At 41.3% G+C, this 285807-nt stretch overlaps 3 protein-coding genes and 1 pseudogene across 7 annotated transcripts; all 4 read right to left on the bottom strand.

The window, feature by feature from the left end:
- Nucleotides 1–6818: 6818 nt before the first annotated feature.
- Nucleotides 6819–7274, bottom strand: LOC122754651 (annotated as a pseudogene).
- A 57210-nt stretch (nt 7275–64484) lies between these two features.
- INAVA (innate immunity activator) lies at nt 64485–80831 on the bottom strand. 2 transcript variants are annotated; one of them, XM_043963654.1, is made up of 9 exons: nt 80753–80831; nt 79779–79903; nt 79437–79553; nt 77196–77429; nt 72302–72353; nt 70087–70300; nt 69669–69842; nt 67317–67995; nt 64485–64725 (listed from the first exon to the last, which is right to left on the bottom strand). In XM_043963654.1, the coding sequence occupies exons 1-9, from the start codon at nt 80805–80807 to the stop codon at nt 64633–64635; spliced, it is 1743 nt and encodes a 580-aa protein (XP_043819589.1). In that variant the 5' UTR covers nt 80808–80831; the 3' UTR covers nt 64485–64632. The 2 variants fall into 2 exon arrangements, with proteins under 2 accessions (XP_043819589.1, XP_043819588.1); XM_043963653.1 differs by having other exon boundaries at nt 64485–64726; nt 67375–67995; nt 80753–80807.
- Nucleotides 80832–105177: 24346 nt separating this feature from the next.
- Nucleotides 105178–114853, bottom strand: GPR25 (G protein-coupled receptor 25). Its single transcript, XM_044003143.1, has 3 exons — nt 113715–114853; nt 107673–107769; nt 105178–105294 (listed from the first exon to the last, which is right to left on the bottom strand). The coding sequence occupies exons 1-3, from the start codon at nt 114851–114853 to the stop codon at nt 105178–105180; spliced, it is 1353 nt and encodes a 450-aa protein (XP_043859078.1).
- A 15441-nt stretch (nt 114854–130294) lies between these two features.
- On the bottom strand, nt 130295–264960 carry CAMSAP2 (calmodulin regulated spectrin associated protein family member 2). 4 transcript variants are annotated; one of them, XM_044000349.1, is made up of 18 exons: nt 264672–264960; nt 225217–225476; nt 197549–197710; nt 185307–185390; nt 179520–179552; nt 174540–174681; nt 172448–172587; nt 160437–160530; nt 156506–156599; nt 151614–151687; nt 151235–151304; nt 148718–150938; nt 145794–145930; nt 144830–145050; nt 142917–143016; nt 138400–138515; nt 134162–134280; nt 130295–133267 (listed from the first exon to the last, which is right to left on the bottom strand). In XM_044000349.1, exons 1-18 carry the CDS (start codon nt 264811–264813, stop codon nt 132962–132964), a joined length of 4515 nt encoding a protein of 1504 aa, XP_043856284.1. In that variant the 5' UTR covers nt 264814–264960; the 3' UTR covers nt 130295–132961. The 4 variants fall into 4 exon arrangements, with proteins under 4 accessions (XP_043856284.1, XP_043856285.1, XP_043856286.1 ...); XM_044000350.1 differs by having other exon boundaries at nt 142917–142989; XM_044000351.1 differs by lacking the exon at nt 179520–179552.
- Between the last annotated feature and the right edge of the window lie 20847 nt (nt 264961–285807).

The following is a 285807-nucleotide window of genomic DNA, read 5'->3' as shown; positions in this document are numbered from 1 at the left end:
GTGACCTGGTGCTTCAGGAAATGGACGCAAGCGCCTCTCCTCCCTCATCTCACTGCACTTGGACTGACAGGAGAACACCTGACAGGCAGAAGTTGGGAGCGTCTGAACATCTGGAAGATGGCAGAAAGGTTCCTCTCCGGGTGGCGGACAAGGCTTTCCCGTTTCATGAGGAGTTCCGGTGTCTGAAAGGGAGAAAACTTGCAAGGGGAAAGCTAGGCCTGCCTTTCCCTAGTGTGACCCCATCCTTTTCGAGCCAGCACACCGACTCACCCCACTACTGAGAAGCAGCAGTGACTTTGCAGAAGGACTATGCCCACGGTTCCTCTCTTTGCTGGACACGGGCTGAAATTTGGGGTCATTTGGCTGCAGAAAGAAAAAAAAATGAAGTTTTGGTCTTCGGGGAACAATAGACAGTATGACTGATGGCTTGTTACTCTGTCCTGGCCCCCATGCTTGGGATGGGGGGAGCAAGAGTGGAAAGTGAGATTTTTCATGTCCCACAGACACCTCCCTCCACTCCAAAGCAGGCATGTGTTTGCCTATCCCTCCTCTTCACCAAACCACCTTTGACTTGGGTCTTGCACCCTAGGAGATGGGGGAAGAGTTCCCTCTGATGGGGGCCCCTGTTTACAAACATTGGATAAACATCTAAGACTGAATACCCCAACCACCCATCCCCCTTGACTTTGGGTCCCCCCGTGTCAGGGGGAGCCAGCCCCCAGTAGTGGAGACTGTACTCTGAGTTTTTATTTGCTCCCCACTCAAGGTCTGATCCCATGGTCCCCCATGTTGTGGTTGTTGTCTGATCCCTTGGTTGTTGATGTTGGGTAAGCTACCTCATGGCTGGGCCTGGGCTTTGCTATATGTGAGTGTGCTGGCTTTCCAGAAACTTGAAATCCCGAGGCCCTGACAGGGTCACTCCATCCCTACATTGTTGGGCAGCTGAGCTTGAAGGAAGTTGGGTCTCTCTGCACTTTCTTGAAGAGGGGTTGAGAGGCAGGGGCTTTAGGTGTGAGCCAGAGAATGTTGGGGAACAGGGACTACAACCGCACAAGTATTTACAAAAGTGTCATAAGCACAAAATGATTGTATTCTGAGCACAAGAACCATAGAGCCTGAGCACAAGCCCTAGACTGAGGAAGCTTAGACCTGGCTTTGGAGCATAGGATGACCAGGCCACCAGACCCACCTCTGGGTTCCCATCCTTTTTCTGCTGGCCAGTGTATCCTGGTCCAGACAAAAGAATTCCCAAACCTACCCTGGCTTCCTTCTCCTGGATCGATGCCAGGTGCCATGCCACAGGGAAGGAAGGCATCTTGTCCTGCCCTTTCAGGCTGACCACTATGCCCCGGAATTAAGCCCTATCCCTTTGGGAATTAATCCCAGGTAGTTATAGAAAGGACTGAAAGGGGCAGCTAGGTGGCGCAGTGGATAGAGTACTGGCCCTGGATTCAGGAGGACCTGAGTTCAAATCCAGCCTCAGACACTTAACACTAGCTGTGTGACCCTGGGCAAGTCACTTAACCCCAATTGCCTCACCAAAAAAAAAAAGGACTGAAAGATAGGTCATTGGGAAGCCTGGGGACCTAAGAGGCATTCATCCTCACCATTCCCCAAAAGCTTAGGGACTGAAGGAGCTCTGAGCCTATAACTATCCCCAGCCCCTGGCCTCACTGACTTCTAATTGTATCTAAATGACCTCAAAGATAAAAGGGCCCATCAAGTCTCCTGGGTTCCAGCTCTTAGCTAGGGTCCGGATTCACAAGCACAGTATTATTGTCCTTCACAGTATTTGCTCTCTAAGTTAGTGGTGACTTGTCCTGACAAGGCTTCTCTAGAGTTGACCCTGACTTTGAGCTGGGGAGAAGAGAACAAAGGAAGGAGGAGAGTGTTGGTGCAGGAACTTTCATCCAGGGGCAATAGGAGCTCTACAAGATGCTGAGGTTTGGAATGGGAGATGAGGAAGGACATCACTGTACGAATGTAATGCCCACCATTTGCAAAAGCAAAGTTATTGGTGGGCAAGCATTTGTGAAAACCTATGCCAGTAGGTGGGGTTTTATGAATCTCTGTTGCTCTTCATTGTCCCCCTGGAAGCCTGCCCTCTCCCTACACCTGGATGGGCAGGTCCCGTCTCTGCCAGCTTGACTGCTGCTGTCCTTTCACCACGCCTCTAGTGCCAGGTTGTCACCCTCTCACACCCCCTCACCCAGCTGGTCTGGATCCTTTGCCAGGCTGATCTCTCTATCTTGGCTAAACCACCAGGACTTCTTTATATGCCCTTGGTCTCCCTCCTGGCCAGATGCCATCCCCTAAAGACTGACACTCCATTCCTCTGGTTCCCTGGCTCTCATCAAGCCTGGAAGTGGGGATGGGGCCCAGCAGCTTAGCGACCATCACGGGCTACTTCAACCCCCACCCCGGCATCACCACTCCTCCCTCTCCCCGGGGCACAGCTGAGGGCACAGACCCTCACCTGGGACCCCACTCCCTTTTCCACCATTGCTTGAGTTACTGAGATCACAAAGTCCGCCGGCCCCAAAGGAGCAGGAGCGTGTGCAGAAGAGGCACCTGCCTTGACTTGGCCACCAGCTGTTTTCTAGAGGCTGACTTCTTGCCCTTGCTCCTCTCTGTGACATGTATAGCACAAGGTGTACATATGTTTTGTACCTTCGCGGACAGCTGTACATAATGTAAGAAAGTTATTTAAACCTCACGCTGTACATTTTTGTTTTCAACCTAGATGTGTGGGTTCCTCGGAGGTCTTCGTAAATAAAGCCAAAATGGGCATTGTTTGTGGACATTGCTGCCTTGAGCTTTCGGTGCTGGCACACAGGATCAAACGCCCCGTGCCCCAGCTAGATGAAGCAGCTTGGGGGACAAGGAGAGAGGAGCGGTATGGGGGTGCAGACTTGGTAGTCAGGAAGACTTGAGTTTGAATCTCATCTCAAGACACTTGCTAGCTGTGTTAATGTGACCCTGGGCAAGTCACTTCATCTCTGAGCCTCAGTTTCCTCATCTGTAAAATGATAGTACCTACATCCCAGGGTGGTTGTAAAGATCAAATGAGATTCTATGTGTAAATCACTCTACCTTTTTTTTTTTTTTTAAAGTGAGGCAATTGGGGTTAAGTGACTTGGCCAGGGTCACACAGCTAGTAAGTGTTAAGTGTCTGAGGTCAGATTTGAACTCAGGTACTCCTGACTCCAGGGCCGGTGCTCTATCCACTGCGCCACCTAGCTGCCCCTTTTACCTTTTCTTTCAATCCAATTAGTATTTATTAAATACCCACTTTACAGGGCCCTGAGCCAGTCACTAAGGCATACAAAGTGGGGGGAAAAAAACCACCCACAGCTCTGAAGCTCTTTTCCTCAAGCTTTTGTTCCATACTCCTCGGCACCAAAGTACGGCTCAGTCATTTACTCAAAATAAACTAGGGGGTGCAGCTAGGTGGTACAGTGGATAAAACACCAGCCCTAGAGTCAGGAGGACCTGAGTTCAGATCCAGCCTCAGACACTTGACACTTACTAGCTGTGTGACCCTGGGCAAGTCACTTAACCCCAATTGTCTCACCCAAAATAAACAAACTAGGATTATAAAGATATAAAACAATAGAATGTAAGCCCCTTGAGGGCAGGAATGGCTTCATTTGTAACCCCCAGGGCCTAGCACTATGCACACAGTAGGTCTCCATAAAGGTTCATTGAATTAAATGGCCTTCTGGAGCCTCCCTCTAATCCAGGTGACCAGATATAACACATGAAAAGTTCAATAATACCAGAATGTGACACCTAAGTGCAAAAATTTTTTTTTTTATTTTTGCAGGGAAATGATAGTTAAGTGACACAGCCAGTAAGTGTCAAGTGTCTGAAGCCAGATTTGAACTCAGGTCCTCTTGAATCCAGGGCCGGTGCTTTATCTGCTGCGCCACCTAGCTGCCCCCTAAGTGCAAAATTAATATGAAGGGACCATCATGCTCTGAGAATGTGGGATGCCTCAGTATGAATTAGGAATTGGTGTACAGGGTCTCCTCCTTTGAAACCACTAGACCCCAAAGGAAAGTACCCAGTAGAGTGGGCAGAGGTGAGAAAAGGCCTAGCATACCACAGGATGATGTCCTGGAAGGATACCCATGGATACAAGGTCCCAGGGGAGAGAAATATCCTTCTAGGACACCATCCTATGGGGGAGTCAGAGGCCCTGAGAAACATTGGCCCTAGGGGCCCGATGCTCAGGGAAAGATACTACTCTGGGAGCAGGGCCAATCCACAGCCTGGGGCTGGGGTGGGAAAGGAGAAGAAAGCAGTCTTCAGGTTCTAATTTTAAATAATTATTCATGCTAATAGACAGCTCTATAGAGAACTGGCCTCAATAGACCTGGGTCAAGTTTTGCCTTGCACAAATTGACTTGGAACCCTAGGCAAGTAACTTCATTCTTTCTCAGTGCCCTTAGCCAACACTCTGAGGCTCTGGAGCTACCTGCAATTGTCAACTTCAATTAGGTGGGGTTTCTCGCCGGGACTTCACTGTACAAATGAAATTACAGGTCTGGACCCCTCCCCCCACCAAAAAAAAATGCTCACTAAATGCTAGGCTCAGTTTCTACCTGCTAAAGGAGAGATATTGTCTGAAGCCTAAATGTTGGCATCCTGAGAGAAATCTCCATTGGTCCCATCCTAGTTATAACTCTATAGTACTGAAGAGAACAGACCTCTCTGATGTGTCCAGGTTAATGTTTATTCCTATGTTCAGTTTCAAACTATCTCCTCCCACCATTGACAAGGCAAGAAAACCACAACCACTGTGTATTTATGAAGTCATGTAAAACATATTTCCACAACCAGGTTAACTTAAAAAAAAAAAACTATTCCCAAAGTTCTTATTTAAGGTATCATGCACAGTTTGTGAAACCCAACTAAAAAGCAAAAAATTTAAGGGACAAGTGATTTGCTTTGGGAAAGAGTTCACTTCAAGACTCCTTTATTTTTATTTTATTTTATTGGTGGGGCAATGAGGGTTAAGTGACTCGGCATGGGTCACATAGCTAGTATGTCTGAGGCCAGATTTGAACTCAGGTCTTCCTGAATCCAGGGTCGGTGTTTTATCCACTGTACCACCTGGCTGCCCCCCAAGACTCCTTTAAAAAGCCTACTACTTGCTCTCTGCCTCCAGCCCCACAGCTATTTAAAATACAATTAGATTGAGTAACATTCTTATTTGCTTTGCAGAAACTTTTCCATATCATGTCAATTCACAAAGTGAGGTGCCCCTGCATGCCTTATTATTTGAGTCCTTGGGACCCTTCCAACTGGATAACCAACACAAGTTTGTGGGGAAATAAATTTCGTTTCAAAACCTTGCCTTGAGATTGAGAAAAAGCAATTTCCCGTGGCCCTGCTGTCTTGAGGGTCAGGCCCCATTCACCTCCAAGTCATTCCACTTTGCAGGCCTTGATTCTTAATTCTTAGGCTGACCCTTTGGGGATATGATCCTTAAGTCACAAGATTCAGGGCAATTTCTGGGGAACTTTACCCAGGAAAAGGGGAAAACAGATGTCAGAGTCCAAGATATATGGAGAAGCGATATTGTTACATTGCTGATTTTCATCTAGAGGTGGGGAGGGCCAAGGGCATGGCATAAACATGACAAGGAGGCTTGTAACCCATCCCCCCCAAGACCCCTCGCATGCAAAAGCAGCTCATGCTCTCCACCCACACCCACCCCTGACAACTGGTAGCAGCTGATGAGGGAGCCTGGGCACAGGATAGAGCTGAGACTGGGGTGGGGGAGGGTGGCAGGGAGTAGGTGACAATCTCTTTGCCAAGCCAGAGATTAGAGAAGTTTTTTATCTTGCTTTTGAAGTTTATTTTCAAATCCAAGCAAATGACTACAGCTGTATGCCATGGCCCAAGGCCAGGTTAACCAGCAGCTGGGCTCAGAGGAGGGTAGGGAGACTAAGGGATAGACAGACCAGATAATGAGGGCAAGAGAGGGATGGGAGTGGGGAGAGAAAAGGGGAGAAGGAAAGGGAGAGAGAGGAGAGCTGACAAAAGACCATTTAGTTAAAGATAGGCTCCAGAGCGTGGGAGCTGATAAAAATGGAGAGCCCTGCTCAGCTGTGGAAAAACATAGGTCAAATTCAGAGGGCATCTGGCTCAGAGAGAGTGTTGTTATTTGGGGTACAGTGATGGATCAACAACTCCCAGAGTACAATCTGTACAGTCCCATGGGGAAAGCCATGTAAGTGGCAAATACTAGGATCAGCTGTTAGCAACTAAGCAAGCCAACAGCACCAGCCTAGCTTCCCTGTTTGACTTTTCCATTAGATTCCTTTAGACATCCAGAGACAGGGAGGTGCCATGTTGTCTCTCACTGCTCAAAACAGAAATAAATACCAGCCCTCCATCATCCAAGTCAACCTGGCCCATGATATTGTCTCCCATGATAGAATGTAAACTTGAGAACAAGAAAAAAAATTTTTTTGGTCTTTGTATCCCTAGTGCCCAGTGCATTCAGGAGATAATCAATAAATGATTGTTGCTTGAGCGATTGATGGGAAATGACATTTTTTTTCCATTCCCTTTCAGATTTGTCCTAATTCTGTTCAATCCAAGATAATATTCAAGTGAATCTATTCCCTGGGCTTCAGTTTCTTTATCCATAAAATAAAAGGGTTGGAATAGGTGATTTCTTTCTTTCTTTCTTTCTTTCTTTCTTTCTTTCTTTCTTTCTTTCTTTCTTTCTTTCTTTCTTCCTTTCTTTCTTTTTTTTACCATTGTGACACTTTTATTAACAAAAATAATCCAATAAACAATATTCACCGACGGCAACCACAGCGACCACCCTTTCAGTGAGTGCTGCCAGATGGGATTGGAGTGACATCCTCAATCCGCCCGATCTTCATTCCAGAACGTTCCAGGGCTCTCAGGGCTGACTGTGTACCAGGGCCAGGTGTCTTAGTCCTATTTCCCTCTGTGGCCCAAAGTTTGATGGGAAGGGCAGTGATGCCTAGTTCTTTACATCCCTGGGCAACGTCCTGAGCGGCCAACATAGCAGCATAGGGAGAAGATTCGTTTCTGTCAGCCTTGACCTTCATCCCACCAGTGGCAAATGGTTTCTTTGCCAGAGAGATCAGTCACATGGACAAAGGTATCATTGAAGGAAGCAAAGATGTGGCAGACACCAAACACATTCTCACCCTCTGCAACCTGAGGTCCAAGGCTGATGACCTGCTCTTCCTTCTTTTCCTTCCCCTTGAGAGGTGCCATTTCTGCTCCTTTGCTTGGGCCACCAACACCGGAAAAAAAGGGAAATAGGTGATTTCTAAGGTCCCTTCCCACTCTGCCTCCTATGACTAAGGCAGCCTGGCATAGTGAATGGAGTCTGGGTTCAGAGTCATCGAGGAAGCCTTGGACTGGAATTTGAATCCTGACACTTATTAATTTACATTCTCTAATATCAACAAAGTCCTCACTACCTAACCAAAACCATCAAACCCAAAATTTTGCAGAAATTAAATAGCATGAACGTCATTGCAATCCTTTTATTCTTCCCTAATTGACTATCTACCATACTATTCAGAGAAGCTGTTCCAAACCTCCTATCCTTTTTTTAAATTTTTTACTTATTTTTATTTATTTATTCATTCACATCTCCATCCATCCATTTGTTTGTTTGTTTGTTTTTCAGGGCAATGAGGGGTAAGTTACTTTCCCAGAATCACACAGCTAGTAAGTGTCAAGTGTCTGAGGCTGGATTTGAACTCAGGTCTTCCTGAATCCAGGGCCAGTGCTTTATACACTGCGCCACCTAGCTGCCCCCCCCAAATCTACTATCTTCTTGAAACTCCTACACCAATCTTGCTCTCAGCAGAGGACCGCCCTTATTTTGCTGAGAAAGGAGAGGCTGGCCTGGACTTCTTCCTTTCCCCTACTTTGCACCTCAAAACCTTGTGACCTCACTCTCTCCTTAAATTTCTCTGCTCCGGCATCTGATAATGAGGTGGCCCTTTGCACTAAAGACAACCCCTAGACCTGATATCAACCATCTCTTCCGTCAGGTTGCCCCCCGTTGTGGACCAGGTCTAACACATTGACTCAGTGATGCAGATCTGAGGTGTGAATGAAATAATCCATTCACAGACATTTAACAAAAAAGTTCACTCCAGGATAGCGTAGAAAGGATAGTCAGTGAGGACTCAACATTGGTCTAGGCCAGCACTTCTTAGGCCCCCTTTCTCCAGAGTGACCCTGGGTAGACCGGTATATAAAATAGATCTGCATGGCCTTTTACTGTTGCCCCATTTTTTGTGACCCCCACACTCAGCGACACGACCCCATATGGGGTCCCACGGCTTTCTTCATCTGCAGAGGGAGATGGGCCACTCTGGAGGCTGGGTGGACTTCCATAGCAATCAGGAGTCCATCTTTCCTCAGGTGACCAGGAAGCTGGTTGGAGCCTTAGCTCCCCAGACTAATTGAGTCTGAAGACTTGTTGTTTAGGGAGAAACTGGCCTGGCCTACAAGAAGTAGCTATTGTTCCTATGATAAACCTCTCATCCTGGGTTACCAAGCCCCCCTCTCCAATGTGTCCTCCCCATAGCTATCAAAAGAATCTTCCTAAAGAATAAGTCTCCAGGGGCAGCTAGGTGGCACAGTGGATAAAGCATAGGCCCTGGATTCAGGAGGACCCGAGTTCAAAGTTGACCTCAGACACTTAACACTTACTAGCTGTGTGACCCTGGGCAAGTCACTTAACCCCCATTGCCTCTCAAAAAAAAAAAAAACAGAATAAGTCTCCGACGCTGAAGCACTTCAGCGATATGGCCTCTCAGATAAAACAAGGGGCTCAGCTTGTTAGCACTCTTAATGAACAGCCTGGTTCCAACCTACCTCTTCAGACTCACTGTGCATTACTCTCCCTCACACACTGCCCTAGACTCAGTATCCCTATCCCACTCCCCCTCCTTTATATAGGCCCCCATCCCTGACAGCCCTTCCTTCCTCCCTGCTGCCCCTTGGGATCCTTAGCCTCCTGCAACGCTTGGCTCATCCACCATCCCCCATGGGAAGGCTTTTGAGGTCCTGCTGCTTCTCTCCTGGGTGTACTTTTCTATGCACCTGTCAAACCCCACGTCCAGTAGAGTGTGAGCTCTTTGAGGGCAGCTGTCTTTGTAGCCCAGACCCAGTATAGTGCCTCACACACAGCAGACACTCAATAGATGCAGGCACTTGGGTTGTTGGATCTTGGGGGGAGGTGGAGGACCGGTTTGGGGGCTGGGGGGTTGGGCAGCATCAGCTGGAGGCAGACAAGATGAGGTCATCTTCACATAGCCAATAGAGGCTTGCTATTTCATAAGCAAAACACGAAAAGCGGGGGGGGGGGGGGCAAAACTGACTCTAGTCAACTCCGATTTTCTCTTTATTGTGAAAATTCTGCAGAGATCAAATAGCATTAGCAACATAGGTACAAGGTGCAGAAACCTCATTTTATTTCAACAAGCTAACATTTATATAGCACTTACTATGTGCCAGGCACTGTGCTAAGTGCTTGATAAATATTACCTTGTTTGATCTTGACAACAACCCTGTGAGGGAGGTGTTGTTATTATCCCCACTTTGCAGATAAGGAAGCTGAATCAGACAGAGGTTAAGTGACTTGCCCAGGGTCACACAGTTGGTAAGTACCCAAGACCAAATCTGAACTCAGGCCTTCCTGCAAATACAAGGTAATGTGAGGATGGTGAGGGGACGATATCAACATTGGAAAGGCAGGTAATGAGGGCAGACATCCTGGAGAGCTGTGAGAGAAGTTAAGGATGATATTCTAGGCATGGGAGCAGAGAAGCAGAGTCCATCATGGCTGGGCCTCTAGCTCAGTATTTCACATTTCTGCCTTTGGGCCAACAGCAAACAGCATTAGCCGCACGCTGGAACCGTGTTCGACGAATCCTCCTGACCCCCAGAAGGCAGATGGTCTGTGTGGCCAAGCAGGCGACAGCTGGGTCCGGGTCGTTTTTCAGGCGCTTTAGGGCTGTGACAAAACAATTACGAGTGGCAGCACTTTAGACTAAGGGGCAGGAGAAGGGCAGGGGAGGCCAGAGGGAAAGGCAGAAGCCCGTGGTTTGGACCCGAGGGCCACTGCTCAGTAAAGAGCTGGTTTTGGCTGCTTGACCAAAGGCCCCAGTAAACCTGCACTGTCCTGGGATGGAGGTGGGACTCAAGAGACCCGGCTCAGCTGCCTAGTTCTACTGTCACCTGCCTCATTTTCCCTTTCGTGTTCCTCCCCATTCTCTCTTCTCTCTTGCCAGAGGAGCAGGAGGATTAATGAAGTATAAAGTGCTTTGAAAGCCTCATAAATGGTTACCTGGGATTCAACCCAGCATCCATTAGGGGCGACCAAAAAGTTCCATCTGTATTGTCCAGGAAACAGCACTTGGGAGCCCAGGGAGCCAAGGGAATAAGAAAGGCAGAAATAAGGAAGAAAAATTTTGAAAGTGATTTGGTCCAAACATTATAAGAAGAAAACTGATGACTCATAATGGATGCATTACAAATGGGAAGGGAGCAGAATGCTCATGACCTCAACTTTGTCCCAAAGTCATGAGAAGGTTGGGGATCCCCGCACAAGAGAAAGTCAAGGTTCAGCAACCCTCTCATCAGGAGCAATGTAAGTCTTTCTTCCTAGTCCACTCAAGTTATCTCTCAACCAACAGTAGGGCCTGAGCCAAAAACGTCTTAGGTCTTAGAACAGGAAGAGGATCAGTGGACCTGGTTACACGGATGGCTCACTGCTGGCTTACTAGGGTTTTGGTAGTGCCCCAAATGTCTCTCTTGGGAAACAGTAAGGATCTGGGGATCATCGACACTTCTTTACCACAGTAAAGTGGCTAATTGAGAGTTAACTCTATTGTTTGAATATGGCCAACTGTTTTCCCTAGTTTCTGGCCCCCAACCCCTGCCTGCCTACCTACCCACCTCCTCCAAGATAGAAAAGCCTGCTTATCTCTTTTAATTAAATCTATTTTAGCCATAACTTTGTCTGAGATCATAATTGCTACCCCTATGTTACAAAAGTGCTTGTTTTATTCCATAAATTAAAAAGAAAATTAAATATAATTATTACCATTTTTTAAAAAGAAAAGAAATATATATATATAAGCCTGGCACTAGGGCCGCTCCTCACCTGAAGAGACTTCCTGATGTTCGTCCTCATTTTCAAGGTCCTTCATCTGTATAATCTGGCCTATCCAAGGACACAAAGTTCCCTTAGTGGCCAGACAGGTACTCCCTTGACATGCTCTGGGAGCTGAAAGCCCCCCACTCTGAAAAAAGTTCCCAGTTATATAGTGCTTTAAGGTTTGAAAAGAGTTTTGCATATATTATGTCATTTGATCCTCACAACAATGGTGAGGTTCATTTTATAAATGAAGAAACTAAGGCTGAGTGAGGTTAGGTGACTTGTCCAGGGTCAAACAGCTAGTATCTGAGGCAGGATTGAAGGCCGGGTCCACTGTACCAAGATGCTTGGCAATGCCCTATGATAGGTCCAGTTTCTGGGAGCATCTATTTCCCCAATCTAAACCTCTCCCTCAAAACTTAAATTATTTCCCATACTATGATACTCAACAATACAGTAAAGTATATGAAAGGAAGGGAAATACCAAAAGGTACTTTTCTCTGGGGAGAAAGGGAGCAATAACTACTAACTGTCAGAGCCCGAGCTTTCCTTAGCCTCAATGGTGAGGAGCTTTCCTCGGTCCTCACTCAGGCCCAGCTGGGCCCCTCTCTGAGAGGTCCAGTGTGTGGGCTAGCCACACGGAGTTGAGCCTTCTTTCCTGTGAGGAAGATGCTCGGTCCTGCTGGGGCTTTTTGACTGGAAAGAACAGTCATAAAAGAATCTCTCAGAAACAGTGAAATAAGAGAAGATGCTCTGTTTGTGCTTTCGTCAATGAGAGTCAGGCCCAGAAGTTTGTTCTCCTGCTACTGGAGAGGATGAGGCACACCTCGGGGGTGGGATGTTGTTTTTTTGGCCTTTGTTCTTGAAGAGGACCATGACATCTGGGTGATGCCACAACTTGCAGTGAACTGGATTTAGGGGAGGGAGGGCTGTGCAAGGTCATGAACCTCACCCTCTCCTCCAGAGCCATCTGGGTCCACTGGCAAGCTATACATCAGGACAACTGTAGATAGCCCCAGATATTTAAGGCAATTGGGGTTAAGTGACTTGCCCAGGGTCACATAGCTAGTAAAGTGTCTGAAGTGAGATCTGAACTCAGGTCCTATTGACTCCAGGGCCAGCCTCTATCCATTTTGCCACCTAGCTACCCAATGGGATGAGATAGGATGGGATGGGGAAGCTAGGTGGCATAGTGGATAAAGCGCTGGCCCTGGATTCAGGAGGACGTGAGTTCAAATCCAGCCTCAGACACTTGACACTTACTAGCTGTGTGACCCTGGGCAAGTCACTTAACCCTCTCTGCCCCACAGAGAAAAAAAAAGAGATGGGATGGGATGGAGTAGGGTGGGATAGAATGGGATGGGATGGGATGGGATAAGATGGAATGGTGGAGGTGGGAGAGGAGGCCTTACTTGTCAACCACACAGCTGCTTGTCGGATGCTGGACTGGGCGCTTCCAAAGTAGCTGAGGCTCTGGCTCAGGAACCAGGGGATCTTGTCCTTTTGCTCCTCCAGCTGGAAGAAGAGGCAAGGAGAGACCTAAAGGGCTGGTTGCCGTTTGTTACCTGGCCTGTGATTTTACCACGCGAGGGAGATCCCCACAGAGGAACTTCTTCCACCAGTGCAAACCGGCACCTGCCCACCTGTGGCCTTAGAGAGTTGCTTGGACAGCAGCCTCAGAGGCAGAAGACCTAGGTTCAAGCTTCACCTCAGATACTGACTAGTTGTGTGACCCTAGACAAGTCACTTAACCTCTCTCGGCCTCAGTGTCTTCATCTGTAAAATTGGGGTAATAATAATATCTACCCCCCAGCGTTGTTGTGAGGATCAAATGAGAGATACTCTATGTAAGGTGGCACAGAAACCACATTCAGTGTCCACAGACACCAGTGTGCCTTTGCACACTGTTAGGGCCCCGCAGAACACCACATGGCAATAGTCACAAGATGGTGAGGAGGAGATGACCGGCTAAGGACCACAGGATGGGACACTTAGAGCAGGAAGGGACCTTGGAGGTCTACAGATGAAGAAACTGAGCCCCCAGGAGGCTGAATGGCCTGCCCAGAGTCACACACTGGTATGTGAGGTGAAATTCACATCCAGTTCTTTCTGACCCCCAGTTCAGTGCCTGCCCTCTGATAGCCAGCCCACTCTGCCATCCTTGGTGGGATGGACAAAAGGTATTGGCGCTGGGACTTACCAGGATCCTCCCAATGGTGAATATGTCTCTATCGGTGCACACTGACTTGAACCGTCGGCAGACCAGAATTTTGGCAGAGTGGCAGAGGCCATCCCTGCTGGCCTGCAAGGACAAGAGGTAGAGTAGGGATAGGGAGGCTTCCTGGAGAACTAGGGCAGAAAGGCCACGTTAGAGGGGTGGGGGACAGGAAGGTAGAAAGGCTGGCCTCATCCTCAACCAGAAAGAAGGGCCCAGTGGAAGGAGAAAACCATGTGGTGGGGAGGGAAAGAAGGGAGGTGGGGGCAGGGACATTCAGAGAGCGAGTGTTCGTCCTGAGCAGCTCAGCTTGTCCCTCCTTTTCCTAAAAGTCATATGGCCCCAACAACGGGCAGAGGGAGGGGGAGGGGGGAGTGATGGCAGGGACTACAAACAGGAATTTGCAGGAATTTGCAAAGACTGTCCCGGTCACCATGAACTTGTGGTAACACCCCAAAATCCGGCACATTAGCAAAGAAAGTCATGATGAACCCCATAAATAGGCACACAACAGTGTGTGGCCCCCTTCTGAACCTCAGGGCTCTCTGTGCTCTGGGTGACAGTTACATGGAGACACATCATAGCTCACTGACTGGACAAGTCCTCTCCAAGTCAAGGACTGCAATTTAACCACCCATTCACCCCACACGCTCCCCATGACAGGGCATAGTCACTCTGTCACCCGCCCCAAATGAGCAAAAGGTAGCAGAGTTTGCTGGGTGGTTTGGGAGCCAGGACAAGTTTCCTTTTCTTCAGCCTGGGGCGATTCCATGTCCCCTTCTCTCCCCTATGACTTGCCTTTAAGTCTAACTTCCATGTCTATCTCCACCTACCTCCTTCCATCCCTCCCTCCCCACTCAGTTTTGGAACAAACAAAAAAGCAGTATTGGGGAAGTCCAGAAAAAGGGAGAGAGAGAAAGAAACTGAAGCCAGCATCCAAAGGAAAGGTTTGGGATCAGTCTTCTGACCCATAGCTGGATGTGATTCATACAGCCACAGATTGGGATGTCATTTCAGAATCCAAGGGCTCCCACAATCAGGTCCCCTGCTTTCAGGCAGGAGAACCCTGGGAGAGATCTTGAAGATCTCTGGGGAAAGATATCCATCAGCTGATGATGTACTGTGACCTGTCCAATCTCTCTCCACAGTCAGTTCCAGTGTGTGCTTATTTCCCGAGGGCAGCAGAGGTAGTAGGGATGGGAGGGGAAGGTCCAGGACCTGGGGCCTTGGGTCTCACATGGGCCACACCGATGTTCTCATCCTGCAGGTGGAACATCAGGGGAATCAGGCTGCAATGGACCTGGTACCTGAAGGGAACCATCAGGAACCTCCGCTTCACCTTGGCCAAGAGGGCACCAAACATGTCAATAGAATTATAGCGAAGCTCCTCTGACTCCTAGAGAGAGTGGGAGGGGACACACAAATGAGAGTATTGCAGAAGTATTCCCCCTCAGACGATACGCTTAGACTCACAGATCTAGAGCTAGAAAGGGCCTCAGAGACCCTCTAGTTCAACCCCCTCCTTTTACAGATTTAAAAAACCAAGACCTAAGGAAGTTAAGAGACTTGCCCAAGGTCATACACCTAAGTGCCAGAGGCAAGATTTGAACTCTGGTCCTGGGACTGCAGTCAGGGCTCTTTCCCCAAATGAAGTCACTTCCCTAGCACTGACACAGCTCACAGCAGATTCACCATCTCCATGAAGCCGGAGCTTCACCCTGGTCCTGCCTGCACTACCTCCCCCCAACCGCAGCACTGCCTTGACCTTGTCTAGTCACAAAATACCAAGCTGAGAAAACACACAGGCTTCTCCTTCCTGCTCAGGCTGAGGGCTGTGTCTGACCTCTCTCTTCTCTCCTTAGACTCCATCCCCTCCGTCCTTCTAGACCTGTGAGAGTGGCATAGAGTGTTGTGAAAAGAAAACTAGACCAGGAATCACGGGGCCTGTTCCTTGCCCCGGCTCTGCCCTGTGGGACCCTGGCTGGAAAAAAAAAAATAGCCTCTTCTGCGCCTCGTTCCCTCCAAGGCCCAAACTGTAAAATGAAGGGGTTTGACCAGGATGGGGCTGATAAGCCGATGGGGCTTTCTCAGAATCATGTTCTTCAATAGCCAGACATTCGAGATTTCACTTGGAGGTTGGTGAAAGAACAGATGCCATTTTCCCCCATCCAAGTTCACAGACCCAAGGGATTCCAGCCCCTACCTTGCAGGATTACTGGGAGGATAAAAGCAGGTGTTTCTGTCTGTCTATATGAAACGCCGGCTATTGTTACTCATTATTCTAGCTGAACCCTGTGTTCCTCTGCAGGACAGGTCCTGAGGTCCTCTCTATCTCTAACATTCTGTGACTGGCAGTGAATGAGGTCCACCTCTCAGGCCACCACCACAAAAAGCCAGGACTTTCTGCAGGCCAAAAGAAGTATGGCACACTCCTTCTAGGGCTAGGCCAGGTTTCTAGCAGATCGCGTTCCCCCCACTCAGATGCCACTGGCATCTTCCCTGATCTTCCTAGAAGAGTGAGGTTGATTTTTCCTCCCATCCCCATCGCTCTCTGTCTCCTCCGCAGGCACCCTATCCTTGACGCTGGGAATGCCAACTCTGCTGAGAATGATCCAGCACGCCACCTCCCTCCCTCCTCTATCACTCCTCCCAAGGCATCCTCCGCCTCTTCCTCTCTCAAAGTCCTCCTCCTCCTCTTCTGTCAAGACTCAGCCCTGTGTCGCCTCCTCCACAAAACCTCCCCCAGTCTCCCAGCTGTGAGTGCTTCCTGCCTCCTCAAATCCTCTTGGGCTACCTGTATGCAGTTGGGAGGGGGGAAGGTCTGGAGCTCTGATTTCACTGCTATGGGGAATTCCAGGTCAGAAACCTCCCTCTGCCAATGCCCCTCATTGATTGCTTTGCAATGTACAGTCTTAGAGACAGGAATTGAATGAAAGTTTTCTTGACCCAAGGCCATCTTTTCATCCACTATGCCATGTTTGGGGTATACATTTTTATTATTATTGACAATAATAATAATAACATACAGCTAGCATTTCTATAGCTCTTTTACAAATTATCTCATTTGATCCTCACAACAACCCTGTAATGTGCTTTTGCTATCCCATTTTACAGATGAGGAAATTGAAGTTAAGCTTCAATATGTTAAGTAACTAGGGCCACTAGGTGGCGCAGTGGATAAAGCATTGTCCATGGAGTCAGGAGGACCTGAGTTCAAATTTGATCTCAGACACTTGACACTTACTAAGCTGTGTGACCCTGGGAAAGTCACTTAACCCTCATTGCCCTGCAAAAAAAAAACACACACACACACAAAAAAAACCCCAACAACAATATGTTAAGTAGCTTGGCCAAGTCTAAGACACGTTTTGACACCAAGTCTTCCTGAGCCCATACTCAGTGCTCTACTACCCACAGTGCCACCTTCTATGCATGCCGGCTGTGTCCCACCCTCTCAACAGACAGGCGACTTTAGGGCAGGCATTGTTTTTGTTGCCTTTGCATTCCCAGCACCCAGAGTAATGCTGTGCATCTAGTAGGTGCTTAATAAACACTTAACAGTTGAACAGAGGTTGAATTAATTTCTTCGGGATTTCTAACAAAGATGGCATCAGGGCACAGGAAGGGTACCCCCACTGCTGTGTCTCTGCACCCCCTCCAATCTGCTAGCCATCCCAAAATCTCACATCATCAAAGAAGGGCCGCAGGGTACAAGAGATCTCAATGAGCAGTACAACGGAGTCGGTCCAAGTGAGGTTGTAGATGATGCACCTCAGAGCTAAGAATGCTTCTGCCACAACGCTGGAGTTCATGGAGTAGCAGCAGTTCAGTACATAGGGCTGCAGCATTCGGAGGAACTTGGTCTGCATGAACCCACAGAGGATTAGACACTCGGAAACCTGGGGAAGGCGACCCCTCAAGGGCTGGGATCTCCCATTCCGGAGGTGGCCGTGTCACCTAGCTCTACCTCCCTCCCAGAACCTCATTGGGAGCCTGAGATGACCTAGGAAGGAGGTGTTGGGCCAGAGCATGGGGAGCCTTCCCAGGGGGCCTTTGAGCATGGACCAAAGAACCTAGCTGCATTCTCCCCAAGGGTCCAGGGGCTGGAAACAGCTGGGAGCTTCCTCTCAGTGTTTCAACTCCTGAAGATGCCATCAACTCCCATCAGTATTTCTGTGACTCTGGTATCAGGGCATGTGCCTAAGGATCTAGCAGTTTGGGAATCTGTCCTGCTTCCCTGTAGAGCAGGAAAAAGCAAAGCTCCAAGCTCTTAAACAGATGCCTTTGGCTGGTCCCTGAGTTTGGTCCCAGGCCATCACCTCCACCAGCTCCTTCCTAGGCAGCAGTATCTGCTGAGAGTACTGTTTTGGGAGCACAATGTTCACATTGTGCTACCTCCACTCCCCTCTCATACCCCACCTCCCAAAGCATTACCGTCTCCTTATGGATCCCAAAGTTCCCTGCTGCCTTTAGCACCAGCTGCTGGGTCACTGGCTCATCTTTTCGGACCCAGTTTATGAGGAGCTCGATAATAGTTTCATCAGCCATGATCGCCACCTCTGTGTTCCGGAGCAGCTGCCAAAAACAAAGGCAAAAGGAACCTGAGAGACAAGTGAGAATGTTCGTGGCTTTCAGAGACTTGGCAGAACGGGCTAGCAGTATTCCAAAGAATTCCAAAGACTGACCACAGGTGAATGCCGAATCATTCACTCATTCATCCATTTGAATGAATGAATGTCATTGACATTTATTAAGAAATTACTGTGCCTAGGTCTGTACTGGATACTGCATAAGATTTTTTTTTTCTTTTTTCTTTTCTTTTTCTTGTGTGGGTCAATGAGGGTTAAGTGACTTGCCCAAAGTCACACAGCTAGTAAGTCTCAAATGTCTGAGGTCAGATTTGAACTCAGGTCTTCCTGAATCCAAGGCTGGTGCTTTATCCACTGTGCCACCTAGCTGCCCCCTGCATAGGATTTCTAAAACGAAGAAGACCTTGTTCCTGCCTTACAGGAACTTACAGTCCAATTGAGTACATCTAGAAATGCCTTGGATGCAATTCAAGACACTATTAATGTTATGGATGTTTGTGTCTGTCTTTTTAACATCACAATATTCCCCTAATGATGTGAGATGACTGCCAATATTGGAACACCCCAATCTCCAAAGAATCACCATTTCAAGTGACCCAAAGGGCTGGAAGCTAGGTGGCACAGTGGATAAAGCACTCACTGGCTTTGGATTCAGGAAGATCTGAGTTCAAATTCGGTCTCAGACACTTGACACTTACTAGCTGTGTGACCCTGGGCAAGTCACTTAACCCTCATTGCCCTGCCAAAAAAAAAAAAACTCCCCCCCAAAACAAAAAAAAATAAACAAATCAAGTGACCCAAAGCACAAAAGAAAGATGTCTCAGTAGACACAAGTAGGTTGCAGTATATTACCTGTGATGCCTTGCAATGAGGAAGTAGTATAAGGGATAGCATCTAAGAACAGAGATCAGTAGAAGAGGTTGGCCTGTTGTGTGGCACAGTGAGGTTTATAAGCCCAGGTGCTGTACTGGTACCCACCAATTGTCCAAACTCCTGTAGGAAGGTCCCCAGAACTTTCCATGTTAGAAATGAAAACACCTGGGGCAGCTAGGTAGTGCAGTGGATAGAGCACCAGCCCTGGATTCAGGAAGACCTTAGTTTGAATCCGACCTTCAGACACTTGACACTTACTAGCTGTGTGACCTTGGGCAAGTCACTTGACCCCAATTGCCTCACCAAAAACAAAACAAAACAAAAAAAAGAAATGAAAACAGTTCTGACATCACATACCACCTCCCAGGGGTCCTTGGACCACAGTGAGTTGCTCCTCTAGTGCTACCCTTCCCTTTCACAGGGAGCCCCAGGGCAGTTGCCACAATGAGGTTAAAAAGAGGTAAAGCAGTCCTCTTTCTATGGAGAATCTGTCTGTTTTCCATGGTATTCTTTATGTTTGATAAGGAAATTAACTGATTCATGTTTTGTTATAATAAATATCTCTCAATTAAAAAAAAAACACCAGTGGTACATCCTTATCCTGTTGGGCCTTGTAACGATTGAAATGACGCCCCCTGCTGGAGACTTACTGTAGAAAAGCTCCACCATGAAGTGAAGGTCTCTGAGGGTAAGACCAAGAGTCTTTTCTTTGGCGTCAGGAAGTGACGTTTGCTTGTGGGAGGAGGAAGGGGGAGCCTGGCGCTCTGACTGGGGCTTTTTCTTGAGGACACTGGTGGAGAGGGGAGCGAGAAATGCGCTCTCCCTTTAATAGATAGGAATCTAGGCCTTTCTCTCTCTCTTTACCAAATTCTTATTCTCCTTAATAAATGCTTAAAAGTCTAACTCTTGCTAAAGCTTATAATTTATTGGCGACTACTCATTAGATATTTTAGACAGACTAGCTAGAATTTTAGCCCTTAACAGCCTACTGTTGGAAGCTTGCACCATAAATCACCTGCTCAAGGTAAATACAGGTAACATAGTGTGAGGAAATAATGGGATTTGGCAGCTACTCAAAGGCTCACCTGGAGATTAATCTAAACTGATTGAATTAAGTGAGACTGATTGACTTTGCTGATTAGCCTACTTAAAGTTAATTACATTGGAAGCATACCTGGCTGGTCCTTAAGAAGGTATTGTTCTCAAAAGCTAAGGATTGTTTGTTTTCATGGCACCAGACCCAAATCATTCCCCAATCAGTCAGAGAAGATCTCAGGATCCCTGGTCCAAATCAACAGGAATTACAACCAGCCCAGCTCAAATGTCATGTCATCCATGAAGCTTCTGTCAACCCCTGCAGTTAGAAGGGAGCCTTCCTGGCATCATCAGCCCACCACACCTCATGTTTCAGTTCCATGTCTCTGTTACAGGGACCTTAAGTAGTAGTTATTCGTGTCTCAGTCTTACCTACCCCTTAGACCGTGACCTCTTAGAGACCAGGCAGCCTGCCTTGGCCCCGGCAGAGCAAGGGCTCTGCCAACTGAATTAAGCTGTGTGGTACAGTGAAAGGAGGGGCCAATTTGTAGGTGGAGGACCTGGGTTCAAATCAACCACTGAACCTCTGCAGGCCTCAGCTTCCCTAGCTGTAAAATGAGGGGATTGTCCTAAACCTCTGAGGTTCCTTTGAGCTCCTACTCTATTATTACATATCCTCTCTCAACCCCAGTTTGTTCATTTGTAAAATATAATAAAGGATCAGCTAGGTGGCACAGTGGATAAAGCACCAGCCCTGAATTCAGGAGGATCTGAGTTTGAATCCAGCCTCAGACACTTGGCACTTACTAGCTGTGTGACCCTGGGCAAGTCACTTAACCTTCATTGCCCTGCAAAAAATATATATATGTATATATATATATATATATATATATATATACGCACATATATATATATACATATATATGTGTAAATATATATAAATGTATATATATATATATATAATAACACCCACCTCCCAGGGTTGTTGTATGAGCCAAATATGTTGACATATGCAAAGTGCTTTACAAACATTCAAGCGTTATATAAAAATAGCTCTTGTTCTGATCAGTACTACCATCATCCTTGGAAGAAGGAAAAGCCTGGGTACCTGGGTTGCTCCCCACCAGTGCAGCACCATCCTGCACTTGCTCTTTTTCTCTCTTTCTTTCTTTCTTTTTTTTTTTTGTGTGGGGGCAATGAGAGTTAAGTGACTTGCCCAAGGTCACGCAGCTAGTGTCAAGTGTCTGAGGCCGAATTCAAACTCAGGTCCTCCTGAATCCAGGGCTGGTGTTTTATCCACTGTGCCACCCAGGTGCCCCACCTGCACTTGCACTTAAGTCTGTATCTAGCACCATTTCAGCCTTGCCACCCTTTAAGGAGTCTCACAGACCTCAGCAAAGACAGCCAAGGCGGTAACGGAGCTCCCATCTTCATTGCCACTGAGAATGTTCAGGATGAGGCTGACGATGGGGCGGATGTGCCAGCAGCTCTTCATGGTCATAGACCTGTCACAGGAAGCAGAGATCAGGATGGGGGCTAAGTCATGGGGAGGGCAGCCCCCGAGGGAAAGCTCACTTACTTGGCTATCATGGAGATTCCCTCCAGGTATCCCTCTGGGTCAGCCAGCAGCTCCCAGGTCCTGTGATTCTGCATGAAAGACACCTGGTAGCCATACCCAGCTGAAGAGATCAAGGTCTTCAAGGACTCAATGGTACAGCTGAGGAAAGGGCAAAGGGTGGGAAGTCACTACCAACTGTTCCTTAGCCAGAGCAATCATCCCTTACATCCCAGTAAAATAGACCAAGAGTTAGACCTGTTTCATGGACGAGGAAACTGAGGCTCATTGGTTTCTTCCTTGCTCGGTCATACCCATAAAACAGCTAGCACATGTGAAGGGCTTTGGAGATCTTAAAACACTATGTAAATGCTAGCTATTAGGGTTAGATCCAAATACAGGAAGCTTCTATGTCTCAGAAAAGCACAGACTATCGGGGCCATGAGGGGATACGGATACCACAAGATGCTGGTAACAGCCTGTATTTATATGGTACTTTGTGGTTCGGAAGGCCATTTTTTCAAGTAACTGTTTTACAGATGAGGAAACTGAGGCCCGGAGAAGTTATGTGACTTGCCCAGGTGGCCCAGCAAACCACTGGCTGGTAAACAGCTGGGCCAGAAGGAAGATCTCCTGACTCCCAGCTGAGTGCAGTTTACATCGGCCTGTTCCCTGGTGCAGACTCCATTCCCCCAGCTGGGGGGTGCCTGCAGACCGGCACAAGCTGCCGGTAAAACTCCTGAGTGCAGCCAGACTCAGAATAAAATATAGTTAGGAAACATGTGACAAAATAGATAAAAACATTCTATGACACAGATAATGGTAGTCTGTCATTTTCTAAAGTCAGTATGTTCTATCTAAGTTTGACATCACTGCTGCAATGGGTAGGGCAATGGGCTTGAAATGGAGAAGACCTGAGTGCAAATCCTGCCTTAGATATTTAGCTGTGTGGCCTTGGGCAAGGTACTTAACCTCTCCTCGTCTCAGGTTCCTTATCTGTAAAATGGGAATAAGAACAGCACTGACTTCACAAGGCTGCTGGAAGGATCCATTAATATATCATAGGGAACATGCTTTGGAAACCTTAAAGTCCCATATAAATTACAGCTATCATTACTATTAATCAGGGAATCTAATAGGGAAGATGGGCATCGAGGTGGCACTATAGTACAGAGTGCCAGGCCTGAAGTCAAAAGACTCATCTTCCTGAGTTCAAATCCAGCCTCAGACACATCCTAGCTGTGTGACCCTGAGCAAGTCACTTCACCCTGTGTGCCTCAGTTCCTCATCTGTAAAATGAGCTGGAGAAGGAAATGGCAAACCCCTCCAAGATCTTTGTCAAGAAACCCCCAAATGGGGTTACAAAGAGTAATACACAACTGAAACAACTGAACAACAACAAAAATAGGGAAGATAATCCCTATTTAGAAATGATGCTGATTAGTTCTTTTGGATTTGTTTGTGTGGTAAGTTTTCCTGAAGGAAATGGGGAGTGCTTGACTCCATGAAGAAAGACAGTTCAGTGTCCCCAGAAGAGAGTATTCTAAGCACCTGCATGGACTGGAATAAGGTTAAACAAGAGTCACAGATGTGGTAAGTAAACAGCTGTGGGAGGGCTGGTTAGTGTACTACATAAGGAGGGGAGAAAGGACCCAAGAATGGCCACAGGGTATAAGGTGTATTATTTGTGAGAAAAAAAACCCAAAATCTGAGATAGTTTTAGAAAAAAAATGTATTGGGTCTTTTTGGAGAGCTGGAAAGAAGGGTAAGCTCCCTGTACAAGTCTTGGTGAGGTTACATTATATTGAGCCCAGACAAGGGCATGAGGATATTTGCCCACTTGGCCTCACAGAGACAGCAGGTAGTCTCCAGAGAAGGGCACTTTGAGATATCTATCAGCAGCTAAGTCCATCTGTTTTGGGGAACTCAAAACACAAGCATTGGGTGGATCCAAAACAAGACCTGAGGAGACCCCAAACAAGTGCTGGTTGGGATCTAAGTCTTACAACGTTCCAGTTTCCCTGGGGTATCTCTGGGGTCAGCCGAACCTCTACAGTAAGTTTTGGGGGTTAGATAATTTTTAGCCACATAAAACTAGGTTCAAACAATATTAATAAATGACAAATAATAATCCCTAAGGGAAAATATCAATAGAGACCAATAATTCTCAGAAGACAATGTCCAGGAAGACAGGAATGAACTCAAAAGCCACAGATTTCAATATGTAAAGTCACTGAACAGAGCTAATAAACAAGGGGAACTAGAAAGCCTCCAGTGTTTGTTGTTGGGTTGTTGTCAGCTGTGTCTGACTCTTTGTGAGCCCATTTGGGGCTTTCATGGCAAAGGTGCTGGAGTGGCTTGTCATGGACATCTTCAAAGTTACCACAACAAAGAGAAAAATCAAGAGTTCATAGGATGTAACTCATGACTAGAATGGATTAGTGAAGGGGTATCCTGGGCCATTAGAGCATCTCTGAGAATCAAGAGAATATATTTAGGGGAGGGAATCCAAAGAATCAGAGAGAGGAAGTGTTAGAGAGAGCATTAAACAAGAGCCTGATGAAATAAAAAGAGAACGTCTAAAGAGAATTGTGTGGCAGTGTAGAGGCCTCTAAGCAACATGGGTGGTTGGGGAGATGAAGGCAAGGGCAAGTTGCTGTGGTTGAATACATAAATCTACCCAGTGTCTGCAAGACTCAGTCATGTGAGCAATACCAGTGCTCTGAACCAGCTGATGTTCAGAGCGGATGCTGAGGACGATAAAGGGAGGGGAGGCATTTTTAAAAAACCAAATTGGGCAAAGGAGATACCAACTGAGATCATATTTATAAACCACTTAGCACAGTGCCTGGCACTTCCACAAGAGGAAGAGCAAAGAAAAGACAGACCTGCAAATGGGTGGGGCAAGAACAAGGGATCAATGAAGGAGTGACCGCAAAGCTTCTCAGCTCTGACTTTGCTTCACTTCTGTTTTCTTTACCAACAAGAACAATATTTGGACTGGCAGGGATGAAGCAAAAGTGGTCAACAGGGAATTTAAAGGCAATGGGATTGCTACTGTTGAAAAGGCCCTGCATTTTGAGTTAGAAGAACTGAGTCTGAATCCCAGTTTGGCTACTTACTGCCTGAACGACCATGGGCAAATTACTTAAGTTCTCCAGGCCTATTCCTTCATCTCTAAAATGAAAGGATTAGACCAGAAGGCTGCTAAGGTCCCATCCAACTAAAAGTCCTCTGATCACATGAAATGGTCAGAGAGCCCCCAGGTGCCCCAAAGAATAAGTCACCAGACCAGTCAAATCCCATCTCCGGATGCTGAAAGAACTTGTGGAAGGGATTACTGCGCCCTAAAAACTACAGAGAACAGTCAAGGTACTGGTTCTATGGTTGGAGAAGGCCTCAATTTCCAAAGAAAGGGAAGAGAATAGACCTTATAAGCTGACTTTGGCTTCTATTCGTGGGGAAGGTCTCCAATATGTCAGTCAAAGGCTGGTCAGTGGGCACTAGAAAGAACAGTGATCATGTCAGGATGGCTTTGTTAAACTGGTCCTGTGAGCGAAGCCTTGTGGCCTTTTTGGACAGCACTGCCTCGCAGGTATCTGGGAAATTCCGTAGAGCAAGGATGCTTGTATGTCAGACAGGCATCTGACAAAGCCTCACCATCCATGCTGGTGAACAAGATGGTACAACAGGAACTAGAAGAGACTAAAATGAGGTTAGTTTGTAATCGACTAAATGACAAGATTCAAATGTAGATGACGACTGACTCAAGGTCAATCTGGAGAGAAGTCTCCAGGAGAGCTTCCAGAGAATGTGTCATCAGCTCGTTCTGTTCAATGTCATTATTAATGGAGACACAGAGGTCATGTGCTTGCCCAATTGGTGAATGACACAAAGCAGAGATGGACAGCACATTGGATGATAGAATGAGATATTCAAAAAATACTGACAGGTTAGAGCGATGGGCTGAATCTAATAATCAATCGATGAGCTGGCATTTATTAGGTGCTTGGGCACTGTGTTGTAAAAAAGAAGTTCAGTTAGGATGGCTGCAAAGCCTTGCCCTTGGGGTTAAGAAAATCAATCCCATCTACAGGGCATGGGGGAAATGTGTCTAGACAACACTTCCTGTGAAAAAGGCCTGGGGTGTGGGGGGAGTGGTTCATAGAATAAGAGCTTACTATGAGTCCACAATGTCATCTTAGGCTGGACGTCGAAGACAAGAGGCTTGCTGTCCTCTGCTGCCCTGGTCAGAAGAGAGCCAAAGGGCTGGGTTTGCTTCTGGGTACCACATAGGAGGGAGACTGGAAAACCAGGGGACATCCAAAAGAGGATGAGCTCCACAGGTGGAAGGAAACAGGGACATTTAGCTTGGCAAAAAGAATTTAAAGGGGCTTGTGATGGCTGTGATGGGGAAAAGGGAGTCAACGTGTTCTGCCCGGCCCCAAAGAGCAGAACCAATCTCTGTAGCTATAGAAGGAAGAACTTGCTACTAAGTGGAAATGGCAGCCTTTAAAACCGGAGGCCTTGAGGGCAGCTAGGTGGCACAGTAGACAGAGCACCGGCCCTAGATTCAGGAGGACCTGAGTTCAAATTCAGCCTCAGACACTTGACACTTACTAGCTGTGTGACCCTGGGCAAGTCACTTAACCCTCATTGCTCCACCCCCCCCAAAAAAAAACCAAAAAACCAGAGGCCTTTCCTCAGAGGGTCAGAGAGCCCCTTGTCAGGGTTCCTGTGACAGTCCCTTCCAGTACCTCACGGGGTTCAGCCATTCGGGCACCCCCGGCTGCTTCTGGAGGGTCTTGCTGCCCCCTTCAAACACAAGGAAGGAGATGAGGGACAGGAGGGCCATGTAGAGCCATGGGTAGAAGGTCTCCACCTCTAGCTTAGAACTAGATTCCAAAAGAATCTCCTGGAGAGCCCTGCCAGCCTGGGGAGCAGAGAGAAATCAGCGTGATCCCTTTCATTCTGTCCACTCGGGTCACACCCCCTGGGGAATTCTAGCCCTTACACAGTCACTGGAGCACACTCCTTCAGGGCATGGTTCTCTCAAGGCTGGGAAGGGGCAGGCACCATTTTCCACAACGGAGAAAAGGAAGGCCCGGAGATACTGGGGTCTTACTACAGCTTATGCATCTGGTCTCCTAACTCCCAGCCCAGTACAATGTCCACTGGAAGGTCCATGAGGCTCAAGTTGTATCATTTCCTCCCTCCCAGCATCCTCCACTCCTTTTTGCGCCCCTGGGATTGTAAACAAAGCAAGGACAGCCAAAAGGGTGGGGACACCGTGGAGCTCAGGAGCTCTGCTTCAGAGGCCCCACCCCCCACCCCCACCCCACCCCACCCCCGTGGCCTGTCTAATTAGCTTTCCATCAGCAGTCACTGTACCACCACAGAGTTGATCTCCAAAGACTCCATGGGCTCCTTGGGATCCTGAAATTTTAAAGACTTCAACCTCTTCAACAGATGACTCAGGATCTTATCGTAGCCCCTGGAGGAGGCTGCCAGGATCTTCCACAGTTCTCGATCTCTGTGGGGTCAGAAAGTCATCAGGAGGAAGGTCACCTCAGCCCATCCTTTTGCAGGTTCTACTAAGCATTCACAGGAAAAGCGTTTTGCGAGCTCTCGCCTACCCTTGGGAGTCTCACTATCCTCTTTTTTTTTTTCCTTTCCTCTTATTCCCTTCTTTCCTCTTTTGTCTCATTGTCTCTTCTTTTCTTAAATTCAGTGCAACAACATCTATTAAATGCCCACTATGTGGGTACAAGACAATATCCCAAGTACTGGTGACTTTCCCACAGCCACTGTGGAGGGACTTAAGCCAAGGTCTTCCTAGGTCAAGAACCAGCTCTCTACCCACCAGGCCACACTGCCTCTCAGGTGTGAGGGATACAAACTTTAAAAACAAACCAGTGGGGCAGCTAGGTGGCGCAGTGGACAAAGCACCGGCCCTGAATTCAGGAGTATGTGAGTTCAAATCTGGCCTCAGACACTTGACACTTACTAGCTGTGTGACCCTGGGCAAGTCACTTAACCCCCATTGCACTGCAAAAAACAAACAAAAAAAAAAACCCAGTCTCTGCCTGCCAAAAAGTTACATTCTACTTTCATTCCCTTTCCCCTTCTCTTTTGCCTTCTCTCTCTCTTCCTTTTTCTCTCTCCTTCCTTCATCCCTTCTCTTTATCCCCCTCCCTTCCTCTCACTTCATCTCCCTCCCTCACTGGCTAATAAATGTCAGCTATAAAGATCATATTAGGGGCAGCTAGGTGGCGAAGTGGACAAAGCACCGGCCCTGAATTCAGAAGTATGTGAGTTCAAATCTGGCCTCAGACACTTGACACTTACTAGCTGTGTGACCCTGGGCAAGTCACTTAACCCTCATTGCCCAGCAAAAAAAAAAAAAAAAAAAAAGATCATATTAAGTACAAAGGATACAAAGGAAGAAATCCAAGTTATCAACAACCATATAAAAAATGCTCCAAGTCACCCTTTGACCCAGTAATACCACTCTAGGTCTGTATCTCAAAGAGATCACAAAGGGAAAAGGACCCACATGTACAAAAATATTTATAGCAGCTCTCATTATGGTGGCAAAGAATTGGAAATCAAGGGAATGCCCATCAATTGAGGAATGGTTAAACAAGTTGTGGTAAATGAATATAATAGAATACTATTGTGTTGTAAGAAATGATGAATAGGCAGATTTCAGAAAAACCTGGAAAGACTTAAGTGGACTGATGCTGAGTGAAACAAGCAGAACCAAGAGAACATTGTACACAGTAACAGCAACATTGTGTGATGATCAACTGTTATAGTCTTAACTCCTCTCAGCAATACAATGATCCAAGACAATTCCAAAGGACTCATGATAGAAAATGTTCTCCACATCCAGAAAAATGAACTTTGGAATCTAGATGCAGATTGAGCCATATACTGTTTCTACTTTTTTTGTTTTTTGTTTTCTTTTTTGAAGTTTTTCCCTTTTGTTCTGATTCTTCTTTCACAACATAACTAACACAGAAATATGTTTAATGTGATTATACATATATAACCTGTATCAGATTGCTTTCTGTCTTGGGGAGGGGGGAGGGAAGGGAGGGAGGGAGAAAAATTTGGACCAAGAAATCTTATTAAAAACAAATGGGGGCAGCTAGATGGCACAGTGGATAAAGCACTGGCCCTGGATTCAGGAGTAACCGAGTTCAAATCCGACCTCAGACACTTAACACTTACTAGCTGTGTGACCCTGGGCAAGTCACTTAACCCCAATTGTCTCACCAAAAAAAAAATTAAAAAAAAAAAACAAATGTTGGGCAGCTAGGTGGCACAGTAGATAAAGCACCTGCCCTGGATTCAGGAGGACTTGAGTTCAAATTCGGCCTCAGACACTTGACACTTACTAGCTGTGTGACCCTGGGCAAGTCACTTAACCCTCACTGCCCTGCAAAAAAAAACAACAAAAACAAATGTTGGGGGGGCAGCTATGTGGCTCAGTGGATAGAGCATCAGCCCTAGATTCAGGAGGACCTGAGTTCAGATCTAGCCTCAGACACTTGATACTTACTAGCTGTGTGACCTTGGGCAAGTCACTTAACCCTCATTGCCCTGCCCCCCCAAAATGTTGAAAATTATCTTTACATGTAAGTGGAAAATAACAAAATACTTTTATGATTAAAAAATGTTTTAATGCTCCAAGTCACTAATAACTAGAGGGATGAAGATTAAAGAACTCTGAGGCTTTATCTCATGTCCATCAGATTGGGGAAAGTGACTAAACGAAAAGATGACCATGTTGGACACAAATGCTGGAGAAAAATAGGCATTTTAATACATTGTTGGCCCAGTTGTGAATTGGTCTAAGCATTCTGGAAAGCAAAACTATATCCCAAAAGTCACTAAAATGTACATACCTTTGATCCAATGAAACCACTATTTGTCCTCTACCCAAAGAGATCAAAGAAAGAGAAAAAGGGCCCACAGACACACAATATTTATAGCAGCTCTTTTTGTAGTGGCAAAGTACCAGAAACCAAAGGGATGCACATCAATTGGAGAATAGCTGAACAAACTATGATATATGAATTAATGAAATACTATTGTGCTATAAGGGATGAAGAGGATGCTTTCAGAGAAACCTGGAAAGATTTGTATTAACTGCTACAGAGTGAAGTAAGTGGAACCAGGAGAACAATTTACATAGTGGCAGCATTATTGTAAAGACAAAAAATTTTGAAAGACTTAAGAACTCTGACCAATGCAATGATCAAGTATAATTTCAGAGGGCTTATGATGACAAAGAAGTAATGGACTCAAGATGGAGAATGAAATTTACAGTTTTTGGACAAGATTTGTTTTAACTTGACTATGTATATTTGTTCAAAGGACCGTTCAATTAAAGAGGGTAGGGTAGCAAGTAGAGAAAATAAATACTTATTAACTGAAAACTAATTACTGTAATGTTTTAAAAGATCAAATTAAGTGAAATCTGGCTTTGGCCATAGGCATAGTGAATGGAGAAACTCAGGGGGATGACCCATCCAGATTCCCTAGCTTTGGAGTCTAACATAACTTTTGATCCTTGAAGAAGGAAAAGAGAAGCAGCCTGAGTGGGAAGCAGATGCCACAGATAAAATCAATCTTACTGACTGATCCCTACAGTCCCTGTAATTACTGCTCATCTCCATCGAACCTGATCAGCTCTCTCAGGCAGCTGCAGAAAAGCCAACGGGCTGCCCTTAAGGCTGCTGAGGAGGAGTTAAGATTGTTATGGGCAGTTTCGAGAAGCCCTGTATCCCATAGATAATCATCCCTCCCTGCCCCCTGCCCCTGGATTCTTAGAAGTTGATGAAGAAAGTAAGCATGGTGGGACCCAGAATCCCCCCATGGATGGAAGAAGGCCCGGAGGAGACTGGTCAGTCAATAAACATTTATTAAGCACCTACTGTGTGCCAGGCACAATGCTAACTAAGCACTAGGGATACAAAGCCAAGGAAAAGATGGTCCCTGCCCTCAAGAACTCCCCATCTAATAGGGGTAATATGCAAACAACCATGTACAAACTATGCATGAGACACATCGATATTTAATTGAGGGAAGGTACTGGAATTAGAAGGGATTGGGAGGAGCTTCCTCTAGATGGTGGGATTTTTAGCTGGGATTTAAAGGAAAAGACAAGGAAGCTGAGAGGCAGAGCTAAGGAAGGAGTGTCCCAAGGATGGGGCGAGCAGTGAAAATGCCTGGGAGTGGTGGGGGAGGGGCTGGGAAGTGGTAGGAAGGAGAGGGCTGAGAACACCCACAAGGGTCTTATATTTGATCCTGAAGGTGACACAGAGTCATGGGGTCATTGGAGGGGAGTTTGACACAGCCCGATCTTCCCTTTATGGAAATTACTTTGGTAGCTGAATGGAGGGGACTGGAGCAGGGAGAACAACCAGCTGGCTATTGCAGCATGCCAGGCCTAAGGCCTAAGAAGATGAGGGCCTGTCCCAGGGTGGCGGCAGTGTCAAAGGAGACAAGCCTTGGCAACAGACTGGATGTGTGTGTGTGTGTGTGTGTGTGTGTGTGTGTGTGTGTGTGTGTGTGTGTGTGTGTGTGTGTGTGTGTGAGAGAGAGAGAGAGAGAGAGAGAGACACAGACACAGACACAGACACAGACAGAGAGACAGAGACAGAGGCGGGGGTGGGGAGGAGTTGAGGATGACTCCCACATTAAGAGCCTGAGAGCCTAGGGGACTGGGAGAATAGTGGAAGTCTGGAGAGGAATAGGGTTTGGAAGGAAAGAGCCAAGTCTGCGACTCATCCAGTTCTAGGTGTGTCATGGGCCGTTGGAGCTGGGATGCTGGAGGTCAGCAGAGAGGTGAAGGCTCTGACCAGGACAGAGAGCAGAGGTAACAGAGGTCCCAGGCAGGAAGAGCCTAAGACTGGGGGTGGAGATGGAGCCCTAGGAGGGTATGGGGCTGGTGACACTGACTTACTGCACATTATCTTGGATGGTGATCAGCATGAACATGACCTCATCAGGGTACTTCTGGGCCAGCTCTTGAAGAGTCTTCTCAATGACTTTGATGGCACTGGGATCTTTTATGTAGCTCAGATTATAGTGAATAATCTCGATGAGGTCTTGCACCTGAGCGGAGGTAGGGACAGTTTCCTGCTGGGAGCCTCCCAGCTCCTCACATCAGATTAATGCAAGTTAATAGTGATAGATCTCAGAGGTATAAAGAGGAATTTTTGCATCTGAGGCAAGCAGTATAAATAGAGCCCAGACAAACAGCATGAAAAGGACTGCCACCCCTCAGATGGGAAAGGTGAAGGGAAGATGCCACCCTGAAGGGCAAGAGTTGTGTGTTTCTTGGGCTCCTTTGCTGGTCTAATAAAGCCTGTGAACCCCTTCTCAGAACAATGCTGATAAATGAACAAAATAAAATGCACAGGATTAAAAAGGAAATCAATTAATTATATTGAAATGTAGATCTCAACTGGGGCAGTTAAGTGGTACAGTGGATAGAGTGCCAGGACTGAAGTTAGGAAGACATCTTCCTGAGTTCAAATCTGGCCTCAAACACTTCCTAACTGTGTGACCCTGGACAAGTCACTTAATCTGTTTGCCTCAGTTTCCTCATGTGTAAAATTAGTTGGAAAAGGAAATGGTCAACTACTCCAGTATCCTTGTCCAGAAATCCCCACGTGGAGTCATGAAAACTCAACTGAAAATGACTGAACAACAATACATACCAAAATATTTTTAAAAAACAAATTCATAGGGGGCAGGTAGGTGGCACAGTGGATAAAGCACCAGCCCTGGTTTCAGGAGTACCTGAGTTCAAATCTGGCCTCAGACATTGACACTTAATAGCCGTGTGACCCTGGGCAAATCACAAAACCCCCATTGCTGGGGGCAGCTAGGTGGCACAGTGGATAAAGCACCGGCCCTTGATTCAGGAGTACCTGAGTTCAAATCTGGCCTCAGACATTGACACTTACTAGCTGTGTGACCCTGGGCAAGTCACAACCCCAACTGCCTCACCAAACAAACAAACAAACAAAAATAATAAAAACAAATTCGTAGACCCCCAGGTTTGGAATCCCTGTTGTAGAGGAAGAGAGCGACCTCAGGACACCACTGAAGCACCCCCACCCTACACCCAATCAATCAAGTATTTAGTCATGCCCTGAGGATACAAAGAAAAAAACAATTCTTTCTGGAAAGGAGTTTACATTCTAACGGGGCAGACAAATAGGAACATACAGGATAGTTCAATGGAGGGCACTAGCATCTGAGGGGAGGAGGAAGGGCCTTCAAGCACAAACACATGGTGTGTTGCATGAGCAGGCACGAGCTGCCCCTCAAAGGACGAGAGGGACTCTGTGAGGTGGGTAAGGAGGGAAGGGCAGTTCGGGCATGGGTCCCTCTGTTCCTGCTGGTGTTGGGCTGGGTCACTGCCCAATGAAGTGGTGCCGGCTGTCGCTGGAGTAGGAAAATCACCTGGTCTAGGACGGACTCCCCTGAGGCTGGGAGGGCAGAGGAGGCTGAGGTGGGACCCTTTGCTGATGCTCTCTAGTGTTCACTTCTATTTCTGCTGCTATACTTGTTCTCTCTTCTCCAGCTACACATCAGGCTCTCAGACTTTGTCCCTGACTTTGTCACCTGCTCTTCCTGCCTGACTTTTTAGCTCCCTCGAAACATGTTGCAGACTAGAATGTCAGCTCCTTGAGGGCAGGCACTGTCTTTTCTTCTTGCCTATATTGGCATCCTCTGGCAGCAGACTGCCTGCTATATAGACGTGCTTCATCAAAGCTGGTGGGCATTGCCAGTCATTAGCACGTAAGCCCCCTGCAAACAGGGATTGTTTCGTTCTTTGTACTCTTATTCCCGGTGCCTAGCTCAGCAAGCCATATAAAAGAGGGTCCTAATAAGTCTTTGTTGATTGAGGGCTATTTGGGAGCCCCCTCAATGATCTTAGTTTTCAAGAATAATTAGTTGTTTCTTCATGTTTAGCATCCCAAAAGCCAGGTTAATGGGGGTTGAGATGAAATAGTAAACTCGTGCAGCTAGGTGGCACAGTGGATAAGGCACCGGCCTTGGATTCAGGAGGACCTGAGTTCAGATCCAGCCTCAGACACTTGACACTTACTAGCTGTGTGACCCTGGGCAAGTCACTTAACACTTATTGCCCCACCAAAAAAAAAAAAAAAAGGAAGTGGTAACCTTTAGGGCTGATCTGCTTTTGGTTTTTTTGGTCTTTTTGTTTGTTTGTTTTGTTTTGATTTGGGGTTTTTTTGTAGGGCAATGAGGGTTAAGTGACTTGGCCAGGGTCACACAGCTACTAAGTGTCTGAGGCCAAATTTGAAGTCAGGTCCTCCTGAATCCAGGGCCGGTGTCTTATCCACTGTGCCACCTAGCTGCCCCCACTGATCTGCTTTTGGAAGGAGATGTGAATGAGCACTGGAAAGTCCCTACCACCCCCTTTCCTCAAGACACATACAGAAGCCCTCAAAGTACCATGTTGGATCAACTAGTCCAACTCCTTGGTTTTATGAAGGAGAAACAGAACGTCCGCCTTCTGCCCAGAGAAATGACTTGCTCACAGTCACAGAGACAAGCTCATTCACCTCACAATGAAAGTGAAGCTCAGCTGAAGGGGCAGCAGATGGAGTGCAAAAGACTCTCGGGGCTAGAAGAGACCTCAGGAACCATATGGTTCAACTTCATTTTACAGAGAAACAGGATCCCAAAGTCAGTGTTGTCAGAGCAGGGATTAGAACCCAATTCTCAGTTGAAAACTGAAAACGTGGGCACCGCCCCCTCCAGGGGAGCCAATCTCCACTGGACTCCATCCTCACCAGCTTAACACTTGCTCCGTCTCAGCCCAGGTCCCCCTCCTCCTCTCATCTCCAAGCTCTGCATCCTATGAGGAAACCTGCTTCCTAATCATTTATCAGTGGCCCATTTAAACGTTCAACTCTGGGCCACCTCCCTACCTTGGACAAAGCCTTTGGCACCCCACCTTAATCAGAATTCTTTCCATCATACCACATCCGGCCCCACTGTGACCTGCTCTGTTTCCAGACTGGGCCAGTTTACCCCTCTTCAGACAGCCTGATGTCTACCATCTACCTGATGTCTACTGGCAATGCCCACCAGCTTTGATGAAGCACGTCTATATAGCAGGCAGTCTGGTGCCAGCACATTGCTTCCACGCTTCTGTATGGACACCTCCAGAAGCTTAGAGCCCTTAAGTTCAAATGATTCACCAGCCTCAGTCTTTCCAATCAGCAGGGATCACAGGCATGTGACACCATACCAGAATAAAAAAATATTGTTTTAAAGTTCATTGATCCTAGGTTAACCTATATCTGATTGCTTACCCCATGGTGGGGGGCAGGGAAGGAGTGATAGAATTTGGAACTCAAAACTTTAAATAAAAATGTTTATTATCCAAAAATAGTCTATTTGGCAATAGCTTGCAATTAAATGAGGTAATCTTTGTAAAATGTTTAATACTGTGACCAGCGGGGCAGCTAGATGGCACAGTGGTTAAAGCACCGGCCCTGAATTCAGGAGTACCTGAGTTCAAATCCGGCCTCAGACACTTGACACTTACTAGCTGTGTGACCCTGGGCAAGTCACTTAACCCCCATTGCCTGCAAAAAAAATAATAATAATAATACTATGACCAGCAAATAGTAGGTATTTAATAAATGCTTGTTCCCTTTCCAAAAGAAAGAAAGAAAGCACCTTAGGAAGATCCCAGGCCAAAAAGTCTCTCAGTTTCCCTACCTTGCTGAGTTCCGGAAGAGGCTCATTTATTATCATCTCCAACATCTCAACAGGTGCCCAAGTGTTATATTTGCTACCAGTGGTCATGGCCTTCACACACAATATAATAATAGTTGTCCTCTCATCCGGGTTCAGAAAGGTCTTGAAGAACTAAAGGAAGAACAGCATCAGGTATTCCCTTGAATAAGGTCCCTTCCCCACCCACCCCCCAAATGGGGAAAAAGGCCCAGATGGAAGCAACAACCGATTTGTCATTATGTAAATACAAGGCCCAAATTCAAAATATAATAGACTCTTTTCTCTGGGTTAAAGGGACAGATTATTCAAAATAGAAAATGATGCACAAGGGATTTCTATTTCAGCCTCAGTGGGCAGTTTTAGATTAGGGACCATTTGAATGCAAGTACCTGATGTCTGGGGGAATTGTTAATTTCTCAATACAAATTAAGGAGCTACAGAAAAGGGGGGAAAGTTCCTTGGTTCCCTCCTTTGTGTCTCTTTTCTCCGTGTCTCTGGTCTCCATCCTTTACAAATGTCAGACAGAATCGCCTCTATTTAGACTCCACAGGGAACCAGCCTTTGGTCTCTAAAGGGTTGGGCTGGAAGGCGGGATAACTGATCTTGATGGGAAACCAATGAAATGTTTTGGCTTCAAAGGGGAAGAACTTCCAGCATCTCTTAGCTCCTACAATTCTGCAAGCAGTGAGTCAGAGGAGGCGATGAGGAGTCAGATCAAGCTATCAAAAATAACTCTCCTGTTCCTGTCCCAATACTGTTGTTAAGACATTAGGCGGTCCTTAAAGGGAAAAATCAAATCTCATTTATCTCTGTAACCCTGACAGAATTTAGCACAGTGCTTTGAATAAGCATAGTAGGAGTTTAAAAGATTATTTCATGCAGACATGAATGAAATAAAAGATATGCTACAATTGAAATAAAACAGAATGATCTATGGACAGAGATGGAAGACTTCATTATATCTCTGTTTGGCCCTCCATGGCCAAAACCCCAACCCAGGAACAACTTCAGGAGTGAGTCTCCCAGCTGATCAGGAGGCTTTAGGCTTTATGGATGGGATCTGGGATCAAAATATGCCCCATAACCCACTCTAACTTCTCCCCCCACCCACCGCCAAATAGCATCCTGAGTCCAGGCTATGTGGGGAGAGCCAGGGTTACCATAACAATATACTGCAGGCTGGTGGCCCAATCTGCTTGGAAATTCTTCTGCAAGTTTTTTAGGAGGCTGCGCCGTTCTTCTTCAGTCTTCAGAACCGATTCTAGGACCCACAAAGCCACCATTAAGAAGCACATCCTTCCTCCATTGGAGGGAGAGAGATAAACAGGCCTCCTTTCCCACCTCCTTCCCTATTCCCACTTCTTTCCCAACCTCAGAGACAGACATTAAGGTTGGACAATTTCTGTCCAACAGGGTAGGCAAATTCCCATGAAACCAGCCTACTAGGAAAAGCCTATAAAAAAATCTCTGTCTTCTTACCTTAATTTCTTCATCTGTAAAATGATGGTGAGGCAGGGAAGGCAATATACACATACATACATGATATACTTTCTTTCTTTCTTTCTTTCTTTCTTTCTTTCTTTCTTTCTTTTTGGTGAGGCAATTGGGGTTAAGTGACTTGCCCAGGGTCACATAGCTAGTAAGTGTCAAGTGTCTGAGGCCAGGTTTGAACTCAGGTCCTCCTGAATCCAGGGCCAGTGCTCTATCCACTGCACCACCTAGATGCCCCTACATGATATACTTTCAAGTTAAATCTGCATTATTTCATTTTGTCATTAGTTTCTTAAGTCCAGATAATCAATCAATCGATCGATCAAGCCTTGCTTCATAGCCTGATATCCAAAGTATAAATGCTGACCCTGAAAACTGAGCAATTGGCTGATGAGCTGGTTTGAACCAGTTCTAGCACACCACAGCTTCCAGTTTTAAATCAATGATCTTATGGTTCTATAAACTGATCGGTGTTGGCAGGGGCCAGTCTATTAGAAGTTGCTACTCCTCCAACACCGAGGAAGTATGGAGCATGAATAAATGAATAGGTAACCCAAGCACCTTTGAGACAGGGAGAAATAGGGGTCAAATTTCCTTAGGTTCCTTAGGAATGGAATTTCTTGGCCAAGAATAAACAACCAGACTCCCGTGAGAGGCTGCTGAGGTAAGGTGCTGGTGTGGCAGATTGGAAAAGGAAGATCTAGGGACAGCATGCTGAGTCAGCACTGTGGCTTAGGGTTGGGGGGGGGCGGATAGAGATTCTCCAGCAAACACTGGTAATGGAGTCTGAGCCTGGGGTAAAGATGCAATAAGATTTAAATCAGAAGCTCCTTGAGGGCAGGGACTGTCTTTTGTTTCTTTTTGTATCCCTAGCACTCTGCATAGTATCTGGCACACAGTAGGCACTTAATAAAAGGTCTTTATTGACTAATTGATTGAGGACTCTCCTCACTTGCCACTCTGCCTATTTAAACCCACCCTAGTGGTATGGCTAGAACAGAGTAGATCTGAGATCAGCAAAAGCTTTAATGATACCTCTGGCCTCTGCCTGCAACCAACATGTATTTCCTTAATGATTTATCTATTTTTTTTTGAGCTGTCGGTGATTTCTGGGTTTTGTAGTAACTTAAAAGCTATTGTACCCTTGATAGAAAATCCTGACCAACCATAATTACTATGTGTATCATGCCTTAATTTGTGAACAGAAGCCTAGCAATGGAACAGGTTAGTGAATAGCTAACACTGGTGCAGAAAAAAAGACAAAAATCTGACCCTCCTGCCTAAAACCTCTAGGATTTCTAGTCCTAATTTGGGGCTCTGGGCTCTTTTCCATTAAATGCAAATCCTAGGCTGTTAAATATACAACTCTGACTGATATCTACTAGTTGTGTTACTCCCAGTGAGTCAGTGAACCACTCTGAAACTTAATTTCTCATTTGTAAAGTGGAGACAATACTTTCATTGCCTACCTCATAGGACTGGTACAATCAAAGTATTTTGTCAACCTTAAAAGGCTAGAGAAATGTGAATTACGAAATTATTATACTGTAACGGCTGTAAAGAGGTGGATGGGGGAGGAGGTAAAAGACAAAGAGGGGAGAGAGAAGAGAAGAGAAGATGGAGAAAGGAGAGAAATAAGAGAGGGAGAAAGAGAGAGCTACTGGGAGAAGTGACACAAAGGTCAACAGCCTAAAAGCCTCTTGGAATTTTTAATTTTTCAACAAGTACAGTAACTGCCATTTTCATAAAATAAGAGGGACTGTGAGAGTGAGTTTAAAACAACTTACACAGTACCTCTCAATAACTTTTCTGTTTGAGGAAGTAGAGCTCTGGGTGGATTAACCTTCAACCAGGAGGTATGACAAGAGTTATGAAAAAAAAAATTGTCAGGGCAGCTCGGTGGCACAGTGGATAAAGCACCAGCCTTGGATTCAGGAAGACCTGAGTTCAAATCTGGCCTCAGACACTTGACACTTACTAGCTGTGTGACTCTGGGCAAGTCACTTAACCCTCATTGCCCTGCCTCCCCCCAAAAAAAGGGGGAGTGAAGAAGCAATAAAAGGTCAGACTTGATCTCAGTTGAGTTCTAATCCTGGCTCTGCCTGGCTGAACCAAAGTGCACTTCATAACCACAACTGAGAAGTTTTGCTGAAAAAAAAAACTGCAGAAAACTTCCTAATTATTGGCTAAGAAGTCTGACAAAAAGCTGAAGAAAACATCCTAGTTAATGGATAAGAATGCTAATTGAGGAAACCTGTAAGTTTTCTGAAGGGGAAAGGCTTCCCAATTACAGTACCCCTTAACCATTTTTTTGTGTCATGGACATTTTTGGTGAAGCCTGTGGATCCCTTATCAGAATAATATTTGTTGCCTACATTCATAATTGAAGGAAATTATAAATTCCAGTTGAAGTTCAGTTGCTTTTCAACTGTGTCTGACTCTTCATGATTCCATTTGGGGTTTTCTTGGCAGAGAAACTGGAGCGGTTTGCTATTTCCTATGGAGAACCAGCTCATTTTACAGAGGAGGAAACTGAGGCAAACAGGGTTAAGCAACTTGCCCATAGTCACACAGCTTGGAAGTATCTGAGGCCAGATTTGAAGTCAGAAAGATAAGTCTTCCTGACTTCAGGCCTGCCACTCTATTCACTGTGCCACCTAGCTGCCCTGTAGCAAAAATGAAGTTGTCTTTTCTTCCATTCAAGTTCACAGACATCCTGAAATTCACCCTACATGAAGACTCCTCTGTTCCAGATGGAGATCTGAATTTCAGGTGGATCTGAAGATAGCACCTAAGCTCAAGACTATAGCTGAGGCTCAGAAAGAGCCAGTTGGTGGGGAAGTGTGAAAGAACTGTTACCTCTCAACCAATAGGAGAGGAGCTTTATTAGTTACACCATCTCTTTATTTATTTATTTAGTGAGGTAATTGGGGTTAAGTGACTTGCCCACGGTCACACAGCTAGTAAGTGTTAAGTGTCTGAGGTCGGATTTGAACTCAGGTACTCCTGACTTCAGGGCCGGTGTTTTATCCACTGTGCCACCTAGCCGCCCCATTACACCATCTCTTAACGGCTGGTGGAGTTGGCTAAAAGAGCCATAGCCACAGCAGTTGTAGTATATGGTTCACCAGTGTATTGTGACCTCTAAAAACTAGCTATGGTGGACAACCAGTCAGAATAAGGAACAATGCCTGGAAGAGAACAGGCTCAGTCAAAGAGAGAAGGAGCGTCAGTAGGAGATGCTGGCAGCCTGGCAGGATCAGAGTCATGATTCATTTTGCTTTGCATTTTCTGGTAATGTACATTCTCTGTATGAGTATTCCCTCAGATGCAGATGCCCATGTGCTTCCCATGTGTGGATAATAAGGCTCCTCTCTTCCTGCTGAGTGTCTCTATATTTGATGGAGAGTGAGTTTAAGATTTATGGAAAGATGAAAATGTTCTGTGGTTATACAATTTCCATTTCTATTTAGTTAAAATAACTTTGTTATGATCTAAATGTGTCATCAGTGGAAGCTTGGGAGAGTTGGTTTGGAGAAAATTCTGGCTCAGATTCAGAACCTGGAATAGTTGAGGATCCCCACAAGATATATATATATATATATATATATATATATATACATATATATATATATATATATTTTAGTGAGGCAATTGGGGTTAAGTGACTTGCCCAGGGTCACACAGCTAGTAAGTGTTAAGTGTCTGAGGCCGGATTTGAACTCAGGAACTCCTGACTTCAGGGCCGGTGCTCTATCCACTGGGCCACCTAGCTGCCCCAAGATATATAATATTAAGATAATAATAATATCAAAATACTTTAGTCTATGAGTCAAGGAACCTGAGTTCTAGTCCTGGCTCTGTTGGACAAGCCATTTATGTTGATCTGTAAAATGTGGTGGATGAGTTCAGCGATGGCTCAAATCTTTTTCAATTAATTATGCTTTAAGTCTATAAGGTACTCTTTGGGAAATATAAATCAGGAACATTGGTTTGTATGGCGAGATCCTTATTAAGGTGCCTGTGACCATAGTTAGGTAGTCACCTTGATAAGTGACACTATGTAAGTATATTCTTAAAACTTTCTTTTTAGTTCCAGTCTAACATCCTTTCCAGACCTTTCCCTTTAGGAAAGTGTGTACAGGGTTAAGAATGAAAGGCCCCAGGGCAGCTAGGTGGCACAGTGGATAAAGCACTGGCCTTGGATTCAGGAGGACCTGAGTTCAAATCCAGCCTCAGACACTTGACACTTACTAGCTGTGTGACCTTGGGTAAGTCACTTAACCCTCATTGCCCTGCAAAAAGGAAAAAGAAAAAAAAAAAGAATGAAAGGCCCCAGAAAAATGGATTACGGGTAGTAATTAATCTTAGAAGGAGAAATATCATATGTCCAATCTTTGCTTTTTCCCTTCCAATGAAAGGATGAGGGTATTGACCCATTGCCCCATCTCAGGGCAGTCCCTCTTTCCCCATTTCCTGAACGGACTGAGGTATTAATCAGAGATTGTTCTTTTGATTACTTCAGCAGAGGAAGAGCCCTTGAGGGCAGTGGTCAAAGAGGAATGAGTGGTTTTTAGGAGGATGGTTTTCCAGGGGTGTTCCCAGAAGATTAAATGACTATTGTTCCATTAGATGAAGTAGAATGTTAACTCAAAACTGTATTTTATAATTTTATGGCATTTTCTTTGTTCCTATAAATGCTACTTTAATTAATCTTGGGGAGAAAGACATCTTGGGGCAGGGGAGAGGAGTAAGACTATGTCATATGAAACACTTTTCTCTCTCTAAAACAGAAGTCCTTGGATTTTTTTTTTTTATTTTTTTTTTTTTTTAGTGAGGCAATTGGGGTTAAGTGACTTGCCCAGGGTCACACAGCTAGTAAGTGTCAAGTGTCTGAGGCCATATTTGAACTCAGGTACTCCTGACTCCAGGGCCGGTGCTCTATCCACTGGGCCACCTAGCTGCCCCCCTTGGATTTTGAATAATATTAAATCAATAAAAATTGTTTCTGGCAGAACTGTCCCTAAAACACAGAGCATAATATTAACACTTTTTCTTCTTCAACACTTACGCCTCTGATTCACAAAGAATTTGAAGCAATAATGGAGTGCCCCTGAGGCCCGAGAGCTGACTTCGTAGTTACTGTCCATGCAGAAGAGACCCAAGATGCCCATCAACTTCCCGCCAATCTTGAAATCTTCAAGGTGCTTTGTAAAAGATTGGGAGACATTCACCTCTCTAAACCCTGGGGTTAGCTCCTCTCCCCCCATGATAACTTTGCTTCTTCCACCTGTATCTTTCAGGAGTTAAAACTCCAAGGTCTTTGGTCACCACCGACCAAGTGTTTCTCAACAAGTCCATGTTCCCCCCACCTTTATAGAACCAAGGGAATTCGCTCCAATTTCTCAATGGGGAAATTAGGACACAGAAAAGGCTGAAATGGAAGTTCTTTGAGCCAGTGGCAGATCTTTGAAACATTGGGCCAATCCTCCCCCTATTCCCAATTATAGATGTGTCCAGAAAAGCAGGCCCCACCATATAGGGAAGCAAAGAAAACTGCATATGTCAATGGGGCAGGGCAAGGAATTTATAAGATTTGTGAATAGCCTCTATCTATCCCTAGGAGGCCCAAGTGGGACATGTGCTAAGGGTCCAACCCAGTGCTATGTACAGAGCATGGAAGAGGACAATGCCATGAACCAGAATCCCTAGGACACTCACTCTTAGTACAGGATAGTTGCTAATGAATCTCAGTTGTCGGGAAAGAGTGCTCAAAGCCCGGACTTTCTCAAAGATCTTATCCGACATAATCCAGGGCATGATGATCTAGGAAGAGAATTGAGGAGACATGGAAATCACTGCCTGCTTGAAGACACAACAGACCTTCCTGGAGGCAGCTAGGGGCCAGGATTATCTCTAGCTTATTAGGCACCGGGGTTCAAAGAAAGGTTTTATTTTGTTTGCTTTTTACATTTTTCATCTATTACTTTCTAAATCACCCACCACCATTCCACTCTCTAAGAGAATTACAACAAAGAGCATTTGGGCATTTGCCCAACAGCCTGTGGAGCAGCCCATATTTGTCTTAAGATCATGGTATCAGGGCGGCTAGGTGGCGCAGTGGATAAAGCACAGGCCCTGAATTCAGGAGGACTTGAGTTCAAATCTGGCCTCAGACACTTGACACTTACTAGCTGTGTGACCTTGGGCAAGTCACTTAACCCCCATTGCCTCACCAAAAAAAAAAAAAAAAAAGATCATGGTATCTAGGGGGCAGCTAGGTGGCACAGTGGAGAAAGCACCGGCCCTGGATTCAGGAGTACCTGAGTTCAAATCCAGCCTCAGACACTTGACACTTACTAGCTGTGTGACCCTGGGCAAGTCACAAAACCCCCATTGCCTTGCAAAAAAAAAAAAGAAAGAAAGAAAAAAAGATCATGGTATCTTCCAAAGATAGAGCTGAGCAGAATAGCTGGCCTGAACCACCTGCCAGCATTACAGTAATCAGCCATTCCACTTAGCTAATGTCAATGCCCCAACACCCCCCACCCCACCCCGCCCCAGATGCTCCACCTGCTGGATCTGTCAAGTTATCCAAGCAACTATCAACATCCCTTCCCCCAACATACCCATCCTGGCCAAGGCTTCTATCCTTCTCCTTTTTTCCCTGGGCTAAAAACCCCTACAGAAGCAGTGTAATATTGCGTGAGGCATAATGCTGCACTTGGGATCACAGTACATGAGTTTTAATCCTGGCTCTGCCATTTACTACCCATGTGGCACTGGGCAAGTCACCCACCTGAGCTGCAAAATGAAGGCTAGGACTAGATCCCACCCAAGGCCCCCTTCCAACTTGAAAGAGCTATGTCTCTAAATAGGAACAAGCTCACCAGTACCAAAGACCTCAGGCTACTCTGATCTAGGTTGGAGAAGTTTCTTCAAGAACAACATCCCATTTGCTGTATAAGCACCATGTAAAATGAATGTCTTGTTCTAGTTCTTTTCAAAGAGTTAAAAAGGCTATATGTATATAGGGTACTGTTCCTTCATTACTTCAGGGAATTCACTATCACATACTTGTGATGGCTCTTTTCAGTGCTGTGCATCACAGCTCATCCACACCTTCTCATCTTGTGCTGCTCTTGTCCCTGTCTTCATACAAATTCTCCATGATTGATATAGCTGTAATCCGTGACTCACAGCACATTCACATGGGATTCTCCTTTGGGCAGAGAATGATTACTCAGTGTTCCATGCTTGTGTAAGAAGCAGCATTGGTAAGATCTTAGGGAAAAAGAAGACCCATAGACTTTTCCCTCATCTGGGATCTGAAGAGAGTCTGTAACTACGTGTCCCTTCCCTTAAACCTAGAAACCAGAAGACCAGGATCTCTCCAACTCCACCTCTCAGCACAGAGCACTAAATAATCAATGTCTACCAGTAAGGAGGGTCCAATGAAAATGAGCTTCAAGCTATGGGTTACCTATCAAATCACCAAACTCTTGGGTCTTTTGATATTAGGTAGGTACCAATGTATCACTAAGGCTAACCATCTATACACCTCACTTTCATGACACATGACTAGCCCACCTACTGGTCTGATCAAACTTTGTCCCTGAATGATAGATATTCCAAATACCACTTCTTTAATGCATGTCACTATTGGTAATGTGCTACAGTTTACTTGTGGTAGGTACTCCATGATTTTCAGTCTTATAGTATTACCAGAAAAACATTAGAGTTAAAAGGGGGGAGGGGCGGGGCAGCTAGGTGGTGCAGTGGATAGAGCACCGGCCCTGGAGTCAGGAGGACCTGAGTTCAAATCTGGTCTCAGACACTTAACACTTACTAGCTGTGTGACCCTGGGCAAGTCACTTAACCCCAATTGCCTCACTTTTTTAAAAAGGGGGGAGTTGTATCAGAGAACAGCTTGGGATTATTAAAAATCAAGTCTCACCCCTCCCTAGTCAATACTCCACACAGCTGACAAAATGATATTTCTAAAGAAAAGGGCTAACCTTGTCAGAAAACTCTAATAGCTCTAAATTACCTCCAAGATTAAATACAAACTCTTCTATTTGGCATTTAAAGTTCTTTCTAACCTGGCTCCAACCTGCCCTTCCAGGATTATTATATGTTAATCTTTTCCATGCAAGCTAATCTGCCAATGTTATCTTGGTGAGTGTTTCACTTGGCTTTCATGTTTCTTTAAAAGAAGATGAAGTGTTGGCTAACTGAAGCAGTTTCAGGGCTCTTTTGACCTCCCTGTTGTGATGAAAGCTTCATATCAGATAAACTTCAAACCCAAATAGCAAAAATCAAAGTTAGTGTCTTTATCTTTATCCATTTTTCATCACTAAAACCTTTTTTTAAAAAATACAAAATTAGGCTGGAGCTCTTTTAAGTAGTATTGATTTTGACCTTTGCTCTAACTAGTCAATTGTTAAACTGCAACACAAATATTTATAAATGGTTTTTGACTGATTCAGAAATTATTCCCTTGTTTGAAATTAGTTTTCCTGTCTGAGATACATTATCAACTTAATTGTTTGCTGTTATTCAGTGCTCACCATGTAGAGACCGTGAAGACTCCTCATAATAAAGTAATTTATGATATAAAGCATAAGGCTTCTGAGCAAGCCTTTGAAGCTATTATCCTGTCTCATTTCCTAAGTTATGTTTTCCAGCATAATTTTTTCATCCTCTCCTATACCCGTTATTGCACTGAAGTCACTGAGACCCAAGTGGCTTGATTTAAAAATTCTTCATAGAATTCCTTGGCTTCCTCATCCTTTACAAGCAGTGTTGGCCCTTAAGCTGTAATCATCTTCATGGCGGACCTTTAGATGATGTTTCTTCCTCTTCTTGAGTGGAAGAGGAAGTCAGCTCTAGCAACTCCACCACTCGCCTTTCAAGGAAAACCCGCGCCGCTCAGATGTAGCTTCTAGTGCCATTGATGCTGAGAATACCCAGATTCAGCTCCTCCCATAACACGTCAACATGCTGATTGTTGGACAAAGAGCTTGCCTTTAGATCCCAATAGTAAATTAGTGTTTAGAGGCACCCTTAAATCTACATCATCCTTGGTAACCATGGCCCCTTTTCCCACCATTCCATCATTGTCATTGTGGAAGCAGAAGGAAGCCTCCCAGGACTGAGGGCCATTGGAACCTTTCTTTAACAGGTTATCATGGCCAAAGAACTCTGCACCTAGTTTCCAACTGGCCTGAGATAAATCTTTCCCAACTTAGCTAGGCTAGTTTTCAGATAACAGACAGAGTCTGTCACCAGGGGTACATATGAAACATTTTCAATTCAGAAGAAATCAATAAAGGTTGTGTTCTGCTGGAATAATTTTCAAAAACTGAGGACTACCCAGGGACCATGTGAACACAATTACAAAACACTTCACACAAATAAGACAGATCTAAACAACTGGAGAAATATTAATTGCTCACAGGTAGACAGAGCCAATATAATAAAAATGACAATTCTACCTAAGTTAATTTACTTATTCAGTGCCATACCAATAAAACTATCAAATAATTATTTTTAAAAGCTAGAAAAAATAATAACAAGATTCATCTGGAAGAACAAAAGATCAAGAATATCAAGGGAATAATTTTTTTTTAATGTAAAGAAAGGAAGACAAGTAGTTCCAGATTTTTATTATATTACAAAGTGGTAATCATCAAAACAATCTTGTACTGCCTAAGAAACAGAGTAGTGAATCAGTGGAATAGATTAGTAGTAAATGATCCTAGTAATCTAGTGTTTGATAAACTCAAAGATCCAAGCTTTTGGGGTAAAAACTCAACATTTGATAAAAATTAATGGGAAAACTGGAAAGCAGTTTGGCAGAAACTAAGCACACTGTATAACAAGATAAGGTCAAAATTGATACATGATTTAAACAGAAAGGATGATATCATAAATTAATTAGTGGATCGTGGAAAAATGTACTTGTCAGATACATAGATAAGGTAAGAGTTTATGACCAAACAAAAGATAGAAATCTCACATGGAAAAGTTAAATAGATAATTTTGATTACATGAAATCAAAAAGCTTTTGCACAAACAAAACTAATGCAGCCAAAATTAGAAGGAAAACAAGAAACTGGGGAGGAGGGGGATCTCATAAAATTTCTTAAATATGTAGGGAAATGAGCCAAATTCATAACAATGATAAATGGCCAAATAATATGAACAGGAAGTTTTCAGAATAAATCAAAGCTATCAATAGTCACATGAAAAAATGTTCTAAATCACTACTGATTAGAGAAACGCAAATTAAAACAACTCTGAGGTACCACCTCACACCTATCAGGTTGGTTAACATGACAAAAAAGGAAAATGACAAATGCTGGAAGGAATGTGGAAAAACTGGAACATGCACTAATGTGTTATTGGTGGAACTGTGAACTAGTCTATTCTGGAGAATAATTTGGAACTATGCCCAAAAAGATATAAAATTGTGTATGCCCTTTGGATGTATCTCACCACTACCAGGTCTGTATCTCAAAGAGATCAAAGAAATGGGAAACAGACCTATTTGTACACAAATATTTAGAGCAGCTCTTTTTTAGTGGGGAATGGCTAAATAAGTTGTAGTATATTATGATTCTGATGGAATACTATTGTTTTATAAGAAATGATGAGCAGGATAACTTTGGGAAAACCTGGGAAGACTTCCATGAACTCATGCAAAGTGAAGTAAGCAGAACCAGGAGAAGATTATATATATCAACAGCAATATTATACTATGATCAACTGTGAAAACTTAGGTACTTTCATCAAAACAATGTTCAAAGACAATTCCAAAGGATCTGTAAGGAAAAATGCTATCAGTCTCCAGAGAGAGAACTGATGGACTCTGAATGCAGATTGAAGTATACTTTTTAAAAACTTTATTTTTGCTTATTTTTTGTCTGGTTTTTTTTGCAATATGTTTTTTTTTTTGCTAATATGGAAATATGTTTTGCATGACTTCACATGTATAATAGATATCAAGTTGCTTGCTTTTTTAAGGAGGGAGGTGGGGTGGGAGGGAGAGAATCTGGAATTCAAATTTTTTTTTTTGGTAGTGGAATTCAAAATTTTAAAAATTATCGTTAAGGGGGCAGCTAGGTGGTGCAGTGGATAGAGCACAGGCCCTGGAGTCAGGAGTACCTGAGTTCAAATCTGGCCTCAGACACTTAACACTTACTAGCTGTGTGACCTTGGGCAAGTCACTTAATACCAATTACCTCACTTACAAAAAATTATATATATTGTTAAAAAAATTTTATGTGGGAGCAGCTAGGTGGCGCAGTGGATAAAGCACCAGCCCTGGATTCAGGAGGATCTGCATTCAAATCCGGTCTCAGACACTTGACACTTACTAGCTGTGTGACCCTGGGCAAGTCACTTAACCCCTGTTGCCCTGCCCCCCCCCCCAAATTTTTATGTGTAATTAGGAAATATTTAATGAAATAAATAGAAATAGATTTTTTAAAATAAAACTAAAATATATGACCTGGAAAACTGTTTTAAAAAGAAAAAAGAAAACAACTGAGGATAACTTCACACTGCTAGGAAGTATCAGAGTAAGGATTTTGTGGAATATGTAATAATAACATGATACCCAAAACATTTTCATTCTTACCCTAAAAGCTACACATAGAACTTCATATCATTTACTACTGGAGGGGACCATAGGGGTTACATAATCCAACTTCCTCATTTTACTCATGAGGAAACTGAGTCCTAAGGAGGTGAATTGCCTAATATGACATAGGTGGTAAAGACCTGATTTAAGCAGGGCTCCTCTGACTCCAAATCCACTGCCATTTACATTCCACCACACCACCTATATGCCGTCTTTTTCTTCCCACAAATCACCTCCTTGGCAAGCACTACCTACCTCCACGATTTCAATAAATACCAGCATGCTGGGGTTCTCAGTTTCGGTCATTAGTCCTTGCAACATTTCATCCAAGGCTCGAACAGTCTAAGGGCAGAGGAGACAATGAAGTTGAGGGATGGCCAGGAGGAAACCCTCCCCTCCCCTTCATTTTGGGCATAGAAGTCCAAGAGGAAACTAAGTATCAGGGGAAGTAGGGGCAGCTATAGAAATTACCTGGCTGTATAGACTAACGACCTCCCTATTGGTGTCATTCTCCATGTTGGGGGGCAAAGAAAACAGGCTGAAGATACCCGACTGTATCAACTCCATTCTCTGTAAGGGCTGGAACTTTGGGTTCACATGGCTGGGATAGGAGGAGGAAATGGGATAAGAAGGGGTAAGTAAGGCAAATCTTGGGCTCTTAAATGAAAGAGGACCAGAGCAGGTGTGTTCATCTGAGTATCTGTTTAGGGACCTAGGGAAGAACCCCTTCCATTTATCCTCCAGAGAAAAAGGAATGATGCTGGGGGTCCTGGTCCAGAGGCCTGCCCTTCCAACAATATTCCCAGCCTGTTTTGAGGAGTTTGTACTGACTCTCAAACAGGGGTGTGCTGGAGAAACTGACTGTAGAGAGCAGGCTGTTAAGGTTTCATTGTGAGTACTTACATTTCAGAAATCAACAAATGCTACAAATTAGGACTCGATTTATTGTTTTGCTGATTGTCTAAATTTGAGAAAGTGATGGAGAAAATGTTAATAATTAATATTAAACTTAGAAGTGTCATGCATTTTATTTTTAATCAGAGAGGTGGTTGTTAATCATATACCAGCACACCCCTGCCCAAGTGAGCCCTCCCTCCCTCTTGACCACTAGAGGTGACATCCACAGCTTGACATCCATGGAAAGCAGAGGGAGCCAAGGTTATGAAGTTGCAAGTACACCCACCCTCCAATCCCAAATTAACAAAAGGGTCCCCTTTGACCGATGGCACAAACCAGGGAGGGCATGTACCTCATTTCCATGATGCAGAACATGGCTTGTTGTCTGAGAGAACTGATCAGCATATCAACAGGCTCTTCAATGATCAACATCTGAAAGGCCCAGGAGGAATGAATAGCCAAGAACTCCCCAGTAAGAGACTGAGCTCCCAAGCCCAAGACTTGTCCCATCCTCTCCATTCCCACCTCTGGCCCATGTATGGCTCCCACTGTCCCAAACCTTCCATGACCAACTTTCATAGGAGACACTTCTGGGCTGGCGAGTGGGGTCCTCCCCACCTCACCTCCACTCTCTCTGCCAACATGGCTTTGTTGCAGTAGTAGTCCATGTTGCAATGTTCCTGACTTTTCACCGCACTGCACAGGATAGTCACAGAACTCAAGAAGGTCATCTTCGTGGCCTCATCCTAGGAGGAGACACACACAGAGACTTCCTCCTGCCTGTACACTGCCCTCCCTTTCCCCTCATTTCTCCCTCATCCAACCTATTTCATAATGGATCTCTCCCAGGCTGGGCCAAAGGGCATCTCGGGGGAACTGGGACAAAAAGGATCTGGCTCAAGCTTTCCCGTGGCCTCTCCTTTTAGTTTTCCCCAACAACTCCCTTCTTCCCTCATCAAAGTCTGTCCCCCAGCCCTTCATCCACAGGAATGTATGGGGGTGTCAAGAAGCACTCATGTCTAGAGAGTTAGAAGGGACTTTGGGGGCACATTCAGGGTAGGGAGCGCCAAAGAAGAGTCCAAACCCCAAAGGAGAAGGGAGGGGATGTGAATAAACCTCTTCAATCACCACCCTCCCCCTCTGCACTCCACTCTCTCTCGGAATGTTCCAGAAAGACATTTGTACCTGTTTGTTAGACTTTAAAAATCCTAAAATGAAGTCAAAGGCTTCATTTTCTGATGGGAGGAACCCTGGAAAAAGGGACAAGAGCGGACTTAGGCGAGCTGAAGAGGCGGAACCACCACCATGCACAGACATAACACAGGTCCTGCTCCCAAATCCTCGGTGCCTAGACAACATGCCTCTTGTACTGCCTTCGTGACCTTAAGTGGGTCATTTGACTGCTCTCAGCGTCGGTTTCTTTGGCAGTAAGAGGGGGATGCTAATACCACCTACCTCTCAAATGAGATAATTTATTTAAAATGCTTCACACAGCTTCAAACACGCTATGAATGTTAGTACAAAAGGCTGCGGGGAGAACCAAATGCCTACCCCGCCGGCGCTGGGCTCAGGGCCAGGCGCGCAGGAAGCGCTACGTTAAGGTCCATCAGCCCCATCAGGCTCATCCCGCTCAGGCCAGGGCCTGGCCGACGCACACCCAAAGAGGCCGGGGCCGTCTCTGCCCTCGGGGAGCTGACAGTCCAATCGGCGGGGACCACACGGGGCAGGCCGCCACATAAGAACAATCCACCCATGGACAAACAGGGAATAATTAAGAGGGGAAGGCGAGCCCCTGAGTCACGTGACCAACAAGATGGCGGCCCTGACGTTTTCTCTGCTGAGCCTCCGAGGGCTCCCAAACAGAAATTGTGCCAAAGATAAGGGCGCCGGGGCTGTCTCCGCGCTTTAGCCCGCCCCCCCCCCAATCCGACGAGAGGGTTACTCCAATCCCAGCCCCCCACCCCGGCCAGGCCCAGCCCTCCTCCCGCCCCCACCATGAACCGCTGTCTGAGGCGCCCCTTTCTGGGTGGGCGCCAAGCCCACCGACCCCACCTCGGCGTCTCCTCCCTCTATCTGGAGCTCCCCACTCCAGGCTGGGGAAGTCTGCTGGGCTGGGACAGATGGACAACAGCCGGTGGCCTTGGGGTGCTGAAGACTACGGAAGCTCGAGGGGGCCGGCAAGGGGTCGTGGGGCCGGCCGCATTCTGTGCTCCGACAGGGCTAGGGACCGAGGGCGAGGGGCAGGACGAGTGGCTGAAGCGCCAGCCCTTGGGGCCAGAGAACCAAAGGACCAGACCCTGGCACCGGACACAGTGGGGGATGGGGTAGGGGTGACCAGCAGCCCTCAACACCCGCCTGGGCCCAGTTCTATACATACAGAAGTCACTCAGGGCAGAGGCCAGGTAGGGGGATGCTGGGACATTGTGACTACACCCCCAAGGAAACCACCTTCAAAGGAGAGAGAGTGAATTTAATAATCATTGATGAAGCCCCTAATATGGGTCAGGGGAGACTAAAGTCTCTGCCTCCCAGAAGCAGTCAGAAAGCAGATCGAGAAAATAAAGGGGGAAAAAACTGAAATTACCAAATTCTCAAAGACCTTGAACACAAGCGGATAAATCAAGAGAGAAAACATCAATAGCAAAAAGAAATATGGCCTTCAGATCTAGTAAACGAGTTCAGGCATCTATAAAGCCTTCAAAACAAAGGAAAATGCTTCAACACCACAAGACGGAGGATCCTCAGGAATGTGAACAACACACTATTCCTGAGTGGTTTAAAAGAGAAACGAGAATTATCAGGCATAATTTATAGCAAAAATAACGAGCAGAATAGTAAAACTGGAACCTGCAGTAAGTCTCACCAAAGAAACAAAAGAGAACAATAGATTGGGAATGCAAGTATAGAGAAGTGAAGGACAACCTAGAAAAAGAGAAGAAAAAAATAACATTGATGATGGGAGAAATACATCTACTTTGAGTTAGGGGTAGTAACCTACTGCTACAGAAATAAACCTACCAAAACACAAAAATTATAGAGGGAAAAACCCAGGTTTTATTATGCTTAAGCACAGATTCAGTATTCAAAAACTAACCCTGAACCAAGAGTGGAGCTTCTGACAAGTCTTTATATAGAAAATTACATCAGAGAGGCAGAAAAATCATTTTTAACATATAATAATCTTTATGATTTAGTCCATAAAAGTCACATACATTATCAGTACAAATGGATTCTAACTTTCTTCCATTTTCTACCCATTCTCCTCTCATTTCTACTTTCTTAAACCATCTCTCTTTTTTCTTTTGCTTGACTTTGATTAAAGCCCTAGAAATTTCAGAACTTTCTGATTCTATACTTCACTTAACTTTCACTACTGTCTTTATCCATTTCATCTTTATTTCCCAATCATATACCAGTCTGATACTCCTCTGAATCTCTCCTATACAAATTTTCTTACACCATACTCATTAATTGTGAAACTTTTACATTTTGAGTTGCAAGGTCTATTCTAATTTCTTTGTTTCTAATTTACCTAAACAAGTAAGTTTTGTTCACTGAAGAAAATACAATGGTATGGTGAAATATCCTCCTGGGATTCATTTATTTATTTTCAATTTTTTTTTTTTTTTAGTGAGGCAATTGGGGTTAAGTGACTTGCCCAGAGTCACACAGCCAGTAAGTGTTAAGTGTCTGAGGCCAGATCTGAACTCAGGTACTTCTGACTCCAGGGCCAGTGCTCCATCCACTGTGCCACCTAGCTGCCCCAGATTTATTTCATTTTCACCTAAGAAGGCCCAACTCCCCCCCCACCCACCCCTCTTTGAGGTTTTCTTAGCATTCTCAAGGGGGTGAAATCACCTTCTCCTGAAACAATGAATCTTATCAACCTCCAGGGGAAAGAGTAATTTTTAAAAAGGTCTTAAAATGTTCTTTTCATGTAATCTTAGTCCTAAGGAACTGCAAACCTCACCCCATCCTTCACTAAGATATTTGCAAAAAAGCTGTCAAACCATAATTTGAAAAAATTTTGCATTTCAGTTACAATTTTAGTCCCTAATTAATTTACAATGCCAGAAATTTTCCTTTCTTTCTTGTCTATCTTTATCCCTGCAACTTCAACGTGGGCAGGTTTGAGAAGACTGAGGAGAGACAGTCTTGAAGGTTTTCCTACCTATTCCTAAAACCTCCCACTGGAAGTCTGATCAAAGGGTCAGTGGAAGTAAGTCCCTGCTTATTGGGAAGGAGAGTTTAGCATCAGAGCTGTGATATATCACAGAGAGCAGGGAGCACTTTTAAAAGTATGAAACATTATAATTTAAGCTCATGCAATATTTTTATTTTTAAAATTACCATCTGTTATAATGCAGACAACTCAGGAGGCACTGATACCAAATGAGTGGCATCAATACAGTCTTTCCCAGCATTTTAAGCTCCCTAGACTTGCTGCAGTTTATTACCGTCCCACTGCTTTTCTTGGGAAGAGTGAGGGGAGCCAGTGGTGCCAGGAGTTGGGGCCAGGACTCCTTGCTTGTATAAGGAAGTGGGATTTTCTGATTACCAAAGACCATAAACACATCTGTAGAGAGAGGTGGCAAAGCCAGTTGTTGGGCAGCCTGTTTTTCAGTTTGGGGACAGAAGTAGCTGGACTCTGATTCTGTGAGTCAATGTTGGAAGCTGGCCATCATAGGTATAGATAGATTGGCCTGGAGGTGAGCCTGGGGAAGAGGTCAGTTGGGCTGAGTCAAAGGGTTCTGCTTCTTTATCTTTGCATCAGCTCTGGAGCCTCCCTGACCTCCGGGGTGGGGAAGGCTGTAAACCAGACTCTGTTTTCAAAATAGGAATGTAAGATTGAGCTGAAGCTTGGGAGAGCAGAGAAAGATGGGTATTGAAGGGATCAAGGGTCAAGTAGGCAGGTTATTGCATAGAGCACAAAACACTGTAGGTAACTCACACCTGGGCCAAGCCAGATGCTGCTTCTCCTTGTCCACTTGCCCTAAGCAATCTGTGAAACCAGATCTGGGGCCTCTCTCTCTTAAGGTCTCCCTCTCTTTGCCTTTTCCCTTGTGCCTATAGCAAGATAGAGAGATGCTCTTCTCCCTTCACTCTCTCAACTTCCTCTGCTGCTCCCAAACCAAGAGCAGTTAATGGCCACCTTAAGGAGAAACACCTACTGGAACTGAAGATGTTTGCCCAAGTGGCCTGATCCTGGACCTCGAGTTCCTGGTGCCTTCTGCCTCCCTGTCTCCTTTTTTGAGCACAGGTCAGAGACTGGAGTGCTTGAAGGTAGACTTTCCCTGCCCAAGCCTGTGGGGCAGCAATAGTGTCCCTGAAGAGGTAGTTATACGGATGCCTATAGCTTGGAAATGTGAAGTCTATTTTCCCCACTCTAGGAGTTACCTTACAGATAATCCCAAATTTAAGATTTCTCAAGTTTGCAAGGTCAGGCACTCGCTTCCTAGGAGTAAAAGATTTCTTCAACAATATTCTTATTAGGGACAGCTAGGTGGCGCAGTGGATAGAGCACTGGCCCTGGAGTCAGGGGGAACCTGAGTTCAAATCCAGACACTTAACACTTACTAGCTGTGTAACCCTGGGCAAGTCACTTAACCCCAATTGCCTCACTAAAAAAAAAAAAGAGAGAGGCTGAACAATATTTTTATTAAAGAAGCAGCTGGCCATTGCGTCCCTGGAAGCTGGACACAAGACTGGAGCCACCTCCTATTGGGAGTTGGGATGGGGACAGGAGAACCTCACCTTGACAACTCTCCCCAGTATCACCCTGAGTTACTTGGACAGTGCAGGTCCCGGGTGAAATGCTTGTGCAGAAGCCCCTGAACTGCGATCACCTCCAGGGCAGAGTTTAGTGGAATGTTCTAGGTGATTCCCCTCCCCCCCATATTTATTCCTGGGCTTCCTCTGAATTTCCTGTATCCAATGCATTTCCTATATCAGGTGAAATAAAGGCTGTCTCATACTTGATTATTGATTATTGATCTCATACTTGATATTGCACATGAGTGCCCTGTGACACACATCTGGGGAAACCTAGACACAAGCCATACTCAATCTTTATTTTGTTTGGTTTTTTGTTTTGATAAGGGGGGAAGTGAGGTATGGGGTTTGGGTTAGGGGTTGGGGTTCTTAGGAATTCCTCTTTAAAGAATTACACCCTCTTGCACACAAAAGTAGTTAGAATAAGGTGTTAGTTTATTTAGGAGCCAGGGAAGGGAAGGGTGGGGGGAGGGAAACCATGAAAGAAATCCTTAGACTTTTCATGGGGAGATTGGCATAAAGCACATGGCTCAGAGGTACCAAATCTCCTCGAACAGGAGCCCGGAAGGTACTTTTATAGAGGACTGATGGGGGTGGACCATCTGCCTGTGAAAAGTTCCTTTAGTGAGGGAGGACCATCCCCCACCGGTGGTAGCTGGGGGAATTGGGTGAGGAGTGGAGGACCATCCCCCACTGGTAGTGACTAGAGGAATTGGGTGAGGGGTGGCTGCAGACCTCTCTTCAGGACACAAAGGCCGCAGCCACACCCAAATTTATCTCCCCAGGGTAAGGGAGACCAGAATGAAGGGTAGGAATCCCAAGCTAGCTCAGTCCGATTTGGTTCAGTTTATCTCTCTAGGCGTTATCTGTTCTCTGGTTTAGTTTCTCAAGGAGAAGGTTCCTTGATGTGCCCCAGAGAATTTCTGGGGTGCTCTGCACCCCATGACAGTTTGTTTTTTGTTTTTGTTTTTTTTTGTGAGGCAATTGGGGTTAAGTGACTTGCCTAGGGTCACACAGCTAGTAAAGTGTTAAGTCTCTGAGGCCGGATTTGAACTCAGGTCCTCCTGACTCCAGGGCCTGTGCTCTATCCACTGCGCCACCTAGCTGCCCCTCAATCTTTATTTTGGAGAATTCCTGGTAGTAAAACTCTGGAATGAGGACAACAAGCCAGAGAGAAAATTGCCTCCAGGATTAGTACCAGTCTGGGTAAGGGTCTTTATGGGGCCCAAACCATGGATGATAATTGTGAATTCGGTGAGGGCAGGGACTATCATTTTTGTATACCCAGAATCTACCCAGCAGAGAGCTCTAAAAATATCTTTAGCGCAGTGCTTTACACATAATGGGCACTTAATAGTGCAGTTGGATTGAATTTTCTCCCCATCAAACTATGAGCTCCCAAAGGGCAGGGATTTGTCTTTTCCTTCCCCTGGATTACTTTATCCCAGAACCCAGCACTCAGTACCTAGGGCAGAATTGTAGGCACAAGGAACATTCAATACATGTTGCAGGCCAATTCCAAACGAAATTTCTTCTCCCCTTCAAATGGATGACATCCTAGTAACCCAGCACATTGCCATTCCCAACCTGCATTTTGTTGTTACTGAATTCGAAGTTACTGAGGCAACAAAGCAAGTAATCAATTCATTATCGTGGATCCAAAAGAATCCAGATCAAACTTTATTTTGTATTTATAATAGCCCTGACAAGCCCAGTCTTGGCTTGAAAGAAGCCATCTAGTGGTGGAAAATTCGATACAGTGAAATTGTGGTTTAATTGTCAGGAAGTCTTCTTTCCTTTCTTCTCTCCTTCCCTCCCTCCCTCCTTCCCTCCTTCCTTCCTTCCTTCCTTCCCTCCCTCCCTTCCTCCCTTCTTCCTTCCTTCCTTCCTTCCTTCCTTCCTTCCTTCCTTCCTTCCTTCCTTCCTTCCTTCCTTCCTTCCTTCCTTCCTTCCTTCCTTCCCTCCCTTCCTTCTTTTTTTGAAAGTTATATGTTGGGGGGCAGCTAGGTAGCACAGTGGATAAAGCACTGGCCTTGGATTCAGGAGGACCTGAGTTCAAATCTGACCTCAGACACTTGACAGTTACTAGCTGTGTGACCCTGGGCAAGTCACTTAACCCTCATTGCCCCTCCAAAAAAAACAAAAAAAGTTATATGTTGAATTTAGTAGTCGTTTTAAAAACCAAATGTAAATAATTAATATTTGTGTTTTCACATATAATTATCTTTGTCCTAGTTTTATATCTAAATGTTCTTTTTATTATGCTCTTTATACTAAGGATAAAATAAAACTATTAAAAGAAGAATAAATGAAAATTATCAATGTTTTTCTTTCCATCAGGCCTCTCTGTAATTTCCCCTGTCACTCCCAATTCTGTCCTCTGGGGCCAAGCAGAAGAAACCCAATCCTTTGATTAAGTACTTCAGATCCTTAAAAAGATCGACCATATCCCCCTCTCTTAGTCTTCTTACTTCCCCGGTGGAAGATTTGAGGCCCATAGCTTCTGCCAGATGACTCAGGCCCAGAACTAAAAAGCACAGGGCCCTCGGGCTATGGAAAGAGCCCTGGACCCAAAGTCAGGAAACTTGGACTTTAGCCCTGGCTTTCTTACTAACTTTCCTGTGTGACCTTAGGCCTATCATGTTCCCAGAGTGCCAGTTTATAAAAAAGGTCTGGAGAACTGGACTGAAAGATATTTTTAAATTCCTTACAATTCTAAATTTCAGTCGGTACAACTCCCTGCCAAGCCCTAAACTCAGCATATCTCCTACCTCTGTGCTTTTGCATAGGCTGTTCCCTCTTCTTGGAATGCACAATCTCCTTATTCCTGCCTCTTAGAATCCTTCACACCCTTCAAGACTCAGCAGCTGTTATCTATTGCCATATGAAAAAATGCTCTAAATCACTACTGATTAGAGAAATGCAAATTAAAACAACTCTGAGGTACCACCTCACACCTATCAGATTGGCAAACATGACAAAAAAGGAAAATAATAAATGTTGGAGAAGCTGTGGAAAAATTGGAACACTAATGCATTGTTGGTGGAGCTGTGAACTGATCCAACCATTCTGGAGAGCAATTTGGAACTATGCCCAAAGGACTATGGCTCTATTAGGTCTTTATCCCAAAGAGATCATAAAAAAGGGAAAAGGACCCACATGTACAAAAATATTTATAGCTGCTCTTTTTGTGGTGGGCAAAGAACTGGAAATTTGAGGGGATGCCCATCAATTGGGGAATACTATTGTGCTGTAAGAAATGATGAGCAGGCAAATTTCAGAGAAATCTGGAAGGACTTATATGAACTGATGCTGAGTGAGATGAGTAGAACCAGGAGAACATTGTATACAGTAACAGCAGCATAGTGTGATGATCAACTGTGATAGACTTAATTCTTCTCAGCAATACAATGATCCAAGATAATTCCAAAGGACTCATGATGGAAAATGTTCTCCACGTCCAGAAAAAAGAACTGCAGAATCTAGATGCAAGTTGAACCATAACTGTTTCTACTTTTTTTATCTTCTTTCTATTTTGAGGTTTTTCCCTTTTGTTCTGATTCTTCTTTCACAACATGACTAATGCAGAAATATGTTTAATGTGATTATACATATATAACCTTTATCAGATTGCTTGCTGTCTTGGGGAAGGGGGAGGGAAGGGAGGGAGTGAAAAAATTTGGAACTAAAAATCTTATAAAAACAAATGTTGAAAACTATCTCTACATGTAACTAGAAAATAATAAAATATTTTTATGATTTAAAAAAAAAGACTCAGTAGCTGTGCAACTTTTATAGGAAGCCTTTGCTCAGACCTCCAGTTCTTAGTGCCCTTTCCCTCCTCAAATGTTCATATTTCCATTTAGCTATTTATGGGACATATCCCCCCCCCACCATGTGCCCCCCCAACCCCAAGTAGAATGTAAGATCCTTGAGGACAGGGTTTATTTTGCACTTTGTTATCCCCAGTGCCTAGCACAAATGCCATATAGCAAGTGATTAATAACTGCTTGTTTGGTTAGATTAGGCAGAGCCATAGTCTATCCAGCCCCTTGCCATTCCCTTAGGTTCTATTCCCTGAAAAAATTCTCAGTTCTAGAAAAGCTCCCCTTTTCCTGCTCCCTTTCCCAAGGCAGGGTTCATGAGTCAGTTAAAGAAGGTGGAAACTACCTGGCCGGGCCAATCTCTAGCCAAGAGGAGAGGGGAAAGGAGGAAGGAAGGGACTCCCCAAGGCATTGACAGTATCTCATCCCCACCCCCAAAAAACAACCTCCATCTTCCAGGAAAGATGAAGGGACCTAGCACAGAGATAAGATGCCTTGCTTTGATCACATCTGTTCCCATTGATCTAGGGCAAGTGTTGGTGGGGTCCAAGGACACATTTCAGGGGGCTTATAAAGCTGGATGAGGAAAAAAAAAAGACATCTTTATTCCTTTATGAATGAAGACCACAATTATTCTGAGAAGGGATCCGTAGATTTCCTCGGACCGCCAAAAGGGTCTATGACACCAAAAAGGTCAGGAATCCATGTACTAGAGTAAGCTCCTGGACTCCCTGCTGTCATGGAGTCACAAACCAGGACAAAGGACCCAATTAGTGTTTGGAGGGGATTTGTGACCTGGAGGGGGTTGGGGGGGAGGCTAGCTCACCCAAAGAATTGGAGGCTCATCACAAATCTTGTAAAATTTTTTTTAAAAGGGAGTTACAGAGCAAGGGGAAATGCAAAAACTGGGGCCAGATAACTAAGGGGGGATCTTTGATAACAGGGTATCAGTAGGATATGCGGCATCCAACCACATCCTGCATATCCTCTTGCAGACCTTAGTATTGCTTATCAGCATACTGGGGTCATGTCCTGCCACACCTCATGCCTGAGGTGGGAGAGAGAGCAGCTTTTCCCTCAGTCTTGAGGGGTTGGGATCTTTAGGTTTCTTGGGGTCCCACTGTATTCCCGTAATATTAGGGCACAGGCCTAACCATCCAGGGGCTCAGGTCTCTGCTTTTCTTTCTCCCTCAGAAACCCAACCCAAGGGGGGCAGCTAGGTGTCACAGTGGATAGAGCACCAGCGCTGGAGTCAGGAGAACCTGAGTTCAAATCCAACCTCAGACACTTGACACTTACTAGCTGTGTGACCCTGGGCAAGTCACTTAACTCTCATTGCCCCATTAAAAAAAAAGAAAGAAAAGAAAGGGTCAACCAGAAACCCAACCCAAGGAAGAACTGCAAGGGATATGAAGAGCACATCCCATCCACCAAAACACCACAGCCATCTTTCCTGCCCTCAGGTGCTACTTCTCCTCACCTGTAACCAGCAGCCCCAGCATGGGACCTCCTGAATCCATACCCACTGGTCCAGGGAAGTTAAATCTACACTAGCTTTTGAACTCCTACCCTGGTAGTAAACTGGTTTGATCAGAAATCGAGTGAATGACAACTCACCTAGCTTGTTTGTCCTCCATTTTTTTTTTTTTAGTGACTTGCCCAGGGTCACACAGCTAGTAAGTGTTAAGTGACTGAGGCCGGATTTGAACTCAGGTACTCCTGACTCCAGGGCCGGTGCTCTATCCACTGCGCCACCTAGCTGCCCCTGTCCTCCATTCTTGAAGAGGACCATGACATCGGAGGTGCAGTGAATTGGATTTAAGTGAGGGAAGGCTGAGCCAGCCCCAGACCACCAGAGCACGCTGCCCCATCTTATCCAGATGTCCCCCCAGGCTTTCTTGCCATCTGCCCTGCCTTCTGGCCCCAAGAATCAGATCAGTCAGATCAATGGTTCCCAGAATGATGCAATATCAATTGACAGCCTTAATGGAGCTAGACCTTCCTTCCCTCGCCTGATTGAGCTCCTTGGGAGCAGGGCCGTTCTCACTTTGGGCATTGCATCACCTGCACTTAACACAGTGCCTGGCACAGGGTAGGCACTATATTAATGTTAGCTATTAATGTTATTACCATTATTATTCATTTCCCGTGTGGCCACAGGCACTTCCCTTCCCTTTTCTGGGCCCCTTTCTTCAGGCATAAAATGAAGGCTTTTGGCTGAGCTCCTTCTCAGACCCTGGCGTTGCCTATGGAATCCACTGTGCTTTTTTCTTTTTTTCTTTTCCCAGGGCAATGAGGCAATGAGAGTTACGTGACTTGCCCAGGGTCACACAGCCAATAAGTGTCAAGTGTCTGAGGCTGAATCCAGGCCCAATGCTTTATCCACTGCACCACCTAGCTGGCCCTGTGCTTTTATCTTAAAAGTGGGTTTCATGTTGTCTCTATTCCAGGGACTCACACCTGTGTTATGTTGGCCACATAGTGCTTCCTTGGACCTGATCTTCTCTTCTCTTACCTCTTAAGCAGTGAGGTGGTGCAGTGGTTAGAGCCCTGTGTATTAAGTCAGGAAGACCTGAGTTCAAATCTAGCCCAGATAGTAGCTGCATGACCCTGAGCAAATCACTTCACAAACGCTGCCTGCCTCAGTTTCTCCTACTGTAAAATGGGGTTGATAATACCACCACCTCCCTCCCAGGGTTGTTGTGAGGATTGAAGGAAAAATCATCATAAAGTGCTTAGCACAGTACCTGGCACATAGTAGGTGCTCTAGTAATATTAGCAATGATTGTTATTATTTCTGTGGTCAACCCTGGGCAGAAACCCGCTGTGGAAGCATCCAAATCTGCCTGGGTGCCCCCTGCCTCTGGCTTTTCCTGGCCTTGGCTTTGGGAGGGGACGGTCTGCCCTGATTCAAGAGGAGTCTGCTGGGCCCCTCTATAGGTCTCACCTGGCACTGCTTTGGAAGGACTTTTCTCAGCCCCTTCTACTTGCTTTGATGCTCAGAAAAGACCTTGAGTCTGTGAGCTTGTCAAGGACAGCAAGGGCCTGGTGTATGGAGCACCAGGCTACTGGCAGTGCCTTTCACAGGATGCACTCTGGCAAACAAGTTCAAGACTACATGGGACCAGTTCAGCCCAGCCAGTGGCTCCCTGGCAGGCTGTGCCCAGCCCTGAGACTTCAGCAGCAGCAGTATGGCACAAAGCCATCCTCAGGCTCATGTGGAACTTTTACCTCCACCCCTTATGGTTACGTGTCTCTGAGGGACCATACCCAAAGAGTGGGGTGTCCCTGGAGGAATGTGTATAGCCTGGCGGGAGAGGAGACCTTTTCTCTCTTAGGGTGTGGTAGTGAGGGAACTGTGTCTCTATTTAAATAAAACCAAACACTTTAAAATGACCAACTCTAGGGGCAGCTTGGTGGCACAGTGGATAGAGCACCGGCCCTGGATTCAGGAGATCCTGAGTTCAAATGCAGCCTCAGACACTTGACACTTACTAGCTGTGTGACCCTGGGCAAGTCACTTAACCCCCAGTGCCCCGCAAAAACCAAAAACAAAAATAAAGTGACCAACTCTAGGAAAGATAAGAGTGGTTACTATCTACCCAATTCTACTTTGTCAAGCATCCCCTGCCCCCTATACCTAAGACTCATTTTCCACTAGATCACATAGACACATTCTCGACACATCCCTGTTGGAAGGACTGGCATTAGGAAGGGAATAGGAAGAGGGGTGGTAAGATTGGGCCTCTAATGCCCCTCCAAAAATCCTCACTTGGAATCACAACCACTAGTCAACTTCAGGTACTCAGAAACCTTTGAAGAGGGACCGTGGGGTGACACCTAAGGTGGCTATACCCATGTCCCAGAGGTACATGCAGAATCCCAAAGGCTTCCCCGGTGGGTTAGGACAGGAAGAGGGGCAGAGTGTGGCCGGGAAGATCAACTACCAACAGTCAAGCCACATGCCCAGGGGTTTACTGGGTCCAATTTTGTGCCTATCAGGAAAAGAGGAAGAATCCCAAACGTTTCTCTGATCCACCCCCACCTACTTCTCTGGGGTGGGACTCAGACCAGCTGGAGAGAAGCCAGTGGCTTTCCCCAGCCTGGGAGAAAAGAGCCTTCAGAACATTAGATAGAGCTTGAGAACTCCCACCCCCACAATCTCAGCTAAGACGATTACAAAGAGTACATTTTATTAAGGAGAATTTGACACTACACCCCATACAGTTCTGGCTCTGCAGCTGGGGATGCCATCGGGGCTACACAGAACCAATAAGTTAACAGAGAAAGACTCTGGGGGTAGGGAGGTCCCTGAGACCTGCCTGGCTCAGCTTACAGGGGCTATAGGGAAAGAGACATTTCAGGGTAAGAAGAAAATAGAGCCTATGGGGTGATTTTTTAAAATGAGGCAGCGTGGTTTCTGGTTATGGGGAAAAGATGGATTCTGGAGACTAGACAAGGCCAGAAGCGAAGGCTTCTTATCAGAACCCAGTCAAGAGAAGCAGGGAAGGAACAAGAGTTGGCACAGGAATGAATTGTGGACCTGTAGAAGCCATCCTGGCCATTGCTTCCCCTTCCCTAGGATCTCCCCATGGGGCCCTTAGTGCAATTAGGTGGAAACCTTTTCTCTTCCTGCTAAGATCCTGATGCCCATCTCCAGTCTAGCATCCAGGTTCCAGCACCTCTAAATACATTCTTAGCTGTCTGCCAAAGTTCTAGTAACCTAGTGGGAACTGGGGCCTGGCTGCTGCTAGAGATGAAGCATTCCTCGCCTGTCACGGCATCTCATTCCCAGCTCTCACGTTCTGGTCCAGGTTCCATAGCTTGTTGTTGAGGGCAGCGGCAGAGGGTGTCAGCACAGGCTTGCCCCCCACTCCCCATAGTGACTGGTGCAATCAACACAGATTACCCCTCTGCAAGCAAAGTCAATCAACCTCTCTCTATCAGGAGCCAGTGTGGGAATCCCCAGGTTCGGATAATAAAGCTTTGCTTTCTCAGTGGACAGCTCCCAGGGCAGAGCCCTGAAGCCCAAGTGAAAGATGAGGTCTTGTAGCCTGGGGAAGGTAACATCACTGAGCTCAATGGTGGGAAGCTGAGTCTGGACAGAACATTTACCAAACACCAGCCACATGTTCTTCTTTCTCCTTCCTTCCTGCTGGGTTCAGATTGCTCCTCTACGTGGATCTGTGGGCTAAGGACCCCATCGCTCAGGCTGTGCGTCACAGAGCACATTACTAAGGGAGAGAAAGCAGAGAGATAGCCCTCCCCATCAGGACATCGAGTCCTGCAGAGATATGGGGACTTGGGGACATTTGTAACCCAAAACCTCGCAGTGGGTGTTGGAGATGTTTGACCCCTAACATACAGGGACATGAGCATGATTGGCCTCTGTTGACCGTCTCTCAAACAACCATAACAGAGGGCTCACTCATGACTGAGAGCGCCAAACATGATAACAGATGGACAGTTAGACGGGCTAAGGCAGAACATAAAAGCATCTTTGAGAATAACACAGAAGTATAAAATTTCAGGCCAGGCTTCCTAAACAAAATCAGAGGAAGTCTGAGGTCTTGCTCATCGACCTGCGATGAGCATAGGGGAGCTGGGGAGAGGTGCCAGGGTTGGGCTCTGGCTACAGGCTGAGGTTTCTCCCATCCAGCCAATCCCAGAGTCCAGGGCACGCCCTGAACGGAACAAAGTCTTCCCAGTAGTGGGGTGGTAGCACTCCCTAACCACGAGATGGGGAGCCACAGCATTACACTTGGCTGATGATCTCTCCATTCTCCGGCACATAGACTTGCATAGGGGATCCATCAGATGTCCTCCTCAGCACGTGGACCACAGGCATCTGCCAGGTTTGGGGGAAAAAAGGAGTCAGCGGGTGGAGTCAGGTGGGAGTCTCCTGCTGCCCTGTAGTACCCTCTTCAGTCTTTAATTCAGCTCCAAGCCTCAAGCCCCACCTGCTCTGGGTCACATGCCCCATCCCCCAGCCTGCCCAGCCTTCCCAGGGCACTCCCTCCTCACTTCCAACTCTTGGAACTCCTAATTCCTTTCATGTTCCTCCTTAGATGTCACCTCCTCTAAAAGAGGCCCTTCCTGAGTCCCCCAGTTATTAGAACCCCCTGAAATTACTTCATATTTATTATGCATGTAGCTTATATGCTCAATTCCTAACCCCCCTCTCAATGATTGTAAGGACTGGCTTGTCTTGTCTGGGACACAATAGTGGCTTAATGAAAGCTAGTTGATTTGAAGTGATGACCTCTCTGAAGGGGTTGTGGGCTTCTCTTGTGGCAAAGCCGTGGGGAGAAGGAAGGAATATGTGGGAGTGAAGATAGGGAAACTGGATTTATGAGGGTGATGAATGAGGACCCAAAAGAAATGCTGGGCTTGGCTGGTGAGAGGAATGAGGGAAAGAGGGAATAAAACATATTTACTAAGTCCTAGCCTAACGTGCCCTGGGGGAAAAGGGGGGGGGATTGCACCTTCCACAAATGTCCACCACCCCCTCACTAGAACCCCTCCAGTGAGGAGGACTAGCTCCCTCTGAGGCAGCTTTTAGGCTGCTCTCACCATTGGTTTTTCTTTACACCGATCCCAAACTTGTCTCTAAATCCTACCTAGACAGCAATCATGTGCCTTCCCCGCCCCAAGCCTTCTCTTCTCCAACCTAATCACCCCCAGTGCCTTCATAGGATCCTCATGTGGCAGGAAGATTCAGTCCTTTCACCATCCTGGGTACCCTCTTCTGTAAGTTTCCCAGTTAAAACTCTTCCTTCCCCTCCCTCCTTCTACAGGTTTACTCCCCAGCACTGGAACTTCCTTGGCCAGGGTGAGATGGGCTAGGTGAGGGCCAAGAACAGGTCCGAGCTCGCACATAGGGAGAACGTCAGCTGGGAGGGTGCGGCCCGGGCTCCAGGCCAGGAGAGTCAGTGGGGCGCCAGCGGCAACCCCAGTGGTTTGTGGGTGGAGAAGCAACTTGCTGCAGAGAACCTCAGGACCCAAACACACATCTGGGTTTGCAGCTTTGGGGGCCCTTCCCTACTGCCAGCACAGAGGGGACAGGGAGCACAATGGCTTTGTGTCTGAGGATCTGAATGTATGTGAATGACTTCAGAGAGGAAGCATTCCCCACCTCTCCCCATTTCAGAGAGGAAACCCAAGACCCAAAGAAAACGGAGGTGCCACGTCAGGCTAGAGAATAAACTGGGAAGAGGCAGCTTGTCCCCACATCTTCCTGCGTGATCCAGTTTAGTGTCCCTTCAGTCCTTGGAGGGACAAATAGGCAAGATGAATCAGCTCTGGATCTGACTAATATATAAATAATATATATAAATGCCTGTTTCCTGGGGCCTGCCAGGTCAGGAGGTAGATGGGTTAAGTTCTCAGAGCAGCCTAAAGCAACCCAGAGGATCCAGTCAACTCTCCATGATCTGCATGTGATTCATCCACCTTGTGGGTCACTTCCTAATGCTGCCAAACTGGCATGTGCTCAAGAAGTGCAACATAAGCATCTTACCAACCAAGAGGACTCTCATGAATGCCAAGGGGCACCGTACAAGCTTCAAAGAAATGATGTTGGGGCAGCTAGGTGGCACAGTGGATAAAGCACTCACTGGCTTTGGATTCAGGAGTACCTGAGTTCAAATCCGGCCTCAGACACTTGACACTTACTAGCTGTGTGACCCTGGGCAAGTCACTTAACCCTCATTGTCCTGCCCCCCCAAAGGAAGGAAAGAAAGAAAGGAAGGAAAGAAAGGAAAGAAAAAAAGGAAAGAAAGGAAAGAAAGGAAGAAAGAAAGGAAGAAAGGAAGAAAGAAAGAAAGAAAGAAAGAAAGAAAGAAAGGGAAGAAAAGGAAGGAAAGGAAGGAAAGGAAGGAAAGGAAGGAAGAAAGAAAGAAAGAAAGAAAGAAAGAAAGAAAGAAAGAAAGAAAGAAAGAAAGAAAGAAAGAAAGAAAGAAAGAAAGAAAGAAAGGAAGGAAGGAAAGGAAGGAAAGGAAGGAAAGGAAGACAGGAAGGAAGGAAGGAAGGAAGGAAGGAAGGAAGGAAGGAAGGAAGGAAGGAAGGAAGGAAGGAAGGAAGGAAGGAAGGAAGGAAGGAAGGAAGGAAGGAAGGAAGAAAGAAAGAAAGAAAGAAAGAAAGAAAGAAAGAAAGAAAGAAAGAAAGAAAGAAAGAAAGAAAGAAAGAAAGAAAGGAAGGAAGAAAGAAAGGAAGAAAGAAAGGAAGGAAGTGATGTTCGGGGCATTGCCTGCTTAGGACTATACACATCCCTGATATTGGTGCATTCTATTGCTGTGATTTCATTCTTCCTCAGACTGGAATTTCCCACCTTACTACTGTTTTCCCAGGCTTCCTTAGGTAGGCAAGCACTGGGCTCACTTGCCCTTCCTGTTCCCTATTCTACTCTCCTGACTTCCTTTCTCCCCAAAACAGCCATACCTGTGTTCTCCCCATGACTCTCCCGAAGGACTCTCTGCCTGGAGGGAGGTTTCTCATGCGGAAGGCCCCCTGCCGGTCTAGTGAATGCGGACGGGCATTCCGTAAACGTGCCCGCTCATGCCACCACTTGAGTTCCTCTGACACAGCGGCCTTGCTGAGTCCCCGGCCTGCAGGGCTGTCCTTCAAGGAAGGTGTCCTCACAATCCGGCTGTGAGAGGGTACTAATCGTTGGTAGCGCAGAGGTGTTCCATCTTCGTCATAGACAGTGCCAGGTCCCAGGTGGCAAAGCTCCCATCCAGCGGGTGACTGCTGCCTGTCAGCCACCATTACATACCTCCCTGCTGGGAAATATCCAGATGGGAGCAGCATCTTAGGGTAATAAGCTGCCAGCTCACGCCCATCAGCAGTGACCCAGGTTCTCCGGGAGGAAAGCTGGTCAGATGGGGACATGGGCCGCAAGAAGATGTCTGGGCTGCTGCTGCCCGCTGAGGGGGCATGAGAAATGCTGGAGACGTCCGAGCTGCTGTCTTCAGAGCCTGAGTGGTAGGCAGGGTGAGGCAGGGGGCGTTTTGCTGAAGGGAAGCAGGAGTCAGGCACAGTCACCGTGTAGTGTGTGGGCCGTCGGCGGGGGACCGCACTTCGGCCACGGCCTTCTGGGCAGCCCCGGAAGGAATCTACCCTGCAGAGGGAAAGAAGGCACCAACTCAGTCCTGCATCCCAGGAACAGGTGAGGGACAAAGTAAGAGCAAACTAGAAACATTCATTCTGGGAAAGAGAGGGAGAGGACCAGTATCAAGGGAACTCACTCTCCACTTCCCTCTTTCCATCACACTTCCCTTCATGTGGGCTCAAAATTTCAAGCTTCCCCTCTGAATATTCCCTCCACCTCACCCCCATATCCAAAGTTGCCATCTCTTTTACACTCCTTTCTTTTTTTTCTCTCTCTCTCTTTGTTTTTTTTTGGTGAGGCAATTGGGGTTAAGTGACTTGCCCAGGGTCACACAGCTAAGTGTCAAGTGTCTGAGGTTGGATTTGAACTCAGGTCCTCCTGAATCCTGGGCCAGTGCTCTATCCACTGTGCCACCTAGCTGCCCCTACACTCCTCCTTTCTTGACTTCCATTGCCACCGACCCAGTTCAGTCCCTCAGCACCCCTCACCCAGACTATGACAACGGCCTCCTAACTGATCTCCCTGCACTGGTATCTCCTCTCTCCAGTCTGTTCTTCACACAGCTGACAAGATAATCTTGTGCCTGGGAACAGACCATGCTACTCCTCTGATGTCTTCCTATGGTCTCTACGGGAAAATGCAAACTCAGCCTGACATTTCAAGGGCCTCCAGGCCTGGGCCCAATTAAATCAATCAATTAAACCAATCAATCAACAAGCACTTATTAAGTGCTTATCAAGCACCAGGGCTTTATGAGCATCCAAAGCAAAAGCAAAAACAAAAACAATCCCTACCTTCAGGGAGCTTACATTCACATGGTGGAGACAATACAGAGATCAATCTATCTTTATGGCTTCATTTCATAATAGTCTCATACTCATAGTTCAGCCAAAGAAAACTATTAGCATTTTTTTTTTATCCTGCCCTTTTACCTCTGTGTTCTCCAATAGATCAATCTCCATTTCTGAAACACAATCCCTTTAGTGTTCTCATCTTTTGTAAATGCTGTCTTCCCTCAAGGCCCAGCTCAGGGACTAGGTCTTCCTCCATGAACCTCCCCTGATCCCCCCACCAGCTGGAAGTTTTCTCTGTAGATCGTTTTGTCTAGGCCTTTCTTACCCTCTGCCTAGGAGCAAAGTTTATTAGTATACATGACTGATTCTCCTTTACAGGGTGAAGTAGGTAGATATCAAAGACCTCCTGTCCTCCATGCGTTCCCAGTGCCTGGTACAATGTCCGGCGTTTAGCAGGTGCTTAATAACATATAGCTAGGTCACTATGCAGGGAGGCACACTGGAGGCAGAGGGACCTCCTAGGTCAGAGTCTGTACAGATGCTAGTGAGCCTGAGGCCCCCTCGTCATTGCCTCTGGTCTCTCAGCTGAGGATATTCAGAGGCAGCAATAAATAGAAAGGGGATAGAATGCCTGGACTTGTGATCAGGAAGAACTGGCTCTGAATCCTTCCTATCTGTAGGATTACAGGCAAGTCACTCAAGGGCTCAGAACCTCAGTTTCCTCATCTGTAAAATGCAGGTGAATCTATCGGATCCTTAAGCCCCATTCCTCACAGGTCTACCAAAATGTTTATTAAGCGGAGGCACAAATAAAACAATGAATGGAAAGTGTTTTGCAAATCTCAGAAGACCTACATAGATGGGAGCCCAATCCCTAGGACTCCTTACCTTAGAGACTGGGACTGACCCCGTCTCCCCTGGATCTCTGGGGTGGCAGGGGCACTGGCCCGGCCTTGAACTTGCCCGGGAATATTTCGGAGCGGGACCACATGATATGTAGCTGCTTCCAGCACCCAGGGGCTGTTGGTGCTTGGCCCATCCTGGGGTGTTGTGGCTGGGCTGCTGCAGAGAGAGGAGATGGGTAAGGAGAGAGAACTTTCGCAAGGGTGATGCTGGTGTTTTTCCTTCAGGAGTGTGGGTTTGAGTGTGAGGTAGAGAGGTCAGAGAGGAAGGAAGCCAAGAGAGCTCAATGGTACTGAGCAAAGAGAGGCCGAGGTCACCCATCCCTTCCCTCCTTTTCCATGCCCTCAGCCCCACCCCCTTCCCAGGGCAGGACACCTGACCTCCAATTCCCCAGTGCCTCTACCTGGACTCGCTATCGAGTTCTGAGGGGGATTTTTTGGGTTTCTCGTAGGGATGATCCAGGCTGGTTTCCTTCCAGGGGCTGTTCTGGATTGGAGAGCGCTCTGGACCCCCAGCCTCAGGCCCTGCTGGCTTCAGCCCTTCGAGCCTCTGGGGCGGGAGTGACCTGGTAGGTGGTGCCGGGGACTCTGGAACAGGTTTTGGCAACTGGGTTTCTTCTGCAAATGGAGTAGGAAGACGGTGAGGGTGGCTGTGGGAGAACCAGCTCAACGGGAACCAAGCCGCCTGTTCCCTGCCATGCCTCTCCTCTCCTCCCATGTCCATCGCACCCAGGTGCCCCAGGGCTTCTGCTCTGGCCCAGCTCCCTCCAGGAAGCCCTCCCAGATGAACCAAACCACGGAGCCCATTCCTCCACTCAGGGTGTATCTTTGTACTGGGAGCACCAACGGCCAAGCTTCTAGTTACTATCCTGCCCCTGATGTGTTTTTCTAGTGTGTGTTGTTTCTATACTCTGGTCCTCAGAAGGTTTGGGGCCTTCTCCCCTGAATGCTCCCTAGGCCCTCCTCACTTCCAGGATGGCAAGCACAGGGTGCCTCATCTGCAGTGTTTGTCTTTTCCCGTCACTGCCCAGCTATATCGATGAGCCAAACACCAGAGGCCCAGAACGTGACCTTGAGGTCTAATGAGCAGAATGGGCACCGACTGGGAACGGCAGAGTCCTCTCTGTGACTCTGGCCAGCTCACCGTGGGAAAATCCCCAGAAAACTGGGTCCCTTCTTCCCTAAGGGCGAAACTCTTCTCAGGAGCCTGGACTATCTCCTTCTTGCCCTCAGGACTCTCCTAGCTGATGACTCTGGATTTTATCTCCCCATTCCCCACACTGGGGTCATCTGGTTCCCAGGCCCAGGAACTCCTGGACTTAAGCTGACTCAGCTCTCAACCACCACTCCTCAGCATTTGTTGTGGGAAGCTGGAGTAGGGAAATAGGTCATTCATCCCACCTAGGCCTGTGTCCAGGCAAGAGAGGGGGTTTTCTACTAAGAGCCAGGCTGAGAAGCCTAACTTTAATTCAACAAACTTTTATTAATTTTATTAATTGTAAAGTTAAAAATCATTGTCTCTGGAGCCAAGACAAACCAGACTCAAATCTCACCTCTGAAACCTACTGCCTCTATGACCTTGGGCAAATCACTTAACCTCACTGGGCCTCAGTTTCCTCGTCTGTAAAATAAGGGTATTAGACTAGATGGCCTCCAGTGACGTTTTCTTCCTGCTCTAAATCCTATGTACAAAGCACAAGGAATACCAAGACAAAAAAAAGGTCCCTGCCCTCAGGGCACTTCAAGTCTAATATTGATAATATGGCTAAAATCTGTACAATACAAAGCTGAATGTGATGGGCACAAATGAGATCTAGATAAAAGGCTCTAGGAAAATTCAAAGGGGGTGAAATCAGTATGAGCAGAATTCCTGAACTAAGGAAGCTCTGCTAAGATGTCTTATACAAACGTTCCCCATATCTTGCCGAGGCTGAGAGCGTATCATTCATGGTCCCCAAAGCTGACTGGTTTGGAGACTTTATAAGGCCTGGTCTTTCTGACCTGGGCCAGTCTGACTGTCCTTAGGCACTTTGGTGGTCCTCCATTCCTGGGGGCTCACCACTCTGGTACCAGACTTGGTGAAGACACCTAATCAGTTCTAGTCCTACTGTCCCTTAAAACTCCCCTCATCTCAGCCTCAGCCTCTCTCAGGAACAAGGAATGACAGGTCTGCACCACCAACTATGTCCAGGGGCAGCTCAGTGGATAGAGCGCCGGGCTTTGAGTCAAGAAGACTCATCTTCCTGAGTTCAAATCTGCCCTCAGACACTTACTAGCTATGTGATCCTGGGCAAGTCACTTAACCTTGTTTGCCTCAGTTTCCTCATTTGTAAAATGAGCTGGAGAAGGAAATGGCAAACTACTTCAGTATTTTTGCCAAAAAAACCTCAAATGGGGTCATGAAAAGTAGGAAACAACTGAAATGACTGAAAAGATTAAAACCACCATGCCCAGAAATTGTATATATTTTTAACTGACATGTGAGCTCAGTGAAGGCCTTTGCTAAACTTCTCAGTGAATGCCCTAAAGCTATGGAAAGATAGGAGTACCTGAGTTACGGAGAACTACCCTCACTGGGGCACCTACATCTAACTCCAGTTCTCAATCAGTCTCACTTACCTTCTTCCAATAGCACGGCATCTGACAGGGAGCTGTCATCAGAAGTGCTCAACTCTGGAGGAGAGAAAAGACATGGGGTTGGGAAGGGGGCAGATGAGGTCATCCGAAGGCACAGGGAAGATTGGGATGTGGAGACTGGCAGACTGCCATCCTCTCCCTCCGGGCAGTCATGTTTGGTACCAACAAAATGCTGACTGGATGCTAAGCTAAGCACTGTATGCTAGGAAGAGGAGGACAGTGTGGCCCGGTGGAAAGAGCCCTGAGTTTAAACATAGCACTACCCCTTACTGTGGAGCTAGCTGTTCATGGAGAAATCACTTTTTGTTCCGAGCCTCCTTTCCACATCTTTAAAATAAAGGTGTTTGGAGTGGATAATAAAATAAAAACTGCTGTGAGGCTTGCAAACACTGTCCTCACCATAACAAGCCCGTGAGAATATGCAAGCATTATTACAGGAGGGGTAAACTTGGGCTCTGAAAGGTTAACAAATGATTTCCCCAGTCCAATCAAAAGATCCCTCAAATGCTAAGCCCCATGATCCTCAGGCCCCCTCCCCGTCTGAGAGCCTCTGGGCTCTCGGAAGTCTCCTCAAGGCCTCTGCAGTGATCCCGGCTAATTATGTGGAAGGTGATCCCAGCTAATCATGTAGAACCGATACAATTATGTTTCCAAAATGAAATGCCTGCACTGTAATGAGGCACTTTGTCTCAAAGAACTCTCCAGCTGTTAAGTCCTTATTCATTTCCCTACTTCTTCCTTTTCCAAAGAAGCAAAATAGAGGAACTCAGCAGACACTGCTCATTCAGAAGACTGGCTTCTCGCTCTCTCATTTTTTTTTTTTTTTGATGAGGCAATTGGGGTTAAGTGATTTGCCCAGGGTCACACAGCTAGTAAGTGTCGAGTGTCTGAGGCTGGATTTGAACTCAGGTCCTCCTGACTCTAGGACCGGTGCTCTATCCACTGAGCCATCTAGCTGCCCTTGGCTTCTCTCTTAAGGTAAATCAGGGCTTCCTTGGGACCAGAATACCAAGACCCCATATTTGGAGGCCAAGAATGGCAATGACATTGAAAAGTTGAGGAAAATATTCCCGGCAGGGGCTTAGAGAGCATCATTTAGCCCCATCTCCTCATTTTACTAAAGATGAAGAATCCGACTTATTAATCATAATGATAACTGGTATTTCTACCACTCTTTACCATTTATATGTTATCTCATTTCACTCTCAAACTATAACCCCATGAGGTTGGTGCTCTTATCACCCCAGCTTCATAGATGAGGAAAGTGAGGCTGAGAAGGGCTAAATGATTACACAGCTAAGGAATTATCTGAGGCAGGATTTCAACTCAGGACTTCTAGACTCCAAGTCCAACACCGAAGCAGGTTCCCTTAATAGAGGCCACAGCTTGTCAGGATCACAGCCAGGATATGATGACCCTGGGTGCTCTGACGCCCAATCAAGTGTACTTTCCACTATCGGGCAATTTTATTCAACCCAGCCCCCCCCCCTTTTTTTGAAGGGCAATGAGGGTTAAGTGACTTGCCCAGGGTCACACAGCTAGTAAATGTCAAGGGTCTGAGGCCAGATTTGAACTCAGGTCTCCTGAATCTAGGGCCGGTGTTTTATCCACTGTGCCACCTAGCTGCCCCAGCTCCCCTTTAACAAACGCTATGTGTTTCACATTATGCTAGTGTTGGGCTAGTGCTGTCCTTGAGGAGTTTATATTTTACTGAGGGGTGGGGTGAGAGCTGATACAAGCTGTACACAGGTAAGTAAGTACAAGGCAATGATATTGTAAAGCAATTAGTTAGCACAGTGCCGGGCACACCATAGGCTCGACAGAAATCAATAATAATAATAAGCAGCTAGAAATGATAGCTTTGAAAGGTTAGGAAATGATTTGCCCATTGCAATCAATAAGGCTAGAAATGTTAGCTCCTGGTATTATTATTATTAATTTTAAGAGGGAGAAGGCAATGACTTCTGTGAGAATCAGGTTGTAGGTGGCACCTGAGCTGGGACTCAGGTCTGCCTTGAAGAGAGGCATGAGGAGCGAGTGCATTCCAGGCACACGTTAGCCTGGGAGAGATGGAAGATTCAGTCTGGGGAAGAGCTAGTGGCCTGGAATACAAAATAAAGCAGGCCGGGAGGGCTTTAAATGCTAGGCTGAAGGGTGTGTATTCTACACTAGAAAAGAGAGATAGGAAGCAGAGTGATGTGATCAGGCCCATGCCTTAGGGAGGGTGTTTTGGCAGCTATAGGGAGGACGGCCTGGTAGAAAAGAGACTGGGGGCAGAAAGACCAATGAGGAAGCTGCTGCAATTATTCGGGCGAGTTGAGGGCCTGAACAAGGACAAAGGCTTCCTGAGCAGGACCCTGTCTATTCACAGGATTCTTGTCCCGATTTAAAGAGTGGGAATAAGTGGCCATTTCAGCTCTTTCCCCCACTCCCTTTCTCCAAGGAACACCCCAGAGACAGGTTTCTTGACCACCTTTCGACTGCCACAGAGAGTTAAGTCAAAGCTAGCACATATCTCCCATGGGGCCGTGTCCTGACCTGCTTCCCATTCTTAAAGAGGAGACATCAGCAGGCGTGGCTAGCTGCAACAGCAGTCACGGACAGCCTCCTCCTCCTGCCTCAGACTCTTGACCTCTGGACATGGTGTCCAGGAACCCTAGGCACCAGCTGGCAACGAGAGGCCTTCTGCCCCAGTCACCGGACACTATCAGAGGGGCTAGAAATGGACCTGAGCAACAGAGACAAGAGCCTGGGCCACACTCAGCCCCCACTCATTCATTACTCTCCAAATAAGCTGTGCTGGCCCTTGGGTGAGCTCAGGCCCAGAGCCAACAACTGGCTTCTCAAGGGGGAAGATCACAAGTTCCCGGGAATGACAGGTGGGGCTGCGATGATAATGCCTTTCCTTATAGCTTTCCTGGGGCCATGACCTTCTTTTTCATCACCTGCTTCCCTGTGAAGAGCAGGGGCACCCCAGAGCTTCCTCCACCTAGCTATGCCACTGTGGGTGGGCCATCCCCATCTCTTTAGCTTCCTCATCTACAGAATAGGGAAGTTGGGAAATATGATCTCTGAGGTCATTCCCAGTTCAAACACGTTATGATTTTATGACCTGAGAATATTGGCTTTGGCCAAGCCCTGAGCCATGCCCTTCCACTTCGATCCAGTGACACTGACCTTCTGCCTGTTCCGCAAACAAGACACTCCATCAAGAAATGGCAAACCACTCCTTCATTTCTGCCAAGAAACCCCCCAGTGGAGTCACAAAGAGTGGGATGTGACTGAAAAGCAACTGGGCAAACAACAAAGGCTATCCTACACCAAGCTTGCTTTGTATCCATTTATTTGTATGTTGTCTCATGATTGTAATCTCCTTGAGGGCAGGAGTTGCCTTTTCCCTCTTTTTGTTTTTATTTATTTATTTTTATTTTATTTATTTTTTTTTTGCGGGGCAATGGAGGTTAAGTGACTTGCCCAGGGTCACACAGCTGGTAAGTGTCAAGTGTCTGAGGCCGGATTTGAACTCAGGTACTCCTGAATCCAGGGCCGGTGCTTTATCCACTGTGCCACCTAGCCACCCCTGTTTTTATTTTTAAATTAAATTAAATCAATGTATTTATTTATTGGCAGGGCAGTGAGAGTTAAGTGACTTGCCCAGGGTCACACAGCTAGTAAGTGTCTGAGGCTGGATTTGAACTCAGGTCCTCCTGAATGCAGGGCTGGTGCTTTACCCACTGCACTACCTAGATGTCCCTTTTCCCTCTTTTTGTATCCCCAGCACTCAGCAGGTGCTTAATAAATGTTTATTTAATGAATGAATGAATAAAAAGGTCTGGCTATTTGGCCCCTGAGGTCAACTTCAGCAGCTTTAATGAATGGGCCGAAAGTCACTTTAAGTCAAGCTCCTTCCTGTTCTCACCATCTTTCTCAGCTCTGGTTCTGGGAGGAAGCTGGAAACCATCCTTTGACTACCAAGAGACATTCCAGGGAAGGCATATGAGGAAGCAGTGGGCAAAAGGGATGCAACCTTACCCCTTTAGGAGGCGGTAGATGGGTGTAGCCCAGGACCGGGAAGAGCCTAGGATGTCTTATAATATACTCTCACAGGAGGATTCCAGTTGTCCCGTATGAAGAAGGGCTTGGATGGCTCAGGTATGAAAGAAGCAAAGACATCTAGTCCAAGCCCAGGGCCAAACCCCCTGCTGTCCCAGCCCAGGTCCATCATCACTGGGCTCTGCTTGGTCTCTATGTATTCATTCCCAGCCCAGAGAGCTCCCAAGCTTAACGAATACCTCAGAACTGCCAAACTAATCGGTGCTTTATGAATCTGGGATGGAGGAAGAAGAGGACCCTCCATCGTACCAGGGAGCTAAAGACTGGGCTCTCTCCAGTGGGGGAGTAGGGTGGGCTGAGAGAAAAAGGCCGTGGTTGGACATCTGGCTTTGAGAGAACACCCAGTTAAATCCAAGGTCTCAGAGGACTAAGGGTTAAAACCACAGGGCAGGGTCTTCTATCATGATCAGACAGGCCCTGACAACCATCAGTTTGCTCCAGAGATACATAAAAGCAGTGCCCACTTTAGCCTTTGCCCTGGGAGTTGAGCAATTGGACAAAAGGGAAGAAAATAGTAGATGCAAGAATTCCACTCCCTTGATCAGGACAGCATCAGAAACTCAGAGGTTTTGGGAGGAGAGTAATCAGTAAACATCTGGAGGAGTCTCCCCACTCCCTCCATGGAGAGGAGGCTGGGTTCTGGGTCACAGGGACGGCAATCCCGTCGGCCCCATCTCCAGCGTGGCAGCCTCTGATGCAGCCCCCCGGGCCAGAGGCACACGCCATTCAGGTCTGAGGCAGGGGGTACCCTGGCCAGGTGGGCCCACTCACCTCCCCTGAGCACGGCGGCAGGAGTCAGGGGCCCACACCCTCGGCTCAGCCTCCGTTCATTGAGGTTGTGCTCTAGTTCCCGCAGCTTCTTCTCCTCCTGCAGCACCGCGTTCTTCCTCCGGCGTCGGATCTGCTTGGTGAGGTTCTCTTCCTTGTACAGACGGCGGGCCGCCTCTGCAATCTGCAGCTGCAGCGCCAGCTCCTGCTCCAGGCTGCTCAGAGGGTCCTGGGCACGGGGAGGGAGGGAGGGAGGGACAGGGGGCCACGGAGAAAAGGTCAGCACAGGTGAGGGTGGGGACAGACACCACAAGGGAGCTAGGTGATAGCCAACCCCTCTACAGAGCAGTGATGGTGTTTGCATTAGAGTGGGAGCTCCCTGTGGGCAGAGATTCAGAACCATGAAAGATCCTAGAGCCCACTGGGGTTAGGCCAACCCCTTCATGTTACGATGAGGCCCAGGAAAGTCACTCAGTTAGTAAGTGTCTGTCTGAAGAGGGATCTGAATTTGGGTAGCCCTGACTCCACGTCCAGTGCACCGTCCATTATGACATAATGCCTCTCATCCGACTTGGAGATGTTTGCGGGCATTGATCACGTGCCCCCATTGAGCTTCCACCTCTCCAAAAGGTAAGGACTACGTCTCATTCAAGAGCGTGCCATGGACATGGTGTTCCTGCACCACAGGAAAAATCTGACCTTAAGCTAGAGAAGAGAGCAATCTATCTCCCTTCCCTTCCCCCTCCCTTGAAGGGCAGGGAGAGAAGACCAAGGTCTACAGAGATGTAGGGCAAAGGGAGGGGTAGGAGGTTTCCAAAACTGAACCAGAGCCACCTCCTTGAGCAAGAAAAGCCAGCACCCAAGACCCACCCATCCGACACACGTGGGGATGGGCAGTCTCGATTAGCAGGCCAGAGGGTGTTGTCCCAACTTCCCACCCAGCCTGCTAAGTGGGCCACTTTCTCTCTTGACTTTCTTGGGCCTGAGCGAATTAGACTGGGGTGGCTGCCAATGGGAACCTCCTAAAGTCTGTCCCCAAAGTGTTCAAGGACATCAAGGACCTATGCCTGGGCTTTGGGCCTCCTGGTCAGCTTACCAGGCCATGAGCTCTTCTGTTTGCAGCAGACCCAAGGAACTTCGGCATTCAGTCTCAGGACTGCCACCGTCCACTACTTCCTAAACCTTCGCTTATCCCTGAACTACAAACTCCAAGCCCTATTCCCTGCCAGCCAGGCTCCAGTCTCCCACACCTAAGTCCTAATTACTTCCCTTCTCTCCTGCCATTGACACTGTCTCTTGAATCTGGTTCCATCACCCACTTCCCTCTTTCCTTCTGACCCTGTTGCTACATGCCCCAAACCATTCTTGTGCATATTGGGGGGTTTATTTACAAGGGAAAAGGGAATATACAAATCCAGAAATAATACACCAGGGTAATAAGGTAATTAGAAATATAAATAAAGATGTCTATCCAGTTGCAGACTGAGTGGCACCGAAGCTTTCAGAATTTCCCCAGCCCTAGATTGGCCTTGATTCTCTCTAGGCTGGGAGGCTTTATTTCCCTGTGGGCCCCTGGAGGAGAAAGCTTGCAGAATGCCCTGGGCATGTTGGATGAAGCTCATTCGCCTACTCTTCAATCGCTAGGATCACTTTCAGCCAATTAGGAAGTCTCCTGATTGAATGATGGGCTTTTGTTTTTCCACCATTACTCCATAACCACTTAGCCAAGTACAGAAGAAAAATGTTTTCTGATCAAGGGAATTCAAGGAAATGCAATAAGCATAGTGTTCCTATCACCTCAAAAATCAGACTATTCAACCCAACACTCAGATCCTGGCCAAAGCTCACAAAAGACCACATGCTTCCTTCAGGGGCCAAGGTCTTATCCCTTCTTCTCTCTCTGGGCCAAGGAAGAGGAGAGGCTCTGAGCAGGCCAAGGTGCCTGCTGGTGCTGCCCTGACCTGGAAGGCAATAAGACCTTCTGCCCACTAGGGAAGGTGACAAATGCCCCACACCCTTGACTACCTCTTTTTTCTTTTTTTTGGGGGGGGGCAGGGCAATGAGGGTTAAGTGACTTGCCCAGGGTCACACAACTAGCAAGTGTCAAGTATCTGAAGCCAGATTTGAACTCCTGAATCCGGGGCCTGTGCTTTTTACACTGTACCACCTAGCTACCCTCAACCCTTGATTACCTCTCAAGGAAAGACCAGCCCCCCCATGTGGTCATGCTTCTCACCTCTCTTCGGAAGGTCTGTTCATCCAGTTTGTAAGCTGCCCCAATCCTTCGACGAACCTTAGGGGCCTTTTCTCCTGGTTTGAGGGGATACTCCTTTGGCAGTGTGCCTGTCAACTCCTGAAGCAGGAGATAATGTTAGTCCAAAGCCCTCTCATACTCAGTCCTTCCCATTATCCTCACCTCTGGTGATTTCTTCCCCTTCTCCTCCAAACTCTCCATCACCCCTTAACTTCTTCCCAGCCCCCACCTGAGAGGCTGAGCTTCCTGGGCTGTGAAGTTCTCACTCCTCAGGGGCCACTCCCCCAACCCTCCTACCCCTGGAAAAGGGGCAAAGGCACTCACTGCTTCTCGGAGACAGAGTTTCTTTAACTCCTCCAGACATAACTCTAGACGTTCTTCCAGAGCTCTCTGCTGCTTCCTCATCGCATGGGTCAGCTCCTTCATTGGGGAAATTGGGCTGTCGGGGCCTAGGTGGAAAGAGCAACACAGAACCCACATACATACCTCAGCTCAAATGAGGCCTCTCCCAGACACCCACCTGACCTCCCCAGAGACCACGCACACACCATTCACTCCTACATACCACACACCTGGCCTGAGGTTATAGGTGAGCCTTGGCCTCCTGTCAGGGCTGCTCAAAGGGGGCAGGGGCAGGGGCAGCTGCCCATATCCCAGCCTGCTCCAAGGGGCCCCAGGAGGCAGATGCACCCATGAAAACCTCCTAACCCCCTTCCTCTTTGCAGAAGAATGTTTGCAGTGGAAAGAACACTAGATTTAGTCAGAGGACCTGGGTTCAAATCCCAGTTTTGTGACTTAGTGCCTGTATGACCCTGGGCAAGTCTGTAATCAATCTGGCCCTCAGTTCTATGCTTCAGTCAAACCGGGGAGGGGGTGACGAGATGACTTCTAAGGTCCCTACAGCTCTTACTCTAGGACCCTATGAGCTTAGCACAACATGTCCTACCAACTACACACAGGCCCAGTTCCCCATTGACCCTGTTCCTTTTTGGAGGTAATGATGTACACAACACAAAGCACACATGGCCAGTACAGGCCAAGAGATAGAACTCATAGGATTCCTGGGATCTGGGGGTATCATGGTCAAGATACCAAGAGGGATCAAGAGTTCATAAAGTCCATTCCCCTGTTTCCAATCACTCCAATCCCTTCTGCTCGAACTCCTTTTCCAATTTGTCCTTCCCCACTCTTCTTATCTCCCCCATTGCAGAGGCTGACTCTCTTCCACTCCAGTGATGAGGAATGAGGACTCAGGCAGCCGGCCTATTCCTGGGGAGGGATTTCCCCAAGCCACTCACCAGACTGCAGGATGATGCCACTGTCTGTGTCGCTGATCTCATCCTTGCTCTCCATGGTGGACGTCCGGGGGGCGGGGGAGACAGAGTGGAGGAGGGGAACACAGCTCCCAGCCAGGGACATTAGGTGGCTTGGAGTTTCCCTGGCTTGGGAAAGAACAAAGAGGCCGTGTCTGGACTCACCTGGGCCTGCCTAAGGGGCCAGGACCCTTCTTCCAAGCAGAAACTAATTAACAGCAGGATGCTGGGGTTGGGGGTGGGGAGAGGAAGGAGAAGGAGAGAAGGTTTAACCCCATGAGTGCCAATATAAACTTTCTTTGCTCTGAAAGCTGCTCTCAAACTGATAGCAATCTCTGAGAAAAGACACAAGAGAAAGTAGTCTGCCATATCAACAAATGAGCTCGCTTGACTGTGCAGAATGAGAAATATACATATGTGTGTATATGTGGATGTAAGTATAAAAACACGTATATATTATTTGGCCATGGCCAATGTGGAAATTTGTTCTGATTGACCCTGCATGCTGGTTACAAAGGTTTTGGTTTTGTTTTTCTTCAGGTGGAAGAGATGGGAAGGAAAAAAATTGATTTTTGTGAATTGAAAAAAATTAAGTTAATTTTTTTAAATACCAAAAACTAACCAACCAACCAACCCCAAACTAATTACCTTCACTGCCTCTAAAATGATGTCTTATTTTTGGTCCACGTTCTAGGCTCCCAGACCCCAGTGATGGATGATAGAATCCCCATAACTAAGAGTAAAACAGACCTCCTTGCTACGTTAAAATCTAACAACTTAAAACCTAGGATCACAAAATCTCCAAGTTTGAGGGGCCCTGGGAGGGGTACCTAGTCCAAGCTTTACCCCAAAAGGAATCCCCCCCCTGAGAATAATCATGCAGCCTGTGCTTGAAGCTGCTTCCCTGAGCAGTCTATTGCAATCATGTCAGTTAGTCAGTAAGTATTTCTGAAGTGCCTACTATATGCCACATGCTGTGCTAAGTGCTGGAGATAACAAAGAAAGGCAAAAAGAATCCCAGCCCCCAAGGAGTTCAGATTCTAATGGGAGAGACGACATGCCCCAAAATATGTACATTGGCCTTGAGGGGGAGCAGGATAGGTGGGATTGGAGGTGAGAAACAGGAGGCCCAGGAGAAGGAGAGTATTCCAGGCAATCGGAGCTAGCCAGGAAAAGCCAGAGAGGAGCAGTAAGTAAGAAGGTCAGTGTTGTTGACTAAGTCTAAGGAGACTTCCATCTCCAACTGGCCCTCCAAGAGCCCATGCTGCCTCTTCTGATCTTTCCAAGGCCCTGCATCACTTTCCCTCCCTCTGAGGCTGAGACTGGCAGCCAGGTAAAGGGGATGCACAGCACTACCTACACCTGGCACCCCTTCCATGAGATGCCTGCTGGGATGGGAAGAGGATCCTTCAGAGACGAGGGTACGTGGGTGCCATCCTTGCTGACACTGCCATGGCCTCTTTTACAAGGGAGTAAGGGGAAGGCCAATGCAACCCACTTCTGGGTAGGTGCCCCAGGGAACTTGGGCAGGAGCAGAATAAAGTGCCCAATGTTTCCAGGGCCATAGCTTGGTCAAGAAGGAGCCTGAAATGGAAGGCTACCCACCATGGCTGGGCAGGTCTAGGGGGGCTACAGTCTAGGTGGAGCCTCAGTCTGACCTGGACAAGTCCAACTGTGCCACCACTCCAGAATCAGGCTGGCATATGGGGTAGCTGGAAAGGAAACAGACAGAGAAAGGAAAGGCAACAACAAGCACCCCACAACTCCCATTGGAAAGGTTGTACTCCAACCTCTTCATTTTACAGATAAGGAAACTGAGGCTGAGAAAGGAAGTAACTTATCCAAGGTCACACAAAGTAATAAGCAGAGCTGGCTGGCACTGTGGTCTCTTTTCTTTCCTCGTTCTTTAAATCCTCAAGAGAAAGCCTTCTGTTGAGCCCATATTGGGAACCAGGATTCTGCTCCCTCTCCCCCCCAACTAATTTTGGCATTCGAGTTCGATCAGGTGTCACCAGAACATGGTGCAAGTCTATCAGTCAGTTTGGAAGAGCCCTTTTGCCCACCAACCTCCATAAAGCACTGGAGGGTAAGTCCTGAAAGGGGATGCCTGACGGGAGGGGGTGGAGCTCCCAGCCGACTAGAAGCGGGGCTCAGACACCTCCTTACTGAGTCAGCATCATTGCACAAGAGTCCAAAAGCCCTTCTGAGTTTCTGTCTGGCGCTTATCCTGCCTCCTCTGGGCACTTGGGGCTGTAGGGTGGAGAAGGGACCCGCCCCTTCTGCCTTTGGCACAATAAGTCTTAGGCAAGCAGGTAAACAAGGCAGCCAGGAGAGAGGGTGTGAGTGAGGGAGAGGAAAAGAGGGAATGCTCGAGTCATTCTGAGTCCTCTCTCTTAACGAAGACAAGGAACAGAAGCAACGCTACGGAAACAGTACAACCCATCCACCCGAGGAGACCCCACTGACCCGAATGGGTAGACTACGATGCCACAATTCTGCCTCTGCAAAGGGAGAATGGCTGGTGAGCCTGCCAACTGAGCACATGAGATATCAGTAAAAAGGTTTATGCAGGGCCTGTGTAAACAGAAGTCTGCAGCAAGCATATATACCTTCACTATCTCAGATTTCCTTGTTTGTCAGGAACGAGTTAACTGGGGCTAGGAAGGAACTCTTTTCTCCAGCCCTTCCAAGGACATTCACCTCTATTTTTGGTCTTTAGATCTCTTTGGGGCACAAGGATGATCACAGATCAAATGCCTACTGATAGAGCCAGAGCTGGAAGAGACCTCTTAGCTCATCTAGTCCCCACCTCTAATTCTGCCCATGGGGAAACTGAGGTCCAGAAAGAATAAATCACTAGTCTAATGTCAGGCAATTAATCCACAAGATAGTCACTGTGCTAGAAATATTAAAAAACAAAAAATGAAACCGTTCCTGCCCACAAGGAACTTACACTGTACAGGTCAGAGGTGGTAAGCATGAGATGAAAGATTTGAACCCAGGTCCTCAGCTCTGAGTCCTATGCCTACTGAGCATTGCTCAGGTATGCTTCCATCTCCACCTGCAGCTCACCAGAAGCTTTTCTGCACTCCTCAGGATACTTTATCTCATTCCCCGAATCTTCTCTGACCCTCCTGCTACCCTAATTCCAAGAAAGCAAGCAGCACCAGGTTAGGGTTGGGCAGTTAGTCATACAGCCCACCTACCTAGCTCAAGGGGTTTGACTTTGGAAAGGAAAGAGGAAAAAAAGGCAGAGGAGGCCCACTAATTAGTAATCATCACTAATTAATTACACACTTCCACCTTGGCACTCCTGAGGACACTCTAGTCTGCTCTCTCCCTCCTCCAACCTTCCCCTTGCTCAGAGACAAGGGAGGGCAGTGATGGAGACCCAAGGAGTCTCATTCCCAGGCCACAGCCAGATTTTTGGCTTCCCACCCACGTATCCAGCTTCTCCTGCTCTTCTTGCCTCACATCCTTGGATATCCCTGGTGGTTAAGGAAACCCCGGGGACTAGGCAGGCATTTGTCCAGATCTGATACTGGGGCCCCCAGCACCACCCCGTGTATGGCATGATGGAGCAAGCTCCTATTGATGGAGGAGTTAGGAATCTGGGACTGGAGTCCAAACTCTTCTTGACAACTCACTTCATCTGTAAGACTCAGTTTCCTTATCTGTAAAAGGAAGGAGATGGTCTAGATTTTGTTCTCAGCTCTAACACTAAATTTTGCTCACTCATCAATGGAACAATCAACAAGCATTTATGAAGAAGCCCTTACTATTTGACCGGCACGGTTCTAAGCTCTGGGAAGACAAAGAAGAAAGGGGAAAACAATGTTCCTCACCCCAAGGAACATTACATTCTGAGGTTGGCATGGAAGCACTAGGTAGGGCCTGTGGCTTCTTCTTCCACAATAACTAGGCAAAAGGGAGAATGGAAGGTATTATTCCCTACTTTTATTTACACAGCATATTGGTAAAAAGTTCCACTTTGAAAGGACTTTCCAAATTATGTGAAAACACTTCCTTCAATTCTCACCTGAAGAAAAAGTAAGAGGAAGTTCATAAGTATATCCCAGATGGGGAGGGGAAAGGAATGTAAATAGCTAAGTGTTTTAATGAGAAAACCAGTGTGCTTAAATAAGTTTGCATCACTTAGGGGGTGGTTGAAAAGAAAACACAAAGTTCTAATGAATTAATCAATTAAGATTATCACCCCCTAAGAACATCTGGCCCCTAATCTTATTCTGGACAGTAGTCTTTCTGACTTCCATTCATTTTTTCCTCGGCCTTGGTCATCTCACAACAGGGGCTGCCTTCTAAGAAAATCCCATTGGATGACACCAAATTAGGTGACTGGTTGCCCCCTCCCCCAAGATTCTGGGGTCCTTTCCCAAATCTCTCCAGTCCCCAGCTCCCCCCATCATTTGATGCGTCCTTTTCTGCTGGGAAAGAAACAGCCCATCTGGTTGTGGGATGCTGCCCGATATAGAGTGACAGAGAAGAGGAGAAAGGAGGGAGGGAGAACTCTCTAAAACTAAGCCACTCAAGGGCTTCCTTCCTGTTCCCCAGCCCCCCCCCCAATCACAACATCTCTTCACTCCTCTCTCAAATTCCTCAAGCCTCTTAGTCCATTTGTCTTTCCCTACTCCCAACATCTCACCTGGAAAAGGAGGAATTTTACCTTCTCACCTGGGGAAACTGAGGCATAGGATACAGGAGGGAGCAAACCCAGATGGCCTCACGCTTCCTTGGGTCCCCCATGCCACAGTCCTGTCCTGCGCTCTCTGCCTCAGTCACTGCCTTGAACTCTTTTCTACTACCTTGCTTGTCTCCCCCTCACTCTAGCCTCTTCCCTTACCTGCTTCGGATGCCTTGGCCCAGGAGTGAGGGAAGAAAACCCGCTTCTTCCAGCTGAAACCCAAGTCCAGGGAAGGAAGGGGGACTGCGTGCTGAGGTTGCTTGTCCCAGGCTAAAGGTTGGCCATTCTGTTCCTGCTCTGGCTCTTCCTCCCTCTTTCTCCCGCCCTCCTCGGCTGGGCAGGAGAACCAGGTTACTTACTTGTTATGACTTGAGTCAGAGGGGAGGAGCAGGTGAGCAACTCCTTCCCTGAGCTAATCCAGCGGCAGCTCTGTTCCTAGGGCCTCTGAACTTCCGGGGAAGGGGGAATGGGGAATGGGGAATGGGGGGTGGGGAGAGATTGGACTCATCTGGAGGGGAGCCCCCAAGCAGAAAACAGTGGGGCTTTTTACCCCAGGTGGCTTTCCCGGATCAAGCTATTGTTCTCATTCTAGACTATTTGCCTTTTTGGAAACTTGGGGGGAGAGGGAGGAGGGGCTGTGGAAGGCTTCTTTCCGAATAAGTGAGCAGGAGGGCTTGCAAAGAGAGAGGAAGGGGTGTTTTTTTTTCCCTTAGATGCCTAAGGAGGCAGAGCCAACAACAACAACAAGCATTTTAAGGTTTGCAAAGCACTTTAAACACATCTCATTTGATCCTCAAATCCTGAGTCATATAACCAAAAGCTAGGCTGAGGACCCAGGAATTCCCCAGAGGACAAAGCTAGCAGTAATTGGCATAAGTTGCAAAGTAGATTGGTCTGCCTCTCCAGAGTTCGACAGGCAAAGGTGGTGCAGTGCAGTGGGGATTCTTTCTCAGGTAAAGGGTGGACTAAATAGATGGCATCTGAGTTCCTTCCAACAGTGAAATTCTGTGATTCTGAGCCCGGGCCCCCAGATGGAGGTCTCTGGAGGAAAGGCAGGAAAGAACATTTCCTATTCTTATTACAAAAACCAATCTTTAGTGCAGCAACTCTATAGGTTTCCCCCTTAAAAGAGATTGCATCAATCACTGGAAAAGAAAGAGGGTTGCCCTGCACCCACTGATCTCTCTGTCTCTGTCCTTCACACACACACACACACACACACACACACACACACACACACACACAAAACATGGACAATCCAAATCCCAGCCAAACCTATTTGGGATCCTTGTTGTTGGTTGTCCTTCATTCTCGAAGAGAGAGGACCATGACATCAGGATGATGTCATGACTTGTAGTGAGTTGTATCTAAGTGAGGCAGGGCTATGCAAAGTCACCAGCCCCACTGTCTCCTCCAGACCCATCTGAGTCCAGTTGCAAGATATACATCAGGATGCCTAGAAATGGCCCTGGATGTTTGAGGCAATTAAAGTTAAGTGACTTGCTCAGGGTCACACAGCTAAGTGTCTGAGATCAAATTTGAAATCGGGTCCTCCCAACTTCAGGGCCAGTGCTCCATCTACTGCACTACCTAGCTGCCCATTTTGGGATCCCAGATGAGGGAAAGCCAGGCTCTGGTAAAACTCCACCCGACTCTACTCACTCCTCCCCAACTCCAAGAAACAAATATACCTGTCCTCTTGTACCCACAAGTCAGACGTGGAGGCTGGGAAAAGTGCATTTACCCTGTCCCTCAAATCTGTCTATCCAGGCACTGAAAGAGGAATAGTCTATCTATCACTGAATGACAGAGCTTAGAGGGGAACCCTGGAGATTATGTCACTTAGGACAGTTCGTGGCACATAATAGGTGCTACATAAATGCTTATTCCCTTCCAGTTGCTCACCTACTCAAAAACCTTCAGTGGCTCCCCAGTGCCTTCTAAATAAATCCCTAATCCTGGTATTCAAGGCCCTTCATAACGTGGTTCGGACCTATCTCCTCAGCCCTAGTGACAACTATTCACTCCCCTGCACATACTTTATGATCCTGACAAACTGGACGAGTTGTTATTTACCATGCTTTCAGGCTCTCTTATCTCACTGTCTCTGTTTCCATTGTCCTCACACCTGGGACTCCTCCACATCTCTCTGTTTAAGTGTTTCCTTTCCTTGATATTCCAACCCAGCTTCCTCATTCTCCATGAACTCTTTCTTTCTTTCTTTCTTTTTTTTTTTTTTTGGTGAGGCAACTGGGGTTAAGTGACTTGCCCAGAGTCACACAGTGTCAAGTGTCTGAGGCCGCATTTGAACTCATGTCCTCCTGACTCCAGGGCTGGTGCTCTATCCACTGCGCCACCTAGCTGCCCCCATGAACTCTTTCTTAACCACCTTCCCAACATGCAAGTGGTCAACACCTCCCCAAATTTCTCCTTAGTTTGCCCGGGTCTCCCTTTGCTCCTATCTCACTCTTCTTTGTATCATAGTTATTTTGGTACCCGCTTCTCTCATCCCCACCTCCCACCCTAGGATCTGTGCTTTAAGCTAAATGATGTGCTCAACACAGTGTTAGACACACATGAAAAAAGTTTGCTGACTAAGAACGATTGTATTTTTGTATTTCTGATACCTAGATCAGTCCCCCGGGGAGGTCTAGACCTAGGCTTTCGTTCGTGTAAGGGAACACCCAGTGGACACTTCAATAACTCTTCTGTAATTTAGTCTTGAGGAATTACCTGTGTCACTGAGAGAAATGATCAGCCCATGGTCACACATCATGATTTTCTTGACACCAAGACTTCTCCATGGTGTAGCAGGGTGTCAGAACATGGGAGGCTCCATTAGGATATGAATCCTGCCTCTGACACTAGCTGAGAGATGCTTCAGCTTTCTGAAGCCATTTCCTCATAATGAAATGGGGATCACAATACACTAATTACCTCACAGGGCTGTTGTGGCAGAGTACTCTGTGAGCCTTAAAGCACTATAAGAGTGTGAGCTGTAGGATGACAATGGAACCAATGCCCTCCTTTAACAGAAAAAGAAACAAGAGGATGGGAGAGGGGATGCTTTAGACTGGGCACCAGTAGTTCTGAGTTTTTTCATCCAGAAATTTCCCCAACCCATCAGAGTCCCCAAAGCTTCCCTATCTCCAAAGTTTCAAAAGGAAAATTCCAACGTAGCAAATATCAACCTGGGGCTACCTCCAGTCTCCTCTGCGGAGGATTCCAGCCTTTGGTAGCTGAGTTTTGAATGCTGTCCCTAGTCTCACCCCACCAACTCAGCTCTAGGCCTGTTTTTCTTTTTCCCAAACCCCTTTCTTCTGTCCTCTCCCCTTATGGCTTTCCCAGAATCTGTTCTTCCCCCCATCTCCCCCCTCTCTCCCTTACACCTAGCCTGCTCACTCACATTCCTTACCCACACCCTCTCTCCAAACAATACCCTCCCTGAGGCCCTCCCAGCTGACCACCAGATCCTTCCCACCACAGCTGACCTCAGGGTTGCTACTGAGGGGCCCAGGCAGGGAAAATCCCCTCTTCCCCCTAACTCCTCTTACTGGGAGCCTGAATAGAACACAGCAATGTTTAGGGACATGTCTCCTAAGAAGTAGTGAAGTAAAGTACTCTCTTCCCCAAGACAGCTTGGAAAACCAGTCAGCCCCACAGTTCCAGGCTTGTACTGAGAAGATGGATAAGTAAAAATCAGAATTTCTCACACCTCTTGAATGCAACATCCAATCTCCATCAAGGGGAAGCAAGTGTATCCTCTACCCTATTGGGTGTTAAAATCTGCTTCTCACTGAACCCCTAGAATTCTGGTCGGCCTAAGTAGATGCTCTCTACTTTCCCAGCACTTCCTCTGCCTTTTGGGGGAAATTACAGAACACAGATCAGTTAAGGAGTATGTTAGAGGGGGTAGATCTGAGGTTGAAAGAAGGGGGCATGAAAACCAACCTTGATAGGAGGGACTGAGTAGGCCTGAGCCATTCTGGAGGGCCACTTGGGCAATTTGACCCACTATTCAGCAAAGGATACCACCTCCCCAGACACTGGATTTGATAAGCAGCTAGATTTTCCCAACTCAACCCTCCACCCATGTCATTCTCCCAAGGTATGAACTGAATGACTCAAAGTCTCACAGACATCCTCTACTAAAAATGGGGGTGGGGTGGGGCAGTGAAGAACTCTTCCTTTTAGTCTCTTAAAGATACCATAAAAGTTGTCTCTTTTCCTAGTCGATTAGGGTTAGCAGGTCTAGAGTGAGGACAGGGAGCCTATCCTAATCTCTCCTACCATCCATAGCATCTAGTCATGTATATTACATTCATTTGTTCATTCATTCGTTCACAGGAACAGACAGACCACTCAGCGACCAGAAAAAAAGAGGGGAGAGAAAAAGCCCAGGCCAATTCAGAATTGATGGCAATCAATTCACTCTTCTGCCTCCTCCCTCCCTCCCTCGGCTCCCCAGTCTCCACAGGGCAGGCCACCTACCTTGGAAAGGGCGCTGTGTATGATGAGTGTGTGTGTGTGTGTGTGTGTGTGTGCGCGCGCGCGCGTGTGTGCACACAGAATAGAATTATCCGAGGTCTGAGGCCCAGGAACAACAGGGAAGCATGCTTAGCGTGTGTACTGAAGTCACACCTCGCTCCACCTTTTTTAAAGAACCCTTTTGTTCGGCTCCCCAACCCGCCCCCCGCCTTAGCCTCATCCAGGGTCCCTGTTCCACTGCTCCCTCCGCCCCTCGATCTGGGGCCTCCAAAGTTTGTGTCTTTTGTTTGACTGTTTTCTGGTTCTCCTGAGCTCGGATGTGGAGGGAGTAGAGAAGTGGAGGTGGGGGTGTAGGGTGAGATGAGGAAGGAGGAAAATGTATGTTAGGGGAAGTAGGGAAGGTAAAATAAGAGTGTGTGTGTGTGTGTGTGTGTGTGTGTGTGTGTGTGTGTGTGTGTGTGTGTGTCCGGGGAGTGAGGAGGTGGAAATAAGTGTGGAGGGGAGGGAAAAGTGAAAATATGTGTGTGTTGGGGGAGTGGGGAAGGGGAAAGGTAAAATTGTGTGTGTGCGTGTGAGTGTGTGTGCGCATGTTACGGGAATGTAGGGAAGGGGGAAAGTGGAAATGTGTGTGTGTGTGTGTGTGTGTGTGTGTGTTACGGGAGTGGAGAAGGGGAAAGTGGACGTGTGTGTGTGTGAGCGTGCATCGGGGGGAGTGGGGAGGAGAAGGTGGCGATGGATGTGCGGGGTGTCGACGAACTCGGAGAGCTGGGAATCAACCTCCTGGGTTGGGGGCCCCCACCCCGCCGCGCCTCCGAGCTGCTTTGGCCCCGGTTCCGGCCCCTGGCCGCCCCGCCGCGCAGCCCGCATCCCCCCGGGCCCCTCCCTGGTCCTCTGCCCTCACCTGTACGGTCCGGCGCTGCCTGCCTTTCCCTGCCTTCTCCCAACTCTCCCTCCAGAGTCCGGGGCCCGCCCCCTAGACCATCTTCCCTCTCCCGGAAGGCGTCCGCCCCAACTTCTCCCCACTCAGAGGGATTTCATTTAACTTCAGCATTTGCTGCATCCCAAATGTTAAAGATCCCAAGACATCTGTCCCCTGGGGCATACCAAGGCCCAGAGGGAAGGGGGGGCTCTGAAGGAGGCTCGGGAATTCAGGGCCATGGTGTGGGGACCAGAACCCTGGGCTGGGGTCGAAGGCTCTACCAGACTTAAAGACCACGTCGGCCAGGGGCTTGTGGGGTTGGGAGCCTCCCTCTGCCCGATTTGGAACGGTGGAGTGACCCTCACACCCCCCGTCTCTGGCCAGATTTGCAAGGCCCCGGTCTCAGAGAGCGCCTTTGATCAGGGGAGCGCCTGGCTCACTGCAGTTTTCATTCCAGCAGACCCCAGGGTGCAAGAATGCAAGCAGAAGCCAGGACACCCCCGTGCCCCTTCCCCCTCCATTCCACGCTGCCCCTCCCCCGCCCCAAGCAAGACAAAGTCCCTGGTTCCTTCTGAATGTGACTGTGAGCTCCTGGAGGGTTCGGACCTCCGGGGCTCAGCGCTGTGCCTGGCACGGAGCGGACTGCTTAATCGATGTTTATTGACTAACTTCCTCCTTTTGGGGGCCAGCTGGGATGGTGGCTTGGCGCCGCCCCAAGTCTGAGATTTGCCATCACCTCCCAACTAGGAAAATTGAACTTTCGGTATATTCCATCCCCGCAGGGGCGAAGACTGCGCTACAGTGAAAGGAGCGTTGGGTTAGGAGTTGGAGGAAAATCTGGGTTTGAATCCCAGCTCTGTGGTTTGCGACGTATGTGCTCTTTGGACAATTCACTCAACTAATTCCCCTAATCTGTTTAAAAAAAAAAAAGTACTCGTTGATCCAGTGACAACAGCCTTCTAGCGGTTCCGTGAGCAAGATATTCCATCTCAGATCCAGACATTTTCTGTCGCCCATGCCTAGAATCCTCTCCCTCCTCCACTCTGACCACTGACCTCTCTGGCTTCCTTTGAGGCCCAATTAAAATCCCACCTTCTAGTGGAAGTCCTCCCAGACTCCTCTTAATTACAATGCTTTCCCTCTCTTAGTTATTTTCTATTTATCCTGTATATAGCTTGCTTTGTATATGTTTGCATGTTGTCGCTCCCCCTTTAGATGGTAAGCTCTTTGAGGGCAAGGCCTTTGCCTCTTTTTGTATCACCGGTGGCACATGGGAGGCACTTAATGTTTACTGAAGTGACTTAAATTTCAGGTATTGGATTTGGTGAGCTTTGTGGTCCCTTGCAACTTTACAAGGATGAACCTCTGATTTGGGGAAATTACCTAGGGAGCAAATGCCAGACTCTTAATCCTAAAAAGGTGCTGCATGGACAACCTATGGAAGGGGTGATGCTTTTGTAAAGTTGCTATCTAACTATACTGTCTAAAATATCTAATGAGTGGTCACCAATAAATTAGAAGCTTTAGCAAGAGTTTAGACTTTTAAGTATTTATTAAAGAGCATTAGGATCTAATGATCAGAGAGAAAGGTAAAAATCTAACCATTTCAGGGGCAGCTAGATGGCACAGTGGATAGAGCACCGGCCCTGGAGTCAGGAGTACCTGAGTTCAAATATGGCCTCAGACACTTAACACTTACTAGCTGTGTGACCTTGGGCAAGTCACTTAATCCCAATTGCCTCACTAAAAAAAAAGAAATCTAACTATTTCTAAGAGACCCTATCATACAACCTGCCATGGCAAGGTCAGGAACTAAAAGGACCCAGCACTTCCTTCTTCCTCCCAGAAACCTCTTGTCTCAACCAGAAACATCCAACGTCACTTCCTGACGCCAAGGAACTGACCTCCCAAACCCCATGGCTTGCCCTCAGACACCTTCTCCTCATGGAGGAGCTTTCCTACAGTAACTCTCCAGCAGGTGGCGTCACTCCAATTGTTACACTTTGGAGATACTAACTCCCCACCAGAAAAAGTCAGCCTCACCACCCACCATCCCTTTCCCCGAAGGGACAAGAGTAGGAAAGGAACAAAGAAGAGGGGACAGGCAGTATTTGGTTGTAGGAGAAATAGAATTCCCCTTACTCTTCAAGGGGTGACAGAAGGAAAACCAACTAGGTAGCCCTAGGAAACAGCCTCAGGATTGGTGTTTTGGGGACATGCCTGGCATTGTGCCAACATTGAGAATGTTGCCCCCATCATGCCTTTCCCTCTCATCGTCTCTTTCCAAACTACTCCCCTCATCCAGTGGCATCCTTTATGGGAAGCCCCTTACTTTGTTGTCCTGGTATTTGTTCCAGGCTACCCAACTTTCCATTCTTTGCCCTTGCTTTAGTTGGGGAGGGAAATCCCTGTCTGCTTTCTCTTGACCACTCATCTTACTAGAACCCCAGCCGGGAAGGGTTGGGCTCTGAGATTCAGCAAGAGAGGGGCCAGACAGTGACCTGTCTCTGCCCTCTGGCAAGATATCTTGTGAAACCCCAGAATGAGTCATGGCCCCATCGGCAACATTTCCTCCCCAGACCGCATCCTGAAGAACAGGAGGGTAAGGCAGCGGGTCAGAGTGGTGGTAGCTGGTACTGCCAGGGAGCAGCCAGAATTCCCCTCAGCCTCTCTCATTCTGTTCTCAGCTGCCCTAGAAGACTCTGCCCTGGGCTAGGGCTGAGGCTGTAGTTCCAGGTTAGCTGCTGCTGGCAGGTAAGTGACCTCTGTCTTTTCTCAGTCTTGATGATCCTCCATCAAGAATAGGGACTACCATTTACCCAGGGTCCAAACATAAGGAGTCTGGGGGGAGGACTGGGGGTGGGGCCCCTGGCATGTCAAAGGCAAGGCAAGGACCTAGGATACCTGGGAAATTCAGGCACTGAAGAAAGAAATGGGCAACCTCCTAGCCATGGTTCCTGTAGGTTATCTGGTCCATATCAGTTCCATCAAGGTGAAGTGATGTGCCCACGGGAAGTGGCAGAGCCAGGACTCAAACCTAGAAGTATTTGACAGGACTGACTTTAGAGTCTGGCTACAGGTTTGAATCCTGCCTCTTCCACCGGGGAGACTCTGGGCAAGTCAGCTAACCTTTTAAGCCCTCAGTTTCCTCACCTGTAAAATGGGGGGCTCAGAACAGATGACCCCTAAAGTCCCTTTCAGTTCTAAATTGCTAGTCCTCTGACTCCAGAGGGGTAGAGTTCTTTGTCCTACCACCCCATTGCCTCTTGACAGGCATTTTACTCAGCAGTGGCCCAGGCCACTAAGCAGAGTTTCCTGGGTATCTAGGTGCCTCTCTTCATCTTCCTCCTCTGTTTTCCCTTTCCCTGTTCTTTCTCAGTCTCCCTTTCCTCTAGCTTATCTTTCCTCCAGTCTCCATCCTTCTCCCCACTCCATTTCTCTCTGTGTTTTCAGCTTTATTTATCTCACTTATACTCCTCCCCCCTTTTTTTGTTTGTTTGGTTTTTTGTATCAGGTTTTCTGGGGCCACAGAAAACATTCTGGTATCCGGACCCAGTGTCTGTCTGTCCATCCATCCATCCCTCTATCATCTATCCATCTACCTTCCTCCTTTCTTCCCTCCCTTCCTCCCTCTCATCTATTTATCTATCTCTATCACCATCATCACCTACCTACCTCCCTCTTCCCTCCCTCCCTCTTATCTGTCATCATCACCATTATCTATCTATATACCCACCTATCTATCCATCTACCTACCTATCATCTATCTACTTATCTATCTATCTATCTATCTATCTATCTATCTATCTATCTATCTATCTATCTATCTATCTACTTATCTATCTATCTATCTATCTATCTATCTATCTATCTATCTATCTATCTATCTATCTATCTATCTATCTATCTATCTATCTATCTATCTATCATCATCATCATCATCTATCTACTTACCTACCTACCTATCATCTATCTCTAGAACATCAGTTTTCATGGCCCCAGTTGGGCCACCAGGTGGCACCATTTGCCAAAAGAACCGTGCCACATCTTCTGCATGCCCCCTAACCCCCACCACAACCCCCCAGGAAAGTCCCTTAGTGACTTCTGTTCTAGTTCAAATCCCCAGAGTGAATAGAAATAGAACTCTCCAAAGGAGTTCCTCTTTCCCACCTAAAAGTTTGTTGGACAGAAGATTCCCCCAAATCCCAGATTCCACCTCCAATTTGAGCCCCTTTCCCATAACTTTGCATGATTATTATGTCCCTGGGAGATCTAAGACTAGTCCCTTGGATATATTTCAACTTAAGAATGTGAACTGGGTTTGAAATAAATTTGAAATGAAAAAAAAAATAAACAACAGTGAAGAGCTGTCTGGGTGATTGCCACGCAGAACAGAGATATGACCCTTTGGATTCTAAGGATAGCTCTGCTCCAATTTCCCCGTGCCTCAATGTACCCAACCCTGCCTTTCCCTACCCCAAACTAGGAAAGCAGAATGACCTTGATTAAGGAAATTGCCCCAAATGGGTGCAGTTTATGGCAAGGCAGAGTTGCTGTGGGCAGTACCCTAGCCATATCTAAGGCCCCAGGGCTACTGGGGTTTTGTACTGAAATTGAGGTGCCCACAGGCCTTGTTCCTTCAGCAACTGAACCTTGACACTCAGAAAGAATAGTTAAAATGGGAAGCTTTAGATGGAACTAGGTGTCCCCACTGAGGTGAGGCTCTCTACCCTTCCTCCCTCCCCCACCAAATCAATCAATCGGCAAGCATTCCTTAAGTACTAATGACAAGCTGTGTATCACGCTAGGCCCCAGCGATGCAAAAACCCAAAGTGAAACAATTCCTGCGCCCATTGAGGGAGACACAACTTACACATAAATAAATCTACACAAAGCACATATGAGAGAAATTTGTGGGAGGGCCGCTGGAAGGCAGGCACTTTATTAAAGATGACGAGCTGAGCTTTGAAGAAAACAAAGGATGGGAAGAGGTGGAGTTAAGGAAAGAGCACTCTCCACATAGATGGCAGCAAGCTCTCTGTGGTTCTCCCATCCTCTTCAGTTGGATTTGTCTGAAAAAGTCAATTTGAGGTGGAACTTTGGGTTTCATAGCTCTAGCACCAAGATTGGTTTATTACTGCCTGAGTCTGTAAATTGAGAGTGATGAACCTGGAGACCGGAAGAGCTGAGTTCAGATTTTAGCCCTGGGCAAATCACTTAGCTTCCCTCCTCTTCCTTCAGTCGGCTCATCTGAAAAAATGGACATAATTTAAAAAATAATAATAGTACCTTCCTCCCACCCAGAGTTGGTGTGAGAATAAAAGGAGATGAGATTTGTAAAGTGCTTTGCAAACCTCACAGAACTCAAAAATGCTCACTGTTATTTATTAGTGTGTCTCCTGTCAGGAGTCTGGTCACAGATAACCCTGATCTGTAAACGCAGGTCTTCAAAGTGATTCAAGACAATGTTAGCTCTTGACCTGTTGAGCTGTGGGCTGCTCTGCTTCCTTCCCCGGGTTGGGTATGCCTTTGTAGCCGTTACAGAGGCATTGGTGCAGCTCTAGAAGCAGCTGCGTTTCTAGACAGCCAGGGTACACTACTTTGTAAGGGCTGATTTGGTTATGTGACCTTGGCTTGGAGAGCTAAGCCATTGGGTTTGTTACAGGCTCAGGGTGGTGGCTGACAGAAACTGGGCAATCCAGAGGACCTGAGAGATGAATGGATCATAGAATTAGAAACTGGAAGGGATTTCTGAGGGAGGCTCCATTGAGTCCAACCACTTCATTTTTATTTTTATTTTTGTTTATTTATTCATTCATTCATCTATTTATTCATTCATTCATCCATCTATTTATTCATTCATTCATCCATTTATTTATTCATTCATTCATTTATCTATTTATTTATCTATTCATTCATTCATTCCTTTGTTTATTTATTTATTTTTGCGGAGCAATGACTTGCCCAGGGTCACACAGGTGGTATGCGTCAAGCAAATGAGGTCACACTTGAACTCAGGTCCTCCTGAATCCGGGGGCCCATGCTTTATCCACTGAGCCATCAGCTGCCCCACCCCCTACCCCACTTCATTTTATAGATGAGAAAATGGAGGGCCAAGGAACTTGAGTGATTCACCCAGGGTCGAAAAGGTAGTTAAGTGGCATCTGAAGGCGATATTTGAAGCCAGGTCCCCTGACAGCACAACCAGTGTTCTTTGGATAGTATTTACTTTCTGCCGTCTTCCAGTCTTTAGCTTTCAGAGCTGTGCAGGGCCGGGAGGTCATTTAACCTAAGCAATTTAAGCATAAATTTCTCCCCTCTCCCTGCTTTTATCCTCCCTTTGAGGGTGAATATCCATAATCCTCGGTTGGAGGTCCCCTAAAACATAGAGATAAAGAGAAGCAAAAATAACCTTTTTCTTACTGAATTCTTTCCTCTGCCCTCAGGCCCAATGAGAGGGAAAGAGAAATCTGTGGGAAGGAAGTGACTTTTCACTCTGGGAATCAGTTTCAGATTGTGGAAACCATGGGATGGGTGTTTTGATGATGATAATAGCTCACATTCATATAGCATTTTTACAATTTACTAAGTACTTTCTTCATAGAACCACCCTGCCTAGGAGAAGGTATGCTTACCTCTTCTCTGCTCCACCCATTTTACAGATGAGGAAATTGAATCAATTTGCTCAAACCATCTCTGTCTACTGAGGACACCTGGGAAATGGGCAAATGCTACAAATTAAGGATTGATTTATTGTTTTGTTGATTGTCTAGACCGAAGAAAGCGGTGAAGAAAATGTTAATAATGCAGGTTACTTTCCCACCCACCCCTCCCCCTCATGACCAGTTGTTAAAACATTTATCAGCACCCCATGGCTTCCAGCTCCTTTAAAAGTCTCTGTTTCTGTGAAATGTCATTGGAAAGACTTCCTGGAGTCTTTTCCTATCATTGAAGGAGCTCTTTCACACCCTGGGCTTGGTAGGGAGGAGGGGAAAATGGTATTAACTTCTCTCCTATCTTCTCCCCTCCTCTTTCCCCAAGCAAAGACCAACAAAAATGGTGGGGGATGGAGGGGAGCTCAAGGAGGTGGGGTGGGGGAGGCTTATTTTCAGGCTACCAAATTCCATTTCCTGTGGTTAAGCAGTAAAAGGCACTAAGAGACCAGCCCACAGCAGCCACAGCAGCAGCAGCAGCTGCTGCCCTGGCATGGTTGAAAAACAAACCAGCCCCATAAGCTCTCTGGGTTTCTCTTCAAGTGACCAAACTGAGAGGAAAGGAAAAGGTCAGGGTTAGAAGGGCAGAAAGTTTGATGTGAAGCTAAGATGTTTTCTAAATCATTTGGGATGTTCTAGAAACCCACCTGTCTTAACTCTGAGCACCAGACTTGGACCCAGGTCACCCACCCCACCCCCCTCCAAGCAACAAAAGAATGAATACCTAAGAAACTACATTTTCAAACATTTTTCTTTCTTTTCCTTTTTTCATTCCTTCTTTTCTTCTTTCTTTTCCCTCCTCTCCTCTTTCCTTCTTTCTTCCCTCCCTCTCATCCTTTTTTTTTTTTTTTTTTTTTGCGGGGCAATGAGGGTTAAGTGACTTGCCCAGGGTCACACAGCTAGTAAGTGTCAAGTGTCTGAGGTTGGATTTGAACTCAGGTCCTCTTGAATCCAGGGCCGGTGCTTTATCCACTGTGCCACCTAGCTGCCCTCCTCTTCCTTTTTTTTCCTCCTTCACATCCTCCCTCTTTTTTCCTTCCTTTCTTCTTCCTTCCTTCCCTCCCTTTCTTTCCTGATATCTTTCTTGCTTCTTTTCCTTCTTCCTTCATTTCTTTCTTTCCTCTCTCTCTCTCTCTTTCTCTCTCTCTCTCACCCCTTTCTCTTTCTTCCTCTACTCTCTCCCTCTTCCTCCCATCCCATTTCCCCCACTTTTCTCTTTGTCTGTCTTTCTCATTCACTGTTCAGAGATGGCCAGTTTTCTCATTCTTAGCCCTGTTGCAGACATACTTACAAACCACCCCCCCAAAAAAAACACAAAAAAACAAAAAACGAAACAAACAAAAACAACAACCTAAAAACCAACATCAATTAGGAAATGAAATAAATAAGTGAAATAGCTTGAGTTCATTCCAAAGGGCCTTTTTGAGCTCGGGCCTTCCCTAAACTCGCCAGCTTCTAGACAAACCATCAAAGGGAAGGCTCAGGATTCCACATTTAGAATACAGAAAATTCCCAGTACAGAAAGAAAAAAAAAAGTATCAGTTGTTCACTCAGCTCTTTCCTGGTGGGCAGCTTTGATCAATTGATGATGCTCTTGGCCACATGCAAAAATAATTCATGACTTATAATGCCTGGCACTTAATAAGTACTTGTGGATTATGCCACTATACTAACCTAACTTTAAAATAAATCAAATTATGTTTTCAGGTTAAAAAAAAATCCATTATTTTGAAGAAAACCAAAGGTTCTCAAATTTTTTTTCATTCTTTTTCAAAACACGAAGCCAACCTTTTAAATTCCCTTTTAGAACGGAAACAGAAGCAGAGAAAGAAGCAAGGTTAAGCCAAGAGTCCTAGTTTGGGTCAATTAAGCATTTCAATAAACTATTATGTACCTGCTGTATGCAAAACACTACACTAAATACTTGAAACACTAAATTTAGGTAAGAAATAATCCGTCACCTCATGGGGTTTACCATCTTATACAGCTATTCATATTATCTAGGTTTTATTTATTTATTTATTTTTGGTGGGGCAATGAAGGTTAAGTGACTTGCCCAGGGTCACACAGCTAGTAAGTGTCAAGTGTGTTAGGCTGGATTTGAACTCAGGTCCTCCTGAATCCAGGGTTAGTGCTTTATAATAGACTTTTCCCAGTAGAGATAGAGCAGCTGGTATGTAGCCAGAGTTGTGGTGTTTTTGTTTTTGTTTTTGTTTTTTTCCTCTTCAAGATATCTTTATGACAAAATCCTGACAGTGGAATTTCTGGGTTAATGGTGTGATCAGCTTATGACTGTTGGTTTGTTTTTTTTTCAGGCAATGAGGCTTAAATGATTTGCCCATGACTGATTTTTTAAAAATGTTTTATGGATACCCCTTTTTTTTTTATACCACAGTGATTTCCCAGTGATACCTCCTCCCCTCAGAGAACTCTCTTTTCTAACAAATAAGCCCAATAAAGCAAATCAAAGTAACCCTTCGCATGTCTAAAAATGAAGGCAGTTCTACCAACAATAGAACTGTCCCTGGTTTCCACATAGGCTCACCAAAATTAAATTTGTATCACTTTAGGCTACCTGTTTTGTTTTGTTTTTCAATTTAGTGGGCAAGAGATGGTATCTCAAAGTTGTCTTAATTTGCATTTCTCTGATCTTTAGAGAATTCTAGCATTTTTTCATGAGAACAATTTGTATTTTCTGTTTATATCCTTTTTACCATTTATACATCAAGAGAGTCTTACTCTTAGAGATGTATACAGTTCCCTATAGATTCTAGATGTCACATATTTCTTATACATTTTCTGCAAATTTCCCACCAATCCATTCCTTTTCTTTTAATTTTATAGATAACTGCTGTTTGTTGTTCAGGATCTCTTTAAACCTACTGGTTTTAAAGCCAATTTCTTGTTCTGTTTGATAAAAAAAAGTTCCTCTCCATAATTAAGACAAATATGTAATTTCTTTTCCTTGTAATTTTAGTGGTTAAAAATTATATCACTGACCCAGTTAGAATTCACGGTAGTGTACGGATTGAGGCAGTGGTTCTAACTAACTCTATTTTTCATCATGTAGTTATCCAATTTTCCAAACAATTTTCATTGATTTGGATACCATCTTAAATGGGTTTTTTTTAGATTTAAATATTTCATCAAGCATAAATTTCTCACACAGGTAAGATTCCCTGTTCTTTCTGATCTATTTCTCTACTTTTTTTTTAGTAAGAGGCAGATTTTTAAAAAACAACTTTTGCTTTGCAGTACATTTTGAAACCTGCCCAAGCAGGTTTTAAAGCCACCTTGACCCATTTGCTTTTTCATAGTTCTGTTTGATAATCTTACTGATTTTTTTCATTTTATTTTTTCCCCTATTTTAAAAAAGACCGGGTCTCCCCATCTTTTCCAGGTTGGAAATGCAGGGGCTCTGATCATCAGAGGAGCTTTGACATACTACATTTCTCTGACCTGGACCAGTTCACCGCTCCTTAGACAGACTAGTTCCCCCACTCCCACCCCCTACTAGATGAGCAAAGCCCATTACAGCTCATAATTTCCCAGGTCAAGAGATCCTCCAGCCTCAACTTCACTGGTAGCTGGGATTACAGATGTGCATCACCACATGTGGCCAGATTTATTTTCCACATGAATTTGTTTTTATGATTTTATTTCTATTTGGTGGGTGTAGTAACAAGGCTGAACTGATCATTATATGGTGTATGTTCAGAGTTGTCATTCCTGGCTCTGAATGACTCCGTTGGAACTTTGAAACTTGCTTTTGCCATTATCCAAGTCATTGAAAAATATATTAAACAGTAAAGGATGAAGCCAAAATCTTGGGAGCACTTTGCTTAAGACTTCCTTCCTAACCATTAAACTTTGGTTCTCAACAAGTAGTATTACTAGCAGTAGTAATGATAGAAAAACAGCAATTCATATTTGTATATGGTTTGGGAGTTTGCAAACCCCTTATATGATTATCTCATTTAAGCCTCAGAAGTACCTTGGGAAGTACATACAATAGGGATCAGTATCCATATTTCACAGATGAGGAAACTGAGGCTTTAAAAGCTTGAATCACTTCCCCATGTTCATATAACTATTAAGTGCTAAAAGCAGAAGATGATCTTTGATCTTTTTTTTTCCCTCATGATCTTCATGTTCCTCTTTCTAATCTTGGTGATTTTGGTTTGCTTTGTATAAAAAAATGAGATTTGTTAACTGTTTATTGCTTTTGTTGGCCTTTTAAAACAACTTTTGACTTGATTAATAATTTGAGTAGTTTTCTTATTTTCAATCTTATTGAACTCAAGTGTGTTCTTGGTTATTTTTCTTTTTTCATTTCCTGTTTTTGATTGCCTTATTTTTTCAAGTTTTTGAAGCACAAACCTAATCTGCTAAATTTCTTTCAATATTGATATAGGCAGTAAGTACTATAAATTTACTTCTGAGAATTGTCTTGGTTCCATCTTATTGATAGCATCTATATTTCCTTCTAACCTAAAAGATGATGAATTTTTTTTGAACTAGAAAAAATAGGTATTCTTTGCTTTTTTAAAAAAATGAGTTCTTCCCTACATCTATTAGCCTGAGTTTCCTTAATAATCTATTCAACTCTATATATTATTTCTTCCTTAGCTCATTCTGCTAAAGGGGTATTAACAACTCTCACTATTATTGATATTTTAGCTACTTCCATGAGAATATGAACATTTCTTTTATAAAAGTTAGTATAGGGGGCAGCCAGGTGGTACAGTAGATAAAGCACCAGCCCTGGATTCAGGAGGACCTGAGTTCAAATTTGACATCAGACACTTAACACTTACCTAGCTGTGTGACCCTGGGCAAGTCACTTAACCCTCATTGCCCTGGGGAAAAAAAAAGGTTAGTATAGAACTCTTAGATTCATCTGTATTTACAATTGATACATTCTCATTGGGGATTTACCTTCCTGACTTTTTTTTTAAAGTATAAAAGTATTTTATTGTTTTCCAGTTACATGTAGAGATAGTTTTCAACATTTGTTTTTATAAGATTTCTAGTTTCAAATTTTTCTCCCTCCCCCCTCCCCAAGACAGCAAGTAATCTGATATAGGTTATATATGTACAATAACATTAAACATTTCTGCATTAGTCATGTTATAAGAGAAGAGTCAGAGCAAAAAGAAAAAACCTCGAAAAAGAAAAACAACAGCACCAAAACAATAGAAATAGTATAGTTCAATCTGCATCCATATTCCACAGTTTTTTTTTTCTTTCTGGATTTGGAGAGAATTTTCCATGATGAGTCCTTTGGACCTTCCTGACTTTTTTGTTTTGTTTTGTTTTGTTTTTAGTAAGGCAATTGGGGTTAAGTGACTTGCCCAGGGTCACACAGCTAGTAAGTGTTAAGTGTCTGAGGTCGGATTTGAACTCAGGTACTCCTGAATCCAGGGCCAGTGCTCTATCCACTGCACCATCTAGCTGCCCCCTTCCTGACTTTTTAATGCTTTTTCACTCGTAAGGCAATGCATTGCCATTCTCTTTTTTTCCCTGTAAGTTGGTATGGAACTATTAACACAGTAAACTTGAGACCAGCCTTTTGGTCTGAATGTATTTAAATATTTCTGGATTAAATACACTTCTTGTAAATAACATATTGCTATTTAAAAATATATTCTATTACCATTTTTAAAATTGACATCTTCAATCCATTTGTGTTAAGCATTACAGTGGTCAAATTTGCTTTTTTCTTTTATTATTCTAATTATTGATGTTATTAATCTAAATGGAACAAAATTATTCTTTTGAAATTCCTCTTCTTTCCCCTCCAAAAAAACAAAACAAAACAAACAAACAAAAAAATCCCACACACCCTATCAACTATGTAGGTTTCCTTAACTGCTGTCTTCTCCTTAATTGAAAATGGAAACTTATCTTTAGGGTTAGCCTGCTCGTACTTCAAACTACTGTTTTTCCATTCCCTTTTTTCTTTTCTTTTTTAATTTGAAATATCTGTCCATCTAGTCATTTAGTTATTACATATGCTGAATGTACTCATTTATTTAACATGTAATTTATCTTGATTTGAGTAGTTTAAATTATTTATCTTTTTGTATAGAAAGCTTGGGCGGCTAGGTGGCACAGTAGATAGAGTGTCAGTCCTGGAGTCAAGAACAGTCATTGTCTTGAGTTCAAATCTGACCTCAGACACTTACTAGCTGTGTGACCCTGGGTAAGTTACTTCACCCTCTGCTTGGCAACTAATTGAATATGGGGGGTAGAGAAGAGCCAAAAAAACACTCCCAGGAATGATTAAACCTGCAGTTAGATTAAAACAGAGAAGTCAGGATGAGTTTGGGAAGAAGGATGACAAATTTAGCTTGGGATACAAGAGATACACAAAATGGGATCTGGAAGACTTTGAGGATAAGGGACCATGTGAAAGATAGGTTCATAGGTTAACAGAAGAAGGAAGGAAGGATTTATTATATACCTACTATGTGTCAGGCACTCTGTTCAGGTTTTATAGATATCTCATTTGATCTTCAGAGCAACCATGGATGGCAAGTGCTGTTAGTATCCTCACTTTACAGGTGAGGAAACTGAGGCAGACAGAAGCTAAGTTAATTAAGTCACATAGTTATCAAATGTCCGAGTCCAGATTCGGACTCAGATTTTTCTTCACCATAGGCACCCACTGTGTGGCAGCTGCTGGGGATAGGTAAGCTTTATGGGAACAAGAAGAGTTTCATTTTTTTCTTGTATCACAATGCTTGGCAAATAGAAGGTGATTAATAAATGCTTATTGATTATTAAAAGGCTTTAAGTGAAACAGTCCCTGCCCCCAAAGAGCTTATATGATATTGAGTGGGAAATATGTAGGCACATAAGTAAATGATAAGATATAGAAAAAAAGGGCAAGGTGATTGGATGACTATGGAGAAGGAATGAGAAAGAGTTGATGTAGGAGGTGAGCTTTGAAGGAGTCTGGGGATTGATAGTAAGAGGCAGCGGCGGAGGAGAAGGATAGAATGTCTTGTAGGCTCAGAGGAAAGCCTGGATGCGTTGAATTTCTCAAAATTGAACTGTAAAATGAGATGGTTGAATAAGATGATTTCTGCGGCTCCTTCTAGCTCTGAGAAATTCATCAGGTGCTGAGAAATCTGTTCCCCTTTTTCAAAATCAACACCCGGAGGGAGTCCTTGAGTTCTTAGAGTAGCCCAGACGTCAGGGCACAGCTGCGGCTTGGGATAGAGCCACCTGAGTGTGCGGCCGCCATCAAAAGCCCCTCCAGCCTCTCTTGGCTCATGCTGGGCAAAGATTATTTGCAGGACAGATCGGTGTAGGAAGAGGTGTGAAGTGTTTTCCAGGTTCGAAAGGACAGTCATTTCTAGAACAAAATGAAGCCAGATAAATCGTTTCTTCTGTCTGGCACCTTTCCTCCCACTTCAAACCGATAGTCTTTCCCTTTAATAGTTGTTACCTGATTTTTTCACCGAGGCATTGAAGCCTCATAACATCAAAAAGGCCTTCAATCAGCCCGGCCCTTCGAACAGTCATTTCCCCCTTAAAAAAAAAAAATAGGTCAGCGCTCTTAAGCGTCGGCTAAGCTAGTTCAGCTTTTCTCCACCGCTGATGGGCATCTGTGCGCCCTCCTAAACCGAATGCTGCAGAAAGCTGCTATCACCCGATCAAGGGGTCCGACGGCATCATTTTTCCTCTGCTGCCCCGGCTGTGGATTATGATTCTAATCTTAGCAAGAATAAGTCCTGTTTCTTACGTCCCTCTCATGCCTTGCTGTATACTACCAATCCTCTCTAGGTATTCGAAGCAAGCATATGTGGAAGGACTAATTTCTGATGGGCTAGTGGAGGAGAGGAGACGAGTTGGAAGACTGGGGACCGGGAGAGAAGGGATTTCTAGAACTGTCTAGTTAGATGACCGTCATCACCTGTCATTTAGGCTATTGCAAAAGCTTCCTAATTGGTCAGACATAAATGATCATAGGAGTACAGATTTAGAGAAGGAAGGGATCTTGGAAGGCATCGATGGAGTCCAACCCCCTCATTTTACAAATAAGGAAACTGAGGCAGAGAGGAATTAAGTGACTTGCTCACGTTGCTTCTGATCTCTTCTTTCTCTTTCTGTTCTCCATCCAGCTGTCAAAGTGATAGATAGATATAGACATAGATATATAGATCTATCTATCTATCTATATTCCTAAATATCTGACCCCCGTGCTCAATTAATTCCAGTGGCTTCCTCTTATCTCTAAGATCAAATACAAACTTTAAACTTCTCTGCTTATAATTTTTTTTTACCTTTTTTTTTAAGTGAGGCAATTGGGGTTAAGTGACTTGCCCAGGGTCACACAGCTAGTAAGTGTTAAGTGTCTGAGGCCGGCTTTGAACTCAGGTCCTCCTGACTCCAGGGCCGGTGCTCTATCCACTTCGCCACGTAGCTGCCCCTCTGCTTATAATTTAAAGCCATTGGGGTCAGCTAGGTGGCGCAGTGGATAGAGCACCGGCCCTGGATTCAGGAGGACCTGAGTTCAAATCCGACTTCAGACACTTAACACTTACTAGCTGTGTGACCCTGGGCAAGTCATTTAACCCTCATTGCCCCCCCCCAAATAATAATAATTTAAATCCATTTACAATCTGGCTCCAGCCCACCTTCCTTTCCTCATTATGCATTACTCCCTTCAAGCACTTTAAGGTTCAGCCAAAAAGGTTAATTTTCGGTCCCTCATGCCCAGCATTCTATCACTCACATCCATATCGATATCCAAGCTGTCCAATGAGCTTGGAAGGCATTCCATTCCCCTCCCCGACCTCGGCTTCTTCCAATCCCCAGACTCCTTCAAAGTTTACCTCAGTTTTTACCACCTACATGAACTCTTTTCCATTCCTCCCGTCCTCTATCAAAGCCATCCAACCACCTTGCACTTATTTTTCCACATCTTGTATTTACATATATGTGTACATGTTTACCCCTCAACCCTCTTCAAGAATGAAAGATGAACAATAATGACAACAACAATACAGGGGCAGGGCCAGTCTCACTTATAACAATCAGTAAGCATTTATTAAGTGCTTTTTGTGCCCCAGGCACTGTGTTAGGAGCTGGATATAAAAGATGAAAATGAAACTGTTCTGGTCCCCATAAAGCTTATACATCCTCAACGCCTGGTACTCAGAAGGTGATTAATAAATACTTGTTGATTAACTGATGACCTTGAGCAAACCACTTACATTTCTTCATCTGCAAAATGCCTCATACATCTTCTTATGAGGATGTTGTAAGGATGAAGTGAGAAGTACATGGAAAAGGTTTGACAAGGAAAGTCTTGGGGCAGCTGGGTGGCCCAGTGGATAGATGACCTGCCCTGGAATCAGGAGGACCTGATCCCAATTCTGGCCTCAGACACTTACAAGCTGTGTGACCTTGGGCAAGTCACCTAACACTCCCCTCTCCCCTCCCCTGCAAAAAAAGTCTTACAGCATTCTAGAAATGCCAGAATACTGCAGGGAACCCTCAGGGGTTTATTGTGTGATCTTCAACAATAACCTCCAACTCCTACTGTGTGCTAGACTACATACTAAGAGAACAAGTCGGGAGTAAAGAAGAGCCAAATATTGGAAATCCCAGAGGGCAGGAGTTAAGGGTCAAGTTGTGGAGTGAGGATCTCTGGGAGAAAGTGCTAAGGAAACAGCTTTCTAGTCCTGCCTTTACCTACCAGTTTGAGGCAAGCCATTTCTCTTTTCTGAACTTCAGTTTTTTCATTTGTAAAATAGAGGACTACCCTGGGAGGTAAGTGCTGCTATGGTCCCTATTTCACAGATAGAGAAACTGAGGCAGAGAGTGGTTCAACGACTTGTCCAGGGTCACACAGAGTGTCTCAAGCTGGATTTGAACTTAGAACTTTCTGACTCTGTCTATCTACTGCACCACCAAAGGGCATAGATACTTTTGGATGATAATGAGTATGTGTGGGGGTGATTTCACTCCCTTCCCCCACCTCCACTTGGCACTTTAGTTATAGTTCTCCCCTCTGTTCTCTCCACCTCTCAGAGGGGAAGCCCAAGCAGGGTGGGGGGGTTTCTTCACCTGAGGGAGCCCAGACAGGCGGTTCAGGGGCACCTGACCAGAAGCTTCCTCAGGTTCCGAAGCCCCTGTCTGTGCAGCCTCCAGGCCCCTGTCTGCCCTCAGGGTGACCCAAGGGGTTGAGTCATCTCATACCAAACTTCTACCCGGGCCCTGGCTCCCAGGGACCTGCCATGCTATTGAACTCCCCAGTTCACTCAGCACTGCCCAGGCATCTGGGTTCCCACAGTGTGCCCCGGGGCACAGCCTTTCAGGAGGGGAAAATAAAATCCCAGAGTTGACTCAGAGAGGGGCTAATCAGAGCTGTGCACAGGAAGGCCATGTCACCACAGGTACTGTTCGATTTGGCCTGGGATGCCAGTCATTTCACACACTCCTAGCACCTGCAGTATATCCCTCTCCTTATTCTTCCCTAAAGGGCCTAGTGTGAATGAGATTTGGCTCAGAAACAAATTGTTCCCTTTCAGTGGCTCACTGGGTAGTCCTCTATTAGTCCATTTGATTTCCTGTTGCCTCAGTTTCCCCTTGAGGGCACTCTTTTCTCTTTCAGAATCAGCATGGTTCAGTAGCAATAGCACTGGACTGGGAGTCTTGGGTTTGGGTTTGAGTTCCAGCAGGAAGTTAGTGAGGCGCCCTGGAAAGAGTGCTGAACTGATGGTGGAGTTGCACAAAACAGGATAAGGGATATACATAGGGTTTTTAAAAAAAATTTTTTTTTCAGGGCAATGAGGGTTAAGTGGCTTGCCCAGGGTCACACAGCTAGTAAGTGTCAAGTGTCTGAGGTCGGATTTGAACTCCTGACTCCAGGGCCGGTGCTTTATCCACTGCACCACCTAGCTGCCCCAGGGATATACAGAGTTTTAAAAAATCTATTACAACCAGGAACCCAAAGAAAGACACAGAAATTCTCCAACACGATGAAAAAAAAGGGAGGAATTAAGTGAGTTTTAGGAAACCCCCTAGCCATTGAGGATCTTCTCCCCATTCCACCCCCGCAACTAACTACTCTCCAATCTTGAAAAATAAATAGCACTTGGTTTCTACCTCTTTAACACTCTTACCACATGTTGTTTTGCGTTGCCTTTCCAGTGTCATTTCATCATAAAACCCTTCACTTACTCTCAGTTCTATTAAAACTAGCCTGCTAGGGGGCAGCTAGATGGCGCAGTGGTTAAAGCACTGGCCCTGGATTCAGGAGTACCCGAGTTCAAATTCAGCCTCAGACACTTAACACTTACTAGCTGTGTGACCCTGGGCAAGTCACTTAACCCCCATTGCCCCGCAAAAAACAAACAAACAAAACTAGCCTGCTAGCCCTCTTCACTACAGGACATTCCATCTCCAGGCCTTTGCCAGAGCTGTGCTCTATGCCTGGAGTGCCCTTTCTCCTCACTTCCACCTCTTGCTTCCTTCAAAGCACAGCTCTGATTACAGCCTCCTACAGATTGTTTCTGATACCTCAGTTATTTAGTGTTCCTTCCTTCCCACACTCCTGAAATCTCTTTGTATGCTTTGTGCCTGGGAATCAGGAAAATGAGGATGTATTCAAATCTTACACAATTCTTAGCTGTGTGAATTGCTTGACCTCATGCAGCCTCAATTTTCTCTTCTGTAAATTGGGGTGAATAATAGCCCCTACCTACTAGGGTTATTGTGAGGATCAAATGAGAGAACATTGTAAAGTGCTTTGCAAACCTTCAAGTGCTATATACTATAGACAGTGTCTATCTATCTATCTATCTATCTATCTATCTATCTATCTATCTATCTATCTGTCTGTCTGTCTGTCTGTCTGTCTGTCTGTCTGTCTGTCTGTCTGTCTGTCTGTCTATCTATCATAGATGTAGCTATATATAGTCCATATATAGCTATGGAACATATATAGTTAGCTATTGTTATATTATATATCATACATATTAATATTACACGTATATAATATATAAATTGTATAATTGTATAATGCATAAATTGTATCCACAAGTAGAATGTAAACTTAAGGGCAGAGGTTACTTCTTTTTGTGTATTTGTATCCCTATTACCTCACACAGTGCCTAACACATAGTAGGTGTTTTTAAAAATATAAAATTAAATTGAACTGAGTTGGGGTTGAACATAACCTGCTTGGGGAGGACAACCATCCCTCTCTGAGGTGACAGCAAACATAAAAAGAAAAGAAAGAAAAAAGAGAAAAGCAGTGGTGTTACATAAAAATCTAACAGCTTTTTTGTTTTGTTTTGTTTTGTTTTATTTAAGTGAGGCAATTGGGGTTAAGTGACTTGCCCAGGGTCACACAGCTAGTAAGTCTTAAGTGTCTGAGGTTGGATTTGAACTCAGGTCCTCCTGACTCCAGGGCCAGTGCTCTATCCACTGCACCACCTAGCTGCCCCCAAACAACTTGGGCTTTTAAAAAGCCATTAATAATAATAATAATGACACATATAGACAGTACTTTAGGCTTTGTAAGTTTCTCTAGATTCATTCTCTCATTAGATTTGTACAACAACCCTATGAAATATATACCATAGTCAGCAGTATTCCCATTTGACAGAGGAGGAAGCTAAGGCTCAGAAAGGATATGTTATTTGCCTATTTTCATGGACTGGTGAGTATTGGAGCCAGGATTTGAATTCAGATCTTCCTGGTTCTAAGTTCATCCACTCTACTTTACTATGTATCTAATAATAGACAGATATGAACACCTGGGCTTCTGACCAAACGTTGCTGATACAGGAGTAAATCTGAAAAGCCAATGTGTACATCAAGGACAACTTGGTAATTAATACCCTTTTCCTCCATCTTTTCATTCCCCTCATCTCATTTAGAGATTCTTCAGCCAGCTCCTTGGCCAGGTCAGGGTGGGAGAAGGCTGTTGCTTCCAAGGAGAACACGATTCCTAAGTTTCTCTTCTGGTTCTGGTAAGGTCAAAGCTTCTTCTTCTTCTTCTTTTTTTTTTTTTAGTGAGGCAATTGGGGTTAAGTGACTTGCCCAGGGTCAAAGGTCAAAGCTTCTTTAAAGGGCAAACACACCCAAATGTCAAATTTTCCAAAATCAAAAAGGAGAAAGCATAGATTAGGCAGAATGACAAAGTGGAGAAGGCACTGGACTTGGAGTTGGGAAGGCTTGAGTTCAAATTAACTCAGACATTTATCACTTGTGTGACCCTGGGCAAATCACTTAACCTTTCTGTGCCTCAGTTTCCTAAACTGTAAAATGAGGGGTTTGAATTTGATCTCTTTCAAGGTCCTTTCTAGCTCTAAATCTATGAGCCTATATAGGGTTCAGAAAATAATCCCTAAAGCAAGATCTTTAAACTCAGATTCATAAGCTTGTTTTAAAAATTTTTTATTTATTTACAAATTTATTTTTCTCAATTACATGTAAAAACAATGTTTACCATTCATGGTTTTTTTTTTTTTATTTTGAGTTCTAAATTCTCTTCCTCCCTCTCCTCTCCTCTTCCTGAGAAGGCAAGCAATTTGATATAGGCTTTACATGTGCAGTCATGTAAAACCCATTTCCATACGAGTCATATTACAAAAGAAAACAGACCAAAAACCCCCCAATAAAAACAGAGTTTAAAAAAAGTATGCCTCGATCTGCACTCAGACTTTATCAGTTCTCTCTCTGGAGGTGGGCAGCAGTCTTTACCATAAGCCCTTTGGAATTGTTTTGTATCAATATTGCTTATAGTAGCTAAGCCATTCAGTTGATCAATGTAGAATATTGTTACTGTGTACAATGTTCTCCTGGTTCTGGTCACCTCACTTTGACGGGGTTCATATAAGTCTTTCCAGGTTTTTCTGAAAGCATCCTGTTCTTCAATTCTTATAGCACAATAGTATTCTATCAAAATCATAAATCACAACTTGTTCAGCCATTTCCCAATTAACGGGCATCCGCATAATTTCCAATTCTTTGCCACTACAAAAAAAGCTACTATAAATATATTTGTACATATTTTCCTTTCATTTCTCTGGGATACAGACTTAGTAGTAATATTGCTAGGTCAAAAAATATGTACAGCTTTATAGACCTTTGGGCATAATTCCAAATGGTCGGATCAGTTCACAACTCCACCAACTGTGCATTAGTGTCCCAATCATGACGTTTTAAAATTTAATAACGATTTCAATATAACTGGTTTTCTTTGCAATCCTATATATTTTGTTTTATGCATTTAAATATGTTATTCTGAAAAGAGGTCTAGGTTTCACCAGTCTGCCCAAAGAGTTCCAAGACACAAAAAAGACTAAGAACACCTGCTCTAAACAAACAAACAAAAATCACTGAAGACTTTGTACCCAAATTTGATGCCAAAATTTATTTGAAGAGGACAGTAATATATATTTTCCTTGTGGTAATTATCCCATATCCAGATGCCTCTAAGCCATCACCTCATTACTTTTCCATCTGTAAATGTGTGAAACGCAAGATTTCTTTGGAAACCTATTTTTTGACAATCAGTTGGTGTTATTTCTCTTGATTTGGTCGTGGTGTTTCCTCTGGTCCCCTGCAATGAAACTTAAACCCCTGAGGTCAACCTCAATTCTTGGATGGTTTGATTTCTGGTCAACCCATCATGAGACCAGTCCCCAGAGACTCAGGCAAGTGATACCTTCAAGCGGACAAAAGCCAGGAGACCAGAGTTTATAAAAACGTATTTATTGTCGAGGATGGGACTGTCCTTTGCTGACCATCCTTTGCTGACCAGAGAACTTGGTAGATTTTTTTTTTGTTCCCTGACTAAGGAAAGGCGAACATGGGAGCTCAGTTGCTCAGTCAAGAATTTACTTTTTCAGCAAGACCCTCCCTGCCCCACCACCCCAAGTCAAGTCTGACATATTTTAGGGACTTGGATACTAAGGGAAGAAGAAAAGACAAAGTGGGTAAATAAACCCAGCATAGAACCAAATATTATTTTACTACAAATTTTTAACTCTGGGCTAGTCATTTTTCCTCTCCGTCCCTCTTTCCCACCCCTTCCCTTCCTCCCACCCCCTCCCCCAGCCATGCCTCAGTTTCCTTGCCTATTAAAATTTCCTGGCTATTGCAGCTTCTGTGTCTGTTACTTCTCTCATGCTAGGGGCTTTGTAAAACAGCTTCAGGGAAAATCTCTCATCATCTTGGGTTTTTCTCCAAACAACAAATTCAAGCGTCCCAGGTTCTTTGGAAGCTGACTTCTAAAGAAACTAGTCAAGGACCAGGAGTAGCCCAGAGAGGGAAATAAGACTGTTTCTGCAGAAGTTTGAAAACCAAAAGGTGACTAAATAAATGGTCTTGGTTTGAGGAAGGCAGCTGTGCCTGACCTCTGAGAACCCCGAAACACCACAAAAAGACAAAGATCGCCCTGGCCGGGTGCATGTTCTGAGTGAGGAGCTAAGTAGTAGGAAGAGAGGAACAGAGGGCAGGGCAGGGCAGTGACGATCCCTTTGCAGGTTGTAGTCCCCAGCCAATAATACCAGGTATGTGGAATTGGGGTTGGGAGGTAAAGGTGGACCGCAACCCCTATGACTAGGGGCAAAACCAGAGATGGGATCTGGGTTTGATATTCGGGGATATTCTGGTCAGAGGAGATAACATATGGAAAGCGATTTTTTGCAAAGCTTAAAATCGGCTATAAATGCAAGCTGTTATTGTTGATGATTTTTGTTCTAGTCTGACCCAGTTCCACATTTTGGTAAAGAGAGAAATCAGAAATGAAAGTACAGAGAATCAAATCCATTGCCAATGCTACAGGATGTCTGATGGTAGGGTTCTCTGGGTCAGGTTGTTGTTTTTTTCCAGTGCCAGTGACCAACCTCTTCAGCAGAAGGGACAACAAAGAAAATGGTCCGAGGGTACAAATAAGGACTGAGAGGAATGTGTAGCCCAGCTGCCCTAGGCTGGCAAAGGGCACCCAGTTTATTGGTCTTGGGGCCCTGGAGAAATACTGACTCTCAATGGCAGGAATCCAGGCAGAGAAGCTGGTGCTGTGTGCTTTGAGAAAACACATCTAGAGTAGGAGAGGTGCCATGCTTCCCACCTATTACCTGCTCATTTCTGTACCTTGGTGTTCCTGCTTCCTCATCTTTCCCTCTTGGATTTGGGAGTAAGGAAAATCTGGGAGCCACGCGGGTGTTCCGGCCCCGTCCCAAGGCCCAGCTTTGGAATATGGAACTGTCACCCCCTGAGAGAGATGAGGCTGAGCTCACTCTGCTTGTCAGGAGAGGGTGGGTCCTCCCACACGACCCCTGAGCCCGAGCCCGGAAGGATCGATCCAGAAGTAGGTAGATGATGGGGTTAGCACTACTGTTGACAAAGGCCAGGCAGGTTGAGAGGGTGAGTCCCCAGCGCAGTGCCATGACCGATAGGCAGTTTAAGGGTAGAGCCCTCAGGTGGGCAATGTGGAAGAAGGTCTTCAGGGTGCTAAAGGGTAGCCAGGAGCAGGTAAAGGTGCCCACGATGGCAAAGATGATCCTGAGGGAGTTCTTCCGTCCCCGGCCCAGGTGGGGAGGGTTACAGAGGCGTCGAGAGATTAGGAAGTAGCAGAAAAGGGTGATAAACAGTGGGAGGATGAATGTGAGGAAGAGGACCAGGAGGCTGAGCCACTGGAAGATGTCAGTAGGGTCATCCCCACACAGGCTGCCTGGACCCACTGGCATGGGCAGCAGTTTTCTGTAGACCAGGGAGGGAACACCAGCCAGGATGGAGATGGTCCAGATCACTGCACATGTGGTCAGCATGCATCCCTGGTTCCGAAGAGGCCTTGCATCCAGGAGTTTTACCACAGCTAAGTATCGGTCGACACTCATGCCAGCCAGGAGCAGGGTACTGGCACATCGGGTCACTGCAATGATAAAGCTGCTGATCTTGCACAAGTCTTCTCCAAAGGTCCACCGGCCACTCAGTCCTGCAGCCATGGCCCAGAATGGCAGGGTGACCACAAACATGAGGTCAGCCACAGCCAGGTGGAGCACAAAGGTGTCCACGAGCCGCCGGGGTCCCTGCTGGCGAGCCAGCAGCCAAACCACAAAGGAGTTGCCCACTAGCCCAGCTCCAAAGGCAGCCAGGTAGAGGAGGGGGATATAGATGTAGCCATAGGGGAGGTCAGGAGTGAGACAGAACTCTGGCTCCTCATAGTCCCCTGACCACCCGTAGTTCTCATCTCCCCCTCTGGGGCTGGGGCTCCAGGATTCTGTTGTCATAGTGACCAGCTTGTTTAGACGGGCTCAGCCTGAGAGGACCCACAGGGCTTCCAGGAAATCCCTGTACAACGAGGCTTAGATTTTCTAGAATGACATCTGGGGCAGCTACTTAAGATGTTTGCTTCACTGCTCATTCCCCCGACACCTCCCTTCCTGCTACCCCAGGTTAAAGAAGGTGGTTGGAGGAAGGTAGAGGGGTGGAGTCAGAAGTGGGTGGAGAAAGATGCTAGGAGAAGAAGAGGAGCTTCTCTAACCTCACCCTCTGATTAATGAGGGGGATCTGACCCAAAGGACCTTGGGATTCAAGAAAATGCTATAAGGGAGGGATGACTGAAGATGGGACTGGGATGAGTTTTAGGGTTAGTTCTCACCTAGACTCAGAAAGAGGAGATGGGAGGACTTCCACCCGGGTTTTTTTCCCCCACGTTTGCAGAAAGCGCAGTCAGTCAATAACCATTTATTAAGCACTTACTATGTGCCAGGACCTGTGCTAAGGGTTGCAGATACAAAGAAATGTGGAAGCCAGTCCCTCTTCTCAAGGAGTCCCCAGTCTAATGGAGGAGACAACATGCAAATAAATAACTATGGGATAATTTGGAAATTATCAACAGAGTGAAGGCACTAGAATGGAGGGAGATTGGGAAAGGTTTCCTGCTGAAGGGAGCTGGAGAGGCCAGGGGGCATCGCAGAATGGCAGGGTGACCACAAACATGAGGTCAGCCACAGCCAGGTGGGAGGAAGAGCATTCTAGGCATGGGGAAATGCCCAGAGTTTGAGGTGGAGTATCTTATTGGAGGCACAGCTGGGAGGTGTGCAGGTTAAGAAGACCAGAGAGGTGGTAGGGGTGGGGCTGGGGGCAGGTCATTAAGGACTTTGAAGATGAGAGGGAGCTTATAGAATAGGTGAGGGTGAAATGGTCAGACCTATGCAGTGCTGGCAGTTGGGAGTCCTGGGTTATTTATTTATTTTTTTTGGTGGGGCAGTGAGGGTTAAGTGACTTGCAGGGTCATACAGCTAGTCAGTGTCAAGTATTTGAGGCCAGATTTGAACTCAGGTCCTTCTGAATCCACGGCTGGTGTTTTATCCACTGTGCCACCTAGCTGCCCCCAGGAGTCCTGGGTTCTAAGCCTTTTCTCTGCTACCAGCTAGCTAGGTATAATTAGGTAGTTCATTTACCCTCTTGATGCCCAAGTTTTCTTGCCAATCAAATGAGTATAATGACCTTACCTTGTTTGGTTGTTCTGAGGATCAAGTGAAATCATGGCTGTGAAAACACATTGAACCACCATCAACTGTTGGAGCAGCTGGGTGGACAATTTATAGAGCACCGACCCCAGAGTCAAGAAGACCTGAGTTCAAATTCAGCCTCATACATTTTCTAGCTGTGTGACCCTGGGTGAATAAATTAACCCCAATTGCCTCAATTGTCCTGTGTTGAAATGTTAGGCTCCCCATATATAACTGCTTGATGCTGTTGACAATTGTTCCCATTCTTCAAGATGAGGAGCCATAATTTCAGTCAGGATCCCTCATGAGGTAGGTCCAAGAGGTGCACAGGGAAGATGGTACAGTGGAGAAAGCAGTAAATTAGGAGGCAGAGGGTGTGGGTGCAAATCATGGCTTTTCTCCACATCCCTTGTATGATCTTAGGCAAGTCACTTCTACAGCTCCATCATGTGTATTTTAATGGGATTGGATTGGATCAGTAGGTCTCATCTCGTGGGCTTCGTAATTATTGCAAAGGATTTATCTCATTAAGTGACTCAACATAGCAAATAAGCCAACATTCCTTCTGGAGTCTCACTCAATAGTGTCTCACATACCCACGTGTTGCTCACTACAGTTCAAATATAAGCAGATGTTGCAATGAATTAACATCCAAATCATGAATGAATTAAAATGATTATTTATGTATAATATATAAATGCATTACATCATATTATAAATATATTAAATATAACATACAAGTCAAATATAAGTTCATTCTATTATAAATATTAAATGTAATATATTATGTTACAAATATAACACAATAGGGCATAAATATATTTTATATAATATGTAAATGTAACCTATATATTTTATATATTATAAAACATTAAAAGTAGATGTTATATTTCTATATTATATACAATATATTTGTATATTCCCATACTTATAAAATAAAATAAATTTATGAAAGCATTAATGGATTCATAGTAGGACCAACCTCAGAGAACATCTAATCCAACCCCATCATTTTATAGATGAGGAAATCCAAGTCTAGAGAGATGAAATGATTTATCCAAAGTCACAGAGGTAATAAGTTGGGATTCTCTAACTCCAAAATACAGCCCACTTCCCACTAGACCGTAACAGGGCAAAAAAATATGTACACCACACTTATGTTTATTTAATGTGCATTAACATTTTGTCCTTCACTTTCTTAAGTCTAGACAATCAATGAAACAGTGACTTAAGCCCTGATTTGCAGTTTGCCAATTTCTGATTCATAAATACTCACACTTAATCAGTTTTTTGAGCCAGTTTGAGCTGGCTCCAGCACACCCCCAGGAGGTAGGATATAACAGGGGATGTGTACCACAGGCACATAAGCATGGTGGGCCCAGGCCTGGGTAAGATAAGGGTGAAAGTTTTCTGATTAGGTCTAAGGTTCGAAACCTGTCATGGGAGAAGGAGGGGTACTGGAGATGTCTTAGAGATGGTCAAGGAATCACAAGCTCTCCGGGTTTTGGTTTTCTCAGCTTCAAAATGAAGGAGTTGGATTAGTTGGCTCCTAAAATACCTTCTAGCTTCAATTCCTGTGACTTCACCCTGGGATATGTTTTATGTTCCAAACCACAAGTCTCAATTCTGCTAATTACAGGGATGTGAATAATTCAGAATGGTAGATGGGATTCTATTAGCACTCCTTTTATTAGCTGAAATTTATTTAACGTTTAAGAGGCATTTTACCTAATTATCCCATTTGATCCCACTTTGCTGCTTGGATCACAACCACAGCCAAAAGATATAAAAGGTGTTTATTAAGGGCTTGGCACTGGGGATACAAACACAAAAAAGAGACAGTCCCTGACCTCAAGGAGCTTACACTTTTTTTTTCTTAAATTTTTATTTTCATATCCTCATCCTCTTTAAGCCCCCTCCCCACTTTATCCACCCCTAAGGGAGAAAGCAAGAGGAAATAAGACGTTAGAGTTAGGCAAGACAAATACCCACATGGGACATGTCCAAAAAAATGTCTGAATTCTCCATTTGAAGCCCATCACCCATATAGTTCCATTAACTAGCAAGAGTTCCTTAACAATTAGTCCGCCAGAAGCCATTGTTTGTGTTCTTTTCATTTTCATTGCTATATCACTATAGTCATTATAGTACAGTGTTTTTGTTTCTGATTCTCCCACTGTGCATCCATTTCTGTGATTCTTTTTAGTAGATACTCCTTCGTAGGAATGTTTTTCTCAGGCTAGTGTTAAAATGAGTGCATTCTCAAAGGCCGAGGCAACTGAGAGAGAGGAGACCGCCCTGTCACATGCTAAGGAGGTGAGGGAAGCTGCCCTGGGGTTCAGAGATTGTAGCAAATGATCCACAAAAATGGATGTAGGCTAATCTTTGTCTCTCTGATATGTCTTCTGTTGTTGTTGTTGTTTTTTTTTTTTAGTGAGGCAATCGGGGTTAAGTGACTTGCCCAGGGTCACACAGCTAGTAAGTGTTAAGTATCTGAGGCCGGATTTGAACTCAGGTACTCCTGACTCCAGGGCCGGTGCTCTATCTACTACGCCACCTAGCTGCTCCAAATGAATGTTGTTGTTTTTTTCTTTTTTGTGAGGCAATTGGGGTTAAGTGACTTGCCCAGGGTCACACAGCTAGTAAGTGTCAAGTGTCTGAGGCTGGATTTGAACTCAGGTACTTCTGACTCCAGGGCCGGTGCACTATCCACTGTGCCACCTAGCTGCCCCTTCTGATATGTCTTCTACTTGGGGTGGTTTACCACTTGGTTAAAGGAGAAGCTAAGTTAATTGCCCTAAGGATCAGAGCTATAATTAAGCCTGGGGGCAGATTCAAGTGGGGTTGGAGGGCATTGGGAGTATGGAAGAGAGCCTTAACTTTGGTGCAGTCACACCTTGAGCAGAGGGGGTCCCTGTCCTTCACAGATTTTGGCTCTCACCATTATGGAGGTTGGTGGGAAGGCCCTGGAAGACCCAAAGGTGAGATTTAGGGATGTGATCATTGTAGGGAAGTAGTATTCCCCCCTCCCCTCTCACGTTGGTACCTTGGAGCTAAGTCTTTCTGCTTAGGACTTCCCGAGGGATATTCTCTCCTACTGGCATCCAAACTTGTTCATAGTGTTTCATTTTCTGGAAACAAAACCCTGCCAAGTATCAGTTACATGTAATATTCTCTAGTGCGTCAGAAGATGTGAAATCTGCTTATCTCTCTGATTCATAATTCCCCAAATCTGTGTCTCATTGTTACCAATAGTTTATCCCCACATCCTTGGGATCTCTAGCCCCTATTCCCTAGATGTGGAAATGGATCTGAGATATTTGCCTGATCATGTCAAAAAATGAATCAGAAGCAGAATTGGAACCCAGACCTCCTGCTGCTTCCTCACTGCCTACTTGACTGGGTGTAGCTGCCTACCTCTCAGCTTGAGAGAATGGGGGCAACTTTGGTCTGCTACCTAGATAGAGCATGAGTGATCTTGAAAGCCAGAGATGAGTAGGGAGGAAGCTGCCAGGGAAATTGGTCTGGGTGGTTAGATGAGTTTAGAAGGAGAAGAGGATGGTTTTAGAGTACAGAAACGACTTGATATGACAAATGCCGAGTTATGATTCTTGCTGGGGACCTGGCCTCTTGCCCACTACAAGTTTTTGATCCAAATTATAGGGCGAGGTTCTCCTAGGGCAGTGGGGAAGAGCCACAGGATCTGTGAGAACTTCTATATGTGGGTTTAAAAAAATAAATTTATTGATGACCTTTACTTTTTTTTTTTTTGGCGGGGCAATGGGGGTTAAGTGACTTGCCCAGGGTCACACAACTAGTAAGTGTCAAGTGTCTGAGGTCGGATTTGAACTCAGGTCCTCCTGAATCCAGGGCTGGTGCTTTATCTACCACATCACCTAACTGCCCCCATGACCTTTACTTTTATATTAGTCACTTTCAGATCTAATTCCAGGTCATCACCCTCCCCCATTCTCAACCAGCCCTCTTGTGTAACAAAGCAAAGTCAACTGACTGGATGAACAGTCTGTGCAATATTCTGCATCCATAGCTTCCCATCTTTCTGCTTAAAAGTAGGAGGCGCTTCCACCTCTCTGGGGCCAACACCAGTGATTACGGTGATTCAATACCCAGCTCATTTTGGTGTTTCATCTACGTTATTTTAATCATTGTGTACAGGGTCTTCTGTTTTTGCCTAGTTCATTTGACATCAGCTCATACAAGTCCTCCTATTTCTCTAATCTACAATTAATTGTTCTAAAGCAAGGAAGGGTCTGCAATTGCCTAGCCTTCCAGGGGCAGGGGCATGCCCAGCATGAGCTACGAGGGATTGTGTTCCTCCTCCTCAACAGATTGTCTCTGACTATCCCAAGAGATTTTTGTTTCCTGCTGATACTAACATACTGGCTTCTAGGGGACCCAGTGGGCGGGTATGTGTGTGTGTGTGTGTGTGTGTCCCGATTCCCAATTAAGAACTTCTTCTAGCCCACACTGCCTTGTCTGGGTTCTTTCCTCATCATCCATATTGTGGTTGGACTGGATGACTACAGAAGTTCCTGCCAGCAAACAGCATTCTATGATCCGATGACAATTTCCCACTTGATAGCAGAATATGTGTTCTCTCCATTTTTTATGTGTATAAGTTTTCTCTCCCCAAGAAGATGGGGACTGTGAGGGACTGTGAGATTATAAGATACAGATATATAGATGTAGGTACATAGATTGTGTATGTATATGTAAAACATGATCCTGTCTGGCATATAAATTATGGCACATATTATGTTTATTTTAATATATAAATATTATATAGTACATAAATGAATGTCATATATTTATATAGCTATATATTTATCCATATCCCATAATATCTAGAACAGTTTTAAATATGAAGTAAATGTTCAAATACCTGTTAAGCCATTTAATTTTGAGTAGCAGGACCACTCTCCCATGTCTGGCTCGGGGGTGATATTGACAGCTAGAAGGTTAGGATGGGTCTACTCCCCTGTTGGCCATTTTCTGTAGTGAACCTACTAACCTGATGACCGCCATCACCTAAAAACCTCATGTCTTTGTGAGGCATGTTGGAGACCTAGCACTGTGGGAAAGAACAATAGATTTACTGTAGAATCAAAGGTCTCCAAGAATGAATCTCAGTTCTACTTCTTAGTGCTTCCTATATGAGTGACCCTGGGTCAGTCCCTGCACTTCTGTGGGGCTGTCTCCTCTTTAAAATGAATGGCTTGGACCTTCTAGCTCTCACTATGTGATCCTGTGATCTCCTAGTGCTCTTTGTTCCCCTGAATGTTGAGCTGACTCCCTGGGAGGGTGGAACTGATACCATGGAGAAAAGGTAGTCCAAAGGGCAAACAAAGCCATTCCGGGATCCCAGTTCAGTCAAGCAAAGGCTACTCTGCAATCCCATCTTTACCCTCTCCATCATAACAACCACAAGCCCTTGAACTGGGAATTTGGGGTCCTGGGTTCTGTTTCCAATTACTGAGAGTCCACCAGGGAGGATTTCACTCCAGGGGACAGATTACTTCCAACCTATCCATCCAGGGAGATTGCACATCACCCTATGTTCCCGCTAAATCTGTCTCCTTTGTAGTCTGTCACCTTTGCTTGAAACGCTCCTCACATTTACCTTTTAACTTCTAGCTTTCTTCAAAGCACAGGTCAGGTGCTATTTCCTATAGGCGGCCTTTCCTGATCCTCCCACTTGCTATCAATATCCCCAGCTCCTGATATTACTTTTTATTTATTCTCTATATTTTGCAGATATTTATTTATCTGTGTGCCTATTGCTTCACCTTAGTAGACTAGAGTATCAAGGTGGTGCATTGGATAGAATGCTGGGCTTGAAATCAGGAAGACCCAAGTTCAAATCCAACTTTAGATACTAGTTTTGTGACCCTGGGTAAGTCACTTAACCTGATTATCTGTTTCCTCAACTGTGAAATGAGGATAACAGCACCTTCCTTTGAAAGGTTGTTCTGAGGATCAAATAAGATATTTGTAGAGTGTCCAGCATGTAGTAGGTGCCATATAAATGCTTATTCTCTTCACTTCCTAGAATGTAAACTCCTTGAGAGGAACAATCATTTCATTCTTTGGGGGGGGGGGGGAGGGGGCGGGGCAATGAGGGTTAAGTGACTTGCCCAGGGTCACACAGCTAGTGTCAAGTGTCTGAGGCCAGATTTGAACTCAGGTCCTCCTCAATCCAGGGCTGGTGCTTTATCCACTGCATCACCTAGCTGCTCCCAATTTCATTCTTTATATTTGTATCATCAGTACCTAGCCCAGCAGAATCCCTAGCATACAGTAGGTGCTTACTAAGTTCTTGCCAAATTGAATTAAATTCCTAGGATGAAAGAGTGAGTTGTAAGGGCCTGATCCTTGGGACGTTGTCTCCCTGGCCCTGTGTCCTGAAGGGAAGATCTTCCCATTTTGTTTTTGTTTTGTTTTTTTCTTTTTGGTGAGGCAATTGGGGTTAAGTGACTTGCCCAGGGTCACACAGCTAGTAAGTGTCAAGTGTCTGAAGCTGGATTTGAACTCAGGTCCTCCTGAATCCAGGGCCAGTGCTCTATCCACTGTGCCAACTAGCTGCCCCAATCTTCCCATTTTGGGCCCATGCAATACATGACACGATGGGGAAGGACTCATTTCTGGGTGAGAAATTAACATCCAGGCTTCAGACCAAAACCAGGGTGATGACTCATGGAAGCCCTGTAGACTGCAGCTGCAAACAGATAATAATAGAGCTGGCACTCTAACAGATTGTCTCATTTGAGCCTCACCACAGCCCTATCAGCTAGATAACAAAAGCTATAGTCACCCCCATTTTATCGATGAGAAAATAGGCACAGTGAGGTTAGTGCTCAAGATATTTAAATGGTTAGATTTATCTGTTGTTTTTTTTTTTTGGGGGGGGGGCAATGAGGGTTAAGTGACTTGCCCAGGGTCACAGAGCTAGTAAGTGTCGAGTGTCTGAGGCCAGATTTGAACCCAGGTCTTCCTGAACCAAGGGCTAGTGCTTTATCCACTGTGCCACCTAGCTGCCCTCTAAATGGTTAGATTTAAACCATATCTTCTGATTACAAGGCCAATCCCCTTTCTGTTACATCAGGCTGCTAAAATATAGATCCAAGTCATATTTCCCTTCTGGCTATTTGGGCACCTTAGGCGGGGGTTAGAATGATTAATCAACAACAATTTGTTAAATAGCTATGGGTCTGGCACTGTGCTAGGCATAGGATGCAAAGACAAAAAACAAATCCTACTCTCAAGGAGCTTACTCCTGGGGACACAATGGGTACATATTTATTTTATAAATAAATGCAAATAAACAAAAATACAAATGCAATTTAATATGAATATTTAGTATACTCAACATAAAATATATCTAATATAAATACAGTTAAGTGTGAGGTTAGGCAGAGGGGGCAGAACAGTTGTTGAGGGTGGGGGTGGATAAGGAAAAGCTTTATGTAGAAGGTAGTGCTTAAGCTAAATCTTGAAGGAATGAGGGATTCTAGGAGAAATGGGGAGAGGAATGCATTTTAGGAAGGAGAGATGACCAGTTAAAAAGCATAGAGGTGGGAAAGAGTCCCTGAAAGAAGCCACTTTGGTGGGACCACGAAGAGAAAGAATTTACCGGTTGAAGGAGTCAGGAAAGATAGGTTAGGGTTAGGTTGTGAAGGTCTTTACATTTTTATTTTTTTTAAATCCTATTGTAAGAGGGAGCTACTGGAGTTTATGGAGCAGGAGAGAGACATAGTCAGTTTTGAACTTAAGGAAAATTGCTTAAGTAGATGGACTAGAGAATAGACGACGTTGGGAGGCCAGTTAGAAGACCTCCACAACAGTCTAAGCAAAAGTTGTGGAGGGCTGGGATTAAAATGGTCATTGAAAGAAGGGGCAGTGGATAAAGCACCAGTCCTGGATTCAGGAGGACCTGAGTTCAAATCCGAACTCAGACACTTGACACTTACAGCTGTGTGACCTTGGGCAAGTCACTTAACCCTCACTGCCACCCCCCCCCCCAAGAAAGAAGGGGTCAGATTTGAAAGATGTGCTCTCCCCCAAATCCCTTCAAATAATGCCATAAGACAATTCCTGGAGCAGCAAAACCCACAAAAGGAGCGGGGGAGATCATTTTCCAGCCAAAGATTGCTTAGAAGCTTGACAGGAGCGGTCAGTTGTACCAGTTTGAATAGAGTGCAGACCGAGCCCCAGCCCCAGCCCCAGCCCCAGAGAATCAGCTGAGCAGTGGCTACTTCTGGAACTCAGATCACAGACTGGTGAGGGGGTCGAGTGGTTGGCCAGAGATAGATTGCAGAGGTCTCTGCTGGTGCTGAGGCAGAGCTTTGTTGTGTTGCTCATGCTCAGAACTCGGAAGCAGTCTTGAGTAGTGGCCCAGATGGGGGCCTATAGGTTCTCTTCTTCCTAAAAGACTTACAAGTTATTTTCCCTTGATTGTTAAACCTTTGACTTGATTAAGGTACAACACATTTCCCTCTATTTTCTTCCTCCATTCTTACCATATATGCACCCTTTCATTCTGTAATTAAGTTCCATTAAAATTGTTTTTTGATTCACCTCTAGGCAGTGATATAAGACGTCAATGATATGTCAGGCATGTTTTTCCACCATCATTTCTACTGACTTCTGCTTTCACTCTTGTTTTCTTGTGTAATTTTAGAAAGAAATCTCTTAATGGTGTGTCTGCTGTATTGTTTTCTTTGGTGGATCTATTTTTTTTTTAAACTCTTGTATTTCTATTGTCTGGGGTTTTGGAAAAGCAAATAATTTGTTCAGGTCTTATGTTCTGAGAATGCTGTGAATGCCTCTTTTAATTGATGTCCACTATTTTTTCATTAATGGTTAGGATCAGTCTGGCAGGTTAGGTCAACACAGTTGCATCTTGAGCTCCTTTGCTTTTTGGAACACATTCTGTTCCCTCCTATGGTTTCTAGTGGGTGCAAAATAGTCTTGCTATTCACATTTCCTTTCCTTTATATTTGAAGTGTTTCTACTGGTCACTTGAAGAATTTGTTGTCATTTGAATTGTTAAATTTAATCACTGTTTCTAGGAATTTGAAGCACATTAATTTGTTTGCTTGTTTTTTCCTCTCTAGAGGTAAATCTTGAAGTTCTTTTCTGTGTTCAGAAGGTCTGTGCAGTTTTTTTGTACAGTATTATGATACAGCATTATGGTGTTCAGGTTTTTCGATTTGCATTCTTCTGGGAGACTTATAATTCTAAAATTATCTCTATGCATCTTCTCTTCAGAAGCAATATTTTGTTTTTTACAGATTTTTTTTGCTTTTCTTCCAGATTGTCCTTCGCTTCCATGTATTTACCTCTCCAATCAGTTATTTTCCCTTTTGTTTATTTAGTGAGACACTGTGCATTCAAGTTTTTCTATTCTGAGAATTATTTCTGCTGTGCAAGCCATAAATTCTGCTTTTTTTTTGGGGGGGGTTATTTTTTAATTTTTTGAAAGGCAATGAGGGTTAAGTGACTTGCCCAGGGTCACACAGCTAGTGTCAAGTGTCTGAGGCCAAATTTGAACTCAGGTCTTCCTGAATCCAGGGCCAGTGCTTTATCCACTGTGCCATCTAGCAGCCCCTAAATTCTGCTTTTATAATTTTCTCTCTTAAAGCAATCAGTAACATCCTTCCATGCTTTCTTAGGAATTCATAGGGTCCCTTTTGCCCCAACAGGTGTTGATTCATTTTTCTTTTTTCTTATAATACTTATTCATAGATGTCTGACCTCATCTAGCTGATGTGTAGGTCCTATTTTCTTATAATTTTCTGTTGATATCTGCTATGTTTAAGGTGTTTGAATTTTCTTCCTGAGATCTTTGGCAATTTTATTCTTTTTCTATAGTCCCATTACTCACTTTTTGACTTCTTCCCCTTTGTTTGAGGTGAGGTTTTGCCTGTGAGCTAAACCTCAAAGTTGCCTTAACCTGTCCCAAGCTGGACGATTCACTATTCACCAACTTTAGTCTCTGCCCCCAGTGACTTTTGTGGGGACAAAACTGTTCCCAGCTTCATGTTGGGCACTTTGATTCAGTCATCATGCACATTCCAGTGTCCCGCTTCAGTTCCCTCAGTTCTTCAGAGCATTGTTATATCACAGAGCTCTACAGTCCCAGGCAGAGCAAGTCTGGCCCTTTTGGTTTTCCAAAGCACTAAGAGGCAGGTGGGGGTAGAGTCGAGTTCTTTTCTGAGCCCATGGGCTTGCTATGCATGTTAGAGATTAATCTTTGTGGTTACTTTTGAGTTTTTACTTTCTTAATGTTTTTAGTGTCTTAGACTCTCCAAATAGCTGGAATTACTTTATTTCTCACGTATAATTCCTATTTTGTTTTGTTTTGCTTTTTTTGGTGAGGCAGTTGGGGTTAAGTGACTTGCCCAGGGTCACACAGCTAGTAAGTGTTAAGTGTCTGAGGTTGGATTTGAACTCAGGTCCTCCTGACTCCAGGGCTGATGCTCTATCCACTGCGGCACCTAGCTGCCCCTATAATTCCTATTTTGAAGAAGTATTTGAGAGACTGTAAAAATCAGAAAATTCTAGTTCTTCGCCTTGATCATGTGACTCATAAGTCCTCCAGCAGTCATTTTACTATTTATTTTATTTACATTTAATAACATGTAAATATATTTTTTGAGTTCCAAATTTTTCTTACCCTCCCTTTCCTTCCCCCCTCCCAAAGCCAGCAAGCAATTTGATATAGGTTATACATTACAATCATGTTAAACATATTTCCACATTAATCATGCTGTAAGAGAAGAATCAGAACAAAAAGAAAAAAAAGACAAAAAAGCAACAACAAAAGTGAAAATAGCATGCTTCAATCTGCATTCAGACTCCATAGTTCTTTTTCTGAATGTGGAGAGCATTTTCCCCCATGAGTCTTTTGGCATTGTCTTGGATCACTGTATTGCTGAGAAGAGTTAAGTCTATCATACTTGATCACACACTGTTGTTGATAATGTGTACAATGTTCTCTTGGTTCTCCTCATTTCACTCAGCATTAATAAGTCTTTTCAGGTTTTTCTGAAATCCATCTGCTTATCGTTTCTTTTTTTTTTTTAGTGAGGCAATTGGGGTTAAGTGACTAGCCCAGGGTCACACAGCTGGTAAGTGTTAAGTGTCTGAGGCCAGATTTGAACCCAGGTACTCCTGACTCCAGGGCCGGTGCTCTATCCACTGCGCCACCTAACTGCCCCCTGCTTATCGTTTCTTACAGCACAATAGTATTCCATTACATTCATATACCACAACTTGTTTAGCCATTCCCCAATTGATGGGCATCCCCTCAGTTTCCAATTCTTTGTCATCACAAAAAGTACAGCTATAAACCAATATTCATTTTAAAAGTCACATGCTTGTGTTCATACCAATATATTGATATCATTATTATTTTCTACCAATAAACCTATAAAACTTTCTAATTTGCAAAAACTATGATGAGTTTGTCACAAGGCAGGGAAGTTTCAAAACTGGACATGAAGATCTGGGAGTCATACACCTAGGCAAGCTAGTTGAAATTTTGAGAGTGAATGGGTCTCAAAGAGCTCAAATAAAAAGGAAAAGGAAATATATTTATAGTCTTTTTGTGGTAGCAAAAAAAATGGGAAATTGAAGAGGATGTCCATCAGTTGGGGAATGACTAAAGTTACCATATATGATTGTGATGGAATACTATTGTGGTATAAGAAATGACAAAGGGGATGACTTCAGAAAAACTTGGGGGAGATTTATATGAGCTGATGCAAAGAGAAGTGAGCAGAACTATAACATTATACACAGTAAGAGCAATATTGTATGATGATCAACTGCGAATGCCTTAGCTACTCTAGTCAACACAATGATTCATGTCAATGCCAAAAGACTTGGGATGAAAAATGCTATCTACCTCCAGAGAGAACTGATGAACTCTGAATGCAGATTGAAGAATCCTTTTTTTAAAAATTTATTTATCTTGCCCCCCACCCCCTTTTGCAACACAGCTAATGTGAAAATGTTCTGCACAACTTCATATGTGTAATGGGTATCATATTTTTTGCCTTCTCAGTGGGTGGGGGAGAGGGTAGAGCGAGTGAGTTTGAAACTGAAAATAAAAATTCAAATAAAAAAAAGTGAATCAGTTCTCTTAAGTTGAAAGCATAGAAAATAAGGAAGCCATCTGGGAAAAGCCTTAGGTAATATTTACGTTTATAGGGGGTGGGAAGAGGAAAAGAATTGTTAGGAGAATCATAAGTACTGAGGAAGATGACAGAATAGGGAATGAAACACACATACTTGAGTTTGACTTCAGATCCCTGAGCTTGGGCTTGGGTTTTTTGCGCTTCATTTTTCCCATTTAATTTCCTGGGTGATGATCCCAGTGAAACTTGAGTTGAAGGGTCACAGTTCTCTCTCTCATATTTTTATGGCCCATGCCTCTTTTGCAATGGATGGGAAGAAGTTGCAGAAACAAAACTGAGACCATGCATTGGGCTGAGAGACTAATATGACCCACCTACCTCTGAAAAAGGGTGATGTGGGATCTATGAAAGCTTTAAAGACTACACCTTTAGTATTTATATAACACGTCTCTGCCTTTAAAGCACAAGCACACGCGCACACACACACACACACACACACACACACACACACACAACTTTAATGCATAATTGTTTGCCTGGACCTGTGAATTCATGGCACATAGGAAGCTTCCAATGGAGGAACTTTCTCTAATGATTCAGACAGCGCTTTCTCCACAACTTAGTGTTGACTCGATGAGTTTCCTGGAGTGCTCAGAGTTATCTTCAACTGCTCATTTTGCCCCACTCCATATCTCCCATCAGTTGCCAAGTTTTGTCAATTCTACCTCCCCAGTATCGCTCATCTCCATATCCCTCTGCCCTCACATGGCCACCACCCCAGCTCAGGTACCATTCAAGAGCCTCCTAACTGGTATCCCTGCGTCAAGTCTCTCCTTTTGCCTTAGTCACAGAAGTTATTATTTCCTTCAAACACAGCTCAAGCAACAACATTGCTTTAACCAAAAGCTCCAGTGGCAGCTGGCTCCAGCCTTATACACTACATCATTCACTTTCATGACTGGACTCTGGTCCAGCCAAATTGGCCGCGTTGTTATTCCTCCAACCAATCAATACTCCACCACCATCTCTGTACCTTTGCTCTTGCTGCCCTGTCCTTCAGAGCTCAGTTCAAGTCTCACTTTCTGTATAAGGCCTTTCCTGTTCCTATCTGCTTTTCCCATTTCTTTCTCCTTACCAATCACCTTGTGTTAACTTTCTAAGTACAAAGGATAATACAAAATTTATATAAGATAATTTAGTTGGGGGGGAGACGGTTAGGAGGAGGGGAATGGACCAACAGTTGGAGAAACCAGGAAAGACCTTTTGTTTCCCTCAAATAGAATTTAAGCTCATTGAAGGCAGGGGTTATTTCATGCCAGTCTTCCCAGCATACACAGGGTTTGGCACAGAGTTAAGTGCTTGGTCAATGCTTGTGCTTAGGGAAAAGCTCACTGCTTTGGAGTCAGACAGCTCAGGTTTTACTTTTTGATCTCTCTTATTTGCTACCTGCACGATTCTGGGCAAATCATTTTACCTGCTTTTGAGTCCTTTACTTCCTCATCTTTAAAATGAGGGGGCTGAAATAGATTAAACTTTTAGATCCCTTCCAACTGTATAAAACCAATGATCCAAAGGATAAAACTGCATACTAAAGATGTTTAAAACTGTGACTATAAATCCTTGGAATCCACAGGACCCAAATCAGAAAAATTGACTATAAAATTGTGGAATAAACATTTCAAGAAGAAGCTTTCCTTGGCCAGTAGATGTACTCTGAAATAGGTCTGACACCCTGGTTATTTATCAAAGTCATAAGTGCTAATTTGGTCATTGTTGAATCTAATACCATGGCTAATGGAAATAGACCTGAACATTTTATAGCACTGTTCAAATTAAGTCAAACTACTCCAATATGTATTCTTTTACATTACTAAGAGGTATTCCTTAAGGAGAATTTGAATAGTTAGCCTTTAAGTGTTATGTGACCACAAAGGAAACATAGAATTCACCTTTTTTGAGCAACCCAATTTGCAAAAACGTAAAAGTTCAAATCACAGATATTACCTGCCCCCCCCCTTAAAAACTGGAAACAGATAATGAATCATTTGGTGCCATGCTTTTATTCAAATGAAAGGGGGAAATACACTATACCAGGAAATGAACAATATGACAATATTTTACAGCAGAGCATCTGAAAAAAAAGTTGGAAATAACGCTCCAAGTGGATAGATAAGCACACCATACACTGTACATTGCTCAATAGTGCCCATGAAACTGTAATTAAATTACCTGATTTTGGCTTTAAACAGCCAAACAAGAAAAGCTGTAACAGTCAGTTATACTAAAATCAAAACCCAAATAAACCAAGAGGAACTGAAAATTTTCCATAGCTGTAATAACAGTTAGAATTGGACATTTTTGCCTTGGTAAACTAAGACAATTGTTTGGCAGACTTAACCATACTGATCATAGTCATAATAATAATTTGACCTCTGTTGATGAAAGCACCAGTGTGTTCCAACAAGGTCAATGACAAATCCTGGTCATTACAAAAAACATCATTTGCCTTAAAAAAAAATTTTTTTTCACATGGCTCCAAGTAAAGCCATACCATAATTAGAAAATTTGCAGTCTTAAAAAAGGAAAAGCCCCAAACTCTTCCTGTATCAATAAAGTAAAATTTTATACTGAGAGCAATGAACTTAAAGTGAAAAGATTCACATTCTGCCTTTAGACAATGCACAAGTTACAGTTCAACTGTTAGACAGCTAGACTCCAGGATATACTGCATCACATGTGATATCAATTATTTGGAGGGTCCCTTCTAAAATTATGCATCAGATTTTTTCTCTAGAAAATATTTAGGCAAAACTTTATAAGGAGAATGAATCACTTGTCAACTGTAAAAAGTAAATGTAATAAGTAACTTCTTAGTTCTCAATAAATGATCCCTATTATTCACCATATATTCAGATTTAAAAGTTTTTTACTATGATCTTTCTGAAATGTTTATTTAAAATCACTTCATTATAATCATGGACATTGTCTAACAGGCAAAATGTGCAATCCTCCCCCATCTTTTTAATATTTATGTTATATACACAATATGTATATGTTTAAAATATGTGTTATTTATCCTGGTCTCTTACATGCAAACAGTAGATCACAAGTAGTTTTGAGCTACACATACATTTTGCACAGGTATTGGAAATTCTATGGATTTTTTTTTTACAGTTTTAACAAATATACATAAATATAAGAACATAAATTACAGTAAAATATTGACAGCACTTCTGAGAAAATGTTGATAACTCAGATGCATTGATGCCTAAGGCCTTATAATAATTAAAAAATTATGGTTCAGGGACATTTCATTCTTATCATTTTTTTTAAAAATAAGTAAATAAAGTACATCATATGCAACATTATCTTTAAGCAAGTCGAGAGAAATGTTTCTTTTTAGTCTCCACTTCCCATGAAAGAAAACACATGACGCCTCTCACTGACAGCCCAATCCTGCCTTTTTCTCTAAAGTTTGTCACAGGTGTCACAACACTGAACATGACAGGGTCACATACTTGTTCAAGTCCTTTCCTGAGAATGAATTTTTTCCCCCAACTAACGCTCTGGTCAGCATTGTTAAAGAAACCAAAGATCATAGAGAGGAGGGTTTCAAGTTTGTACTTAATCTAAAACCATTTAAAACGGAATAATGTCAAGCTAAGCAAAGATAAAATATAATTAGACATTGTTTTGAAATAAAAATGCAGCCCTTTGTACATTTTGTTTAAAAAGATTTCTAAATATAGTTTCTATACTGCTTATAAATAGAATGAAAAAAGCTCTTGAAAACAACAGACGGCCAGACATCTTTCTTCAGATGGAAAGACTATTCTCAAAATGTCATTCATTTCTTCAAGATTATAAAGTCATTTACTTTACAAGTGAGAGAGAGTTTTTTTGTTAAAAGAAAATCTACATCATTCTGAGTTGGGCAGAGCTGATGTGGACACAGCATCCATAGATTTAATTCTTTACAATTACTTACCTACCACCGAAAAGACAAACCATAGCAGCTCTATAAAAACACTTCCTCCTTTTTCTAAAGAAATGTTAATACTTGTGTGAATAATAAATACAGACTGTAAATACTTAGTGTAACAGCTTTTGAAACTGCTCTGACATCATTAAAACTTGAGGGTTTTTGCAAAACGAAATCTAGTGTTTTTTTCGCAACATCATTGAGAAAGGTGCAAGTTACCACTTAAGATGTGTTTCATTTAATCTCACAGTCTCCTCATATAAACAAAATTCAATGGAGTTTAAGAATAAGACCAAAGTTTCTTTAGTAGAGGAAAAATTAGCAAAATAAACCATTTGAAGACAAGTACATACATAAAAAGGTAAAAAATGTAACAGAAACACAAAAATCCATAATTTCATCCATATTTTCAACCTTAAGTCCAGCTACTACAGAAGAACATTCAGTGCTTGTGTATCAAACCTTATCTCATGCAGCTGTACCCTCTATTACCACATACGCATCTCCATATGTAAATACTGATTCCCATGACCACTTGAACTTATCACCAAAGGGACAATCTTCTGAACTCCCAAATACTGCCGTTTACATTCCAGTTGTGCATGACATCAACAGAGCTTAGTGTCCAGTTTTAAGTAATAAAAGTCTTGTTGGCAACCAAAAACTTATCTTTGATAGGCAAGAAGATGAAGTGCAAATATATCACAAGTGTTCTGAAGCAAATATTTTTCCCAACTACTATGCCTTAGTGGTTAAAAGTTTCTTAGGTGTTACTGGTCTCTTGGACTGCCACAAATAACTGTGAATGGTAATTGCATCCACACTGGCAGACATGGTCTTAGCAGGTATGTGGCTAAATTGCTTTCTGTCAGAGTTGTATTTATAAAGCCCTTCTATCATTTTTTTAGTGATAGATTTGGGGCCAATCCCAGCCAGTTTATTGATTTCTTCTGTTTCTGGGCAGTAGGTATATAAAGACCTAAACTGGCAGCCTGAATCCCGGAACAAGATTAAGAAGTTGTTGGCATCAGACTTCTCCATTTCCTTTAGAATAGAAGGAAAAAAAAAAAAAACACATTTGCTGAGTGAACACAGCTATGTTCTGAGTCAACATCTACACTCTAAAAAATACCTGGTACAAATAAGGCCTATTTATAAAAAGGACAAAGCTGAATACATCATGTAAAAGTTGAAAGAAATGCATCTGTCCTATGTATTTTGCAATGATGTGTTTATCCAAAATATTTCTTGCTACTAACCCTTCCCTCCTTATAGCTTGCTATTGCTTAATTTCAGAAGAGAAAGTTATGTGCTATCTATGAAATATTTTGAACATCTAGGCTTCAACACCGCAAGAAACTCTGTGATTCTGTCGGTGTGGGTGTTCTTTTCACTGACACGGATTACAACCCTTCTGCACCTTGAAAGATAGTCCTGATGAATGACTCTGGCCCCCAAAACCTATCCCTTGGGGACCAAGCTATGGTCGGTGAGCTCCTCTAAACTGAACTGAGTTAGTCCTCGAGAAGACAGAGGTGTCTTTGAGTTTTCTAGAATCTCATTTTAAGTGCTCTTTGATCCAATTTTTTAATGAAGATGGACACTGGAACATATTTACAGCTGCCTTTGAAATAATAATAATACTTGAAGGTTTGCAAAACACTTGATACATATGTCACTTGATCCTCAGAACAACTTGGGGGGGGGTGGGGAATGCAATTCTATTACCCTCATTTTACAGCTGAAAAAACTGAGGCAGAGAGAGGCTAAGTGAGTCGCCCAGAAAGTGTCAGAGGCAAGAATGAGCTCTTCCTGATTCCAATCCTAGTTTATTCTCCACTACATCCCCTGACTACACTGGATTCCAAGAGGACTTAATCTAATAGAGAATATTCACTAATTTAATCATTCATCACTTTAATTAAAAATCCATCTTACCTCCAGTATTTTTTTCTTCTGACCTTCATTCACTTTTCCAGCCAAGCAGCAATGAGCTAGCGCATTTTGTATTATGTGCTTATTGGATTTTGCACTGGGTTCTTTGAAGAGCTTTGGTCCTGTGGAAAAGATATTTCAAAAAATTTTAAATCTCCAGGATGAGTTTTTTCACATCAGAACAGCCACTATTTTAAAAGTGGCACAAGTGGGTGTCAGGGTTATGTTCTATGGCAGGAACTCCTAAAGCTCTGAATCCATTGCTGAAGTTAATGAACTCAACACAATCCCCATGCAAGGTATTAATTAATCCCCTGCTGAGTCATCTCTAAAGGCTCGTCCAGCCTCTGCTTGAAACTGCCAGAGAACGGAAACTCAGCAATGTCCAAGTCTTGGCTGTTTATGTCTTTTATTAAAAAATAAATTATAAACCATATGATTATTATTAAATACCGTCAATCAAAATAAAGACTATATTCTCTTCCCCTCCCCATTATTAAAACACTTTTATTTAAAGTTTTGAATTCTAAATTCTTTCTGTCTCTCTTCCTTCCCTCCCCTTTCCCCCCTCCCCCTTTTCCTGAGGTGGTAAGCAATCAGATATAGGTTAACACATGTGCAAAACAATACATTTTCAAAGAACCCTTAAACCCCAAACTATTCACGATCTGATTTTTTTTGAAGTTAGCAAAATGTTAACATTTTTTCTCTGTTCTTTTCTTATCTCTTTTTTCCCCCTGTGACTTAAGAAGTTTGTTTTGACCTTTTAAAAATATAACCAATGTGAATGTACATTCTAGCTTTGCCCCATAGCACCTGTGTGATCTGAACACATTGCCTAACCTCTCTGGTCTTCAGTTTCCCCATCAGCAAAATGAGGGGTGGGAGGTTGGACTAAGACGATCCATAAGGTCTCTTTCAAGTCTAAATCTATGATGCTAGGATACTATATGTTATGGCAGTCAATGTATTATCTAAAATTTCTGCCTTTCTAAATTTAATTAGGGGCAGAATGAGACATACAATCTTAGCCATGGCATCTGTTAATTTGTTTTGCTAGACTATACATGTTTATTATAATGGAAAAGGCTTCTACTCAGGAAGGCAGAGGGTACAAGAAGGATTAGTGGGTAATGAAAGAAATGAAAAAGCAGGTTTCTATAAAATACCTTTTTAAATGCACAGAAAAAAATGTTAAATGTGATACAAAGAGAGCAATACTCTTACTATCTCATTAAACTAATATTGTGTGTTATCTTAACCAATAGAAATTCTACTTCTTATATAATCCTCTTCTCTGTTCTTCATGACTTTTTGTTTGTTTTTTTTGCGGGGCAATGGGGGTTAAGTGACTTGCCCAGGGTCACACAGCCAGTAAGTGTCAAGTGTCTTAAGGTCGGATTTGAACTCGGGAACTCCTGAATCCAGGGCCAGTGCTTTATCCACTGAGCCACCTAGCCACCCCTCTTCATGACTTTTTTTTTTTTAATTAAAATTTTTTTTATTTTGGTGAGGCAATTGGGGTTAAGTGACTTGCCCAGGGTCACACAGCTAGTAAGTGTCTGAGGCCGGATTTGAACTCAGGTACTCCTGAATCCAGGGCCGGTGCTTTATCTACTGCGCCACCAAGCTGCCCCATGTTCATGACTTTTTAAGCTTTAATTTTGTTGCTTTCCACTGTTTATTAGTCATGTCGGATTATTCATGACCCCATCTGGGGTTTTCTTGGCAAAGACAGAGTGGTTTGCCATTTCTTTCTCTAGCTCATTTGACAGATGAGGCAGACAGGGTTAAGTGACTTGTCTAGGGTCACACAGCTAGTAAGTGTTTGAAGCTGAATTTGAATTCAGGAACATGAAGTCTTCTTGATCCCCAGCCCAGTGCTTTCTATCTTCTTGTGCCACTCAGCAGCCACTTTAACTTTAACAGCCAAAGCTTAAATGATTTTATCAGCTTCTATGAATTCAATTGTCATCTCTTCACAGATGACTCAGATCTAAACATCTAGTCCTTTTTTCTATTTAAAAATGTGTTTGTTGATGATTAATTTCATGTCAAAAATTTCAAGATTTGCTTGTGACCTAGAACTAATCAATTTCTGTGACTGTTCAATGGTTTTTGGGGGGTGGAGGGGAAGCATATTCTTTGCTTTCCAGTTTCTTCAAGGTTCTGTTTAAGTTTATAACTTTTCTAATTTATTTGTCTCATATTTTGATATGAAGAGTTTTCAACAGTTCATTATTAATGTTGTTTTCCTCTGGGACAGTATTTTCCTTTAGAAATTACTTGCTACATACATACTTTGGTGCCTGTTCTTAAATCCATGTACTTTTTGTGGGATAGTCCCTGCCCTTAAAGAGCTTCTGTCCCTAAAGTGGGATGTGATATGTTGACAGGTAAATGCAGCCTATCTGCCAAATAAATGCACAGTAATGTGGGTGAAGAGGCTCCTGGAGGAGGAGGCGGTGGCTTACAGCAAACCTAAATTTGCCTTAAAGGGAGCTAGGATTCCTTCTTCCAAGAGGAAGAGGCGAGGATTCTGGGCAGAGGGGACAGCCTGTGCAAAGGCACAGACAGGACAGGGAACATTCAATGGGACAATTGACATTTGCTTGGAAGATGCAGTAGAAGAAGGAGTAATAACAGATGCCTCAGCAGTCTTGGTGAAGTTTTAAGCTTTAATAAATAGGTAAAGCTTACACGATTCTCTCAGTTTCCATGAATTCAACTGTCACCTCTACACAAATGATTCCTCCAATCTAAATGTCCAGTACTAAACTCTCTCCTGTGCTCTAGTCCCTCATCTCTAGCTTCCTGCTCAACATCTCCCCTGGATATCCCACAGGCATCTCAAACTCAATCTGTACAAAACAGAACTCACCATTTCCCACCCCCTAGCCTGCCAAACTCAGCTCTCTTCTTAAACTGAATAGCTTAAAACTGCACTAAGACTTCTGGGACATCCTGTATGTAATCTTAAAAGAGAGGTTGGAGCTAGCCTGTGAAGGGCTTTAAATGCCAAAGGAGTTCCTATCTTCTTCTAAAGGCAATAGGAAGTCACAGTAGTGTCTTGAGCAGATCAATAACTTGGTAAGACAAGTATGTTAAGAAGGTACTATTGGCAGCTTTGTGTAGGGTGGACTGGAGATGGGATACACCCTCAGAAGCAGGGAGACCAATTCAGAAACTACTGCAATAGTACAAGGGAGAGATGATAAGGACCTAGACTAGGCTGTGAAATGGAAGGGGGAAGGGAGGGAGGGAGAGATTGATGTAAGACACACAAGTGATAAGTCAAGAGTCGAGGCTGTGATCTTGCAGGACAAGAAGAATGCTAGTATCTTCCCCAGAGTTAAGCTAGGAAGAGGGCTAGGTTTAAGGGGAAAGATGACGAGTTCTGTTTTGTACAGACTGAGCTTAAGATGCCCATGAGTCATCCAGGGGCATTTTAAACAAGAAGTTAGAGATGAGGGACTAGAGCACAAGAGAAAGATTTGGATTGGATGATAGACTTAAGTCCCTTGGACTCCAGGGAGAACGATAAGATCATTGAGACAAAAGACAAAGAAAGGAGAGGATCAAGGATAGAGCCCTGGGATACACCCACACACAGGGGCAAGGAGAACTGCTCCAAAAGGTAGGAAGAGAACCACCTTGTTTATCTCTCAGCGCTTTTGGTTTGAATTTGACTCAGTCAGATATCATCACTATTTTCTTAAGCTAGTTGGAACGACATTTTAGTCCAGTTTCAATTTAAATTTGAATACATCTTTGTATATCTTTTCTGTGGAAAACAGTTTTTTGTTCTTTTAAAAATGCATTTTAAATTTATGTTGACCTAACTTGAACTGTTACATTTTCTTTACTTTTAAATTATTTTTGTATTTCTAAAATTGGCCACCTCTCTTCTACACCTGTCTAGCCCCATCCCCAATCAATTCAAGGGAGATCTACATGGACTGACTCCTAATACATCTTGTAGTAGAGCCTCTTATCAAAACTCCAGGAGTTTTATATTCTAGTTCAATTTTTTAAAGAGAAGTCACATTCTAAGTGGGTATATACGATAAAAAACTAGATATGTAAAAATACCAATTTGGCCATCTACATTGTATTCAGCCTAAACTTGTAAGATATCTATGAAGGAGAAGCTATCCAAAAAGCCTAGTTTTTTTTTTGAAAGGAAAACATTTATTCTAATAAATATTTCAAGTTCAATTATTTCCTCTCAAACAGCACACCTGTATACTCTGTCCCAGACGCTACGGAGGAGGTTGTAGATGCATTTTCCCAGTCTTTTTCACCATTTCGGCTACCACAGCGACTTGGAGATAAGAAGCCCTCTACGGACTCTGACCTAAAGAGAAAAAAAAAAGTTTGTTCATCTCAAACTAAGACTATTTCAAGGAAAATGAATAGGAAATAAATTAGAAAATGATACTGTGATATAGATAGTATAATTTCTATTTTCATAGACTATGGGTATATCAAAATCACATTTTAAATTTAATTTTATTTTCAGTTCCAAATTCTCTCCCCCTTCCTCTCCCATTAATTAGAAAGCAAGAAAAACAAAGTCCATTAAATATACATAGTCATATATGACAATCATGAAATGTCAGGGATGCTATCTGCAGATATAATTCATCTGGACCTGGTTACTTGAGTTTCTCACAGGCAGCTTACTCCTATCTCCCTTCTTAATTTATGTATCAACTCTCCCTTTGTCACTTTTTGTTGGGATTTTTCCAGTCCAAAATTCTTTCTCACTACAAGGGAAAATGGAAGGGCCGAGCAGCAATTCTTACTGTAACATTTACTACAAGTGTAATTCTTACCTTTTCTTTGATGCCCTTCCTCCAGTATAGCTTTAGAAACTACACCCCTTTTTTAATTCTCCATTTTCCTTGCCATCCTCTGCTCAAAATGACAATTAGCATGACTGACAATACTCTAGGGCTTTTGTATTCCCAGAATTCCCTGCTCTTACTTTGTCTTCGGATCATGGCTTAAAAAAAATATCCAATTTGGTTATTTAGTTCCCTGCGTGCACACAACAATCTCTTTATACACATCCCCTATTTCTTCTCCTCACAAGAATTGTTTCTCTTTGTGTCTTCAGAATTTCATGTTTGGGTGCTTCTCATGTTCCTGGGCTGACTTATGTTGTAAAATGTGAATCCATGGGATGCAAACTATTATTTTCTCTTAACCCTTTGAAATCTTCCCTCTAAGAATCTGGAGTTCATATCAGGTTATGGCCAACTTTCCTTTTCTATTACAAATTCTAAGGTGGAGTGGTCATTTCCTCTTAAAGTTCTAATCATTTCTTTTCCTTTCTTTTCTTTCTTTTTTTTGGCAGGGCAATGAAGGTTAAGTGACTTGCCCAGGGTCACACAGCTAGTAAGTGTCAAGTGTTTGAGATCTGAACTCAGGTCCTCCTGAATCCAGGGCTGGTGATTTATCTACTGCGCCATCCAGCTGCCTCCTCTAATCATTTCTAACCTAGCAACCAAAGTCTCTTTTGTAGGTGAGAATGAGGTCCAGAAAAGTAGCTTCTCTCCTTGATTCGTCTATCTTTTGAAGGATGAAACAATCATTAAGGTGTCAAGAAATTATTAGCTTCTCTGCTTTAGGCAGAGAAAGTGCCAGGAGATATTCATTTAATTGGGGTCTCCCACCCCTTCATCACTACTATAACATGTTTTCTTCATTACAGGCTCCTATAATCTACTGGGGCTCTTTCTGTCCTGGTGGTCTACTCTGATAACAATATTGCTTTTGTTCTACTTATCTTGGTTTTTATACAAATGCTCTCCATCACACATTCTTATTTTGATTCCTAGATTTCCTCTTATGAATCTTTCTTCACACTGCCTCCTCACCTTTCCCCTTCACCCCTATCCCCCTCCCCCCAATTCCTGTTCCTCCTAGTTAAGGTATTCTGTCCCAGAATAGCAGGTCTAATCATGGGGTTTGTCCCACCAAGTCTCAGTAGCTCCTATAAGATTAAATTTGCTTCTCTATATTAGGATCTCCACTTCAATTTGCTTGCTACTCACACTTTGTATATTTGTGAAGATTTCTTGGACCATGAGTATTATTGCTGACTCCTATAGATGTTCATCTCCTATGGTGTATCTGGGTATTTCCACTACTATTTATCTATCTAATCTATCTATTTAGGTGGGGCAATGAGGGTTAAGTGACTTGCCCAGGGTCACATAGCTAGTAAGTGTCAAGTGTCTGAGGTCGGATTTGAACTCAGATCCTCCTGACTCCAGGGCTGGTGCTTTATCCACTGCGCCACCTAGCTGCCCCCACTGCTATTTATTTTGATGGATATATCTAAGTGGTTTGTTACTTCCTCCTTTCTTTTCAGTTTTAAAGTTCTTTAGATTAGATTTACAAGACTGGACAAATACATTTTTTACAAGCCTTTGTCAGGTGTATATACTTTCTCCTTGGACAGGAGTCCACCATTCTTGTATTTTAAATTGCAGTCCAGAAATATAAACCCTACTCTCAATACCATGTTCTTACCAACTTGTTAACTTCTCAAATCTACCTCTTTCTCAACAAATATGTATTTTATTTTATTTTTCCAGTTTTCAACATTCATTTTCATAAGATTTAGAGTTCCAAATTTTTCTCCCTCCCTCCCTTTCCTCTCCCCTTCACAAGACAGCAACCAGATTATATATGCATAATCCAGAAGTGCTCTTCAATCTACCTCTTTCTCATCTGAAGTCCTAGCCTTTGATATGCAGCAATGGAAAACACTCCTTTGGCAGCCTGAACAATTTATGGATATTTTCTATGAAAACTGGCCCAAGTGCTGCAAGGCTGGGGGCAAGAAGCCCCCACATAAGAGGCCCAAGTATAAACTGTACCACTATCTAGTTGACACTAAGAATGGGTTTTACTACATCCACACAGTACAAATCTGGAGTGGCAACAAGAAGCACTAAGTACTGGGGCCGTATATGGGCAACTTTTCTTGAGGGTCATAGTATTGCTACTGCAAATTAGGATCACTGATGTGGTCTACAACATGTTCAACAATGAACTGGCATAGACCAAGGTGAAGAACTGCATCCCACTCATCAACTACACCCCATAACTGACAGTAATATGAGTTCCACCATGCCTTGCCCCTTGGACAAAATAAGGACCTAGGGTAGAGGAAAATAATTATTATACATACATACACATACATATATACATATATACACACACATATATGTATATATATATACATATATATATATATGAGAATGAATAAAAATAAAAACAAAAACTCACCCCCTGAGATTGACTGGTGAACAGCCCCCCACATTATATATATATATATATACACACACACATAAATAAAATGTGGGGGGCTGTTCTACCATCTGAGGGGATGTTTATTTTCTTCTTCTGGCCACAGTCTTTCTTAGGTAGAATTCTGGAGTGCAGAATAAGTCATTCTACCCTAGGTAGAATTTCTTGCCATTTGGAAAGAGGTCACCTGCTCAGCCCAGCAGATTACCCTTCTTGTACTGCCCTTTTGGCTGCAGGTTGATCTTGGTATCCTTCTTCTCAATCTTCTTTGCTTTGCATTTAAAATTTCCTCCTCAGAAGTCAGTTTTTGCTCCTTATTTTGTCCACAGGGCAGGCCACGGTGGAACTCATACTATTGTCACTTATGGGGTTTTCCAGCCCTTACCTGCTGAGCCCTCACCTGATGGCACCTGTGGCTCCAGGTTGAGTTCCCTGGAGTTATCCTCCAGAGATTCCAGAGCTCCCTCTTCAGGAAGAACTTCATATTGGTTACTATCACTAAGTGCTCAGGGGCTCTTCCTTCTCCCCCGTGTTATATTCTACCACCCCAGGACCTTCAGACAGAGGTCAGGATTCCCCTCTGCCTCTTCATATCCTCCTTCTGATTTTTTCATACCAAATCCCCAATTCTCATTAACAATCTCAAGAGGGAAACAGTGTTCTTTGGGCCTCTTTATCATCTCACAGAAGATGACCAGCATGCATTTTGAGCAAGGTTGAAGAAACTGGGGATCTGTGGTCCAGAAAAGAGCAGACATAGCAGAGGGGAAAGACTGGTTCTGCCTGGCACTGGGGCACAAACAGAAGCAAAGGGTAGAAGGAAAGACTGCCTAACACTTTGAGTTAATCCAAAGAGAACTTTCTCTTCTGCTCACTGGAGGTTTTTAAGGCAAGTTCCTATGACAGTTTCAAGGAGCTGGGCTGGGAAGGTGTAACGTGGCTAAGTTGGATTCTCAATTTTGGTATGGTTGGACTAGATGGTCTCTGGGGTCCCTACCAACTCTCATTATTTCATTGTGGGGGGGTGGTGTAATTTTTATGAGGAACAATGGCACAAAAACTGAATTCAGGTAATAAACTGACAAGACAGTAGCAAAAAAAAAAAAGTATTACTCTAAAGAGACAAAAAGCCCAGAAGATAACTGGCACTACCAACCTAATTAATGTCACTTTTCTTTTTATTTAGCATAATTTGAGCTAGTGACATTCATAAACAGCACAAAGTGCTGATAATCTCTCACCAGGGAAAAAAAGTCTTTTAAAGGAAAACTTAGTATTAGGTAAAACTATGGATATGCTTTAAATGAAAGGTTAATGAGCACAAAGCATTATAAGAGATTCTATAACATTCAAATTGAGGATAATTTTCTTTTAGGGACAATTAGAAATAGTGAATTATTTCCCAAATAAATGTTAATGACTCCTGCTTTACCTTGGTGTTCTCTTGCCTGAATGCATGCTCTCGTTGTCTCCTGTGTTCAGTGATGCCAAAGAAAGGCTAGAGACTGAAAAAACACGATAAATTCGTGACCCTGGATAAAAACAAAGTTAGAATTTTTAAACAGGCAAATAGCAAAGAGTCTGTTCATTAGATAACACCAGCGTATGGAGACTGAGCTTCTTTAATGTTTTTTTCCACCTAGTATTCATCTGAACATGTAATATGCTGCATGCATATATGTAGTTTGTCAACTCTGTAATATATAAATGTGAATATATGACATATAACTGACAGACTTATGATAAGCAAGGATAATCTCAATTTGATGCTAAAATGTGTTATTTTCAGAAGGCAAACTCTAAACTGATATATGAAATAATAATCCCATATGCAAAGATTTTAATAAAAACAACCAAAAACCCAATTCTGCAAGTAATAAGGCCTTTTCAGAAATCCTTCATTGGTAGGTGGAAAAATTAAGCCTTTTAATTACAGAAACATTTTTTTAGGCAATACTAAATATTTTCTCCAATAAAATTCTAGTCTGATGCCTCTTTATGACAAGGAGGGTACCTTGTACTTGAAAAAAACTAGACCAGCTGGCCTTGAGGTTGGGTAAATTCTGACAAGAAGAAAAGGCATGAGCAGGGACATGTTGATGAACTGTCTGTCTGAAGATCAGTCCAACTAAGTTCAGATTCTTATCACTGGGTTAGCTACTAAGTGATGAGCAGTTTGGCTTCAATAACTCAGGTACACCACATAATAAAGAGAAAGGCTGTGATTTGTATCAGAAGGGACTATCTACATCAGTGAAATAAAGGCAGCATGGTGTAGTAAACAAAATATGGAACCTGGAGTCAGGAAAACCTGAGTTCAAATCCAGCCTGAGACACTTACTAGCAGTGTGACCTTGTGCAAGTAACTTAACCTCTCAGTTTCTTAAACTGAAAAGCAATGGGGTTGGACTAAATGACCTCAAACTTCCTTTCAGCTCTAACTCTATAACCCTATGAAATCACTCATACTTGAAGTATTAAGTATTCATGTGATATTTTTTCCAGAGATACCTAGAATAAATTAAATGTAACCAATCCATAATTCTTTTGCATACAAGCAACACTATTTTGTTGCTTAATATTATACTGAGAGTTTTCTTAGGCTTTTAAAATGACTAGGAGAAGCTTTCCAAATATTCAAAAATATTAGATCATAAGAAAATAAGGATTTGGGGGAATAAGAAGTAACCATACAGAAATGAAAGAGAAAAGATATTAACTCAAGATATAAGAAATAAAGATCTTTAATTAGTTTCTACATTACAGGAGCTTTTGTTTTTGTTTTTTGGAGGCAATGGGGGTTAAGTGACTTGCCCAGGGTCACACAGTTAGTGTTAAGTGTCTGAGGCCAGATTTGAACTCAAGGACTCAGAGTTGACTCCAGGGCTGGTGCTCTATCCACTGTGCCACCTAGCTGCCCCATTACAGGAGCTTTTAAAGGGCTTTTTACCTTACATTTCTTATTATGCTGAAATCCTTCTTGTCCATTTCATGTTTCCCAAATTATAATACATTCCTAAGTTTATAAGTGCAAGAATGGGTTAGTAAATTGAAAAGACTACAACAACAGTGGCAAAGGTACCACAAAAGGTTAGTGTTATCTACTGGGGGCGTTTTAACATTCATACTTATGATGCTATATATATATATATGCATGCAGACATAACATATCACTGTTAACATCACCTTCATCTGCTAATTTGGGCTTTCCAATTAAGATGCATGCAGATTTCTAAATTAGATTTATCAATTTATCACAAGAAGCTAATCAATGCAAGGTCAAGTTAGTATCTCAAACCAAGCTGGTGTTTTTACATGAACAGACTCTTTCTAACAAGATGTTACCTGGTGGACCTTTGACTGGTGTTTTAGGTGATTCAATATGATCCCTATGGATAGATTTTGGACGCGGTTTTTTTTGTTTTGCTGCATGAGGGCGGGGCTTAATGACTGTATCCATATCTTCCATGAGCTTCAACTGTTTTCTTCTCATATATTCTTGCCTAATAAACTCTCTACGTGCTTTTTCATCTTCTTTCTTCTGGCGTTCTTCCTCAGTTTTACGCCTATGAAATAAATTTTTAATATTGTAGATCACAGCTTAAAGCAGTAACTATATGAAAGAGTATGTTTAAATAAAACAAGCCAAATAATTATTAGAGTTCAGAAGCATTACAAAAAATCTGGTTGTAGCCACAAATAATTTTCCTGAAATAACCATTATTATTATTATTATTTTTTTGGCGAGGCAATTGGGGTTAAGTGACTTGCCCAAGGTCACACAGCTAGTAAGTGTCAAGTGTCTGAGGCCACATTTGAACTCAGGTCCTCCTGAATCCAGGGCCGGTGCTTTAACCACTGCGCCATCTAGCTGCCCCCAATAACCATTAATTTTGTTTCACAAAAGATACCACTCAATTATAGAAATTTAACTTTCTTTAAAAATGCATCTCAGGGGGCAGCTAGATGGCGCCGTGGTTAAAGCACCGGCCCTGGATTCAGGAGGACCTGAGTTCAAATCCGGCCTCAGACACTTGACACTTACTAGCTGTGTGACCCTGGGCAAGTCACTTAACCCCCATTGCCTCCCCCCCAAAAAAGCATCTCTATAAGATTAGAATTTTAAATACTTTAAACCTCATGAGAATATGCTACTTCATTTAGGGGAACGTATGGTCTGAGGATACTCTGAAAACTAAAACCGCTTAGAAATTAATAGCATCATCTCCATGTATGACATAGTACAGAATTTGTAATTCCAGCATGCAAATGAGCCATACTATTTTAACATACAAAACAATTTAATTACCTCGTTTCTTCCTTCTTATGCTCTAATTCAGCTTCTAGCTGCTGTTTTCTAAGTAAAGTCTCTCGTTCTCTCCTCAACCGTTTCTCCAACAGAGCCGCCCGTTTCATTGCCATATCATTCTCTGCCTTTTGATCATCCTGACAATAGGGGAATTGAGAAGACAACAGATGAACAACCTCAGGTGACTACACTCTAATTTTCAAATGTTTTATATTTATTAGTGACTGTGCTTCCAGTTGGAAATATGAACTATTTGCACAACAGGCTGTTATAGAAAATTTATACAAATCTATTAGGTATATTTCACATTAGGCAATAAGGTGATGCAAGACATATGAAATTTATATAAAAGCATGTCCAGTAATACTGAATTTCAAAATAGTTCTTTTGTTCATAGGGTCACAGATTTATAACTAGAAGGGCCCACTAAGGTGATCTAGTCCATCTTCCTCTTTTAGGAGAAACTGAGGCTCAGAAAAGTTAAATAACTCATTGGTGGTAATGTAGCCACAAAGATGACAGACATGAGACTAGAACCCATGCAATACATAGTATTTTTTTTTTTGCAGGGCAATGGGGGTTAAGTGGCTTGCCCAGGGTCACACAGCTAGTAAGTGTTAACTGTCAGAGGCCGGATTTGAACACAGTTTCTCTTGAATCCATGGCCAATGTTTTACCCACTGCACCACCTAGCTGCACCCCCCTTTTTAAAATTTTTTTGTGAGGCAATTGGGGTTAAGTGACTTGCCCAGGGTCACACAGCTAGTAAGTGTCAAGTGTCTGAGGCCAAATTTGAACTCAGGTCCTCCTGACTCCAGGGCCAGTGCTCTATCCACTGTTCCACCTAGCTGCCCCTGCATGCATAGTATTTTAATGTATGCAGATATTGGGTACTATTAAAGACTCAATTTATGAAAGTACAAGTACAAAAAATTATTTACAGCAGCTCTTTTAGTGGCAACAAAGAACTGAAGATGGAGGGGATTGTCCATCAATTGGGGAATGTCTGAACAAGCTGTGGTATATGATTGTGATGGAATTTTACTATAAGAAATGAAATGTCAAATATTCTCAGAAAAACCTGGAAAGACTTACATGAACTGATGCAAAGTGAGAAGAGCAGAACCAGGAGAACCCTGTGTACACATTAACAGCAATACTGTATGATGATCAACTGTGAATAACTTAGCTATTCTCAACAATAAAATGATCCAAGACAATTCCAAAGGGCTTATGATGAAAAGTCCTATCTATCTTCAGAGAAAGAATTGATGAAGTCAGATGCAGATCAAAGCATACTTTTTTTGAGGGGTGGGGGCGCACACTTCTGTTTGCTTTCACATGACTAATATGGAAATGTATTTTACATAAACTGCACACATATGTATAAACTCAGGTACTCCTGAATCCAGGGCTGGTGCTCTATCTACTGCGCCACCTAGCTGCCCCCTATTGCTTGCCTTTTTAATGTGTGGGAAGGGGAGGGAGAGAATTTGGAACTCAAAATGTTAAAAAATGAATGATGAAAATTGTTTTTACATGTAATTGGGGAAAACAATTAAAAAAAACAAAAGTATAAGTACAATGAATTCATTGAAATTATTTAACATTATCCTGAAATATGAAGTAATCAGGCAATAATATATTTACAAGCTAAAAATGTAACATCATTGGGGAAAATGGGAAAGATATGGACTAGGTGAGAATAGTTAAAGGGGCTTAGAACTGAATGATCGAATCCAATGTTGATTAATAGGTAAAGTTTAAGAGTGATAAGTAGGTAGTATTACACCCAGGCTAAAACAAACAAACAAACAAGCAAACAAACAAACAAACAAACAAACAAACAAACAAACAAACAAACAGACAGACAGACAGCAGCTTCCTAGTGCAGGACTGGGGTGTCCACAGAGGCAAGGCTATGGCAAGAGAGCTGTTCAGGTGACAAGGCTCCGTGTTCTCTCAAGTACAGCACGACATCCTTGTGTGTATGTGGTGGCTCAAACACTAATGCAGACTTAGGCAACTGTAACAACCTTAACATATCAAAGGGCAGAGGGGCAGTATTTTTGTGTTATTGGGGGGGGGGGGAGGGCGCGCGCGACACTGGACAACTCTGTTCTGTTCTGGGAATGATGGTCTGTGCCAAGTCCCCCTAGGTTCTTGAGAGGCCTGCTTGACTCTCCCTTCTACACGCCTTCACCTAGATGGTCAATGCAGGGCTGCCCTCTGCTGGTCAGATTAGGAATATATTCTACAATATAGGCCAGAAGAAGACATCTATTTTAGATTTCCAAGGTAAACCATGATTTGCTGAATATTCCCTTCCTCACTCCAATTACAAATTGCCATTTTCCATATGCCTTAATACATTATGAAAATGGCAGGCTTTATATAGTCCTATTAATTAATTAATCATAAAGTTAAAAAAATATGTAACTGGGGCAGCTAGATGGCGCAGTGGATAGGGCACCGGCCTTGGAGTCAGGAGTACCTGGGTTCAGATCTGGCCTCAGACACTTAACACTTACTAGCTGTGTGGCCCTGGGCAAGTCACGTAACCCCAATTGCCTCACTAAAAAAAAAAAAAAAGTAACTGCATATACTGTCAAAGTTGATGAGTTATTAGTTTTGCTGGATGATTCTTTTTCCTTTTTTCTTAAATTCTCCATTACAAAGGATGGCTGAGTAGAAAAAGGGGAAGGATATATTTGGAAATTAAAGTGATATATCTCAACTATCTTACCCTTCACTCTTCTCATGGAGATTACTGCATGTTTGAACATTACAACTTCCATTGATCAACCAGGAATCACAGTATCAAACACCAATAAATGTATAATGATAGGCTGATAAAAAGTCAACTTGGAATAAAAGCAAACGTACATTATTTAGCAGATGTCAGCACAACTTAAATTATATACCTTAAAAAAGAATCCACAGCATACTTTCTGGTCATCATCAAACTGTTCTTTGTCACTTTCTCCTTCATATTTTTCAAGAGACACATCAGCCTTATCAGGTGGTTTCAAGTCTGAGAGGGAAACTTCAATTAAATTAGCACTTTTAGGAGCTGGAGCAGGGGCTAGTAAAGTAGAAGTCTGAGGCGGTATGGTGGGTTGATTCATTTGATCTTCATTTGGTGTAAGACATACAGTCTCTGTAATGGGTTGTGACAATACTTCAGACACTGTTGACTCCACAGGTTTGAGCTCCTTTTCCTCTAGTTTGTGAACACGCTGTTCCAAAGTGCCCTTGGATTCCGCTTCCTCCTTAACTTCTTCTGTAGATTTTGCTTCCTTTAGCTGAGGTTCACACACGTGCTCTTCATCATCTCCAAAACATACGAAAGACCTAGTCTGAATGGGAACTTGACTTGGTGAGAACCTCCTCAACCGAGGAAGGCTATCTACAGACCTAGGGGGCGTTAAGGTGCGATTTAAAGGTGTTATTTTGAGTTCATTTGGTCTAGGAGTCCTTTGAATTTTAACTGGGAAGGAGGAGGTCTTCCTGTTAGAAGACTGTGGAGATGGATGAGTGGGACGAGGGGGGTCTGAAGAGAATGGCACAATTGGCGATGACAGTCCTGTTTGCCTGGAGGATTTAAAATCTCGAATCTGTTTTTGTGGAGAAGGTTGTGGAGGTGAAATCACCCAAGCCTGCTGCTCCCTCATCTGCATTAACATCTCTTGTTGCAATGACAAACGCTGCATTTCTTGTTGTAGAAAATGAAGAGATGAATTTAGCTTTTCAATGGATTTTGTATATTCTAAAATTTCTCCTTCATTTAAAGTCTCTTCAGAGGGGCTTGCCAAGTTCCAATGCTTTTCAGGATCTCCAGGTGTGGTTGGAGACTTCAACCATTTGCCTTGAGAGTTCTCAACACTGTCTTTCATTACTTCTGTGGCAGATTTATTAATCCGTACATCTGCTTTCTGGGATTCTCTTTCCTTTGTTCGATCAGTGTAGACTTTCTCATCCTCAGCACCAGCTGCTTCTTCTCGAAGAGGGGATATTCCATCTCCTTTCTTTTTTACCACAGTGAGGAAGGCTGTTCTGCCCATTTTCTGTCTCTGCTTAGTGAAAGCTGCTTCCATTTTCTTCTTCTGTGCTTCTATAGCTCTCCTCTTTTCCTCTAGTTTCATCCTTAGATGGACCATTTCAGAAGCCAGTAACTGAGTTGTATCTCTTCCTTGGGGAAGAGCTGCTTCTTCAGGGATCTGGGCCCAAGAAACAACATGAGGAATATTGAGTTCAGAGCCTTCTGGTGTAGTTTTCTGAGAACTGCTTCCACTACTTCTGCCATCTGTGTGATTCAGTTTTCTGAACTTCTGCTCAGCAAAGCTTGTCATCTTAACTCCTGAGCTAGAAGAAGCACTGCTGCCTGGCTGAGACCTGGTGCTCATGGTACTTGGACAAGGACTTAAAGCTTCTCTGTGGTTGCTGATGCGCGTATCATAATCCTGAACAAATTTAGACGGTTCTTCCATGTCTGAGTCCATACTAACAGTGTAATCTCTCAAAGAAGAATCTTCGTCCATTGTTTCTGGAATATCCTCTGAAGGAACATGAATTCCAGTATCCACCTCTGTATTATCAGTCACAGGACTCAGAGCTCCTTTTGTGTCAGTCATAATGTCAGGACTAGATGGAGTTAGTTTGAAATCTGAATTGAGGAGAGTCATTTCCTGGCTATGAAGAAAGAACCCGTTTGTGATTTGGTCTGATTGAGGAGTACAGGGAGATTTGTCAGTATCATGAATTATTTGTAAGGCTTCTTCAATGCTTGGTGTTTCAATCTGGTTGCCAAACTCATCTAGAAGTACCCTATTTTGCAAAGCTCCATTTGGAAGCTTAAAATGAATATTTTCATTAGAATTTATTTCAATCGTACTATGGGGTACACAAGATGTGAGGTCACTTTGAGAGTCTATATTATTTTCTTCTTCAATGCTTTCAGTCTCCTCTTCTCCATTCACTGGCTTGAAGGACAAATTTTTCCTAATGTGTTTAGGCATACGATTGTTGTTTAGTGTAAGACCTTCATTACTAAGAGACCGAGTGATCCCTCTGTTTGGAGTAGATCTCTGGACACTATTTTCTTTATCAAAAGAAATATCAAATGAAACTCCATGCACTGATGATCTTTAAAAAGAAAAAAAAAGAGATAACATATTTAGATAATTCAAGAAAAGAACAGCTTTAAATATAATAAAATAATTTGGGATGAACCAAAGGGAGAAAACATTTTCTTCTTTCTACCTACTTATAATTATGGAGATCTCATGGAATATGTCAGGAGATAGAACCTACCCAACAAGTTTCTAAATTTAACCATATTTAAATCCCTTAAACAACTACATGCCTGCTCTGACACTTCCCTTAGTTTAGGGACTTAATACAAAGTTGGATTAAGTAATTTGGTTAACAGATTTATTTACCTTTTCTCTTTGGGCCATGTCCCTATGAAGCCATCAACATAAGACATAGATGTAGACCTTCTAATTCCTCCTTTAAATGCAAAACAGAAACATTTTATCACAAGAAAACATTTTTTTTTCTTTAAGAGAATAAGAATTTTTATAAACCTAAGTATTAGCATTACAAAAAGCAAGGTAACAATGTGGAGAACCACAGATTTTCTAATAGAAAAAGTAAATCGAACATGAGCTATTTAATCCAGTTAGATTAGCCACTATTTCAGGAAAAAGAATGACCATTCCTATTTATTTATAAATGCTTATTTCTGGCAATTTTTTCAAAACCAAAACAAATAAATGTAAAATTTAAGTAAAACTCATCATTCCTTCACTTTTTTACCTGAATCAGATGGTGGCTTCGGGTATCGATGTCTAGCAGGCAGATGATGAGGTTGGGAAAATGTAGCACCTTCCCTAAAAACAAACCAATGTATTATTACCACATTTTGTTACACAAAAAATTCTGTGTACTATGGTTAGACATATAAACAATCTCACCACCTCTCATTCTATATTATGAAGATTAAGAAGTAGAAACTTTATACAGTTTTCAAACCCCAAACCTATTAATCTACAGGAAAACAATAATTGTGATTATATGTGAGTGAGGCAGGTAGTAGCACAGTGGATAGAAAACTGAATTTGGGAGTCAGGAAAACCTGAGTTCAAATTCTGTCTCAGACATTTACTAGCTAATCTGATGGGTGTGAGGTGATACCTCAGAACTGTTTAATTTAAATTTCTTTAGTTATTAGTGATTTTGAACATTTTTTAATATGGCTATTGACAGCTTAGACTTCTTCTAAAAACTACTTAGTTCCTTTGACCATTTATCAATTGAGGAATAGTTCTCTTTTCTTGAAAATCTGACTTAATTCCCCATGACCTTTTTTTTTGGGGGGGGGGAGGGAAGAGAAAGAGAATCAGGCTTAAGTGACCTGTCATGTCACACATCTATATCTGTAGTATCTGAGGTCAGCTTTGAACTTGGGTCCTCCTGATTCCAAGGTTAGTGCTCTATCTACTATACTACCTAGTTACCCCAGGTTCTCTATACTTCTGAGAAATGAGACTTTTATCAGAGATAGAAGACTGTTGCAAAGATTAGTAAATTCGTATTAAAAGAATATGACATAAGCAAACTTTCTTGTACAAAATGACAAACACAGTAAATAATCTGATACATAATCATACATGTATAACCCATATCTGATTGTTTGCTGCCTCAGGGAGGGGGGGAGGGGAGGGAGGGAAAGAGGGATAAAAATTGGAACCCAAAACTATAAATAAAAATTTGTTTTTTACCAAAAAAAAAAGAACTATGATACAAACAATATCTTCAACAAGGAGAACTCAACTGAATGGATTCACTTATCATCTTTAAGCAATCACCAAACATTTGAACCTATGCATATGCACGCTTACCCCAAAAGAGAAGCTGATTTAGTTTTAGTAAAATGTACCTCTGGAACAACAAAAAAGTTTTGTGGGTTTGAAAAAAAATTATACAAGTAGAGAGTTTGAGGGCATTCTATTTAGAACAGAACTTCTTGATAGTAACTTTTAAAAAATTGAGTAGAAAAGGACAAAGAGTAAGTTGTGCTCCAGTGGAATTAGTACCTGATCAGGAACCAGAGACCCTGGTGTGGAATCCTAGCTCTGCCACTTACCACTAGTGTGATTTTGGACAAGTCCCTTAATACCTCTGGGCCTCGATTTCCTAACATATAAAAAGAAAGGGCCATCTAGTATAATCAATGGTCAGTAGCTCTTCTAGCTCTGGAAGGCTAAACCTGTGATACAAAATACTGTCATTGGCTCTATTTCCCTCTTAATTTTTTCTATTCCTGAAATTCTAAAATCAGAACCAACATGGATAGATGCATGGATGGGTACAATATCTTATTTAAACTCTCCAAATATAGTAAGATGTTTGTTTATATAGTACAGTATGGTTTACAAAGGGCTTTCACAATAAGTACCATCCCATTTTTTTTGGTGAGGCAATTGGGGTTAAGTGACTTGCCTAGGATCACACAGCTAGTAAGTGTCAAGGGTCTGAGTCTGGATTTGAACTCAAGTCCTCCTGAATCCAGGGCTGGTGCTCTATCTATCCACTGCGCCACCTAGCTGCCCCCTCATCCCAATTTCATAAGCTGAGAAAATGGATGCTCTGAGAAGTTAGTAAATTCACAATCATCCAATTATTACATATCAGAGGTGGCACTGGAAGTTTCCTGATTCCAAATCCAATATTCTTTACCACTAGACCATACTACATCTCTCAAGCAAAATTTCATCCCCCTGCCCACCCCAGGTATAATAAAAGCAGAATATAGATGGATTCTCAGTCAATTCTTACTTATCTACAACAATGGGAACAATAAGTTAAATATTAAAAACCATTACCATTCAAGGTAATTTAAATTTGTATTCAGAATGCATTTCTATATGCAATTAACTCTTTATTATCAGTTCTAATAAGAGATAATTCATGTAAATGAAAACAATGAACTATTAAAATCATCTATATGGATCTGCAATTTGTTTTTGCACATATATTTCAATATATGTTTCTCACATCCTAGGAATTTAAAACATAGCAAGCATAATGATGATACCACACCTGGAAGACCTGGGTACCAGTAAAAGTAAGTAGCACCCTGCTCTCCAATTCATGATGGGGAAGGGAAACACATCTTAATGAGTGCACTGACATCTGGCCTAAGTCAGCCTATCTTTCTTTCAAAGTTTTAAGCATGCCTGAGCCACACATTTATTGGGTGGAAAAGGGGGAAATTAGTATTTCTTTTTTTTCCTGATGTGATGAAATAATGGGATTTAGCAGATACTCAAAGACCCACCTGGAAATTAATCTAAACTGATTGAATCAAGTGAGAGTGATTGACTGCTGATTAGCCTACTTCAAAGTTAACTGGATTGTAATCACACCTGGTTAGCCCTTAATAGATTTGGAGGATGCCAACCAATCAGCTTGAAGCAGTGTGTAAGGACCGCCTCTGTTCCAGACCTATAAAAAGCTTGCACAATCAGCTTGCTGAAGAGTTCCTGATTAAAGCAGGCTCATGGAGGAGGACTTCAGGAAGAACCCAACCAGGCTGGAACTCTAGGCTAGGTAGGACTTTTTTTTTTAACTTCTTGTGAATACCTCTAGGCTTTAATAAATGTTTAATGCCCAAAGGCTGGTGCTGAAGCTTCTGATTTAAGGCGACCACAATTTAGATTTTAAACATTACACTGATGAGTGACCACAGGTTGGGGCTAAGGGAAATAATGACCTTAGTGATTCACTTGAAACACATTCCTTCCAGTTTCTTTTGGGCTATGTATGGATTGCATAACTATTAAAGAGTCATCAGAATGTTCCTGTATATGCTCTATACTGCTGGGCCTGCTTGCTCTTTTCATCCCTCCAAAATTACTCTTTGTCACTCATTCAGTTTTTATAAGAAGATCAGCTTACAAACCTAGATGTGGAAGGGACCTCAATCTCATCCAACACCCTCATTTTTTTTTTTTTTGGCAGGGCAATGAGGGTTAAGTGACTTGCCCAGGGTCACACAGCTAGTAAGTGTCAAGTGTCTGAGGCCGGATTTGAACTCAGGTACTCCTGACTCCAGGGCCGGTGCTTTACCACTGTGCTATCTAGCTGCCCCCAACACCCTCATTTTACAGATAAGGAAACTGAGGCCTGAGGAGCTTGAGTGACTTGTCCAAGACTACAGGTACACAGGTAGCTACAGAATGGAGATAGTAACTTTCTCTTTAAAAACCATGCCAAAGGGGCAGCTAGGTGGCGCAGTGGATAGAGCACCAGTCCTGGATTCAGGAGGACCTGAGTTCAAATCCAGCCTCAGACACTTGACACTTACTAGCTGTGTGACCCTGGGCAGGTCACTTAACCCCAATTGCCTCACCAATAAAAAACAAAAACAACAACAAAAAAACCATGCCAAGGTAGCTAGATGGCGCAATGGATAATGCACTGGCCCTGGAGCCAAAAGGACCTGAGTTCAAATCCGGCCTCAGACCCTTGACACTTACTAGCTGTGTGACCCTAGGCAAGTCACTTACCCCTCATTGCCCCACCAAAAAACAAACAAAAAAAACCCACTATGCCAAGAACTATGGCTTTAATATACTAGGTCTAACCCTGCACATTTACGTAACTTTGCTTACCTTAATTTTAGCCAAGAAGAAAGGGGCTATAAGTTTTAATTATAATATTTCATACCTAAATAATGTTCTTTGAGTTCCTTAGCTAAAAGGTATAAAAAGCATAGATGTTCTAAAACATAAAATAAATTAAACAGGCATGATTCGGCCTCTGGAAAATGCGAATAAAGAAATAGAAAACAGAGAAAAATACATCTATTTCAAATTTTTTAAAGTTATAAAAATAAACTTTAGATTTTAATAAATAGATATTAAAAGTTGTTTACAGAATCTGTTGCAGAAACATACAACAAAATTAGTTCCTTGTACTTTGTGCAGGGTTTAGAAGCCAGAATAACTGCATGTTAAACGGTAGGGAAATGGTTTTAATCAGGTCAAAATTTTCCTTTTCTTTAAATTTAGATTTCCTGATTATAAGAACTAAAACAAAATAACACTACAAAATGTAGATAGCACAATTAAGGGACTATAATGTTGTTGAGATCTATTAGCAACTATACATATTTTTTTAAATGTAAAAATAAATGTCTCAAAGATTAAAGCTCACATTTTATATACTTGGGGGGGGGCAGGGCAATGAGGGTCACGTGACTTGCCCAGGGTCACACAGCTAGTTAAGTGTCAAATGTCTGAGGCTGGATTTGAACTCAGGTCCTCCTGAATCCAAGGCCAGTGCTTTATCCACTGTGCCACCTAGCTGCCCCTTATTTTGTTTTTTGTTTTTAACAGATTTGTTCTGCAGAGTATGAGAGTTAATTTATTTGCTCTAACAAATCTTGCAAATTGAGTGCTATAAAAGTTCAGTTTTGAGATGGTTGTTAGGATTTCAGAGCACACTTTTTAACAGAAATAATGTAGCTCAAAGAATACTTTATTTGGATAAAGGTGCTAAAGCCTATTTAAAGATGGTTTTTAAGGTTTACGAAAATCCCTATAAGATTATTATAATCTCTTGCTTATCTTTAAAGATAATTAGAATTTGCTACAGTTTCATTAGTAAATGCTGCTAGAATGGTGATAGATCACTATTACTACCTTGTGGGGAAGTCAGAACTGCATGAACCATCTGTAAAGTTTCTTTTGGCGGCATTCAAGACTGGAACAGAAGGCATGTCTTTCAGAGGTTCAGCTAGAAAAGAAGATGAAAGCGTTAAGTTACAATTTTCTTTGGTTGATATTTTAATATTTCCAACATTAAATAAATTTAGAACTCAAATAATATGATTTAAAGTCTAAAAGATCAATTTCACTCAAACCAGCATAAATGTGGTAGGTAACATGAGAAAAATGTTCTTTAGAAATGTGAATTGAACCAGAAAGGGAACAAAATTCTACTTCGTCCCTAGCAGTTGGTCAGTTAGCCAACTCCCATTTATTAAGCACCTACTATATTGCAGGCACTCTGCTCCTTACAGAAAATACAAAGGAAGGTAAAAATTAGTTCTAGCTCAATGAGCTTACAGTCTGATGGGGGAGATGTGTGGAGGGCGGGTTATCTCAAAAGTCAGGTGCTAAAATGAGGAGAATTAGGAAAGACTTTCTGCAGAAGATGGGACTTGAGCTGAGATATGCAGGAAGCAAGAGAGGACAGGAGGTGAAGAGGAAGAGGGAGAGCAGTGCAGGATTGGGGGGCAGCCAGAGAAAATGTTTAGAATCAGGAGGTGGAGGATCTTAGTCAGGAAAAAGTAGAGGCCTGTGTCACTGGATCAAATAATACATGGAGGGGAGTAAGGTGTAAAAAGACTGGAAAGGTAGGAAGGGGTCTGGTTAAGAAAGGCTTTACAAGTCAAAAAGAAGAGTTTCTATCTGACAAGATGTGATAGAGAACCACTGAAATTTACTGAATAGGGAGGAAGAGAAGGGGAAAACAGCCAGCCTTGCATATTAGGAAAGTCAATCTGACATCTGAGTGGAAGATGGGCTGGATTGGGGAGAGACTTAAGGCAGGCAGATGAACCAGCATGCCGCTGCAATAGCCCAATAGCCCAGGCATGAGGTGATAAAGGCCTGCACCAAGGTGGTTACAGTGTCAAGAGGAGAGAGAAGGGGGCATAAGAGAGATGTTACAAAGGAGGAAACAACAGGACTTAACCATTGATTGCACATGACGAGTAAGAGAGAGTGAGGCATCAAGGATGACATCCCCAGCACTGGCAATGCCTAAAAAAATTCTTTGATCTAGGAAATATGTCTGCAGAAGACAGAAAGAATCCTAAACAAATTGATGGCTAGTTAGTCTACTAGTGACTGGCTGACTAAACTGAAATCTCCAGCACTGTCTCATTTCACCTTCAGTAGGAGGGAGTAGAGTCAGGAAGGAAAGTTTCCTTGGGGTTGAATGTGCACAGTGGCAAAAATGATAGACATCAGGATAGGGCACTTGAAACTGTCATTTTTTAAGGTTTCGCTTAAGTTTCAATTTCTAGCCTTCCATTACTTTTCCCCTTATCAAATCCTAAACTGTACAAACTGGACCTGAGGGATAAGAGAACACTGATACCAGAGAAGGGCTGAAAGTCTGTGTAGGTTTGGGGAATTGTATATATTAAGGAAAGGTTTTAAGAGGATAAGAATAGTAATCATTAAAGAGTGCTGTCTTCTTATTGCTCCAGTTTTTCCTTATGTGTTAAAAGGAAAAATCTTAAAAATCTTAACTCTTTCTAAGCAATTCCCAAAGTGTTCCAGATTTCTATAATTATGTTGTAAAACTTGTCTAAAAAAGTCAAGTTATAACTGGACTATTCCTACATAAGATTAGAATAAAAGCAAATAGAGATATTTTAAAACTAATGGAAACTTGGTATTTTATTTAGCCCAAATTTCCATAGAATTTTAACCAGATGTGGATATCTTCATTTCTTTACCTTATACACAGTATTAGAGGAAGTATGGTATTCTTCCTATACAGTAATTAAACAAGGATCTCCTCTCACCCAACCAAGAGAGAACATTTCACTGAAAAGGAAATTCAAATATGTCCAGGTTAAGCTTCTGTAAATAATTAATGAAGAAGGTTTGGGTTGTTTCTTTTCATAATCATTTAATTTTTGTAACTATTGAAATGAATGTATCTTGATATTTTAAAGTGAAGGCTTTAAACGGTATATTCTTATAGATGATCTACTGAAAATTGGTCCTTAAATAAAACAACTGAATATGGGTATTCAATACTATAGTCACCAATATGCAAGCAACAAAAAACTTATAAAACAAGGAGAAATGTGGCACAGATTACTTTAATTTAATGTACTCATTTATGGAATTAAGACTACCTATCAAATCATAAAAGGGCTACTACTACATCAGTGGAAGAGGTGTCCACACTGATGAAACCACACATCTCTTATGAATACAATTTAGTTCACAGGTACAGTGATCCTTTGCTTCTCATTTTTTGCTTAATACAACATGACCTGTAGCTAACAAAAAGCTCCCCCAAATATGAAATACACAATTTTCCCAATACTGCAAATGGGGAGAATCCACCGGCAGAAGGGACAATTTGCCTCTGTTGCTTGCCTGAAGAAAGCCTATTAGGGTAACTAGGTGCTGCTACAGATAAAGCGATGGACCTGGAGTTAGGAGACCTGAAGTCAAATTGGGCCTCTGACACTTCTTAGTTGTTCAATCCTGGTCAAAGATACTTAACCTATGTCTGCCTCAGTTTCCTCATCTGTAAGAAGAGGTTTTTTTTTTCCTCCCAGGATTATCGTGGAGATCAAATGAGATCATATTTGTAAAGCACTATGCAAACTGTGAAGTGCTACAAACATGCGAGCTATTATTATGGTTATAAGGAGGTGGGGGGAGGATAGAGATTTGTCTATTTTGCTATTGTGCTAGGTACAAAGGGGGAGGGGTCTGTGGTATTGGTAAGGACATCCTAAAGAGGCAGAGCCAAGTGACAACTTGATTGGAGGAGATAAGAGAAAGAGCAGGACAAACAGAGAGAGATGCACACATGGTGAAACCTATTGTTACTTAAAAATTAGAAAGTTAAAGAAGAAACAAGTCCTTGAAGAAAACATTTTTCCCTCCAAAACCATATTTCAATTTTATAATGGAAGTCAAAGAGAATTTATTTTTCCTATATCAAATTTTGTTTTAGAGATAACATTTCCGGAACACCTCCAGGAATATCCCTTTGCTTTGTACTTCTATGTATACTTGTAAGTAAAAGCTCCTTCACTTCTGTTACTGTTTTCTCTTGATAAAATGAGAAATTTGTAGGGTGCTTAAACACATGCCTGTCATATAGTAGGCTCTTAATAAATGCTTATTTCCTCTCAAAAGCCCTGAAATCAGTGTAACATATTACTTTAAAAAATTCACAAAATCCGGGGCAGCTAGGATAGAGCACCAGCCCTGGAGTCAGGAGTACCTGAGTTCAAATCCGGCCTCAGACATTTAACACTTACTAGCTGTGTGACCCTGGGCAAGTCACTTAACCCCAATTGCCTCACTTAAAAAAAAAATCACAAAATCTGTTAGGCTTTAATGTTTGAATTACTCTTAAACAAAGTTTAGCTATCAAGTAAAAAAATAATTTTTGTGGATTTTGATTGTTTTAGCACTAAAGTGCTCAAAATCTAATTTGGCGGTGGGAGAAGGGCTTGAGGGTATAACAGAAAATTGGGCAGGGAGTATGGAATCAGGTAAATATAGAGCTAAAAGTAACTCAATGCCAAGGCTGCAAATTAGAGCCATCAGAGGTTTTGTGACCTTCCATTATAAGTCCTTCTCCAATGTCTCTGTGCCGTTTCCATTGCCCTACCCATAGCAAGCAGCACCTTGGACCCTCACACAGAAGGGACAGTTTTTCAGCATCCTAAGAACTGATTCATGGTTTTCTAAATGCCACAGGCTTGCCTTTTAAAAGGGCAGGCAAAGGGTGCTTATAAATTTTCTTCTGTTTTTGTTTTGCACGGGCTCACAAAAAATGTAACATTTTTGTATTTGTCTTTACCTTGTGAGTGATTGACAACCCGAGGCTGTACAAACGATGGCTTCACAACTTCAAACCACCAGAACAGCTCTGCCATGAACACTAAATAATTATTCTGTAAGAAGGTTAAGAAAATTAACACAAAATCCCAATGAAACAAAATGTGATCCTATGTGGGGAAACAAGATATGGAATTAAATCTGAAAGTTATAAATATATCAGCTCTGCTCCTGACTTCGTGGACTTTCCTTGGGTACTCTGGGTTCTAAACAAACACTGGAGAGAGAATTTTAGGAATGATCCTTAGTTCTGCTGAAATGTACAAAATACAATTCATTATGTATCTAATTTATTTTTTAAATAAGATTAGCATTAAGTTTGGTATACCAATAACACAATCTTGCTATTTTCTTTTACTTATCTAAAAATACCACCTTTAATTTTTTTTTTTGCAAATATTTATCATACTTAAAGACCTAAGCCCTCAAAAGCATATATTACTTCAAAAGTCCACATCAAAAAACACCACAGCATAAAAACTGGGAACACAAAGATGAATTTGAACTTAAGTAGTCCTCCCCCACCCCCCTCATCACATATGAACTTGCTATCCTATAAACTCACCACGATACCAAACACAAATCAATGACCTTCCACATGAATTTAACCTCCCATTCAAGCTTTTCAGTTAACGGGCATAATAGTCTTCTTTGCAAGTTACACACACCCTTTCGGTGCCCTGGGTAGTTTTCTAAGACTGTCTCAGAACACCGAACTTCAAAGTGCAGACCCTCTCCCTAACACTAATAAACTCATATCCAGTCAGCTACCAGGTTCTGTCAGTATGTCCTTCTAAATATATTTCTCACATCCTCATTTCTATAGTCACAATCACAGAAGTTTAGAGAAAGACGATATTCTATAACATCTAGACCACACCCACTTTTTACAGATGAGGACATTAAGCATGAGAACTTAATAATGAAGATGATGATGATAACTCCCATCTATATAGGAGGCAGCTAGGTGGCTCAGTGAATAAAGAGCTAGGCCTGAAGTCAGGAAGACTTGAATTCAAATCCAGCTTCAAATACTTACTAGCTAAGTGACCCTGGGCACATCACTTAACCTCTATTTGCCTTGATTCACTGGAAAAGGAAATGGAAAACCACTCCAGCATCTTTGCCAAGAAAACCCCATAATACACAAAGAGTTGGAAATGACTGAATGGCAACATATAATTCTTTAAGGCTTACAAAATACTTTCCTCATAACCTGAGGTAAATAATGCAAAAAATTTAATACCCCCATTTTAGAGATGAGGAAACAGGATCAGAGAGGTGAAATGACTTGCCACTGTTATAGCCCAAGGTTCAGTGTGTCTATGATTTCAAACCCTATTTCTAAATTGGATCACCTTTTTAATGGATTACAAGTGTTAATAAGACTTTTCCTACTTTTAGTGTGTCTATCTTTTAAAATATCTTGAATACCCAACTGCCAGATTAATCTTCCTTAAATACTATTTTAGGCATCCATTCAAACAACATTTATTGAGCACTGGATATATCTAAGAAAACATGCTCAGGGAAGTAGGGTTACAAAGATGAAGAGCTTATGGAGACAGGATAAATTTTAAAAGAATTATAGTATCAGGTAAAATGTGACATGATGCAAGGTATGTGCTACAGAAGTGCAGGTAAGCCAGATATTAGCAAAAGCTTAATGGAGGAAATGGTTTATGAGTGGGAGTCATTTCCAAATCAGCTGTCTTTGAACAATCAAGAGACCATCAGCTTATTTTAACAGATAAAATCTGATTCTAAACCAAGAAAATACCATCCAGTAACTACTGATTCCTTTACCACTTCTAAATCTGAGTATAATTTACAAACATCAATGGATGAAGCATGAAAAAGTTATCAGGCTTTTGTAAATGTTATTTTACAACAGGCCACATCTTTACAGTCCCACAAATAACTGAAAGGTGCAAAAAATCCAAATTCCACTGTCCTTATCTATTGACTATAAAACATTCTGATTCAGTATAGCAAAATAATCCCTTATGGTTTTGTTCCCACAAGGCATCTCCTATATAGATTACAACCCTCTTTGAAAGCTATAACAATAGAGATAACACTAGTTGTCCCTGATCAATAATATCAGTAGAGGCATAAAAGAGTGAGCAACATGTTTGTCACTGTCATGGTGAATACACGGTAGAATTCAAATGGAAGACCACAAAATGTACTGGATATAACTACAATAAGTATATGATTACTGACTGTTGATTGTATCAAAAAATTCAGAGCCTCCTAAATGAGATCATGAAAAGATCATCCATATAGGAAAAACCAATCAGATCAAGAACACCCATTGTTCTGATTATGACAGACATGCCCAACCTACAGAACAAACCTGATTCGAAATTTCTCCCTGGAACACATACCAACATTCAGAGATGTTGCATGACTATGAGTAATGGAATACCATTGTTTGAAGAATTCGAAGTTAAAAGTCACTCAAAGAACAATGGAGAAATGCTTGGTGTATATGAGAAGGCTGCAACACATCACCAATGAAAAGCTACCTAAGTAAGGCAACTTAAATGATGTTACCGGGGAAATATGCCTGGAAAAGGAGATAGGGGAGTTATATAAAGAAGGGAAGGCATAACAACGAATAACCTGGGTGGGTGCTCCAGTGGTACAAACACAATTTCAAGAGAACTAGAGAAGATCTTCAGTCTGCTGGGTGGAGCCTGTGACAGATTTGTAGGATGATACAGATTAACTGTTGCACAGGATAAGAAAGTATGAATGAGTTAGAATTTGCACAAATGAAGGAAATACACCACTGAGGTCACTGATACATTATCAAAGTCACAAGAAGGTTGAAGAAAGAACAAAGGTAAAAATCAATACCAATCTGATCTTGTCAGATGAAAAGATAGTACTACATGCAATCAACAACAACAACCAGACACATTCGAACAAATTATTGGACCTAAAAATGGGAATGAATTGATTTATTCCCATTTTCCTACTATATGGGAGATGCTGGTGATACAAAAATCATGAAACCTACTGGATCCCTTTGTGTCAAGATAATGGAATGTGGTAGATAAGGGCATTTAGCAGACATTCAAAGGCCCACCTGGAGATTAATCTAGACTAATTGAATTAACTGAGAGTGATTGACTGCTGATTGGCCTACTTCAAGATAACTAGATTGTAAGCACATTTGGCAAGCCCTTAAGAAGGTATTGTCCTCAGAAGCTAAAAACTTTGAACTTAACTTGAGACCACCTTCAAGTCCAGTGAACCAATGGATTTGTTTTTGTGGGGCTATGGGGGTTGTGACTTGCCCAGGGTCACACAGCTAGTAAGTGTCAAGTGTCAAGAGGCCAGATTTGAACTCAGGTCCTCCTGATTCCAGGGCCGGTGCTCTATCCACTGTTACCACCTAGCTGCCCTGAGCCAATGGATTTGAATGACGCTAGCCAATCAGCTTGAAGAACCTCCCATTTCTGGGAGGAGGACATGAAGGAGGAAGTTGATACTGGCGGGGGACCTCTTCCTCTTGGGTTCAAGACATCAGTGTGGGGGCAGAACTTCAAGTGGATGATTAGGAAGGCTAGGATTTCCATGCTGTAAGACACTTGATCTCAATCTTTCTCTCTCTTTACTATCTTATATCTTTTAATAAACCCTTAAAAGCCTAAACTCTTGGTGAATTTATCAGTGATTTTAGCCAGTTTCCCCCCAAAACTGGAGGGACAGATTAGAACTCACATTTAGAATTTTAAAATATACACCTTACAAATTTATGTCACATAATCTCAACTGGGCACTCACTGAAGCAAGACAGTCCTATTAAACCTTCCTAAATCCCACTTCCCAATGGAGTTTTCCAAATCTTTTCATCCCTCTTCAGTCCTCCCATAGATTCCCTCTTCCCCATGTCTCTCAACTGAGAATCTTGCCTATATTTCATGAAAAACACTGAAGTCATTCTGACAACTTCCTCTTCAACTCATCTCCCAGTTGTCTTTCTGCAACTCTCTCTGCATGATGAGGCGGCTCTTTTCCTTGCCAAAGCAAACCCTTTGACATGCAGAAGTGATCCCATTCCATAGTCTCCAGCAGACTGCCCCCATCTTTCATCCCCACTCTTTCACTTATCTTCAATATCTTCTTGTCTACTGGCTACTTTCCTACATTCTACAAATATGCCCATGCCTGCACCATCCTCAAAAAACCCACACTTGATCCATCCATCCCTTCTAGTTACTGTTCCATATCTCTCCTTCTTTTTGTGGCTAAATTCCTTGAGAAAGTCATCGTGGCTCTATTTCTTTTCTTTTCTCTCAACTCTACAGTCTGGCTTCTGATCTCATCATTTAACTGAAACTGCTCTCTCCAAAGTTACTATCAATTTCTTTTTTGTTTTGTTTTTTATTTTTTTTTCCATTACATGTAAAGATAGTTCAACTTTTGTTTATACAAGCTTTCCAATTTCAGATTTTTCTCCCTCCCTCCCCTAGACAGCAGGTAATCTGATATAGGTATATATATATATATATATATGTGTGTGTGTGTGTGTGTATAAATAACATTAAACATATTTCTGCATTAGTCATGTTATAAGAGAAAAATCAGAGCAATGAGGAAAAACCTCAAAATAGAAAAACAACAGCACCAAAAACAAAAGAAGTAGTATGGTTCATTCAGCATCTATACTCCACAGTTCTTTTTTTTTTTTCCCCTGGATTTGGAGATCCTCCTCCATCATGAGTTCCCTGGAACTCTTCTGTACCATTGCATTGGTGAGAAGAATATAGTCCATCACAGTAGGTCAACACACAATGTTGATGATACTGTGTACAATGTTCTTCTGCTAACAATTTCTTAATTGCCAAAATCTAATGGTCTTTCCTCAATTCTCTTTCTTCTTGATCTCTCAGTAGTCTTTGAAACTGTGGTCACCCTCTTCTCTCTAGATTTCCATGACACCATTCTCTCCTGGCTCTCCTCCTATCTATCTGGCCAGTTCACCATCACAACTTCATTCACGTCATGCTCACTAATCACTGGCTTCCCCCAAGGTTCTGTCCTAGACCTTCTTCTCTTTTCGCTGTATACAATTTCACTTGGTGATATCATCAGCTCCCAGGGATTCATTATTATCTCTATGCTGATAAATCTCAAATCTACTTACCCAGCCCTAACCTCTCTAATGTACATTTGCAACTGTGAGACATCTTAAACTAGATGGTCTGTAGTGATCTTTTTTTTTTTTTTAAAGTGAGGCTATTGGGGTTAAGTGACCTGCCCAGGGTCACACAGCCAGTAAGTGTTGTGTCTGAGGCCGGATTTGAACTCAGGTACTCCTGACTCCAGGGCCAGTGCTCTATCCACTTTGCCACTTAGCTGCCCCTATGGTCTGTAGTGATCTTAAACTCAACATGTCCAAAACTGAACTTGTTATCCTTCTTCACCAAACCCTCCTCTCTTTCTAACTTCTCTATTACTGTCTTCCTCCACTCCTCATTCTCCCCCACCATGTCCCTTGTCCAATCTGTTGCCAAGATCTGTTGATTTTACCTTTGTAATCATTTTTGTATATTCTCTACTACTCTCTTCGATACTGGTACCACCCTGGTACAGACTGCAATGGCTTGCTGGTGGGATTCCTTGTCATGTCTTATCACACTCTAGTCCATCTTGCACTCAGCTGTCAAAGTAATACTCCTAATAGCCCAATTCTGACCATGTTTACCCTAAGATTCAATAATCCTCCAAGATCAAATATCAAATCCTCTATTTGGTGTTTACCATTCCTCTCACAAGACATGCTATCTCCTGGCTTCAGGTATTTTCAGTGGCTGTCCCCCATGCCTGGAATATTCTTCTGCCTCTGCTTCCTGGCTTTCCTCAAGTTACATCTAAAACCCCACCTCCTACATGAAGCTTTTGCCAAAGCCCCTTAACTCTAGTGTCTTCCATCCATGGATCATCTCTAATTCATCCTCTCTGTACAGTCTGTTTATACATAGTTGCTTACATGCTGTCTCCCTCCTTAAGGGCAGGGCTTGTCTTTTGTCTTTATTTGCATCTAAGAGTGCTTAGCAAAGTCCCTGACACATAACAGGCACTTAATAAATGTTTATTGACTAAGACAAAAATGAAAATAATCCTAGTTCCTGTTGTACTTGAGGAGCTTATGGTCAAACTGAGGGAAACAATATGCATATGATATAGGTATGTATCTAAAACAGATATAGGGTGATTTGGGGGGAAAGGCACACCTCAAACATAGAGGGATCAGAAAAGGCTTTTTACGAGGCGGTGGCACTTGAGATTAACTTTGTAGGGATTCCGAGAGATGGAGAAGAGGAGAGGACATTTTGGGCATAGTACAGTTAGTACAAAGGAAAGGAGATGGAAGATGGAGTGTGGTGAATAAGAAACAGTAAAGAAGGCCGATCTGGGTGGAGTATACGCACTGAGACTAGAAGAAGACTAGGGCCTTCAGAAGGCTTTCAAATGCCAAACGAAGTAGTTTAGATTTGATTCTAGAGATAATATGGAGGCACTGTGGCTTATGGATTGTCAGAGTTTCATATTTAGATTTGCATTGTAGGAAAATCATTTTGGGCAGTTGTATGGAGCACAGACTGGAGTGGGGAATGATGATGTAGGGAGAACATTTGGGAAGTTTTTGCAGGACAGGAGGGAATTTTAGCTATGTGAACAAAAAAATGGGGTTACATGCAGGAGCCATTATGCAGGCAGTAACAAAATTTGGTGATTGAGAAGATGTGTGGGTGACAATGAGGAGTGGAAGATAAGGCTAAGTTTGCAGGTCTCAGTAATTGAAAGAATAATGGTACACTTCACAGAAATAGGGGGAAAATGTGAGTTTTGGGGGAAATATAATTAGTTCTGTTTTAGTCATTTTGAGTTTGAGATGCCTGTGAGACATTCAATTTGGAATATTCAGTTGGTGATATGGGACTGGAGAGCTCAGGAAAGACTTTGTTGTTCAGTCATTTCAATCATATCTGACTCTTTGTGACCCCATTTGGGGTTTTCCTGGTAAAGATAATGGAGAGGCTTGTCATTTCCTTCACTAGCTCATTTTACAGATGAGGAAAGTGAGGCAAAGATGGTTAAGTGACTTACCTAGGGTCACACAAGTAGTGTCTGAGGCCAGAATTGAACACATGAATGTAAGTTGGCCTGACTCCAGGCCCACACTCTGTGCATTATGGGGTTGACCTTGAAGTCATCAACAGAGATGGTAATTAAACCAATGGAAGTTGAAGAGATCACCATGACCGTGAGCACAGAAAATAAAGAAGGCACAGGACAAAGTTACAATTAGTGGGTATGATTGGGAAGAATAAGTGAATGAGAATGAAAAGAAGCAATCAGAAAGGTGACAAAAGAACTAAGAGAGAAACGTCACAAAAATCCAGAGAAGAGAGAGCCTTGGGAAGGAGAAGGTGGTGCGCAGTGGTCGTGTCAAACAGCTCCTTGCCTGCAGGCAGCATATCAACTTAGAAAACCACAAATTAACACTGACTATGTTTGATGAGATTTTCATTATTTTTGTTAAACATTTCCCAATTACATCTTCATCTGGTTCAGCTGCCAGTTTGACAACTCTGGCCTGGGGTATCAAATATTTCTGAAAAGTTCTGAAGAATGAGAAAATGCCAAGACACATTAAAGATAAAGAACTGACTCTGATGATTCCTTACACAAGTCTTAATACATAAAGCACTTGTCAAACCACAGAGACCAAAGAACTCATAAATCCATTTCAACATTCCACATCTTTGCCAAACACAGAGATATGGCAGTCAAGAAAAATGCCAGTGAGCATATAGAAAGAAATCCATTTACAAAACCCAACAGAGAAGTATGGTTAATGATTACAACCAGTATTGCCTTTCTATCTTCTCACCAGCTGCCTTCTAACTGGAGGATCGAAATTTTGCCTTAAGGACTTAACTCTTTCATCTTCCCCAATTCTCATGCTAGGTCCCTCTGGTCTGATTCATGATTGCTTCTCAAGGCCCACTACTTAAGACTCATTCCAGTCATGCCTTACTTTACCCCCTAGCTATCTTCTTATCAGTTGCCTGGCCTTTCCTCTATTACCTTCTAATATCAATCAATACTGAAATTACTACTGGAAAGAATTGTTTTCAGTCTACTCATCTATGGCTCTATTCATTATCCCAGTAACTTTCTAAAACAAAATACCTTTCTCTGGCTAACACTGCCCTATATGTGTGGTGTCCTCCCATTAAACTATAAATTCCTTTAGGGCAAGGATTGCATTGCTTTTCTACTAGTATCCCCAGTGTTTGGCACATGTGATTAATAAATGCTTTTCCATTCATTCATAAACAAACCAACCAAAAAAACTCCAAAGAGTAGTATGGGGGAAATGGACTGCAGGAAGATTGGTCTGAGTACCAATTAAACTGTATTATTACAAGAGCATTTACGAAACAGATACACTAGCAGTTTAATCACTTAAGACAATGGAAGCACCACATTTGGACTTGGACCCAAGTTCCTTAATGTGCTATATGATAAAGTAGAACATTTAAGAAAAATAAAAGAGGGAGGAACAGCTGGGTCAGATCAAAAGAAATCCTGTGATGGAAGAAAACTAGTTTTTAAAGCACTGAGGGATTAACTTGATTTCAAAGTATACAGCCTTATTATATATTACCAAGCTTTCTGCTCTCCATGGTTTAGCAAACCTGGCCTTCTGGCCAACCCTCCCACACAGCACTCGATTCCAGTTCTCTTGCACCAAATATCCACCCCACATGAAATGCTCTCTCTCACCTTTGCCCCACAGAATTCCTTAAGTCCTGCAAGGCCTTCCTCTGCTTAAGCATTACCTCTCATAAGAAGACTTTCCTGATCCTTCCAACTGCCAGTGTCCTCTCTATCCTGGATTATTTTGCATTTTATTCTGTATATATTCATATCTATATATGTTATTTCTCCCAAAAGAGTATAAGCTCCTAGTGTGTAGGTCCAATACTTGGTACACAGCGGGTAGTTATTAAATACTTATTTGATTAATTGATCAACTGATTAATTGTTAAGATATTTGAAAGAAACAAAGTCAGTAAGTTACTGGGGAAAAACCACAAGTTATCTTTTCATCTAAAGAAGGCAATCAATAGGTTATGAGAACGACCAATTCCTATTCCTTTCTCACTTCTATAAAATCTTTATGAGAATGGTTTCCACAGGTCATTGAGGATATTCTTAATAGAAATGGAAAAGTGGACAAAGTAGATTTACCAGAACTCTTTTTTAAAATTAAAAAGCGCACTTTTTTGGAATGGTCCTGTGGTTGCACTGACATAGGAACCCCCAGTGAGGATGTTTTCTCTGCCTGTGCAAGCTGGCAACTTGCTCCATAATTTACAGACTTAGAAAGTGAGCTGGGCCAAAAGGCCACTAAATGGATTCAGTGATAACAATAGACATATACCTTTAAAAGAAATGAAAGGGACCCATATGTACAAACATATTTTTAGCAGCTCCTTTCATGCTAGGAAAAAAAAAAAGGAAAATGAAGGAATACCCACCCACCTTTTGGGGAATGGCTAAACAAATTATGGTGAATGCATGTCATGGAATATTATTGTGCCATAAGAAATGATAAAGAAATGAGATCACCTCTATGACAGAGAGAAGTAAGCAAAACCAGACTGTTTTATACAGTGAAATATTATAACAAAAAACAACTCTGAAAGACTTTAGAACTTTAATTAATGTGATATGTTTGGATTCCAAAGGACCAAAGATGAAGCACACTACTCATTCTCCTGTATTTTAGGAAAATCCACTTGGCAGTTATATATAGAATGGAATGACTCCTCAGTCCTCTAGACAACAGGCCTCTCAATAACAAGATACTGGATAGGATCATAATACCAAACACCAAGCTTCTTGTCATCCTAGTTCATGAACATCTCAATCCCTATATTGACAACTTCACTCCTATTTCAACTATACAACAAGGATGTTCATATCCTCGATCATCCCCAACATTTGTATCTGTTTTGTCTCTAGAATCCAGCATCCTGAAATTATCTAATAAGCAGCTACTCTCCCACTGCTTCACTCCTGTGTGGAGTATTAGGAGAAGAGATATGTCTAGATTTTTTACAGCAAAAATGTAAATTTCTAGAAGGTCAAGAAGCAGACTTTCTAAACTGGAAACCAACAGGGTTTTTATCATGAAGTATGTTTGTCAGGAAAAACCAAAGAGTTAGCAAGAACAACGATTCAATTCTGAGAATGTATTCTACAGGTTCCGCTACCTATTATAGATATAGTATCAAATAAGTCAAAGTAAATATAAAAGAATAAGAGAAACCATAAGAGAACAACAAAGGACTGTAAGGCATTGGTGCTGGGCTAACATAAGGGCATGGTCACTATTATGGTACATGACCTAAAGGTATTGATTCTGGAAAGGTAGGCAGAAGGCAAAAGGAAGAATAAAAAGAGGCCTAAGTAATGAATAATGTAATAATAGGCTCTGGCATATTCTAGAATTAGCTGCATTTTAAGTCTCTACTTTTTGCCACTAACATCTTATGTATCTATTGATTTGATCCCATCAAACAAGTACTTATATTTCATTTTTGTTTCTTTTATCTGCTCATTTTAGGGTTTTTCTGCAAATGATGTACAAACATGTTTGATCAGACAAAAGCAGTAATAGGCTTGGTCAGATTTTGCCATACCTAAGCACAAGTGCGTTCTATGTTCACACAGCTAAATACAGGCTTACATGACAACACTCAGTTCATTTTAAGATAAAATCTTATCATTTAGTGAATTTATCCATCAAACTGAAAATTCAAATAAACTAATCAAAAAGCAAATACCATTTTTAAAAATAAAAAATTTCCAAACAAGTTTGAATATTTATGTTTACCTTTTAATTGCCTTCAAATTCAAATAAAATCGTGGGCACAACTGAGCTAAAGAATACACTTCATCAAAAGATGAGATATAGTTTTATAAATTAACAGTGAAATGATGTAATTCAAGTACAGGAAATAATTAATTTATGAAAGAATAAAAATGTGACATCAACATTATTCATGTATGGAAATCCTTTAGATTATTATCAACACTGAATATAAACTTAAGACCTGTGTTCTGTTCTGGGTTCCTTACAACCTTGTGTCCTTGGACAAGTCATTCATCTATAAAATACAATCAATTGCCATTTGCTCTTCTTCCCTCATAGGAGTTTTATGAAGATGAAATGAAACGATGTCTATATAAGAGCTTTGTAAATATAAGACTATACAAATACAAAGATATCATCATAATTACTGGAAATAAGTTAAAAATTTAAATATCCCATCTGAACAAAACTTTAAAAATATTAACATTTTGAATTTTAGTGTTTTTTTTTTATTTTGGAAGGTAACACTTTAAATGTTATTCAAAAGAATACTAAAACATTTATATTAAATAGTTTTGTAATATAATTTCCCACAAATATTGGTTTTGTCCTCTCACGTAAAATGATGCTTTTTACTGCAGCTTTAATTTAATCCCAGAGTATCCCTGTAAATCATCTAAATGTATAAAAGATTATGTGTGGGGCAGCTAGGTGGCGCAGTGGATAGAGCACCAGCCCTGGAGTCAGGAGTACCTGAGTTCAAATCCGGCCTCAGACACTTAACACTTACTAGCTGTGTGACCCTGGGCAAGTCACTTAACCCCAGCTGCCTCACTTAAAAAAAAAAAAAGATTATGTGTAAGGCTAAGAGAAAAACAATAACTGTAAAAACTGTACAAAAATAAAGACAATCCTACAAACAGATGTTCTAAGAGTATAGTCATTATCTTTCATAAAACTTTGGAAATCATAGCCATTTATGCAACTAGCTTCCCTTCTATTCAATGAAGCTTTTCAAATGTTAATGGCTAGCATTAAGAAATAGAAATAGTTTGGTTTACCTTTATGGATGATGCAGCATAAAGCATATCTTCAAGGGTAAAATGGCAGCACTGGTTCAAATACTCTTGGCAAAATTCTTGGATCAATTGTAGATTATATAGGCTGTCAGCCAATGACATAGTCTCTTTCAAACAAATATCTTGGAAAAGGAAAAGAAAAAAATGTTAGTGTTGATCTCATGATAAAATGTTTTAAAACAATAACTTATAACCCTTGACAAAATTTTACATGGAGTTCTCTCATCACGGCATGGAGGTGATCCTAGGATCTCAAGGGCCATTACTGCAAAAAAGACCTGGCTGATTCTACAGTGATGGAAAGGCTTTGGAGCATGGCACAGCAAAGGATTATTATATGTGGTTTCCAAGACAGAGAGATGGAAAAGGAAACAGAAAGTATAAAGAATTACACAGCTTTCAGACCATCTATAAAGATATAACTTAGCTGCTTGTGTTTTCAATGTGAGATCATTGCTTAGTGAATGAAAAGGCATACTACTAGAACTACAATACCCAAATAACTGACTCATTAATCTTGATATTCTAGTTACAAATGGAGCTAGAAGACTAAAGTAAGTTAAAGCCAAAAGAAAGGATGAGTTCACATGGTCTCAGAGAGTCAAATAAAGAAGACTTTATTATATCAAAAGACAATAGGGGGCAGCTAGGCGGCACAGTAGGTAGAGCACCGGCCCCGGAGTCAGGAGGACCTGAGTTCAAATCTGGCCTCAGACACTTAACACTTACTAGCTTTGTGACCCTGGGCAAGTCACATAACCCCAATTGCCTCACCAAAAAATAAAAAATAAATTAAAAAAAAAAAAAGACAACAAGAGATATATTCTGGGATGCTGTGCCGTCTTGCACTACAGTGGCTTATAAGCATTTGCAAGAAGAAGACAATGCAACAACAAAAAAAACCAAAACTAAAACCAAATTTTGGGGCAGCTAGGTGGCACAGTGGATAGAGCACTGGTCCTGGAGTCAGGAGGATCTGAGTTCAAATCCAACCTCAGACACTTGACATTTACTAGCTGTGTGACCTTGGGCAGGTCACTTAACCCTCACTGCCCAACCAAAAAAAAAAAAAAAGACAACAATGAAGACTAACCATCCAATCCATAAACAAGCATTATTAATAGCCAGACACTGGATTTTGGGGGTTCTGCCTTCAAAGAGCATTATATCAGAAGAGACAAAATGTGTATGTATAAGAATATATGAAACAAAAGGTAATTTTGAGGAGAAGGCACTAGCATGAGAGAAGATAGGAAACAGGAATGGCCTAACAGAGGGGATCATATCAGAGCTAAGCACTGAAGGAAATTGGTGCTTCTAGAGTGAAGACATGACAAGGGAGTACATTCCGATCATGGGGGCCATACTGTGCAAAGGCAAAGATATGTTTGTTACTCACAGCAGGCAAGCTAGCCTACTTGGCTCTAGAGTGAATGAAGAAAAATAATGTACTATAAGGCTGGAATGTGAAGGGCTTTAAATGATAAATAGAGGAGTTTCTATGTGACTAGAGGTAATAGGGAGACACTGGAGATTACTTAGGAGGGGAGTAATATGGGCAGATTCACAAGTTAGGAAGAATTACTTTGTCACCTGGGGGGGGGGGGGGAGATGAACTGGGAAGGGAAAGACTGAAGTAGGGAGACGGCTATTACAATAGTCCAAACTCTTTTCCTCATTAGTAACAATGGAGCTCATATTTATACTAACATCACGGTCCCATGAGAAATGGCTCTAAAGAAAACAAAAATCTATATATCTCTGTTCTTTTGACTGTCTTAGAGGCAGATGTGTCTATTAAAAACACAAACCTTCATTCCTTATGAAGTACATTAATAGTTGTCAGAATCTCTGTACAGAATTATTTCATGTAAAAACTTACCCTCTAGGGGCAGCTAGGTGGCGCAGTGGATAGAGCACTGGCCCTGGATTCAGGAGGACCTGAGTTCAAATCCAACCTCAGACACTTAACAATTACTAGCTGTGTGACCCTAGGCAAGTCATTTAACCCCAATTGCCTCACCAAAAACAAAACAAAACAAAACAAAACAAAACAAAACAAAACAAAACTTACCCTCTAGTCTGACAATATCAGGACAGTAGAAATGGATCAGGGCGGCTAAAGCACAGCCATCTGTACCATCCTTCAAGAGATTCTCTACTAATGGAATACAAGGAAGCTGCTTAAGCAAGGCTGGCTCTTTCCTATAACGAGCCTATCATGTAAAAGGAAAAAAGGAAAACAAGACATACACTTAGTGACATATGGAAAAAACAAACATAATACTATTGGGTAACTAATACTTCATTAGCAAAATATATATCCAGAATAATTAAAGATAATAATCGTTTTGTTATGTAATCATTAGATGAATATTATCCATATATTTTTGTTTTGTAATTAACATTTTAACTATTTTATCAAATTAAATATGTAAAATACCACCAAAATTCAGAGAATAATTATTTAAATATTGGTATATGATCCTGCAATCATATAATGTACCATTCAGTTTAGACCTTAAAAAACTCACATACAGTATATCCCAAAAGTCTAAATGCACCTTTAAGTGTTAGTAGATTACTAAAAACACTAAAACTGGGCAGCTAACCAAGGGCAGCTCGGTGGCACAGTGGATAAAGTGGTAGGCCTGGAGCCAGGAACTCAGGAAGACCTGAGTTCAAATCCAGTATCAGACACTAGCTAGCTGTGTGACTCTAGGCAAGTCACTTAACTGTTTGCCTTGGTTTCCTCATCTATAAAATGAACTAGAGAAAGAAATGGCAAACCACTTCAGTATCTTTGCTAAAAACAAAAACAAAAACAAAAAAACCAACCCACACAGGGTCACAGAGAGTCACACAACTGAACAGCAACAAGACTTCTGGGACATAGTGTATAATTTTACTATTAATAGTGTTCAATAACTAGCAAAAAGTTTGTACCTTGATAACGCAACACCACCAACAAACAAGTTTTAAACAACAATATGTATACAGTCTATCAGTTCTATCCCACAGTATATAATAGTGAATTTTCCATCTCTTTGTAACAAAGTTGTTAGTTCTTTATAAGAATGGCACTAGAGATGAAGTGATGAGAGTTTCTTAGAGGAAAAATAAAGGTATACATTATTATTTCCAAATTATTATTTTTTTTAACACCAGGAAAAAAAGTCCTGAAAAAAGTTACCACAGGATCATAGATTAAAGAAGAGACAATGGATTAGAGGGCTATCGAGTCCAGTGCTTTCATTTTACAAACAAAGAAAATGAGACCCAGAAAAGTTAAGTGATTTACCCAAGGTTTCACAAGTAGTAAATTACAGAACTATGATTCAAAACTAGGCCCTCTGATTCAAAATCCAGTAGTCCTTGAACTATGCCAAATTGCCTCCAATCAAAACAGAATTCTGTCCCTGAAGTAAATGAAATAAAAGACAACTCAATTTTAAAAATGGAAAAATTCTGTAGATTTCTTTATATAGAAAGGATCACTTAGTTGCAGAGGAAATCAATGGTTATTTTCTTATTCTCATAACCACTTAAAAAAATGAAAGTAATATTCTCTAAAGACTTCATGGTATAGCCAGGTTCAAGTTTATAAATGGGGTAGATACTTTTAGAAAAGTAGTTGAAGCCTCTTATTTTTACAGGTGAGGATATTTGTATACATTTCTATTTTTATTTGTCCCTAGTACCACTGCAATACTAACAGTTTTCAAGTGTATAGGATGCACAAAAGCCAGGAAATGCCTATATCTAGATTTAATTAGTTTTTTTCTATTGGAACCAAATCTTCCCAAAAAGTTGGTAATTCAGAGTTTAACTCAATAATTAATGAAATAATGAAAATAAGACTGGAAAAAATAAAATTTCACTGACGGTTAGTTTTAAGTTTAATGATGGCTCAGAAAAACATCTAACAAAAACTGGAATATCTTGTTATTGACATTCCTCTATTACTGAAGAGGTATTTTGAAAACATTACACAGAAACATGCACTTATTATGCAATCTTCTTACTTTTCAAATTACTCTTCCCTAAAACACACAGAAAACGAAACTGAAAGCAAGAGACAACCTAAGGTACTATAAATACCAATACCAATATTAATAGAGTACTAAGCATCCATTTCAGTTACATGATGGGCTTAAAAGACCTTTATGAAAACCTAATCATTTATAGTATTACTTTAATAGAAAAATGCATTCCACTACTCCGTGAGATTACAAAAGGGAAAAACAAGTCTTCTCTGGCTAATAAATGTGTAGTAAGAATGAAACAGAATATATCATACTTTTCTCTCTCCAAGGGCTATGGAGAAAGTATGCCCTTTCCCCATGTTGTATATTAAGTTATCCATTAGTCTTAGAACACCTATATTCATAGAATAATCTTTGCTTAAAGTTTTGTTTTTTAAATTACTGCCCATCTTCACGGCTTTTTCCTTAGATAATTCTTACTTCTTCCTATTTTTATAATCCAACAACAGCATTTTCTGAATTTTGAGTAATTCTAGTTCCAGAACCCACTGTATGAGGAAAATGTAGATTTGTAAATCTTCAACCATTACCTCTGTAGCAAGAAAATTTACCTGACTATGAAAAGGGATTCATTACTGCCAAGGAACTGCAGGGTACTATGAGTAAATCTGATTCATGACTTTTCAAATGAGAGCTCAGAAAACAAACAACCTAATGGAGCACTCAGAAGTGGAATACATACTCATAAATAGAACAGGCTCCAGCCTGACAAGTTCAGTTTATAAAACAGAATGAGGTCCAGCCCTAGGTTTGCCGTGATTAAGTTCAGAGGATTCCTGTGTTTTGACCTGATTCAGGTCTGCTTCTGGGAAATTTAAGAAGAAAGAGACCCAAGACCAAAACTGCTCAGAGTTGTTCCAAGCAGAGCCAAGGCTACTTTGATCTTGATCCATATCAATCATTCAAGAAGCATTTATTAAGTCTTTACTTTAAAAGATTGGCAAGCTCCAGAGATACAAAGACAAAAGTGAAAACAGTCCCTGTCTGCAAGTAACTCAGCACTACTACCTACCTAACACTAGAGAAAATGGTAAAAAAAATGGTAAAAGAATATGTCTTTGAGAGTTTAAGAACAACAAATTGTTCTCTGATGAAGGACATTTTGCTAATCTCTATCCACTGTATTATTTCCTGTCAAGTGACATTTCTATACAATTGACCTAAAACCAGTTTTCTACTGTTTAAAGCAAAACTACATGTATGCTACTGCTAGAGAATCAACACATTGAATGGTTTATGTCTATCCATTTTCTTAAAAGATTCTGTCTTGGAAAAAATATCAGCCATTTAACAAGGGCAAAATAATTCTAGTTCCTGAGTTACTTATAGCTTCCCAAAAGTTCATGTGTGATTCATAAGCCAGATTTTGGACTATCTAGCCATCTCACCTTTAAATAGTCATCTTTTCAATCTCACTGCACCTAAAAATAATTTCCTGGTTTCTAAACATACCCAAAGGTTTGGCCTGAAAAGGAGGCACCCTGAGTTCTTTTTCTACAATAAACAACATTTCTATTTCTAACAACAAAACTGAAGAAAGCATCCTTATACTAAAATGGGAGATACATGGGGTATCCCAAAAGTCTTACTGTAGTTTTAAGTTTTAATAATGTCAGAAATATAAATGCTGTAAACTTATAAAAATAGCATTTTAAAGTTTAATTATGTAAATATCTTTAAATTATTTTTAAAAAACCTTCTTTGGTTTCGCGAATTTTGATCCTAAATTTAAAATACAAATTTTAATAAGATGGGGCACCCTGTCATTATGCATTGCATGTGTAACACTTTCTAGATGATATTTTCTAAGACCCAGACAGGTGCATAAGTAGAGGAGATGCTCTTGCTTGGTCACCAGTCACTTGTTTTGTCTCTATTAGACTTTTTCTTGTTAAAACTGTCTTTTTTGTATCAAAATTTCATTCTCTGGATGATCTTAGGATTACTAATGCAATTCTTTTAGTCACTGATCAACAGCTGAACGTTTTTATAAAGTTCAAAAATCAACTAGAGCAGTATAAGGCACAAGATAACTGTTATGTTGAATTTTAATGATTAATATGAATATTTTAAATTTTTAAATAATTAGCCTTTCAGGTATTTTTTTGTAAGTTTGTAGCATTTATACTTCTGAAGTTATTAGAGCTCAAGACTGCACTAACACTTTTGGGACATGCTGTATAGTATACTTGTTTATTTAATTCCAAAAGGTCAACTTTATAGGTCAAACTAAAATCTAATATCGTGCATATGCCAAATGTAACAATAGTAGATAAAAACATCCAATGAAAAATATAATTCATCTTCCATCCTACACAACAATTTTGTTCAACAAATTACTGTATAGGGCAGCTAGATGGCGCAGTGGATAGAGCACCTGCCCTGGATTCAGGAGTACCTGAGTTCAAATCCGGCCTCAGACACTTAACACTTACTAGCTGTGTGACCCTGGGCAAGTCACTTAACCCCAATTGCCTTACTAAAAAAAACAAAACAAAAAAAAACCCCACACAAACAAACAAATTACTGTATAAAATAAAATACAAATAGAATTATTTTTATGAAAAAGGTGGTTTTTTTCATCTAAGACTTTTATATATTCTGCCCAAGTAGATGGCTTAAATCTGTCAAATTAGAACATGTCTAAACAGTTTTCATTGTGATCTGTATTCACCATCATTACTGAGTTTGTTACAAATAAAGGAGAATCTACATGCAAAACTCTTTTTTTTTAAAACCTATACTATTATGGGTTGGAATTATTTCTAGTTCAGATTAACTAAGGGATATTCATCCTTCACATTATTTTAAACTTATTTCTAAACCAACCTTTTACATTCTAATTTTTTCCCATCTTACCTTAAAATAACTAGACAATTTAAAAGTATTTCTTTAGGCATAAACTGGCAGAATTACATGAAATGAATTACAACAGCATGGCATGGGACAAAGCCTTTCTAAAATGAAGATAAAATGAAGATCAAAGTGAAGCAGTTGGGCAAACTTACAGGAACCAGTTTCCAAAACCATTTGGAAGGAGACTTCAGAAGAGGCAGCAGAAAAAAAAAGAGAAGGTAAAAGGCAAAGGGAAAATTTATCAGATTTTATTTTTATAAAGTAGTGACTTTTCTTCAACTTTCTAAAAACATGAATTGTAAGTACTGAATATCCAGAAAATATGAATAAAGGTTCACATAAAGAATAATACTTTCTTAAAATAAAGCATCCACTGTGATAAAGATTTTAGAATATTTTCCTATTGATCTGAAAACACCAGAATCTCCAGTTTATTCTGCTGGTAGGAAATTTCGACTCTGAGTTTTGGTATCATAATATTAAATTACAAATGAAATTTGAAAAATAGGTAGTGAAACCACACTACCAAATCAAGTAAAACTTGCAGGGCAGAGAAATTATCACAACCAATAAGGCAAAATTTAGCACTACTTTATTTGTTTTTATTTTTTTTTCTTTTTGAATAGAATTTTATTTTCCAAAATATATGTAAAAACAAATTTTAACATCAATTAAAAAAAAAACTGTTCCAACTTCTCTTCCTCCTCCATTCCCACTCCCCACCCACTAGAACTCAAGCATTTCAAAATAAGTTATACATGAGTAGTCATGAAAAACATTCCCACATTAGCTAGGTTGTGAGAGAAAACAGTCAAAAACCTCCCAAAACTTCAGACTGAGGAATTGTCAAAGAGAAAAAATTTTTTTTTAAAAAATGTGTTTCCAGGGGCAGCTAGGTGCCACAGTGGACAGAGCACCGGCCCTGGAACCAGGAGCACCCAAGCCCAAGTCTGGCCCCAGACACCCAACACCCACCAGCCACATGACCTCGGGCAAGCCACCCAACCCCAATTAGCACTACTTTAAATGATTCATTGTAAATAAAATTCAATAAAGTTGAGTGTCTTCTCAAAGGGAAAGACAGCGCTATATCTGCAATAATGAACACCAATAAACCTAAGTAGTAATGAACTAAAATGAGTAAGATGAAAGAGATTTGCCAAAATGTCCCAGACAGGCAGCTCAAGAATAGACGTTCTCTTGCTTGGTCACCCAGTCACCTGATTTGTCTCCATCAATAACCCTTAATGGTTATTTCATACAGTCACTCTGAAAACATTCAAACTTGCTTTATACAAAACAAGTAAATGTACTCAGTAAAGAGATTTGAAATAATATCTATGCATTCATTCAACAAGTATATCAAGCTCCTACTATGTGCCAAGCACTGTGTTAGGTCCTTGGGGTACAGAGACAAAATAGTTCCCTGTCCTCAAGGACCTCACATTTTAGTGGGAAAAAGGCTAGGGAGTAGGAAGGAACAACTACTGACTTTACTAAAAAGGTGCACCTTAGGGAGATGGTAAGCTATACTAAATCAGAGCTTTACTGAATGTCAATTTTGTACTTCCCAAGAGAGGTCCGTGGTACTTTTATTCTTTTAATTCTATGATCTAGGGACAAGCAAAACAAGTTTAATCCTCATCCGCATGACAGCCCTTCAAATACAGTTGGAGGGGGAAAGGAGGTAGGGAGGAAGGAAGGAAGGACGACCAAAACAAAAAAAAACTTAAGCCAGAGCTAGAAGGGACTTCAAAATAATGTCCAAGTTGGCCATACCCTTTAACTATACTCAATGGATTTCTAACAGGGAAACTCTATTCTCTTGGCATCAGCACTCATTTAGGGTATAAAAGCCTAAGCCCTCTCTCCCTAAACCCAAATATGAAAGAGGCAACTTATTCAACACTGTAGTGAGTGAGGACTGGAGAAGAGTAATCCTAGCTTAGAATTAGACGATACTTCATTCTTTTATTAACCAGCCATGTACCAGGACTTCCTTGATTCCACTCTGACCACCAGATAGGACTAGAATCACAGAAGTTAAAAGTTATTGGCTTAGAAGGGACCTCAGTAATCATCTAATCCAACCCAGGAGCTTTTGTCTTTCTAGCTCTAGTGCCTGGCACAATAAAAGGTACTTAATAAATGTTTAATGATTGGTCAGCATCCACCCAATCTTAAATAGTACCTATTCCTCTGAAACATCCAAGACAAAGAGAAACATAGCAGCCCCTTACAGACCTTCTGGTAAGAAGTAATCCATTAATTTCCAAATATCTCATTACAATTTTTTTTGTGTGTGAGGCAATTGGGGTTAAGTGACTTGCCCAGGGTCACACAGCTAGTAAGTGTTAAGTGTCTGAGGCCAAATTTGAACTCAGGTCCTCCTGAATCCAGGGCTGGTGCTCTATCCACTGCTCCACCTAGCTGCCCCTGCATACATAGTATTTTAATGTATACAGATATTGGGTACTATTAAAGACTCAATTTATGAAAGTACAAGTACAAAAAATATTTATAGCAGCTCTCTTAGTGGCAACAAAGAACTGAAGATGGAGGGGATGCCCATCAACTAGGGAATATTTGAACAAGCTGTGGTATATGATTGTGATGGAATTTTACTATAAGAAACGAAATGTCAGATATTCTCAGAAAAACCCGGAAAGACTTACATGAACTGATGCAAAGTGAAAAGAGCAGAACCAGGAGAACCCTGTGTACACATTAACAGCAATACTGTACGATGATCAACTGTGAATAACTTAGCTATTCTCAGCAATACAATGATCCAAGACAATTCCAAGGGACTTAAGATGAAAAGTCCTATCTATCTTCAGAGAAAAAATTGATGAAGTCAGATGCAGATCAAAGCATACTTTTTTTTTGGGGGGGGGGGCGGGACTGCATACTTCTGTTTGCTTTCACATTACTAATATGGAAATGTGTTTTACATAAACTGCACACATATGTACAAACTCAGGTCCTCCTGAATCCAGGGCTGGTGCTCTATCCACTGTACCACCTAGCTGCCCCTCATTACAATTTTTAATAGCAGTAACTGCTAGGGCATCTTTCCTTATGTGGAGCCACTGCTATAGTTTCAGCTATCACTTCTATGAGATGACTTGCAAATACTAATCTATAGCCTTGACCTTTCAGTCTTGTACTTCCACCTGCCTGCCTGGAGGTAAGAGTCAAAGGAAGGAAAGAAGAATAGCAATAGCGGGTGATTTCTTGCTTAAAGGTACTGAGGCAGCTATTTTTGGACCTGAGAAAAACAAAAGATCAGTCCATTGTCTTTGGGGTCAGGCAATAAAGCTATAACAGACAAGTTCCCAAAGCTTATCAGAATGGATGACTACATGGGCAGAAGTGACGGTGAACAAGTACACAAACGTACTGCCAAAAATGACAAAGTGATAGGCAAGAAACTGAGGCTTGGCAGGGAAGATATACTTTATTTAGAGGCTGCAATTTAAGGAAGATGCAATTAGAACTAAATCATTATCTATAATCCAAAAGTAGTGGCTTCATTTGATTTCTACTACTGCAAAAGCCCTAAGATTGTTTCTCTTTACAATGTAGCAAATGTCACAATAGAAAAAAGACTTAACATTTATAAGTAAACACAGTAAAAATGAAGTTATCAAATAAACATCCAATAAATAGGTTAATGAATGTTGTTAATTTAAGAGACTACAAGAACTCACACTTAGGCCTTCTAAGTATTCCCTTCTGATCTTGCTAAGCCAGTCTATTTACTGCTCCCCAAACAGGTCTTCCTTTTTCTGCCTCACAGTATTTGTATTGACAGACTTCAAAAGTCCAATCCATGCTTGAAATGCTACAACATTACTTACATATGTGGTCATTTAACCTTTCCCTTAAGACCTCCTAGGAGAAGAAACCCAAGTTACTTAAAGTCTGTGTGCCACCTTTGCAAAATGGTCCTGAGTGTTGAGGAGTTGCCACTGCTGGGTTCAAGAAGGTCAATGTAATAAAAAGAAAGTTCCCCATATGCATCGAAATATTTATAGCATTTTTTAATGTTGGCAAAGAATGCACTTGCAACTCCCAAATATAAAGTACCAAGCAATAATCATTAAACTCCAAAGTCCTTCAAATTTAACCTATCAGAATAGCTAATAAAAGCATAACCGTCTATGTTTGCTCTCTTTTACTTTCACTGTCTATCTTAATGAATAAGAGAAGAATTTAGGACCAAACAAGATATAGGGAAATGTAAAATGGATAATTTTGGTTATATAATTTTTTTAAAAATGCAATAAAATTTTTAATAATAAAAAAAAAACTTTTGCACAAACAAAACCAATACAAACAAAATTAGAAGGCAAGCAGGAAACTGGGGGGGTGGGGTGGGGGGGAAAGGGGTATTGAAAGTATCTTTGACCTGGAAAAACTTTAGGTGGACTGATGTGAGCAGAACCAGGAAAACATTGTACACAGTAACAGCAACACTGCGTGATGATCAACTGTGATAGACTTTGCTTTTCTCAACTACACAATGATCCAAGACATTTCCAAAGGACTTATGATGGGAAATGCTCTCCACACCCAGAAAAAGAACTGTGGAATTTGAATGCAGATTGAACTGTATTATTTTTACTTGTTCTTTTGGTCTTTTTTTCCTTTCTTGAGGTTTTTCCCTTTTGTTCTGATTCTTCTTTCACAACATGACTAATGTGGAAATAAATTTAATGTGATTGTGCATATATATCCTATATCAGATTGCTTGCTGTCCTGGGTAGGCAAGGGAGGGAGGGAGAAAAATTTGGAAGTCAAAATCTTTATATAGAGAACTGAGTCAAATTTATAAGAATACAAGTCATTTCCCCAGTTGACAAATGGTCAAAGGATATAAATAAGCAGTTTTCAGACAAAGAAATCAAAACTATCTATAGTCACATGATAAAAATGCTCTAAATCATTACTGATTAAAGAAATGAAAATTAAAACAATTCACACCTATCAGATTGGCTAACATGACAGAAAAGGAAAACGATAAATGTTGGAGAAGAATGTAGGAAAACTGAGAAGCTAATACACTGTTGGTGGAGTTGTGAACTGATCTGGAGAACAACTTGGAACAATGCCCAAAAGGCTATTAAAATTCGCATACCCTTTGATCTAGCAATACCACTGCTAGGTCTGTATGCCAAAGAGATTAAAAAAAGGGGGAGGGTAGAAGAACTTATTTATGCAAAAATATTTATAGTCGCTTTTTTGTGGTGGATAAGAATTGGAAATTGAGGGAATGCCCATCAATTATGGAATGGCTGAAGATGTTGTGGTGTACAATTGTAATGGAATATTATTTGCTCTAAGAAATGACAAGGCTGATTTCAGAAAAACCTGGAACTATTTACATTAACTGATACAAAGTGAAGTGAAAAGAACCAGAAGAATATTCATTGAACACAGTAATACAGTACAACGAACAACTGTGAATGACTTAGATTTTCTCAGCAATATAATGATTCAAGACAATCCCAAAGAAATCAATGGAAAATCCTATCTGCCTCTAGAGAAAGAAGTAATGGCATCTGAATAAAGACTGAAGCATACTACTTTTCACTTTTTTTCTTTCTGTTCAATTTTTCTTCTACAAAATGATTTATATGTTAATATTTTACATGATTGCAGATCTATAACTTATATAAGATTAACATCTCTGAGGTTGTGATAGAACTTGGAACTCAAAAGTAAAAAAACAACAACCCCCTCCCCCGAAAAATCCAAATGTTAAAAACTGTTTTTACAGGTAATTAGGGGAGTGGGGGGAATTTTAAAAAAATTTTAAGCTATACTGATGATCTCTTTTAGTTTCGCAAAACAGCATACATATAAACATATTATATGTGAGTTATATTTTCATAAACATTTAACATTTATTATGAAAAATGCTCCACACATACCTTTTGGCCTCCTGGAGTTTCAACTATATGGTGTTCTTTCAGTTTTTGTTCTTGTTCCATTATATCTTTTAAATGTTCATTTACCTTAAAAATATAAAAATAAAATGTATTTATGAGTAAGTAGTTTTATGTAGGAAATGTAAAATATATAGTTCAAAAGTAATAAAAGTTATCCATCTCAGACATGTTATCTACCAAAATTAATTCCTAAACAATAAAACCTTTTTACCACTTAGAGAAGCTGCCTTCTAAAAATATGTTCGAAAATTTTAAGTGAATTTTTATACATGCTAATGAAAAAGTTTATAAAGCTTAAAATACTTAATATTTAGTAAATCAAACAAAAGAGAGAAAATGTGTATATGATGAATGGAGAGCTGGTTTAGGAGTCAGGAAATCCTACCATATATATTAACTCTGTCAAATACTGCAAATGCGTGACCCAAGGCAAATCCTTTTACCTCTCAGTAGTCCAGGTAACTCTCTAAGACTCTACTACAGAATAAGTATGGAAATCCCAGACCCACTTAAAAAAAATTAAAATAATGTTCTTTAATAAAAAAACACCCTAGATACTATTAAATGAAAGTTATTTTATCTGAAATTAAACAAGTAACCTCAGTGATTAATAATTAATAATGCAAACAATTTGAGTGTACAAACTGCTTTCTGCAAAACCATTTAAATTATTTTTGGAATGTATATTAACATTTTTAGGTAATTAGGTTAACATTGAATGCATGGAATTAAAATATTTCTAGAAATAGTCTTCCAATCATCAGACAAGATCATTTATCACAAGGCTTTTATTTATTTAATGAATAAAGTAATAACATTTTTAGACACCACTGACACTAAAGCAGATGTAAATGGTGCCTTAAACAGCCTGAAATTTTATGTGCTTTATACAATTTAACTTGTGATAAACAGAATCAATCAACAGAAATCAACTAAGCACTTTCTGGGGGCAGGGTTATATACTAGATATTAAAGAATGAATTCCAAAAATCTTATTTAATTAACATTACCAGTAAACTGTGACTACTAAAACTTTCTGGTCTGTCTTGTTATAATAAAAAAAGTGAATTTACATGTAATATACTCCCTATAGAATAGTCTGTAAATAACTTGATAAGACTCTCTAAAATAAATCAACATATACATTAATTCTTATTTATTTCAATGCAAAAATGTTCACAGAGAGAACAGAAATGAAATGAAAGCGGCAAAAGGATCATACATGACACAAAAGCATCATGGCTACAAATTATTAGTGCTTTCCTCAGGAAGTCAAGTGATGCTATATGTGGCAAATATCAATTATAGCACTACAACAACCATTACTGCCTACTCCTCCACTCAAAAAAAAAAAAATGATGGTGTCTTAACAGATAAGAAACAACTAGATCTTGAAATGGGTCATTTAATTAGTTGCCTCTGGACTATTAGAATAAAGAAAAAAATTACACAGTTATTTGAGAAGATTAAAGATGAGAATATACAATGCCAAATTAAAATAGCTTTGACCTGACCCATTCAAAAAAGCTACCGAGCCATGTAATGATTGGAATGATGCCACCTGCTGGAGACTTACTGTAGAAAAGTTCCGCCATGAAAGGAAGGTCTTTGAGGGCAAGACCATGCATCTTTTCTTTGGCATCAGGAAGTGACGTCTGCTTGTGAGAGGAAGAAGGGAGGAACCTGGCGCTCTGACTGGGACTCTTTCCTGGGGACTCTGGCAGAGAGCGGAGCTAGAAACGTGCTCTCCCTTTAATAGATAGATGAATGTAGGCCTTCCTCTCTACCAAATTCTTATTCTCCTTAATAAATGCTTAAAAGCCTAACTCTTGCTGAAGCTTATAATTTATTGGCGACCACTCATTAGATATTTTAGACAGACTAGCTAGAATGTTAGCCCTTTAACAGCCAAAAGATGTGAAATGGATAAAGGACCAGACATCAACAGAGACTACCATCATTTACTACTCAAGATTTATAAATTAAAGTTCTTGCTGCAAAAGGCTTTGGAACTTTCAAAAAGATGAACATAAAAAATGAGTATGGGGGCAGCTAGGTGGCACAGTGGATGGAGCACCGGCCCTGGAGTCAGGAGTACCTGAGTTCAAATCCGGCCTCAGACACTTAATACTTACTAGCTGTGTGACCTTGGGCAAGTCACTTAACCCCAATTGCCTCACTAAAAAAAAAAAAAAAAAAAAAGTATGATTTTGTTACTAGAAATGACATTTAAAAATGCATTACTACTCACTTTGCTGCTATATCCATAGGACTGCCTTGCCTTTCTATTTACAAACTTAGTGCTTAACGCGTTGCTTTTCACAGTTAATGCTAAATAAATTAATGCATGGAATCATCACCTTTTGCCTAGACTACTGCAATAGCTTTCTAAGTGGTCTCCCAAACTCAACTCTCTCCACTCAAATCTAACCTTCATTCAGCTACCAATTTAATTTTTCTATACTATAGTTGTGACCATATCATTCCACTTCTCAATCAGCTTTAATGGCTACTTCCAAGGATCAAATATAAACTCTACTGTTTGGAATTTAAAGTTCTTCATAACCCAGCCTCTTCCTGCTTTTCCAGACTTCTTACACTTGACTCTGTACCTCCATATATGAATCTGTGAGACAATTACGCTGGCCTATTTGCAATTTCCCAAATACAACAGCATACCTCCAGTCTCTGTGCCTTTTTACAAGCCACTGAAGCTTCTTGACCTGGTTGGAATTGTGCTTTAGAAGTACCAAATTTGGAAGATTGGAGAGAAAAGACAGTAGAATCAGGGACCCCACTTAGAAAGCTACTGTATGCTATGAAATTGTAATGACCAAATTTGGCTATAAGAATGCCTTTCTCCGGGGCAGCTAGGTGGTGCAGTGGATGAAGCACCGACTCTGGATTCAGGAGGACCTGAGTTCAAATCCAGCCTTAGACACTTGACACTTACTAGCTGTGTGACCTTGGGCAAGTCACTTAACCCTCATTGTCCTGCCAAAAAGAAAAAAAGAAGAAAAAGAAAGAATGTATTTCTCCCTTCCTTCTTTGGGGAGAGGGTATTTACTATGGCTTATGGCCATAGAAAACTGCATATAATATCAGACTTGGCTAATGTGCTATATAACTTTGCTGAACTGTTTTTTCCCCTTTTTTTGTTTTGTTATAAGGGATGGCTTGGGGAATATACTGAGAAATGTAACATTAAATATTAAATAAATATAGCATGTAGTATTAAAAAGATAGCATGTATAGATATAGATATATACACACATATTTTAAGCTATTGTTATAGGTAAGAAATGATGAGACCATGAACTAGAGTTTGTGCTCTGGAAGGGGAAGAATTGAAGTGATGCTGAAGAGATATAATCAATAGGACTTAGCAGCTAACTAGCTATGGGGAGAGGGAGAAAGAAAGTTAACAATGACAATATTGCTGCAGTAAACCTGGGTGGAATGGAAAAAAATTCTGGTACATGTGACAGAACTCTGAGAGATGGGAAGAGTAGGTATGAGAAAGAAATGATGGGTTCAGTTTAAGAAATACTGAGTTTCAGATGCCTATTACACATCCAGTGCATATATAAAGCAGGACGCAATCACCATTTATTGTGTGTAACAAAATCTGTTGCAAAGGATGACATAACAAAGAAATGCTATAAACAATATGACAGAATCTTCAAGAATAAATCTGTACAACTGATTCTCAGTGATTTCAATCTGAAGCACAGAAAAGGGAGGATGGCAAAAAAAAAGTTAGAAAACAGAATTCAGGATTAAGAAATTCAAGAGGCCAAATGTAGTGTATTTAGAAGTTTCACTTTTGTACATCAAGCACACTTTAAAAAGTAGGGAATTATAGCTTGGGGGCAGGTGGAGAGAAAAAAATGTTAACTAAACAAAAGATAAAGGTGGCCATAGAAGATAAATGGAAAATTCTGATTACAAGAAATTGAAAACTTTTGCATAAACAAAATTAATTCAACTAAAATTAGAAAAGGCAACTAAAAAAAATCTTTGCCTCAAATATTTCTAATATCTTATAGGTAGGGAATTAATATGGATATATAAAAACAAAACCTGCCAATAGATAGGTAGTCAAAGGATATAAATAGGCAATTTTAAAAATAAGAAATGTAAGCTATCAATAAAAGAATGTTCCAAATTACTAATAAAAAAACAACTGAGATTTCACCTTACACCTATCAGAGTGGCAAAGATTAAAAAAAAAAAAAGAAAAAATTCCAATTTTGGGGGTAGGGAATCACTGTGGGAAGATAGGTATACTAATGCTCTGTTGGTATAAATGAATTGGTTGAATCATTATACAGCACAATGTGCATAAATTAAATATCAACAACCTGTATATATCCTTTGATCCAGCATACCAAACTGAGGCATACATCCCAGGGAGGTCAAATAAGAAAGTTCCCATATACATAATCAATCCACATACATTTATTAAAAACCTATATTCAAGGGGCAGCTAGGTGGTGCAGTGGATAGAGCACCGGCCCTGGAGTCAGGAGTACCTAGGTTCAAATCTGGCCTCAGACACTTAACACTTACTAGCTGTGTGACCCTGGGCAAGTCACTTAACCCCAATTGCCTCACTAAAAAAACAAACAAATAAAACCCCTATATTCAAAAAAACAAAAACCCCCAAACCTATGTGCCTTCAAGCACTTCTACAGTTGCTGGGGGTACCAAGACAAAAAGGAAACAATCTTTGTCCTCAAGAAGATTACATTCTATCATTGGGGGGGGGGGAGGGAGAGAGCGGTGCATGATGGTGAGAGTAGAGAATATGTTCACATAAGTCTCAAAACAACATATATCAAATGAATACAAGGTAAACGGGTATAGGTAGGAGAAGAGCACTTGAGTAGCTAGGGGGATTGGTACTAAGAGTTACTAGAAGAGGCCAAAATAATTCAGAAACCACCTCAGCCAAGCAAATTCTATTTCCTACCAAGCAGAGAGACATGGTAGTTAGCCAAGAGCACCACTAGTTTAAAACTTTATAGAGGATTATGAAAGCTTATGAGCAATATTACTCTCAGAAAATAGGGGGGTTGTGGGGGGGAAACCTAAGGGGAAAATGAGCCTGCACATAGTTTGGCATGAACTCAGCTAAATCAAATCACCCTGAAATCATTTGTACATGAACCTGGAAGATCAACAAATAATAGTAAAACATAAAACTAGTGAAATTTCTGTGGCCATTTAACCTCAATAGGGGCAGAAGTAGGAAATAAAATACTTGTGCTGAACCACTTAAGTAGCATGAGAACATATAAAAAAGGAAAAGAGAATTCAGTTAAGCAATAAGTCATTAGTGGCTCCATGGCTAATTTCAAAATAGCCAGCTGACTGAAATCATCCAAATTTCTTTTCTTTTTTCTCCCCCCCCCCCAACTGGCTTGCTTATGTAAATACAACCTGACTGGCTAATCGTTGACTATGGGACCATAAATTTGCTGGTGCTGTGGTTACTCACCCCATTATAAAGCTGTATCTAGATCTGAAGTCAGATGACCTGGGTTCAAAATCTTAGCTCTTCTATTTACTATCTTAGGCAAGTCACTTCACTTCTGTGGACCTCAGTTTCCTCATCTGTAAAATGAGAAGTTGGACTAAATGACTCCCACAGTCCCCTTCCAGTCCTATGATCCTATGGCACGGCAATAGCACTCAGAACAATTGATATGGCTGGAAGGACCATCCTAAAAGTATATTCAGTATTCAGACTGTACTTTTGAATTGAAGAAGGCCATGATGACCCAGTGGTGATCCAATGGTTAGATTTAGATGAAAGCAGAAAGCCTGGAACAGGCTGGGACCAGAGATAGGTACACTGTGGGGTTCTGACTTCTCACCACTATTTGTCAGAGCATCTTCTCTAGAGCTTAAATACATACACACAGCCTTGGAATACTATAGGGCTCCCTCTATGAAGTACATGGCCACTCAAATGAGATCAGCCTAGCAGTCCATAATGAAAGAAAAAAAAAAGATGGCTAAAGAATGTATATTAGTTAAAATATGACATGCAACTGGACAGGCAACCCATTGAATTAGTTCATTAATATGTATATATCGAGCAGGTTGGACAATAGAATGGACTCAGATTTTAATGAGAGAGTAGGCTAGACTGCATTTGGAAACTCTTTTGAATACTCTCAAGTTCCTTCTAACTATAAAGGATTTTTAATATCTATATTTTCCCAATGATTAGAAAAAGAAGTGAAGAATGGAACAAAATTATTTCAAGAAGAATCACAATAACAGATATGCTCAAATGGTCATTGAAACTCCACTGAAATATCTGACCCTGAAAAAAAGTGGGACAGTCAATTTCCTAGAGTGACTGATAACAGATGGTCAAACCAAGTTTTGAACTGATATCCAAGAAACATTACAAAATTACATCTACAGATTGGGTCAAATCCTCAAATATACTCAAAGAGAGTATTTATGGAAAGATAGATAACAATTACACAGGAGAGGATAAGTTGAAATCTTCATCAGTGAAGGGAGTATATGCAAAGATTAAAGCTCCAGGGAAGTATGAATTCAATTCATTAAGAACTATGTGCAAGGACTATGCTAAGCATTCAGGTATAGGATGATAGTCTGAGTGAATGGGAGGGTCGATTGAATAGGTTTTAAAGAGATACCTGGGAATGTTTGTAGACAGCAGAATAGAGGTCAGGAGATAAGAAGAGGGGATAAAAAGGCAAACTTTAAAAGTATGGAAAGTACATATGATAATTACAACAGGAATTTCAAGAAGGAAAAGTTTATTTATGATTGCTCAGTTATAAGCAAGTTTTATTATTTTAGCAAGTCATGTCATCTCTCTAAGTCCCAATTTCCTTATCCATAAAATTAGGAGGCTGGATATGATGACCTCCAAGGTCTCTTGACATTCTAATCTTATTCAATAATACAACGAATCTGACATCTCAATGTAGATAATTACTCCTTAAAACATCTATGTCCACCCATACTGTTTGTCTTTTGTTCATCACCCCCTACCCCCATTGGTAAAACCTCTACAAGGATCCCTACCCAACATGCTAGGGACATCACTATAGCTCTCTTGGCATCACATGGATACTTAGAGAACATACGCCATGTGATTGACTCTTTTTGGGGGGAAGGAGAGGTCATATCTCTCTTATGATTCTTTACACCATTTCCCCCCCTACAATTTTTGGTTGGCAATATGTAGTAGCCTGCTTATACCCATTAAGCATTGTCTTCCATTTCCCCTTTGCCCTTACCTTTCCACATTGCAGAGTTTTATTTTTAAATCTCCCAAGGATCCATATCTTTTGACCCAGAGAGTCTGTTGTTAGGCATATACTCTGGGGTCATAGATAGACGGGACCCACAAACACTCAGAAATATACAATAGCACTTTTTTTTTGTAGTTGCAAAGAACTAGAAATAAAGCAGATGCCTATAGATTGGGGAATGACTAAATTAATTGTGATGCACAGATACAATGGAAAATCACTATGCTATTAGAAATGATGAAGACATGGAAACACACAGGAAGATTATGATATGATACAAAACAAAAAGAATTTTAAAAGCACAAATCAGTTACGAGTCATTTGGCAGTGTTTACGGCATACTTTCAGACTTAGTTGATATATTGATTAAATTTACTCAAATGCATTTTTCTCCTTCCTTTTTTATTCATTACAAGCGATGTTTCTCTGTGTAGGGATATATTTAGAAATAAAATAGATATTGAAGCAAAAATTAGCAACAAAAGAATGTTCTTGTGATAACTTTGTTTTGGGTGGGTCACTCACCAAGTTTTCTGTAAACTTTGTTTTCCCTTTAGAATTTCCCAGTGCTTTATGAGTTGAAATTATTTATGACAGCATTCTCCACTTCACTCACTTGTAAAATTTTACAAATGAATTTACATTTGAAATAGATATTGCTTTTAGTTTTTCTCTCACCTTGAGAAGGAGATCAAGTGGTTGCTGGCCTCATTATGATAACTAATTCACATTATTTACTCATCCCATTATAAAGCTGTATCTAGATCTGAAGTCAGATGACCTGGGTTCAAAATCTTAGCTCTTTTACTTACTACCTTAGGCAAGTCACTTTACTTCTGTGGACCTCAGTTATCCATGGTGAAATTTTCTACTAATTTATGTGTAGATGATCAATATCCCCTATTATGTTAATAACAACTTGCCTAATTCTGCAACCTTCTCAACTCCCTCACATGTAGATGTTTAGCATTAATTTACAAAGCACAGAGTATATGTATTATGGTTTAAGAAAAAAACATTTTAGGAATGGCTATGATGACTGGTAATTTGCTATCACTGCTAAAGTATAAAGGAATATTCACTGTTAAGTGTTGATGGAGTGGGGAAATGGGACTGTGAGAGCTAAGTAGGCAGTCACAGAATTTGTGTTAATCTCAATGTTCACTCTGATAATGCTTAAATTTCTCACTATGGGAGGTAGAAATTGTAAGTAAAAAGGGAGTTACTTTAGTTAGCAAGAATATCTCAGGACCTCAGTTTCCTCATCTATAAGATGTGGGGTTGGAAAAAAAAAATGTGGAGTTGGGGTAGATAACCTCTAGATGTTCCTTCCAACTTTAAATCCATGATTCTAAAGCAGAAATAATTTCTCAGCACAGTAACACAATTCAAAGATGCAAACCATCACTTGATATGGTCAACACAAGCAAAGAGATCTTAAACCTTGTAACTATTAAATGTGAGAAAATGGAAACCTAATTACTTCTGTTTTGCTTTTTATATCTGAATATTTTATGAACACAATTCTCCCACATCCTTAAAAATACCTTCACCTAATCCTACCATCCCTTTAAACTATTATCCCATGTCTTCCTCCCTTCTGATGGCCAAACTCTAAAGAAACGCTATCTGTACTCATCGCTCACACCCTTACAATCTGGTTTCCAATCCAACCACTGGCTGAAACTGTGATCTCCAAGGTCTTCGAGAATCTTTTAAATGCTAACTCCAATAGTGTGTTTTTTTAATCAGCTCTTGGTATTCTTAAATTCTCTGACAGTTGTGACAGTGATGACCAACTGTCCTCCACTGAAGTATTCTCTCTTCCTTCAGCTTATATGACATTGTTTCCTCCTTTTCCTACTGGACCTACTGCTCCTCAGAGTCCTTTGTTGGATTCATAGGTACACTAAGCATGAGTGCACCTCAGAACTCTGTTCTGGGTCCTCTTTTTTTCTCTCTACAAGATTTTGCCAGCTCTCATGGGTTCAATTATTATCTCTATGCAGATGACTCCCAATCTATAAATCCAGCTATTATCTCTGTCCCGAACTCCAGTACCTAATCACTAATTGCCTTCTAGACAGACATCTTCACCCAGATACTTTAGAGACATATACTCAAACCTACCCCAAACTCATTATCTTTCTCCCTAAATGCATCCTTCGTTTTAAGGTACAATCATTGTTCTATCAGTCATCTGACTTCATTCTTACTCACCCTATAACCAAATAGTTACAATGTCCTGTCAATCCATTCTATCTTTCACATGTATTCAATTCTCTTCACTCACACAGCCAGACCCCAAGGTCAGGTCCTCAATGTTTCTTGCCTAAAACACAGGTGTCAAACATGCAGCCCTGGGGCAGCTAGGTGGCACAGTGGATAAAGCACCGGCCCTGGATTCAGGAGTACCTGAGTTCAAATCCGGCCTCAGACACTTGACACTTACTAGCTGTGTGACCCTGGGCAAGTCACTTAACCCCCACTGCCCCACTGAAAAAAACCAAAAAAAAACATGCAGCCCACAATACTGCCAATTGTGGTCCAAACCAGATTAAAATGTAATTGTGAAACATTTCAGAAAATAAATAAAATTCCAATAAAACACAGATATTACATTTTTATACTAAATCAATATGCTGCCCACAAGAATCCTTATGTACTCTTTCTATTTGAGTTTAACACCACTGGCCAAGACCACTGTAAGAGTCTTTTAATTGAGTTTCTATCTTAATCCTCCACACAGCTACAACAGTGATATTCCAAAAGCACAGTTCTGACTATGTTACTCATTGACCAAGAATCCTCTGGGCTCCTTCCTGTCTTTTAGAACAAAACAGAAGCTGTTCTTAGTCCTTCAGAACACAATACCCATTTATCTTTGTAGACTAATTTCATATTGTATTCCTTCATATATTCTAAGGTTCAGCCAAATTTGTCTATTTGCTGTTCCCCATATTTGACAACTCCTTTCTCTTCTCTGTGACTTTGCACAGACCTCAAACCTAGAATAATTTACCTCCGAAAATCCCTAACTCTCTTGAAAACCCATCTCTCCTGATTTTCTCAGTACAAAAGTACCTCCTGCTATTCTTATAGAAAAAATGGAGAGATGTGGACTGGATAATGGATACAGAGTTGGCTGGAGGAGTAGACCAAAGTGTACTTATTAATGGTCTGAGGTCAGTTAGGCAGGGAATATCCAGTAGAGTCCCCAGGGATCTGAGCTTGGCCCCTTTGTTGTTTGATATTTTTATCAGTGACCTTAGATAAAGGCATGAATGGTATACTCATCAAATTTACAGATAACATGAGGCTGGCAGGAATAGCTACACATTGGAAATTAGAGTTGCCATCCAAAGGATTTTGATAGACAAGAAGATTGGGCTGAACTTAGTAAGATGAAATTCAATTGGGATAAATATCAAGTCTTAATTTTTCTATTAAAAATCAACTTCAGGGGGCAGCTAGGTGGCGCAGTGGATAAAGCACCGGCCCTGGAGTCAGGAGTACCTGAGTTCAAATCTGGCCTCAGACACTTGACACTTACTAGCTGTGTGACCCTGGGCAAGTCACTTAACTCTCATTGCCCAGCCAAAAAATAAAAAAAAAAAAAAATCAACTTCATAAATAGGATGGGAGAGGCATGGTTAGACAGCAGTCTGTCTGAAAAAGATCTGCCACCCAGGAAAAAGAGCCACAGGTTCTTCTGTATCCTGCCTCAATCAGACCACATCTAGAATACTGTGTTCAGCCCAGGATGCTGCCGTTTTAAAAGGGACACTGAAAAGTTAGAAGGCAACCAGCATGTGAAGGAGTCTGAGTCCAGATGGAGATGTTTAGTCTGCTGGGAGGTGGGGAGAAAAGACAGCTTTGTTGAAGTATTTGAAGGGCTTGTTGTATGGAAGGATTTCATTTATTCTATTTGACCCCAAAAGGAAGAACCAGGAATAATGAAATTGCAGAGAGGCATGGCATATATAGGAATGAAATCCTGAAAAGCTTCTTAACTATTAAGTTTCTGCATGAGTGATTGCTTATAGGGGCAGCAAGGTGCAATAGTGGACAGAGTGCCAGGCTTGGAGTCAGGAACACTCACTTTTGTGAGTTCAAATCCAGCCTCAGATACTCACTAGCTATGTGACCCTGGGCAAGTCATTTAACCCTGTTTGCCTCAGTTTCCTCACCTATAAAAATAAGCTGGAGCAGGAAATGACAAACCACTCCAGTATCTTTGCCAAGAAAACCCTAAATGGGGTCACAGAGTCAAACACAATTGGAAAAATGACTGAAGTGAATAACTGATTGGATTGCCTCAGGAAATAGTGAGTTTCCCAACACTGGAGGTTTTGAAGTAGAGTCTAAATTCCTTGTCTGACATGATATGGTAAGGATTCTGGTTCAAGGATGGGTCGAAAGAGATAGAACTTGAGGTTCCTCTAAAATTCTGTGTTTTTGTGAGTTTTTCTCCACCTACCCCATATTCCTAAGCTATTTTGTAAATACTTTATAAGTGCATCTATTTTTTTTTAAACAAAAAGTTCAAATAAAAATCAACAGCTAATACTATCACAGTGAATTTCTATTGAAATGGAATACAGGAAGTATAAATGAGGTCAAATTTGAACTATCATGTCATATCTTTATTTGATCTGCCACTATCTAGATTGTTTCTATAACACAAATTATTTGTATAAATCTTACAAAATGATAGTTTTTTTTCCTTTAAAAGTGAGAGGAACAGTGCTGCTACATAAAATTTCAGAACTATTGCACTGGGATTATAATTCACAACAGTGAAGGGAGCACCACATACCAACAAAACCATAGCTTTCCTCTAAGTATGGATCTACATCTCATCTTTTCTCAAATTTCTTGAATGACAACGTCAGCATAAAACACTTATGGTCCTACCTTATTTATCCAATACATGACAGCATCCTCGATGTCATAGGGTAGATCAGTTGCTTGAAAGAATGCTGAATACTGCTGAGCACAAGCAATTACCTTCTCTATGCTGACCATTTCTACAGTATAAGCCATCATTAAGGTGTCAATCATGGCCAAATGGGCACTCTGAAAACATAAAACAAGATTTCGTTTAAAAATTTTTTTCCATGTAGCAGCTATTGCACATATATTAACATTAAGTACCTTTACTAACAAGTAGAAAAAGAACTCGAGATCATATAAAGGCAGGTTTAATAATAAAGCATATTGTACAGTGAGAAATGATGTACAAAAGGCATACAACCTACAAAAGTTAAGCAAATAGCCTAAAAATTCACATTAAAACAATTAACAGTTGGAAGTCTAAAGCAGGATGAAATTTACAAGTTTTCAGGCCTATTAACATAAAACTGAATTACAAAAAATACAGTCCTTTCTTTATTCTTTCTTGAATGTTACATGCTCACTAGAAAAATTAAAATGTTTTAACCAGAGAAGAATATTCAGAAAAATGAACCAATACTTGAAATTATTTTTCTTACTAACAAGCAGAACACTATATAATGAAAGCTACTTTGTTGACAAAGTCTATCGTGGAAATCCTATTGAAGCTTGCTTGGCAAAATCTTGGAACAATAGTTAGGAGAGCACAGAGAAAGTAGTGATTGCTATGAACAGTGGGGACTCACTAAAAACAAGTCATAAAATAACCTCATTTCCATTTTTTGGATAAGGTTACTAAGATTGGAGCACTGTAGAAACACCATAGATGCAATGCAACTTGATTTTTACAAACTCCTTGTAATACCTTGGGCTCAGGAAAGAGGAATATGGGGTGGATTTATAGATAACTAACTGCTCCAAGTAATAACAATGGATGAATGCTGACCTGAAATTTACAAGGAAAAAGATTTCTATCTGATATAAAGTAGGCTTTCAAACATCTGACAAGAGTGCTCCCTAATAATATGAAGTCACTTAATAGAAACTTTATAGAAAAATTTACCAGAATGCTTTCCTATGACAAATGAAAACTATATTAAACTATATTAAAAGACTGAAAAAAAAACATTGTATGGAGCGACAGTAGAGTGGAAAAAACCCTGGATGTTGAATAAGTAAATCTAGTGCTCCATCTTATGGGCTTCCATCTCATTTATGACTTTGGATAAGTCATCCAACTTTTCTGAGCCTCAATTTTCTCGTCTGAGGAATAAATGAGATAATGTATGTAAAGCATCTTTAAGCCATAAAGCACTACCTAATCATTAACTTCCATGAAATAATAGTGTGGTATAATGGAATGAGTTGGCATTGACAGTAGAGTATAAGTTTCCAACACCAATGAAATCACAGATATAGTCCATCCCATCAGTCTTCATGTACAAGTTCAAAGGAAAACTAATCTCAGAAAAAGTTATGTCATAAATGTAGGCCCTTATTAAAACAAATGTCATTCTTAGAGCAAATAACTTGAGAACATGAAGGCTATGTCGCTGTCAATCTAAAAATAAGAGATTTCCAATCACATGTTAAGCCTTGAAAAAAGATCTGATACTATCAAACAAGAACAAAACAAAACCATTTCAATGAGGATTTCTAAAGTATTCACTATGTCAAAAGTTAAATGTAAAAGTATTTAATGGGGACAGATCAGCAGAGAAATGAGTAGGTTCCTTCTACTCCCATCTCGGCCTGCTTGCTGAGGAAACCACTAACCTTCTTCTCTGGGCTCACCACCAATATATATTCTCTCTCTCTTTCCCCTCCCCCCCCCAATCTGCTCTTGCTGTGCATGCCTACATTTAGAGCAGCAGTCACTCTATTAGCCACACCCCTTACACCTTACGAGACTTTAGAAAGATGGCAGAACCAGAATGGAGTACTGAAGATCTGATGCGAAGCTAGTCAATTAGCAGCAGTCTATGGCTGAACGGATAGCTATCCATTATCCTTGCCCTTCTCAAATGACTGGTCCACTGTTTCTATTTCTTTTTTTTTTTTTAACGAGTACAAAGAACGGAACTTATTTAGTAACTATTTACATTAGCACTCATTTAAATGCATAGAAGTACCATAACATCATTTCTATCATTCATTCTTTTTTTTTTTTAAAGTGAGGCAATGGGGGTTAAGTGACTTGCCCAGGGTCACACAGCTAGTAAGTGTCAAGTGTCTTGAGGCCGGATTTGAACTCAGGTACTCCTGAATCCAGGGCCGGTGCTCTATCCACTGTGCCACCTAGCTGCCCCTCTATCATTCACTCTTAAGTCTCCATCACAGTTCATTTGTTCTCATTAATTTTTCCTCGTGTGACTGCAGTTAATGTATACCACCTTCTTCTAGTTCTGCATTATTCAATTTGCATTATTTCATAAAGATTTTATGTATTCCTTTGTATTCTTTATACTTATTAGTCTTAATTGTATTATAATATTCTAAAATATCAATATAGAATTTATTTAACAACATTCCCCTACAGTTGACGTTTAAATTGCTTCTTGGTTTGTTATTTTTTTCAATTACAAATAATATTGCTATGAAGATTTTAGAACAGTTCTTTTTTGTTACTGGGTTTTAAATTATATTTTCAGGGAAGGCAGAGAAAGGGAATAAGCATTCATATACAGTACCTACAAGGTGCTGGGCACTGTGCTCAGTACTTATTATCTCATTTGATCCTTTCATTTGACACTATCAACCTGTTCTCCAATAAGATTCTCAGTTCACAATTCCACTAGCAATTTCCCAACTTGAGTTGGTACCTCAAAGGACATTTTTTTCCCCAAATGATAATGGACAATCTGTTTCCTGTTCTGAAAACTATTTTATATCCTGTGACTTTTCATAGACTAGAAATTAACTATTATGATTTCTTAAAGGCTCCACATTTTTTAAATAAAATTTTATCATATTAATTATAAAGTTTTCTTTCAATATACTCTATTCTTTTTATTTTAATTGCTTATTTTTGTAGAGGTTGATTAAAAAAAAATCTAAGGTCATGACAACATAAAAAAATTTAGAAGAGAACCAGATCAAATACCTTAACCAAACAAGAGATAGAGACATTCTCAAATTTCAAATATGTGAAACTGAAAATTTTATCACTAGCAAAATTCATGTAGTTAAAATAAGAATGGAAGCTGTACACGGAGAAATCATTACATCAGTCATCTCTGATGAGGGTAGGATATCCAAAACATATAAAGAAATAACAGAAAAAATATATATATATATACATATACACACATACACATTGTGAGAAAATAATGGGGTTTGGGGACTCCCAGAGGCCCCCCTTTCTTAAGGCCAGCCCAGAGTTAGGAAGCTACCTCACTCAAAACCACACCCACCTGAAAGCCTTGTTCCGGCCAGAGGATCTATTCCCTGAGCTCTGACTGAGTTCTGACCTCAGCATGTTCTGCTCTTGGACCAACCTCAAATCCAGTGAACCAATAGATTTGAATGATGCTAGCCAATTAGCTTTAAGCAGTGTGTAAGGGCTGCCTCTTTGCCTTCCCTCAGAGAGCTTAGGATCATTGTGCTCTTCTCCCAGGAACTTGATGAGAACAGGCAAAGCCCACAATGGCTCCCCATGCTCTCTCTTTCCTCCCCTAGATCTAGCTAGGCTTTCCTATCTTTCAGAGCCATGTGTACTCTCTTTACTAATATTTAGTATGTTTTAATGAATGCTTAATGCCCCCAAACTGGTGCAGTAGCCTCTAATTTCTAAGTAACATATATATGATAAATCCCAGCTACATTCCCTGACTTGGGATAATTATAGGGTGACCACATATAACTGTATTTGATATACCATATACATATACATACACACACACATACCAAGAGCCATCTTCAAATAGATAAGTGGTCAAGGGATATAAACAAACAACTATTAACTATTATATCAAAGAAGATGGACCCAAGATGGAAGAGTAGCAGGAAGCAGTACAGCAAGCTCCCACCCAAAAAACTCCTTCAACAGATACATAAAACACACCAGACTTGAATCCTTATGGAGAAATTCAAGAAAAGGTCACATGGAATCATTTTTCCCACCCAAGCCTGCCAAGGGGATGGATCAGGAGCATGCTACATTTGAAGCACTGATACCCAGGAAGAGGCTGCACACCTGGGCAAGGGAAGGTCTCAGACCCATATCAGGACCAGGTGCCAACTGGCAGCTGTCACCCACTACCCTGCTCTGAGTTACGGATCCAGGAAAGACTGAGAAGAGGAGCTGTGTCCAGAGGTAGTGTTCTTGGGGAGGGAAGGAGAAAGCTCAGAAGCAGAGAGAAGCCTTTAGACCTCAGGACAGAGTGGAATCTTAGTTCCAGCATCTAGAGCTCAATCTACAGAAGAAACTATAATTCTGTCATTCTGAACCAAAGCAACTTTCCAGCTGGCTCACAGAAAATGAATCCAGAAGCATTTTCTTCCTGTTCAGATCCAAGCCCAAGTCATAAACTTACAGAGCTTCTTACCCTGAAGATGCCCCTCTATTCCCAGTCCCCTTCCTCTGACTGCCAAATTCCTTCTTGAAATTATCATTTCATGAAGTGCCTAGGCCATTTGTGCTCACTTTTCTTCTGGCTTAACGGCTAACTCTGGACATTCTCATCTTGCCACCTTAAGGATATCCTTCTTCCTCATTCCCTGCTCCATTTTTATGTGATGCCTTCCCCTAATAAGAGTAGGGATTGTACTTTTCTTTTGCTTCTATTTACATTCTCCATGCTCAGCACAGTGCCTGGCACATGGTAAAAAACTTACATACTTGATATTTCTCTTTCTGCTACTTAATTCTGGGCCAAATTCATTGTCCACATGCAGTACCCATTTCAGATGTGTACCGATTTACTGAACATAGGGGCTAGCCAAACACATGTCAGTTTGTATGATCAGTATTTTTCATTTAGTGTTTTTAGGCTAATCTCTTACAAATAATTAACAACAGGAGGCGCAGGCACCTCAATTGATGAAAATTGTATTATAATTTTATTCTGAAATAAAAATGTTCATCCTGTCTCTATTTTCTTTGCCTTACAGATAAAAAAATACATTGTGTCAACTGATGCAGTGTGGTGTTGCAAGTTATTTTTAAATTGTTTTTTCTAAAGTTAAAGAAGTTCCTCAATGAGATCTGTTAAGTCTTGAGACATGATACAATTAGCACAATATTATCTACAATTAGTAATATATGGAAGGCTTTCCCATAGACATGGAATCCTCTTTCCACTTCAAATCTGCATAGTACATCCTCTATGACAGAGGTTAATATCTTTGGAAAGCATTATGGCTCTACTGACAATAATATTAAAAGCTCCTAGAGGGTAGGGTACAACTTTGTTGTGGTGGAGTTTTTTTTGGTATGTTTATATCTGGAGTGTCAGGCACACAAATACTTAATAATTGGTTTTTGAATGCAGGAAAAATGGGAAATTTTAAAAATGAAAAGAAAACACAGTAAAACTGAATAAGAAAACTATGTGTGTGCACATGCACATGCACGCCTGAGGGAAAGGATTATTAGTGGTGAATAAAAGACAATAAAAGACAAAGGTCACTTTTGCAAAAATTCTGAAGACTTATGAGTAGTTTTAGAACTTTAAAGGCTAACGACATTTTTAAAAATTGTATCCTTTACTTCAAAATTTCTGGTTTTTCTTTTCTTTGATGATATAACGTAAGGGTCTTTATCAGCAATTAATGATGATGCACCTTGATGCAGCTGCACTCAGTTTTACTTTAACATCATTATATTTGAAGTCATTCTTTGGCTCACAAAGTTGGGGGGTATAAAAAGATGGGAGTCAAAAAAGGATTTAACAAAAAGTGAATGTATAGGTGTGAAAAGAAAAAAAATGCCTGAGAAGGTCTCAAGAGGCAAATACACATTGTAAAAAATCCTCCTCAGGCAGGACAGGCCCCCACCCCACCCCATCCCCAGAGAAAGCTGGCCAAGCACTTCTACACATTCACCACCAGGTGGCAAAATTGGACCAGGATGGTTTGTTCTTGTTGTGGAATTTCTCCATTTGTTGTCCTCATTATGTATACTGTTTTCCTGGCCCTGGTGCAAGTCCTGTTCTACTTCATTTTCCAACACTTGACATAATCCTTCCCCACACTTCTCCACATACTCACAATTTCTTATAGCACAATGACATTCCATTACATTTTAGAACTAAAATCTGCTTAGTGATTACCCCCAATTGATGAGTATCTACTTTAGTTACTGTTCTTTGCTACTAAAAGAAGTATTGCTGTATGGATATCTTAATTACTTCTTAAGCAAAATTCCAGTTGGCTGTGTATTATTCTTGAACCTATTCACAGGGCTACCAATAGTTCATGAGTTCCCATCTGGAATCAAAGAAGGCATACCCTGCCTTCATGTTTCAGTGCTCATACCGTCCAACAAGTGCCCTTTTTGCAGTCTATTTAGTGTCACTTTTTTGCATTTTTGCACCTTTTGTTAGTGATTTCCCTATTTAAACTGGCCCTCAAGTGCAGTGCTTAAGTGCTGTTTAGTGACCCTAAGTGTAAGATGGTTATGATGTGCCTTACAGAAAAAATAATACATGTTAGATAACCTTTGTTTGGGTATGAGATCTGATGCTGGTGGCCATGAATTCAATGCACCCTCCTAAAGAGTCTGAGTCTGTCCACTTGTCCTCTAACTGAACTTTCTTTTATGTGTCATGTTCCATAATTAAGAGTATAAGCTTCCTGAGAACTGTCAGGCAGCCAACAGTCAACAAGCATTTATTAAGTACTTACTATGTGCAAAGCAAAAAATCAAAAACAAAACCTCCAGTACCTGAAGGGCTCGGAATGCCTAACATAGGATTTTTATATTTGATCCTGGAGGTGACAGGGAACCACTGGAATTTATTTAATAGGGAGGTGACATGATCAGACCTGGAGTGGGGAGAGAATTGAGGCAGGATCCACAGAAGGCTGGTTTAGGTATGACGTCATGGGAGCCTGATCCACAGTGGTGGTAGTGTCAGCATGGAAAAGGGGCATATATGAGAAATGTCATTAAGGGAAAATAGACAGAACTTGGAATAGATCCAGATATGGTGGAGGGGGTGAGGGGTTTAAGATGACGCCTAAGCGCCCCTGACAATAATAGGGGGCTTCAGAAGGGGTGAGACATAATGGATTTGAGATGTCTGATAGAGTTGGAGATACAAGAAAGGAGGTCAGGAAAGAAGTTAATGTTGGATAAGCAGATCTAAGAATCATCAACATAGAGATGATAAATGAAGCCATGGGAGCTGATAGGATCATCAAGTGAAATAGTATGGGAGAGGGGGGGAAAGGGAAGCCAAGGACAATCAATCAAATCAATAAACATTTATTAAGTACCCACTATGTGTCAGGCACTGTGCTACACACTGGGGATACACAAAGGCAAAAGACAGTCTCTGGACTCAAGGTGCTTACAATCTAGCAAGGGAAACAACACACAAACAACAACTTTGTAAAAAGCAAGCTATATACAGAATAAATAGGAGATAATTAACAGAGAGAAGTTACTGGAATGAAGAAGTTGGGGAGGAGGAAATGATTATGAGTTCAGATTGGGACATGTTGGATTTAAGATGTCTACTGGGCATCCAGTTTGGTATGTAAGTAGGAAGAGCAGAAGAGGGAGAGCATTCCAGGTGTGGGGGACAGCCAGAGGAAATGTCTAGAGCCAAGAGATAGAATGTCTTTTTTGTGATATCCAGGTAGTCATGTCACTAGAGGGCAGGTGAAGATCTGAAATTGGAGGGCAGAGATTGAAGCAGGATAGGTAGATTTGAGAATTGTCATCATAGAGCTGGGTAATGACATTCTTAGGGGCTGATAAGATCACCATGTGAAGTAGCATGGAGGAGAATACAAGAGAGGCCAGGACAAAACCCAGAGGGACACATACAGATAGTGAGTTCTGACTTGGACATGTTGAGTGTGAGATATCTATGGAACATCCAATTCAAGATGTCCAGAAGTTAGTTGGTAAAAAGACTAGAGCTATGTAGTTAGATAGATAGACAGATACATAGATACAGGAATAGTCTGCATGGGGACGATAACTGAACCCACAGAAGCTCATAAGATCACCAAAAGAGAGAGTACAGAAGAAGAGAAGAGGACCCAGGACAGAGCCTGATGAACACCCATGGATAGCAGATGAAGATCCAGGAAATGAGACTGCAAAGACAGGCAGGAAAACCAAAAGAGAGCAGTGTCATGAAAATCTAGAGGAGTATCCAGGAAAAGAGGATAATGCAGCAAGTTGCTGAGAGGTCAAGAAAGATAAGGAATGGGGGAAAAAAGCCATTATGGCTGGTAATTAGGAGATCATTGGTAACTTTGCAAAAGGTAGGTTCAATGGAAAGGTGAGGTCTCAAGCCGGCCTGTTGAGGGTGTAACATCAAGAAAGAGAATAAAGGGAGGCCCCAAGTGAGAATGGCTTTCTCAAGGAGTTAAGCTAAGAAGCTGTGAAGCAGTGGGATAGAGATAAGGGAGACACAGGACAGGAGGTAGCAGGGAGGGTAAGCTGTTTTGCTTCTTTGTGTATGTGTGAAGGATGGAGGAAACAAGGAACATTTATAGGAGTAGGGAAGGAACCATTAAAGTGCCATGGCTAACCTCGATTCTCTTTTTACTCTGGAGGCTGCCTCTTAGCTCTATTACCCTCACTTAGAGAAATGAAATCCAAAGGTCATGCCCAAATTTCATTAACAGTACGTTTTTATAGTTTCCCCAAACATTTTAATCAATAGGTGCTAACAAGTAAGGAACTTAATTTGTGAAATTTTTTTTACCTGAATGGCTAACACCATTATGCAGATGGCAATGATAAATGAAAGGCAAAGAAGCAAAAAAAATCACAACCATGAAAACCTCCCATCCATCTCCACAATCAGTTCCTATAAAATCAAGATTTAGTTGATAAGTACAAAGATCTTTAAAATGTCCTAACCCAAATGACCTGGAAAACATTTATTTTCATAACAGGTCACATATGGCAACCTGGGCTTAACTTGTACTATATCACAAAGGAGCTGTTAATCTGTGCTATGATTATGTCATTTGCTAGATGTCAGAGCTTTATGATATTTTTATCAGTCTAATGTTGTATTTCAGTTTTTTATTTTCCAGATTTGAAAGTATTTTCAAGAACTGATCTTTAGCCATAGTGTTTCAATTGCATAAAATTTACTTTTTTCTTTTTCAAGTGACAATTCTTATACTTTACTTTTTTCTAATTACATGTAAAAAGATTAACAATTCCAAATTCTCTCCCTCCTTCACTTTCCTCTTCTTCCTTGAGAATACAAGCAATTTGATACAGATTATACATGAGCTGCATAATATCTATCTATCTATCTATCTATTTATTTGTTTATTTGGTGAGGCAACTGGGGTTAAGTGACTTGCCCAGGGTCACACAGCCAATAAGTATTAAGTGAGGTCAGATTTGAACTCAAGTCCTCCTGACTCCAGGACCAGTGCTCTATCCACTGCACCATCTAGCTGCCCCTGCTGCATAATATTTAAAACAAATTACATTAGCAATTGAAATTTTAAATTGTCATCAGCAAAAGTTATAGTTAAGGTTAAGAAAAACAAATCTGACAAATGTCTACTGAACAAATTCCTTAATGCTGAAAATATCCCCAGAAGGACAGACTTTACTAAACAATGAGAGATGCAATGCAGCCCTTATAAGCAGGCAAAGGTGGTTTCTGATTGCTCTCTGACCAAGTCAGAATCTATTCTAACTTCCCAGGATCAGAATCTTTAGCTTCCTGGAAGTCTCAGCTCAGGAGCCACTCCCTCTCCAAATTTTCCTAATCTTTCCAATTGTTAGTGACTCTCCCTCCTGAATTTACTTTTCATTTAGATAAATTTGACTATATATCATATAAACTTAAGGTTCTTGAGTGCAAAAACAAGTGATTTATGTCTTTGTCTCCCCCAGGGCTAATTATATTGACTCTTTTATAAAAGGTGCTTAATAAAGTTTTGTTGAAATTAACCAAAACTAGCAAAGAATGCTCAGAAAAAAAACCAGACAGGTAGGAGAATCAGGAGAGGATGTTATAAAATTCAAGGGAGGAGAGTGTTTAGGAATAATAGAAGGGAAGATCAACAATTTCAAAAATTACAGAGAAGCCAAGAATAATACAGACTGAGAAAGACTGCTGGATTCAGAAGTTAAGAAACCTAAAGTAATGTTAGAGCTTAGTTTCAGGAAAATGATAGCGTAAGGAATTTGATTATAGAAGGTTGAGAATTGAGAGGTGAAGAAGTAGAGACGATAAACATAGGCGATAAACCTTTTCCTAAGAGTTTGGCAAAGAAAGGGAGAGAAGACATTTCTCTGATATTCTTTGAAGGGATCTAGGCACATGGGAAGACTCTAAAAGTGAGATGGAGAAACAGGAAATTCCCAGAGGGAACAGGAAAGTTGGCATCAGCCTAGACAAGAAGAACCATCTCTTCCTCAAAGACAAGGAGACAATAAGGCATGATGTAAAGAGGCTTTGGGATATGGAGAGAATAGGAGAGAAGTAGCTCTCCAACAGACAGTTTCTCTTTTCTATATAAACTAGAAAGTCACACTCTCTTTTAAAGGGAGAGAGGAGGGGCAGCTAGGTGGCACAGTGGATAGAGCACTGGCCCTGGAGTCAGGAGTACTTGAGTTCAAATCTGGCCTCAGACACTTAATACTTACAAGCTGTGTGACCCTGGGCAAGTCACTTAACCCCAATTGCCTCACTAAAAAAACAAAAAAAAACCATAAAGGGAGAGAGGAGGAAGTGGTATTAGGGAGCATAGGAAAGGAGGTCTCAAACAGCCAATGGGGAGCGGGGTAGAGGGAGCACCACAGAGCACAGAGAATAAAAGAAAATCAATCTGAGAAAAATAAAAAGAACTAATAAACAGAAAGTAACAAATTTGTATTGGTCTTACCTGGCAGCATTCAGTAGAGCATGGATAGGGAGTAAGTCAGTGGTGATGTTTGATAAGTTAAAAACAAAAGATTTAACAAGAGTAAGGCAGTGGAAGGGCAGAATGATATGAAGTTATGCTCAAAAAAGGAATTTCAGAGCTCGAAAACACACGGTCAGCCCAATTATGAAAGAAAATGAGATAGTTGTAACCAGCCTAGTGGATGACTGAAATGAAGATGTAGGTGACAGGAAATGGGGAAGTTGATCAAATAGAAAACCAGAGTGTTTAAAGGGATGATTCACACCCCTTCAAGCCATCCACTAGGGACAACTTGTTGCTATCCACCTTTGCTGCTCTTGTTCAGACTACTGAACTTGCAGAGAGATTATGTCCTAGAAAATTTAATCTACTCAAGATTAGAACTCCTACACCGGGACCAAAGCTGTCCTGACTGGTCAGGGAATAAGTGCAAACTCACAACACCCACTGTGTATCTAACTGGCCCCAAACCAGACTATTTGTCAAATCTCATTCATATGTACACCCCACCCATCCTCTTGCCAACTGCCTTGCTGCTATGTGTGCCTATTACCCATCTCCAACTCTCTACTCTAGCTTTAGAAACCATAACCAAATCAATACTACCATTGCTTCTGTAAAGATTGTGTCAATCAACTCCACCATGCCTTTAATCACTATTCTCATGACTACCCAGCAAAACATCCTTTCATATCCTTCACTTACCTGTACCTGTCGTCTTCTTCTAAGACAATAAAAATTCCCTGAGAAGAGAGATTGTCTTGCTTTTGCATCTGTATTCCCACACAGTTCTTGATACAAAGTATGGACTTTGAAATGCTTTTCTTTCTCTCAAGGGGACACCAACTGTGTGATGAAGTCTCTAAGTGTGGGAGCAGCTGTTGAGCTTCCCCCCCAGGATCACAGAGCTCTTCTTCTCATATTCCTTCATTCTTCGGGGTACTGACTGAGAGCCCTTTAAGACTGACTCCTTCTCTCACACCTTTGACACACAACATGGTAATGGAGAGTGCAGGATTTGAAGAAATGAGATTTGGGTTCACATCCTGGTTCTGGACTCGCCCTATCTGGGTGCCCTTGAGTCTCTCATGTCTCCACTTGCCTTTTTAAGGGACTTGACTAAATGACTGTTAATATTCTTTCCAATTCTAAGTCTATGATCTAATGAACAGAGCCGAAAGAAGAGGGTGTAGCTCTGCTTCCCTCATTGCCACTTTCGGACCTTACTTCAGCCACCATCACTCAGTCTACAGCCTCATGGAATAACAAATTTAGAACTTCAAAAAATACTAGAGGTCATCTAGTTTAATCCCTCCATTTGAGAATTATATAAACTGAGCCTCTGAGAGGGGAAGTTACTTATAATCAAAATCATCCACTTTGCATTTTATAATATACTCTATCTCATGTTTGGTCAAAAACTGTTCTCCTTTCCAAAGATCTGATAGGTACACTATTCCTTTCTCTCCTAATTTACCTATGGTATCACCTCTTATGTCTAAATCATGTATCCATTTTGACCTTATTTTAGTATAAGGTGTAAGATGTTGGTCTAAGCCTAATTTCTGCCATACTATCTTCCAGTTTTCCCAGCAGTTTTTGTCAAATACTGAGTTCCTATCCCAGAAGCTGGAGTCTTTGGGTTTATCAAACACTACATTACTAGTGTCATTTACTACTGCATTTCCTGAGCCTAGCCTATTCCATTGATCTACCACTCTATTTTTTAGCCAGTACCAGATAGTTTTGATGACTGCTGCTTTATAGTAAAGCTCCAGGTTTGGTACCGCTAACCCACCTTCCTGTGAATTTTTTGGAAGTTACTTAAAAGCAAAGTCTCTGACTTTAAAATCTGCCTCCCAAAATGCTTATTGAATGACCAAATCTATTCCACAAACTACCTCATAAAGTGCTGTGTAATACTACAGGTGCTCAAAATTTGCTAGTTGAAATTATCCTGGTAGAACAAGAGACAAAAATGCACTTGGGTGTATTTTTCTAAGTAAAGTAGCACATGTTAAATAACAAAGAGAACCATCATAAAAGTTTACAAAATTCATAAAAGATATACACTGGTATGTAATGTACATAAATTTGGTCACCAAATCCCAGAGCAAACAGTTCCATTTTTTACTAGAATGATGAAAAACGTATCATGAATAAAACAGGCCATATTTTCCTATTGAAATAATGCTATGATTTTGACCTAGTCGCTTTAACAAGGCCTAAATAAAAAATAGATATGAATAATAATTACAAATAATCATTTGATTTGGTAGAACAAAATCCTGCCTTATAGGCTGGCTCTTTTACACTTTGTCTTCTACCAATACATAAAGATCATTCAGGATTTGTTGGAATATATAACAGAAATAATTTTGTTCAATGTCCCTTTGAATAAATATCAAGCAAGAATTAAAACAGAGATGTATGAAAAGTATTCACAACTATGATAGAAATGATCATGCTGCTGCTGCTGTTCAGTCATTTCAGTCATGTTCAACTCTTCATGACCCCACATTTGGGGTTTTCATGGCAAAGATACTGGAGTGCTTTGCCATTTGCTTTTCCAACTCATTTTACAGATGAGGGTCTGAGGCAAACAGGGTTAAACGACTTGTCCAGGGTCACACAACTAGTAAGTGTCTAAGGCTAGATTTGAACTCATGAAGATTCCTGATTCCAAGCCCAGTGCTCTATCACTGTGCCACCTACCTGCCCAGGTGATCCTGCACTGAGTACTAAATGAAGGGGCATTCCTTGTGGATAGTGAAATCCTCTCAATGTCCTTTTTTGCAGATGGCATTATCAAGCCGCAGAACATCACAAAGCCTTTGAGAAAAGATGATACCACTCTAAAGGAATTTGTCTTGTTCATCCAAACAGCAAGGACCAAATGGATGAAGCATATGTATGCCCAGAGTTCAACATACATGTAGATGGACGTCCTAAAAGCTTGTCCATAATTATTATGCATATCTAAGCTAGAAAGTACAGATGGAAAAGAAGCTAGCCCCACAGCTGAAGAGGAAAAAGAGAACAGGCTAGGATGGAGTAAAATTCAAGGAAGAAAAAAAAAAGAAGAAAAAAGGGGCAGGTAGGTGGCACAGTGGATAAAGCACCAGCCCTGGATTCAGGAGGACCTGAGTTCAAATCCAGCTTCAGACACTTGACATTTACTGGCTGTGTGACCCTGGGCAAGTCACTTAACCCTCATTTCCCTAAAAAAGAAACAAAACACACACACACACCAAAAACAAAAGAAGTAGGATAAAGTTCTTTTTTTTTTAAACTAACCTCAAGCTTCTCATGAAAACAAAGTCCCATCTATTCAATAGCAGTGGAACATGACAGCAAAACATGACAGAAAACAAATATCACAGCAGAGAGGACAATGGAAAGGTACATGATAGGTGTGAGCAATCTGCAAAATATACGAGGACAAGGAACTCCAAAGAAAAGGGTTAAAAGATATCAAGAAACTCTATGACAAGAAGAGAACATAAGCTGGTCACTTGGCAGGAGTAAGGGATGACAGGTGGAGAGCCAAATGTTCCATTGATAAACTCAAGGTGTCAAGAGAAAGAAAGGAAAGTCTCTAGCACGTTGGGTGGTTCCACTGTGGCCAATTTTGAGAAAGAAGACAGACAAGAGAGCAAGAGTTGAAGAGTATATGCAGGCATGAATGGGCTATGATCTACAATACTAGATGAAACTCTAGTATTGTATAGATGAAACAATAGTAAGAGCACAAGTCTATTTTAATATCATAATGTCAATAATAAAATGACAACAAACCTCTATCACTTAAAATATTTAACATGGACTATAAGCACTACAAAATGTACATAAAGGTACTGTGAAAACTCATTTTGCAAAAATCAATTCCAGGAAGCATGGTACAGTAGAAAGTTACTAGATTTGGAGACAAAGGACCTGGGTTCAAATTCAGACTCTGGCACTTAGTACCTGTGTGACGTTGAGCAAGGCACCTCACCTGTTTGGACTGGTTTCCTCAAGTGTAAAATAAAGGAGCTGGATGAGGTGACCTCTAACGTCCCCACAAGCTCAAAATTTGTAATCCTATGAAAGTTATCTCTCTCTCTCTCTCTCTCACACACACACACACACACACACACACACACACACACACAGAGTATTTCTGTCACAAATGTATATCTGATGGGGCAGCTAGGTAGCACAGTGGACAGAGCACCGGCCCTGGATTCAGGAGGACCTGAGTTCAAATCCAGCCTCAGACACTTGACACTTACCAGCTGGGCAAGTCACTTAACCTCAATTCTCACACACACACACAAACCACAAATGTATATTTGTTCAAATAGAGTGTCTATTCTGTTTTATGTCTAAGAAGGTTTCCCTTCAGAAAATAAACCTTAAAATCTCAATTGGCATGATCACTTTCCATTATTTTAAAAATCATATCCATACTGGCCTTCTTTTACTATAACAATGCAAGTAGCATAGACTTTATGTTTTTTCATTTTCTTAACCACAAATTGCAGGTCAGTATAACCTTACTTACATATAAAAACCAACAAACTAGCTCATTAGCTATTACACATTTTCTTAATAAACAAAACACGTTTCAATCTCTCGGGAGAAGGTAATATAAAATCTTCCAAATATGATTTGTTCTATACAATTCTTCAAAACACAGATAGATCTATGATCTCTTTAATGTGAGTTCTATGTCCAGTGCTATATACTATAACTCATCCATTGCTTTCTCATCTTATGCAATTCTACTCCACGTCCTCCCATGTCTTGCCCCTATCTAAGGTGTTGGTGACTTTCCTCTAGATTTCTTGACATAGCAAGGATACAAATGAAAAAAATAGGCTTTCCACTGACTCTTGCCATAGAAATTGCTTCACCTTCCTTTCCACATATTAATTTCATGACAGCCTTTACATCACTTCACTTGTATAATTCTTCACTGGTAGGCCCACAATGTGCCTCTGTTATTCTTTGGAAACTGTGGCATTACATCCTTCACATATACAGTACTAGCATAAGAATACTGTTGTCATAAAGACTCTCTTTTCAGAGAGAAGCATGGGACCACCAAAACACACCCTAATTATAACAGAATGATTCCTAAACATGAGGTATGACTAAGTAACAAGACTTATTCCACAAATCACACGGGAAAACTGGTCTCATTACTGTAGAGAGATGTATAGTTTTATTTAATCACTGTTCTATGATCAAAATTCTACCAACCATGTAATTTTCTGTAAATGCAGACAGTTGAAAATCAATGGTCCAAAATACAATGTACCAGCAATAGTTCTGGCCACAACAAATGTTCACTGTGTAGCAAACTCTAACTCTTAAAGTGGTTGTGCTGAATCCAACTTGCTTATTTCAAATTTTTAGGGTGTGGCACTTATTTTTTTCCTAGTAAGTATGGTTACTGGAAAGAAAGGCCAGGGATTTAGTTAGCTGACTTAGATTCATGTCTCAGCTCGATCACTAAACAGAAAATCACTTATCTCCTACTTCTTATACGAAAAGCAGAACAATATCCATTCTCTACAATTTATAATCTAAGATAACTAAGCAGGATACTGTTACTGGTGTTTCTCACTCTACAGGTACTTTCTCTGTATCTCCTAAATACATAGATGAGAGGTTTGGTAGAAGGTCCCTTCTAGATCTACAATATCGTAACTATGATACTAATAGCAAGGTTTACTAATCTAACAATGCATTATTAAATGTTGCACATAAAGGGGCAGCTAGGTGGCGCAATAGATAGAGCATGGGCCCTGGAGTCAGTAGTACCTGAGTACAAATCCAGCCTCAGACACTTAACACTTACTAGCTGTGTGACCTTGGGCAAGTCACTTAACCCCAATTGCCTCACTTAAAAAAAAAAAAAGTTGCACATAATCTTCCCCAAAATAAAAATACAGTCATAAAATTTTACATGGAACAGTTTTCCCTATTAACAATTAATTATATAAGAATCTATTTTTTTGTTGTTGTTCAGGCATTTTTCAGTCATGTGTGACTCTCTGTGACCCCATTTGGATTTCCTTCTTCAGCTCATTTTACAGATGAGAAAACTGAGGCAAACAGCGTGAAGTGATTTGCCCAGGGTCAACCAGCTAGTAAGTGTCTGAAACCACATTTGAATTCAGGAAGATGAGTCTTAATGATTTTATGCATGGAACTCTTACCAAAAAATCTGTATTAACTTACATCAAATACTTTCTGGAATAGCCAATCCGTGAGAAAAAACACTAAAAAATATACTTTAAAAATCTTAAAGATCTTTAAAAAGTTATGAAGGAAAATATATCCTTCAAAGTAGCCTTCTTATGAAATGAAGAAAGATTCAGTCTGAAGTTTGAAAATCAAACTTTGACCCAACAAGGGAGAAATCTTTTATTCCAAATGTTTAATAAATATATTTTAAGAAAAAAAGAAGCTGAAGATAAATATAACCATATATGGGAAACTTGAATGTCAGAGTTTGAGTACTCACCTTCAACATTCAATCTGATGTTAGTATGAATATATTTAAAGATTAACAGATGGTTTTTTCATTTATCTTACAATATACCTGTCCAGAGAACTTCTGTATTTGGTAGATAATGGGTTTTCTTGGTCTAGAGTTAATTTTTTTAAAAAATCATTGCATATACCAGTGTCTAATTTGAATGACACTTTATACTATAAAGTTTAAAAAATACAGACTGAAATTCCTATCCATGGAAAGTCAACTGATCTCACAAATGGAAAAGGCATATGACTTCAAGCACTGCACAGTATGTTCTGCAAAGCTGTGTATAGAGAAACTTTATATATACAAATTTATGGTGTGAGTGATAGTGGGGATATTTTTTCCAAATAAAACATAAGAGCTTCCATACCACAAGAAATACTCTATTTAACTCTTCTCAGTAATACAATGGTCCAAGATAATTCCAAAGGATTCATGATCGAAAATGCTCTCCAAATCCAGAAAAAAGAACTGTGGAATCTAGATGCAGATTAAATACTGGTTTTTCTTTTTTTTCTTTTTTTTTTCTTTTTTGAGGTTTTCCCCTTTTGTTCTGATTCTTTTTTTGTAACATGACTAATACAGAAATATGTTTAATGTGATTGTACATAACCTATATCAGATTGCTTGCTGTCTAGAGGAGGGGTTAGGGAAGGAAGGGAGACAAATTTGAACCTAGAAATCTTTTTTTTTTGGGGGGGGGGCGCAAAATGAGGGTTAAGTGACCTGCCCAGGGTCACACAGCTAGTAAGTGTCAAGTGTCTGAGGTTAGATTTGAACTCAGGTCCTCCTGAATCCAGGGTCAGTGCTTTATCCACTGCACGACCTAGCTGCCCCCTGGAACTAGGAATCTTATAAAAACAAATACTGAAAACTATCTCTACATGTAACTAGAAAATAATAAAAGACTTTTATGATTTTTTTTAAAAAGCACTCTGTTTAAGGTTTCAGTCTGATTATCTGATTTAATATACAGACAGACAGACAGACAGACAGACAGACACACACACACACACACACACACACATATTCTGGATTTGTAATCCCTCCAAAATTTATCATTCTGTATGATTCTTCTTTCCCTAACTTTTCCATTGAGATTCTATTCAACCCATTGGAGGGCTTTTTCTTCTCATTAGGAGAATCATAATTGTACGAGTTTCCATTCTGTCCCTGATGAGTGTGTGACTATAGGTAAAAGTCACTTCACTCTTCTAAGCATTTTTCTTCTTCTATAAAATGGAAATAACAATACCTGTGGTATTTATCTCTGAGGGTTGTGACAATGGGCAAAGGACATATCATAGGTAAGATGCTTTATAAATCTATTGCTGTTGATCTTTTAATATCTTAAAAATGATCTTCTAGCTTTCATTCATGCTATATAACTGGTTCATTTTATTTGCTAATGATATACATCACCAATAATGTCTTATTTTGTTTTTAATCCGTATCCTTATACCAATAAGGCCTCTTTAAATTTTTCTTTGGGTTCTGTATAATTTTAATTCTGCTTAGATTATAAAGTTCCATGATTTACTGATATAAAGCAATACAAGGAAACAAACATTATTAAACAAATAAACAGTGAATAGAGTCTAAAATCAAGAAAAGCATTGTAATGTCCTAAATGGGATCTAGTCTCATCTTGTACTGTTCAATACTGGACCCAACTCACTGTCCATCTGTATCACCTTTCCAAGGCTAACACTTTAAGATTTGCAAAGGATTTTACATATGTCTATCTATTTGAACCTCACAACAATCCTGTGAGGCAGGTGCTATTATAATAATCATTCTACAGATGAGGAAACTGAGGTTCAGAGAGGTTTAAGTGACTTGCTCAGAGTCACACCTAGTAAGTATCTGAAATAGGATTGGAACTCAGGTCTTCCTGACTCTGAGATCTGTGCTCTATACAATGCTATTTGTAAATAGGAACATTTGGAAAACTTTGCCATCAAGAGAATTATTTTCTATATAGGCTTTCCATAAGATAAATTACAAAGAAAACAGCACTAGAAATCTTGATTAATTTATTGTAAGACTAAATCTGAAACTTGAGTTTTATACTAAAATAACCAATCTAGAACAAGCTATGAAATAAAAAAAGATAAACTTCACAAGAACCTTTTTCAAGTGTTTAAGTGATCCATAATTATCTAAACACATGAAGAAATGGAACTTTTAATTCCTGTTTTTGCTTTCTACTATGTAAATGTTATGATTATTATTGCTTTTGCTTTCTCAGGCAGCAAATGTTTTATGATTAAGAGTTCAAAAGGAAAAATAATTGTGCTAATCCTCACAACTGTGTGGAATCAGGAGGACTTTGGTAAGGAAGTAGCATCTGAAGTGAGGTGAGCCTTGAAGAAAGACAAGGATTCTGAGAAGGGGAGATGAGAAAAGTGGTTCATTCTAGGCATAAAGGACAATATGATGAATGCAAAAAATCTGAGGTGGAATATCAAGTTTACGCCAAATTAGTAATCAAATTAGTAATTAGTAATCAAAGATAACTGGAACATATAGCATATAAAGAGGGGTTAAAACAAACAAAAAAGCAAGAATTGAAAGGCAGCTGGAGACCAGATTCTAGATAGTCTTAAACACCAGATTAAGAACTTTTATCCCACAGGAAACAGAGAAGTAGCCATAGGTTTGTGACTAGAGGATAACAGTCAAATCTATGATTTAGAGAGGATTATTTTGACAACTGTATAGAAGATGGATTGAAAAGAGGAAGAGACCTCAAGTCTCTGACCATTCTGGAACATCTTACACATCGCTGCCAAAATATTTTTCCTTAAGCATACATCCAGTCACATGACAGCCCTACAAAAAAAACAACTCCAGTGGCTCTCCATTGTATCTATTATAAAGTTTAAGTTCCTCTGTTTGGCTTATGAAGGTTTACATAGCCTGGCCCCAACCTGTCTTTCCAGGCTCAGTGGACATTACTTCCCCTCCCACACTACAATCCAGTCAAACTGGCCTGCTCTCTGTTCCTCACACACCACACTTGATCTTCTGCTCCACACCTTTGTAATGACAGTCCCGCATGCCTGGAATGCAGCCCTTAGTTACCTTTGCCTTAGAGTCTCTTCTTTTAAGGTTGAAGCTCAAGAAGTGTTTCCTGATCTCTAAAATTACTAGTGTCTTCCCTCCCAAACTACCTTTTATTTATTACTTTGTATATATTTGCATTTACTCATTTTATATTTATACTGCATATATGTATATACTCGCCCACTAGAATATAAACTTGTGAGGCAAGCTAGGGGCAAACAGATAGCATAGTGGACAGAGTATCAGGTCTGAAATGAAGACTCATCTTCCTGAGTTCAAATCTGGACTCAAGATACTTACTAGCTGTGTGACCCTGGACAAGTCACTTAACCCTGTTTGCCTCAGTTTCCTTTTCTGTCAAATGAGTGGAGAAAGAAAAGGCCCATCACTCCAGTCTCTTTGCCAAGAAAACCCTAAATGGGGGTCATGGAGAATCAGACAAACTGAAAAATGACTAAACAATTCTTTCAAGCAGAGATTGCTTCATTCTTTATACTTATATACCCAGTGCAAGCACAGTGTCTGGCGCATAACACAGTGCTTAATGTCTTCTGACTGCTTAGCATGGTGGTCCAGAAGAGACAATAAGAAACTAAAATAGGATTGTGCACCAAGAAGGAAAAGAATATATGAGGTGTAGGTAGAACTGCCAAGACTTGGCAACTCATCGACTCATTGGATATGGAGGAGCAGGGGGGAAGAGAGGGAGAGAAGAGGCATTCAAGACTCCAAGGTTATGAATATGGATATAACCAGATGAATGGTAGTTGCTACATCTCTTAAAATGTGACACCTAATACTAAAGACAATACTATAGATATATCACAAAGCAAAGCTATATCATTCCAGATCATGAAAGGCTTTGAATATCTAGCTGAAGAATCTACTGATAGATGGCCTTTTTATTTTTATTTATTTATTTTTTTTTTTTTAGTGAGGCAATTGGGGTTAAGTGACTTGCCCAGGGTCACACAGCTAGTAAGTGTTAAGTGTCTGAGGCCGGATTTGAACTCAGGTACTCCTGACTCCAGGGCCGGTGCTCCATCCATTGTGTCACCTAACTGCCTCATAAAGATTTTTTTAAAAGGAAGGAAGGAAGGAAAAAAACTGATTAATGCATCTAAAAAAATGACATTGGTAATGTTCCACACCCATGGACTTTCTATCCCACACCCCATCTCAAATCCCTGTAGAAAGGAGCAGGGGAGGCGTCTTCTCTTATTTCTTTTTTGAGGAAAGATTTGTTCTTTGTAATTTTGCAACATTCATTTTTTTATTGTTTTGTGGTCAGTCAACAAACATCTGTTTAGTTCCTACTTCAATCCAGGGAGTATAAGGAAAAACAAAACAGTACTTGCTCTCAAGATGCTCACAGTCTGATTAGGGGAGTCAAAATGCAAACAACTATGAACAAGGATACAGAGAGCAGAAACTGGAGATAAATCAGCAGACAGAGGGCACTAATATTCAGGAGCAGCAAGAAAGAGTTCTGGTAGAAGGCAGGCTTTCAGCTGAGATTGAAGAAAGCAAGGGAGAACAGGACACACAGAGAGAGAGAGAGAGAGAGAGAGAGAGAGAGAGAGAGAGAGAAGGGCAGAATTTCATGAACAGAAGACAGCCAATGAAAATGCCCAGAGTTGGAGTGTCATTTTCTTTTTCTTTCTTCTTTCTTTCTTTTTTTTTTTTTAGTGAGGCAATTGGGGTTAAGCGACTTGCCCAGGGTCACACAGCTAGTAAGTGTTAAGTGTCTGAGGCTGGATTTGAACTCAGGTACTCCTGAATCCAGGGCCAGTGCTCTATCCACTGTGCCACCAAGCTGCCCCCAGAGTGTCATTTTCAAGAACAGCAAGAAGGCCACTGTCACTGGATCACATGCTACAGTGGGGAGATTAAGGTGTAAGAAAGCTGGAAATGTAAGAAAAGGCCAAGTTAGGAAGGACTTTGAACACTAAATGAAAGATTTTATATTCAATCTTAGAGGTGATAAGAATCCCTTGGAATTTATTGAATACAATAATTTCATAGTCAAGCCTGCACTTTTTTTTGGGGGGGGGGGAGGCAATGGGGGTTAAGTGACTTGCCCAGGGTCACACAGCTAGTAAGTATCAAGTGTCTGAGGTCGGATTTGAACTCAGGTACTCCTGAATCCAGGGCTGGTGCTCTAACCACTGCGCCATCTAGCTGCCCCAAGCCTGCACTTTAATAGTAGCTCTTTGTTCATTTCAATGTTTTAATCATTGTGTAAATTGTTTTCTTGACTCTGCTTACCTCACTATGCCTCAGTTCATCTAAGTTTTCCCATGCTTCTTTATATTCAACATCTTTGCTGCTTCTTACACCATAATAATATTCCATTAAATTCACATACCAAAATTTATTTAGCCATTCTCCAATTGACAGGCACCTGATAGATAGTCTTAAGAGAAAAGCAGATTTTTTTAAACAAGAGAATAACAGTCATGACTATTTTAGGTACATTTGACAAAGACATACAGAATGGACTGGGGTATATGGGAACAGGAAAACCAGTTTGGAAGCTCCCAATGATCTAGATAAGAATTAATATGGGGCAGGGTGATCAGAATAGGATAGCTGTAAAAAACACCAGATTGGTTGAGTCGATAAGTCCTAATGACAAAATGGGGCGGGTTGAGAGCCAACAAAAAGGGGGTAAGCAAAAATAATTATTAAATGAATGAGAAAAGGGTGATACTGATTTTTTAAAGAAGGAAATCAGAAATGTTTCTTCTGCATATTCTCTCCCACATTCACTTTTTTCATATTTTTTTAATATAGAGGAAGACCACTTTTACAAATAAGGATTTTTCTTTCATATCAATAAGTTGACACTTCAGTAGCTTTAAATTTTAAATATTATTTTATGTACATTATCTCACTTAAAAGTATATTCTAGGGGCAGCTAGGTGGTACAGGGGATAAAGCACCTGCCCTGGATTCAGGAGGACCTGACTTCAAATCCAACCTCAGACACTTGACACTTACTAGCTGTGTGACCCTGGGCAAGTCACTGAACCCTCACTGCCCCACAAAAATAAATAAATAAAATAAAATAAATATTAAGAAAAAAAGTATATTCTTTCTCTTCATTAAGAGAAACCTTTAGATAATGTCTTCCAACCAGGTTGGGGAAGGGAGAAGAATGCTGGATGGGGGAGAGGAGGAAAAGAAGACCTTTTAATGCAGTTTATTCTACAGGAGAATTACATTATTGGATTATCAATAAGATATACCAGAATGATAAATATGTGTGATATGGTTCTCAATTTTTTGTGTGTGTGTGAGGCAACTGGGGTTAAATGACTTGCTCAGGGTCACAAAGCTAGTAAGTGTCAAGTGTCTGAGGCTGGATTTGAACTCAGGTCCTCCTGAATCCAGGGCTGGTACTGACAGCCAGGTGGCACAGTGGATAGAGCATGACCCTAGACAAGTCACTTAACCCCAAGTGCCTCATTCCCCCCCCCAAAAAAAAATTAACATGAAAAAAGGCATTTTCAGAATGGCAATTTCAAAAAATTTATAAAGCAGAATTAAATTAGCAGAAATTTCACTAAGAAGAATTTTACATGCTTAAAGAAAAAGATAAATTGAATGAAAAATTATGACCAAAATCTATGGTACTAATTAGATTCTATGGTCATAAAGAGAACAAGATATTTCATTAGATATGTATAATTAGTGGGGATACTCCTCCGCCTGTCCCACTCCCCCCATGCAGACCACAACCTACCCTTGCCTCTCTACCTTGTATGTTTTTAATCCAACTCTTTAGCCAAATTTTACACACAGGAAGGCCCAAGAGATTTTCCTTTTACACTAATGAGGCATTACTGGTATTTATTTATTTCTATCTCATTCTTGATATAGGCCTCTCCTGCATATGTCCTGAATGATGTCTTTTATAAAACTTCTCTCATATAAATCTTCATCAGTAATATGCTGAAGCTTACTTACAACCATGATACACTTAACATTTTCCTTAAGTTCACCTTCAATTTTTACTCTTCTGTAATTGTAGTGTTTCCTAGAAATTACTGTCCTTAGAGATTTTACATAATAATGAAACCTTTTCTTAGTACCTGATTAATTCTGTTTGGATCAAGTATAGTATAATTCTAATACCAAGTTTTCCTTGAAAACAATATTAAAAGTAAGATCCCAATAACTATAAAAGGAATGCTAATAGGGCAGCTAGGTGGCGTAGTAGATAAAACACCCACTCTGGATTCAGGAGGACCTGAGTTCAAATCCAGCCTCAGACACTTGACACTATCTGTGTGATCCTGGGCAAGTCACTTAACCCTCATTGCCCCACCAAAAAAAAAAAAAAAAAAAAAAAAGAATACTAGAATACTATTGTGGTTCAGGTAATAAAGTACCTCTAAGACCCCTGTATCAATTGCTATGACACTATCCAAAGTAGTAGTAAAAAAGAGTTAAGAAGTTTATCTTTCCTTCATTCCTTGAAAAGTTTTTCTGCCTACAACAGCTTTATTTTTTTTTTCTTTTTTTTTTTTTCCGGGGCAATGGGGGTTAAGTGACTTGCCCAGGATCACACAGCTAGTAAGTGTCAAGTGTCTGAGGCCGGATTTGAACTCAGGTATTCCTGAATCCAGGGCCAGTGCTCTATCCACTGCGCCACCTAGCTGTCCCCTACAACAGCTTTATTAAAACAGCTTTAATGAAAGCATGGGTAACCTTATGCAGTTTTGCCAAATCTTTTCTCCTGAGAAAATTGAGGGGATTAAGATAGCAAGTGGTTAATTGTGGAAATTGAGTGAACCAAACTGACTCCACTTTGCGACTCAATTCTGGAGCTAACAGTTTCTATTATGGATCTAGTTCAAATTCTGTTTTGTAAGTCAACTGTGGGAAATGGGAGAAAATGTTATTGCATTGTTTTAATCTAGGTCTGTGGGCTGGAAAATTGGACCACCTCTCCCTGCTGCTTAGAGACCCTTAACAAGGACCTACAGGTTATGCTGACCAGAAATCCAGTCAGATTCAAAAATTGATGCAAGGAATTTTCTCACGTTTTTACATCTCAAACAACCCATATGTCTTATCTGAAAACTGTCCTCTATTAATCTATCAGTTATTGTTTCCATGTTGTTTTGATTGTTTACAGACACCTGGAGGAAATGGGACAACTCCTTTTCTGATTTCAGGAAATCATAACTGTTCACTCTCACCCACCCCAACTTAGAAAGTCCCTAATTTTTCATACAATTAGAAATCAGATTAACTAATGTTATATTATTTCCTTTTAATTAATTGTTCTTACTTGATTAATTATTTTTAATGTATAAAAGTCTCTTTACCCCTGTATTTAGGGTCCAGGTCTAAGCTGAGGAGGTCTGGTCCCAGTTTGTTAGATAATTGCCAAGCATTGCTTAATAAATCAATATGCTCAGAAGATTGAACCTTTGTTTCCTCAGTCATTTCATCTTTCACCTGCCACAGTCCCCATTAATCAAAACATGATCATGAAGAATGTAGAGCTGGTAAGTGTATTTCTTTCCTGGAAAACATCAGATCACAAACTTTTGCCTTCAGCAACCCGAGTAGACAATAAATATAAAGGTGATCAAAGCGATTCAGGAGGCAGTAGTTAAAAGAACTAAACTAAACAACCCATTATAGGAAGGCATGACTGTTTTTCATTATGTCAAGTCCAAAATTTCCTAGTTTTACTTAATTTCGTTATGGATAGGGGCAGCTAGGTGGCGCAGTGGATAGATCACCGGCCCTGGATTCAGGAGTACCTGAGTCCTGAGTTCAAATCCAGTCTCAGATGCTTGATACTTACTAGGTGCGTGACCCTGGGCAAGTCACTTAACCCCAATTGCCTCACCAAAATAAATAAATAAATAAATAAAATAAATAATTTCGTTATGGATCTATCACTCTTTAGAATAATTTTTTTTTTAATTTAAGTTCTAGCACTTCCTGGAATATTCAATCCTTACTATCTAACATTTTGAGGGAGACTAGATCTGCTATTTCATTCATCAAGGGAGCTCTTGGTAAGGTAACTTTGTATCTGTAACTAAAACTATAGATAATTAATTGAGTTGATTCAATATAAGAGTAAAGAGCATCAATTTTTAAAATACTATATTTATGTAGATATTCCTACATATGAAATAACATTATTTGACCATTCTAAGAAACCATACTGTTTTATTTATTAATTATTCCCAGAATTTTCTTGATCCTCTTTTAAAAAAGTATTTTATTATTTTCCAGTTACATGTAAAGATACTTTTCAACATTTGTTTTAATAAGATTTCTAGGTTCAAATTTTTCTAACTCCCTCCCTTCCTTTGCCCCTCCCCAAGACAGAAAGCAATCTGAAAGAGGTTATATATATACAATCACATTAAACATATTTCTGTCATGTTGTAAAAGAAGAATCAGAACAAAAGGGAAAAACTTCAAAAAAGTAGAAACAGTATGGTTCAATCTGCATTCAGAATCCACATTTCTCTTTTCTGGATGTGGAGAACATTTTCTGTCATGAGTTCTTTGGAATGTCTTGGATCATTGCACTGCTGAGAAAAGCCAAGTCTATCACAGTTGTTGATCTTTTTTAATGAAATAGTATATTTCTTTGATTTCTTTGGGGGAAAATCTCTGACAACTCTTCTACCTTTTCCTGGGTCATAATTTAAAGCACAAAATACATCATCTTACAACATAACAAAAACCTCCAAAATATCAAATATATGAACATTTATATTAAATGTATTTAGATATGTAAATAAACTAATACCACAACTTTTAGTCTCATCTTTCTTTCCTGATAAACATATACATATTTTCATCTAGGTATAAAGATGTTCACCCATTTCTCTTGTATTCAGGAAAAACAGCTAGACCAAAGTTTTTAAAAGCAATCAATGATCAATTTGACAAAAAATGTCAATAAATATGTGCTCTTGAGCTGAAAAGCATACATGTTAAAGAAATGTGAGGTAATCACACCATTTAAAACACTCACCATTTGTATTGGTTTTTTGTGTAGATCTCGCTCTGTTACCAGTTTCTCTTGGTCAGTAACATAGAGGCCCTTCTGTGCTAATGCCTGGATTACAGCATCATGGCCCAAAAGTGGTTTTGCAGCATCACTCTTGAGAATAAGACTCCCAGCACGACAATACAGTTCTGCTGACAGTAGCAAATTCACAACAGGTGGCTTGATGTGCTCTTGGTCATATTGATCTGTGTAAAATGGCTCTCGAAGTTCCTCTGGCACATTTTCTAAAGAGAAGAAAAAACTTTCCTTAATAGATTTTAAGAAAAGAGTAACAACTGTATACTTACTAGTCCTATTAATTATAAATTATAAAGAAATTATGAAGAACTCCATTCAAGAGACCAAGAAGAGCTTCTACCACTAATCCCCAAAGTTGCTTTCCTCAAAGCACTACTTTGGTTCTTTTCTTCAGCCACCACCACCTTTAACTGGATCCTGACTTGGGCCAGAGTTCAGCAAAGCAAGAGAAGCTTTCTCAGGCTTACAGAGGGAATTTCTTATATAGTATTCCCTTATATGTACATGATCACCACTATAATAATATCATATATTAGATACCTTATTTTAAATCATACAAAAATATAACAATATTCACATTACAGACTCTCACTACAAAAGGGGTCCTCAAACATTGTTAATTTTGGCAGAATTAAGAATGAGAGAGATATAGAACACTGTTCATAATATAACCAATGGGTGAAACTATGAAGCAAATAAGGGAGCAAATATGTTGAGTTTAATTCAATAAAATACTAAGTATTTTGTCAGGGGCAGCTAAGTGGCACAGTAGACAGAGCACCAGGCCTAGAGTCAAGAGGACGAGAGTTCAAATGTGGCTACAGACACTTAACTAGCTGTGTGACTCTGGGCAAGTCACTTAACCCTCATTGCCCCGCAAAAAAAGATAAACAGGAAAGCATTAAGTAAGGAAACACCAGGCATTTTCAGAAGACCAAGGGTAGTCAAATGTGGCCCAAGCATAAAGTATGTGGCAGGTAAGTAGTATAAGATTAGGCTAGGAAAGTAAAAGACTGACTGAGTGTGGGAAGTTTTGATTTCTGAGACAGTTAAAATTTTATTCAATAAACAAAGAACGAATGAAAGATTTTTTTATCAGGAGTAACAGGACCAGATCCAGTCCTTACGGAAGAGTTTGGCACACGCCTCTTTGAAGGATACTTTGGATAGGAAAAAGTAAAATTGGAGATATCTGTTTGGAAGTGACTGTAATTTTCCAGATAGATGGCAATAGGGTAGGGCAGCAGTAAAAATAGTGACAAAGTGGGGGGAAATGACAGAAATATTACAAAGCTAGAATCAATTGGACTTGTTAGTGAATTGAAGATGAAAAGGAAGAGTCAAAGAAAACATCAAGATTTCAATTATGGGGGCAGCTAGGTTGAGCAGTGGATAAAGCACTGGCCTTGGATTCAGGAGGACCTGAGTTCAAATCCAGCCTCAGACACTTGACACTTACTAGCTGTGTGACCCTGGGCAAGTCACTTAACCCTCATTGCCCTGCAATTAAAACAAAACAAACAAAAAAAAAGATTTCAATTATGACAGATTTGATGAATGATAATGCTACTATAAGAAATAAATGAGTCAAAAGGAAAAATAGGTTTAGGGAGAAAGAATAACCATCACTACACTGTTGAGTGTGAGGTGCCAAGAGTATCCAGTCACAGGAATCCTATGGGCAGTTGGAAGTTGGGAGTAGTCTGGAGACTAGAAAACATGTCAGGTCTCAGGACCTGTAAATCACCTGCCTAGAAGGTGGTGGCTGAAGTTGTGGTAATGAATGAGAATGACAAAGGGGGCAATGGAAAGAAGAGAAAGATGCCAGGAAGAAAACCTGAAGAAAACAACACCTTAAAAAATAGAATAGTCCAAATGGTAAAAGAGGCACAAAAATTCACTGAAGAGAAAAACTCCATAAAAAGTAGAAAAAGAGGTACAGAAACTCAATGAAGAAAATAATTCCTTAAAAATTAGTACTGGGCAAGTGCAAACTGATTACTTTATGAGACATCAAGAAACAATGAAACAAAATTTAAAAAATGAAAAAATTAAAGAAAATGTGAAATATCTCATTGGAAAAACAACTGACCTGGAAAACAGATCAAGGAGAGAAAATGTAAGTATTACTGGACTACCTTAAAGCAATGATTAAAAAAACATATGAGAGAGAACTTAGACATCATTCAAAAAATTATTAAGGAAAATTTTGTGATATTCTGGAACCAGAGGGCAAAATGGAAACTGATAAGAATCAACTGATCACATCCTGAAAGAGATCCCAAAATGAAAATACCCAGGAATATTACAGCTAAATACCAGAGCTCCCAGATCCAGAAAAAAATACTGCAAGCAGCTAGAAAGAAACAAGTCAAATATCATGGAGCCATAGTCAGATAACACAAGATTTAACAGCTTCTATATCAAAGGGTTAGAATGATATTCTGGAGGGCAAAGGAGCTAGGATTACAACCCAGAATCACCTACCCAGCTAAAGTGAGCATAAGTCTTCAGGGGAAGAAGTGGGCATTCAGTGAAACAAAGGACTTTCAAACATTCCTGAAAAGATCAGAGCTAAATAGAAAATTTAACTTTCAAATACAAGACTCAGAAGAAGCATAAAAAAGTAAACAGTGAAGAGAAAGCATAGGATTTAAGTAAGTTTAAATTGTTTATTGGGAAAATCTTTACTGGGAAGATAATACTTGTAACTCCTAAGAACTTTCTCAGTATTAGGGCAATTAGAAGTAATATACATAGAAGGTACAGGTGTGAGCTGAATATGATGGGATGATCTCTAAAAAAATAAAATTGGGTGAGAAAGAGGAATTAATTGGGAGAAGGGGAGAGGGAAAATAAAATGGGATAAATTACCCCACAAAAAGAGAGGCACAAAAGAGTTTTTACAATATAGAGGGAAATGGGGGAGGTAGATGGGAGCCCTTGAACCTAAACTCTCATTGGAATTGTTTCAAAGAGGGAATGATTTATACATTAAGTTGGGTATAAAAAATTTATCTTATTCTACAGGAAATTAGGAGGGAAATGGGGATAAGAGAAAGGGGGAACAGAAAGAAGGGAGGGTAAAGTGAGGGAGGTAGTAGTACTGCTTTGGTTGCATCCTACAATTTTTAGTATGCTATTTCATTGTTATCAGTATCATTAATGAAATCATTGTTTCTATTTGTTCATGTACATATCCATTATTTAGAATTAAATCATGTAGCCTGTAATTAATTTTAATCAACACTTAAAAGGCTCTTTATTGTATATAATTTTTATTTCATTACAGCCCAAAATATGCATTTAATAATTCTGCATTTGTTAGTGAGAGTTTTTATATCCTAATACATGGCCAATTTTTATAAAGATACCATGCACAGATGAGGATACTTATATTCCTTTCTATTTCCATTCAGTATTCTCCAGATGCCTAGCACATCTAACTTTTCTAAAATTCTATTCAACTTAACTTCTTTCTCATTTATTTTATGGTTAGATTTATCTAAGGGGAGTCAATTGAAGTTCCCCACAATTATAAAGTTTTACTTTTTATTTCCTCTTGTAATTCACATTCACGATTATGATTGCTAACTGTATTTCCCTTCATCCCATTCTCTTAAGCTTTTCCTTATTTTTTCCCCATCCTTTCTGTCTTTTTTTTTTTTTCGGTGGGGCAATGAAGGTTAAATGACTTGCCCAGGGTCACACAGCTAGTAAGTGTCAAGTGTCTGAGGCCAGATTTGAACTCAGGTCCTCCTGAATCCAGGGCCAGCACTTTATCCATTTCTCCATCTAGCTGCCCCCTCCCCCTTGTCCTTTCTTTGGGAGTTTGTTTTGCCTGACTATTGCTTCACTTAATCTACCTTCCCTCTTATTCCTCACTCTATCCCTGTGTTTTTCCCTTAGCCCCTTTTCCTCCTACTTCTCTGTTGAGTTCAAATTTCTGTACCTAATTACATTTCATTTCAATGTGTATTCTTCCTTCCTTTAATGAGTTTAGATGAAAGTGAGGTTGAAGTGTTGTATACTCTCCTCCTTCAATGTATAAACTTTCCCTTGACCCATTTACATGATATAATTTTCCCCAGCCCTCTCCCGGTGCATTGTTCTTCCTTTGTCCTCTTTTGAGGTCATCCCAACATAACAGAATCACACCCAAGACCTCTACCTCTGTCTAATTAGATTCCCTCTGAGACCCTTGGTAATGATAAAGTTCTCCTGTAAAAGAATGTACACAGTTCAACATTATATAATTCCTTATGATTTTTCACTTATGTTTAATTTTTTATATTCTTCTCATGGATCCTGTGTTTGAATGTCAAATTTTCTATTCAATTCTGGTCTTTTCATCAAGAATGCTTGAAAGACCTGTATTTCATCAAACATCCATTTTTCCCTTGTAGGATTATACTCAATTTTGCTGGTAGATTATTCTTGAATGTAATCCTTCAGTTGTGGTTGCTCAATCTTGTGTGATCCTGACTGTGGCTCAGTACTTGAATTCTTTCTTTCTGGTTTCTTTTATTTTCTCCTTGATCTGGGAGCTCTGGATTTTGGCTATAATATTCCTTTGAGTTATGATTTTGGGGTTTTCTTTGAAGGTGACCAATGAATTCTTTCAATCTCTATTTTACCCTCTGATTCTAAGCTATCTGGGAAATTTCCCTCTAAATGATATCTTGAAATGTGATGTTTCAGGTACCACATTATCTCTATCAGAAATGATAATGCTGGAGGGAATAAGGGGAAAATAGATACATTAATGAACTGCTGGTAGAGTAGTGAACTGTTCCAACCATTCTGGAGAGTAACCTGGTACCATGCCCAAAAGGCTATAAAACTGTGACCCAGCAATACTACTACTAGATCTATACCCCAAAGAGATCAAAGGAAAAGGAAAAGGATCTAGATGTATTAAAATATTTATAGCAGTTCTTTTGGTAGTGGCGAAGAATTGGAAAATGATGGGATTCTCATGAACTAGGGAATGACTGAACAAGCTATGGCATATGATTATCAAGTATTACTGTGTTGTAACAAATGATGGGAGTGGGGAAGGTTCTGAAAAACCAGACAAGATATATAAGAACTGATGCAAAGTGAAGCAAAAAGAACCCGATCATTGTACATAGTAAAAGCAACGTTGCAATAATAATCAATTAAGAAAGATTTTGCTACTCTGATCTGAGAATGAAGAACCCTACCCCACTATCTTCACAGTCACCCAGACTCAAAGTAGGTGTCATCCTCAAATGCCCACATCTGATTTGTTGCCATAGCCTGTTGATTTCACATTTAATGTGACATCTAATGTATATACCCCCTCCTCTTCTATGACACCACCACCATCCTGGTACGGGCCCTTATCATGTCACATCTGGGCTGGGGATAGATGATGGGTTAGTTTGGTTTAACTTAAAAAAAAAAAAAATTCTTTGTTATAAAGGGTAGCTCCCTGTAGGGAGGTAAGGGTAGGAATATATTAGAAAATGTAGAAAGGGGCAGCTAGGCGGCACAGTAGATAGAGCACTGGCCCTGGATTCAGGAGGACCTGAGTTCAAATCCCGTTTCAGACCCTTGACACTTACTAGCTGTGTGACCCTGGGCAAGTCACTTAACCCCAACTGCCTCACCACCACCATCCCCCCCAAAAAGAACATTATGGAATGCAAAATGGATCATTTTGATTACATTAAAAAGATTTTACACAAACAAAACCAATGCAACCAAGATTAGAAGGAAAGCAGAAAGCTGGGAAACAATTTTTACAGGCAGTGTTTCTTTTGGGGGGGGGAATGGAGTTCAAGTGACTTGCCCAGGGTCACACAGCTAGTGTCAAGTGTCTGCGGCTGGATCTAAACTCAGGTCCTCCTGAATCTAGGGCCAGTGCTTTATCCACTTTGCTACCTAGCTACCCCCTACAGCCTACAGCCCTAAAGGTCTCATTTCTCAGATATATAGAGAATTGAGTCAATATATAAGACTACAAGTCATTCCCCATTGAGAAATAGTCAACAGATATGAATAGGCACTTTTCAGATGAAGAAATTAAAGCTATCTAAAGCCATATGAAAAACTGTTCTCAATCACTATTTTTTAAATGACTTCGTTTTGCCTTTTTTTAAATAGTAAATATGTTTATTTAAAGTTTTCAGTTCCAAATTCTATCTCTCTTTCCCTCCCTCCTCCCTAAGACTGTAAGCAGATATAGGTTTATACATGTGCAATTATGTAAAATATTACCATATTAGTCCTTTTGTATAAGAAAACTGAAATAAAAGAAAAAACATGAAACAAAGTGAAAATAGCATGCTTCAGTCTGTGTTCAATCACTATCAGTTCTTTCTTTGGAGACAGATAGTATGCTTTATCATTAGTGCTTTGGACTAATCCAAGACAATTCCAAAAGACTTAAGATGGAAAATACTCTCCACACCCAGAAAAAGAACTATGGAGTCTGAATGCAGATCATAACATACTATTTTCATTTTTGTTGTTGTTTTTGTTTGTTTCTTTTTTCTTGTAGTTTTTCCCCTTTTGTTCTGATTCTTCTCTTGCAACATGACTAATGTGGAAATATGTTTAACACAATTGTAATGTATAACCTATATCAGACTGCTTACTGGCTTTGGGAGGGGGGAGGGAAGGAAGGGATGAAGAAAAATTTAGAACTCAAAATTTTATAAAAATGAAAACTATCTTTACATGTAATTGGAAATGAAATAAAATACTCTTTTTTAAAAAAAAAGAAAATGTAAGTGATTTTTTAAAAAGACATACTTTTAAAAAATTGTTAAAGAACCCTCTACCTGAGAGACACTATGATATAGGGTAGTGGTTCACAAACTCCTTGGGCATTTGTAATGATTGTTCAATGGATTCCTGCTAAAAATTCTTTAATAGTGCCTTAAGCCTTAAGTAAATAATTGCCTAATTGTGTTACAAATATATTTTTCTCTGATGAGAAGCATGTGAACGTTTGAAGCACCGTATTTTTATATTATAAAGCATATTTTATAATTTTCATACAATATATTTTAATGTATTGTGCACATTTATATAATATCCATATTTTTATATGCATTATGTAAAGCATCATATTTTATGCAATTTGAAACTGTTATGATCAGGCTTACAATGATTTTGGTGTTTAAGTAGTGATTACAATGAACTGACCGTGTCTGACTAAGTTCAATGTGTAACTGTCATTAAATTGTTTCCAAAGTACCACATGTGCCATGTTTGAGCACAAACCCACTTGCAAAAGATGGTCTATTGCATGACCATAGCCTCATTTGCATTTTGTAAACTGCACCAGAATAGCTATTTCCTTGTTAGCCCATAAAAGTATGCCATCAGCTGTGTGATCCAATTGTTATGAACACATGTTTTTACAATGCAAATGTTAGGCTATTTGGATAAAAAGCTGGCCTCAGGCAGTTATTGTTTCAAGTCCCATCTATATATCAAATGTAATGCACATCACTTAATTATCAATATCCTAGACAACTCCACCACACATATCAGACCAAGTCCTGATCAAGAAATCTTAAGTTTTTCAGCCCAGGTCTGCAAAGAGAGAGGACTGCAGGCACGATAGATAAGGTCTAACTAGGAATAGCCATCCAGAACATTTCAGGGCATAGAGAGACTGTGCATCACAGCAAGAAGTTCTAGAACTGGCTTAGTGGAATAATGAGAGCAGGAATTCCAGTATAAAGGAGAGGTCTGCAGAATTTCCCAATTGGGAGATAGCAGCTGAATACACCAACAGTCTACCAGAATTCTAACAAGAGGCAAGCTCACAGTTATGACCCAAACCCAAGCATGAAATTTGCAGAGCTCAGAGCAGGAGGGCAGCAATCAGGCATTGACCTGGATCAGATCACCCTGGGAACACTGAAAACTTTCAGGTCTCTAAGCCTGAACTGTCTCCAAGATTGTAGTATAACATGACACTCAATACCCCAAGAAAGGAGCAGAACCTCCCCAAGAAGCCAAAAATCATTCCCTGCAGAGGTGTGCAGAACCCAGCCTGAACATAAAGTCCAAAGTTAGGAAATAGATTGGAAGAAAAAGCAAAACAAAAAAGATTTTCAACATAAAAATCTATTACAGTTGGGTCAAAGATGTTTAAGACAAAAACCTAGAAGAGGAGAATGACCACAAGGAAAAGATTTAAAGAAAAACACAACTTGGACACAATTTGAATTCCTGGAAAATATGAGGCAAGAAAAACAAACATTTTAAAATTTGTTTTCGTAAATCAATTAGACCATCAAATAAATATTTATTAAGTGCTTAACATGAGCCAAGCTAAGCTTCAGGGGTATAAAAAGAGGCAAAAAACAGTTCCTATCCCCTAAGAACTCACAATCTAAGTGGGGAGCCAACAAGAAAATGTATATGGACAAACAAGCTACAAATAAGATTAATAGGAAATAATTAGACTAGAGAAAGTACAAGAATTAAGAAGGGATGGAGGGGCAGCTAGGTGGAGCAGTGGATAAAGCACCGGCCCTGGATTCCGGAGGACCTGAGTTCAAATCTGCCCTCAGACCCTTGACACTTACTAGATGTGTGACCCTGTGCAAGTCACAAGAAGGGATGGCAAAAGTTTCCTGTAGAAGATGGAATTCTGCTGCGACTCAAAGGAAGCCAGGAGAGGCAGGAGTCAGAGAAGAGGAGGGAGAGCATTTCAGGTATGGAATAAAAGACTTCAAAACTCTGGTCAGTTCAATGACCAAGATTCCACAGGACTCTTGATGAAACATGCTTCCCCACCCCCAAACAGAGGTGATGGACGGGAGAGTATGGGATGAGTTTCCCCCCCTCCCCTTTTTTTTTGGACATGGTCAAAGCAAGAATTTGTTTTGCTTCACTGTAATAGGAGAGGCAAAGGGAAGGAAAGAGGGTTGACTTAAAAAAAAAAGGATAATTAAAACAAAAAGACTGACCCAGCTTTAGTGGGAACTTCCTTAAGCAATAGAATAGAGAACAAAAGATCACTCTCTGGCTCTCTGACTGATTTCAAAATCTAGTCATTTAAAGACTAATGATCAAGATAGGTGCTAGTTAGGTCCTGGAGCACAAGAAAAACTTGTCCAGTATCCCTTGCAATTCTAGGAGTGGTGTTTCACTAACCTATTTCTCAGAGAATGAGTTTCTACTGCTTACACCATAGAGACGATTAAGAAAGAGGAGTCATTTTCATTTTTCATTGGTTCTAATCTGTAATTTAAAAAATAAACAAAAACAGACAAAAAAACTTTGGTGTTGACCTGTTCAGTTTAATATTTGTCAGATTTTCATTTTCTAGACATCTGGTAGAGCCCTCTCCTTTCTCTCCTTAAAATAGAGTAGTTAATAATTTTGAGATCCCAAGGGTACAGTGTAGAGTCTAAACTATGGAATCAGAGAACCTTGGTTCAAAAACGTCCTCTACATACCAGCTACTTTGGAAAAATGATTCTATTTCCAAAAGCCAAATGATAAATTTTAGTGGTATTTTTACATTTATTTTCTACAATCTAAAAAGAAAGGTTGTTATTAAATTTGTCAATTTTGTACTGCTCCGAGGAATAAAAAAAACTTCCTAACATGTCAAAGCCACACAGTAAAATGGAAAGAACACTGGATGGGAAGCCAAGACATGTAATTTTCATTCCCCTCTTCCACTAGCTAGCTGTGTGACCTTGAGTAATTCAATTTACCTTTCTGTGCCTCAGATTCCTCCTACCTAAAATTGAGGGGGTTGGACTAGATCAGAGGTTCTTAACTTGTTTTAATGTTTTTATATCTCTAAGTCAACATAATTGGTTTTCTTTGTAATCCTAAGTATTTTATTTTATTTTATTTTATGCATTTAAAAACATTCCCCAAGAGGAGGACCTAACTATACCCATTAACACATTTTTTAAGTTATAAAGACTGAGATCCAGACAGAACAGGATGGAGGGCCAGAAGCAACCTCAGAACCCATCTCATCCAACCTCACTTTACAAATCAAGTCTGAGGAAATTAAGTGACTTGCCCAAAGTCACAGAGATAGTGTTAGAGAAAGTTTTTGAACCCAGGTCCTCAGACTGGACTCTACACTGCATCCTTCAGATTTCTCTCTCTTTTTCAGGCTGAAATTATCATTAAGTCAACTACTTAGGAGAAAGAGAGGGCTCCAGCAGATGTCTAGAAAATTAAAATCTGACAGAAATATTAAATATTTTCTCATGTCTCTGTGCCAGACATTGTGATTATTCGAACTCTCTCTGTTCAGGTGTCCTGTACATAATCTGCTGATAATGGTGCTTCTGTTTCTGTCTCCATTCATCCTTACCAAAATGTTTTCTCTACAATGGTTCTTGGAATTCTTCACAGGAACATATCACATGAGTATCTTTTCTTAATATATAATGCTAGTCCCCCCATTTTCCTATCCTGTCACTTCTAAATAAGGTGAATTCTCCCCATGCCAATTATTATTCTGCTTCTCCTTTCTCTAGTAAAAGGAAAAAATTACCACCCTGGAAAAGGAATAAAAATGACCAAGGAGTTGATAACCAAATACAAGGAGGGAAATATTTAAAGAATATCTAGGGGCAGCCAGGTGGAGCAGTGGATAAAGCACCAGCCCTGGATTCAGGAGGACCTGAGTTCAAATCCAGCCTCAGACACTTGACACTTTCTAGCTGTGTGACCCTGGGCAAGTCACTTAACCCTCATTGCCCCACAAAAAAAAACAAACAAAAGAATATCTAGATGCCCTGAATAAGATCAAATCACCCGACCTAAATTAACAATATACTAATGTACAGAAAAAAATGGAATACATGGTGTTGAACTATTGTCAATTACCAAGATCATGGAATCAGGAGAGGTACCATAATAGAATTAGAAGGGAGTCAAATTAAATCAAAATTTTCAAAAGAGGAAGGAGTTTTCAAACTATAAGTTGGTGACTTTGATTACTGCAAAATTCTAGAAGATATTATTAAAGTGATAGTGAAATTGTTTAGAGAAATGCAAATTAAAACAACTCTGAGGGGCAGCTAGGTGGCGCAGTGCTCTATTGAGCACTGGCCCTGGAGTCAGGAGGACCTGAGTTCAAATCCGGCCTCAGACACTTAACACTTACTAACTGTGTGACCCTGGGCAAGTCACTTAACCCCAACTGCCTCACAAAAACAAACAAACCCTGAGATACCATCTCACACCTATCAGATTGGCTAATATGACAAAAAAAGGAAAATAATAAATGTTGGTAAGCTGTGGAAAAATTGGAACACTAATTTCAGAGAAATCTGGAAAGACTTACATGAACTGATTCTGAGATGAGCAGAACCAGGAGAACATTGTATACAGTAACAGTAGCATAGTGTAATGATCAACTGTGATAGACTTAACTCTTCTCAGCAATACAATGATCCAAGATAATTCCAAAGAACTCATGATGGAAAATGTTTTCCACATCCAGAAAAAAGAACTTCGGAATCTAGATGCAGGTTGAACTATACTGGTTCTACTTTTTTTTGTTTCTCTTTTTTGAGGTTTTTCCTTTTTGCTCTGATTCTTCTTTCACAACATGACTTATGCAGAAATAGGTTTAATGTGATTGTACATATATAACTTATATCAGATTGCTTGCTGTCTTGAGGAGGGGGGAGGGAGGGAGAAAAATTTGAAACCAGAAATCTTATAAAAACAAATGTTGAAAACTAATATATATATATTTTTAAGTGATAGTGAACATCTTGGAAAAAGAAGCAAGGATCACAAAGAGTCAATAGGACTCCTCCAAGAATAGATCTTGTCATGGCCAATGCAGGAATTTGTTTTGCTTGATTTTATGTCTTTCTAATGTAGGTTTTGTTTTTCTTTTTCTCTTAAATAGGAAGAGCAAGGTGGAGAGGATATGGAAGGAAGAGAAGGCAGATTTCTGTTGACTGAAAAAATATTAATTTTAAGAAAAGAACAGGTCATGTCAAACTATGTTCATTTCCTTTTTAAGCAAAATTATTAGAAGTAGATAGGATCAGATGGATTTGGTTCTGTTCTACTTAGCACATTTCCAGAAGAGAGTTCCAAGGATCTGCACCTGACCCTTTACAATCAGTAATTTGGATGAAGAAATAGATGACATGCTTATCAAATCTTTAGATGATACAAAGCTGAGAGGCAACAGCTAACATACTAAATGACAAAACCAGGATTCAGAAAGGTCTTAAACTAGATAGAACACTGGACTGAATCAAATAAGATAAAAATGTAATGAAGGTTCAAAAAACCAATTTCTTTTTTTTTTTTTAACACTCCAGTGTCTTTTATTTTTTTGGTGAGGCAATTGGGGTTAAGTGACTTGCCTAGGGTCACACAGCTAGTAAGTGTTAAGTGTCTGAGGCCAGATTTGAACTCAGGTCCTCCTGACTTCAGGGCCAGTGCTCTATCCACTGCACCACCTAGCTGCCCCTAAAAAACCAATTTCACAAGTAACAAGATGATGGAAGCATGGCTAGAAATCAGTTCATCTGAAAAAGAAGAAAGGGTTTTAGTGGACTGCTAACTTTACATAGCAGTCAAGAAAATGAATGCAATTTTAGGATACATTAAAAGACAGTGTCCAAAAACTAGGGAGGTATTCTTCCCTGATCTGAAAATGTCTAGAAAATGATCTTCAGTTCTGCACATTACATTTTAAGAAGGTCACCTGTAGGGTAGAAAAGGGTCCAAACCAAACCATACCACCTACACTATGGCCACTATCCTCAACGTCCTCATCCCTTTCCTATTGTCCTTGGACATTAGGACCACCCTAGGCTCTGAGAGGTGAATTTCTGCTTTATCTTGACTAGAAATCAGGCCTATACATCATTTCCCAGTCCATTTCCAAACACAGTTCCTGCATGTAGTCCCCTCATTCATCCCTGCTCCCCCCTTTGTATGTCATCTCCCCACCCCCTTAGAACATAAACACCTTGAGGGCAAGGACTGTCTTGCTTTCTTGTATTTGTATCCATCAGTGTTTAGATTAGTTCCTTTTTTTTTTGGCAGGGCAATGAGGGTTAAGTCACTTGCCCAGGGTCACAAAGCTAGTATGTGTCAAGTGTCTGAGGCTGGATTTGAACTCAGGTCATCCTGAATTCAGAGCTTTATCCACTGTGCCACCTAGCTGCCCCAAACTTTTTTTTTAGATTAGTTCTTATAATTATGAAAAAAATATGCCACATCAACATCAATCAAAAAGAGGCCTCCCCCTGCTCTGCAAAATGTCCCATTAAACAAAGGTCATTTGACAAGAAAACTAAAAATCAGTGGCAATTACAAATAAAATTGAGGATATAATTAATATAATGTACTTAGAAGAATGTGTTTGTACTACCATACTTTTAAGGAAAGTAGAAAACAGAAAAAAGTACTTTTAATTAGTGTGATCTGACTTTTTAAATGGTCTTACTGCATTTCTCTATATGTAAAGTCTTTGTTTCTTCTTTCCCAGTAATCCTCACTGGAATAAATCCTTAGATAGATACTGAAACCTGATGAAACTGGGTCAGGTACCAGTAACTATCTAATTTTAATTTTGTTGGCTCTGAAACCAAAATACCTAACTAGGTGAAGCACTGGAGCTAGAAGCAAAAAGTACAGCAAAAGAATTTTCCACAACCTACCAAACAAGTGACAGAGGCATAAAAAAAAAGATATGAAAGGAAATTTTCATTATGATCAATATTTCAATATATCAAAGTGTTGAAAAAATGGTTTATATATCCAATATAGCAAAAAACAAAACAACAACAACAACAAATTAACCCAAAACCACCCTGTTGGTACCTAATCTGTCAAAAAGAAAAACAAAAACAAAAAAAACTGACCTTTTAAAAGTATTGGGGGTGGGGGGGTGCAGCTAGATGGCACAGTGGATAGAGCACCAGCCCTGGATTCAGGAGGACCTGAGTTCAAATCCAGCCCCAGACACTTGACACTTAACTAGCTGTGTGACCCTGAGCAAGTCACTTAACCCCAATTGCCTCACCAGGGGGAAAAAAAAAAAAGTATACAACAGGGGCAGCTAGGTGGTGCAGTGGACAGAGCACCGGTCCTGGAGTCAGAGGTACCTGAGTTCAAATCTGGTCTCAGATACTTGACACTTACTAGCTGTGTGACCCTGGGCAAGTCACTTACCCCAACTGCTTCACCAAAAAAAAAAAAGGTATTACAACAGTAATCACAGTACAACAGGATAATAGATTCTCATGCTGACAAGATTTAAATTCTTTCAGAATCCATCTAAAAGATGGTAGAAGGAACCAATGTGCTTTAAATTGTTCCTTCCAACTAAATGAAAGATGAAGAAATGTTAAAGGTCATCTAATGCAAACCCTTCATTTTACAGTTGACTAAACTGATCCAGAGTGATTAAGCAACTTGCCCAAATTCAAACTAGTTATAAGGAACAGAGTCAAGAGATGGATCTAGATCCTCTACCTCCAAATCTAGTGCTGTTTCCTCTATATCTAAGTGATTAACATGGAAAGTTATGGAAGATTGACTCAATCCTGCTACTCTTCAAAATAACTCAATTTTACTGAATGGTTCTGCTTAAACCCTATAATCTTAAAAAGGTAAGCAGAAAAATCAGAACTATCCATATGTGAGGGCACTAAAATGAACCAATCCTTAGCCTATATGATAAATCTCTTGCTATCTATTCATGTGTTTAACATATTAATTCTACTTTGCACCTCATATTGTCTGGGGCCAGCAACAAAGAAAAGTTTTACAGAAAGATCTGTGGTAAAATCCAGGTTATGAGCTAAGCACCCATCTTCTTCTACAACTATGACTATAATTACCAACAAAATATAAATATAAAAGTATGTCTGGATTTGATTTTATAATGAATGTAACTTGTTACAGTCTTGGTAACTTGTTTGTTTGTGTGGTTTTTGGTGAGGCAATTGGGGTTAAGTGACTTGCCCAGGGTCACACAGCTAGTAAGTGTCTGAGGCCAAATTTGAACTCAGGTCCTCCTGAATCCAGGGCCGGTGCTCTATCCACTGCACCACCTAGTTGCTCCTCTTGGTAACTTTTAATGGGAAGTAGTATATATACTATATTTACTACAATAAATACTCTCACCACTTGCAAAATAAAATTAAATCAAAATCATTTAATTTCACATTATTCCTTTTTCACCTACAGATTGTTAGGGAAAGAATTTGATTGCTGAATATCTTATATAATACTTTTAATACCTCTCATGATTTTTAAGCCTATGTCATATATATATCTGCATATATAATATGTATATATATGTATATATATGTGTGTGTGTATATATATGTATATATGTGTGTGTGTGTGTGTATGTATATATATATATATATATATATATGGGGGGGGCAGGGCAATGAGGGTTAAGTGACTTGTCCAGAGTCACATAGCTAGTAAGTGTCTGAGGTCACATTTAAACTCAGGTCCTCCTGAATCCAGGGCCTGTGCTTTATCTACTGCACCACCTAGCTGCCCCCTAAGCCTATAAGTCATGCTAATATTTTACAAAATATTCCAAGATAAAAACAGGTTAGTCAGAAACTCTTAATAAAAGATACATATCTATGTATTTCAGTGTGTATGAGTGTGTGCCTGTGCGTTTGTATAAATACAGCTCAAAATGTGATCTTCACAGGGTCACAGATGTTGCGCTAGAAGGGGTTTCAGAGACCATTTGGTCCAATTCCCTCATTTCACAAATGTTGAAAACTGAGAGCCAGAGAGATTAAGGAAAGTACTTGCCTAAGGTCACACAAGTCCTTAAGTGGCAGTGACAGGTTTTGAATCTAGCTCATCTAACTCCAAACCCAGCACTCCTCCTTCCACAGCACCACACTGCTTAAGATGGCATTCCTTACCAAATAATATCTATAATCCATTTTAACTTTTCAATGCCAAGGACTGGAGTAAGTAAAACTGTTAGAAAAATTACTGAAATAAGTTGGCAAATAAAGTTGTCCTTGTGCTGTGTAAACTCTGTTTTCTGTTTATTCCATTGCTAAGATGCTGCTAGTGAAGTACACTGGTTGTATACATGTGAAGCACACATAAGATCACAACAAATATAGCTTCAAGGCTTATAACTATAAAGAAATCTAAACCAAAAGACAATTTGAAGATACGTTAAGAGAAAAGCAGAGATATTTTAAGAGAAAAGACAATTTTGCTGTTTTAAAAATAAATCCTCAAACAATATATATGCATTACAGAATATAACTCTGAATGGGTCAGCAACCTCTATTAAATGGAATGTCATGGGGCAGCTAGGTGGCACAGTGGATAAAGCACTGGCCCTGGATTCAGGAGGACCTGAGTTCAAATCCAGCCTCAAATACTTGACACTTACTAGCTCTGTGACCCTGGGCAAGTCACTTAACCCTCAATGCCCTGCAAAAAAACAAAAACAAAAAAGGAATGTCATCAATGTCAACAACTTCCAGTTAAGATGACAGAGGGAATGGCAGCAGAACAACTCAGTTGCCACTTTTGTACCAAATTAAAAAAAATAAAATAAACAAAAGAGCACCAGACTGAATAATGATGAGGGAATAGAGAAATTACAATGAGTACCTTATCCAAAAGAGGGTAAAGAGAAGCAAAAACAAACTGCTACCTGTCCAGAATCACACAGCTATTAAGTGTATGAGACCACCCGGCCCAGTGTTCTATCCACTGAATTTCTAGAGACCAATAACTCTAATCAATATCCTTATGAAGATTTTGAATAAAATATTAGCAAAGAGGTTACAATAATAAATCAAAAAGATTATACATTATGATCAAGTAGGATCTAAGAACAAGAATGCAAAGTCAGTTTAATATAAGGAAAACTATAAACATAAATACACCATATTCATAGAAAAAAACAATTATATCAATAAATGTGGGAAAAGCTTTTGACAAAATATAGCTGTTAAAAAACAACAACACTAGGGGCAGCTAGATGGCGCAGTGGTTAAAGCACCGGCCCTGGAGTCAGGAGTACCTGAGTTCAAATCTGGCCTCAGACACTTGACACTTACTAGCTATGTGACCTTGGGCAAGTCACTTAACTCCCATTGCCTAAAAAAAAAGGGGGGGGGGCAGCTAGGTCACACAGTGGACAGAGAACCGGCCCTGGAGTCAGGAGTACCTGAGTTCAAATCCAGCCTCGGACACTTGACACTTACTAGCTGTGTGACCCTGGGCAAGTCACTTAACCCCAATTGCCTCACTAAAAGAACCAAAAAAAAAAACCCCAAAAAACAACAACACTAAAAAGCACCGGAATAAATGGATCTTTCCTTAATATGGTCAACAATACCTATCAAAAACTAAAAGCCAGAATTAAATGTAACAGAAAAGCACTAAATGTCTTTCTAATAAGATATGGGTTTTGGAAGAATGTCTATTATTATTATTATTATTATTATTATTATTATTATTATTATTATTGCAGGACAATGGGGGTTAAGTGACTTGCCTGAGGTCACAGAGCCAGTGAGTGTCAAATTTGAACTCAGGTCCTCCTGAATCCAGGGCCGGTACTTTATCCACTGTGCCACCTAGCTGCCCCTCACTATCATTATTATTTAGCATCATGTTAGAAATGCTAGTTACAGAAATAAGAAAAAAGAAATCAAGAGAATAAATATAAGCAAAGAAGAAACAAAATTATCCCTTTTTGTAGATGATATGATGATCTACATAGAGAACTCCAGAGTCAACTGAAAAATTGAAACAATAACTCCAGCAAAGTATCTGGATATAAAATAAAGCTAACACACAAATCATCAGTTATTCTGTATTTTACCAACAAAATTCAGCAGAAAAAAAACAAAAAGGAAATTCCTTTCACATAACTACAGAAAGTATAAAACATGAGTCAAATTAACAAGAAACACACAGTAACTATAGATGCAACTATATTTGAAAACAAAATATATGGAAATAAGTGAAGAAATATTCATTGCTAATATTAAAACAGTCCAATATAATATAAAATACAATACCAACTTAATTTTTAAAAAAATCATTCAGTGCTCTACCAAAGGATTACCTAAAGAACTAGGAAAAATAATAATGAAAATTCATCTGGGGGAACACTGTCTTGAAAAAAAAAATGTTTTAAGTGGGAAGGAAAGGTCTCAAATTATACCTCTACCTTTCAAGGCAATAATCATCAAAACCATTTGAAGCTAGTTAAAAAAACATGGAGGTCAGGGGCAGCTAGGGGCACAGTGGATAGGGCACCAGCCCTGGAGTCCAGGAGGACCCAAGTTCAGATCTGACCTCAGACACTTGACACTTACTAGCTGTGTGACCCTGGGCAAGTCACTTAACCCCAATTGCCTCACCAAAACAACAACAACAACAACAACAACAACAACAACAAAAATGGAGGTCAATCACTGAAAAAGATTATATACAACACAATGAAGTAAATGAACCTAGTAGCCATAGTGTTCAACAAGTTCAGATACTAAAACTACTAGGAGGAAGGACTTAAAATTTCACCAAAACAGTTGGGAAAACTAGCAATTAAGAGAACATGGTAACTTTGGCTAGAATAGTTTCAGACTGCAAAGGGTTGAGGAGTGAATAAGCAGAGAAGTGGAGGAAAAGCGTGTAAAAATGTTTTTTAAGAAGTTTGGCCAAGAAAGGGTGGGCACAGGATAACAGCTTGGGGGGGGGGGGGCGGGCGGGTTTAAGAGTGTTTGGAGATGGGGGGTAAACAGGGGAACATGTTTGAAAAGAGTAGGCAAGGAAATGATAGGGAAAGACTGAAAATTAGAGTATAACTGATTTTGTAATCTGCTGAAGATGACAAAAGAGCATAGGATTGTCCTTGGAAAGAAAATGGGACATACTTTCAAAGACTGGAAAGAGTGAAGAATGACGTCAGGGGTTTTGAACAATCATGTCAAATGGCCTCTATTTTCTGAGTGAAGTAAGAGCAGCAAGGTTCATTTTGCTGAAAGTGAGGAAGGGAAAGTATGGGAGGTCTGAGGAAAGGAAAAAGATTCAGAAACTTCTCTGGGGAGGGGGAGGAGGAAATTTATTTTTATTTTTAGCATTCATTTTTTTAAATTCCGAACTCTAAATTCTCTTCCTTCCTCTAGCCCTTCTACCACCCACTGAGAAAGCAAGAAATATGGTATAAATCATGCAAAACATAATTCAATTGTTAAGGGCTAAAATTCTAGCTAAACTGTCTAAAATATCTAATGAGTGGTCGCCAATAAATTATAAGCTTTAGCAAGAGTTATACTTTTAAGCATTTATTAAGGAGAATAAGAATTTGGTAAAGAGAGAGAGAAAGGCCTAGATTCCTATCTATTAAAGGGAGAGCACATTTCTAGCTCCGCTCTCCACCAGAGTCCAGAGGAAAGAGAGTGAGACCGAGCGCCAGTCTCTTCCTTCCTCCTCCCACTAGCCCGCATCACTTCCTGACGCCAAAGAAAAGACTCCTGGTCTTGCCCTCAAAGACCTTTGCTTCATGGGCCAAACTCTTCTATAGTAAGTCTCCAGCAGGTGGCGTCATTCCAATTGTTACACAATATTAGTGAGGGTGATGTGGGATAGAATTTAGAGTCAAATTGATCGTGAGTCTTCCAAAAGAATTACAAGACTCAGTGACTCATTTTCCCAGGTTTTATTGCAATACTGTGAGTGACTACAGGGAGAGAACCAGAATACTGGAAAGGTATCTCTCAAATAGTGAAAGAAAAGACAGTTATATTTATAGTATGGATAAATTGATTATCAGTCTCATTATCATAATCTCCACTTTAGGGAGGAACAGGGGAGGGCCTGTCCTTCTCATTATAATATTCTCCACCTTTGGGAGATACAGAGGAGGGCTTATCCTAATTTGGGGTTCCTGGGGTCCTAAGCCAACCCCCAAGGCAGATACCTTTTTCAATAGAGGTGTGTTTTGGGGGTTTACATGTCATAAGGTGAATCTAGGGACAAATTTGGCCTTTTCTGCACATGTCTCTTTCTGGTTCCCATGCTTAGTTTCAAAACATCTTCATTTATCATTTATTTCTAGTCTGAATTTCTATAGTCTGTCAATTTTATCTTTGTTATATGACCTGCCCCTTTATGTCCCTGTTATGGGTACTAATTACTGTGGGTATGAGAACCTAGCATCCTAACTTGTAAGTTATCCATTAACTGGGGTCTGAAATCCCTATTAGAGCTAATATCTGAATTAGAGCTTAGGTCTTAGGTTTTTCTATTAACCTTTTTTTTTTTTTTGCCTCCTACATCAAGGGGATCAAGAAAAAGAGGAAAAAGTATGCTTCAATCTGCACTTGGAGTTCATCAGTTCTCTCTCTCTGGAGGTGGATACTATTTTTTTTATCATGGGTCCTTTGGAATTGTCTTGGATTATTGTATTAGTTAGAGTAGCTAAACCTTTCATAGTTGATCATCATTCAATATGCTTTTACTATGTCCAGTGTCCTAGTTCTGCTCCCTGTACTTTTCATCAGTTCATGTGTATACCCAGGTTTTTTGGAAACATTCCCCCTTGTTATTTCTTATAACCAATAATATTCCATCACAATCATATACCACAGCTCGTTCAGCCATTCTCCAATTGATGGGCATCCTTTCAGTTTCTAATTCTTTGCCACTACAAAGAGAGCTGCTATAAATCTTTAGGTCCTTTTCCTCCTCCTTTGATCTCTCTGGGATACAGACCCAGTAAGGGTATTGCTGGGTGAAAGGGTACGCAGAGCGGTGTGGTTTTTGTTTTTGTTTTTTAACACTTTGGCTAAATTGGTTCCAAATTGTATTCTAGAATGGTTGGGCCTCTTCAAAACTTCACTAACAATGCATTAGTGTACTTATTTTTCCACATCCAGGAGGGATCTTTTAACGAATAAAAGCACTATGATACTGAAGGGAAAATCCTGATGAAGTTGGACAACATGAATTATAATATAGCAAGTCAGGATAATTGTGAGATTTCCCTCAGCTTTGGTCAACAGCATTCTGAGTAGGGATTAAAGTGAATGGTGCAAATAATCCAGGCATATATAAAGTTGGCAAGAGATTAAGTAGTTAGTGATTGGGGGAGTGAATTGGCTAACTATGGAGTGAAAAATGGAGGACAAAAGTGAAATCAATGTTGACAGGGCTGTGGGAGAAAAGGCACAGTAATAAAGCACTGGTTGAGATGTGACTCAGTCCAACTATTCAGGATGGCTATATGATACTAAGAAAGAAAAGTGATTAAGCTGTTCATAGGAACAAGCATTTATTAAGCACTTGCTATGTGCCAAGCACTGTGCTAAGTGCTTTACAAATATTATTTCATTTTATTTTCACAACAACCTGGAAGGTAGGTGCTATAGTATTATCATCCCCATTTTACAACTTAAGAAATGGAGTTAGTCAATGGTTTACTGACTTGCTCAGGGTCACACAGCTAGTAAGTATCTGAGGCTGTATTTGAACTCAGGTTTTCCTGACTCCAGGTTTCAGTGCTCTATCCAATGTCACCTAGCTGTCACTACTTGAACTATACCCCAAGGAGTCCTGTGAGAAAATAATTAATAATAATGGATTTCTTGGGAAGACTCAGAGACCCAGTTTTAGTCCCTGCGTTATATTGGGCTTCCCCACCTTCCCCAAAGTGTGGTTCTTAGAAACTTTAGCTAATCTCTTTTGAGACCAGCCCAGGAGCCCAAGGGAAGATCCATAGAAATGAAGATTGACTGGATAAGATTGAGCCACACCTGGACTTCACCCACCTTGCCCTTTAGAGATGGTCTTTTTTGCACACCTTCCCCATTAAGTCATTACATCATTAGGTCATAAGTAAAACTCTTTTTGGGGGGGGGGCAATGAGGGTTAAGTGACTTGCCCAGGGTCTCACATCTAGCAAGTGTCAAGTGTCTGAGGCTGGATTTGAACTCAGGTCCTCCTGAATCCAGGGCCAGTGCTTTATTCACTGTGCCACCTAGCTGCCCCTAAAACTCATTTTAATATGGACCACCTTCAAGTCACATCAACCAATGGAATGAATGATGCTAGCCAATTAGCTTTGATCAGTGTGTAAGGAACCACCTCTGTCTAAAAGAGGAAAAAGATTGCACTGCACGGGGCTTGTTCTTTTCTTCCTGGGACTCTTTCCCACCCTCTCCTCTTGGCTCAATGTGCTGGGTATGTAATTGTTTAGGCCTGTAAGCATGTGACCATTGGGGAAGTTAAGGAGACATATGGTCAATACTTTAATAACGTGATATTAATTAATAATAAATGTTTACTACCAAAACTGGTACAATAGCCATTTATATATAACTTAGTAATATTTTAGAAAACCCAGCCTAGTCCCCCCAATAATTTAAAAAACACAGTCCAAAGACAGAAAAAGTACAATATATACCAAAATTTGTCATAGCAGCACCTAGTGACAGCAAAGAATTGTAAACAAAATATTTGTTCATCAATTGTGGAATAGCCAAACAAACTGTGACACAAATATAATGGAATGTCATGCAGTAAGAAATAATAAATAGAAGGAATTTAAATAAACACAGGAAGACTTGTATGTATTACTTCACAACAAAATATTCACAACCAGCATAACATGCACTATTATAATTTAATGAAATGGTCTTTAAAAGAAATTAAATGCTGAATAATTGAAAAACCAATAATATCCAGAACAGGTAATAAAAAATACTTTCCAGTAGGTCAACTTCTTAAAATCAATAACTTGTCATCTTCTGTGTCTTTGTATGCCTATCAACTAGCTCCATACCTGATACATAACATGCTTAATAAATGCTTCTTGATTTATTCCCTCATTTCAGCAGAAAGAGATAAGGGACTTGTAGAGCAGTGTTGTGTACACTGTCTGACAAGATCACTGTAGTAAATATTTTGATCCAATTGTATTTTTCTTTGTTACAAGAGAAAGTTCAACTGAGGAGAACACAGAGGTGTGAGGCACATATTTACTGAAATGATTGATAATGTAGAAACAAAACACATCAACAAAACTTATTTTTTCAAAAATAAATGCAAGCTATCAACAACTACATGAAAAGATGATCTAAATCACTGAGAGAAAAACAAATTAAAGAACTCTTATGTTTCACTTAATTCTCAGTAAACTGGCAAAAATAATCAAAGGACAATGAGGGGTTATGAGAAGACAGACACACTAATACACCATGATAGAGCTATGAATTGGTCCAACTGTCTTGGTAAACAACTTAAAACTAGACTATTTCTATATTCTGACCCAGTGATACCACTAGTGAGCACAACTACCAAATATCAAAGACAGAAGGAAAGGTCTCATGTATTACCAAAATATTTATGGCAGAGCTATCACAGTGGCAAAAGACTAGACGCAAAGTGCGTGAACATAAACTGGGGAATGGCTGAACAAAAGTATAGGGTATGGATCTAATGGAATACTGTACTATAAAAAACAACAAAGATCAGAGAACCTTAGGAAGACTTGTAAACTAATGAACTAGACAATAAAACATAGAGCAATAATCACAGTAACAGAAAGGAAAATAAAACAGATCAACATAAACTAATCTTGACTGCAGAGGCCTAAGAATCAAACATATCTCCCATCTTCTCAACAGAGAGATAGAAGACTACAGATAAAGTCATTTAATTCATTAGTATATTTTGTTTAACTGTACTTTGGTACAAGGAAGAAACGGTTGATTATAATTAGGGAATGACAGCAATGTAAAAAGGAGTACTTTCTAATGGAAAAAAAAAGAGCACCTCAGTCATTTTTATAGATGATTAAAAAAAAAAAAACCAAGGCACAGTAACTAAAGGTTGCTTTTCAAGGCTCACGCATGGACCTTGAAGTCTGCATCCACCAAGTTTTCCCCCACAAAAAAACAGTTTCCTCAGCTGTTTCAATATTCTCATGTGAAGCAGGGGAGGGGGGAAGGACAGGATCCTCTTAAAGTATTAAGTAAGCACAGGACCATATATGAATGAAGATTGAAAGGCAAAAATCTGTACAAGGAGATTGCAGCCTGGAGGTCAAGTAACCTGCATCAGGTCAAAAAGCCAAAATTCAAACTACAAAGAATTGAAGAATTTATAGGAATTTGGGATTCCTTTCACATTATCCTCTTTATTTTCCTCTATTCTAGCTATAGTGATAAAATATAGATATAGATATTTAAAAACTGACTGCAAAATAGGAATAATAAATATCTTAGAAAAATCCAGATATATAAACACAAAGGTAAAAATCATTTCAGTGTTTATAGAAACTAAATATAAATTACATATAGTTTTGTTGTTTGTATTTATAAGAGAGCAAGGCAGTATGTTATATCAGAATGAGTGCTGGACTTGGAGTCAGGAAAAACCTAAATTCAAATCCTGGCTCTGATACTTTTGATCTATGTGATCATGGGCCAGTCCTTTCACCTCTTTCAGACTGTTTCCTTAACTGTAAAACAGAGATAATATTAGATATTAGATTCCTACAGATCTTTTTGGAAGAAAATATATTTTTTTAACATGAATGACTAGAAACATGAGTTGTTATTATTAATTACCTGGTTCTCTTACTACTTGACCATTCCTTCTTAGTCTCCTTTGCTGGATATTTTTCCAGCTCACAACAGCCAATGGTGGGTGTCCTCCAGGACTCCAACCTGGGGCTTCTTTTCTTCTCCCTCCATATTATTTCTCTCAGTGATTTCACTTGTTCTGGATTCAATTATCATCTCTATGCTGATGATTCTCAGATCTACTTATCTGGTCCTAATTACTAGACTTCCATCTCTAACTACCTACTGAATATCTGGAACTGAGTGTTCCATAGACTTCTTAAACTCAACATGTCCAAAAGCGAACTCATTTTCTTTCTCCCACAAGCCTCCCCATCTGACATTTCCTATTACTGCTGAGGGCACCACCATTCTCCCAGCCCCAAAGACTTCATCCTTGACACCTCATTCTCTGTGCCCCCATCAAATCTATCTGTTGCCAAGTACTTGGTTTTACCTTCATAACATCTCTTGCATGTGCCCTGCCTTCTTTTCTGACACTGACACCAACCTGGTGCAAGCCTTCATCACCTCATAGCTGGGTGAGTGCCACAGCCTGCTGCTTGGCCTCCCTGCTTTGAGTCTCTCCACACTCCATTCCACCCTCCATTCAGCTATCAAATTGATCTTCACACAATGCAGGTTTAACCAGATCAACTCCTCTGTTCAAAAAACTCCAGTGGCTCCCTATCACCTCCAGGATGAAACATAAAATCCCCATTGGCATTTCGAGCCCCTGTTTCCAATCTTCTTTCACCTTGTGCACCCCCGCGTACACCCGCGGATCCCCGAACATTCCATCGCCTGACCACAATCCCTGGCCGCCCCCCATGCCTGGAGCTCTCTGCTCCCGGCTTCCCTAAGAAGCCTTTCCCCCTTGATACTAGTGCCTTCCCCCTATGGATGATCTCCAGTCTATCCTGAAGATAACTCGTTTGCACACAGTTATGTTCACATTGTCGCCGCAGTTATACCATGAGCTCTCTGACAACAGTGACTGTTGTTTTGTCTTCCTTGTATCCCCAGGGCTTAGCACACTACCTGGCACATATTACACACTAAATAAGTGCTTGTTTACTGACTTAAAGAGTTTTCTTCTCACCACCTTAAAATGCTAAAGTTGGCATGGATAGATATTTCAATAAAGACAATCTGAAGAACTGATGGCTTAAGGGACTTTTCCCAGGGAGGAAGGAAAATAAATGGGTGGAAAAGAAATAGAAGAAATAGTACTAATAGCCATATAATTTAAAATTATATCACAAGTGTATGTTTTAAAAACACACAAAGATAAAAAGATACTAAATAAGTATAAACAATTACTAGTCATGATTAAGCGTCAAGTTTAATCACTACTAATGATTCTATGCCACTGTAACTAGAATATATTAATTAAAAATAATTACTTGTTTTGTCTGCTAAACATCAACATCCTATTTACCAATAGAGTTACAGAATCCTGAACAAAATATAAAGGATACTATACATAATATCTAAGAAAATAAGAACAGACTCCTCCCCCAAAAATAAGTATTAAATTTTAATTCTTTTAGAAATTTTCCAAATACAAATATCCTAACTGAAGAAAAAACTGTGCTCCTAAAATGTATAAGGATCAGAAGGTTAAGCTTTTTCAGATTTAAGTTTTCTTTGCCATCACTTCACAAATGTCATTTATAGCATTTGACACTGTTGACCCCTCCCCCCTCTGCAAGTACTCTCTAATCTCTGGATTTTCAGGTCCCTTCTCTCTTGGTTCTCCTCCCATTTGTCTGGCTCTTGCACAATATTTTTCACTGGCTCTTCATCCATTATCCTATTATCTGTGAATGAATCCCAAGTCGCTAACTAGGTTCCCTTTGTTTTCTCTTTATACCCCCTTGATGACTTCAGCTCTTATGAATTAAATTATCTCTACAAAGATAACTTCCAGATATACAGCCTGAGATCTAGGCTCCCAACATCACTTTCCTGTTGGACATTTGAAACAATGTCCTAAAAGGCACCTCGAACTTAATATGCTCAAACAAAAACTTATAACCTTTCCACCCAAACCCATCCCTCCTCCAAACTTCCCTATTTCAATTAAGGGCATCACCAGCCTCCCAGTCACAAAGGTTCACAACCTCAGAATTATCCATAACTCCACAATTACCTTTATCCCACACATCCTGATCAGTTGACAAGTCTTGTTGGTTCTACCTCCACAACATCTTTCACATCCATCCTCCTCTCAATTCAACCCTAGTTCAGTCACCTACACCATATCTCAGTAGCCTAACAGGTTTCCTTGTCTTAACTCTCCCATCTCCAATACCTCCTCTATACATAATACCAAAATGATTTTCCAAAGCAATGGGTCTCACTATGTTACCCCTTTCTCAAACTCCAATAGCTTCCTATTACCTCTAGTATCAAATAACACAAAAGTACGCTGTTTAGCATTAAAGCTGTTTACAACCAAGCTCTAATTTGCTTCAATCGATACTGAATAAATATTTATAATATTTGACAGGTAAGAGATACGTACCAAATGCTGTGTCATGCACCGAGACTTGTAATGACATAAGTGTCCTTGTAAGGACATAAGTGAAACACAGTCCCTGACCTCAAGAGGCATACAATCTAGCTATGCATATGCATATATCTAAGAATATATATATGTATGTATATTCAAAATAGATAATTTGGGAAGGAAAACACTAAAAAGTCTGGGGGATCTAGCTTTAAGTAGAAAATGACACTTGAGCTGAGTCCTGATGAAGCTCTCTGGGGCTGCCAGGTGGTATAGTAGATAGAGCACTGGCCCTGAAGTCAAGAGGACCTGAGTTCAAATCCAACCTCAGACACTTGACACTAGCTATGAGACCCTGGGCAAGTCACTTAACCCCAATTGCCTCAAAACGTTTGGGGTCATCTCCAGTTGTCTTGATCTGTATCTTGCTGCTGGACCCAGATGGCTCTGAAGGACAGAGTGAGGCTGGTGACCCTGCACAGCCCTCCCTCAATGAAATCCAATTTACTGCAAGTCATAACATCCCCTTCTGATGTCATGGTCCTCTTCATGAAGAAGGACAAACAAAAATTATGAAGCTCTATGGATTCTAGGAGGCAGAGGTAAGGAGAGAGCACATCTGACCGGCCATTGCAAAGGCGGAGACTGGAGGAAATTAAATGTTAAATGTAAGGAACAGCAGCTGGAACTCAGTGTGTATGAAGGTGAGTCATCTGTAGTAAGGCTGGAAGGGTTGTGAGGGATTTAAATACCAGACAGAGGTGTTTCTATCTGATGCTACAAGTTATGTGAAGCCACCGAAGTTTACTAAGTGAGGGAGTGATATATGGAAAGACCTGTGTTTAAGGAAATGCATCGTGGCAGCTATGTGGAGGATAGACTGAAGCAAGGAAAGCAATTTCAAGGTCATGAAGTAACAAAGACCTGAACTAGAGTGGTGGATGTATGAGTAAAGAGAGGGAAACACCAATATGTCGTCAAAGTACAAATGACAATACGTTGAAACTGATTAGTTATGCAGGGTGGGCAAGAGGAGCTGCAAAGCTGGGTGACTAGAAGGCTAGGTCCACATCGCTGTGCTCTCCACTCCACTGTCTTGTCAAGCTGGCTTTCTTGCTATTCCTTATACACAACATTCCATCTTCTGCTCTATGTCTTTTTTAAAATTTATTTTATTTTTTTTTTTTAGTGAGGCAATTGGGGTTAAGTGACTTGCCCAGGGTCACACAGCTAGCAAGTGTGTGAGGCCAGATTTGAACTCAGGTACTCCCAACTCCAGGGGCGGTGCTCCCACCCAGCTGCCCCTTGCTCTATGTCTTTAAACTGGCTTTCTTTCCCTTTTCCTAGAATCAACTCTTTCCTTACCTCCACCCCTAAGAATACTGGGTGTTTCCCTTCAAAGTGCAGCTCAAGCACCACATCTTCCAGAAGACCCTTCCAATATCCTCCCAGTGCTAGTACCTCTTCCAGTAAATCTCACTGTACATACTTTGTACTCTCATGTGTATGTGTTATCTTCCAGAATAAGAAGGGACTGTTTCATGTTCATGGTCGTATTCCCTGAACCTAACCAATTATCTTAGCACATAATGGGTGCTTAATAAAAGCTGGCTGACTAATAAGATTTAAATCTGGAAGGGAAGCTTCAATCTATTCTTTTAAGCTTCAGGTACTATAGTATACAATTATAATAAAATCTTATAATAAAGTAACGGAAAATAATTTCATTGCTTAATGGTAGAGAGCAAGTAAAAATCTTTGAGAAATACCTCCAAACTCCTTATTAAGTTTAACATGGAAAGGCCCTCCAAAATCAAGTCACCACAAAAACTATCTTTTATGCCTTAATCCCCATTACTCTCATATATGTATCATGCGCCTATTCACACAAATAGATGGATATCTTATCCCATGATTTGCCCAAACTGGACTATTCTATTAATGCATCTTGTATTATCTTGCCTTGCTTTTGATCTACCTGGCATATCCTCCATCACCCACTGATGTTTTTCATACATCTATTCTATGTCTCCCTCAAGGCCCTGCTCTATTGACACTTCTTCTTTAATAGCTGATCAAAGAAGACTGAGGAGACTTGGTCCCCACTTGTAAAACACATATATACTGTTTGGCAACGTAGTTTTTCCATATATTAATTAGTAAACCATTAACTTTTTTTTTTGGTTTTTTTTGGGTGGGGCAATTGGGGTTAAGTGACTTGCCCAGGGTCACACAGCTAGTAAGTGTTAAGTGTCGGAGGCCAGATTTGAACTCAGGTCCTCCTGAATCCAGGGCCAGTGTTCTATCCACTGCGCCACCTAGCTGCCCCAAACCATTAACTTTTTTTTTTTTAATGGGGCAATGGGGTTAAGTGACTTGCCCAGGGTCACACAGCTAGTAAGTGTCAAGTGTCTGAGGCCGGATTTGAACTCAGGAACTCCTGAATCCAGAGCCAGTGCTTTATCCACTGTGCCACCTAGCCGCCCCCAAACCATTAACTTTTGATAGACAAGGAGCTTATTATAACTATTTCTGAACTTTTCCATAGTACCTCTACCTTGCAATCCTTTACAGTCATTCAAAAAATATTATAGTAGATAATAGATACCTACTTCTTTGGCATCCCTGACACTACCAGTCAATCAAATGCTTTTAATAATTGAAAACATAGCACTCTATAACAAATGACCAACAGGATAATTTCAGAAAAACATGGAAAAATTTACATATCTAATGTGGAATGAAGTCAGTAGAACCAGGAAAACATTGTACACAGTAAGAACAATACTGTATGATGAACTGACTTAGCTCTTCTCAGCAATACAATGATCCAGGACAATATCAAAGGACTCAGGAAGAAAAATGCTACCTGCCTTCAGTGTAAGAACTGATGGAGTCTGAGTACAGACTGAAGCATACTAGTTTTCACTTTCTTTTTTTGTTTGAGTTTTCTTCCAAAAAATTTATTAATATGGACATATGTTGTACATGATTACACATGTTTAACCTATATTAGATTGCCTACCATCTCGGGAAAAGGGGAGTGGAAAGCAAGGCAGGAAAGAATTTGGAACTTGGAATTTGGAGAGCAATTTGGAACTATGCCCAAAGGGCTATAGAACTGTGCATACCTTTTGATCCATCAATACCACTGCTAGGTTTATATCCCAAAGACATCCCCCAAAAGAGAAAAAGACCTATTTGTACAAAAATATTTATTTTGGTTTTTTGGGTTTTTTGGTGAGGAAATTGGGATTAAGTGAGTTACCCAGGGTCACACAGCTAGTAAGTGTCAAGGGTCTGAGGCTGGATTTGAACTCAGGTCCTCCTGAATCCAAGGCCGGTGCTCTATCCACTGCACCACCTAGCTGCCCCCAAAAATATTTATAACAGCTCTTTTTGTGGTGGCTAAGAATTGGAAATCAAAGGAATGTCCATCAATTGGGGAATGGCTAAACGAGCTATGGTTTATGATGGTGATGGAATATTATTGTGCTATAAGAAATGGCAGGGAGGAAGAAAAATTTGGAACTAAAAATCTTAAAAAAAAAAATGAAATGACATGCAGGACAATTTCAGAAAGGCCTGGAAAGACTTGTATGAACTAACGTATAGTGAAGTGAGCAGAACCAAGAAAATATTGTGCAGAGAGAGCAATGTTGTTTGATGAAGAACTGTGAATGACTTAACTATTCTCAACAATATAATTAATGATCCAAGACAATCCCAAAGGACTCATTGATGAAACATACTATCCACTACCAAAGCAAGCACTGATATTGATGGAACACAGACTGAGGCATGTTATTTTTCACTTTCTTTCATTTTTTTCCTTTTATTCAAGTTTTCTTGTATAAAATTACTAATATGGTAATTTTTTACATAATCATACATATATAACCCATATCTGATTGCTTACAGCCTCAGGGATGGGGGAGGGGAGGGAAGGAGGGATAAAAATTGGAATCCAAAGCTAAAAATAAAAATGTTTATTACTTTAAAAAATGTTTTAATGAACATTAAAAATTGTTTTTGCATGTAATTGGGGGAGAAATAAAATATTTTAAATGGCATTTAACCAAAAAAGCTTCTCAAATAACTAAAACAATATCAAGAATAAACAAATAGTTAAATATCTAATTTTTTCATAATTTTGACATAATTTAAATCTCAAATTTCCTGATGATTAATCTTATTTTTCATGTATATTTCCAAATTTATCTCTCCCTAACCTCTAAATATAGGATTCAAGGATTGGAGTAAGGCATAGGATTTTTGTTTTTAGGTCTGCAAGTAACAAAACTTATTTCCAGAGAAAAAGACTAATTTAATCTTCATAACTTGATAGTATTTCTGTGCTATTACTTTACTCATATTTTCATGTTAGTTACCTCCCTCTGAAGTACTATTGAAATATTCTTCATGGCATGGAGGTAACTCAGTTCTTAAAGACCAACCAACACAGATGAAAAACCTACTTCACATATTCTACATAGTGATTCAGGAGATATTTTCAAGGATTAATCGGGATGAAACAGTCTCTACTGTGGCCTGAAATCCTTTAGCGCTGGCAGCATAACTGAGTAGGAAAAGCAAGGGATTTGGACTCAGAGGACTTGGTTTTAGTTCTGGCTCTACTACTTAACTACTTATATGACCTTGGGCAAGGAACTCAACCCTTCTAATACCCAGCTTCTCATCTGTAAAATGGGGGGAGGAGGAAAAGGGGCTTAGAGGTATTAGCTGGATTCTGAAAACCCTTCCAGCTCTAAATTCTTCAAACTCTAAATCTGGTCCAGCATCCCCGGACTAATTTAGCTAAGTTTGGAATTCTGAGAGGCTGGAGGGGTTCACACACTAATGAAATGAATACTCTTACTGATTAAGCCAAATATTTTGAAGTATTAAAGATCAATTACTTTTGTTTGTTTGTTTGTGGGGCAATGGGGATTAAGTGACTTGCCCAGGGTCACACAGCTAGTAAGTGTCAAGTGTCTGAGGTTGGATTTGAACTCAGGAACTCCTGACTCCAGGGCCGGTGCTCTATCCACTGTGCCACCTAGCCACCCCAAAGATCAATTACTTTTAAAATTTTATTTCTAAAATTTTTAGATTATTCCATTTCTGGTTTTATCCATGCAGTTCTTTAATTCAGTTCAAAGAACTTATTAGGTAACTATGTTTCCAGCACCATGCTAGGCACTGAGGATACAAAGATTAAAATGTAACAGTCTCTTTCCAAAGGCTTTCCATTGTACCAGGGTAAACACTATGGTCACTGGTAAGTAAATACAAAATAAATACAATGGAGGAGGAGGAGAATCAGCAAGTGGGGAAAATCCTGTAAGGGAACTAGGTGATCCAAACTATGGAACATGGAAGTGGGAAGAGAAACCATTCTAGAAAATGATTCTTAATTCCAAGGGACAGCCTGTCCAAAAGCACAGAGATGAAAAGTATGTCATGTATGGGAAATATCAAGTAGACCTGTAACAGAGTGTAGTGCAAAGCATTTTAATCAGCTTACAAAAATGAGGTGGATCTAGATGGAGGGTTTTAAGTAACAAAAACAAAGGAATCTCTATTTTATTTTAAAGAGAACAGAAAGGGGCAGCTAAGTGGCGCAGTGGATAGAGCACCGGCCCTGGATTCAGGAGGACCTGAGTTCAAATCCGGCCTCAGACACTTAACACTTACTAGCTGTGTGACCCTGGGCAAGTCGCTTAACCCCAATTGCCTCACTAAAAAAAAACCAAAAAAAAAACCACATAGTAAAGAGAACAGAAAGTCATTGAAGATTACTGAACCAGGAGAGTATCATGACCAAAAACTGTTCTCTAAGAATATTTAGGAGATAGCCTGGTTTGGTGCAAAGAATACTGGCTCTGGAATAAGATGACTGCTGTTCAAATCCCACTTCTGATAATTACTAGCTATGTGACCTTAAACAGCTACCACCAGTCTCAGTTTCCTCATCTGTAAAAGGTGAGTGCTGAAGCAGAAGTCCAAGAAGGTTTTTGGAGCCCTTTCCTATTCTAGATCTATGATCTTGTGATTACTTTGGCAGCTCTGTGAAAAATGGATCAGAGAGCAGACTGAAGGAGAGGTGCACAGAGATCTACTGGGAAGCCATTGTAGTAATCCATGTAAGAGATGATGATGGCCTTGTGACTACTGAGGAAGGAATGGGTGCGAATAAAAAGGATAGGTGAAAGAAATATTACAAAGGTAGAACCAGTAAGACCTGCCACCTGACTGGACATGGGAAGAGAGAGAGAGAGAGGGGGGGGGGGGTGTCATGAAGCAACTGTTTTATATTTTGCCAAAATTGGAAAAGGCTACCAACCACTAAAACATCTCATGTCTGAAGGTGCTGCCCTTTATTTTCAAAGAAGGGCTCTTAGCACAAACCACATGCCATGATCAAATTGATTGTTATCAAAGAAATATTAGTGTTAACAGGCACTGAACTTCTCTAAAGTAACAGCTTTCACTTCTCCCACTTGCTTCAGCCTTATCACTCAACTAAAATGCTCTCTGCAATTAGTAACAACCGAAGTGCCACATCTGGTGGTCTTTTCTCAGTCCTGATCTTTCTTGACCTCTCTTCTGCAGCATCTGACACTGTTAACCAACCCTTCTCCCTTCTCCTACACTTTTTCATAACCCTGTTCTCTCCTGCAATCTGTCTGACCCTTAGCTCTCAGTCTCTTTTGGGGGTTCAATCTTCAAATCCAGCCTTCTGACTGCAGGTGCTCCCCCAAGGCTCTGTTCCAGGCCCCATGTTTTTCTCTGTACACACTCTCTCGGCACCCTCATCACTTCCTTTGGTTTTAAATGATCTCTGTGCTGATGACTCAGATCTATATGTGCAGCCACAGTCTCTCCCAAGTTTTAGTCCACATAACCAAATTGCCTATTGGACATTTCAAACTAGTTTCAAACTAAATATGTCTAAAACAGAACTCCTCTCTCCCCGGCTTCCCCCCTGCCCCCCCCATCTTCCATACTTCCCTATTTCTGCTGAAGGAACCACAATATTTCTAGTCTCCCAGGTTCACAACTTTGGCATTATATCCTCTACCCTTCATTCTCCCTTCACCCCACATATCCAATCAGCTGCCAAATCTTGCTGTCTACCTCCACACCATCTTTCACACCCAATACCTTCTCTCTACTCCAACAGATGCCACCTTACTTCAGACCCTCATGGCTTCTTGCCTCAACTACTGCAATGGCCCCCAGTCTGGCCTTTCATCACTCTAATCCATCCTCCACACAGCTGCCAAAGTGATTTTCCTTAAACATGGATTAGACTATGTCATTCCTTTGCTCAACTAACCTGTGGCTCCCTCTTCCATCTAGGATAAAATATATACTCCTGTGCTAGATTTCTAAAGCCTTACACAACCTAGCCCCAACCTGTACTTCTAGCCTATTTATTTTACATTACTTCTCTTCCCAGGGGCAGCTAGGTGGCCCAGAGAATAGAGCATTGTCCCTGAAGTTGGGAGGACCTGAGTTCAAATCTCACCTCAGACATGTACTCGCTGTGTGACCCTGGGCAAGTCATTTAACTCCGATCACCTTAAAAACATCCAGAGTCGGGGCAGCTAGGTGGCGCAGTAGATAGAGCAACAGCCCTGGAGTCAGGAGTACCCGAGTTCAAATCCGGCCTCAGACACTTAACACTTACTAGCTGTGTGACCCTGGGCAAGTCACCTAACCCCAAATGCCTCACCAAAAAAAAACAAAAAAAACCCCCAAAAAACAAAAAACATCCAGAGTCATCTCTAGTCATCCTGATCTATATCTTGCCACTGGAACCAGGTGGCTCTGGTGGAGTGAGGTTGGTGACCGTGCACAAGCCCTCCCTAACTTAAAAATCCAGAATGAAGGACAATCAACAACTTCTCTTCCCATAGTCTACAGTCTGTCCAAAATGGCCTTCTCACCATTTGGCACATGCATTTCCTCTCACAAATCCCATGCCTTTCTTTACACCAGTTCTCCTCCACCCTTTCCTCACCTCTACATCACAATATCCCTTGCAGCTCAAGCAATACCTTCTACATGAAGCTTTTCCGAATTCACCCAACTGGTAGCTCCCATAGTGCCCTCCCATCCTTACCTACCTCATATTTAACTAAGTTGAATTTATTTTGTATTTATTCTTTCTTTATTTCAATACATAAATGTTACACCCACCAATACAGGGCAAGGTCCTTCTAAAACTTTAAAGGCAGTGCTACAATAGAAAATGGGTTGGATCTGGAGTCTGAAGATTGCCTATGCTTCTTGTGAAACTTAAAACTCTCTGTGCCTCAGTTACCTCATCTGCAAAATCAAAGTGTTAGGTTATATAGCCAATTTTGCAATCTTGTGCTTTTCCTCAAAACCTTTCCAGCTTAATAGGAAGGACCTGCCAAGATGTTTACTCCTTCCCTGGCCCATGAGGAACTACCTTAAAAAGGAAGGAAAAGGGAGTTATTTACAATGTTAAAAGAATAAGGGAAGAGGAGGTGAAAACCATGTACAATTTTTCTGCCAATGCCTGTGATTTCATTAGTGCGCAGAAGGGTAGTGAGGGTTATTTCCCTTATTCTTCCTCTACAATGTCTAGTCTTAGAAAGTTATCTTAGGCACTGAGAGATCTAAATGACTTTTCCAAGATTACAGAGCCAAGATGTGTCAGAAACTGAAAATCACACCCAGGTCTTGCTGTGTCTGAAATCAGTTCTTGTCACTATACCACTATTAGAGTAGAAGGCTCCCATTGCTGGCCTACAGAATCTCCACAGTGAATTAATGCAGCTAACCTCTACCATGAATAGTTTTTGTCTATTTGGAGAGCAAGACCAAAGTACCTGCATATGATCACCCAAATCTCTTTAGTTACAGTTAATATCTTCTCTCTCCCCAAGGGTCAAAACTATGTTGGAAAAGTTCTGCTTATGCCAGGTTTTTCCCTGACCCGTGTTGACAATAATTATTCTTTTACCTATACAGCTACAATGAGCTCAAGTGGTTCATTGGTACACCTCTCAGAGCCAGGCCATTTTCTACTTATCAGAGAAAGGTCCTTTGAATCCAAAGCAAAATTTTAAGTTTCAACTTCAAATTATGTTCTAAATAACGTAAGAGTTGTAGGAAGCAGCTCGCACTTACATAGTAAATTTTTAAGCTTCACAATAATGTTGTGGGGCATGTGGTCTGAATATTATTTTTCCTTTTTCACAGATAGGAAACAGACTCAGAGCAAGTTGAAGTGCCTGGCCAAGGTCACACAGCTACTAAGTGTCAGTGCCAGGACTTAAACCCATGTTGCCTAACTCATACCCAGTGTTCTTTCCACTACTCCATACTGTTTCCCAAAAAACAAAAGAAAAAAAATTCTCTATCCAATTTCTATTCTGCATGCTTTATTTTCTCTTCAAACTCAGGAAATGTTCTCAGCAAAGTAACTCTTCATATTTCTGTAACTTTAAGTTTACAAAGCATTTTGTTGAAAACAACCCCATGGGGTGGGTAGCATCAAAATTACTATCACCATTTCATAGATAAAACTAAGGCTTTGCACATCATCACACAAGTGTACAGTGAAGCAAATGCCAAGCTGACTCCTACTTTTAAACCCAGCAGTTCAAATGAAACAAGACCATCAATGTAGTTTTTTTAAGGCTTAAAATCACTTTCAAGCCTTTAATAATGTTTTTAAAAAGTCTTTTAAAGAAGAGAAAAAATATTTTCAGACTAATGCTTTATTCTAGTCCAAAAGGTGTTGAGTGGTCCATCTGAAAATGGCTCTATTTAACAAAATCAGTGAAAGAGTGAAAGAACCTTGAGGTTCTGGAATCAAGTCCTACACCTGAAGTTACCTGGGGGTGACAGAACAAGTGGCTTAACTACCCTCGGCCTGTCTCATCATCTGTAGAATAAGGAGACTGGCCTGGACAACAATTAAGGTTCCCTTCCATATCTGATCCTAATTCAGTATGGATTTAAATTAAACTGTAATTAAAATATAACAAGTGCCAAAACACACTTTTCCCCTTCATCTTGGGATACATTTCTTAAAATTCAATACCATTTTAATTTCAAATATACATTTTATATTGCATACATTGTCACACAAGGTCTCTAGATGTTTTTGCTTGTTTTGTTTTTCTTTGCTACTAGGGAGGACTCAATGTGAGGAGAGGAATGATCAATATAACAAAAGCTACCAATAAAAGCTGTTTGTTTTTTCAAAAAGAAAAAAAGGATATATTATTGCATAAGTCAGAATAAAAATATAACTGCTTCTATTGCTCTTACTTCTAATATCCAATTTTGACACTTTAAGGTTTGTACTTGCTTATTATTCATCACTTAGAAAACATGTAAAAATAAATTTCACTTGGAAGGAGTATATTTTGGGGGGCCAAAATCGCAACTATAAACACCAAGCTTTGTTACTTTATACAGCAAAACTAAAGGGCAAGTACTAACTCCAAAAGAATACTTCACAGACTTCCTTTTTCTACTTATCATATATTTTTAAAAAATAAAATTAGTGCTGTCAAAAGCAGTATTAAAATGGGAATCACAATTTCAAAAAACAGATAAAGCATTTCTTCCTAACAACATTCATATACTTGACTAAACTAAATATATAGGAATTGAAAATCCTTAGCCCATAACAAGTTTAAGCAGTACAATTTATGCAACTCCACCACCCCAAAACCTCAAAAATAAACACATACAGATTAGAACTATCTTAAATATCAAGTGTTTTCATTAAGTCTCAGATTTAAAATTCACTGAGAAAACAGTCATGAACTCTAAAAAGCTTAGTAACCACTTACCATTCAATAAAGTTTTGCTAAGTGCTTTCCAAGAACAAGCCCAAAAGACTAGATGTACAAGGATTATAGCCCTTCTTTAGATGAGGAAGCTGAGGATCAAAGTTGGTTGTCAAAGCCAAGATTCAACACAATTCCATCACTCTTTACACTGTGAAGCATCTTTACACGAAAGGTGAGAGAGCTCTTTAAACATTCTGTAACATGCACTCCAAACTCCAGAATTCTAATTGGAGGATCTTGTTTAAATATTTTGGAAAGATGGGATGAACTATGTTTAATAACAGCGGATCTTTATATAGCATTTAAAAGTGCTACAGACATTATCTTATTTGAGCCTCAAAACAGTCCCACAAGGTAGGTTCTGCTGGCATTATTTACAGCTGAGGAAATAGAGTACACTGTCAAATTCTGGCTCTGACACTACCTGTGTGACATTCGGCAAGTACTTTGCCTCTCTTCAATGTCAAATGAGGTGGTTAAATGATTGACCTCCAAAGACCTTTCATTTCTAAATCTATGATCTATAACTTGTCCCTGTTCATATAACTAATAAATTTCAGAAACCAGTCCTGAAGCAGGGTGTTGACAAATTCAGCACTCTACTCACTATACTATGTTTCCATACCATCCAACAAAAACACCTCTTAGTAACTCTAAAGTGACATTTTCATAAATGCTTTTAAATCAACGAAAAACATTTGAAGGGTGGGGGAAGAGTCTGCATTACCGCGAGAGAATTAAGAGATCATTTTCTAAAGTCTCAAATTTTAGATAACAGGTATCTCATTTTGCAGAATCATCAAAATAAGCTGCCCTATACGGACCTTACGGAAGCGAACGGGAGGTGATCCCGACAATACAGACTAATTAAAAAAAAATCTTTCTAGATGGGTTAACCTTCTATCTTACCTTGCCTGAATGGCTGCCACCTCACAAATGTCAAAACCACCACTGTACTTGTGCGCCACCCACCCTCCTCTTATATGGAAGAAGCTAGAATTCTTGGTGGTGTAATCAAAATTATGAGCGAGGGGGAAAATACTACTCAATGCGCGCGCGCGCGCGCACACACACACACACACACACACACACACACACACACACACACCCCTGCCCAAGGAAGAAAAAATGTCGATCTATTAGAGGTTTGCTTTAATATGAAAAAAAAAAAAGTACCACAGGACCACAGAGAGCCGGGGCGTCTTTTTTTGCCTTTCTTTGTATCGTCGGCGCTTAGTCCAGTGCTTGGCACATAGCTGACTGACTGACTGCAGTTTTCATTTCATTTCCCTTATCACCATCTACTCCTGCAGTCTCCAGTCATATTGATTACTCAGCCTGTTATGAAAAGCAACCAGGCAGGGGTGGCAGGAGGAGTCAGACACAAAAATCAGGGAGAAAGGACCAGACTAAAGGGAGGCAGCCATCCAGCCACCAGGTACCACCTACCTGTCCCGAAGGCTTTAGCCACCAACCAGGCCAAATTGCAGGCGATCTTGGCCCTGGAGAAATCATAATGGTCAAAGGGCTTGATGGCTGGAACAATGAAAGTCTTCTTCATCTCCCTCAGGTCTGCAGCAGCATCCCCCATCTTTCCCGACGGCTCCTTGGGCTGTCCTGCTTCTCACCTTCACATGATCGTCGACTCCCCGCCCCGGGGGTCGGGGGAGGGGGTGGAGATGGAGAGAGAGGAGATGGAGAGAGAGGAAGAAGAGGGAAAGGAGGGAGGGAGCCCGCACGCCCGGGAGCTTAATCAAACTGTCCGAGAGTATCCACGCCGGGGCAGCGGCCGGTCAGGACGGAGGCCCGAGAATCTCAGCTGTCCGAGCAGAGGGCCAGCCTCCTCCAGCGCCGCCGCCGCCGCCGCCTCCCCTGCATAGGAATGGAGCGCGGCGGGCTCTTCCACAGGCCGCCCTCGGAGGTCCACGCGTGGGTCCGTGCGGGGGTCACTGGAGATGGGAGGGGGGGTCTGGCTTAGTGCTCTCGCCGCCGCCTCCCTCTTTGTCTGCCCTCGGCCGCCCCTCGGACGTAGCTGGGCAGGGCGGGGAGGGCCCGGAATCGAATGCCCCCGAAGGGGGCGGGGGCGGGGGTGAAGGGAGATCTTAAAAATCACATCGTGGAAAAGAAGCCGTCGTTGCCCTCCGAGCCGGGCCGGGCCCCGGGTGGCCCCGGGTTCGCGCGCGCGCTCGCGCGCTCCCTGAGGGGGCGGGGAGACCCGACGGGCACGGGGGCGATCGGAGCGGGGAGGAAGAGGAGGGGGAGGAGCAGGAGCAGGAGCAGGACGGAGGGAGGATGGATGTGCAGGGGGGGCCGGGGGTGGTCGCCCACCCGGCGAGGCTCGGCCCGGCCCAACCCCGGAGAGGCTCCCGGGGAAGGCTGGGAGGATAGGCGGCCGAAATGCCGGAGCCCCGGGCCCGGGCCCGGCGGCTCGCGGGGCAGGCGGCCGCCCCCGTCCTCCTCCGCGCCTCCCCGGCGGCCCCGGCCGCGGCCCCGGCGACTCCCCGGGCTCGTGCTCGTCCTTCTCCCCAGCGGCTGTCGCAGACTGGGGCGGGGAGTGCCAAGCGCCCTGGCGGGCCCGCCCCGATCACTCAGGCCCTTGTCCTCTTCGCCTTCGCTTTCTGGGTTTTCTGTCCCTTTTCTCTCCTTCTCCTTCCCCTCCCCGGGATGGGGCTCTCCTTCCTCCGCCGTCGCCGCCGACGCCGCTGCGGTTTTCCTGCTGCCGCACTAGGTGGAGGAGCGAGCAGATGCGGGGCGTGCGCATGCGTCCTCTTCTTCCCGGCCTCCTCGCTTCCCCCCCCTTCCCTCCCTCCCTCCCTCGCTCCTGCCCACCCAACTTCGCCCCCTCCCCCTCCAACACCCCCCCCCCGCCCCGTCCCCGCTCGCCCCGCCCTCGCTTCCCTCCCCTCCCATTGTGATCCAGGGCCAAACCTGCCCAGGCTGACTGAGCATGCCCAACCCTGCTTAGGCTCTAGTCTTGGGGGGCGAATGGAGTAGGAAGGTTCTGGGTGGGAGTTGTTTTGTTCAATTCTCCTAAGCCTCTTAAAGAGTGTTCTCCCGGGGGAGGGGACCCACTCACTCTGCTCCAAATTTCCCAGTCTTGGATGCTTAGAGGAAAGGTGGAGGGAGGTGGGGCAGCATCTCCCAGACTTGCCCAAGGCGTTTCACTCGCGCTGTCCCCTCCGGGGGCTGCATCCTGTATGAGGTAGGAACCTCCGAACTACTTATCCTCTGTCGCCAAGTATATCTCAATGTAATGTATGTAGTCGCAACCTATTTCCCAGTCTATTTTCGAGCAGACAGCCAGAAAGCACTTATTAAACCTTTACTATGTGCCAGGCACTGTGCTAAACTCCTGAGGTTACGAAGAAAGAATAAAACTCGGTTCCTGCCCTCAAGGAGCTCACATTCCAGTGGAGGAAATGGGGTGGCAGGCGCAGGGGGAAGGAAGGAGAGAAAAGAAGGAGGAAAGGGGGGGAGGAGGGAGAGAGAGAGAGAGATTGAGATTTTAAGAGGTTGAGATTAAATAAAGACAAGGTTCGACCACGTGGCCCAATTTGCAGATCGGTAAAGTGAGGGAGTTTGATTACTGCTGTTCCAAAGGGCTTGCTCATGAGGCGCTCAGGACTGCATTACATGTATTTACATAGTGAAGCTAGGGTAGAGATTAAAATGCTTACATTGAAAACAGAGGCTCAAAGAAAGTAAGCGAGTGCCCTCAATTATTGGCTCAGTTACTAGGTCCATAGTCTTCAGTCTCAGCTTTAGTCCTATTCTAGGGTGACTCTTTTCCTCATAATGCCCATACACGCTCTCCACCTTCCTGAAGATCCAGGAGATGAGGAGTAGCCTGAATATAACGTTGTTGTTGTTTGTCCTTCATTCTTGAAGAGGACCATGACGTCAGGATGATGTCATGACTTGCAGTGAATTAGATTTAAGTGAGGGAGGACTGTGCAAGATCACCCACCTCACTCTCTCCTTCAGAGCCATCTGAGTTCAGTGGCAAGATAGAGAGATAAGTAGGTAGGTAGACAGACTGACAAACAGATATCAGGACGACTTGAGATGGTCCTGGATATTTAAGGCAATTGGGGTTAAGTGACTTGACCGACCAGTAGGTGACATTTGAACTCAAGTCTTCCCACAACTTCAGGGACGGTGCTCTATCCACTATCCTACCTAGCTGCCCCAGTCTGAAGATAAACTTTTTAAGGGAAAGAGGATTTGTTCCTCAGAAGTTGATCGTACCACTCTTACTGTAATCTCTGAGTTTACTTATATACTGCACTGTATCTAAAGCCATGTTGCCTTAGATTCTGTCTAAAGCAGGAAAAAATGAGAGAAACCCAGAATATGGAAAGTTAAACAAGAAGATAAGAACAATTTAAAACAAAACAAAACCTTAGCCAGACCTAAAAGACCTGCAAGCCAATTTGGAAAACACTAGTTAGCATTTGGAGGAGGGGACAAAGGACAGAGAAAAAGGTTGTTTTGACACTGGTTTTGGAAACAGTGGTGAGGTATTGGAAACAGAGGTATTACCTCTGACCCCAATTAGTCTGGAGTGAGTTGTAGGGTAGGGACACAAAAAACTTGCCATAGTAGTGGGAAGCTTTTACTTACAAGTAGACTGTCAGACAACTTGGGGTCAGAGTGGGAAGATTATTAACAAAGACACACCTTAGGTACAAAGTAGGATCTATTTTCAGCCAGACAGATGTCTTAATAGGGCATTCTTTGTTACAGAATCTTTAGAATACTTCTCAAAAATTGAAAAATGTTTAATGCAAAACATGTTCTCCATTATGGCCTTTAAAAGATATGTCATTCTCAATTTAAGAGAGAGAGAGAATGTTCTTTTCTCAGAGAAATTCTGCTGATGTGTCTCTGATGCCTAACTACAGAATAATGTCCCCCCTTTTTTTCTAGAGTGTGTCTATCAGGAAATCACTGTACTTAAATTCCAAGTGTACAGTAATCCCTTTCAGGAATTCACCTCTTTGGAAAAGCTAGCTTACCAGAGAAGGCACTTGCTGGTCAGCTTTCCCTAGCTCTTTTCCTCATTCTTCATTTCTCTGTCTTCTAGGACTGATGAAGTATATTTATGTTTTTGTTCAGTAATTTTTCAGTTGTATCCAACTCTTCCTGACCCCTTTTGGGGTTTTCTTGGCAAAGCTTCTGGAATGGTTTGCCATTTCATTCCCCAGCTCATTTTACAGATGAAGAAACTGAGACAAACTGGGGTTAAGTGACTCACTCCAGGCTCACACAGCTGGTGTTTGAAGCCAGATTTGAACTCAGGAATATGAGTCTTTCTGCCTCTAGAAGTAGCACTATATCCACTATGCTATCTACCTGCCTATGGGGTGCCCTTGGAGCCCATTCCTCTCTATATATGTCTTGCATTTTCAAAAGAAAGGTGCAGAGAATCCCTGGAGGGGCAAGAAAATCAGGAGTATAAAGTAGATTATGTTAGGGATGCCTACAAAGCAGACTCTACAATAAGACCTAATGACAATTTTAAATCAGGAACTGGAAGAAGAACTGATATTAACTCTTTTAGGGCATCAACTTGGCTGCAGAGTAGCTAGTTTGTTGTTTTGGGGTTGTTTTTTGACTTGGAACCATGTTAAATAAAACAAGAACCAAAAAATACTTAGCTAATTGAGTTAGAGCAATACATTTTCATTAAAGTATTCTTAAATCTCGTTTATGTTCTATGCAATTACATTTATTTCTCAGCTAGATAGGAGCTAAACATTTTTAAATTATATAATATTTTTTATTGGAGGAATGTGACCAAATCCAGATAGCAAAATTTCTTCTAAGCAGTGCTTAGAAGTGAAACCATTATTTATAATCCATGTACTTTACCCAAAATTCTCTAATACTGAAAGTCACAGAGAAGGTGTTGACCCAAATTAGAAGATGTAGTCTCTTCACCCAGGAGTTCACTACACCCATGGAATTGCAGGTCCAGTCCAAATCCCTAACCCTATTGAGTAAACAGATATAGTTTTAAAGACATTTTATTATCAAGCTACCAATTTCAAGTTGATACTTTCCTCCTTAGTACCTTGGATCAGAAAACAGTCTAAAGAATCATTCCATTTTTTCCCCTGAGTATACTAGGACCTTTCTTCTAAAGAACTAAAAGCCTTTATGAGGATTGCCTCATTAACCTTCACAACAGGTCTTAAGAGATCAGGCTAGTATTAGAGTTTACAGCTGAAGAAACATAAAGGCATCAAAATGATTTATCCAGAGTCAGACTGTGAGTCAGTTGGACTGGAAAAAAAGAGCCCAGGCCCTCCCATTCCCAGGTATGACAACAGCCCTTCCCAAAACTCCAAAAGTGTTTTCTTTCTTTCTTCTATGCCCAAACAGCCTCTTCCTCTGCCATTAGTCTCCCTGCCAAGTCAGTCTCTTAAGTCTGGAAATGTGGAATCAGGCAGAAGCTTTCACTCCAAACGCCTATGTCTGTTACCTTATTTTTAATGTCACTGTGGCAGTATGAAATAATATTTTTAAAATAATAAAGTGAAACCACAGAACTTGGGTGCTGAGCCCTGGTTCTGCCATTGTCTGATTTAGGGTTCATCACTTCACATTTCCATGGCCTCTGCTTCCACACCTGCAAAATGAGGGAGTTAGATTGTTGAATTGTAAGGTCTTTAACTGGCTCTAAGTCCTATGGTGGTTTTTCTTATTTCAATACAGTTGAAGATGAGAGGTATATAATGTTACCAGACAATAACCAAGAGAGTCACTGTAGCTGTTTAGAAAAGTTTTCATAGATAAGAATGGAGAACAAGCCTCAGAGTCAGGAAGACCTGAGTTAAGTTCCCTCCTCTGACACATCCTGGTTGTGTAGTCTTGAGTGTTCTGGCAGAAACTCTGAGGATCTTCCTTTCCCAGATTGATTCTTTTTTGAAGGCAAATTAGGCCATCTTTTGCCTCAATTCTTACCTAGCCTTTAATTACTGGATGGGTATTGTCGCAGACAAACTGAGACCTGGGAAAGACCTTAGCTTAAAAAAAGCCATGGTCCCCCACTGCATCTGGGGCCATCACCAGTTATCTTGACCTATGTTTTGCCACTGGACTCCAGTGACTCTGGAGGAGAGAGTGAGGCTGATGACTTTGCAATGCTCTGCCTCACTTAAATTCAATTCACTTGCAAGTCGAGATATCACCCTCTTGATATCATTGCTCCACTGAGAATGAAGGACAAACACTTATCCAAGAGGATAAGATGTAGAGCATGTGCCATTAGCATTGATGAAGAGAATTGCTTCATTCTGAGTTCTGTATACCAGTGAAATCTAGGGTTTGGGTAAAAAAAAAAAAATCCTACCATCTAAACCACCTCAACTATGTAGCACTCAAGGTTTAAGTCTTAAAGATTGGGCTTCACAAACCTTTGCAGTCCATTTTGGCTTTCAGTACACCTTTCTATGCATTCTATTCGATAGTAAGGAAATAAATTCTAGATTTTCCCATAGACACATAATAAAAACTTTCTATACCCCAATTCAATATGAAAGGCAATAAATTCTAGCATTTACTATGGATATGCATATAAGAAATAAAAAGATTTACTAGTTGTGTGACCCTGGGCAAGTCACTTAACCCTCATTGCCCCACAAAAAAAAAAAAAGAAGAAGAAGAAGAAAGAAAAAAGAAAGTAAAAGATTAAGTCCAATAGAAAAATAGGTATTTAGGTATTTACCAAATATTCTCAGGCCCCTTGACAAGCTTCTGTTATAATTTGGGGTACGTACACCTAAGTTGGGAACCCTTACTTCAAAAGGTCCCTACCTATTTCTTTTTTCATGAAAGGAGGAGATATTTTGTACTTTACATTTTCCTAAATGTTTTAATAGTGACAGAAGGAGAAAGAGAAGAGCATGAAATAAAGCTAACAGTGAGTTTGTGGTTGCTGTTAAAGAGACTCAACACAATATTAAAAACAAGAAGAGCCGGCTAAGACTACTGAGGTCTGCAGCTCTAGTCTCTGCTCTGCAATGACTTTCCTGTTTGGCCTTGGGGAAGTTGCTTTTCTGAGCTCATGTTCCTCAAATGTAAAATAAATGATCTTTCAAGTCTATTACAAAACTAGACAGCTCAAGTTGGCGACCAGATTGCATGTGAAAAGAATCTGCACTGAAATCTTCAGAACCTAGAAAACTGAAGAGGTTGGTATAACTTTAAACTAAAAAATCACCAACCTCAGACTAACTATCTTCTCCAGACTCTGCCACCCTGGACTTTGCCACCATAGCTCAGCTGTCTCAAAAGAGTAGTTAACACATGCTTCTTGTGTCTTGTCATCTGGGTACCCTACCACTCTATTAAAACCTTTCCCTCATAGATTGCTACTTTTTAAAAATTCATTTTTTCAATTAACAAAAATTCATGTTTTCTCCCTCCCACCTTACCCAGCCCTTCCATTGGAAAAGAAAAAGAAAAAAGATAAAACTTAGGGCAAATAAACATAGTCAAGCAAAACAAATTCCTACATTGTCCATGTCAAAATATATACATACACACACATATATATATGTATATATATATATATACATATATATATATGTGTGTGTGTGTGTGTGTGTGTTTCATGATATGCAAATCTAATTTAATACTCTCTAATTCATCTGTATTCTATCTAATTAGGCTAGGCAGTCACAGATGTAACTTGGTGATCTCCAACCCAGAACAAGGTCAGTTCCCAAAGCCAATTTGACTTCTAATGGCATTCGGAGAAATGAAACTAAATTTCTGTAATTTCTGTGCGTATTATCTGCAATGGAAACTATTGTTTCAGTTTTATTATGTAATTTATATAAATATGTGGGCTGTGGGCATCTGAGCTACATGTGGTCATATGGACTTTCCTTCCTCTTTGTTCTATATATATGTAAGTCACATCTCCCCAAAATGCTATCTAGTAGCTATGGTTAAACAGTCCTCACTCTTTTTATAGATTATGATGCATCAGTGAGACATAAAAAATTGTCTTGTTTCATCCCATTCTTTCTACACTGACATGTGGATGGCTGAAAAAATAGAATAAACTCATTTCTGTCATTTGATCTTTTGAACTAAGAAGCTTTTGAATTTATGATCCCAATGAATATAAACAATACATGATGGCTTCCTTCTTCAGCTTTATTTTTTCTCATCTGCTCCCCATCTTCTTTCTAATTTTCTAGGTTGGAAAAATGTAATTTCCTGTTCTTAATTGAAGAGTTGTGGGAAATATTAGAATGACAAAAGCACTGCTCACAACTGTAGGAGAAGCAGCTTGATGTAGTGGAAAGAACATTGAACTTGGCGTCAGAAAACCTTGTGCTGAGACCAGATCTACTATATACTAGATGTGGAACCACATGCAAATTAATTACCCCCCCTTTCGATTCTTGAGTTTTTCTTATCTTTAAAATGCAAGATAATTCGTGAATTATCTACCACACAGTTGTAAGGGAAGGTTTGGTAAAGTACTTTTTAAATACGGTTATCCTTACTGAGATTTTAAGAAATCAGAAGGTTAAGATAACTTGACCAATAAAAACTATCCTCTATCAAATATGGATAGCTTAGAAATTTCTTTTTCTGCTATAGAATTTGTCACTTAAGTCCTTAGTTCAATCCTGACACTAGAATTCGAGAGAGAAAAGAAACAGTAAGTAACAGGGAAATAAAAATGTGTTAAGTTTGCCTTTTTGAAAACCTAAGGTGGTATTGGTTTTGTTTTGTTTTGTTTTTTATGACAGTTATACCGATGCTTTGATTCAATTACATTTACTGCAATTCCCTTACTGCAAAAGATAAAATCAGCAATAAGGTCTTTTCTCAGAAAATCTCAGTCTTTTTGGAAATTCTAAGAACTGGTTCAGTATGTGAAACCTCTCACTTCAAAAATTACTAGGTAATTCTCTATTCCCAGAACATGCCCTGAATGCCTTTGTTCACTCTTCACTATGCCCTGAATGTCTTCTCTCTCATCATCGATTGTTGAATTTCTACCCATTTCTTAAAGCCCAGTTAAATGTTACTTTATCCAGAAATACCTTCATGGTCTTCCTCAGTAGTAATGATCCCCCTTCTCACTTCACACCTTTTTAGCACTTCTTTAATGTATTTATTGTATAATGTCATATATTATAGTTATCTATGTATATATCTTATTTCATGGGTTGCTATCCCCAAAGAATTCTCCACTAAGTGATCAGACAGGTATTCATAAAAGCGGCAACAAAATGAGGACATCAAATGATCAACTTTTTGCTTTAAAATAAAATTTTATTGATATATTTTGTTTTCACATCACCTAAATTTCTCCCTATATCTCTCTTCCTCCTTAGCCCTCCTAAAGAGCCATCCCATATAAGAATTTTTAAGAGGAAGATGTAGAAAAAGTAAAAACAATTAATACATCAAAAAATCTAACAATATATGCAATAATCTAAAACCATGAATCTCCCACCTCTGTGAAGAAGCCAGGGAAGTAGGAGAGATCAATTCTTAAACTATTTGAAAGAGAAAAGAATACTAAGTGTTTGGGGGGGAAAGGGAAAAAACCTTATTATTATCCCCTCCAAAAGGCAATCAAATATATCAATTAACTCTATACCTTCATTTCATTTATTTTCTCATCTCTACAAAATTTTTGTGAGAATAATCTATATTTGTCATAGAGAAGCCAAGATTGTGAAATAACCAGATACAATGAAGCAGAACTGCCATTCACAAACTCCTTTAAGCAGAAACAGAGAATGCAGAATCCAGAAAAGTCACAGTGAATCCTTTGTCCAGCCTAGATTAACATAGGGAGACAGAGAGGTCTGCTAACACTGCAGACTGAATCTGCAGCCAGCAGATCACTCCAGGGCAGAAAGAGAGAGAGATGCTGTACAGCAGGGCAATAGGAAGTCCCAGATCCATACTCATGTACTGTGCCAACTGGGAGTTTTGTCACCCACTGCCAATTCTGGATCACAAAACCAGGGTAGACTAAAAAGGGGTCCTATGCTCAGGGTGCCATTCCTGGGCAGGGTGGCTTGGGCTATGTACTGAGAAAGGAAGAAATTTGAAAGCCAGAAGGAGCAGTAGTGTGGTTCAGAACCCAGGAGCAGAGAGGGATCTCAGTTTTGGGATCTGGCCCAGACTGCAAAAGAATAACCAGAACAAAAATCATAGACCAAAGGGGAACTCTGAAGCAGCAGAATTTTCTAGATGATTGATAGGGACTGAGTCTAGCAGCACTCCATTGTTGCTCTGACCAAGCTCCTGACCAGGTCAGGAACTTTCAGAGTTCTAAGCAAGTATCAGAAACCAGACTTTGCCCTGGATCAGAACGCTGTGGGAACATTGAAAGCTTGCAAGTTCCCAGTCTATTTCTGAGATGCTGCAAGAATACAACAGAATGCCCAAAGAAAGCAGCAACTGGACCAGCCCAGTCATCCCCTCCAAAAGTCTGACAGAGCCCAGCCCTACCATTGGAAGTCTAAAGTCAGGAAATAGACTGGAAGAATGGGGAAACAAAAAAAAAGAGCCCCACCATAATGAGCTATTATGATGGCAAACACATTCATGATACACACACAAAGAGAATGACTCCCCAAAACATAAACAAACGGTGCCTCAGGAAAACAGTTTGAGCACAGACTCAACTAGAATTCCAAGAATTTATAAAGAGTGTAAAAAATATTTTTATACATGAAATGAGAGCATTTGAGGGGCAGCTAGATGGCGCAGTGGTTAAAGCACCGGCCCTGGATTCAAGAGTACCTGAGTTCAAATCCGACCTCAGACACTTGACACTTACTAGCTGTGTGACCCTGGGCAAGTCACTTAACCCCCATTGCCTGCAAAAAAAAAAAAAAAAGAAAGAAAGAAATGAGAGCACTTGAGAGAAAAAAAGAGAAAAGAAGTGAGAAGTATAGAAGCATTACAAAGGAAATTAACAGCTTGGCACAAGAAGTAAAAATCTTGCCCAAGCAACAAACTCCCTGAAAATTAGAATTGACCAAATAGAAGTCAATGACTCCACAAAACGACTAGAAATAATAAAACAGCATCAAAAGGTTTTTAAAAAAAGAAAATGTAAAGTATCAACAAAAAACAATTGACCTAGAAAATAGATTGAACAGAAAAAAATATGAACCATTGGATTATCTGAACTCCATGACCAAAGAAAAGTAAAGAAAAGAACTTCAACATCCTATTTCAAGAAAATTGCCCAGATCTCTTAGAATCAAAGATAAAGTTGAGGTAGTTGAGTTGAAACAGCAAATTTTTGCTGATTGAAAAGTATACATAATTTTTTTTAAAAAGAACTATCTACTCTTGTATTGAGGGAATTGAAAGTATAAGCAACAAACAGGCTTTTATAAATAATATGTTACAGTGGACCATATCTCTACTGTCACAACTTGACAGAAAAGAGCAGTGTACGCAAGATCTTATTGTGCCTATTGTTTCCAGGTAATAAAAAATTATTTGACTTGTTAGAGCAAAATATTACCTTAAAGGCTACCCAAAATACTACCTTAAGATCACAAAAGATTTCTTGAAATATGATTGAATAAAGAGAATTTTGTTGGAGGACTAAAACAAGGAGATGTATGCTTGCCAAAGATATTTGCCACTGTCATGGAGGATATCCAGTAAGGATATCCAGGTTCAAAGAGAAAAGGGATGACCTATAGATTATGAGATCCTAGATGGTGTGTGTGGATAATGTCCTTGTTGTTTCTCACAACATCCTGCTTGTATCAAGCCCTGAAACATTTCATAGACTTCCAAATAAGAGCTAGAATGACCCCAAAGGAAAAAACTGTACCTGTTCACAAAGGAAAAACCAAATTGATAAAGACTGCTTATTGTTATCACAATACCCACAAAGAGATGAAAGGGGTAAAAAAGGACATAAAGGTAGAAAAATGTTTATAGAAGCACTTTTCATCGTAGCCCAAACTGGAAACAAAAAGGGTGTTCCCCTCTTGTAGAGTGGCTAAATAAATTATGGCATATAAATAAATGTAGGTGCACTATTACTTTCCTTTAAGAAATTACAAAAAAGACAGTTTTAGAGAAAATTGGGAAGACTTTTATCAACTGATGCAGAATAAAGTGAACATAGCTAGAACATTTTATACAATAACAACATAATGAAGAAAAAAACTCTGAAAGACTTTAGAATGATGATCTATGCATTTATAAAGTACTCTTAGAGAGGACAGAGGATAAAGCATACTACCCATCTTCAGGCAAAGAGGTGATGGACTTAAAATTCTAAATGGAACACACATTTTGGATGTGATCAATGTGGGAATTTGTTTTGCTGGACTATGTATGTTTGCTATTAGGGTTTACTTTTTCTTTTTTGTTGTTCAATTGAGGGTGGGGAAATGACAATAAATACTTATGAAAATAGTTTTGGGGTTCTTTTTTTTTAAAGAATTCCTGTTTTCTGGATTACAATATTCATTGAATAGTTGGCCCCAAGAATGTGTCCATTTATATCTACCTTTGACATACACTGGGCCCAGAATTGAAACAGGAAGAGAAGAGCAGGCTGTATTAGTTGTTGTTGTTGTTTTTTTTGATGAGGCAATTGGGGTTAAGTGACTTGCCTAGGGTCACACAGCTAGTAATTGTTAAGTGTCTGAGGCAGGATTTGAACTCAGGTCCTCCTGAATCCAGAGCCAGTGCTTTATCCACTGCACCACCTAGCTGCCCCAGGCTGTATTAGTTTTGACCCCAAGTATGTCTTTGAAACCAAGGTCCACCTTTATAACATCAATATTCTTCCATTGATATTTGCATGGCTATGAATCACAGAACACACGAATTTTTTTTTTTTTTTTTTTTTAGTGAGGCAATTGGGGTTAAGTGACTTGCCCAGGGTCACACAGCTAGTAAGTGTTAAGTGTCTGAGGCCGGATTTGAACTCAGGTACTCCTGACTCCAGGGCCGGTGCTCTATCCACTGCGCCACCTAGCTGCCCCACACACGAATTTTTAACAAATCAAATCTTCAGGTCAACTAAAAGACAATGGAAAGGCACAATGGTAGTCATGAGAAGCTGTAACACATTAAGAATTTTGCAAGGAAATTGGCATAAAGGTTATGATCAGAAAAACCAGAAAAGGAAATCTGCTTCTTTTTGAAAGGAAAGCAAAGAAAAACCATTGGACAGCTTGAATGCTCTGTTAGTATTCGCACAATGCCAAGAGATATGGAGGAGGGATCTAGTAGGTCAGGTGAACCCCCTATAGAGGACTTATGGGTGTATATGGACAAGAGTAACATAAGTAGCTAATAAGTGTTTAATGAATGAGGGGATGGATTAATTTAGAGTCTCTAAATCAAGATGGCAATACAATGGTAAATCCATGGGGTAGCATGTTTCATCATGAGTCCTCTGGAATCATGGTTGACCATTATACTAATCAGAGTTCTAAAGTCTTTCAAAGTTGTTTGTCTCTCTGTGTTGGTATCATACAAATTGTTCTCCTGGCTCTTCTTCTCACTTAACTCTGCATCAGTTCGTACAAGTCTTGCCAGGTTTCTATGAAACACTCCCCTTCATCATATATTGTGGCACAATAGTATTCCATCACATGTATATACCATAACTTATTATCTATTCTCCAACTGATGAACAATTCTTTACCACACAAAAAGAGCTTCTATAAATATTTTTGCACATGTTTAGCGTTTGTTTTGCCTAAGATTAATCTCTCTTCCCTTCTTTTCCCTCCTCCTTTCCTGTTGAATGAAATGTATTTCTTTGTTCAGTCATGTCTGACTTTTCATGACCCCTTTTAGGGTTTTCTTGGCAAAGATACTGGAGTGGTTTACCATTTCCTTCTCCAGCCATTTCACAGATGAGGAAACTAAAGCAAATAGGATTAAATGACTTGCGCAAGCTCAAATAGCTAGCAAGTGTCTGAGGTCAGATTTGAACTCAGGAAGATGAATCTTTCTTGCCACAGACCTGGCATTTTATCCACTGTGCCACCTAGCTATACCCAACTCTATGCATGTGTACATTTTTCCTTCTTTTGACTAGTTGAGAATGAGATTCAAGTATCACCTTTCCCTCATCAACCAATCCCTTCTTATTTGTGTAGAAGTCTATTTTTATACCCCAATTACGTGAGATAATTTTCCCAGTCCTTCCTCTCCCTTTTCCCTGTAGTGTATTCTGATTTCCCTCCCTTTCCATTCTTCTTTCAAAATGATGAAAACCTAAAAAAAAAAAATTATCAAGACCTTAAAAGACCTGGACCCTCCCAGGACCTTTGCCTAATTAGACTTCCTCTTTGACCCATGATGATGATTATTATCAAGGGACATATATATCATTTCCCCATATTAGAATGTAAAGTTTATCCTTATGTAATTTCTTATGATTATTTTTTCATGTGTATCTTTTTATGTTTCCTTTAATTTGTATTTGCACATCAAAGATTCTGTGCAACTGTGGTGTTTTATCAAGAATTCATGGAAGGAGGGCAACTAGGTGGTGCAGTGGATAAAGCACTGGCCCTGGATTCAGGAGGACCTGAGTTCAAATCCAGTCTCAGACACTTGACACTTAATAGCTGTGTGACCTTGGGCAAGTCACTTAACCCTCATTGCCCTACAAAAACAAACAAACAAACAAATTCATGGAAGGGGGAAGCTAGGTGGTGCAGTGGATAGAGCACCAGCCCTGGATTCAGAAGGACCTGAGTTCAAATCTGGCCTCAGACACTTGATACTTACCAGCTGTGTGATCCTGGTCAAGTCACTTAATCCCAATTGCCTCACAAAAAAAAAAGAAAGAAAGAAAGAAAGAAAAAAGAATTCATGGAAGTCCTCTATCTTGGTAAAAATCTATTTTTTCCTCTGTAGGGTTATACTTAGTTTTTCTGAGTAAGTTATTCTTGGTTGTAAACCTGTAACCTTTGCTGTTTTGGAATATATTCCAAGCTCTCTGTTACTTTATGTGATCCTAACTGTGGCTTCTCAGCTCTTGGAATTCTTTCTTTCTAGCTGTTTGTAGTACTTTTTATTTGACCTGCAAACTAGACTTTGACTATGATGTTCCTGGGAGTTTTCACTTTGAGGTTTCTTTCAAAAGGTGACCAGTGGATTCTTTGTATTTTTTACTTGCCTTCTAATTCTTTTATTTATTTTTTCCAGTTACATATAAGATTTAAAGTTCCAAATTTTTCTCCCTCCCTTCCTTTTCTCCCCCCTCCACAAGACAGCAAACAATCTGATATAGGTTATATATGTACAATCCACAAGTGCTCTTTTTATCAGTTCTTTATATGGGGGTGGATAGTATGCTTCATCATTAGTCCCTTGGGATTGTCTTGGATCATTGTATTGCTGAGAGTAGTTAAGTCATTCACAATTGGTCATCGAACAATACTACTGTCACTATGCACAATGTCCTCCCAATTCTGCTCACTTCACTATACATCAGTTTACATGAGTCTTTCCAGGATTTTCTGGGATCATCCTGTTTGTCATTTCCTATAACACAGTACCATTCCACTACAATCATATACCACAGCTTCTTCATTCATTCCTCAATTGATGGACATTCCCTTGATTCTCAATTCTTAACCACCACAAAGAGTTGCTATAAATATTTTTGTATGATTTTTCTCTTTTTCAAAATTACTATTGTTAACTGTTTCCCTCCATCCTATTCCCTTCCCCATGATATTTACTGTATTATCTATCTTCTTTCACCCTATCTCTCTTCAAAAGGGATTGGCTTCTGTCTGCTCCTCCCCCAAAATGCCCTCCCTTCTTTTGCCCCTCTCTATCCCCTTCCCCTCCTGTTTTCCTACAGGGTTAGATAGATTACTCCACACAATTGAGTGTGTATGTTATTCCCTCTTTGAGCCAATTCTGATGAGATTGAGGTCTTTGAGCCAGTTCTGATGAGTGTTAGGCTCATTTGCTGCCCAGATTAAATAGATTACTCCACCCAATTAGGTGTGTGTTAATCCCTCCTTGAGCCAACTCTGTTGAGATTAAGGTCTGTGAGCCTATTCTGATGAGTGTAAAGTTCATTTATTGCCCTGCTCCTCCCCTATCTCTCCCCCCACTCCATAAGCCCTTTCCTGTTTCTTTCATGTGGTATTTCACCCCATCCTACCTCTGCCCTTCCCTCCACCCCCAGTGCATTCCTCTCACCCCTCAATTTTACCTTAAAGATGCCATCATGGGGCAGCTAGGTGACACAGTGGACAAAGCATCCACCCCAGACCCAGGGGGATCCCAGCTAAAAACCCAGCCTCAGACATGACAGTCACCCACTGTATGACCCCAGGTATGTCCTCCAACTCCAATTTTTTATGGTTCTCTAGGGTCTTGTATTTGAAAGTCAGATTTGCCATTCAATTCAGATCTTTTCATCACCAATACCTAAACGTCCTCTTTTTCATTGAAGTCCCATTTTTTCCTCTGAAAGATTATACACAGTTTTGCTGGATACATGACTCTTGGTTGTAATCCCAATGCCTTTGTCCTCTGGAATATCATATTCCATGCCCTCCAGTCCTTTAATGTAGAAGCTGCTAGATCTTGTGCTATCCTGACTGGGACTCCACAGTACTTGAATTCTTTCTTTTTGGCAGCTTGCAATATTCTCTCCTTGATCTGGGAGCTCTGGAATTTGGCTATAATATTCCTGGGAGTTTTCCTTTTAGGATCTCTTTCAGGAAGTGATCAGTGGATTCTTTCAATTTCTATTTTACCTTCTGCTTCTATAATATCAGGGCAATTTTCCCTGACAATTTCTTGGAAAATGATGTCTAACCTCTTTCCTTGATCATTGTTTTCAGGTAGACCAAGAATTTTTAAATTATTTCTCCTGGATCTATTTTCCAGATCAGCAGTTTTTCCAAGAAGATGTTTCACATTGTCCTCTATTTTTTTATTCATTTGGATTTGCTTTATTGTGTCTTGGTGTCTCATAAAGTCACTAGCTTCCATTTGTTCAATCCTAATTCTTAGGCAGTTATTTTTGTCAGAGAGCTTTTCCATTTAGCTTTTCAAGCTCTTAACTTTTTTCTCATGTCTTTCCTTCATCACCTTCATTTATCTTTCCATTTTTTCCTCTACCTCTCTAACTTTATCTTCAAAGTCTTTTTTTGAGTGCCTCTATGGCCTGAGACCAATTCATATTTTTCTTGGAAGCTTTAGATATAGGGGTCCTGATGTTGACATCTTCCTCTGAGGGTACACCTTGATCTTCCTTGTCACTAAAGAAACTTTCTTTTTTTCTCACCTTTCTCTGCCTGCTCCTCTTGCCTTTCTTTTACTTGACTTTTAGCTCCTTAAAGTGGGTCACTGTTTCCAGGCTGTACTATCCCAAGCTTCAGGAGGTCCCAGGTGGTATGATTTAAGGAGGAGCAGGTTCTTCACTCATCTGGCCTGTTTCCTGGTTGGTAGATGACCACAGACCAACTTGCTAATCAGCCAACTGTGTGTGCTGTGGTTGTCAGCTCTGACGAGCCTGTGCCCTTCCCCCACTTGGGCCACTGCTACTCAAGCCTACCTCCTGGTTCCCAGCAGGGGTGAAAAACCCAAGTTATTCCTCAGCACAAGCAGAGACCCCTGTAATCTCCCCCCTGCCAAGGGCTCAGACCTCTCACCAGACCGTGAGCTTAGTTCCAGATGACACTGGCGCTGCAGCTGATTCAGAGGCTCTGGGGGGTCTCTTTCTCTGGTGAGGCCTTCCTGGGACTGGATCTGTGTCAGCATGACTGTGGGGTTGGGCTCCACTTCTGTCTCAGCACAGCAGCTCCCTCCTTCTGACCTTCCAAGCTGTCCTTGGTTGGAAAATAATCTCAGCACATTCTTCTGTGGATTTTGCTGCTCCAGGAATTGTCCTATGGCATTATTTGGATATTTTTTGGAGCAATCATATCGTGAGTTCGAGAGCTCACTGTCTTCCCCCTGCCATCTTGGCTCCACCCCAGAAGTCCCTTGCCTTCTAGTTCTAAAAGATCTATAGTTTTTCTTCAGGATTTCTTTCTTTTAATGACTTTCAGTTAGTCAAGTGATTCTTAAATGATCTGTCCTTGATCTGTTTTCCAGATCAGTTATTTTTCTTTTATTTTTGTTAATCTTTTGACTTTGTTTTAATATTTCTTATTTTCTTTTTTTGTTTGTTTTGTTTTGTTTTTGCGGGCCAATGAGGGTTAAGTGACTTGGCCAGGGTCACACAGGTAGTGTCAAATGTCTGAGGCCGGGTTTGAACTCAGGTCCTCCTAAATCCAAGGCCTGTGCTTTATCCACTGTGTCACCTAGCTGCCCCCTTATTTTCTTTTTTTAATAATAAACATTTTTATTTAAAGTTTTGAGTTCCAAATTCTATCCCTCTTTCCCTCCTCTCCCTCTTCCCTGAGGTGGTAAGCAATCAGATATAGATTATACAAGTGTAATTATATAAAATGTTACCATATTAGTCATTTTATACAAGAAAACTTGAATGAAAGAAAAAAATGAAGGATATAAAGTGAAAAATAGCGTGCTCTTTACCCTGGAACTTCTCCCCTAGTTGCAGTTTTCTCCTCCTTCTGTCCTGGATCTATAATAGAAAACTGGGTAGTAAGCAACAGAGCTGCTAGTTTATTCCTTTTCCTGATCTCTGTACTAGGTCAAGGCCCTTCTTTATTGGATTTGTGACCTCTTCTTACCCTGCTACATAGGCTTTCTCTATGCTGGAATGCTCTGCCATCCCCAGTGTCTCCAGATCTCTTTGTCTCTCTATGCCCACTGGGGCTGGAAAAATGATTCACTGTGATTTTTTCCCCCTTGGATTTCCCAATCAGGACTACATCTGGTACATTTTCTAGATCTGTTTGCAAAAATTAAGGGGAGGGAAGAGAGAGCTCACTGTACTTATTATTCCAATATCTTGGCTCCCCTTAATAAGTCTTTTGAAATAAAGATTTATATAGTAATAGTACAAACATATTAATACTATAAATTAAAAATAAACAGGCAATTTGAGTTGACAACTATATTAGAAGAAGGTGCTAATGAGGTGGTAGATCAAATATTCTGTCCCCCTCAGGACTAGTTAGTTTTCTCAGAAAAGGACTCTGAATCAGTAAACTTGGCCAGCTGCCTCAAAAATGTTTGATATTTTTCATCAATGGGAATATGGATGTCTTAGGGAAAACCCATTACCATTATTGTAAAAACAATTTTAGTGTTTTACAGCAGAGTAATATCTTTGTATAGGAAAAACAACCTGGTACCCAGTTGAATTTTACTTTGATTGTTTCGAAGGATAATTGACATATGTGCCAAAAGTTTAACATGTGAATAGAAATGTTTTTTTTAAAGCAGTACTGGGGGGCAGCTAGGTGGCGCAGTGGATAGAGCACCGGCCCTGGAGTCAGGAGTACCTGGGTTCAAATCCGGCCTCAGACACTTAACACTTACTAGCTGTGTGACCCTGGGCAAGTCACTTGACCCCAATTGCCTCACTAAAAAATTTTTTAAAAAAGCAATACTGAACAGTTTCTTATGTACCAGGTATAGAGGGAATAGCCCTAAGGTATTGAAATGTATTAGAGTCAGACTGCTAAAATGAAGTAGAAAATTCTCTGTTTTCTAGGTAGACATTTGGGGTTAGGAGGAAATTTCTAGAAATATTTTAGCAAACTAATTGGCATATTAACCAAAATAGCTAAGGAAAATTGTGAATTTCGCAATCTCTCTCCCCCCACCCCCCCACAGACGTTTATTCTTGGTATAGGGCTGGGTCTTCTTGGTTAAAGACCTCATCCTTGTTTATGGCGAGAATCTCCATTTCTGCAGGTGAAGCCATAACCAGGCAACAGCTCTGGTGTTCTTGATTCACCATTAAAAACAAAACCAAAACTCTCTGTCTCTCTGTCTCTCTGTCTCTCTGTCTCTCTCTTTTTTTTTTTTGGTGAGGCAATTGGGGTTAAGCGACTTGCCCAGGGTCACACAGATAGTAAGTGTTCAGTGTCTGAGGCCGGATTTGAGCTCAGGTCCTCCTGACTCCAGGGCCGTGCTCTATCCACTTTGCCACCTAGCTGCGCCAACTGTGTCTCTCTTGTTGGTCCTCGTAAATGAATGGTAAAAAGATACCAAGGCAATCAATGCAAAATGGGTTGGTCCATTTTCTCAGCTGATGGTTAGTTACTTTATTGGCCTTTTCACATGCAGATGAGCTACTCAAAGCTATACATCCCTTAGGAGGTACAGATAAGATTATTCAAAATTTCACATCCTTTACAAGATGTAAAATGATCCATTCAAATCTCTTAGGGGCTTAGCCTTAAAAAGGTGCATTTTAGTCCGAGAGGGACTTTCATCCCACTGTTTCTCATTAACTTCTCAGAGTTTCAGTTTATATATTTGTAGAATAAGATAATGATAATTATATTACGAAACTCATAGGGCTATTGTAAAAATGAATTTAGGTGGGGCAGCTAGATGACTCAGTGGATAGAGCACCTGTCCTGGAGTCAGGAGTACCTGAGTTCAAATCCGGCCTCAGACACTGAACACTTACTATCTGTGTGACCCTGGGCAAGTCACTTAACCCCAATTGCCTCACCAAAAAAAAAAAAAATGAATTTAGGTTATATATGTGTGTATATATTTATTTATTTAAACCAATTGAGGTATATGAGATATTCAAGGAGGACTAGTACCTCCAGTGTGAAGGCTTGCCAAGCCTTTTTCAGGGCTACTCATCCATCTTTGGTGTCTACCTGTCACCTCTCACCTGTGGCTCCAAGAAGTTGTAGCATGTGCAACAAGCATACCCTGGCAAAACCATCTTAGCAGATGGGTTAAACCAGGTTGAAGATAACAGACAAGCCTCAAATCTATCAGGGAGTTAGGGTGATGTCTACCCCAAGCATATGAAGACTTCCCCCAGGGGAATGGGCAGATTAGAACAATTCCTTCAAACAACCATGAAGGCAGCTGAAGCAGGAGGTTGGTCAAACATGGAAGATACCAAGGTCATCTGCTGCATCTCAGGCCATTGCCAATCATGCTGACTTTTGTCTTGCCACTGGACCCCAGTGCCTCTGGAGGAGTGAGGCTGACCACTTTGTACAACTTTGCGTCACTTATATCTTGTTCACACACATGTCAAGACATCATCCTATGATGTCACTGTTCCTCTTTGAAACAAAGGACAAACAACAAAATCTAAACCATTATAAAGGTAAGTCAGAAAAATATGAGTTCAAATCCAGACCCAGATACTTCTAGCTGTGTGAACCTAGGCAAGTCATTTAAACCTCTATCAGCCTCAGTTTCCTCATCTGTAAAGTGGGAATAATAATAGCACCTACTTCTTGGGGTTGTTGTGAGGATTGAAAAAGCTAATATTTGTAAAGTGCTTAGAAAATTCTAAAGCACTATATAAATGCTAATAACTCCTCAACAGTGGGGTGAATGAAGATCATGGATTTATACCAGTTTATAATTGGTCTCACATAGCAGTATGTATGGACTTGATTTTTCTTATAACATTTCCAAGGAAAAATACAAAATAGTTTAGGAA

The sequence above is a fragment of the Dromiciops gliroides genome, chromosome 4 (assembly GCF_019393635.1).
Source record: "Dromiciops gliroides isolate mDroGli1 chromosome 4, mDroGli1.pri, whole genome shotgun sequence".
Classification (NCBI taxonomy): domain Eukaryota; kingdom Metazoa; phylum Chordata; class Mammalia; order Microbiotheria; family Microbiotheriidae; genus Dromiciops; species Dromiciops gliroides.
The sequence above is the reverse complement of the archived record's forward strand: the minus strand, read 5'-3'. Positions and strand labels throughout refer to the sequence as shown.

Coding starts and splice junctions, on each gene's coding strand:
- INAVA (XM_043963654.1), bottom strand. CDS start 80,807: ATGGAGAGCAAGGATGAGATCAGCGACACAGACAGTGGCATCATCCTG. Junction 79,904..80,752: donor TGGCATCATCCTGCAGTCTG/GTGAGTGGCTTG, acceptor CTTTCCACCTAG/GCCCCGACAGCCCAATTTCC. Junction 64,726..67,316: donor GAGTCATGGGGAGAACACAG/GTATGGCTGTTT, acceptor CAAACCTGGCAG/ATGCCTGTGGTCCACGTGCT.
- GPR25 (XM_044003143.1), bottom strand. CDS start 114,853: ATGACAACAGAATCCTGGAGCCCCAGCCCCAGAGGGGGAGATGAGAAC. Junction 107,770..113,714: donor GAGGAAGCAGGAACACCAAG/GTACAGAAATGA, acceptor GGTCACCCTGAG/GGCAGACAGGGGCCTGGAGG. Junction 105,295..107,672: donor GCCTGTCTGGGCTCCCTCAG/GTGAAGAAACCC, acceptor CATAATCCACAG/CCGGGGCAGCAGAGGAAAAA.
- CAMSAP2 (XM_044000349.1), bottom strand. CDS start 264,813: ATGGGGGATGCTGCTGCAGACCTGAGGGAGATGAAGAAGACTTTCATT. Junction 160,531..172,447: donor ATGCTGCATCATCCATAAAG/GTAAACCAAACT, acceptor ACCTTCTTACAG/AATAATTATTTAGTGTTCAT. Junction 145,051..145,793: donor CATAAGAAGGAAGAAACGAG/GTAATTAAATTG, acceptor TTTATTTCATAG/GCGTAAAACTGAGGAAGAAC.